The 243,793-nt window shown below is 46.1% G+C and overlaps 3 protein-coding genes and 2 pseudogenes across 16 annotated transcripts; 3 read left to right on the top strand and 2 right to left on the bottom strand.

Annotated features, from left to right (window-relative positions):
* Positions 1-983: 983 nt before the first annotated feature.
* SNX1 (sorting nexin 1) lies at positions 984-39,817 on the bottom strand. Its single transcript, XM_079767957.1, has 15 exons — positions 39,562-39,817; positions 26,903-27,011; positions 18,694-18,821; positions 17,983-18,049; positions 14,314-14,357; positions 12,144-12,285; positions 11,446-11,524; positions 10,906-10,981; positions 7,987-8,100; positions 7,496-7,589; positions 6,254-6,459; positions 3,764-3,907; positions 3,148-3,228; positions 2,588-2,659; positions 984-1,410 (listed from the first exon to the last, which is right to left on the bottom strand). Exons 1-15 carry the CDS (start codon positions 39,712-39,714, stop codon positions 1,360-1,362), a joined length of 1,560 nt encoding a protein of 519 aa, XP_079624083.1. The 5' UTR covers positions 39,715-39,817; the 3' UTR covers positions 984-1,359.
* Positions 39,818-41,425: 1,608 nt separating this feature from the next.
* Positions 41,426-70,670, top strand: LOC307097488 (cytosolic iron-sulfur assembly component 2A). Of its 7 annotated transcripts, none has more exons than XM_079767627.1 (5): positions 41,438-41,736; positions 49,684-49,848; positions 51,989-52,038; positions 59,901-59,946; positions 70,207-70,670. In XM_079767627.1, exons 1-5 carry the CDS (start codon positions 41,613-41,615, stop codon positions 70,302-70,304), a joined length of 483 nt encoding a protein of 160 aa, XP_079623753.1. In that variant the 5' UTR covers positions 41,438-41,612; the 3' UTR covers positions 70,305-70,670. The 7 variants fall into 7 exon arrangements, with proteins under 7 accessions (XP_079623751.1, XP_079623752.1, XP_079623754.1 ...); XM_079767622.1 differs by lacking the exon at positions 41,438-41,736 and adding an exon at positions 53,359-54,170 and having other exon boundaries at positions 49,760-49,848; XM_079767625.1 differs by lacking the exons at positions 59,901-59,946; positions 70,207-70,670 and adding an exon at positions 53,305-53,785 and having other exon boundaries at positions 41,426-41,736.
* On the top strand, positions 55,962-59,894 carry LOC307097487 (SWI/SNF-related matrix-associated actin-dependent regulator of chromatin subfamily D member 2-like; annotated as a pseudogene). Its single transcript has one exon. The product of its transcript is annotated as an SWI/SNF-related matrix-associated actin-dependent regulator of chromatin subfamily D member 2-like (transcript).
* Positions 70,671-90,490: 19,820 nt separating the features above from the next.
* DAPK2 (death associated protein kinase 2) lies at positions 90,491-205,211 on the top strand. Of its 6 annotated transcripts, none has more exons than XM_079769280.1 (12): positions 90,491-90,604; positions 97,378-97,475; positions 155,765-155,986; positions 164,361-164,499; positions 179,643-179,772; positions 185,342-185,390; positions 186,198-186,224; positions 189,516-189,668; positions 190,723-190,768; positions 202,267-202,356; positions 202,477-202,560; positions 204,985-205,211. In XM_079769280.1, the coding sequence occupies exons 2-12, from the start codon at positions 97,384-97,386 to the stop codon at positions 205,063-205,065; spliced, it is 1,113 nt and encodes a 370-aa protein (XP_079625406.1). In that variant the 5' UTR covers positions 90,491-90,604; positions 97,378-97,383; the 3' UTR covers positions 205,066-205,211. The 6 variants fall into 6 exon arrangements, with proteins under 6 accessions (XP_079625406.1, XP_079625404.1, XP_079625405.1 ...); XM_079769278.1 differs by lacking the exon at positions 90,491-90,604 and adding an exon at positions 91,473-91,544; XM_079769279.1 differs by lacking the exon at positions 90,491-90,604 and adding an exon at positions 91,507-91,582.
* LOC307097559 (sodium/potassium-transporting ATPase subunit beta-3-like) lies at positions 176,921-177,821 on the bottom strand (annotated as a pseudogene). Its single transcript has one exon. The product of its transcript is annotated as a sodium/potassium-transporting ATPase subunit beta-3-like (transcript).
* Positions 205,212-243,793: the final 38,582 nt, after the last annotated feature.

The following is a 243,793-nucleotide window of genomic DNA, read 5'->3' as shown; positions in this document are numbered from 1 at the left end:
CTGACCAGCCAGCTTAAGCAGCTGCGGACACAGCTGAGGGGAAGCCCAGCAGCAGCGCATCTTCTCGAAGGCCTCCCTGGCCAGGCCAGCACTGGGGAGGAGGGCGGGGGGGGGTGGGGGGAGCCCTTTGAAGGCCTTCATCTCGTGCTGACAACACGGGCCCTCTCGATGGCATGCTTCCTCTTGGGCACAGACAGTAAAATTTGGAACCTTAAAAGGTTTAGGAACTCTTGGATGACCTTACCTAGAAGCAGAGTGCCTGGCTCTTGTCTATGGGGATAAAGAGTTAACTCCCAGCCGAAACCGGTTTGGCTCAGTGGATAGAGCGTCGGTCTGCGGACTGGAGGGTCCCAGGTTCGATTCCGGTCAAGGGCATGTACATTGGTTGCGGGCACATCTCCCAGTGGGGGGTGTGCAGGAGGCAGCTGGTCGATGTCTCTCTCTCATCGATGTTTCTGGCTCTCTATCCCTCTCTCTTCCTCTCTGTGAAAAATCAATAAAATATATATATAAAAAAAAAAAAAAAAAAAAAAAAAAAAAAAAAAAAGAGTTAACTCCTTATCGGTCCTTTATACTTTTTAGGACTTTTGATGGGGGGCAAAAAGGAGTTCAGAACCCAAGACTTTGCTATCAGAAGGCAAGACTCAGAGCTCCCTGGGCAGCTTAGGGGAACAGTGTAGGCATAAAAGAGAAAGTCTGCCTCCTTTGCAGGAGAATTGGTTTTCCCTCTTATTGTAAGAGACATCTTTAAGACTCCTTCTCTAAAGAAGTGGGAATAAGGATGAAACGATTTAAGAGACCTGTGGCTGTGGTAGGTGGAGAAAAGGAAGCTCCAGTGCCCTAGGGAAGCAGCAGCACGAAGTTGTGAACTCCCAGCGAGAAACTTACTCTACCTGGGCAGCACCTGGGTTAGTATTCCCGACCTGCTTCCCAACTGCACCCCAGCCTAAAGGGAAAAGCACCACATTCTGAGTCACGTGACCTGATTTTAAAATATTTTATTACATAATCTTTTCATGGCACCGTCAGGAGTAACAGAAAACGTTATTCCCAGTTCCTAACCACATCCTGAAAAATATACATATGTATTTATATATTTATATCAATACTCCACCCCATCCCATAATTCCACCACCTATTATAGGTCTTTTGCTTAAAGCAAGAAACTATTCTCTCAGGTAAGAAAATATATATGGGAGCTAAATGCAGTAAGGGTTAGAATGACGGGACAGCTGGTTGTGGGGCAGGGTGGGAGGGGTGAAGTCAGGTTAGGCAGGATGCATCACGGGTCCAGCAGAGGTGGAGGACAGTGTATAAAAAGGCAGCGTCGGGCAGGTGGGCTCTGTTGTCCTTGGTCCATTAGGAGATGGCCTTTGCCTCAGGAAGGAAGGCTTCCCAGTACTTTGCCAGCTGTAAAGAAGTGGGGACAGTAAGCACGTGCCCCATCCAGTGACAGAGCCTGAGCTTGGAAGGGAAGTAAGCACAGAGCTATGGCACTCCCCCAGGAGCCTCAGCCACCCCCTAAGGGAGGCCTGAGGTGAGGTGGAGCTGAGGAAATGGTGAGGCTAAGAGTGGATCTTGGGACAGACTGGCCAGCCAGCCACACTGCCCAATATCTCTTTAGATCCTATCTAATAAAGAGGGAATATGCCAATTGACCCTCATGTCATCACAAACAATGGCAGCACCCACAGCCAATAAAGAGGGAATATGCTAATTGACTGTCCCGCTTTCAAAGATAGTGGCACCCACAGCCAATAAGGAGGGGATATGCTAATTGACTGCCACACCCTCAAAGATGGCAGTGCCCACCGCCAATAAGGAGGGAATATGCTAATTGACCGTAACGCCCTCAAATATGACGACACCCACAGCCAATAAGGAGGGAATATGCTAATTGACTGCCACGCCCTCCAAGATGGCAGCACCCACAGCCACAAGATGGCAGTGCCCAGTCCCCTCAGCCCCACATGCCGCCCAGGGCTGCCCAAGGCTCATGTAACCAGGGCCGGCCGAGGCTTGCGCTGCCAGCAGTGGCAGCAGCAGAGGTGTGAGGGGGCGTCGCCTTCCCCTGATTGCAGGGTCGCCTCCCACCCCTGAGGGCTCCTGGACTGTGAGGGGGGTAGGCCGGGCTGAAGGATCCCCCTCCAGTGCATGAATTTTCATGCATCAGGCCTCTAGAATAATCTCTGAAGACAGTCCTGGGTCTGCCCCAGAGGAAGCATCCCTGTGAGGTCACAGCTTTGCCCAGCTCGGTTAGCTCCTCACAGTGGGGCCATTGTTCCACATATGGATTGGGTTAGGTGGTATCAAGGGGATAAAGGGAGAGGAGAGTTGGGGTTTGTTCTTAAAAACAAACTCGTTTTAAGATTAGGGCAATCCTGCTTAGCAAAAGACCCATTGGATGTTCCATGTTAGAGCAACAGGGCCTACTTTTAATTATTGATTATAGCAGGGCACAGGCACCCCCTGCTCCCCCCCTCCCCGCCCCCCAGCAGGGCCAGCCCATCCTGTCACAAAGCCACAAGCAGGTAGCTGGTCTGTGGAGTACGCAGCTGAGGATGAAAGTCGTGCATAACTTACATACCTGCTGCTGTGAGTACAGGAGCGTCTCAAGGTACTTGATCACGTGGTTTCTGAAGTCCTTGGATTTCTCTTTCTGTAGGAGACAGGGTTCTACACTGACCACCCAGACAGTGCTGCTTCCCCTCTTGATAGGACGGTGGTGGTTACTGCTGACCAATGCTGAACATAGCTCAGCAAGTGGAGCCAGCAGCTGAAATAGCTATAATTTCCAGCCAAACAGCCTCTGCCAAGGTCTTTCGAAGTTTTTTGTATGGCAGGGTGTGGGAAGGGGAGGAGACAGGACAGGAGACCAGAGGGTATATGACAGCTGCAAGTCTTATTTTGGGTCTAACTGTTCTAGTTCAGCAGCAACAAGTGCCTTAAGAACAAACATACAGACGTGAACATGAAGACACACACACACACACACACACACACACACACACACACACAAGGCCACTCCTTTTCACAACTGCCAAGTTACTGGCAGCTCCCCTGTCTCTCTACGCAATAGACTTGGACAAAACCAACGCCACTACTAAAGCAGGCACAGCACACCTGTGAGAAGATCTTCTATCTCACCTCAAAGCGGATCACTTCTTTTCGGACCACAGTTGAAATCCTTTCAAAGTCCCTTTCATACTGAGTCACCCGAGACTCCCACTGGGAAGAAAGAGGAAAAAAAGGATCACTTAACGTTATGGTATCATTATTAGTCTTTGTCTTTGGACAGCAATTCTATATTTGAGACCTCAGTTGGTCATTCTGTCTGTCTGTCCCTCAGGGTAAGATCAGATAGCATGTGGGGATTTAGTGTGTAAGTCAGAGTCCGGCAGAAGGCCACCTTGGGGCTGGCTGGGAAGGATGCCTGGTTCGCAGGCCGATCCTGCATCCAGGAAAGCTCGTAACTGCAGAGCTCTGGTCAGGTCCTCACCAGCAAGACTGGGCGCCCAAAGAACTGAATTCGTTCTCACCAGGGGGCATATCTGAATGACCTTTCCCAAGATCCTGCCAGGACCCTTCCAGCAGACTGACTGGAAGTCTGGGTGAATGGGAAGAGGAAGAGGGCAGGCCTCAAGGCCAGCCAGCAGCCACCGTCCTTCACACTCCATCACCTCTCTCACCTGAGGTGGCGTGCCCAGCATCTGGGTGGAATGGGACCAGCAAACGCCCCCGTCAGGCTGCCTTGGGGCCTCACCTCCACGATCTCGTCCTTGGCCTGCTGCAGCTTGTCGGGCTTGTTGGCCCACAGCAGCCGAGCCTCAGCCTCCCGCTTCTTCTGCAGTGTGGCTTGAGCATCCTGCCAGCGCTGCCACGTCTTCATGCGCTGGTCGAAGGCAGCCTGTGGGGTGAGGTGTTGGGGAAGAGCACAACCAGCCCTCAGGAGCTCCACCGGCTCCGCCTGGGGGCCTCTCCCAGCGGCTGGGCTAGGGAAGGACGAGCAAGGGCAGGTTTCGCAGCCCAGTGTTAGTGCCCAGCTGAAGTTTAATGTCAAAAAGCAGAAGCTTGAGTAAGACTCCTCTCCCAGCCTCCAGAGGGCCAGCGCCATGCTGCTGCATGCCACTCCCAAGGCTGGATGGCTGGGAGCACAGAGGGGGCCTGAGGCCAGTGCCCAGAACTACAGCTGCTGAACACCCCCCTCAGGCCAGCCAGTCCATGAACTACACACTCCTCCTGAGTGCTTGCCATGTGCCAGGAACTACAAACACAGTGGGAAATGAAACACACATGGCTCTCCTTTCATGGAGCTTATACTCTACTAGAAAAGACTGACATTATGTTAATAATCACCAAAAGTAATTACAAGTAGGCAGAGTACAGAGAAAACAAGCAGGGTACTTTAATAAAACTGGGGACCTAGCTTAGCCTGGGAGATATATCAGGGAAGGCCCACATAAGAAAGCAACCTTTAAACTGACAACCAAATAATATACAGGGTTAGCGCAACAGATCTTTAAACACTTAAAGCCGCCATAGGGACATAGTGCTATCACCCCATCCATATACTCAATTGCTCTAGGCTATCAAGTGCCCAAGAAGCTCCCTAAAATCCACTTGCTGGTTTTCCCTGGTTCTAGTCACTTGCCCACAATCAAGATTTCCAGAGGACAGGTGTTGCCTAACCAAACCATCCTACGTCCCCAGTCTGCAGGCTTCCAGAGACAGTCTGGGGAACGATGTGTGCCTGTGGACAGCCTCTCGGCCCTGTTCCATTTGCTCCCCTTCCTGGCACACTAAGTTCCCTGGAGGTTTTCGAGGTACAGGGCTTTGCCGAAACTTGAACCTCAGGGAGTGAGATGCCACCAAATTTACTTTCCCCAGCAGTGCCACTAGGATCACTTGAAATTTCTTAACAGCTCAAAGTCAAAGAATTAGGTAAAGGGTGACCTCATACCCAAGTAAGACTCAAGCCTAACCCCGGGGCTCACAGCGGCACAGCCCACCTTCAGGGGAGAGGGAGAGGAAATCTGCTCCCTCTCTATTCTCACCACCAGCTCACGGCCATGAGGAGGCAGGGAAAGTCTCAGGGACAAGCCCAGCTGGCAGCTCTGCGCCAAGGCCTGCTGCCCCAGCACCTGGAGCTGTAAGCCAGGCCTCCCTCACCCCTGTCCACAGGGGCTCCCCCTGCCCAGACACCATATCCAACCTCTGCCCTCCAGGGATCCCATACAATGCTCCTCTCTGACAGGTTCCCCGGAGAGTGCTCTTCCCTGGAATGGCTCTCCAGTCTAAGCAGTCTGACCAGTTCTAACAATTCCAAAGCAGGTTATTTTTCCAGCTTCTTATCACTCTGGGTTAGCAAACCAAAAAGCAAAGTGACAGGACAATGAGCAGGCCCAGAGAGGAAATGAGAGCCCTGGGAGCAGCTTGGCTCCTGACAGCACAGGAGCCTCTGCGCAGGGGGGTTGGGGGATGGGGAGTGAAGGTGGCTCCGTTGCAACTCAGCGGCTCGTTCATTCTGGGCCCAAGTCAGATCAGGGGCGGACTCAGGCCTTACAGGGCTCTTTCCTCTGTCTCAGGGATGTCATGCGAGAGCTAATCCCACTTCCCAGTGAAGCTTCCCGGGCTGCTCCGAGAGGTCATGGGAAACCAGTGTCCTGGCCACCAGGAGAAAGGGTGAGGTGCTTGACCTGAGGGGCAGGCTGCGGTGTTGTTACCAGTGTGGTCAGCACAGCACACAAAGGGCTCTGGTGACAAGCTCTCTCAGCCCCTGGGCACACTCCTCCATGCAATGCCAAGCTGGTTCTGTAGTTACCTGACTGCTCACATTGGAGGACAAGTGGAAGCCAGCAAGAGCTCTTACCAGGGCAGAGCCACCGCTTACTGTTAAGGAGGCAAAGACCAAAGGACTGAGGAAACGACTGCGCCAGGGCGCCGTGACATAGCCTGGCTTGAAAGGAGCCTGAGGACACTGTCCAGCTTCAATAACAAGGAGGGGCCTACTGGGAATTCAGGAGTGGTCTTTTCTCCTAATGCATCTAAAAAACTGGCTGTGGGCCTCAAAATGACTTAGCAATAACTAGCTAACAGTTAAAGGGATTTCTGGGTTCACAGGATGCCTTCTCTCTTGAGAATAGAAAAGGTTTCGGCTATTTTGAAGTATAATGAATGAAACTTTTTTGGGAAGGGGAGAGCAAAGGGAAGACAAATGAAGTCAGGGGAGGAGAAAGAGGAAACAGAAGCTTACTCGGACTATGGCCAGGAGGCGAATGTAGTCGCTCAGGAGCTCGGCAAGGAGGAAGAAGTCACTGTTGGCCTGTTCTTGGTGGAGCTGCTCAACTTTTTCTTCCACCTCAGCCAGCTGGGAGAGCGCCCGTGACAAGGCCGTGTTGTCCTCTGAGCTCCCAAGCATAGCTAGACTCTTTGCAAACTGGGCCGTGTTCAGCGCTAGCTCTGGAAGGAGGAAGACAGCAGAGGCTCTTATCTCACAAGGAAAAGGGAGAAGTCAAAAACAAAACAAAAAAACAAAAAAAAGGGACAAGTCAGCTGGTGCCTGGTTGTCTCAGCAATGCTGCCCCTGCTTATTGGGCTTTGCAACCCAGTCACACCACACTCAACGGTATTCAGAAAGTGAGGGAATGCAGCTTGGCCACAAGAATAGGGAGAGGCACCTGCTAGCATGAGTTTCACTAGTTGGGTCTCCCTGGAAAAAGCAGCTCCACTATTCCTGAAGAGCCAGAGGCCAGTTAATACAAACGGGCCAAAGGAGCGATTCTGTTTATGCTAGAGCTCATGGTAAGAAGCCTGTCTGCATGAGAGTGAATGCTGTCACACGGCACAGTCTTGCATATTCTAAAGCAGGACAAACTTTTTATGTGAAGGGCCACATATTTTAAGCTTTGCAGGCCACTTATGGTCTTACGTGCTTTTAAAAAAATTCATCCTTTAAAAAATGTAAACACCATTCCTAGCACAGCAGTAGGCCCTGGGCCAGTCCTTGCAATGGTCTCATTCTAATGGTTTTTGCCTCTTTAGGTTTCTGTTGATCCAGCATGCTTAAGGCAGAAAAGGAAAGCATTCAAACTTGGCAAAATTCACTAGCTCCTAAGCAAATCTCACTAAAGAAGAAACGAGAAAAGGTTAGGAGACATATCTGGTTTCCCTACCTTTACAAATTGCTCATTTGACCAGGTAGCTAAAGTCTGTAATATAATTTTGTGGATATAAGCCACCAACTCAAATCATACCAACAGAAGCCCACGTCCCAGGTCTAGCTGTACCTGGGACGGCTCCCGCCCAGGTAGAAAGTACAATGCCCACAGTGACTGAGTCATATTTCTTGCATGGAAATGGCATATCTTTTCCATCGGAACATCAGGACCAGGTGGGCAGAGAATTGCAATGTGAGTGGCTGAGAGGCTTGGGAACAGCATGCCCTCCCATGAGACATCAATTTCCCCCGCTCCAAGTGCATTTCAGAGGTTGTTACCTTTCCTATGGTTGACTAGAGTTTCTACAACAGCATGCAGTTTCCGTAAGCGCTGCTCCTCACACTCTACCTCCTGGAGCTTCTCCTCAAACCACTGAAACACACAAGCCCAGAGCTTTAATGGAAGCTATTCACATAGGTACAGCACATTCTTTCCTTAGCAGTTTTTAAAAAGGAACTGAATTATTTTAACCTTTTGCACTCGGATGTCGAGTGTGACCGTTATTGAATGTATCAATAATTTGAAATATAAAAAAATCCAAATAAATAAGTTTGTATGAAAAGAAAATCCAGTTTTTTATTCTACTGCCGCGCTTTGTAAAATCTGGGGTATTTAAAAAATTAAATCCCGAGTAGAATAAAGGAATCGAGAAAAAAGCAAGCGAGTGCAAAGGGTTAAAAAGAAAGTCTCTAATTTCAGAAATTTCAGGATTCCTCAGGGCTTCCAATCTGTAAGCCTGAGGGAGTAGGGGCAGCACAGGGCTACTCACAATGTCTGATTCATTCATCTTGATGGTCATTTTGCTAACTGCATCTGTGGCTTTGTTGAACATCTTGAGGAGACCAGCGCCACTCAATGTCTGGGTACCCACAGCGCGTGGCAGCTACAAGACCAAGAAGGCGGGATGGCAAGTTATCTGCTGCCCCTATTTTAGGTTCAGAAGAATTAGTATCTATCAGATGGCATGCCCAAAACCTGCCAAACAAATTATTTGAACTGTAGATTGTTGTTTTCAAAGGCAGACAAATCTATAACCAGCATGTACAGAAAGAAAAATCAAAGGACCATGCTAAACAGAATCAGCAACATTTTCTGCTTTTGATATTGTATGCAGAAAGCAGTGTGTGAACGCTGTGGGGCCAGGTGACCTCATGTTGAGATTGTCTGCCCACTCAGGCATGAAGTGCTTAAATACCAAGTATGCTTTTGTCAAAAGTCAAAAGTTCCTTTGGATTAGCATACTCTGCACACACCTGGGCTTAAGGTCTGGAAAGTCTTTGAAGTTGTGCTCTGATTCTATTTGGATTTTCCCAGTGATTAAAGGTCCAAGGACAGGGACATTATTTATTCAGACTGAGGCTATGTTTAGTGATGATCTAATTAGGCAAAAAAAAAAAAAAAAAAAAAAAAAGCCAAATATTTATAACAATTGGATTGGTTCTGTCTTTCAGAACTTTCCTAAGACATGGAAGGGATGCTGAAAAATCTATATATACAGCATACCATAATGAAAAATTAGATTTTGGACACTTCGAAAATGTAATTCTCAATATGACACTATTTTGCTGCCACCCCCCCTCCCCCCACACACACATTTGGCTATATCTGGAGGTAATTTTGGTTGTTAAAACTGGGAAGGGGGTTGCTACTGGCATCTAGTGGATAGAGCTGTACAATGCATGGACAGCCCCCACAACAAAGAATGATCCAGCCTGAAGTGTCCCCAGTGCCACTGCGTACACAAACCCTGCTCTAGGGGAACAAAGTGAGGTAAGTGGGTGAAACGGAAGAATGGACTTAGGAATCCCAGAGGAGGAGTGAAAAGATTTAAAGCGTCAGACAGAATTTTTAATTAAAAAGTTACATTTTGGGGGGGTGGGGGGGTGGGGAGGAGACACATATACTTAGTAGCACTTTATTTACTAGAATACTAGATACTACATGCAAATTAAAAATTAAAAAATAAAAACAAAATGCCCTAACCGGTTTGGCTCAGTGGATAGAGCGTCAGCCTGCGGACTGAAAGGTCCCAGGTTCGATTCCGGTCAAGGGCATGTACCTTGGTTGCGGGCACATCCCCGGTAGGTGTGCAGGAGGCAGCTGATCGATGTTTCTCTCTCATCGATGTTTCTATCTATCCTCTCCCTCCCTTTCTGTAAAAAAAAATAAAATATATTTTTTAAAAAATAAAATAAAAACAAAATGAAAAAATACAAAATATAGTCCTGTCCTTTCATTTATTTCCTTCTAGTTTTCTTTCCTATGAGATACAACATTATTTTATTATAGTGGGGGTTTTTTTAATCCTCGCCCGAGGATATTTTTCCACTGCTTTTTTTAAAAATATATATTTTATTGATTTTTTTACAGAGAGGAAGGGAGAGGGATAGAGTTAGAAACATCGATGAGAGAGAAACATCGATCAGCTGCCTCCTGCACACCCCCTACTGGGGATGTGCCCGCAACCAAGGTACATGCCCCTGACCGGAATCGAACCTGGGACCTTTCAGTCCGACACTCTATCAACTGAGCAGGCCGACGCTCTATCCACTGAGCCAAACCGGTTTCGGCTCCATTGCTTTTTAAAATATATATATATTTTTTAATTGATTTCAGAGAGGAAGGGAGAGGGAAAGAGAGATAGAAACATCAATGATGAGAGAGAATCACTGATCGGCTGCCTCTTGCACACCCCCCACTGGGGATTGAGCCCGCAACCCAGGCATGTGCCTTTGACTGGAATAGAACCCAGGACCCTTCTGTTCCTGGGCTGACGCTCTATCCACTGAGCCAAACTGGTTAGGGCTCCATTGATTTTTAGAGAGAGAATGGAATAGAGAGGGAAAGACAGAGAGAAATATTGATGTGATAGAAGCACATCAATTGGTTGCCTCCTGCATGCATCCTGACCAGGGCCTGAGCCAGGGAGGAGCCTGCAACCAAGGGACATACCCTTGACCGGAATAGAGCCTGGACCCTTTGGTCTGCAGGCCTACGCTCTGTCCACTGAGCCAAACCACTAGGGCTCTAGTGTTTCTTTTGGTTCTTAATGACTCACATATTTCTACACCTGTATTTTCACGCTGTTTCATGTTTCACTTTTTATCATTTTCATATATGCTTCCTGCAAATGTATATAAACATTTCTGTAAACTTTATGATGAGAATAAAGTACTTGCTGTATTGATAAGTTTTACTTAATTCTTCAATTGTTAGCAATTGGGCTGTCTCCAATTTCTCACAATCGTGAATAGCCTACACATAGCCTGTGAAAAAAAGACTGTTCACTTGAATCAACACTTTTGCTACATGGCAGTTCTGTGGTTTGTGGTAACTGATTTTGAACCAATGCCCCTCAGCTCCTGGCACAAAAAAATGTATTCAATTTGAGCCAAGTAGTAACCTATGAAAGACATGCCAAGGACTTGCCAAATAGATCACTGTGTTGATCCAGTAAGAAAACTAGATTGCAGTGTGACCTCTACAACCAGTTGCTTTTGACTAGAGGCAGAGCTTCTTTTCTGTCAAAGGCTGAAAAATAGTTGTCACTCTTAGGTGTTTACAAAGTAGGATATAGTCTGGTACTAGCCTATATGCATGTTAAGTGTTCAAATACTCATTGAATGAACTAGTTTCATTTCGCTAGGGACAGCTATCCATTATGAAATTCAGTCTGTACAATACTAACCTCTTCTTTTTCCAAGAACTCCCTGACATCAGGGTCCTGTAACATGGTGGGATGGTTCACAATCCTCTGAAGGTACCTATGGGGTAAGCAGTTATCTGGTTAGTCAGGCTGGCCTCCCTGGCTCTGAGTGTCAGAGAGTGCTGGCAGGGTTGCAGTGTCTTTCATTACTTTAAAATATCCTCAGGTAAGGCGCTTAAGTATAACTCTGCTTGTAAGCACATTCAAGTTCATGTTCTTCACATTTCTAAAAGGGGAAGAGAAATAACTGGTCAGAAAGAGACCTCAGTTATTCAGATTTGACTGCCCAAGGAGAGGAGGACTGCCTGCCTACTCAGGATGGGGAAAGAAAAGATGGTCTGTTCCTGAGCTGAGCAGGTAAGAGACTTGGGGGAAGTTAGACATACTATGAAGGTGTGAGTCTTTCATTCACCCACGTTTCTCATCTCTACTAACTCCAGTGAACATCTTACAATTGAGTCTAAGGTTTCAGCTTCTCACTAGTCCTCATGTTACTCAGGAAAATGGTTGTATGGCACTTACCTTTCTAGAGCAGCCCTCCGTTTTTCAAGAAATTCTGCAGAAGAGGAATCTTCTTTCCCAACTTTTACTTTTGTCATTCCTGGAATAGAATTGAAAAAGCAAAAACAATTAATAATCATCATGAAAAGAGTACACCTGTAAGAAAGCCCACAGGAGGAAAGGCAATGAGAATAGCACTGCAAAACAGAACCAAAGGCCACTTCTATGCCATGAGCATTAACAAAAGGTCCTTTACGCGAATCATTTGTGAAATTAGTCTTGAAGTGCTGAAGGATCTAAACTCTGGCACTTGCAGAGTCTATGTTTTCTAAAAGGGGGGCCCATGGGACTCTGAGTATAGATCAAACATCAACTGAGGATGATGGGAAGGTTCTTTCCCCTCAATCCCCATCCAATTTATATTTCAATTTGGAAGGCACAGCAATCATTTAAGTCTCCTAGACACCAACACACACACACACACACACACACCCTACCTGTGGAAGCTAACACCATAATATTCTACAATACCCAAGGAAAGAGAACATGTCAAAATGTGCTATTTCTCTAGACCTCCTGAGACTTATAGGAAAATACTGGAAATATTTCTTTTCTAACTACAAGACTCTACATTGTTATATGAAATAGTTTTGGTAGAAAATATATTGCCGAAGAATGCAAAGAAAACACCCAAGCAGAATTAAAGACCACAGGCTTACCTATTAGGCTCTTCTCAGGTGGAGGAGGGACAATGAAGCCATTCTGAGAGTGTTTCTCTGAAAGCTTCTCATAAAGACCCAGAAAGTCACTAAATCTTCTTTTCACTGCAAACTGTTTACTTCTGAACATTGGTAGGCTCGTCTTGGGGACAGAAAAAACAGAAGGCAATTTCATTCCAAATAAGGAATGAAGGAGTATCTTGAAAGTTGTCCAGCTGACATCAAAGGCATTTATTTCCCAGATCCCTGTCTTAGCCATCTGGTAAATAACTTTCTCCAAGGCTGAGATTCTTAAATTTTGAGCTATAGTTACCTTTGGCTATCTGGAGTCTACGGAGCCCTTCTCAGAATAATTATTTTAAATGCATAAAATATATAGGATTACAAAAGGCAGCCAATTAAATTCAAGCATACAGTTTCATTCCCAGGTTAAGAACCCTTGCTCTAAGGAAACATGTTTAAGTCTAGTATAAAGCTAGAATTCTATGGTCACCTATAACCCATTCATCCTGCACTGACTTATTAAGGGTGTTAGCTGCTAGAATTAAAGCCGCCAAACTGAAGATAGACTAAACAGTGCTTCTAAGGGGGAGGATCAGATGAAATGTCTATGCTGTAGACACTTTAACCCCTAAGGTGTCACAGGATATAGAATTTATAGCGGACAGAGAAACAAGTAGCAGAGAGACAACATAAAGGAGACTTCTAGTAAAAAAGACTAGGCCTGCATGATAATGAGAGATCATTGAATACTCACCAGATAGGCAAACTTTAAGGAGATTGGCCTTGCCAATGATTAACAAGAAAGTGTATCAACAGGAACTTTTACACACTGCCAATGGGAGTATAAATTGGTGCAAAGACTAAGCTGTATTCCTTCCCAACATTTGCATGACCCAGGGGAACTACTCCTGGCTCTATACCCTAGAGAAACTCTTCTGTGTGTATACTAGGAGACTATGCAAGAATGTTCATAATTCATAACTATAAAAACAGCAAATATGCCAAATATCTATCTATCTATCTATCTATCTATCTATCTATCTATCTATCTATATCTATATCTATATCTATATATAAAAGTCTAATTGACCATTACGACTGAATGACCGGTCGACCAGTCGCTATGATGCACACTGACCACCAGGGGGCAGCTCCTGTGTTGAGTGTCTATCCCCTGATGGTCAGTGCGCTCCCACAGTCAAACTCCCACAGCCAGCCATCCCCCCGGCTGGCCAACCTCCCACGGTCCCTCCCCGAATCCCTGTCCCCAGTCAGCAGGCCCCGATTGGCCTGGCCCCGATCGGCCCTGATCTCTGGCCAGGCCTAGGGACCCCACCCATGCACGAATTTGTGCACTGGGCCTCTAGTTCACAACATAAAAACAGATAAGTATGTTATGCTATAATCACACAATAAACTGTAGCTACACACAACATGGATGGGTTGAGAAACAACGCTAGTAAAGAAAGCACTATTTTCAGCATGACGCTATTTTTATGAAAATCAAGAACAGAGCAAAACAGTATATTGTTTAGGGATACACATATGAAGACTTTTTTTAATAAAGGAGCGACAACTCAGGAGAGTAGTCATCTCTAAGGTGTGAGGCAGGGATATGACAGGAAGAGACGCAGGTGGGATTCAATGGTACTCATCTTAAGAATGATGGTAGGTTCAGGGCTTCATATTGTATGCTTTATAACATGCATACAACATTGTGTAAGTTTTGTATGCATAAAGATTATATAAAAAAGGAAGACCAGACCTAAGGGCAAAAGGTTAGGGAAAGTATTAAAAGAAGTTCCACATAGCAAACCTGAGAAGAACGGACAATTTTTAAACAGGTGATATATAGTTTGGGGCAATCCACCAAACTAGCTCTAAGCCACATAGTTCCTCAGAGGGACAGAACTATTATCAGATACACTACATGTCCTAATAAAACTTACAAAGTTTCACACTGAAATGTTAGCTCTCTGGAAGAAAAGTGGAAAGGTTCAGATGAGATTACCAAGAGGATGCAGGCCTGCTCCATCTTGAGGAAACTTGAAGGAAGATTTTGGCAAAGAAACTAAATAAATACCCAGAAATAATCTGAATGATGGCCTTCTTGGTCTAAGCACCCAAGTCTATTAAGGTAGCCATCAGAAGGGTCACTTAGACTCACCTGTGTTGTAACTTTGTAGGCTACATAGGCATTCATACCATCCCCTGTGGGAGAACAAGAAAGCAATAGAGGATTATTCTGTAAACCAAAGCAGTGCTAATCTTGTTAACATTTAACCAGGAATCATAAGCTACAGGAGCCCTGTATAAGAAGGGGAACTTATTTCATATCCAAGCTTTGTTGTATACTATCCTAAATTCAATTCCTACTTTGCCTCAGGGCCTTCATGCATTTCATGCCCCATGGATGCTGGCTGGGCCCCAGTTTGAGTTAGACAAGAGTCAGTCCCCTGTTCAAAGCCAGGCTCCATTTATGCCCTCCACAAAGCAGCACTGGATACTGACAATCCATCAGTTGTTATCATGCCAATATTTGGGCTGGTTGCACACATCTGTCTAAAACCAAACAATTCTCTTGCTGTATAAAACAGGAGGAGGCAAAGGAAGCAACTGATGTAAAAGGAAACAAGTAGTTCTACCCTAAGCTAGCTCTGGGCTTGGTTTGCTCTTTCAGAAATACTGTCACGGCCCCTCCATTGGTGCTGGAGGACATTGACCTCTCTCATCTAACATGTTCACCCTGAGCAAAGGGCCTGGCCGGAAGAGACTTCAGCTGCCTGATGTCATACAAATCTCTCCTTCCTGGAGGGATTGTTTTTCTGAAACAGCCTTTGACTGTTAAATAATTTGGGATTCAAGCAATTGTTTTTCTCTTTATTGGTGTCCTGACCTAGGCCACTGAGGGACATAAAGGCACCATTGACTCCCTGAGCACTGAAAAGACATACATTGGACTGTAGACAGATACAGCTCTGATGCTTGGGGCTAGACTCTGGTGTTTGGTGTTGATTTTGTTCCTTTCCTCCCCATCCCTTGATTTTCCCCCACACCAAACAGGAAACCCAGGTCAACAATTACTACTTGCTTAACCTTCCGAACTGGTTGTGGGGTAAGGGCCCAGGGGAAGAAGGTACAGTACTGGATCAGCAGGGTCACAACTTGGTTTCAGTGAGATGGCTGGGAAAGTACACAAAGAAGCTGTGTACCTATATAGGAATAGAGGGCTTGCCTTCTCTATCTTGCCAGCCCCTAATAAGAGTATGTATAAAATGGAAATCACATACTCAACTTTAAAAATTACTTTATACTGATTATTGCTGTTAGTTCTCTTCTAAACCACTCATACTGTATTGCCTAATATCACTAAGGATGCTTACCACTGATAAAAGGAAAAAGATATCTAGATTTACTTTATAGAAAAAGTCTTAAAAATTTCATTCACAGTCTAGTAGTCATAGTCAAATATCCAAAAGGTCAATCCCATAATCTACTGCCTTCAATTAAGAAAAGTCTAAGTGCACATATACAAAAAACACAGTAGCAGCCCTGGCCAGTTTGGCTCAGAGGATAGAGTGTCGGCCCATGGACTGAAGGGTCCGGGGTTCAATTCTGGTCAGGGGTACATACCTTGATTGGAGGCTCAATTTCTGGCCCTGGTTGGGGTGCATGCAAGAGGTGTCCTCTCACATCAATGTTTTTCTCTTTGTCTCTCTCCCTCCCTTCCACTATCACTAAAAATCAATGGAAAAATATCCTCCGGTGAGGATTAACACACACACAAAAAAAACCCCACAGTAGCAAAGCAGGATCTTCAGACACTTTGCCTACATATCATCTGCTCTCACTGAGGAAATGTGTGAGGAAAGAGAAATACTTGCATGTACACAGAGAACTCACAAGATATAGAAATGGGCTAGCAATACAGTAGTTTTAAATTTATGTTAATTTCCTAAATAATTTCAGAAAAGTTGAAGATGGCATATGCAAATTACCAAGACTGAAAAAAGCATGTCCTGATAGAAGTAGGATTCTAATTTTATTTAATGTATGTGGAAATGAGAACCTCATGTTGAATAAACAGCCCACACAAATAAAAGGTGTTCCAATAAGATCAGGTCTTGAATATGAAAATGCTTTAAGCAGTTGGTTCTTGGCACCAACCTAAGGAGATGAAGACTTATCCTCAAAAGTGACTTGTATTTAAATAAATCTGACCCATGCTATGTTTAAAAAATGGGTTGAATTGTGTCCCCCTGAAAAAGATATAGTGAAAGTCCTAAATCCCAGTATCTCAGAATGTGACCTTATTTGGAAATAGGTCTTTATAGAATTAATCAAGTGAAAACAAGGTCCATAGGCTGGGCCCTAATTCAATATGACTGGTGCCCTTTAAAAAAGGGAAATTTGGACATAGAAACAGACACACATTAAGGGAAAATGATGTGAAAACACCCAGAAAGAATGCCATGTGACAACGAAGGCAGAGATTGGAGTGATGCATTCACTAGCCAAGGAATGTCTGAGGCTCCCAGAGCGAGGAGAGAGCATGGAACAGTCCTTCCCTGCGAAGGGAGAATGGCCTCACCAACTCCATGACTTTAGACTTTTGCCCTCCAGAACTCAGAGAATTTATTTCTATTGCTTTAAGTCACCTCTTTATCGTATTATGTTACAGAAACTCTAGGAAACTGATATACTCCCTTCCACTCCTGGTTCAAACATCATGACTTTTAAATATTAAAACAAGTAGTATTATTTACTCAAAATTTGTTTATCTTATTCTACCAAGTATTTAAAGCAGCTAATAACTACCTTAAAACCAATGTGCTTATAGAATATTCATAAACATCAGAGAGGCAAGAGAGAATTCTAAACATGTAACCCCAAGTCCCGGCTTGGCCATGGATCACATTGTGATCTGACAGAAAAGCTACGATTGGTCTTGAATTTCCTCTGTTGTTGGAGAGTGAAGTGTGTAAGGTGCTCATAAATATCTTACAGTGCAACAGTCTAGGAAAAGTAAAACTCAACATTTTAACGCAAACTGTTTTGGTATAAAGTCTAACTAGATTTTATAAATTCCTGTTTCTGATTCAGCATAGACAGAAGGTTGGAAATTACATTTTCCACTTAACCGGAGGTTAGGAGGATAAGGCTCTGTATAGCATCTTCTGTAGGGATATACCTGGAACAAGGGAAGTTGAGGCCTGTTGCTCTCTGCTCACTAATAGCTTTCACAAGCTTGGGACATGGAGAGGTTATTCCAAAAATCCAACTTCTGTCAAAGTTAAGTATTGTGTTTCTTGAAAATTTAATTTCAATTTGACCAAGATTCAACCTGGGTCTTTTACTCTTTACCTAAAATAGAGAGATGCAGACCTCCCCACTTCATTGGGACATCAAGAGTACATGATAAATGGTCTGTAACAAGAATTCCAAACTGCTTGAGGGAAAAACAAAGTCAGTATCCCCAAAGTATAGAACATGTGTCTTTTTGGGTGTTTAAATGGGATTTATGAACTCAAAAGGAATGAAATGGTTTAATTAACTCTGTGGGAGAAGGAGATGTCTGGATTTTTAAAAAGGGATTCTAATAGTATTTGAAGTCTCTGATTTTTGTGCCTAAAGCCAAGAAAAACCTAAGTAAAGTACTGGGTAAATGACATTTCTGGCCTTAGAAGCATAGTAAGGAGTGTAATTTTACAGGAAAGATAACGAGGAAGTAATTTACAATGGCTAGTTCAGTTCTGGACTTAACTATCTAGAAATAAGCTAACTATACTTCCCATAGCCACATCCTAATGTCACAAGGAGTCCCAAGTACACTTACCTATCTTCTCAGGATCAGTTATACCGACTGTCAAATCAAATTGGTCTTCCTGTTCTTCTTCCTCTAGCTTTTAAAGAGAAAACAATCATGAGACTTGATATAAAAAAGGCTATTAATTTTACCCTGTATTAATATTGTATCAATATAACATCAAGATTTATCTTTCTATGTATCAGTGTTCAGTTGTCCATTCCCAACAATACCAATGAACCAACTTCCACAATTTTAAGTTGGGAGGCTGTTCAAAGGTCCTTGTTATATCTATTATCTTAAAACCTTATTTTGATCATAATGAATAATTGCTAGATTTTGGAAAGCTTGCCTCTGTCAGGCTAAGGAGGGGATGAAGAGACTATACTCTAGAACAGGGGTCCTCAAACTTTTTAAACAGGGGGCCAGTTCACTGTCCCTCAGACCGTTGGAGGGCCGGACTATAGTTTAAAAAAAACTATGAACAAATTCCTATGCACACTGCACATATCTTATTTTGAAGTAAAAAAAACAAAACGGCAAAAACACCCGCATGTGGCCCGCGGGCTGTAGTTTGAGGACGCCTGCTCTAGAATATGGGAGCTTGAGATACTAAATATTTACTCAGGGTTCATACTCAACTTCAGACTGGCAACATAGTTCTAAACACGCACACACACACGCACACACACACACACACACACATACACAAACACACACACAAACAGCATAGATTCTCACCTCCTCGTAGCTTTGTTGGGGCTTAGAAGAATTTGTGGCTTCCTGTGGAGGAAGAGATATGAGTGTTTTGGCCGGCACCTTCTTCTGATTATTCTGTGTGCTGTCCAGTGATAGCTCCACTGTGGCATCTAAAAATAGTTAATATTTTATAATGAAGGTTAATAATGGGTCTTTAATAGTTAAACTTCAGTTCTATAGGCTGTGACAAGAATAAGAATAACCACTCTCAATACTCAGAGGTTCTCAGACTAAGAGAATAAGAATCATGAAATTTTTACATGTATAAAAGGGGAAGATGGTAAGGGAAGTATTCTTCTAGCACAAGCTTAATAGAGCCACATCTCTCATTTCTAAATAGAACTACTTGGCTACTGGCTCTTATATAGAATTTAGGCAAGAACCAGCTATCAAGTAAAAAGACTACACAGCCAAAGTAAGTGTGCCAATTTATTTTACTCTTAGAAATATTCCTTTAAAGTCTTATATGTATCCTATTTATTCTTTTTAAAACACATATATGTTTTTATTGATTTTTTTAGAGAGAGAGGAAAAGAGAGGGAGAGAGAGAGAGAGCAAGAGAGAGAGAAACATACACGTGAGAGGAAAAACATCAACATGAGATAGGCTGCCTCCTGCATGCCCACAACCCGGGCATGTGCCCTGACCAGGAATCGAAGTGGTGACCTTCTGGTGTATAGGATAATGCTCAACCAACTGAGCAACACCAGCCAGGGCCTATTATTCTTGTTATAATTGTTGTAAAAGAAGAATAAGTTTAGTTACCTATATTATAAGCCAATATGATAGAAAAGGCACATATACTGACAGTAAAAAAAATAACATAAAAGGAAAAGTAAGAAAAACTATAAACTAGAAAAAATGGACCCAATATACAAACATAGTAACACCTATGAAAAGGACTATTTGCCACACCTGATGATGGTACTGTTGCTTTAGCACATTAAAAAAAATTTGATTTCAGAGAAAAGAAGGGAGAGGGAGAGAGAGATAGAAACATCAATGATGAGAGAGAATCATTGATTGGCTGCCACCCGCACGCCCCCTACTGGGGATCGAGCCTGCAACCCTGGGCATGTGCCCTGACCAGAATCAAACCCTGACCTCCTGGTTCAACCACGAGCCACACGGCCAGGCATTTTTAGCACAATTTAAGAATTGTTCACAATTATAGTTATAGATCAACTTGCAAAGGTTAAGTTATGTTTAATATATGTGGTCCAAGGAGGATAAAAAGACGTGTAATATCTAAAAACTAGAGGCCTGATGCACGAAATTCGTTCAAGGGGCTCAGCCCTTGCAGTTGCAGTGGCTGCCTCAGCTTAGTCTGGAAGGTCGTCCAGAAGGTCGTCTGGTCTAATTAGCATATTACACTTTTACTATTATTGATCTTTCTAATCAAAACAGTTTTACAAAATAGTGCTTAAGAGCTGCCTTTGTTTATCTGGGAAATTTCAGTTGAGCAGAACAACTCATTCTCTAAGTGACCTAGAGAGGATTCTTTTAAAAGAGCATTATGCACCATTTTTAGGCATCACAATTTTTTAGGCAAATTTTTTAAAAAAGCAATTTCAACTCAGAGCAATGGAGCTAGCAGTTAAAAATCTAAACAGCTCAGATTTTTTTTCTTTTTAATAAAAAACAAAGTAAATATCCATTTGGGTTTGGCTTGATCACTAGGTATTCAATTTTAGCCCTTAGGGAATTCAAAGAAAGTGGTTTCTTTTTTTTCCCCTAGACTTTCATTTTGGAGCTAAAATGAAACCAGAGACAGGGGTCTATAACACGTAACCAAATACTAGATCAATGTCCTAATCATGAAATGTGAATCGTGTCTACAAATAAGGTTGTCACACTGTTGGAATCCAGTCCCTATCAGGAAAAGAGTGGTAACATAATCTGACGCTGTGGGAGTACAAAACAAAAAAGTATACATAAGAAGTTAGGATTCTTTGAAACAGGCACCAGCTGAAGTATGTTTAAGATATTCACATCATGCAGGCTCCACACAAATAATTAAGTTAACAAATGTGTTTGGAAATGAAACAGGAGGTGCTTCTTATTTAAAACCCTTGGCTTATTGGAGTGCTACTTAGAGCTCTTTGAAGAGCTGTGGCCTTTCTATTGAAATTCATGTGACAAAGACATAAAAACTTACATGCTTCTTTCTCTGTATTCTTTCTCCCCCTTTCTCTTTTTTTGTTTGTTTGTTTTGTTAATTCTCATCCAAGAATATTTCTTCCATTGATTTTTTTTAGAGAGAGTGGAAGGGAGGGGGAAGAAACAGAGAAAGAGAGAAACATTGATGTGGGAGAGACACATCCATTGGTTGCCTCCCACACATGTTGGGTCCTGGGGATCAAGCCTGCAACTGAGGTATGTGCCCTTGACCAGAATCAAACCCGAGACCCTTCAGTCCGAAGGCCAACACTCTAACCACTTAGCCAAACTGGCTAGGGCTCCCCCCTGTACTCTTGCTAAGAGTGATGGAAAAGCCTTTGGCTACACCACAGATACTCTGATCATCACTAATCATGTAGAAAATATATAATAATTTACATTTCCAGTCAATATCTAAAACATCTTGAGAAGTTGACTCAAGTCCTAAACTAAGTGTCTCACTGTAAGCATTCCTTTCTGTATTTTATGATTTTTTTTCTTAGCAGTGAGGCAGGTATTAGCTGCTTATGAAAGTAGCAGGGGAATTAAGTAAATCAGAATCCTCATTAGTAATAAATATGTCCCTAATAAAGATCTTCTATATGTTCATGAAAATAAAATACAACCATTGGGGCTATCAGTTGCATTAAAATTTCAGGTCTTCTTATAAGGAAAGATCATATAAATGTTAAGGTCCCAAAGATAGAAAAACCTTCTTTTCTACCTGTCATATATCTAAAAATAGTTAATTATTTTGCATTTCTCTTCCAGAAACTGTATCCAAAAAAATAATCACTCCCAGAATGAATAAATAGTGTACACTTTAAGTTTCAGAGATGAAAGGAACAGGAAATACTTCTGAATCTTTATAGACCTTCTTCTAACCTCTTCTTCCCATTTGTCTTTTAAATTTCCTAGCAGAATTCTAATGTGAGTCTTCCCAGAATCTTACCCTCCACACTCTCATCTTGCCCCTTCCTCACCCTTCTCTACTTTAAGAATACCATTCCCATGGCAGCTTCAACCTCTACGAAGAGGTTCTTCCAGTTCTTCCCTCTTATCCCAGGGAGAGCACCACAGTTCAAATCCCCTCCTGGGCATTTCCCTTTGCATTTCAGATTTAAATATCTAAAACGCTCACTCACTTTCCTCTCAAAGCCAGTTTCTTCTTTGGAATATAGTTCTCCAACAGTACCATTTTCTTCTCAGTCCTTAGACTGAAACCTTTAACTCTATCTTTCAATCCTGATTTTTGGACACTTGGTATGTCCAATCACCAACACGAGAATTTGTTGATTTCTCTATCTTTTTTAAAAAAATAAATCTTTATTGTTCAGATTATTACAATTGTTCCTCTTTTTTCCCCTTATAGCTCCCCTCCACCCGGTTCCGACCCCACCCTCTGCCCTTAACCTCCCCCCTCCACTGTCCTCATCCATAGGTGTACGATTTTTGTCTAGTCTCTTCCAGCACCCCCAACACCTCTTTCCCCCCAAGAATTGTCAGTCCACTCCCTTTCTATGCCCCTGATTCTATTATATTCACCAGTTTATTCTGTTCATCAGATTTTTTATTCACTTGATTTTTAGATTCACTTGTTGATAGATATGTATTTGTTGTTCATAATTTTTATCTTTACCTTTTTCTTCTTCTTCCTCTTCTTAAAGAATACCTTTCAGCATTTCATATAATACTGGTTTGGTGGTGATGAACTCCTTTAGCTTTTTCTTGTCTGTGAAGCTCTTTATCTGACCTTCAATTCTGAATGAGAGCTTTGCTGGGTAGAGTAATCTTGGTTGTAGATTCTTGCTATTCATCACTTTGAATATTTCTTGCCACTCCCATCTGGCCTGCATAGTTTCTTTTGAGAAATCAGCTGACAATCGTATGGGTGCTCCCTTGTAGGTAACTGTTTTTCTCTTGCTGCTTTTAATATTCTCTCTTTGTCTTTTGCACTTGGCATTTTAATTATGATGTGTCTTGGTGTGATCCTCTTTGGATTCTTTTTGTTTGGGGTTCTCTGCGCTTCCTGGACTTGTAAGTCTATTTCTTTCACCAGGTGGGGGAAGTTTTCTGTCATTATTTCTTCAAATAGGTTTTCAGTATCTTGCTCTCTCTCTTCTTCTGGCCCCCATAATTCGGATGTTGGTACGCTTAAAGTTGTCCCAGAGGCTCCTTACACTATCTTCATATTTTTGGATTCTTTTTTCTTTTTGCTTTTCCAGTTGGGTGTTTTTTGCTTCTTTGTATTTCAAATCTTTGACTTGATTCTTGTGATCCTCTAGTCTGCTGTTGGATCTCTGTATATTATTTTTTATTTCAGTCAGTGTATGCTTAATTTCTAGTGGTCCTTTTTCAAAACCTTGAGGGTCTTGCTAAATTTATCGGCCTTTTCTAGAAAATTCTTGAAAAACATTATAACTGTGGTTTTGAACTCTATATCCAGTTGTTTGCTTTCCTCCATTTCTTTCATTTGTGACCTGTTTCTTTGTCTCCACATTTTGGCTGCTTCCCTGAGTTGATAGAGTGGCTTTGTGTGCTAGGTGTCCTATAGGGCCCAGTGGCTCAGCCTCCCCAGTTACCTGAGGTGGACACTCTTGGTGCACCCCTTTGTGGGCTGTGTACATAGACTTGTTGTAGTTAAGCCTTGATTGTTGTTGGTATCACTGGGAGGAATTGACCTCCAGGCCAACTGGCTGTGAGGATCACCTGTGTCTACGATGGGAGGATTTCTGTGCTGGAGACACCCTTATGAGATAAGACTTGCTTCAGTGGGGCTTTGGTGCTCACTGAGTCTGCCCCTGAGTGTGTCCCTTATGGATCTGAGGAGTTGTAATCTGGATGGTCCCACTCTGACCCCTGGGCACACTGGCTCTTGGGTCTCCAAGGAGGTGCTAATTTAGCCTCTGCCTGAGGCCACCCAGCAGGAGCTACGGAGAGATCTGCAGATTCCTCTTCTTTGTTTGGGTTTTGGAGGTGCCCAGATGAGGCCCAGCTGTGAAGCAATGCAAGCTGCTGCGGGGCTTTGGACCTTCTTTTGGATGTTCTGGGTCTCTAACAAACTGACTCAGCTGCAGTTTGTTAGCTAAGTTTAGAATTCAAAGGACCAAGCCATTCACATGCAAAAGCTTCTGCGCTCAGCTTGGATGGGGCGGAGTCTCAGGGCGGAGTAAACAGCAATGGCTTTGTGGGGTGGGATCTCAGGGTGGAGCAAACAGCAATGGCTTCCCATCAGCCCTGCCCTAACCTTTTGCACTCGGATGTCGAGTGTGACTCGACACGGTTAGCATTAGAATAAAGGAATCGAGAAAAAAGCAAGTGAGTGCAAAGGGTTAAGAGGCCCCTGGGTCTCAGTGTCCCATGGTAATTGCTGCAAGCACCTCTGAGAGAAAGCTGCCCTTGAGTTTTGCCCGCTGCCAGACAGCCCAGTTTCTCCCTGTATGAGTCTGGGTCCCCAGAGTCTTGCCCGGAACTGGAGTTCAGAGCAGTTGGGAGCTTTTGTCTCCCTCCCAATTGAGAAAGCCAGCCGCGTACACAGTTGCCAGCCCTCTCCGTGCGCGCGCCTCCGTACCTCTGCCTTCCGCAGCTCCTGTGTATCTCAGTGTGCTTTTCTTTTTCATTCTAGTTGTAGAATTTCCGCTCAGCCAGCCTTCCTGTGGTTCTGGATGATGTCCGTTTTGTCTTTTAGTTGTAGTTTTGAAATTGTTGTGCGAGGGAGCAGTTTAGGTGTTTACCTATGCCACCATCTTGGTTTCTCATGATTTCTCTTTTGAAAAGTTTTTATCTTTCCCTTCCTACTTCCATCACCTTATTTTTGCTTTGTCATTTCATTCTTAAACTAATTTGTGAATACCTTCTGAAGTTTCCAATCTTTGTCCACTACAATCCATTTTATATAATAACTAGTGGCCCGGTGCATGAAATTCGTGCACATTAAAAGGGAATTAATTAGAGGAAATATTTTAATATTGCTATTTGCCCCTTTTGTATAATAGAAGTGTCAGAGATTAAAGAAAATTAGTGCCGAAACCGGTTTGGCTCAGTGGATAGAGCGTCGGTCTGCGGACTGGAAGGTCCCAGGTTCAATTCCGGTCAAGGGCATGTACATTGGTTGCGGGCACATCCACTGGAGGGGGGTGTGCAGGAGGCAGCTGGTCGATGTCTCTCTCTCATCGATGTTTCTAGCTCTCTATCCCTCTCCCGTCCTCTCTGTGAAAAATCAATAAAATATATTAAAAAAAAAAAAAAAGAAAGAAAGAAAATTAGTAAAATGTATATGAAAATCTCCCTCCTGTCAGAGTCTGGGGCACGCTGCAGGACCCAGAGTCAAGTTCCCGCCCACCCGCGCATGCCTCGAAATCACGCAAGACCCAAACCCAGCCAGCCCCACCCCTGTCAAGCCCTGCGGGGCGGGGATGCAGCCTCAGGTACCCTGGCCTGGCGCCAGACGGGGGGCGCAGCCTCAGGTCCCCTGGCCGTGGCATGATGACCATTTGCATATTAGCTCTTTATTATATAGGATTACATAGGATTCCACTAGATCAATCTTCTGAAAACATTATGTTGCCCATATTCAACATTGCCAATGGCTCTTAATTGGCCCTAGGATGAAAATTCAACAGCTTCAAGATTAAGAAATCCCCATTCTATACCAGTGTTTTTCAAACCACAGATTATGTCTCATTTGGTGAATTGTGAAATCGATTCAATGGATTGCAAATGTCATTAAGAGAAATAATAAAAAATTTCAGATTGTATTGAAAGTTGTAAGGGAAAGTAATTTAATAAAACTTGTTTCAGATTTATATCTATCTTTATTATAAAAACCCAGTGGCCCTAGCGCTGTAATGACCAAAGACCGGTCACCAGGAGGCTGCGTGCGAGGCAAGGCGCATGTGGGTGGGCGGGGCTGTGTGCGCAGCAAGGTGTGCGCAGGTAGGCGGGGACTTGACTCTGGGTCCCACGGTATGGTGGGACTTGACTCTGGGTCTTGCAGTGCGGCGGGACTTGGGGGAGTCCCGTGGCGCGGCGGGGTCTGGTCCCGGGTCTCGCGTGATTTCCCGTGGGTCTGGGTCTCACACGATTTCGTGCGCTGGGTCACTAGTATATATACAAAAGCCTAAGCAACCGTTATGACCACTCAACTGGTCGCTATGACACACACTGACCACCAGGGGTCAGACGCTCAATGCAGGAGCTGCCCCCTGGTGGTCAGTGCACTCCCACAGCCAACCTCCCATGGCTGGCCAACCTCCGGCAGTCCCTCTCCCTGCAAGGCTGGCCCCGATCGGCCCCGATCGGGATTGGGAGAGATGGCCCTGATCGTCTCTAGTAAGTGTGTGTGTGTGTGTGTGTGTATGTATGTATGTGTGTGTGTGTGTGTGTATATATATATATATATATATATATATATATATATATATTTTTTTTTTTTTTTTAAATATACTTTTTTTGATTTCAGAGAGGAAGGGAGAAAGAGAGACAGAAGCATCAATAATCAGAGAAAACCACTGATTGGCTGCCTCCAGAATGCCCCCCACTGGGGATTGAGTCCACAACCAGGGCATGTGCCCTGACAGTGAATCGAACTGTGACCCCCTGGTTGATAGGTCAATGCTCAACCACTCTGCCATGCCAGCCGGGCAGTACATATATATTTTGGATGATGACAATAAAATATATTTCTTACTATAAATCTTGGTCATAAAAGTCTAAAGCCACTGCTTTAGTCTGATCTCCGACCTCTCTGAGCTCCCATGCCTCAGTATGTCTATCATTCTTCTGGTCACATTATATTACTATTTAATAGTTTGTCTAACTGACGTTCTTAAGTAAATATATATTTATGTTTTATTCCCTAAACCTGTAAGAACCTTGATGGCATGGACTGTGTTTTATATATTTTGAATCCTTCACAATCCTAGTTATGCTGCCAATATGTAGATATATTTTTTCTTAGAGGAAAGGGGGAAGGTTACTTTAACTCAGTAATTTAAAAGATCCCTAGTACAAGTATTGAGTCCATACTTGCCTGCAAAGAGATCCTGTGGCTCTTGATCTTGTTCCTCATGGATTCCATTTTCTTTGGAGCCACTGCTGATAGGAAAGGAAGTAATTCTCTTTGGATACTGGGGGTTACTCTAAAAAAATAAAAGAGAAGAGATACTGTGAATAAGACAGTACCATTAAAAACAAACCTATAAAGTGACTTCTGTGGTTTTTTTTTTTTAAATATATTTTATTGATTTTTCACAGAGAGAAAGGGAGAGGGATAGAGAGCTAGAAACATCGATGAGAGAGAAACATTGACCAGCTGCCTCCTGCACACCCCCCACCGGGGATGTGCCCACAACCAATGTACATGCCCTTGACCGGAATCGAACTTGGGACCCTTCAGTCCGCAGACCGACGCTCTATCCACTGAGCCAAACCGGTTTCGGCTCTGTGGTTTTTTTTAGCAGAATATTTATTCTGGCTCTGGATGGGTAACTCAGTTGATTAGAGCATTGTCCTGATATGCCAAGGTTTGATGCCCGGTCAGGGCACATACAATAATCAACCAATCCTGCCCTGACCGGTTTGGCTCAGTGGATGGAGCATTGGCCTGCTGACTGGGGGGTTCCAGGTTCGATCCCAGTCAAGGGCATGTACCTTGGTTAAGGCACATCTCCAGTGGGGGGTGTGCAGGAGGCAGCAGGTTGATGTTTCTCTCTCATCGATGTTTCTGGCTCTCTCTCCCTTTCCCTTCCTCTCTGTGGAAAATCAATAAAATATATTTAAAAAAAAAAGAATCAACCAATCCTACATAATAAAAGCCTAATATGCAAATTGTCCCCTTGGGCCATCTTTCAACCAGGAGTTCGACTGCTTGCTATGACGTGCACTGACCACCAGGGGGTGGCACGAAACATGGTGGGCATTGGTGACATGGCGTTGGCAGCAGTGGAGGCACTGCCAGCCCCAATGGGCCCCAATGAGAGCAGGATCATGGCAGGGTGGTGGAGCAGGTAAGCAAGCGGCACCAGGCCAAGGCAGGTGTGAATGGGGGCCCAATCGCCCTGCCGATTGCCCTGCAGATGGCAACCAGCGGCAGCAGTGGGGTGTGGGCCACTGCCCAGCTCCCAGGCACTGAGGGAGCTGGGCAGGGGGCCTGGCCCTGATCGATCGCCCCACAGGTAAGGATGGTGGAGCAGGTGAGGGGGTGGCGCCAGGCCAAGGCAGGGTATCAGGCGGGGATGCGGGGCTGCGAGGCCAGGGGTGCAAGCTGGTGCTGCGAGGCTGAGGGTGAGAGCTGGGGTCCAATCTCTGCAGGCTACCCCGAGGGACTCCACCCATGCATGAATTCATACACCAGGCCTCTAGTTAATAAATAAGAGGAATAAGAAATTGATGTTTTTCTCTCAATATATAAAATAAATAAATAAACCTATATTTTTTAAATAAAAAAAATGCAGCCTGCAGACAGGTCTGTGCCTTCAAGTCTCTGGATCATTGTTTTTTTTACTTTCTTAAAAAATTATATATATTTTTTTAATTTTTTGTTGTTGTTGTTAATCCTCACTTGAGGATATTTTTCCAATTAATTTTTAGAGAGAGTGGAAGAGAGAGGGAGAGACTGAGGGAAACATTGATGTGAGAGAGACACATCAATTGATTGCCTCCTACACACACCCCGACAGGGGAACCTGCAACCAAGGTACATGCCCTTGACCAGAATCGAACCTGGGATCCTTCAGTCCGCAGGCTGACGCTCTATCCACTGAGCCAAACTGGCTAGGACTGGTTTTTTGTTTTGTTTTATAATATACTAGAGGCCCGGTGCACGAAATTTGTGCACGGAGGGGGGGGCGTGTCCCTCAGCCCAGCCTGCACCCTCTCCAATCCGGGACCCCTCAAGGGATGTCCGACTGCCCGTTTAGGCCCGATCCCGGATCGGGCCTAAACGGGCAGTCGGACATCCCTCGCACAATCCAGGACTGCTGGCTCCCAACTGATCACCTGCCTGCCTTCCTGATTGCCCCTAACCACTTCTGCCTGACAGCCTGATCACCCCCTAACCACTCCGCTGCCAGCCTGATTGATGCCTAACTGCTCCCCAGCCAGCCTGTTTGCCCCCAACTTCCCTCCTCTGCCGGCCTGGTCACCCCTAACTGCCCTCCCCTGCAGGGTTGATCGCCTCCAACCGCCCTCCCTTGCAGGCCTGGTGCCTCCCAACTGCCCTCCCCTGCTGGCCATCTTGTGGTGGCCATCTTGTGTCCACATGGGGGCAGGATCTTTGACCACATGGGGGCAGCTATATTGTGTGTTGCAGTGATGGTCAATCTGCATATTACTCTTTTATTAGCTAGAATAGAGGCCTGGTGCATGGGTGGGGGCTGACTGGTTTGCCCTGAAGGGTGGGGGTTCCCTTGGGGTGTGGGGTGGCCTGAGCGAGGGGCCTGTGGTGGTTTGCAGGCCGGCCACGCCCCCTGGCGACCCAAGAGGAGGCCCTGGTATCTGGAATTTATTTACCTTCTACAATTGAATCTTTGTAGCCTGGAGCAAAGCCAAGCCTGCTGCTCTGCGGCCAGCAGTGATTTCTGTTGGAGTTAATTCACCTTCTATAATTGAAACTTTGTAGCCTTGAGTGGAGGCTTAGGCCGGCAACAGGAGGCTCGGAAAGCTTGGCTTCTTTTGTTACCGCGGAAACCCAAGCCTCCCTCCTGCTCTCAGTGGCTGTAGCCATCTTGGTTGGGTTTATTTGCTCCTGATTGGCTGGTAGGCGTGGCTTAGGTGTGGCGAAGGTGCGGTCAATTTGCACATTACTCTATTATTAGGTAGAATTTTTTATTGATTTCAGAGAGGAAGGGAGAGGGAGAGAGAGATAGAAAGATCAATGATGAGAGAGAATCATTGATTGGCTGCCTCCTGCACGCTCCCTACTGGGAATCGAGCCAGCAACCTGGGCACGTGTCCTGACTGGAATGAAACCTGGGAACCTTCAGTCCGCAGGCCAATGTTTTATCTATTGAGTCAAATCAACTAGAGCTCATTGGTTCTTTTTTAAAAAATTTATTGGGGTGACACTGATTAATAAAATTATATAGGTTTCAAGTGTACAATTCAATGAAAGTGACTTTTAATGCATCCTTCAGTCATTCATACAGTTATTTAGGAGAAGAAAGGAGCACTAGTCAGCCAGTTCAATAAGCAGCAAACCAATATTAGTGGTGTAAGTGCTGCCCAAATAATCACAGAGCTGAAACAAACTGATACATTTTAGAGTTAATTTCTAACACCATAACCTTGCTGAAATGCCCTACCCCAAAGCACATGATGCGGGTATGTGTACACTGAGATAATTTTCAAAAGAACCTGTCCAAACGGATTTCTCCTTCTCAGTTGATGACCTTTATTCTTTCAAATGCTGATGGGGCACATTCTAGTGACAAGGACCCCACACTAGATTCCAGTATTTAAGCTCTGATCCTGGCTTACTTTGTTGTTTTGGCTAAACTGTTCATTGAAACCCAGTTGTATGGGTATTACTGATCCCTCTGGAGAGGCAAGAGAAGTTTTAACACTTTACACCTAATACTGTTGTTAAAATAACTTATCTTTTCATCCTTAACTTACATAGACACAATTTTCAACCATACCCATGTCAGAATAGGGGAATAAAAACCAGTCATGCTTAGCTTAGTGGGTACATAGTGAAAATACAGTCAGCCCATGCCTTTATCAAAAGCTCAGTGATCAACCACAAACAAGTGTGGGAGAGACCCAGACCAGTTACCGGAATAAACAATGCTGGATTGTGCACGACAGAAACAAAAAACTGGGAATCTGGCTTCAAAAGCCATGGTGTGGTTTCGCAGGGTTTTGAAGTCAGACCCTAAGGCTAAATCAGTTAAGACCTGACTTACAGAATCTTTTATGAAACATTTCCTTAACAAATCAAAGGAATTTAGTTCCTCAGAAACAGGCCATTTCTGACCCAAAAGAATAAAGTGAAATGATAGATCTATTGAGAACTCTGAATATGCCATGCAAACAGCTCCACCCCAATACTGGGACCACCCTTGGGGAGAGAAACTGTTACCAATATTTAATTTTATATTAGCAAACAATGTTTCTACTGGAAATGATTAATTGAATGGCAAGATCAATACTAAAAATAAGCTGTACTTTATAATCCATATTTTAAAAACCTTTTAGTAGTCAATAAGTCACAAAATTTACATGTATTTGAAGGAGGCTACTTTTCAAGCAACAGATAAAATTATATTGTAATGAAAATGGTATGTCTGTGATGTACTAACAAAGCCAAAGCCTTGCCCTGCCTATTCCCTCTGCCCTCACCACCTTTTTGTAAAATAAAGGAAGCATTCTTTCTATTAGTGATAGGATCCTAGGCTAGGATATCCAACACTTGCTGACTCCCTTTGACTGTTAATTCTAGCAGGTGGTTCCACTGATAAGCTGTTTAAAAAGTTCCAAGTGCTTCTGTTCATAATTACAGAGCACATAGACAGCCTAGTCCTAATTCTCAGAAAGGCACTAGAAAGATCTGCCATGCAGCAAGAGAGCACTTGTGTTAAGAGCAAACAGGTATTCCTTGCCAATTACCAGCCTTAAACCATGAGGCCCAGTCTACTAATGCAATTTTCTTAGCTTGGGGAAGGACAGACCTGGACTTGCTGTCCCTCAGAGCTGACATAGCCATTCAGTACTGAGAAGTCCTGTGATTCTGGGTAACTTCCCTTTAGGTTAACGAGTTGTGATTCTTCCTCCCGTTGCTCAACTGTTCCTTGCTCCATATAGAACCCTTGCATTATGTTCAAGGGACCTCAAAAGGGTAGTACTTTTAAAACTCAACTGCACAGTAGGTCAAATCCATATTAAAAGCTAAGGTAACACTGCTTCTGGATCTGGAGAACTCGAGTACTCACTTTCTGATAGAATCCTGTATAATAAAAGGCTATTATGCAAAATGACCGAACGGCAGAATGACCGGTAGCTATGGTGCGGACTGACCGCCGGGGGGCAGATGCTCAAAGCAGGAGCTGCCCTCTGGTGGTCAGTGTGCTCCCACAGAGGGAGCGCTGCTCAGCCAGAAATCAGGCTCACGGCTGGCAAGCACAGCGATGGTAGCGAGAGCCTCTCCAGCCTCTGTGGCAGCGCTAAGGATGTCCGACTGACAGACTGTGAGAAGGTGCAGTCCGGGCTGAGGGACCCCCCTGAGTGCACAAATTTCGTGCACCAGGCCTCTAGTATTAGCATAATTTAGTAAGGCAAGATGGATCTATGAAACTGTGTGATCATACTAATATAACAAGTCAAGAATAATTAGGGATAAATTAACCCCAGAAGCTATACCCAGATGATAACAGGTCAGTCAGGAAGTCTTTAAAAATTACCCTGGAAGACCTTGGCATGAAATACTGCTCCTTTTGCCATCTTTACTTCTATAGAAAAAATGAGTGAAGTGGGACAGTGTATTAGGTTTCTATTGCTGCTGCAACAAATTATCACAAATATAACAGATTAAAAAATGCAAATTTATTTCTTCTAGTTCTCGGGAAGTCAATATAGGTCTCATTGGGCTAAAATCAAGGTGTCATCAGGTTGTGTTCCCTTTCTGGAGGTTCTAAGGGAGAATCCATTTCCTTATTGGTTCTAGCTTTTAGAAGCTGCCCACATTTCTTGTTTTATGGCTCACTTCTATCTTCAAAGCCAACAACTTTGTATCTCTCTGTGCCTCCCCGCCCCCACCAAAGGTAGTCAGTTGTCTAGTGTAGTCACTCTCTGACTCTTCCATTTTTAAAGGATCCTTGTGATTACACTGGACCAAGATAATTTCCCTACTTTAAGGGCAGCTGATTAGCAACCTTACTTCTGTCTTCAACCTTAACCCCCCTTTGCTTTGTAAACTAACACATTCACAGGTCCTGGGATTAGGACATGGATAGGTTGGGGAGGGAGAAATTATTTTGCCTATTAAAAGCAGTAACTCCTCTCCCACACCATGTTTCACAAAACAGCACAAATGCACTGCACTAAAAGCTTCTGTGCTTGGGACACCAAATATCTATTGGATTTTTGTTTGTTTTAATTTGTTTATTTATTGATTTTAGAAAGAGGGAGGGAGAAAAAAAGAGAGAGAATATCCATTTGTTGTTTCACTTAAATATGCATTCATTGGTTAATTCTTGTATGTGCCCTGACCCTGATCGGGGAACCGGCAAACTCGGTGGATTGGGACGAGGCTCTAACCAACTGAGCTACCTGGTCAGGGTAGATTTGGGCATAGGTGTATCTTACTTTACAAACTGAGTAATTATTTGATTAACTCAAATGATTTCACAGTATTACCCCTTTTGCGCCTTAAGGAGTTAAAGTAGGGGCTCTTATTATGAGGTCCATGAGCCACAGAATTCAGAAGGGATCTATAAACTTAGATGGGAATAAAACGACAACTTCATTTTCATTAACCTCTAACTGAAATTCAGCATTTTCTTCAATTATAAAAATAAGCAATAAGCCATAATAGTAATAGCAGTATCTGAGACTTTAGTAGAAATGAGATATTTTATAGTTGTTATAAACTTCAAAATATCATTTATGCCCATCTCTACTTAAAAATTATATTAGTTATTAGACCTATCCCTAGATCTTATTATTTAAAGCATTAAAAAGCACATGTTACTAAAACAAAATTGTTTTAATATTTTGATAATTGCAGTTTGTTGTAATTGGTTTCCTTTGTAATCTTACGTATTTTATACACTTAAAGACATTATTCTGATAATATATCCATAGGCTTCACTGGATTGTTGATGGGTCCAGGACACAAAAAAGATAAAGAATATCTGATGTAAAGGAACTAATGAAAATAGTAGAGGAGGAGCTGGGTGAGGAAAATGACCCAGAAGCTAACCATTGAACGAGGTAAGGAAAACCATGAGCAAGCCCATTAGAGACCTCAAAGTGAAAGGGCATACACACCATGATTTACCAAAATTTAGCTACTGAACTTTCTACTCAATTCTCTGTTGTAATTTTGCTACTGAACTTTTAGGTCTCAAATTACTATAACTTAGAAGGGCCTAGAAAACTGAAGAAGGATCAGAGCACTAATGGGTACATTAACTTCTAAATTGAAAAAGCAAACCCAGTTCAAATCTGCTCTGAAAGCAGAATGAAGGCCCAGCTGTCCATTTGACTAAGCAAAAGTATAAGAAAACGTTGAGCAACAGGCTTTTCCTGGAGATGAGATACTTCATGGCTACTTGCTCTAATAACTATTCACTACTCATGATTTATATATGCCAACAGTTACTCAAGACTGAGTAACTGAGAGGTTTTGAGGACCAAGGGAGAGAAATTAGTGCTCTTTTTCCTTTCTCCCTTCCCAACCGAAGAAATCACAAAGAACACTCATCAGATACCTCAACACTTGAGTAAGCAAAGGGCAGCAACTCCCTATAGAAACCAGACATCAACTGTCTCTCATAAACTTGAATTTTTTATATTTTTTAAGTTGGGTTCTTATTAGTCATTGTTAAAAGTCTTCTCACACCCTACTTCCTCCAAAAGGCTTTTGTAACCTTGTTTATTAGCTTTTCCTCCATTATCCTGAAAGCTAGGTTAACTACTAGTATAAATTTATGATCAAGAAACTGAAGAATCTATGTACTTCAGGAAAACCTAAACTTTTAAAAAGTAAAACTTGTCTACAATTTGAGCTGAGCATTAAAATGAATCTGTGGATGTAACCCCAGTTGCTGATTTTTAAAAAAATATTTGTATCAGACCTGTGTGAAAAATGTGGTATTTACTTATGACTTTTATTTAACCAGATCTGACTACCTGTGATGATGTTAGCTCCAAAAACAAGTGTTTGAGACAATCTGCCTACAGAAAATACTATACACAAAAAGAAGAGAAAATAAAGAAAAAAAATACTACACCCTGAACACTTACCCATAATTATATTTATTAATATAAGTTGTAAATGATTACACCTTATATCATTAACTAAAGAACTTAAGCAATAAACCTATGTTTAAGATTATTATTATGTAGCCCTGGCCAGGTAGCTCAGTTGGTTAGAGCATCGTCCTGATATGCAAAGGTTTTGGGTTTGATCCCTGGTCAAGGTACATTCAAGAATCAACCAATGAATGCATAAATAAGTGCAACAACAAATTGATGTCTCTGCCTCTCTGTCTCTCTCTAAAATCAATTTTAAAAATTACTATTATGTAGATTAACTTTCGCTGGTTAAGAACAGAGAAGGGATAGTATCAAGAAACTTACTATATAGTATACCTTTGGGAACAGTCATCATATATTTCATAGAACAGAAAATTAAGGTATTAACCATCAATCTCCTTAGGGCTTTTAATAAAATTACCAAATTCTGTCCAGATATAAATAAGTTATCCTATAATAACTTATTATTATAATAAGCACTCAAATGGGAAATAAACTGGTCTTTAAAAAGAGCTGAGAGGGGATTGCAAAATGGTGCAACTGCTATGGAAAACAGCATGGAGGTTTCTAAAAAAATTAAAAATAGAACTACCATATGATTCAGCAATCCCATTTCTGGATATATATTCAAAAGAATTGGAAAGCAGAGTCTTGAGGAGATTTTTGCACATTCATATTCACAAGAGCCAAGAGGTAGAAGCAAACCAATGTCCATCGAAGATGAACTGATAAATATGTGGTATATATACAGATATGATGGAATACTCTTCATCCTTAAAAAGGAAATTCTGATGCATGCTACAACACAAATGAACCTTGAGGATATTATGCTTAGTAAAATAAACCAGTCACAAAAAGACAAATACTGCATGGTCCACTTATATGAGGTTATCTAAAATAGTCAAATTCATAGAAACAGAAGGTAAAATGGTAGTTACTAGAGAGTAGAGCGAGAGGGGAAAGGGGAAATGTTTTAATGAGTATAGTTTCAGAAATGCAAGATGAGAAAGTTCTGGAGATATGTTTCACAAAAATGTGAATATAGCCCTAGCCAGTTTGGCTCAGTGGATAGAGCGTTGGCCTGCGAAGCAAAAGGTCCCAGGTTCGATTCTGGTCAAGGGCACATGCCTGGGTTGTGGGTTCGATCTCCAGTGGGGGACTTGCAGGAGGCAGCCAATCCATGGTTCTCTCTCATCATGGATGTTTCTATCCCTCCCTCTTCCTTCCTCTCTGAAATCAATTAAAAAAATAATAATAAAATAAAATAAAGAATTAAGAGAGCCAAAAGAATGGCTCCAATTTAGTCTCCAGTTTTATTAGAGAAAAAATTAATCCTATCCCAGAAATAAGAATGTTTTAACTAAAAAGATACATATTTGGATTCAGGTCCACATAAAAAAATTCAGATTACAATATTTAGAATTTTAGACCTTTTTATTCAGAGGCCCACAAGGTAGGAGGCAGAAAGAAGGTAAGGTCTTACATATTCGTAAGAATCAGACTTTCCACATGCTGGTTTTCAGTCTTAATGCAATGACTTCAGATTTATTTTAATAATTCTTTTAACTCCAGTTTCTCCTTGTAGATTCTGAGATGCATTATTATCATGGGCTGCCCTTTTGATTATAAATCAAATCACACTTTTATTACTGTATTAACAAAGCCTCTTGGGCTGTAAAAGAGAGCAGATGGGATGATTAACAGCAGCAGCTGTTACATCAATGTTCAGGAAATTACACACATATCATAAGTGAGTTTTAAATTTTACATGCTTTAGCTTTTCAATTCTTTAATGCTCCTCTCTTTGCCTCCAACATGCAACAAAACACAATATGAACATAAACTTAAATCAGTAAGATGTCTACTTTGATGACTTCTAGCTAAGCAAATCAACTTTACTAGTTTGATTTTGACAAAATATGTTAGTCATTTAGAATGAATTTAACTTTGTAATCCATTATTAGATTTTAGTGGATTTTTTTATTCTTTAATTTCAGTTTACAATGTGCTCAATTGTTTTACGTGCTTTACATGTACATATTCTAATTCAATCTTCATAAAAAACGGTGGAGGTAAATACCATTATTATTCACATTTTATAGGTGAGGGAATTGTACAGAGTAATTAAGTTCCTTGTCCAAGGTTAAGCTAGCAAATAACAGCCTGGATTTAAATGAGACTTCAAAGCCAGTGCTCCTAATTACTTTCTTCTTCAGTGTTGTTCCTTAAGATACAGAATCAATGCAATCTCCTATCTTTTCACATTGGCTCACAACTAAAGCATGTATTGAAATATAACTTGTATTAAATGGCTATTTAAGTAGAAATTCACAGATAGGGGTCTTGGCTTCCTGAAGATTAACAGCAGAAAAGGCAGCTCAAAAAATGGCTTACAAGTAGCATTTTAGTTTCCTCAGCAAGTAATTTTTCCTGAATTAAAATCTGAAATATAATTATGCTTTATGTGGTACAAAAAGGCCATTCTAACTTCCTCCTTTTCCCCTTAGCTGGAAATTAGGCAAAGTATTTTTAGTCTTTTAAGAGAGAAGTATTGATGCACCTGTACAGTAATCTGGTTAGATCAAATCATAGCCGCTTGAACTTTTTAAGGTAACTCTAGAAAATAACTCCTCACCCTCCCAGGGTCCTTTTTTTAAAAAAAATAAGTCATCATTTGTCTATATGATTAATCACTTTCAGTGCCAGAGTTTCTATTTTGAGATATTTAGTCTAAATACCTACCACCCCAGGAGCTATTCACCATGGTGTATGGGAGAATTACTAAAGGAATAGACTAAAGATATGTATTAAATGGGCTACTGAAAGACTAAATTAGCAGCAAGAGTTATTTCTCAGAATAAGAGACTTCACTAAACAGTTTGAGCTATTATATTAGCATCAGCAAATGCTTTCTTTTTTTTTTTAAATTAAAAAAAGAAATCCTCATCCAAGGATATGTTTTCATTGATTCTAGAGAGAGAGGAAGGGAGAGGGGAGAGAGAAACATCGATGTGAGAGAGACACATTGATTGGCTGTCGTACATGTGAACTTGCAACCTGGGTATGTACGCTGACTGAGAATCAAACCTGCGACCCTTCGGTACATGGTATGAAGCTTTAACCAACTGAGCCACACTGGCCTTGGCAGCAAATGCTTTTTGAGCTGGAATTAATGGACTCAATTCCTGAACACAGTACGGGGAAAATTCTAATGATTGTCATAGAGGATATTTCCAAGAAACTTAACCTTTTTCTGATATTGGGGAGGAACAAATTTTCCTCTACCTTCAAGGTTCTTTTGGCTGGTCAAATATATACGAGACATATTAGCAAGAGAAAACAACCAAATTTAATATGTATAGGAACCCCTGCATACACGAGAGAGTTAGAGACTCCACATGCAGATAAAGTTCAGAGGTAGAAAACAAACATGGGTATATAAGTCACCCTAGGGATGAGGTAAGGTGTCTTGGGGGCTTCAAAGGGTCTTTGCAGGGTGATAAGAGCAGATGCTTAGTAAACAGAGGTTTGTCCTGCCCTATACATGAATCAAAAGAGGTTATCTCTGATATCTGCGCCTATGGGGAAGGCCCCTAATTCAAGTTATTTTAGGTAGGGGCAGGAATTTCTTTTGAGCCAGAGGCTAAAGTTGCTTTTAGCTCAAAAAAATCTGCATACCACGGAGGCACATCTTGGGGTGACTTGTTCTGAACCCTCATACTGACATATAAGACAAGCTCCAACTGTTTCAAATACATACTGCATAAAGAATGTAAAGCTGTTTTATTACTTAGTCACTCATATACTGGTGGTTACTCTGAAGAGAAGCATTATCCAAGACAGATACATAAATTTACAGACCTAACACTGAAGACATTTTCAACCTGGAAAGAACTATACCAAGTGGTATGGGTCAATATTCTTATAGAAAAGTCCAAAACATCTCCACTAGTTCTAGAACTGATAACTGATTTCCACATTTCACATACAAAGATTAGTTTTTCCCAATTCTGAACTCTTATTAGAAACCTGGATATCACTATGGTAAACACCATTTCCTATTCACATTTATGGATTTGCTCCCACAAAGATACTTAGGCCTTTAACACATCCCTTTAAAAGAGACAAAGCTTGGGGCATATGTAGAGATTTATCTGGCAGGCCCTTTTTTTCCAAACGACCTCTGGCAGGATTTTCCTAGAGATCAGAGGAGTCAACCTAACTCATAAAATAATCCAAGATCCAGAAAGATCCTTTGGTAATTAAAGGTAAGTGTTGAGCTAAGAAAAGGATTTGTGGGCGGATCACTATCCTGGGCCACTTCAGATAACATTATTCATCCTCGGAGCAGTAGGCGAGAGAAAGTCTGCGCCCCATGCACTTCCCTTGACCTATTCAATGAGCCCTGCAGACAATGACCAGCAAACAGCTCCGTGAGTCCGTGGGGTCACTACAAGGCAGGGCCAAAGGCGGTTCCTCGCAGCCAGGGACCTCAACCGAGAAGCCACCACACCCCTCACTTCTCCTCACCGTCCGTCCAGAGGCCGGGATGCCACGCTCTACGTCCCGGCGTTCATCGAGCGCCCCCAAGCCACGACTACTGTCACCAACGCCGGTCCCACTCTGCCCAGCCTCCCCGACCCTCACTTAGCCTCCCTTCCCTTTTGGGGCGCCCGCCCGCCCCCCTGGCCGCCCCAAAGGGTGCGAACTCACCGCCGCGCCGGTGAAAATATCCTCCCCCTCAGTGTCGCTGTCCCCAGCCTCGGGTTCTGAACCCCCGGCCGCCCCCTCGGACTCCGGCTCCAGGCCGGGGAAAGGCGGAGGGAGTCTTTCCGAAGCGCTACAGCCACCACCACCCGACGCCATCTTCCTCCACCCGCGGCGGAAGCCGCAACAACAACTTTATAGAGAGAAAGCGCCGCGAGCAAATCGTTCCAGCGGAGCGAGGAGTGGGATGGCCACTACCAACCCCCGCGGAACGCGCCGGGGCGGGGGCCTAGGTCTTGGGGGCGGGGCTTACGGGCCGGGGGCGGGCGCGGGGCGGGCTCACCGCTCCCGCCCAGCCAATCTGATCCCTGGATCACAGTGCTGCGTTCTACCTAGAGAGCTAAAGGGCAGAAAAGGAGGGGCCAGGCTTCTTAAGGAGATGGTGTCTGAAAACCTCTACATGCCACCTACCCATGCCAGGCATAGTGCTCTCATAGAGCTTCAATAAGTACTTTTGACTCAGGTCTCTGAACAGATTGCAGTAAAGTCTTGCCTTGTATTCTTTGGACAACATTTGGTTAATTCAAGAAATATGTATTGAGCATCTACTGTGTGCCTGGCACCGTGCTATACATCTGAGACACAGAAATAAAGAAGCTCCTGGCTGACGAGGCGCTGCAGGGCATGCAAATGAACAACTCAACAGGTTCAGTGCTATAATTTGCTGTGCCAGCACAGTAAAAGATCATCAATTCTATTTGTTGAAGTCAGGAGGCCTCGCAGAGGAAATGAAACCTCAGTGTCCTAAATCTGGTTGCAAGGAAGTTAGGATTCTCTCAATTGCTGTGGAGTATGTGAAGTGAAACAGGGGAATGATTAAACTCTGAACAAAATTTTCTTGGGACTTAATTCACTGGCTGTCTGGTGAGCCTGTCTAAATCAGCTAGATAAGTGGGATAGTTTATTGTGGGATAATTCTGCAAGATAATCCTGAATTTCTTCTCAATAGAGATGATAAAAAACTTGGTATCGCCTTTCACAAAAGGTTTAGTTTGTTTCTAATTGCAAATTCCTCAACCTCAGGGGTTGGCTCCCTCATAGATCTGTTAGCTGCTGGAAGGCAGGGGCCCTGTCCAATCCTTGACGCCTACAGACCAAGTCTGGCAAATTAAATACCCAATAAATATTTGTGATTTGATTGGAGGGATGGATGGATAAAACATCAACCTTGTTACTCGCAGCCATCAAGGCCACGAACGCCAGAGGACTTAGGACATCCTTTTAAGGATGGTGATCTCCAAGGTCACTATTAGATGCACTAGACACAGGGGAAGCTCTCCTTAGTTGTCTTTGAAGGCAATTGGCAAAAATATTCAGTCTGCAGTGGGTAGTTGTGCTGGCCTACATCCCTATGAGACGAGAAAATCAAAAAAGCCCTCCCGACCCCCAGCCACATCTAACCATCCTTCACTGGACTCCCAGGACATCCTGTTTCACAGCCAGGGAAACTCACTTCCGGTCTAAGGAAGTAAAATTTCCCTTGGAGAAATAACAGTAGGAGTCTCCGTTGCACACGCTCCTCCAGGACTAGATATCAAGATCTCCTTTCCCCTACCTCTTCAGGATTCATCTTTAGTCATCCTTAGTTTACAGAGGGCGCTGAGTGAGGAAGTCAGTAGTGGATAATAGACCGTTACATGCCCACTCCCTTCCCCAGCGGAGACTACACGTCCCAGAACACAGCTGTCTTCCGAAGGAAACGGCCCATACGTCCCAGCATGCAATGCGTCTCGCGTGCGGCGAGGAATTCCCCCCCGCCCCCCTCCAGTCTCGCGGAAACCGAGCAAAGCATGATGGGGTTTGCGGTCCTTGGGGTTTGCGCCTTTCCCTTGGTCCCCCGCGCTACTCTGTCCGGACCCGCCCATTCCCTGCTCCCCTGGACACTTTTAGGTTGGTCTCGGCCCGTTTGAAGACCAGGAAGTTGATAAATCGCGAGGCCAGCCGCTGAAAGACGGCGGCTCGGGTGGGACAGTCGCCAGGGATGGCGGAGCGTGAGGATGAAGCGGGTGTCGGGGCTGCTCTCCTGGACGCTGAGCAGGGTCCTGTGGCTCTCGGGCCTCTTTGAGCGGGGAGCTGACCGGCAGCCCCGGATCATGGAAGAGAAAGCGCTAGAGGTTTATGGTAATTAATTTTATCTAGGGCAGTATTTGGCGTTGTACGTGGAGGCTGTGGGTAACTAGGGCCTCACTTGAGGCCTGGGAGTGGCGACTCGGGCTTTTGCCGGATCCTCTGGGGAGCGTGGGAAGCGTTTTCTTCGGGGTTTTAAGTCACGCGGCAACATGGGTCTTTCTAGGACCTGGGCTCTTCCTAAACCTGGGCAAGCCAAGTCTGGAAGTCTTAAACGCTTCATTTCCCTTGTCTGCCCCCTGTCCTAGTGGCAGAGCTGGCGCCGAGGGTGCTTGATTAGGAAGCAAGCTGGCCTGGTTGCACTCCTTGAGCCTCTTTACTATCCCTGACCCGCGCTCCTGCTACCTTTGAGGGCGCTGATGTGTGACTGCCAAGTTGGGGACTGGCCCAAGGTCACAGCTACTTCTTGGTACTGCAAAGGCAATAGGGAGAGGTCCCCAAGAGAAGAGGACGAGATAGATTCCTCGTAGCCAGTCTTCGAACTTAACACAGCCTAACCTGGAATGCAAAAAAAAAAAAAATAATAATAATAATAAAGAACACACACACACACACACACACACACACATTTCTGTTTTTAACCTCTGGGGCCATCTTCATTGTACAGGTGAGGAAACAAAAATTTAGAGTGGCTATACAACTACCTGGAGGTCACACTGCTAGTAAGGAAAAAGGGTAAAGCCTATGTCTTCTGATTCCAAATTTAGTGCACTTTCCACCACTTCACAATTGCCTTATGACTATTCTTTTAGTATTGTTTTTGAAAACTAAAAAGAGTGGATCTAACTACGTTCAGAGATTCCTGCTTGACTGAGGGTAAAGAAAGAACCATCAGAATAAAAATATAATATAGTAAGGATTATAGGCTAGGAGAAGGAAGCTTGGGATGGAAATAACCTTTGGAGCTGGTCTACTTTACCATTCTCTTGCCAGAGGCAGGACCTAATCAACCTACCTAGAAGATTGACAGGAGTGGAATGACCTCCAGGAAGCTGATGGGTACTTTTTTGTCCTGTCAGGTCTCTATCTACAGTTGTTAGTGGCAGCAGGGCACTGGGGACACAATTTTGGAAGAGAGATAGATGATTTTTGGCTTCAAACTTACATTGAGGGGGACAAATATTTATATTAAAAAAAATATATATATATATAAATAAAATGCAGTAGAAGGCCATAGACCTGAGAGATACAGAAATTCAGAAGAAAGCCCTAACCGGTTTGGCTCAATGGATAGAGCATTGGCCTGTGGACTGAAGGGTCCCAGGTTCGATTCCGGTTAAAGGCATGTACCTTGGTTGTGGGCACATCCCCAGTGGGGAGTGTGCAGGAGGCAGCTGAATCAATGTTTCTCACTGATGTTTCTAACTCTCTATCTTTCTCCCTTCCTCTCTGTAAAAAATCAATAAAATATATTAAAATAAAATTAAGAGGAAGGAGAGATACCATTTCTGATTGGGAGATACCATTTCTGATTTGGGATCTGGAAAGACTTTAAGGAGAAAGAATCACTTGAGTTGGGCCTTAAAGAATTAGTAGGATCTGGACATATAGGGGGTAGAGGGTATACTAACCAGAAGAAACTAGAGCAAAAGGATGGGGGTGAGAAAATGGCATGTTTGGGGAATGGCAGATAGGTGGATAGGATAGAGTTTGTGGTTAAAAGTGGTATGGTCAAAAATTGTTTTGGATAGCAGGTTGGAATTGGATACTGAAGGTTTATATATAAATGATTTTTTAAATAACAATTTCTTTAATGACAAAACCTATATCATAAATGAAGATTTTAATATCAGTCCAGAACCATAGAAGAATTTTATTCAGGGGAGTAATGTGAGGAGAGCAACATTGCTTTCTTTCTAAAAATAAGTCCAAATCTCTCAAATCACTAGAAAACTGGAGATGTTTAATAAAGGGGGAGATTTAATTTCAGGGTTAAGTAGCATATAAAGAATATAATGCAGCCTGTATAAACCAGCCTTACAGGAAAATGGCCTAGGATGAGGGGCAGCAAAATCCCTTTCAAAAACCCTGTTTCCCTGAGCTCCGTGATGACACAGCCTTGTGAAGGAGAAACTGTGTCCCCTTTTCCTGCCTCTATTTTCAAATTCTGTTTCAAGTGATAAGCCCAGGAGTTGCTATGGAGGAAGTAAATTTGATTGATTTGTTTTTCTCAGCTGTATTTCTGATGGCAGGGGTGCTATACTAGTAAATAATAGAACACAATCTCAGGCTTGAGGACATGAAGCCCATTCTCTGAACTCCCTCTGCTTCTGTCCTTTCTACTTCACCATTTCTATTTATCATTCTTTTTTTTTCTGTGTCTTTCTGTACAACCTCAGAGTAAGAAGGAAATCTATTCTCTCCCAAGGCCAACCCAGATCCCCACATCCTTGGTCTCAGTCCCTTCTGCTTTATTTTACCAGTCTCTCCACATCCCCTCAAATTTTCAGTCTCTCTTCCTCTTTTTGATCCTTCTCTTTGGACTTTAAAACATACTCAAGTTTCCCTTATCCTTGTCATTGTTCTAGCTTTTTCTAAACCCAGTGTCCCTTTTCTGCCCTTCCCTGCCAATGTTATAGAACTACATTTTCAGTTCCCACCCACTTCCTCTTTTGCAAGCTGGCTTCTGCCTTCATCTTTACTGACACTGCTTTCTTACAGTTGATCTCCTGGGTGATAAACAAAGACCTGTTTTAGCTCTTTGTCAACCTGAATTTTTCTGCAGCATTTGATGATGTTAACCACCCCTGTCTTCCATTCTCTGCTTCTTGTTTTTCTTCCTCCTGATGCTATATTACGTAGGTGCTTTCACAGATCTATCCTTGTGTCTCTTACGTTAGTGATTCTCAACCTGGGCTATGTATAATAACCTGAAGAATTTCTTAAAGTCTCAATGCACAGGGCATACTAAACAGAATATCTGGTGGTAGGGCTCAGATATTAGTTTTTGTTTTTAATCTTTATTGTTGAGAGTATTACAAATGTCCCCCTTTCTCCCCTCCATTGCCCTCGTCCACCCAGTTCCCACTTCACCCCAGGCCTTCACCACCCTATTGTCTGTGTCCATAGGAAATACATATATGCGTATGAGATCTTTAGTTAATCTCTCCCCACCCCTACCCCTCTTCCCTCTGAGATTTGTCAGTCTGTTCCATGTTTCCATGCCTCTGGTTCTACGTTATTCATCTGTGTAATTTGCTCATTAGATTTCTTGTTTGTTTATTTTGATTTTTAGATTCAATTGTTGATATATGTACTTATTGCCATTTTATTGTTCATAATTTCTTCTTTCTCTTAAAGAATACCCTTTAACATTTCATATAATACTGGTTTGGTGGTGATAAACTCCTTTAGCTTTTTCTTGTCTGTGAAGCTCTTTATCTGACCTTCAATTCTAAATGATAGCTTTGCTGAGTGAGTAATCTTAGTTGCAGGTCCTTGCTTTGAATATTTCTTGCCACTCCTGGCCTGCAAAGTTTCTGTTGAAAAATCAGCTGACAGTCATATGGACGCTCCCCTTTAGATAGGCAACTGCTATTTTCTTGCTGCTTTTATGATTTTCTCTTTGTCTTTAACCCTTGGCATTTTAATTACTATGTGTCTTGGTGTAGACCTCTTTGGGTTACTCTTGTTTGGGACTCTCTGTGCTTCCTGGACTTGTAAGTCTATTTCACCGGGTAGGGAAGTTTTCTGTCATTATTTCTTCAAATATATATTTTCTTTTTTAAAAATATTTTTATTGATTTCAGAGAGGAGGAAGGAAGAGAGGGATAGAACTATCCTATATAATCCTATACAATAAAAGGCTAATATGCAAATTGTCCCCTTGGGAGTTCAACCAACCAGGAGTTCGACCGCTCGCTATGACGTGCACTGACCACTAAGGGGCGGTGCAGAACAAAGGAAGGCCCCAGCTGGCAGCCGGCAGCTGGGGGAAGGAAGGCCCCAGCCAGTAGCTGGTAGCCAGGGGAAGCAAGGCCCTGATAGGCCCTGATCGCCGACCAGGCCTAGAGACTCTACCTGTGCACGAATTTCGTGCACCAGGCCTCTAGTCAATAATGAAAGAGAATAATTTATTGGCTGCCCCCTGCATGCCCCATACTGGGGATTGAGCCCCCAACCTGGGCTTGTGCCCTGACCCAGAATCGAACTGTGACCTCCTGGTTCAGAGGTCCATGCTCAACCACTGAGTCATGATGGCTGGGCTTCAAATAGGTTTTCAATATCTTGCTCTCTCTCTTCTCCTTCTGGCACCCCCATAATGCAAATGTTGGTATGCTTGAAGTTATCCCAGAGGCTCTTTAAGCCATCTTCATATTTTTTTTCTTCTTTTTGCTCTGCTGATTTGGATGTTTTTTGCTTCCTCATATTCCAAATCATTGATTTGATTCTCAGAATCCTCTCCTCTACTATTGAATCCCTGTAAATCATTCTTTATTTCAGTTAGTGTATGCCTAATTTGTGACTGGTCCTTTTTCATGTCTTTAAAATTCTCACTAAGATCCTTGAAGGTCTTACTGAGTCCTTTGAAGCTCTCATCCCTTAAAGCTCTCATTAAGATCCTTGAGTAACCTTATAATCATTGTTTGCACTCTGTATCCAGTAGTTTGCTTGCTTCCATTTCTTTCATTTGTGACATGTTTCTTTGTCTCTGCATTTTGGCTGCTTTCTTGTGTTTGTTTTTATGTATTATGTTGTGCTGCTATGTCTCCTGTGATTGGTAGAGTGGCCTTGTGTAGTAGGTGTCCTGTAGGGATCAGTGGCTCAGCCTCCCCAGTCACCAGAGCTAGGCACTCTGGGTGTTTCCCTGTGTAGGCTGTTTGCATAGTTTTGTTGTAGTTGAGCCTTGATTGCTGTTGGTATCATTGGGAGGAATTGCCCTCCAAGCCAATTGGCTATGAGGACCAACTGCAATTATAGTGGAAGAGCTGCTGTGCAGGAGACACTCCTATGGAGCAGGACTTGCTTCAGTGGGGCTTTGGTGCTCACTGAGTCTGCCCCTGGAGTGTGTCACTTGTGATTATGCAGAATTGTAATCTGTTATGGTCTGAAGCTGTCCACCGGGTGCACTGGCTCTGAGGTCTCCCGGGAGATTCAAAGTCATTCACTGCCACCTGACAGGAGCCACAGAGTGACCAGGAGATGGCTGCCACATGTGTAAGGCCCAGAAATGCCCAAGCTGAGGCCAAACTGTCTTGGGCCTCTTATTGATAGGTATGGAGCACACTGTTGCCAGCTGCTGCTTGTTTGAGAGATTTTAGCAAAGTCTGAAGACTGAGCCAGATAGGCCATCCATATGGAAAATTCACTACAAGCAGCTTGGGTGAGGCTGCAAATTGAATGGGGCAGAGTCTCAGGGAATCAACAAGGTGAAGTGAACAGTGTGAGCCAGGCTGATGGACATTCAGATATGGCTACCGCTCAGCTCTACGATGGTGGAGGTCCCAGCACAGGAACAATGATCCCTGTGAGCACCCCCATTTGGGAGAAAGCTACTCCTGAGTTCCTGCCCCGATGCTAGGCAATCCAGTTCCTCCCTGTATGTCTCTGGCTCCCTCCAGCACTGGAGCTCAGAGGAGGCGGGACCATAGTTTGTGTGCTAGACCTTTAAGAGGAACTGTGTGGGACTCTAGCAGCGTGTGGGTTGTCACTCAGCCACAATCCCTGCTGGTTTTTATAGCCCGAAGTTTGGGGACTTCGCTTTCCAGCTCTGGAGCCCTGGGCAGGAGGTCTAGTGTGGGGCTGGGACCTTTTGCTTCTCATGTGAGGCAGCAGAGATATCCCTCCCGATTAAAAAAATGCCACATGTGGGTGTCGGACCAGCCTGTTCCCTGCTTCTGCCCCTCCTACCAGTCTCTGTGTGCTTTTTTCTTTACTTCTCTAGTTGTAGGACTTCCATTCAGCCAGCTTTCAGGCAGTTCTGAATGATGGCGATTCTGTATTTTAGTTGTAATTTTGATGTGGTTGTGGGAGGCAGTAAGTACCACAGTTAACTATACTACCATCTTTGTTCTCCTCTTGTTCTTCCATCAGTTTTTGTTTTTTTTTTAAAGGATTCCTGGTGATTCCATTGTTCAGCCAAGGTTGAAAACTGTTCTACTCATTTTTTCTTGTGAATCTCATAGGCTCAACAACCGCTCTAGCCTGATGCTCTCTCTTAAACCTTATGTCAAGCATGTGTTTACTGGAATGTACCACTGGTTTGCTCCTGAAGCAAAATCATGTATAAACTTAAAACTATTCGCCCCAACCCCCAAATTTATTTCTGTGTTCGCTGTTGTTTTATTCTATCAGTGTTCTCCCAGACACTTACACTTAAAATATGAGTCACCTCCCTGGCCAGGTGCTCAGTTGATTGGAGCATTCTCCCATGTACCAAAACGGTTGCAGGTTTGATTCTCCGTCAGGGCATATACCTAGGTTTCAGGTTCAATCCACATATGAGAGGCAACCAATTTATATATATATATAATCAATAAACATTGGGTGAGGATTTAAAAGAAAAATTGGAGTCATGTTCCTTTTCTCCCTTTCCTTCCCTTCTACATTTAACCTGTTGTCAAATTCTGTTAATTCTGCCATAGAAATTCTTCCTCTGTCTCCTCCTGTCTGTCACCACTGTTAAATGCCCGTTTTAGGCCCAACTTTTTCAGCTGGTATCCCTGACTCTGCTCTTTAGTTCTGTGTCTATCAGCTAGTGGATAAGTTACAATTGATAGTGTAATGCTGTCCATGTCACTCCCTTGTCCAAAGCCTCTTGAAGTCATCCTGTTGTCTGCAGTGACCCCAAAAGATCCTTGATGGTTTGGCCCCGTGGTCGGCAAACTGCAGCTCGTGAGCCACATGTGGCTCTTTGGCCCCTTGAGTGTGGCTCTTCCACAAAATACCACGGCCTGGGCGAGTCTATTTTGAAGAAGTGGCATTAGAAGAAGTTTAAGTTTAAAAAATTTGGCTCTCAAAAGAAATTTCAATCGTTATACTGTTTGCTGACCACTGGTTTGGCCTAAACTCTTATATCTCTTCATTTACTAGTATGCTGAGTTCCAGGCAAACTAAATTTCTGGTTCCTTACTTTCTTTCACCTTAAATATTGAATATTGAAATGTTACCTACTTTTATTTTTATTTTAAAATTACTTTTGTCAGATACAAAATAAAGTTTATTTAGAAAGTCACAGAGGTAGAAGAAGTGAGCTGTGGAAGAAGTGTGTCAGCTGAGCTGTGTGGGCTCAAGAAACAAGTTACAGAGGCAAATGATGGGCCCTTAGAGCGTAGGAGAGAGGGGTAAGGAAAATGTACCTGGGGGAAAGGGGTAGGGAAAGGCTTGGCGTGCTCCATAGAAAGAGCCGCTGAAATATTACCCGTTTTAAAGGCCTAATTCAGATTCCACTTCTATAAGTCCTGATGTTACATTCTCCTAAGCTGAAGTTATTTCTTCCTCTTGAGTTTCTATAATGCTTTCCCCATTCTTTTTTTTTTTTTAAATACATTTCTTTATTGATTTCAGAGAGGAAGGAAGAGGTAGAGAGAGATAGAAACATCAATGATGAGAGAGAATCATTGATTGGCTGTCTCCTGCATGCCCCCCACTGGGGATTGAGCCCACAACCCGGACATGTGTCCTTGCCCAAATCAAGCCTGGGACCCTTCAGTTCACAGGCCGACGCTCTATCCACTGAGCCAAACTGGTGAGGGCGCTTTCCCCATTCTTATATTCTCACTTCAGTGTTGAATCCAAGACACTGAAATGATCTAATAACCAAGAAAACAGTTTTCTCAACAGGAAAGTGGTAGTGGAGATTTCTGTCAGAAATATGGGGACTTGCTCTAGTATTTGCTTAAATATAAAGAAGAGTGTGCTTTTTGATTAAGACTGGCAAAATCATTCATATTTAGAATATTCATGTTTTTACATAATACCTTGTCTGTGATGATTCTTTAGATTTGATTCGAACTATCCGGGACCCAGAGAAGCCCAATACTTTGGAAGAACTGGAAGTGGTAACGGAAAGTTGTGTGGAGGTTCAGGAGATAAATGAAGAGGACTATTTGGTTATTATCAGATTCACGCCAACAGTACCTCATTGCTCTTTGGCAACTCTTATTGGTAAGGTTTTATATATATATATATATACACACACACACACACACACACACACACACACACACACACACACACATATACTAGAGGCCTGGTGCATGAAAACTCGTGCACTTGGGGGGGGTCCCTCAGCCTGGCCTGCGCCTTCTCTCAGTCTGGGACCCCTCAGAAGATGTCCGACTGAAGGTTTAGGCCTGCTCCCCGGGGGGATTGGGCCTAAGCTGGCCTTCAGACATCTCTCTGGCAGCCCGGGAGCCCTTGGGGGATGTCTGACTAACGGCTCCTCCTGGGCCATTAGTCGGACATCCTTAGCTCTGTCACTGCCGCTGCACTGGCCAGCCATGAGCTGGCTTCTGGCTGAGCAGCCCTCCCCCTGTAGAAGTGCACTGACCACCAGGGGCCAGCTCCTGCATTGAGTGTCTTCCCCCTGGTGGTTAGTGCCCATCATAGCGACTGGTCGTTCCCGGTTGTTCCGTGGTTAGGGTCAGTTTGCATATTACCCTTTTATTTTATAGGATTTTAAAATTCTGAATTATTCTAGCTGATATTGACCCACAGTAGCAATTAGCATGATGTATCATAACTTTATGGGTTTACAGAGTATCGAACCTGCAACTTAGCTATATGCTCTGACTGGAAATTGAAACCACAACCTTTTTGGTATATAGGTCATTGCTCCAACCAACTGAGCCACTTGGCCAGGCCTTCATTCCTTATTTTGAGGTGGGGGAGAAGTGGAACATTGGCACTAAGGGTCTGTTCTAAGCCCAGTTTTAATTTACAAATTAAAATTTTTAATTTACTGGAAAAATTATAGAACCATGTCTTGGCATTGGGGTGATAAACTGAACTTCAGAGGAACTTGTTTTAGGGAAACAACTTTGTACGTTGTAGGCATAGAATAGGATTCCAACTTTGAGAGGTTTCTTGTGCTCCTTTTTAAGTGCCTCTTACGTGTTTTTAAATTTTTATGTAGCCTGGCCTGTTGTGGGCATTCAGTAGAGTTTAAGGAGTGAACTGACTTGTTTAAAGGCAAATTAATATAGTAGAAAGGTCCTGGGCTTTGCAGTAGTCTTGGATTCCAATCCCAACTCTGCCACTTTATTAGCTCATTGACCTTGGGCAAGTTACATTGTGACCTTGGTTTCATAATTTGTGGAGTGGAATTGATAATACTTGGCTTACTGGATTATCATAAGGAATACATAAGACTATATCTATATTAAAGTTGCTAGCATGGTGTGAGACTCAGTGGAGACCTACAATGGATTGAGCCAAAGCTGTTTTCAGCTACTGTATTATATGGAGACTAGTGACCTGGGGCACGAAATTCGTGCACATTAAAAGGGGATTAATTAGAGGAAATAATTTAATATTGCTATTTTCCCTTTCTCTATAATAGAAGTGTCAGAGATGAAAAAAAGTTAGTAAAATGTATATGAAAACCTTCCTCCTGTCAGAGTCTGGGGCTCACCATGGGACCCAGAGTCAAGTCCCTGCCCACCCACATGCACCTCAAAATCCCGTGAGACCCAGACCTGGCCGGCCCACCCCCCCATTGGGCTAGATCCAGACCCGGCCAGTCCCACCCTTGTCAAGCCCTGCCAGGCAGGGGACATAGCTTCAGGTCCCCTGGCCCGGTACCAGGACGGGGGGCGTGGCCTGAGGTCCCCCAGCCCAGACTGGGGCCGGGGGCGTGCCTTTAGGTCTTCCATCAAGCCCCGCCAGGCGGGGGGGGCGCAGCCTCAGGTCCCCCAGCCCAGCACCGGGAGGGGGCGTGCAGCCTCAGGTCCCCCGTCAAGCCCTGCTGGGCGTGGGCGCGGCCTGAGGTCCCTGTCAAGCCCTGCTGGGTGGGGGGTGCTGCCTGAGGTACCCTGTCAAGCCCTGCTGGGTGGGGGCCACCTCCTGGGGTCCCCTGTCAAGCCCTCCCAGGTGGGGGAAGGCGTAGCCTCAGGTCCCTGCTTATTGCTTGTTAAGGCTCCTTATGGGAACTTGGCCTCAGCTGTGGGTGCAGCCATCTTTGTGACGGAGTGATGGTCAATTAGCATATTCCCTCTTTATTAGATAGGATGCCTAAGCACAGGTGTATGCTTTTTCATGAACTAGTAAGAAGGGATAATTGGGGCTTTTTTTTTTCCCTCCACAGGGCTGTGCTTAAGAGTAAAACTTCAGCGGTGTTTACCATTTAAACATAAGGTAAGGAAGATGTTTTTTGTTGTTATTTTATAACAGTTTTATTGAGATTTAATTCAAATTATATAATTCACCTATGTAAAGTGTACAGTTTAATAGTTTTTAGTATATTCACTGAATTGTGCAAAATCACTATTAATTTTGGAACATTATCATCATCCCAATGAGAAACCCTATACTGATAGCAGTCATTCTCCATTTCTCCCAAACTCTCCCCCATCTCTAGGCAACCACTGATCTACTTTTTATCTCTAGATTTGCCTATTCTGGGTGCTTCATTTAAATGGAATTATATAATTTGTTATCTTTTAAGACTGGCTTCTTTCTCATGAAATAATATTTTCAAGGCTCTCGCCAGGTAGCTCAGTTTGGGTGGAGCATCATCCCAATACACCAAGTTTGTGAGTTCAATCTCAGTCAGGGCACATACAAGAATCATCCAATGAATGCATACATAAGGGGAACAACAAATCAATGTTTCTCTCTTTCTCTCCAAAATCAATAAAGAAAATAAAAACAAATATTTTCAGAATTTATCTATGTTGTAATATGTATCAGTATTTCATTTCTTTTTATAGCCTTATACTATTCCATTATGTGGGTATACCACATTCTATTTATTTATCAGTTGGTAGACATTTGGGCAGTTTCCACTTTTCATCTATTATGAATAATGCTGCTGTGAACATTTGTGTACAAGTTTATGTGTGGTCATATGTTCCCATTTGTTTTCCACCTAAGGAGTAAAATTAGTGGATCATATGGTAACTATATTAAACCTTTGAGAAACTGCCAGACTGTTTTCCACAGCTGCTCCATCATTTCACATTTTCAAAAGCAGTGTATGAGAGTTCTGATTTCTCCACATCCTCACCAATACTTGTATTTTTCATTATAGCTATCTTACTGTGTTGAAGTGATAGCTCATTGAGGTTTTGATATGCATTTCCCTGGTAGCTAATAATATTGAATATTTTTTCATGTGCAAAATATTTTAAACCAAGTAAAAGCCACATAAAAAGGGCCACAAGAAACCTCTCAAGAGCTCCTATACATGGAGCCACATTCCTTGGTCCTCCCACCCTCTCCCTCATGGCCCTCCTCCCCCCTGGGGAAAAAAATCCATCCCAAATCACTGGAACCAGAGGGAGGTTTCCTCGCACCCTCAGGGCCCGAGGGAGGTTTCCTCGCACCCTCAGGGAGATGAGCTTTCAACAGTTCCCTCTTCCCCTGTCCCCTCCCCTGCTCTCACCCCTTCTCCGAGTGCAGGTCCCTTTAAGGCGACAGCGCCTTCTCTGGCGCCTTCTCTGGTGCCTTCTCCAGGTCAGACTACCAGCAGTGACCACGGGAGCATGGCGGACATCGGGAGCCTGGCGGATGAGGACCTGTTTATGGAATGTGAGGAGGAGGAGCTGGAGCCATGGCAGAAAATCAGTGATGTCATTGAGGATTCTGAAGTTGAAGATTATAATTCAGTGGATGAAACTACTACAGTTTCTGAGAGCCAGCAGCCAGTCTCAGCTCCAGTGCCCATCGCTCTCTATGCTTCTGTTGTTAAGCATGGGGCACAGAACAGCGACAGTGCAAAGAGGACTCTTGTCAGACTAATTGTCGAGGACAATCCCCAAATAAAGCGTCGTCGTCGATATAATATGCCTGATGACCAAGAATTGCCACCATATGTTTCTCCATCCGAAAGAAGGCGACGTCGTCTACAGAATATGTCTGAAGAAGAACGATTGGCACAACGTAACTCTGAAGCCGAAAGAAGCCGGCGTCGTCGACAGAATATGTCTGAAGAACAAAAATTGGCACAACGTACCTCTGCAGCCGAAAGAAAGCGACGACGTCTACAGAATATGTCTGAAGAACAACGATTAGCACAACGTACTTCTGAAGCCGAAAGAAGCCGGCGGCGTCGACAGAATATGTCTGAAGAACAAAGATTGGCACAACGTACCTCTGCAGCCGAAAGAAAGCGACGTCGTCTACAGAATATGTCTGAAGAACAACGATTGGCACAACGTACCTCTGAAGCTGAAAGAAGCCGGCGGCGTCGACAAAAAATGTATGAAGAACAGTCATCGACAAGTACTACCAGTAGTGGTAGGAACTGCCTTCATAGCGAAAATGAGGTAAATGAGGATACAGTTATCGAACACAGTTGTGGTGGAATGTAACACATGTGGTGTTACATGTCAATTTTGCCTATCCCTAAATTTCTCTGATGAAATGGAGTTATATGTTGCTTTCTCTCGAGTTGAAGAGCATGTGATGTTAAAGTTGTAAATACTTCATCACAAGGGAAATTAGTCAAGCACTCTGAAAGTGTTTTTACTCTTAATGTATACAGGGAGATATTAGAATAAGTTTAATCAATTTATCAGTCATTGTTTTTATCGATTTTTTATATCATGTTTTTGTTGTTTTTATATCATCTTTTTGTTGTTTTCATATGTCTTTGTTGTTATATCATATTATTGTTTATTAATGAATTTATATATTATTTTCATGTACATTTTACTAATTTTCTTTCATCTCTGACACTTATAGAGAAAGGGTGAATAGCAATATTAAAATATTTCTTCTAATTAATTTCCTTTCAATGTGCATGAATCCGTGCACCAGGCCACTAGTATTGAAATATTTATAGGTGAAATGATATGATCTAGAACTTGTTTCAGAATAATATGGGCACTAGTAGGTGTGTGGAAGGTATAGATGAACATGATTGGCTAATTATTGAAACACAGTAATGGTACATGGGATTCATTATAGTGTTCTATTTTTAATATATATTTTAACTTTCCCATAATCAAAACATTTAAATTTAAAATTTATATAGTCAGTAAGTTGCCAGTAATAGTTATCATAGATAAAACTTGTTGGAATTTTTTATCTGTCAACCTCTGTAATCACTACTCTGCTGGCCTAGTAGTTACTAGTCCACTACTGGGCTCTCACTTTCTCAGAGACTGTGGGACAAACCACTGTTGGCCCATTAATAGCCACCTATATACCCACTCTGCTGGTTTTGCTTTGTAGCTAACTGCAGTGACTCCATTTGCCAAGTTGAACATACAGTTCAGAGGAGTCCATCTTATTCGGTGATTTAAGGTCAAAAGGTTGAGGCAATATTTGCTTTTATCTTTGATTTAGGTCTATTGGCTCCCCCAAATTTATATCTGGTTTTAGAATATTTGTAAGTTAGAAAATACAGTATTGAGAAATTTTTTAGCCAAATGTAGTATATAGAGAACTTAAAAACATTTACAAATTGCTTTTCTCACAAATGAAAAAGAATGTAAAATATTTCAATAACAATTAGCCAAGTTTATTAGAATGTGTTTATTAATATTTATTCATGAATGAATCATTACCTTATTAAGTCATCATTTTTACTTAATGCTGTTGACCAGGTCTTTTCTTTATCAGGCTTGATGACATAAAGAGAAAGAAGGCAGCCTGTCAATCTCTGTGTTTCCATACTTAAGACCACGGTTGTTTAGAGAGTCTTTTGCATTTCTGAGATTTGACTCACTAGCAAGAGATGCCATTCTTTTTTTTTTTTTTTAATATATTTTTATTGATTTCAGAGAGGAGGGAAGAGAGAGAGAGAGGGAGGGAGGGAGAGAGGCATTGATGATGGGAGAGAGTCATTCATTGTTTGGCTGCCTCCTGTGTGCCCCACATTGGGGGTTGGGCCCCCAACCTGGGCATGTGCCCTGATTGGGGAATTGAACCATGACCTCTTGGTTCATAGGTCAATGCTCAACCCCTGAGCCACGCCGGCCGGTTGAGATGCCATTCCTTAAAGTCTCTGTACTTGCTGAGTTAATGCTTATTGATGAATATTCCTCTTATAAAAAAAAATTAGGTGGTGGGGGTGGACTAGAAGGGGTCAATGGGGGGAAAGGAGGAATATATGTAATACTTTCAACTATGAAGATTTTTTTTTTAAGTAAGGTGGGTTAGCAACAAATTACATTCTGACAAAATAGGTGCTACCTAGTTAAAATATGGTGTTCTTGTTTTTTGTTTTAAGAAAAATGTTATTTTATTTGTAAGAAAAAAAAGTTATACGTTATTTTGTTTTGCTGAAAAAAAAAAGAAGAAACCTCTCAATTTTAGAATCTTTTATTCTTGCAAGGTATCAAACCGTTTATTTGGCTACCCTGAGGTATAGTTCGTATAGAAATAGCAAGATAGCCCTAGCCGGTTGCTCAGTGGGTAGCATCAACCTGCAGACTGAAGGGTCCTGGGTTTGATTCTGGTTAAGAGCACATGCTGGCTTGATCCCCAGTAGGGGGCATGCAGGAGACAGCCGATCAATGATTCTCTCTTATCATTGATGTTTCTATCTATCTCTCCCTCTCCCTTCCTCTCTGGAAAAATAAAAAGAGAAAGAAATAGGGTAAATGCTGACTCTCCTTTATTTACCATTTTTCAGAATAATGAATCATGCTTAATTTTAAACCAAAGGTTTTATATCTGTTACTTTGTGTCTAGAATAAGAGTTAGTATTATGCAAACCAACCCAGGACCAGTGCTCAGGAGGCCAGGGCCAGCTGGAGGTATGAGGGAGACCTGGGGCTGCTGCCTTCCACCCCATGGGCTCTGCAGGCCCTGAGTGCAGTACTAGTGGCCTGGCATGCCACCTACCATGATGGACCCCTTCCGAAAATGCCTGCTTGTGCCCCAGGCCCAGCCCCAATGCCTACCAGCACTGCAGGTTAATGAGGAAGAAGTTGGCAGATAAGGTTCTACCTCAGCAAATTTGGGAGCTTGTCCCAGAGTCTCAGGTGTACATGGATCTTTTGACTTTTGAGTGGAAGCTGGACCAGACCGTTGCTTGCAAGCAGATGGAGATCCAGGAGGCCATCAAAAAGCCTCTGCCGTGAAAACGAAAGCTGTGGATCTATATTTCCAATATGTTCAGTCCTAGCAAGGCAGAAGGTGACAGTGCAGGAACTATGGGGAACCCCAGCAGGGGACAAGGTGGCTTCCTGGGAACTCTGAGCGGAGAGAAAACTCCTGGAGGATCCTAGCAAACAGAAGAGGAAGTTCTCTTCGTTCTTTAAGAGCCTCGTCATTGAGCTAGATAAGGAACTGTGCTGACCTGACAACCACCTATTGGAGAGGCATCAGATGCCCACCACCCAGCAGACAGATGGCTTGCAGGTGAAATGGCCTGGAGATCTCAATGTCAAGTGTACCCTCTTGCTCATGTGGATCATCAGCCTCCCCAGTACAAGTTGGACCCGTGTTGGCAAGGCTGCTGGGAGTGCAGCCCCTGTGGCTTTATATCAAACACCACCAGCTACAGGATGAGCATGAGCATGGGTACATCAACTCCTACCATTACTTTTGCCAGATCTCAGCTGTGGTTGACTCTGTTTCTCCGAGATTCCCATGAAGCTGGCTGGGTTGCTGTAGCACCCAGAACCCATTGTTATCAACCATATCCTTAGGTTGGACCCTAACCAGAAGAAGACAGCTTGTTATGCCATTGGAGATAGACAACCCACTCAAGGCTCAGATGAGCAATTTTCTGGCCTCTACCACCAATCAATAGGAGATTGCCTCCCTTGATATCAAGAGTCCATCAATCAGCTGAAGACCCAGAGGGATTTCATGCTCAGCTTTAGCACTGACCCCCAGATTGCATCCAGGAATGACTTCGTTCACAGCACCAAGACCTCAAGATCATCTCTGATGTGATTGGGAATCCTGAGAGATGAGATGCTTTCCACCAACTAGCCCTGGACCCAGGAAGCAGTGTGAATGGATATCTTTGTCAAGATGCAGCAGCCAAGGCAGGAACTGGAACAGATGCTGGGAATTTGCCTGACCTAACTGAACAGGGATCCCTCCCTTCCTTCTCAGCCTGGAAGGGACCATCATCTGAGACTACAGACACAGACACAGACACAGGATAAAGAAGGGAGTGAGGGGTATCTCCTGTCACCTTCTACTTCCCAGCTTTAGTTTCATAAATGTAGTGGTAGAATTCCTTGTGGCTTGACCCCTAAAGCCTTATTACTTACTTGATGGGTTGGCTTCAGTTGGGTTCACAACGGATGCCTCTGTCCCCTGCAGGCAGGCCCAAGTAGGACTACTGGAGGCCTTGCTTTGATATTATAACTGATAGGTTTCAAAACCAAAGGCCCTTGGCTTTGCTTGTTTACAGACTCCGTTTTGGGGCGAGTGTCCTGGCTGGCTCTTGGGGAGCTGGGCAAGGAAGAGGGACACAACTTACAGTCTTCCTAGCTTTTGTAAACCGAAGTTCTTTGCCATTCCTACTAGCCCAGCCTTGTTGCTGTTTTTTTCTTTTCCTTTGGGTATTTACATTATTTGGGGAGCAGGTACTCCTATGCAGGACCCACTTTTTTTGTGCAGGGGATATTTTTTTTTTTTTTAGGGAATCCTATTTGGTGCCCTCTCCTTTATTTTCTTGCTTCAATCTATGCCAGTGGCTCTGGCCACCATCATCTCCTGGGATGCCAGAGGGCTGCCACCCTAGCTCTTGGGTCCAGGGCTATAAAGCCTCTTAGCGGAAGGGGACACTCAAGTTCTCTGGCATGGCCTGAGGTATGGGTGTGCTTGCTTGGTGGAGGGCAGGAGGAGGTGGGGAGAACTTGTTAGGAAGGTAGGCTTAAGTCTTGGAAAGTGCCACTTTAGGCAGGTTTAGAAATTTCCAAATAAGTCCTTGTTTATTGGGGGTCCCCCCCTGCCCCCCACCAAAAAAAAAAAAAAGACTGGGCTAGATGATCTCTAAGGTCTCCATTAGCCATGATATGCTATGATTTTTTCACTCATGTAAAACATCTTAGTAGTAAATAATTATATAAGAATTAGTTCAACCCTAGCCTTTTTGGCTCATTGGTTAGAGCACGGCCCACAGACTGAAGGGTCGTGGGTTTGATTCTGGTGAAGGGCATTACCTGGGTTGCAGTTTCCCTCCCTGCCCCTGGTCAGGGCATATGTGGGAGGCAACTGATAGATGTGTCTCTCTCCCATTGATGTTTCTCTCTCTCTATCTCTCCCTATTCCTTCCACTCTCTCTTAAAAAAAAATCCATGGAAAAAATATCCTTGGGTGAGGATTAATAAACAACAAAGAATTAGTTCATATGCTCCATTGTTCTCTGGGAAGTAAACATGTCTTTATCATATAACATGACTTATTTACCATAGGATTTGCAGTAATTTTGTGGGTTTGACTCAAAAGCTCTGGTTCTTGGAGGATAGCTTATGAGGGAGTGAGTAGAGCAGAACCAGGAGGGTTAGCTTAACCTATATTGTACTTAGAATAAATTTGTCAAGGTAAAAATGGATGAGAAAAGGAGGATACTGAGAACTATATACTGTGATCCCATTTTTGTAAAATAAGAAATAAAAAGGAATGTCCAACCTTAGGGTGTATGTGTGTGTGAAATATGTGTTAGATTATGGGTGGTGTAGAAGAAAAATATGGAAGAAACTACACTAGATTATTAATGTAGCTTTATTGAGAGGTGGGGTAGGGAGCAAGTTTAGATACTGATTTGGGAGGAAGAATTAGAGTGCAAAAGAGGGATTTCCGTGAGTAAAACATATAAGATCTTATTTGTATAAAATTACATTAGTTGTATATTAAAAAATGGAATGCTCTCTGCAGACCTTTCCCAGATGACCAAAATTAAAAATCCTACTCATTTAAGCCCTTGTTTTAGAGACGAATCTGAGGGATTTGTTCCTAAGTCTTTGATAGTGGAAAAAGGATTTGGGCTTTCTTCCCTAGACTGTTGAGTCCATTTTACATTCCACTTCATTCATCATCTTAGACTGCCCTAAATGTTTTGCTTTTAATATTTTTTTTCCTAGTTGGAAATCTACATTTCTGAAGGAACCCACTCAACAGAGGAAGACAGTAAGTGAATCTTGAATCATTATTAAAAACAACTTCAGAAAGTACTTTATCTGGAATACCAGGTTATTCTGCCAGCCAAGTATCTATTTGGTCTTTCGCAAAAAAGTGAAAAATCAGTTAGTAGCTCTTTCTTAAGTTGTGGAAACATAGACATTTTTATGAACTTACTTTTTTTTAGTAGGATTCTGGGTGAATTAGAGTTAGACCCTGTGGATATTGACTGGTTTAGGCCAGTGGTTACACATCTGTAAAGAACATCCAGTTCTAGGAAACTTGACTTATAAGCTCTAAAGAGGACTGATTCTTTTCTTTGGTGGCAGGATAGAGAGCTGTGTACTTGAAATTGAAGGTCTAGTGAGTAAAGCTTTAGGGAATTTTGGAGTAGGTCTTATCTTTCTGGGTTAATGAATTAAAATGGGAGTAGGGCCCTGTCCGGGTGGCTTAGTTGGTAGGAGCATGCACCAAAATGTTGCTGGCTTGATTCCTGGTCAGAGCACATACCTAGGTTGCAGGTTTAATCTGCAGTCGGAGTGCATAAAGGAGGCAACCAACCAATCAGTTTTTCTCTCATATCAATATTTCTCTCTCTCTTTCTTGCCCCTCCTCTCTCTCTAAAAAATCAATAGAAACATCCTCAGGTGAAGATTAGAATCTATACTAATAAAAGAGTAATATGCTAATTAGACTGGGAGACCTTCCAGAGACCTTCCAGACATCCTTCTGGACAAAGCCAGGGGCTCGGCCATCCTGTAAACCTCCCCCAAATGGCCCCTCGCCCAGGCTGGCCACGCCCCCAGTGGCAACCCTCACCCCGATGGGGGCGTGGCCAGCCTGCAAATGGCCCTCAGCCCCTCACCCAGGCCGGCCACGCCCCCAAGTGGGGTCCCCCACCCGAAGGGTGTGTGGCCAGCCTGAAAACGGCCCTCAGCCCCTTGCCCAGGCTGGCCTCGCCCCTCAGCGGGGATCCCAACCCCGATGGGGGCATGGCCAGCCTGCAAACTGCCCCAGGCTCCTTGCCCAGGCCAGCCCTGCCCCCAAAGGAGACCCCCTTCAGGGCAGACCAGCCGGCCCCCACCCATGCACCAGGCCTCTATACTAATAAAAGGGTAAATATGCTAATTAGACTGGGAGACTTTCCAGTCATCCTTCCGGACAAATTCATGGTGGCGGGGCCAAGGCAGAGGCAGTTAGGAGCAATCAGGCCAGGAGGGGAGGGCAATTGGGGGGGGGTGAGCAGGCCGGCAGAGGGGGGGGCAGTTTGGGGCAAGCAGGCCAGCAGGGGGTGCAATTGAGGGCAAGCAGACTGGCAGGGGGGGCAGTTGGGGGTGATCAGGCCAGCAAGGGGGGAGTTGGGGGCGAGAAGGCTGCGGTGGAGGCTGTTGGGGCGAGCAGGCCAGCAGGCAGAATGGTTAGGGGTGATAAGGCAGGCAGGCAGGTGAGCGGTTAGGAGCCAGTGGTCTTGGATTGTGAGAGGGATGTCCAACTGCTGGTTTAGGCCTGATCTCATAGGGATCGAACATCCCCCAAGGGGTCTCAGATTGGAGAGGGTGCAGGCCAGGCTGGGAAGGTACATGCCCTTGATCAGAATCAAACCCGGGACCCTTCAGTCCATGGGCCAACACTCTTTCGGGCTCCGGGCCACTAGTAATAATAAAATAAAATGGGAGTAGGGAACCTTTTTTCTATAGAGGACCTCTTACCTACAGAGAGAAGTCAATCAGTAACTACTTAAAAATACCAGAGTTGGGGTTTGGGAAAAGCAAAAGACAAAAAGTTCTATATAACCTGTGTGTTATATTAAAAACAAAGAACAGCCCTGGCTAATGTAGCTCAGAGGTTTCAGCATCAGCCCACATGCAACAAGGATTATGGGTTTGATTCTTGGTCAAGGGCACATACCTGGGTTGCAGGTCCCAAGTAGAGGCACATGTGGGTGGCAACCGATGCATGAGTCTCTCTCAAATCGATAATAGATTGCAAATAATGAAAAATAACATTTAAAATGCACTTTTCCCTAACCAGTTTGGCTCAATGGATAAGGGTGTTGGCCCATGGACTGAAGGGTCCTGGGTTTAATTCTGGTCAAGGGCATGTACCTTGGTTGCAGGCTTGATCCCCAGTAGGGGGCGTGCCAGAGGCAGCTGATTGATGTTTCTCATTGGTGTTTCTAACTATCCCTTTCCCTTCCTCTCTGTAAAAAATCAATAAAAATATATTTAAAAAAGTAAAATACATGTTGTGCTTAGCTTTTATCAGTAAGTAAATTGGGAAGTTGGAAAACAGCAGAGGAGGGGAAGAAAGGGACAGTAATTAAGAGTAAGAGCAACAATAATACATAGGAAGACAGTGACTTAAAAAACACACACAGGAAGAGATGCACACAAAAAAACGAACACAGAAGAGAGGTGCAGAGAGGGAAAGAAGCCCACTGCTTTCAGAGAATCAGCCCATTTAGGAAACTTTTTAGGTACTATCATGAAAACTGCTAAAACCATGTCCTATTTTCACAGTTCCAGACCTGTAGACTATTTTACTCCTTATCTATTAAAGTTATTCAAATCCCATAAGCTGATGGGTTCTACCTCTTAATTTAAAACATAAAAGAGTTTAGATTCCCTAAATCCACTCTTGTTATGTCTTTGAAATTCCTCTTAATTATGGGATTTTATAATAGGATAGTATTAAGCTTTATTTATTTATTTATTTATTTATTTTTATTTTTAATAAATCTTTATTGTTCAGATTATTACAGTTGTTCCTCTTTTCCCCCCATAGCTCCCCTCCACCCGGTTCCCACCCACCCTCTGCTCTTACCTCCCTCCCCCCACTGTCCTCATCCATAGGTGTACGATTTTTGTCCAGTCTCTTTCCACACCCCCCACATCCCCTTCCCCCCAAGAATTGTCAGTCCACTCCCTCTCTATGCCCCTGATTCTATTATATTCACCAGTTTATTCTGTTCAGATTTTTAAAAAAAATTTTAAAGCTTTATTGTTGAAAGTATTACATATGTCCTCCTTTGACCCCTTCTACCTTGCCCCTCCCCCCCGTCCTAACCCTCCCCCTTCCCACCCCATCCCCTTCCCCAGGCCTTCATTAGTGAATTTTTTTTAATGTAAAAATATAACATCTTTCAATTGGTTATCAGGAACAACTAATTGACATCAGGGAAGACAATATGATTTTAACTATGAAAATGTTTAACACTGTTACATGATTGATAAATGGGATTGAAAATTGAGTACCACTGTTCTTCAATTATAATGATGCTCATTCTCCATATGCATCTATGTATTTTAGAAAGGTACCTTTTCAGCAATTTAAAAACTGTTAAAAGCAGACTTTCAAACTGTAGCATTGATCATTAGCTTACACTGTTCTCATTAAGAGAAATTTTTGTTCAGATTTTTTATTCACTTGATTTTTAGATTCACTTGTTGATAGATATGTATTTGTTGTCACTTTGTTGTTCATAATTTTTATCTACCTTTTTCTTCTTCTTCCTCTTCTTAAAGAATACCCTTCAGCATCTATACTAATAAAAGGGTAATATGCTAATTAGACTGAACATCTTCCGGACGACCTTCCAGATGTCCTTCCCAACAAAGCATGTTGGCGGGGCCAAGGCAGAGGAGGTTAGAGGTGATCAGGCAGGCAGGGGAGAGCAGTTAGGGGGATCAGGCTGGCAGGCAGGTGAGCAGTTAGGAGCCAGAGATCCTGAGGGGTCCCAGATTGGAGAGAGTGCAGGCCAAGCTGAGGGGACCCCTTTCCGTGCACGAATTTCATGCACCAGGCCTCTAGTTTCATATAATACTGGTTTGGTGGTGATGAACTCCTTTAGCTTTTTCTTATCTGTGAAGCTCTTTATTTGACTTTGAATTCTAAATGATAGCTTTGCTGGGTAAAGTAATCTTGGTTGTAGGTTCTTGCTATTCATCACTTTGAATATTTCTTGCCATTCCCTTCTGGCCTGCATAGTTTCTGTTGAGAAATCAGCTGACAATCGTATGGGTACTCCCTTGTAGGTAGTAACTAACTGTTTTTCTCTTGCTGCTTTTAATATTCTCTCTTTGTCTTTTGCCCTTGGCATTTTAATCATTTTAATTATGATGTGTCTTGGTGTGGTCCCTTTGGATTCCTTTTGTTTGGGGTTCTCTGCGCTTCCTGGACTTGTAAGTCTATTTCTTTCACCAGGTGGGGGAAGTTTTCTGTCATTATATCTTGCTCTCTCTCTTCTTCTGGCACCCCTATAATTTGGATGTTGGTACACTTGAAGTTGTCCCAGAGGCTCCTTACACTATCTTTATATTTTTGGATTCTTTTTTCTTTTTGCTTTTCCAGTTGGGTGTTTTTTGCTTCTTTGTATTTCAAATCTTTGACTTGATTCTTGCGATCCTCTAGTCTGCTGTTGGATCTCTGTATATTATTTTTTATTTCAATCAGTGTATGCTTAATTTCTAGTTGGTCCTTTTTCATATCCTTGAGGGTCTCGCTAAATTTATCGGCCTTTTCTAGAAAATTCTTGAAAAACATTATAACCGTGGTTTTGAACTCTATATCCAGTCGTTTGCTTTCCTCCATTTCTGTCATTTGTGACCTGTTTCTTTTTCTCTGCATTTTGGCTGCTTCCCTGAGTTGATAGAGTGGTTTTGTGTGGTAGGTGTCCTATAGGACCCAGTGGCTCAGCCTCCCCATTACCTGAGGTGGACACTCTTGGTGCACCCCTTTGTGGGCTGTGTGCACAGTCTTGTTGTAGTTAAGCCTTGATTGTTGCTGGTATCACTGGGAGGAATTGACCTCCAGGCCAATAGGCTGTGAGGATCACCTGTGTCTACAATGGGAGGATTTCTGTGCTGGAGACACCCTTATGAGGCAAGACTTGCTTCAGTGGGGCTTTGGCACTCACTGAGTCTGCCCCCTGAGTGTGTCTCTTATGGATCTGAGGAGTTGTAATCTGGATGGTCCCACTCTGACCCCTGGGTACACTGGCTCTTGGGTCTCCAAGGAGGTGCTAATTTAGCCTCTGCCTGAGGCCACCCAGCAGGAGCTACAGAGAGATCTGCAGATTCCTCTTCTTTGTTTGGGTTTTGGAGGTGCCCAGATGAGGCCCAGCTGTGAAGCAGTGCAAACTGCTGCGGGGCTTTGGGCCTTCTTTTGGAAGCTCTGGGGCTCTCTGACCCAGCTGCAGTATGTTAGGTTTTAGATTGCAGAGGGCCAGGCCATTCATATGCAAAAGCCTCTGCACAGCTTGGGTGGGGTTGTAAATTGGGTGGGGCAGGGTCTCAGGGAATCACCAGGGTGGAGCAAACAGCAATGGCTGACCGTCAGTCCTGCCCCAAAGAGGTCCCCAGGTCTCTGTGTCCCGCGGCACCGTGCAGGAGCAATGATCGCTGCAAGCACCTCTGAGAGAAAGCCGCCCTCGTGTTCCGGCCCGATGCCAGACAGCCCAGTTTCTCCCCGTATGAGTGTGGGTCCCTGGAATCTGGCCTGGAACTGGAATTCAGAGCTGTTGGGAGCTTGTGTCTCCCTCTGATTGAAAAAGACAACAGCGTAATCAGTTGCCAGCCACTTTCCACATGTGCCTCCGTACCTCCACACTTTACTTCCGCACCTCCTCTGAGTCTCAGTGTGCTTTTCTGTTTCCTTCTAGTTGTATAATTTCCACTCAGCCAGCCTTCCCATGGTTCTGGATGATATCCGTTTTGTCTTTTAGTTGTAGTTTTGAAGTGGTTGTGCAAGGCAGCAAGTTCAGGTTTTTACCTATGCCGCCATCTTGGTTTCTCCTGGTATTTAGCTTTTTAAAAATGTATTTATTGAGTGCTTCCTTTATGTAGGCACAGTTTGACCTTTGAGATACAGCCTTGCCTTTGTGGAGTCTACATTGTAGGAAGAAACAGAATTGTAATACTTTATATGGGAATATATATGTTTTCTACATGTGACATTTTAGCAGGATCCCAGAAAAGTTAGCCCACTTTAAGAATATGGACATCTCACCCTGGCGTGTGGCTCAGTTGGTTGGGCATCATCCGTGCACTGAAAGGTTTCTGGTTTGATTTCCGGTCAAGGCACATGCCCAGGTTGTGTGCTTGATCCTTGGTAGAGGGTGTGGAGTAGGCACCCCATCAATGTTCCCTCTCACATTGATGTTTCTCTCTCTCTCTTTCCCTCTCCTTTCCTCTCTCTAAAAAATAATAAATAAATAAATAAATAAATAAATAAATAAATAAATAAATCTTTACAAAGAATATGGATAGTCCTGCCCCCAGGTCAGTTGGTTGGAGTGTTGTTCCTTGCACCACATAGGTTGTGGGTTTGATTCCCAACCAGGTCACTTACCAAGATAGTGGTTTAATCCCTGGTTGGGGCGCTGATGGGAGGCAACCAATCCATGTTTCTCTCTCATATTGATGTTTCTCTCTCTCCCTCTAAAAAAATCAATAAACATATGCTCAGGTGAAGATGAAAAATAATAATATAAAGAATATAGAAATCTCTCTTGAACTATTCCATCAGGATTATTTTTAGCAAATTATAGACAACCAATACAGACCAACTAGTGACCCGGTGCATGAAATTCGTGCACATTAAAAGGGGATTAATTAGCCCTAACTGGTTTGGCTCAGTGGATAGAGTGTTGGCCTGTGGACTGAAAGGTCCCAGGTTCGATTCCAGTCAAGGGCATGTACCTTGGTTGCGGACATATCCCCAATAGGTGTGCAGGAGGCAGCTGATCGATGTTTCTTTCTCATCGATGTTTCTAACTCTATCCCTCTCCCTTCCTCTCTGTAAAAAAGCAATAAAATATATTTTTTTAAAAAGGGGGGATTAATTAGAGGAAATAATTTAATATTGCTATTTTCCCTTTCTCTATAATAGAAGTGTCAGAGATGAAAGAAAATTAGTAAAATGTATATGAGAACCTTCCTCCTGTCAGAGTCTGGGACACACCACGGGACCCAGAGTCAAGTCCCCGCCCACTCACATGCACTTCAAAATCACATGAGACCCAGACCCGGCTGGCCCCCCCCATTGGGCTAGATCCAGACCCGGCCAGTCCCACCCTTGTCAAGCCCTGCTGGGCAGGGGGCGTAGCCTCAGGACCCCTGGCCTGGCGCCAGGTCAGAGGGCGTGGCCTGAGGTCCCCTAGCCCAGACCGGGGCAGGGGGCATGCTTTGAGGTCTTCCATCAAGCCCCGCCAGGTGGGGGACACGGCCTGAGGTCCCCTGTCAAGCCCTGCTGGGTGGGGGGCATGGCCTGAGGTCCCTCGTCAAGCCCCACTGGGCGGGGGCGCAGCCTGAGTTCCCCCGTCCCAGCACTGGGGGTGCACCTTGAGGTCACCTGTCAAGCCCCACTGGGTGTGGGGGGGAAAGGGGTGCAGCCTCAGGTCCCCTGGCCCAGCACTGGGAGGGGTGCAGCCTCAGGTCCCCTGGCCCATCACTAGGAGGGGGGCGCAGCCTCAGGTCCCCCGTCAAGCCCCGCTGGGCGTGGGCACAGCCTGAGTTCCCCCGACCCAGCACTGGGGGTGCACCTTGAGGTCCCCCCGCCAAGCCCCACTGGGTGGGGGGGCACAGCCTGAGGTCACCTGTCAAGCCCAGCCAGGCAGGGGGGCACAGCCTCAGGTTCCCCGGCCTGGCACTGGGGTGGGGGGAGCAGCCTGAGGTCCCCTAGTGCAGCACTAGGATGGGAAGTGCATCTTGAGGTTCCCTGTCAAGCCCCGCCAGGTGGTGGGCGTGACCTCAGGCCCCCTGGCCTGGCACTGGGGCGGGGGGTGTGGCCTGAGGTCCCCTGTCAAGCCCCATGGGGGCGGGGGAGGGCGTAGCCTCAGGTCCCTGCTGATTGCTCATTAAGGCTCCTTATGGGAACTTGGCTTTAGCTGTGGGTGCAGCCATCTTTGTGACGGAGTGATGGTCAATTAGCATATTCCCTCTTTATTAGATAGGATAACCTTTATGATATGAAGATCCATGCAAACTAGTTTAAAAAGGAAAGATCCAGGCCGGCCGGTGTGGTTCAGTGGTTGAGCATCTACCTATGAACCAGGAGGTCACGGTTCAATTCCTAGTCAGGGCATATGCCCAGGTTGCGGGCTTGATCCCCAGTGTGGAGTGTACAGGAGGCAGCCAATCAATGATTCTCTCTCATCATTGATATTTTTATCTCTCTAGCTCTCTCCCTTCCTCTCTGAAATCAATAATATATATACACACACACACACACACACACACACACACTAGAGGGGCCCGGTGCACAAAATTCGTGCATGGGAGAGGGTGTGTCCCTCAGCCCAGCCTGCACCCCCACCAATCTGGGATCCCTTGAGGGATGTCCGGGCAGTCAGACATCCCTCTCACAATCAGGACTACTGGCTCCCATCCACTCGCCTGCCTGCCTGCCTGATTGCCCCTAACCGCTTCTGCCTGCCAGCCTTATCACCCCCTAACCACTCCCCTGCCAGCCTGATTGACGCCTAACTGCTTCCCTGCCGGCCCAATTGCCCCTAACTGCCCTCTCCTGCCAGCCTGGTCACCCCTAACTGCCCTCCCCTGCCAGCCTGGTCACCCCTAACTGTCCTCCCCTGCAGGCCCAGTCACCCCCAACTGCCCTCCCCTGCAAGCCTGGTCCCCCCAACTGCCCTCTCCTGCTGGCCTGGTCCCCCCGCAAGTGCCCTCCCCTGCTGACTTGGTCTCCCCCAACTGCTCTCCTCTGCTGGCCCAGTCACCCCTAACTGCCCTCCCCTGCTGGCCTGATTGCCCACAACTGCCCTCCCCTGCAGGCCTGGGTTCCCCCCGCCCCCCCAACTGTCCTCCCTTGCAGGCCTGGTCCCTCCCAACTTCCCTCCCCTGCTGGCCTGGTCTCCCCCAACTGTCCTCCTCTGCCGGCCTGGTCACCCCCAACTGTCCTTCTCTGCTGGCCTGGTCACCCCCAACTGCCCTCCCCTGCAGGCCATCTTGTGGTGGCCATCTGTGTCCACATGGGGGCAGCCATCTTTGACCACATGGGGGCAGCCAACTTGTGTGTTGGAGTGATGGTCAATTTGCATATTACTCTTTTATTAGATAGGAGAAATATATATATATATATATATATATATATATATATATATATATATATATATATATGAATGACCCAGTAGATTAATAGAAAGGAACATAAATAGAACATTCACATAAGAAGGGCTAATAAATACACATGGGAGAATGTTATCCCACTATTAATCAAGAAATTGCAAATTACAGTCATTGGAACTATTTTTCACCTGCTTTATGTATGTGTAGATATATATATTTAATTTTTTTATTCTCATGTAAGAATTTGTTTTTATAGATTTTAGAGAGAGAGGAATGGAGAGAGAGAAACATAGATGTGAGAGAAAAACATCGATCGATTGCCTCTTGTACGTTCCCCAACCACAACCTAGGTATGTGCCTTGAATGGGAATCAAACCCACAATCTTTTGGTGTACAGGACAATACTCCAACCAACTGAGCCACCTGGCCAGGGCTGTTTTTTGTTTGTTTTGTAATATACTGGGTATTTTTGGCACACTGATAGCAAATGTATTGCTGTTGAGAATACAAATTGGTTAAAAAAATATTGGGAAGTAATTCAGTTATATCATTCAAACCATAAAAATGCTCATGTTCTTGGATCTGATAATCCCACTTTGAAGAATCTTTCCAAAAAGAAGGCTATATGTTTAAAGGTGCTTGTTGTAGCATAGTGTTTATAATTTATTTATTTTTTAAGATTCATTTTTCTTTATAATTCATTTAGAACACTTACAATTTTTGCTGTATTAAATAACCCTGTAGTTAAAAAAAAAAATAGACTTAAGGGGAAAAAAAAGAGCAATTTTCAAAATTGTATTTACCCTGTGCTTGCTTTAGCAGCACATGTACTAAAATTGGAATGGTACAGAGAAGATTAGCATGGCTCCTGCACAAGGATGACATGCAAATTCGGGAAGCATTCCATATTTTAAGAAAAAAAAAATTGTATTTACCCTGAGTGTAACATCTGGCAGTATGAATATGGACAAAGACTGGAAAGAAAGAAATGAAAATAGTTGTGGTAGAATAGTAGGATTATAGAGGATATTTTTCTCTTTAAATTTCCCTTCCAGAACTTCTGAATAATTAGCCAAAATCAGTTTTAAGTTCTCAAGGAGTTAAATTCTGTTTCAACAGCCTAAGAAAAATACTGTCTGTTGCCATATATTGACACAGTTCTGCTAACTTTTGTCTGTGTGTTTTTCAGTCAACAAGCAGATAAATGACAAAGAGCGAGTGGCAGCTGCAATGGAGAACCCCAATTTACGGGAAATCGTGGAACAGTGTGTCCTTGAACCTGACTGATAGCTGTTTTAAGAGCCACTGAACTTTGTTTGATATGTTTGTTTAAACTCCTTGTAAAATGTAAAAGACTCATGTTTAATACATAGGTGATTTATACCTCAAAGCATTTTTTTAAAAGATGATTTCCAGGCAAGATAAGGTAGTACCTAGTTTGTTCATTGTATAACATTCTCAGGATTTGTAACATTTAAATGATCAGACAGAAAAATATTTTCTAGTTATTATGTGTAAGATAAGTTGCTATTTTTCTGATGCCTATTCTGATACAACTGCTTTTCATGTCAAATATTTACTGTGTCCAAATGTATTCAATTTAAATCATAACTCTGTAAAATAAATAAAGCAGAGATGATTCTTTTAATGACACCTTGGAATGTTTTTATTGAATTTTAAATTCAGTGTAAATGTCGACTGAGATGTTTACAAAGCTTTATTTTTCTGAATGTGTTGTGGAATCAGAGATCTGAAAGCCAAAATGAACCCTTAAGATCAGGCTGAGGTCCTGCCTTTCTTCAAGGAGAGTTCTGGACCCATTTAGATGAGGAACAAATGTGGAGAGGGCCAGGTGGCAGATACAATTTTGAAGATCAAGAATTCCCCAAAGCAGGTGTGTGTGTGTGTGTGTGTGTGTGTGTGTGTGTGTGTGTGTGTGTGTTTATCCTCACCCGAGGATATTTTTATTTTATTTTAAATATATTTTATTGATTTTTTACAGAGAGAAAGGGAGAAAGATAGAGAGTTAGAAACATTGATGAGAGAGAAACATCAATCAGCTGCCTCCTGCACACCTCCTACTGGGGATGTGCCCGCAACCAAGGTACATGCCCTTGGCCGGAATTGAACCTGGGACCTTTCAGTCCGCAGGCTGATGCTCTATCCACTGAGCCAAACCAGTTAGGGCCTGAGGATATGTTTATTAATTATATAGAGAGAGTAAGGAAAAGAGAGATAGAGAAACATCAATGAGAGAAACATTGATTGGTTGCCTCCCATACCTGGGATCGAACTTGAAACCTAGGTGTGTGCCCTGATTAGGAATCAAACCTGAGATCTTTTGGGTGCACGCGTGGACACTCCAACCACCTGAGCCACCTGGAGAGGGCTCCAAAGCAGTTTTGATTAAAACAATCTAAATTTATGGTCTCTTGTTTACTTACTTCGTTCAGTTTGTTTTAGGGGATAACGGTCATTTTAAGTGTAACAGGGTTTGGCAAGCAGTCTCCAAGATGGTCCCCAGTGATCTTAGATTCCTGGTATTCATGCCTTTGTGTAGTTTCTTTCCATGGGGAATCAGAGCTGGTTGACATGACTAAAGAATCAGAGGTGACAGTATATGACTTCTGAGGTTAGATCATTAAAGGTGCTGCTTTCGCCTTGTTGCTTGTTCTGCGGGAATCCAGCCGCTATGCCCTGAGAACACTGGAGCAGCCTGTGGAGAATGCCAGTGGAGAGGAATTGAGGCCTCCACTAACAACCAGCACTGACTTGCAAACCAAGTGAGTGAACCACATTGGAAGTGACCCTCCAGCCCTTGTCAGGCTGATATCATGACTGGAACCTCACAAGACCCTGAGCCAGAACTACCTAATTAAGCCAGAACTACTGAATTCCTGAATTCCTGGCCCAGAGAAGCTGTGAACAATAACCAATATTTATTGTTTACACCACTAAGTTTGGGGGTAATTTATTTTGCAGCAATAAGTAACTAACATACAAGTTATTAGAATGGAACTCTTCTGCCTCAAATTTGAGGATCCTAAGGGGAAAACAGGAGAACTTGTTTCATGGCTTTTGAGCCCCTTAATCTACTTCAAGAATACAAGTTTTGAGAGAACAGAGGATTTGGTAAGAAGATGGATAAAAATATTTTTTGAATAAAGTTGTTGCTGTGAGTTCCAACCCCTATTTTGGCAGAAGTGACATTATAAGCTGATTCAAGAGGTCAACTCAGAGAGTTTGGAAATGTGTTCTCTGCAGTTAGGACACCCGGAAAACTGGTGCCTGGCTCAGGACTGGGAAAGAAAGCACAAGTGGGCTGAAAGCTGGTATGTCACTCAGGAAATCTAGGGGGCGAGAGAAAGGCAAAGCTACTTTGGTGACAGTTCTTTCTCATGGCCAAGGATGCTTGAATTTTTCCCATGGACCACCGGTGAGGTCATATTGGACATTGTCCAACGGGCCACCAGCAGAGCCAAGGGGACCTCAGCAGAAAAGGACTTGCATGTACTGCCTGGTGCCTCAGGACTGAGGAGAAAACAGCAAGTGAACAGCGAGGGTGGAGATGCATCTGCCACGGTAAAAGGGTGCCCAGCAGGAACCTCTGGTAAACTCATGAAAGTGTCGACCCAAGAGAAAGCCAGCTCTCATCACCAGGCAGGCCCAGAGAGCACAGAGCCAACCAGGTAAGTAAGAACTGTGTTCCCTCTTGTGGTTCTCCCTCAGCTTCTGAGGCAGTGGTAGAACAGCTAGCATGTGGGGGAGTTGGAGAGGAGGAAAGAAGAGAAAGCACAGGACTCCATCCCGTTGCTCTGCTATAAGTTTCAGGCCGGAAGCAAGCTCAGATTAGCAAGAGTTAATGCCAAGTTTGTAGTTTTGACTGTTAGATGTGACTAGATACTTTACCAGTAACACAGTGAGATTATCTGATTGAATGTGACAGGAAGACAGACAAAAATCCGGTGCTGCCTAAATCTTCACCCCTTGGCAGAGGAAGATCATGTCTTCTCAACAAAGTTGCAAATGATGGTGGGGGACACAAGTAAAACTAATTCTTATGCCACGTACTGGGTCTAGAAGTCCTGTTAAGCCATCTTGGCTGCTCTCTTCCAGATCTTTAAAAATCTGTCACCCACCACACATAGATAAATCCAGAAGTAAAGAGATGTTGCTGATTTTTAGTCATCACTGTCATCACTTCTTTCTAAATTACAAACCCACTAGAAAAGGTTTTTGGTACCAATACTGTTTCTTGCTTCATGGCAGGCTGCGATCCAGGGCCAGAGTATACCTAGTGTGCGCGCTGTTCAATGTTTTCCCACCCAGTGCATACACACATGCTTTTTGACCAGCTGCCTTCTAAGAGATGAAGGCATTATCTGAGGGGGCTCAGGCTGGCTCATAGCCCAGGGTCAAATTCACACTAATCCCCAAGTTCTGACCAATGCTCATCACTGGAGCCACGATGGTCTGGGAAACCTAGGAAGCCCTATACAGGGTTCAAAGAGCACAGCTGCCTTTATATCCGCAGCACCTTTAATGATCTAACCTCATGAACTCTCATTGCCAGTGTCATGCACATACTCACTGGTACTCGCATCAACAAGTATTCAGTGAGCACTTTTCAAGCACCAGCCACTATCCTAGGCACTGAGGATACAAGGTGGATCAGCCATTGTCTGGAGTGCATCCTTACTGACCTCTGCTTTCAGCTCCTCTCTGCTGCAGACAGTACTAGTACGTGATGCAGACTCATATAGTGCCTGAGCTTGTCCCGGCCAGGTACACATGGAGGATACACGGCCAGGACTAAAGACAAAACCGTACTTAAGGGACTGTCTGGTGAGGGGACCACTGATGTGCATGCAACCATAAATAGGCCACTGCTGCAGGCGCCCCCGTCCTGCTGGCCCCGCTGCTCTTGGAAGTCAGAGGTAACTGCTGTAGTCTCCACTGCTGCCAGAATGATCCCTGTCGCTACCATTTTGTGTGACTCACTCCAGCTTCAAAGCCCTAGATGGGGTCTCTATGGGCTGATTCCAAGTCACATCTCTGTGTCGTGGCTTCGAGGGAGGTGGGAGAAAGAAGCCTTGGGCCTTCTGTACAGGGAGGCTGACTCTCCAGCAAGACTCTCATGGTGGGAATTCCCCACATACAGTAAGAGGGTTCCGATGATTAATGTGCACTATATAAATAATATATTTAAATGATTTGTACTTTATCAATCATAATAGCTTGCACATACAAATGAAAAATAGAGGAATATAAGATGTACTATCTAGTCCCATCTAGTCAGCAAACTTTTTTGGAAAAGGGCCATATGATAGTAAATATTTTGCTATTTTGCATTTCTGTTGCAACTATATATCGCTATTCTTTTCTAAATATAAATTTTTATTGATTTCGAGAGGAAGTGAGAGAGACAGATAGAAACATCAGTGATGAGAGAGAATCATTCATCGGCTGCCTCCTGCATGCCCCACCCTGGGGATCAACCCAGGCATGTGCCCTGACCAGGAATCGAATCGTGACCTCTTGGTTCACAGGTCAATGCTCAACCACTGAGCCACACTGCCTGGGCTATATCTCTGTTCTTGTAGTGCAACAATGGGCGTGACAATATACAATGAATGAGAGTGCCTGTGGTCCAATAACACTATTTATGGACACAAATTTGAATCCCATATAATTTTCATATCATAAAATATTCTTTTGAGTTTTTTAAACCATTTAAAGATAGAAAATTTTCATTCTTAGCTTATGGATTGTACAAAAGCAAGCTGGATTTGAGCTGTGGGCCATTTGCCAACCCCTCTTCTATAGGAATGATTCTTAACCTTTTTGGAAGGTCTCAGACCTCCTGGAGACTCTGACAAGAGATATGGAATGGACCCCTCCCTCTACAAGAAAAGGCACCACATAAAACTTTGCATGTGACTCCAACTTTGCCGAGGAGTCAAAGGTCCCTGGGTTAATAACTCTGGGCTACAAATTATGTCAGCTAAGCACTTGGGCTTTCCATTCCTTCAATAACTTCTCAGAGCCCAGGGGTTCACAGACTTGGTGGGGAGGCACTACTTTCTTAGACCATCACAAATAATGGAGAAGCTTTCTCAGCTCCACTGTGAAGCAACTGCGTTCTTACCCAAATGCAGATGTCCCAGCAGGATACAATGAACTATAATAGGGGAGGACTGCTTATTAAGAAGGAAAGGGATTGCTATGAAAGCAAAACTCATCACTGATGCACCATTATTGGAAACATGCTATTTTTAAGCTGCTTGTGGTTACTGAATATTTGTTATGTTATTTCTTATATATTTATGTATATAGTATGAAATATTTTACAAATAAGATTTTTTTTTTTAATCCAGCCGGCGTGGCTCAGTGGTTGAGCATCGACCTATGAACCAGTTAGTCATGGTTTGATTATCGGTCAGGGCATATGCCCGGGTTGTGGGCTCAATCCCCTGTGTGGGGTGTGCATGAAGTTGTTGATCAATGATTCTCTCTCATCATTGATGTGTGTGTGTTTTTTTTTTTTTTGGTTCTTTTTTTACCTCTCCCTCTCCCTTCCTCTCTGAAATCAATAAAAATATTTAAAAAAAATTTTTTTTAAATCCACTGAGTTTATCCTGGGACAATGTTTGTCTCTGACTCAGGTGAGACTGCTGTAGGGCAGAGGTGAACTCAGTCCCTGTGTGAACTCCTTTGGGGCAGATGTGTTAGGGAAAGGGGGATAGCAGTTGCTGTGTGGGCTGTGAGGTTCTGAATGCTGTTAGTATCATCCAGACCTCTGACCCTCATGGAGGAGCTGGCTTAGAGCACACACCCTGGTGACAATCTGCCACTTGTTCTAATCCTGGACTCACCCACTTAGGAGTTACGTGACCTTGAGGTAGTTATCTAACCTCTCTTTACCTTAGTTCCCTCATTTATAAAATGAGGATGATAACAGTACCTATTTCATAGGGCTGTTATGAGGATTAAGAGGGAATGTTAATAAATGCAAAGTACAATGCCTAGGACATGGTAAATACTTTATTAGTGTTTGTTAGCTAAACATAGAGGAGCGGGCCCCTTGGTGCCAAGTTACTTAATGGGGAGACAGTTTTCCTCCCTGGCTGGGTGCAATTACCTGGGGAGCACTAGGTGGCAGCAAAGCATGATTCCTTAGTGCCAGCTTCCTGGTTTCCAGTCTTCATCCACAAACAACACAGCACTGACTGTGTAGGGTCAGCAGCCCTAGGTGTTCCTGGCACCTGCTGAGGGACCTGCCGAGGGAACCCCCCCCCCCCCCGCCTCATCCCCTCAGGCACATTCACCACCACTGGTGAGCCTGGTTAGAGGCTGCACTAAATGGTGTCATACCCCTGGGCGCATGGCTGTCTGTGCCTTTGTTTTGATAGGGATGATTATCACGGAAGACTTTTTAGATGTGGAATTACTTTGCCAAAGGTTATGAGTAATTTTGAAGTTTTTGATACATATTACTGAATTGCCCTCTGAAGAAATTGTGCCAATTGCTATCCCACCAAGGATGCCAGTGTGTGTCCCTACCCACACTACTACAGGGTATTATGATTTTGAAAAATCTTTGCCTAACATGGAGAATTAAAATATGCTATCTTTCTTTGTTTGCATTTGATTGCTAAGATTGAACAATATTTCTATTGGGATTTTAAAAATATCTGTTTATACCCTTTATTCATTTTTCTGTTGAGATGTTCGCTATTTAGAAAGCAATTTATACAATACTAGGGGCCCAGTGCACAGAATTCGTGCATGGGGAGAGGGTGTCCCCTCAGCCCAGCCTGCACCCTCTCTAATCTGGGACCCCTTTGGGGATGTCCGACTGCCGGTTTCGGCCCGATCGGGCCAAAACCAGCAGTCAGACATCCCTCTCAAAATCTGGGACTGATGGCTCCTAACTGCTCACCTGCCTGCCTGCCTGATCGCTCCTAACTGCCCCCCCCCTGCCAGCCTGATCACCCCTAACTACCTCTGCCTGCCGGCCTGGTTGCCCCTCACTGCCCCCCTCTGCTGGCCTGGTCACCCTTCACTGCCCCCCTCTGCCAGCCTGGTCGCCCCATGCAGCCTGCTCGTCAGTTGTTTGGTCATCTGTCGCTAACCCCCCTGCTGGCCTTGTCACCCCACGCAATCTGCTGTTCAGTTGTTACTGTGAGGGCGTCGTGACCAATTTGCATATTACCCTTTTATTAGTATAGATGGATATTAACATTTTCTGTTATATATTCTGCAAGTATGTTTCCAGTATTTTTGGGTTGCATAGACTGGTTAACGATTATTTGTTCAATTTTTGAATGAGTAATACCTCCAGGTGGTTCAAACACCAAAAAGCATAGAAAGGTATACAGTGAAAAGATTTCTTCCCAACCCTATTCACCCAGTTCTCACCCTTCCCCAATAGGTTTCCTGGTTAATCATTTCTTACTTATTGCTCCAGAGAGCTTTTATGCCTGTAAAATCCAATACAAATATGCATATTCTTTTGCACAAATTTTAGCATATATTGTACTAGACCCAGCTGTTCTATGCCTTCCTTCCTTCCTTCCTTCCTTCCTTCCTTCCTTCCTTTCTTTCTTTCTTTCTTCCTTTCTACTTAAATTATTTTTGAGATATTCCCATATCAATCTACAAAGAGCTTTCTCATTACTTTTACAGTGTTAGAGTGTTCCATTAATGGTATGTATAATATATTTTTTATTTGTTAATCCTCACCCAACAATATTTTTCTATTGATTTTTAGAGAGAAGGGAGAGGGAGAGACAGAGATAAACATCCATGTGAGAGAAACACATGGATTGGTTGCCTCCTGCATGCACTCTGACCAGGGCTGGGGAACCTGCAACCGAGGTACATGCCCTTGACTGGACTCAAACCCAGGACGACACTCTATCCACTGAGCCAAACCAGCCAGGGATATAATATATTTTTAAAAATTTTATTTATTGATTTTAGAGAGAGGGGAAGGGAGAGAGAGAGGGAGAGAGAGAGAAACAGAGAGTGGGAGGGAAAGAAAAATTTATGCATTCATTGGTTGATTTAAAAAATATTTTTAAAATTGATTTCAGAGAGGAAGGGAGAGGGAGAGAGAGAGAGAGAAAAAAAAACATCAATGATGAAAGAGAATCATTGATTGGCTGCCTCCTGCATGCCATGGCATCCCACACCACCCCAGCCGCTCCGGGCCTCTGGGCAGTGTGGGAAGGCGGAAAGGTAGCTCCGGGCTGGAGCGAAAAGGCAGCTCCAGCCGGAGTGAAGGCGGTGCCGGCAGCCAGGGTAAGGAAGGCCTATTCTTGCACGAATCTTCGTGCATCGAGCCTCTAGTACTGTAATAAAAGTTATGTGACTAGTCTCTCTCAAAATGTCTTATTGTACTGTACTCACCCTTGTGATGATGTGAGATGATAAAATGCCTATGTGATGAGATGAAGTGAGATCAATGACTTAGGCATTGTAACTAGTGTGAGGCTACTATTGACCTTCTGAGGATTTGTCAGAGAAGGATCATCTGCTTCCGGGTGATCTTGGGTCACTGAGCCATGACTATGTCAATGGTTGGATGTCAGGAACAAATGATATCAATGGTTGGGGACATTTAATATTTGAAGTAACTGAAACTGTGAAAAGTGAAACTGTCGATAAGGGAGGAGACTATTGTATAAAATGAATATGTGTGCAAAGATCAAGGTTGCCTTGCAGGGTGAACCTTACTAAGTTGCAGAGCCTTGCTAGACCTTCATTTCTCTAACTGCAATACATGGCTACCATCAGCAACTATGGGGCTGATTTTGTGTTAATCTAATCTTATTATTGCATTTTATAGGTAAGAAAATGGAGGCCAGAAGAGTCTAAGTGAATGTCCACACTCACACAGCATGATGAACCAAGACCAAGACTATTAGGACGGATATATGGAAAGAGGCCTGGTTTTTGCCAATAATAAGCAGTGTGATTTGGGCAAGTCATTTCTCCCCACTGATTGAAGTGAGTTAAAAGATAGAATAAAATGTGAAACTTACTAGTTTTTGTAATTATTTTGTAGACTAAATTAGGGACTAGGTAGGTTGACAGAGAACTTCCTGGCAAAAAATATAGGACATAAAAATCAAGATATCATTCTACTTGTTTTGTCATTTTCATCAGTTTTTGAAGAATATTTACATCTTCATATGTCTTCATATTAGTGATATTTAGTGTTCTTAGCAATATTTTTTCTCTTAGGAAGATTTAGCAAAAGAATGCAATTCCCTTGTCTGGCTGGTGTGACTCAGTGGTTGAGCATCGACTTATGAACCTAGAGGTCACCAGTTCGATTCCTGGCCAGGGCACAAACCCAAGTTGCAGGCTCAATCCTCAGTAGGGGGCGTGCAGGAAGCAGCTGATGGATGTTTCTCATCAGTATTTCTATCTTTCTCTCCCTTCCCTTCCTCTCTCTCTAAAAACAATAAAAAAAAAGAGAATGCAATACCCTTTAATAAATGCTACTGTTGCGCATAAACAGGGCTGAGGAAGCCTAACCAAGCTCTAAGAACCTCAGCACTCATTAATAGGTCTAAAAGTTTGATGAGCATCAATGGGCACTAAACATGATATTTATTAATTCTTTTCTGGAATGAAGAGGCCTCCAGAGATACAAGTTTACTATCCTCAGACCAACCTCTGTTGTACATATTTTGTTTTATTAATTAACCTAGTTTTTTAAATCATAAAGTAACATAGAAATGTAGCAAAACCAAAAAAAAGTTCAAAAACTGGAAAATGAATACTAGAAGTCTTTTCCACTCACCCCAGTGTTAATCCCCCAAAATAATCACTTTCAACAATGCTTATTTTTAGTTTTTCTGCTAATTACCATAATAAGTGTTATGTATTACTTTCCCCAACTTTTGATTTTGAAAGATTACACTTATAGAGACGTTGCAAGAATTCACCTAGATTTATCAACTAACTACAACAGCTTGCCATATTTAGCTTTCTCTCACTGTACAATATACATATTCTCCTTTTGTTGAACCATTTGAGGCATAGTTGCAGACATAATGCCATTGTTCCCCTAAATACCTCCACATGCCTGTCCTAAGAATAATTACATTCTTCATAACCACAATATAATTCTCCTACTCAAAAAAAAGTAGCATTGATAGGATTATGTCCTTGATGCATTAGTTACCATCTATTTTTGAGCACTTCCTTACTTTCTAGGTTTGCATATTAGGGTTTTATTATATAGGATTTGTTAATCCTCACCTGAGGATATTTTTTCTTTGGTTTTTAGAGAGTGGAAGGGAGAGGGAGAGTTACACAGAGAGAAACATCGATATGAGAGGGACACATCGATTGGTTGCCTCCTGCATGTGCCCAAACTGGGGCTGGGGATCGAGCCTGCAACCAAGGTACAAGCCCTTGACTGGAATTGAACCCAGGACCCTTCAGTCCACAGGCCAACCCTCTATCCACTGAGCCAAACCGGCTGGGGCTGTCTGATAATTACTGATGCTAAATTTGGACATTTTATTAATATGGTATCTACCAGAATCCTCCATTGTACAAGTACCCTTTTCTCTTTGTTATTAATGAGTAGTCTGTGGGGTGATACTTAGAGCCCACCTGAGTATTTTGTTCTCCAATTGATGAGTATTGCCTGAATCACTCAAATATTACCTGGTGACAAAGTAGTGCGTTTTATAATTCCATAATTTCTTCTATTTTTGTGAGTTGACATTTTTCTTAAAAAAAATCTCCTTCCTTTTTCTCTCCTTGTTTTAATTTTTATTTTAAAATATCAGATTATAACACATGGATTCTTTTAAAATTATTCAATAACTATATTTTTATCATTATTTATTTCAAATTATTCCAAATCTGGCCAGTGGAGGGCTCTTTAAGTCGGCTCCCTGGTCCTTGAGACGTTAGTTACCACCCATTTTTGAGCACTTCCTTTTTTTCTAGCACAAGAAGTTCTAGGTTCACCTTGTACTTTTCCTGCCCCAGCCCTGGTATCAGTCATTTCCCTTAGGAGATTTCCATTATAATTTAAAATCATATAAACCAGAGCAAAATCCTTTCCTTCTACCTTTTCTCCCCTTTTCACTTCCCAAATTTGATAGTAATATATTTTTCGTGTTGTCAAGGTTTATAACATTAAGTTTTGACCCATACCTATAGATAAACTAGTTCATTCTTTGCTTATAGGTCATTTTTAGAAATTAAAAACCAATAAATAAGATTTTTAATGATTATATGTAATTCCCTTTAAAACAATATGCATTGGGTCTCATTTTAGTGTAGATATGAATCTCCTAAGGAACTTGTTAAAGATTACATTTCTTGCCAGGCTGGTGTGGCTCAGTTGGTTGAGTTCATTCCATGCACCAAGAGGTTGCCAGTTCAACTCCTGGTCAGGGCACATGCCCATGTTGCTGGCTGCATCCCCAGTAGGGGGCGTGCAGGAGGCAGTCAATGGATGTTTCTCTTTTATCAATGTTTCTCTCCCTCTCTCCTTCCTCTCTCTCCAAAAATCAATAACATATTTTAAAAAAGATTTACATTTCTCAGCCCCACCCCCAGAAATTCTGAAACAATAAATTTAAGGGGTCTGGTGATTCTAAGACATTCTGTAGAAGTAGTATTGGGCTCACAAAGAAGGAAATATAATGCATGTCATTAAAATTTGGCAGTTTGATTGAGAGTCCTTTAAGTGTCAACCCCTAAATAATTCTTTTTTTTTTTCAGCTGCATTCCATTTTGGCAGGGAGGAGGGAGTGATACTCAGCCTAAGCTATTTCTTATATCTCATATTATTCTCTTTTTTGGGATTCTTTAACATTTTTATACTTTCTAGAGTAATCCTTTTCATATCAAATGTGTGTGGTAATATATCATTTCATTCTAATACTTAGTGGACAGTTTGGTTTGATAAGTGAGAAGTCTGTTGTTGATCTGATTTGTATTCTTCTTAAGGCAAGATGCTTTTCTACCTTTGAATTCTTTTAGGATTTTTTAGAGTTCTGAAATTTATCATGATGTACCTTGGTATAAAATTTTTTTTTGTTTTGTTAACCCAGCTTGGCAGTTAGGGAGTTTCTTTAATATGAAAATTTTTATCCTTTTTTTTCTTTTAGTCAAAGATTTGACTAAATTTGTTCTCTTCTTTCCTAATACTGTACTCACTTTAAACAAATGTTGGACTTTCCAGATCTGTTCTTTATGCTTCTGAACATTTTTCCATATTTCTTATCTTTTTTATTCTATTTTGAGAGACTTCTATATTTTCCAGTTTACAAACTGTGTAAGTGGGTTGGATGTGTGGTTAGTCTAGCTTTCCTGTTGGAGACTGGGTGGGGAGCATGCAGGTTGGGGACAAACTGATAAATAAGTAGTTTTACTCTGAGCATGGTACACCATGGTGTACTTCACTTCTATTGATCGATTGATTTATTGGTTGATTGATTTTAGAGAGAAAGAGAAACATCAATTTATTTTTCCACTTATTTATGCATTCATTGGTTGAGTCTTTTTAAAAATATATATTTATATTTTATTTATGTATGTATTTATTTGTTTGTTTTTGTTAATCCTCACCTGAGGGTATTTTTCCATTGATTTTTAGAGAGAGTGAAAGGGAAAGGAGAGACACAGAGAAACATCGATGTGCATGTGCCCCAACCAGGACCAGGATTTGAGCTGCAACCAAGGTATGTGCCCTTAGCTGGGAATCGAACCCAGAACCCTTCTATCCACTGAGACAAACCAGCTAGGGCAATATATTTTTATTGATTTCAGAGAGGAAGGGAGAAGGAGAGAGAGATAGAAACATTAATTATGAGAGAGAATCATTGATTGGTTGCCTTCTGCATGCCCCTTACTGGGGATCCAGCCCAGAAATGTAGGCATGTGCCCTGACCAGGAATCAAACCATGACATCCTGGTTCATAGGTTGATGCTCAACCACTGAGCCACACCAGTTGGGCCATTAGTTCATTCTTGTATGTGCCCTGACCAGGATTGAACCCACAACCTTGGCGTATCGGGGTGATTCTCTAACCAACTGATCTGCCCAGCCATGGTCATATTTTACTTCTGGATGGAGCTATCTTTCCTTTTCCATCCTCTATCTCTCATGGAGGGCCAGAGTTACATCTGCTCCGTTTCTCCTGGCACCCTCAACTCCACCTCCATGCCACTCTTACTAGCAGGCTTCCCCAGGCAGGTTGTTCTCTTCTCAGGCTTTATCCCAAACCCAAAGCTGTATCCTCTGGCAAGTATTAGAAGAGTAGAGGGGAGGAGCCTGCTGGCCTGATGTGGCACTTCATGAATGATCCTGGGTACACTGCACACCCCTGCCTCCCCTACCTCTGCTCTTCCTAATGGTTACTGCAGGGCTTGGAGCTTTAGGGCACAGCATAAATGGGACTCTGCAGACAGAACTCCTGGTTGAAATCCTGTCTCTGCTACATGTTAACTATGTGAGTCTCGCTAAGTCTCATCTATAAAATGGGAATTATAATAATATATAGTGATTGGTGTGCAGTAAATGCTCAGTTATTCTTAGTGACTACGAAACTGAACTCTGTTATGTTGAGCTGTGATTTTATTTGCCTTTTTTTTTCTATTAGTCTGATCCCACCTAATTTTTCCCACCTATTTTTTAAATTTTAATAAAAATAACATTGTATTTTATTTATTTATTTTTTCATCACCAAAAGGAATTTCTTTGGGGGGTGGGCGGGGGCGGGGAAGGTTGCAAACTAGTGCATGCAGACATGGCAACCCACATGCACACTCTCTCAGAATAACATTAGTTTAAAGAACAAATACTTTATAAGTATTATAACTAAAAACCACTATTCCCTCCCCGACATTTGAGCTCCACTCCCTAGAAGCCAACACTTTCAACCCTTGAAACTGTTCTTTTGAAAAAACAAACAAACAAACAAAAAAAAACAACAACAAAAAAACCTGTTCTTTTGTTATTCAGCTCCATATTTCAAAAAAAATTAACCACATTAATATAAAGCTATTTCCTGACTTTTCAATATTATTTATCTATTGACTTCCTACTATGAAAGATGGCCTAATGCTCATAATTTTCCTCATTCCCCATCCTTCTCTTAATTGAGATAAGATAAAAATTTATTCACATCATTATGACATGTAAATATTATTCACAGTTCAAAGTTGAGCTTTAGCATATTGAGATGAACATTTCCTTACTTATTTATGCCTTTTTCCCCCCTGGGGTTAATAATCACTTTGTTATTCATTCATTTAACTTTTCTATATACTTTTAATAAATCTGTCTTCAAATTGTCAAAGAGCACCGCTCAGAAGGTTAAAACACATTGCCAGATTCATCAGTTTCACTTTTTTCTTGGAGACATCACTCCTGAAAGCCTCTGTTCTCCTATAGATTCCCCAGTTTCAAGCTGGACTGGTTGCTGTTTGGCCTGCTGCACGCTGTCATCTTTGCTTCCTTTACCATCATCCTGGAATTCCACCTAGCTCTCTCCTGTGTTAGATGTTTTTTGACAAAGTGGATAACTCTGAGTATGAAAGAAGATGACGTTGGTTCCTGGCTCTCCCTACATCAATCAGGTTCTTGCCAACTCAGCACAAAGGGATTTACTGGAAGGCTAGAGGGACTCAGACTCAATGGGAGGCTGGAATAGCAGGAACCAAAGAAGCTCAAATGTCCCTGGCTGGGTAGCTCAGTTGGTTGGATGCGCTCATCCAATGTGCCAATGTTGCAGGTTTGATCCCCAGTCAGGGTACACACAAGAAGCAACCAATGAGTGCATAAATGAGTGGAACAACAAATAAATGTTTCTCTTTATATCTCTTTTAAATCAATTATTTTTTTTTAAAAAAAGAAGCTGGAACAATCCATTCAAGATGCTTCCACCATTTCTGATGCCCATTGATAACAGCTTGGCTTTACTGACTTGGGATTCAAAACAGAAGTATCTGATTGGCCAAGCCAGTGATCTCACTGATACTGAGGTTGGGGGAAGGAGGATTTTCTCTCTTTGGTTTTTGTGTGGGAGATGGTTTATCACATCCACTTACACCCTAATGCTGCCACCATAATTGTTTCCTCTCAAATAGGAAGGGGACATTGGAAAACCAACAGTCAAAACACATGGACATGGCCTAGACTCTTTGAGTCTCAGTTTTTCTATCTCTCTATACAAATAATAATTATATAAAGGTATTCAACTTGGGGATTAAATGAGATGATAGGAAAACATTTAGTACAGTGTCTGGCTCATGATAGGTTCTCTATACATGTTGGTTTGGTGTGGGTAGAAGAATGAAAATATTCTATGTGGATGGAATGATAGACACCAAGAGTAAGAGGCCAGAAAATCTACTGAAAGGAATGAGCTGAGGGGGTCTGGATAGCAGGTCTGGAAAGGAAGGAGCAGGGCTCAACCCTGTTTGGGGCAGAGGCCACTGTAGACGGTTGCACTTGGCCTTCTATGCCTTTGGTTTCCTGGATGTAGTTGCTCATAACTGGGTCAGGACCTGGGCTTGGCCAAGATGGAGTCAGCATGAATATCAGGGAGGGGAGGGCAGAGCAGTGGTCCAAGTGGGCAGGCCAGTAACGCAGAGGTCAGGGATCAGCCAGGGGTGTGGAAGGATCTGACCTGAAGTTTCTCTTCAGAGGAAGATGGGAGGAAATGCTGTCCTACCCATCCTTCCCTTATGGATCCACCAAAGGCCTCTGATGGTCCAACCACATTATCAGCAACGTGTGGAGAGGGATGACAGGAGTCACTTAAAGGGCCCATTAACAAACATAGGGAAGTGAAATCAGCTTCAGCTCCGCAGATGTGATTGTGACATCTTAGAAGAGTTCTCTCCTCTGAGGATCCTCCCTGCCCCGGTCCCCAGTCACTCAGAGACCATCCCTCCTTCCTCCGGGCTCCCTTGGGGCTCTGCCCAGCTTCCAGCCTGGCTCCAGAACATGGGATTCTGGGCATTTGTTCCCATGTTATCTAATCTGCTTGGCTTTGAGTTCCCAAAAGGCAGGGCTGGTGCCTCACTTCTCTCAGGGCCTGGCCAAGGATGGGGAACAGGAAATGTCTGAAAATTGAATGAGATTGGAATTGAGTTGAGCCTTAGATAAATGAAGGATAAAGAAAGTATTTCAGCGACTGTGGCAGGAACAACATGGCCGAAGAGATATGGCACAAGTGACAAACTGTCTTGAGAGAAGGAAATATCTCTTTTGGAAGAGAAACTGGCATTTACTAGTATACTAATACTCTCTCAAATATTTTGCCTGGTTCTCATATCAGCCCTGAGAGTGAGGTGTGATTATTCCCATTTTTGCAGATGAGGGAACTAAGGCTCAGAGCAGGGAAGTGACTTGCCCAGAAAATGGCTGAAAACAGGAATATAAATAGGCCTATCTGATTCCGAGCTTAGAGAAGTAGCTGGGTGGAATTTGTAGCCCTAACAGTGGGCATAGTTTGGGGACTTTGGGTAAGTACTCAGTGCCTGTGTCTCCAACCTTTGCCCCAAATAGAAGGTGATGGTATATCCCTGGGTCCTGATCCCACAGTGTGACCCCTGTGCTGGCTCAGGTGGGAGTCCAATGCAGGTGGTTTCATACTCCCAGCATGCTCCCTCCTATGGTCACTCCCTCCCTCCCCACATCTTCTATTCTCCTGGTCCTCTTTTTTGGAGTTTGAATCAAGCCTCTCCTTCCCCTCAAGCCCTTCATGATGCTTGCTGGAATCACACTTCTGAGCTTGGACCACCCCAAGGAGGTGCCCTTGACTGTTTGCAGAGTGGATAAATGTGACATGTGCCCAGGAATCCCCATCCTCCAGGGCTTCCAGGGAAGGCAAGGCCTCCCATGCTCCAGCCCCGTTCTGTCTCTTAGCCTCCCCTTCCCAGCCCCAGCCCTGTTTTAGGGTCGAGACCTTGCTGAGTACAACAGGGCCAGAGGTTGAAGAGGCTGCCTCTGGTGGCAGGAGCCACAGCCTCTTGAGGGAGGAAGCAGGAAAGGCTGCCAGGTCCACTCCCGTGACCCTGCCTGGCTGGGCGTGGGAGAGCAGAGGGCACAGGGCAGAGTGGGCAGGGCTGGGAAGGGCTGAGAAGCCAAGCTACCAGGCCGCCGTTGGGAGGGGAGGCGAAGCCTGCCTTCCACCAGGGCGGTGAGCCAGCGGGGAAGGAACCACCTGTGCCCTCTCCTGGCCTGCTCTGATAGCCCAAGAAAAAGTCAGCACCGGATTGTTGTCAAGAAGTCTGTCTTCCAGCCCTAGCTGGTTTGGCTCAGTGGATAGAGCATCAGCCTGCAGACTGAAGGGTCCCAGGTTCGATTCCGGTCAAGGGCATGTACCTCAGTTGCAGGCTCGATCCCTGGCCCTAGTCAGGGCGTGCGGGAGGCAACCAATCGGCGTGAGAGATGTTTCTCTCTCTCTCCCGCTCCCTTCCACTTTCTCTAAAAATCAATGGAAAAGTATTTGACAAATAGAAAAAGAAATGAAAGGAGATGATGTTGCCATTAAAAAAAAAAATAACCTGTCTTCCAGACTTTATTTGACACTTGCTAAGGACCTGCTCTGGGGCATGCTGGGGTTATGGGGTGGTGGGGTACAGAGATGGGTGAGGTCCATTTTCTCCTCCCAGGGAGGTCACACCAGACATTCAAGTAAGAACAAACATAACTATTACTCATTGGGCACTTTATCATGTGCCAGACACTGATTGAAGTCCTTCACACAACTAATTGAATGTTCACAACAACCTATGAGATAAATGCCCTTCTTAGCTCCGTTTGACCACTGGGGATAATGAGGCACAGCGAGATCATGAAGCTTGCCCTCGGTCACACACTAGTGTGCATGCTGGGAATCCACACTCAGGCACCTGGCATGAGCGTTTCTGCATTTAGCCCACACACTCTGCATCCTTATGCCAACCCCGGTGCCAGCGGCCCCCGCCGACACATGCAGCATCTTCTTCCTGGCTCTGCCTCCTTGTCAGCAGGTTGTTAGGCTCTGCCAGGCACCCAAGTGTTCTTTAGGGTACCGCCACTTCCATCGGACTTTACTGTCTGCCTCAGTTACACCTTTCCCCGTGGGCTTGTCTTCTCATCCGATGGAAGCTTCAAGCTCCCGTGGCTTGCCTGTCTCAGTCCCGTGGCTTGCCTGTCTCAGTCCCGTGGCTTGCCTGTCTCAGTCCCGTGGCTTGCCTGTCTCAGTCCCGTGGCGCGCCTTGCACAAAGTAGGTGCTCAGAGGTGTTCACAGATGGGCAAGTTGGTGGAGGATGCCTTCACTTCCCCAGGTCTCTGTGACATGAATGAAATGGTTCTCAACCGGTACCTTGGAATCACCTGGGCAGTTTTAACCACTATTGATGCCCAGACCCCAGAGGTTCTGATGTAATTGGTGTGGGGTGCAGTCTGAGCCTAGGGCTTTTTAAACACCCTGGGACATTTGTGATGGGCACCCAATAACTCCTGCATTATCGCTGTTTTAGAATACTTGGAAGTTCAGTGGAGGGCAGGCAGTGGAGTGGGGGCGGGGAGCAGAAAGAGCTTGGGCTTTGGAGATGCGTAGACAAGGTTCATGTCACAGCTCAGCCACTTACAGGTTGGGTGAGCTTGGACAAGCCAACTCCCTGAAGTCTCACTTACCTCATCTGTAAAAGATGGAAAATAACATCCATCTTTAAAGCAAAGCCCTTGGTATGGAGATGGCATATGCTAGAAGAAATGTAACATGTGGCAACTATTAAAACTAATTATATATTTCTCCACCAGCATGCGATTACTTGGGGGGGACAATAGAAAACAAGACAGTTTTGGTCCCTTGTGGCATTTACATTCTAGTAATTCAATTTAACAAGCTTTATTGGGTTTAGGATACCAGACACTGTATGGGTACAAAGAGGAGCAAGACATTGTCCTTGCCCTTGAGGAAAAGAGAAGCGGACACCGATCACAACTAACGTCCATTGGGTACAAACCAAGAGTAGTAGTCTTCAGGGGAGAAAGCCATCTAGAGGGCAGATCAGAGAAGTTTCCATGGAAGATGTGACCTGAGGAGGCCCTTGAAGGATGGATAGGGTTTTGTAGGACGGGTGAGGGATGGTGGTGATAGAAGGGCTTACACAAAGGCATAGGGGCAGATACACCCAATAGTCCAACTTGGGAAAAGAGCTGGAAATGCATGCACAGGAGGGCAGAAGATGTGCGTGCGTAGTGAGGATACGTGGGTTGGGGCCTTAACTGCCAGGGTTAAGCATCTGGACTCCATTTGGTCAAACAGTGACCTCCTGATTCATAAGTCAACACTCAACCACTGAGCAACACTGGGCCAGGCAACTTTATTGATTTTAGAGAGAAAGGAAGGGGAGGGAGGAAGAGAGAGAGAGAGGAGAAAGAGAGCAGGAGAGAGAGTGAGAGAGAAAGAAACATCAATGTGAGAGAGAACACCAACCGGTTGCCTCCCGTATGCACCCCAATGGGGAATCAAACCTGCAACCTGGGTATGTGCCTGATTAGGAATCGAACCTGTGACCCTACAGGACATGGGATGGTGCTCCAACCAACTGAGCCACACTGGCCAGGACAAGTCTTAGCTCTTAATACCTGGACCTTCTCCTGGCTTCATTCTGGAGTAGGTGTCCTTGTTGTCACTACTCTTGGGGCCTCCTGTTCTCTGCCCACTGCTGCCTTGGTTCCATGTTCAGTACTCTGTGTCCTGTTGCTGCTCTCAGGTGAGGGTCTGATAAAGCCACTTGTCCTTAGGCATAAAATGCATTTCCAGATGGTCCCTCTCTAGGCAATTGCATTTGGCAGGGTCAGTGGAAAGAGCACTAAACTGAGAATCTTGAGGAGGCCTGGTTCTAGTCCTAGCTCTGCCTCTCACCAGCCACGTGACCTTGGGCAAAGTGCTTCTCTTCTCTGAGCCTGTTTCCACATTTGATAAATGACCAGGCTGGATGGGATGACTGACAATGGCCTTTGCAGTTGCAATGTTCTCTAAGTTGCCAAGTATAAAATCCAAAAAAATGTCTGTTTTGCCTCATGCAAGCGGACACTGTTGCTGCAAATTAGGTATTAAGCATGAGTCTCAGAGGGGAATGGATGGAGAGGCTACATGTAGATGCTACAGCAGTGTCAGCCGTGCCCAGCCTCGGACTCACCATGACTCAGGCACTAGCCATGGGCATGAAGAAGCCGCCGGAATATTCCACCCTCCAACCATTCAAATCTTCTCAGTGGAAGCCCAGACTCTGTGGAGCAGAGTGCTGTACATTGTCTGGGTTCCTGGCCCTCAGAATTGGTGAGTCTAGGAAGATTGTCGTTTTAGCTGCGAAGGCTGGTGTGGTTTGTTGCACTGGAAATGAGCAGTGAAGGCTCCGTGGATGTCTTCTGCTCGCTGACTTCGGAAGCAGCCACCCCTGGTCTTGGGTCATTACTCCAGGTAGCATGGTGCTCCTGGGAGAGGAAGCTGGGAGCCTGCACTGTCCTGGGTTGTTGTAAAGTTATAAACAAGGACGCTCTGGAGTCTCTCCCCAGGCTGTCCCAGACTCTGAGGTATGGTCAGCGGGAAGGCGGGCCATCTGTACTTGTCAACACCTCAGTGTGGGAAAGGCTAAAGGGCGGAGGGGAGGTTGTGCTCTGGGAGAGGTCCTGGAGGTGCATCTTACACACTCTGCCTCATTTCAGCCTCACAACAGCTCTGTTAGACGCTGTAAGAAGGGGTGTTTCCCCTGCCTTGCCGATGAAGGAAAAGCTCGGGTGCCATGCTCAAGACTGTGCGTGGGGGTGCGGGGGGGAGGTGCGGGGGTGCGGGGGTGCGGGGATGGCAGAGCTGGGCTTTGACCACAATAGCAGGCAGGACTCTACAATTGCCTTGAGAAGCTCCGTGGTGACTTAGGGATGGGAGCTCTGAGAAGGGAACTCCATTTCCTTTAGCTAAACAGCCTCTTGTCTGGAAGGGAGACCACGGAACTTGGTGGAAGTTCTGCTTCTTCTTCCTTCCCCACCCGCCTCATTCCTTTTTTCCTCCTGGGATTTTGAGGTAAGGAAGAGAGGAAGAGCCCTCTCCCAAGTCCTTCCTTAGGGAAGGGGCGATGCTGATGCGGTTGCTACCAAGCGACCATTCCAGGGCTGGGGGCGCAGAGGGCAGGCCGGGCCAGGCGCTCCCAAGCTGGGGAGGTGGTGAGGAGGGGAGCCCCCACCCCGCGGTGAAACGTGCGTGTGAGGTTCCCACAAGCATCTGGGCAGTGTCAGGGCGCACGCTGGTGTCAGGGCGGAAACGGCCTATTCCCTTGTGGGACTTCCTCTCTCACGGTGTGTTTTCTTTGGGAAGGCGCGGGGGGAGCGGGGGGGAGGTGCGCAAGGAAATACCATTTTCTGAGCGATTGTGCCAGGCTATGTCACACGTATCAGCCCATTTAAATCACTTTCCAGGCAAGGCGCGCAGAGGTTAGCTGACTTGTCCGGGCCGCACAGCACGTGAGCTGCAGAGCGGGTGAGGACGCCTGCAAGGTCTTTGCCAGAGCTCTGGAGGTGACCGCGGGGCCCTGGGCCCTCACCCCTGGGCTGTCCCCAGGGGCTCCCAGCAGGGGGCGCCCCGAGCCCCGTCCTGGGTCACCCGGCGCGCCTCCAGCCGGCGCCTGGGACGGGGCTGGCCGCTCCGCCCCTCGGCTCCTCCGCGGCTGGGCGGGCGGCCGGAGGGCGCCGGGAGCGCGAGGAGCAGAGCGGAGCCCAGCGCCACGCACCCCGCCGCGCCCCCTGCCCGCCGCGCCCCCTGCCCGCCGCGCCCCCGTGCCCGCCGCGCCCGCCGCCAGCAGCCTTCCGCCGTGAGTAGCGCCCGTGCGGGCTCGACGGGCAGGACGGGGCGCACGCCCGACCGCAGCGGTGCCCGGGGCTGGGGCTGGCGGGGGAGCAAATTGCCCGGGGCACGCACTCTCGTGTTCTCCAAGCCCGCAGCCCGGGTTCCTGACGCCGCCCGCGGGTCTGGCCGGCCGTGGCCTTGGGCGCTGTGGCCTCGCTGGACCTGCCCGCTGCACCCCCAGGGCACACTCCGAAGCCTGGTAGTTTGACCCGGGGGACGGGGGCGGTGGGCAGAGGCCTGGCACCCAGGCAGGAGATGGGAGACAGACTTCCTTCCATTAAGTTAGAGCCCTTTGACGGGGTAGAGTACCCCAGATTTCCGGGGGAAGAGGAGCCAGGTTTTCTCAGCATCCGCCTCCTCGCAGGACTCCTTCTCCCCTCGCTCCCGCAGGTGATGCAGGAGGCTGCTCAGTGCACGGTCAGCCTCCGGTGCGGCAGGATGCAGCTCTGAGCCCTGGCATCAGGACCCCGGCCTGGGCAGAGCTAGGGTGGGCTCGGGCGGCAGCCAGCAGGCTTGTGCAGGCTGGGGTAGAAAGGCACAGAAGGGTGCTGTCAGCAGCTGACCCCGACTCTGGGCCAGGCATTGTGGATGTCTCCTGGCATGTGGCCATGATTAGCAGGCAAAAATGAGGAGAGGTGAGCATGGAGGCCACACAGGTGAGGTAGGTCAGGAGTGCACACTGGGAGAGGAGGCCAGAGTTGGCTGCCAGAGGCAGGTGGGAAGGTCCCTGTGGGCAGGTAGACTGAGCACAGATCTTTGACACCTTGTCCTCTGGCTCCAGTGGTAGTAGTTGGGGGCTGCTGCTCTGGCTTCTGACACTCATTTCCTAACTGTCTCTGTGTAAGGCATTCCTGGAAGAATCCTGGAGACTGAGGGGTGCTGCTGCCTGGCCCCTTCATAAATATTTTCAGAGTCCTGCTCTTCCCAAACCGCCCATCTCCCAGGACGTGTTTTTAGCCCCTAAAATGGCCCCCCTGATAACAAAATGGCCCCACTGATAATTCAGCCGTTTTGGGAGAGACTTGGGCAGGGGGCACAAGGGGATGTGGATGTGGGTGGTGCATGCTGGTCTGGGGCAAGTTTCCAGTTGGTAGGAATGAAACCTGAACTGACCCTGAGCATTTCCCTAGGCCCCCCTGTTGTTGGATGTGGGGGTGAACCAGCAGCCTGCCCAGGGGAGCTGGACCTTCATCAGAAAGGGGGAGTTTTCTCACGTCTGCTTAGGCAGGTGGCTCATCTCCTCTGAGCCCCACTTCCTCCTCAGAGATTGGGATGCTCAAAGCCTCAAATGCATGGAGGGGCTCTGTAATGCCAGAGTCCCCCACCCCTGCCCTCCAACCCCAAGCCTCCTCAGAGCCTGAATGTGATGATCCCTAATGGCGGGAGTGGGGTGGGAGGTGTACGGGGATAATCACTTGTGGCCTCTTGCAGTGGTCCCATTTCAGTGACTTGCGCGGGTGAGGTGGGGTGAGGGTCTCTGAGAGTTCAGCTGAGTAGCTAGGGCCAGTGGGGAAGAGGGCTTGGTAGGGTTGAGAGACTCTCCTATGGGGTGATCCTCCAGCCCTGGATGCCTCCTCCTAGTTCAGTGATGGGCAACCTTTTGAGCTTGGTGTGTCAAACTTCGCCAAAAAACTGAGCATAACTCGGGTAGTGTGTCACTTTGAGGAAAAAATATTTCGCAAATGTTTCATCCTCAGGAGCTGCAAATGTTTCATCCTCAGCGGCCGCATATCATCAGAAATGGCTACGCGTGTCAGTGCTGACACGCGTGTCATAGGTTCGCCATCACTGTCCTAGGTTGTCCTTCAGAGGCCACTGACTTCCCCAACCCTGGTGCCACCATCAGAGGTGCTGTCAACAGCAGCCCAGGAGGAGCAGCCAGAGTGGGCTGGCTGTGTGGCTTTTAGCACGTCCCTTCTCCTTTCTGGACCTCAGTTTCCTCCTTTTGTAAAACAAGTGGGTTAGACTAGACAGCAGTGGTTTTCACACCCCCCCCACCCCCCATGAATTCTTTCACAGAACCCAAACATCTAATATGAAGCGGAACTGCTTTGGGTCCCCTCCTCACACTGCTGGCTCCTGAAGCAGAGTCTAAAAATCCCCCAGATGACCTTTGAGGCCCCTTTCTGTGAGGTTCTAGGAAATCTGTATTAACCTTCAGAAGTATTGCCTAGTGCCGTGGTCGGCAAACTGCAGCTCGTGAGCCACATGCGGCTCTTTGGTCCCTTGAGTGTGGCTCTTCCACAAAATACCACGGCCTGGGCGAGTCTATTTTGAAGAAGTGGCATTAGAAGAAGTTTAAGTTTAAAAAATTTGGCTCTCAAAAGACATGTCAATCGTTGTACTGTTGATATTTGGCTCTGTTGACCAATGAGTTTGCCGACCACTGTCTTAGTGTGAGGGTTGGGGGCAGGAAGGTGAATTCTGGAGATTCCATTAAGAGAAATGTGGGCATTAAGAGGGGCCTCATCGCTGAAATGTCTGCAGCTGATGGCCTGTGCCTCTAACCAAAAGTTGTCGCTGTGTCCCTCCCCTCTGCCATGTGGTTTTATCTTTGCAGGCCCAGAAACGGGCCTGTGCCTCTGGGTCCTAATTTGTGACTGTAATTCCACCTCAGAGTTTCTCCCTTTTAGTTTCATGTTTCTAAACTAAAATGCAAATTCATCTTGGGGACAGATGTGAGGAAAGAGCTTTTGGCTGTTATCAGCTGTTTTTGCCTGATGAGGTATCATCCTTTATGGGGCGCCTGCTGTATACCAGCTACTACAAGGGGACAGAGGTGAGAATGTCTCAACCTCTGCCCTCCTGGGGCTCCAAGACCATAGGCAGGAGGGACCATCCAAATGCTACTTAAAAGATTTTACATATGTTATCTCAGCTGCCCCATAAGGTCTATATTAGACTCACTTTTTAACTATGTAAAACTGTGTACAAAATAAGTATATATCCTACAAACCCATGGAACCACCACCCAGATCAGGGAGCAGCATTGCCTGCACCCAGAACCCCCCTGTGTTTCCTTCCAGGCACAATCGCTCACCCAGGGACAACCACTGTTCTGACTTCTAGCACCATAGAGTGGTTTTGCCCAAGTGGAATCACACATTATGAAGCCTTTCGTGTCTGGCTTCTTTCATTCAACATTTTGTTTGTGAGTTTCATCCATGTAGTTGCAGATAGCAGTAGTTTATTCTCATTGTTGTTTAGTAATTCCATTGTTTTGGGAGAATGGGAAAGGTCTATTTTGGCTGTAATATAGGCTACGTGGTGGGGAGGGGGACTAAGGTTGGGAAGGTGAGTTGGGGGCCAAACTGGTGGGCCATGTTTGCCCTTGGGGTCCCCCTGCCCTCACCCCAGACATCCAGGATGTGGAGCCCAAGGATGGGGCTTAACCTTTTGCTGGGGAGCTGGGGTTGCTTCAAATCCAGCTCAGCTCCTGATAACAAATGTCCCTGGCCTCGTGCCAATGGCAGATCGTAGCTGTTCCGGGGGCCGCTCTCAGGGTATCTGCCAACAAAATTCTTTTGGACTTTTCTGCTTCCATCTAGCTGTGTGAAATTAGTAGCCTCACCTCCCTGCGACCCACCCCCACCCCTGCCCCGCAGGGACCTGACCCAAAAGGTTTATTTGGAAGGATGTTTTCAGCACCAAGAAGATGGTGGGTAGCAGTCCTGCCACCCACTGGGCTTGTCTCAGGAGACTTGCCAGGATGGGTTGGACTCCTGATTCTGGTTGAGCCAAATTTGCCAGGAGGATCCCAGACCTTTCCTCAAGAAAGGAACGGAATTGGTTGTCTTAATGGCTGTGGGAAGCAGAAATACAAACGGTTGTCTGGGATGAGTCTAACTATAACAGTAACAATCATCCTCTTTCTTTTTCCCAGCAGTTTATGCCCCTATCACAATGGGCCCTTACACAGCTGTGTGAAGTAGGCGATATCAATGTTATCACCCCTGTTTACGGATGAGGGTGACTGAGGCTCAGAGAGGGTGCCAACTTGCTGTGAGTCACATGGCTGACGTACAACCAGACTAGCCTAGCACGGGCTCCTGGAGCCTGCTCCTTTCCGTATCTCATCCTTGCTGGGCCCTGGCCGAGCACAGAGGTGAAGACACAGCAGGAAGGAGGTGTGTGGTGGACCATGAGCGCCCACAGGCAGGAGGTCGGTAGGTGACCTGAGAGAAAGGCCTGGGTGCCGGGCCAGTGCGGTCTGGAGGTCTTCAGGGATGTGTGTGCATCCCGGTAACAGAGCTCTAGTTTGCAGGGGACTAGAAATGGAGAAAAGAGGGTGAAATGCACACACCGCCTGAGCGTTAGAACAGCTCCAGCCACTTGACATTGATGAGACATGCCCTTACGTAATGGGGCCTCCACCCAGCCTGGTGAAAACAGTCTTTTGGGGTTCATGGGGCCCGGGCGTGGTTGGTATCTGATTGGCAGGCAGAAGAAAAGCTGCCAACGCTTAGCCTAAATGAGCTCTGAGAGGCCCGTGATAATGACTCTTGAAAGACACATCCACAGGCAGCCGGTGTTATCTTTGTGACTTGCACACTGTGTCCCGGGCCCTGCCCTTGAGGGTGACATGTGGCTGTCCCAGGAATGGGTGAGCTCCTTGGCGCGGGGGACCCCAGGGCAAGGTGCAGGCAGTCTCTCCTGGGGGAGTGGTCAGCACTCTCTCGGCGCAGAGCTGCCCTGGCTCTCAGTGCGGCGCCCTGGGCCGCAGAGCTAGCTCCATTCGACAGATGAGGAAACTGAAGCTCCTCGGACAAGAGATGAGGTCACAGAGCTAGCTGTGGGCAAAACCGGACCCAGCACCTCAGCCTCCCGGCTCCTGATGCCTGTTGTTATTTGTCTCGGCACTCCCGCCCATCTTTCCCTCGGGGTGATGAGTGAGAGAGCTTACAATCAGTTCAGACTCGCTTTCAGGTGGCACAGCCCGGAGAGAGCTGAGGTCATGAAAATCCCCTACCTTTTGACTGCTTTTACAGTTTATGAGATAATGTCATGATTTGCTGTTGGTTTTTACAGTATTAGCCCCTCTTACAGACAGGGAAGCTAAGTCTCCCACAGTTTAAATGACTTATCCAGTCAAAACTGGGACTGGAACCCAGATCTTCTGACTCAAAAAACGAGGGCTCTTTCTCCTGCCTCGCGGCTGCCTCTTTCCCCAGCGGACCTGAATTTCCTGAGAACAAATCGCTGAAGTTGGCATGGTTCTGTTGCTCTGAACTTGTTCAGAGCAGAGCTGAATAAGTGAGGACTCTTTTTCTATCTTCCGAGCAAATATGAGTTCCTCTAAATCAAATCAGAACCATGCCGCGTGGGTCACAAGTGCTAGAGGAGGGCAGTTCTTGAACGAGGACTGTGGATTATTGTGAAATTATTAGCTCCCTTGCGACTGATTACTTTCAGGCTCAGACTCTTAGGCTTGTGCCAGTTTACACATCTGTCCTAATCTCACTTTCAGGGCTGTATGCTCCAGGCCTCAATGAGGAGCCCAAACATGGAGGCCTTCAAGCAGCAGAAGGTGGAGGACTGTTACGACATCGGAGAGGAGCTGGGGAGGTAAGAGGCCGGGAGAGGCGGAGAGGATGCCGGAGGGAGACAAGGATACGCTGCTCTCGGTGCACTTGTCAGTGGATCTTGTCACAGAACTTGTGGGAAGCTTTAAAAACAATCCTGAAGTTTATTTATTTAATTTATTGGGGGGTGATATTGATTAATAAAAGTAATAACTTTCAGGTGTACAATGTTATAAAACATCATCTGTATATTGTAGTGTGTGTTCACCACCCAATGTCTATGAGGTTTTTTTGTTTTGTTTGTTTTTTGCTTAATTCCTTCACCGTTTTTATTCAGCCCCAACCCCCCTCCCCTCTCACAGCTGTCAGTAATCCTGAGGTTTATTCATCTTTATGGGAGGCTCTGCAAATAGTCATCTCTCTGAAAATAAAGACACGGGTAGAAGGGGCTAGATTTGTTGAGCTCTGTGTTTTCAGTATATTCTGGCTGAGAGTTATGGTGAATCCAAACGATTCTTGGTTTATCTGTTACTGTTCTCACGAAGCCCTCCTCAGACTTTGGACTGAGACCTGACCTGTGGTTTTCTTCTCTGAGTCCCACTTGACATTCTCCGCGGCTCCCAGGATTTTGTTTCATAAGCTCAGAGCCTGATTGGGAGGTGAAGTAATCCTCCTGAAAGTGGATTTGCATTGAGTAACAAGCCACAGGAACATAGCCATGAAGGTTCGGAGGATCTGAGTTACTGGGTGTCTTTTCAGGTTTGCTAAACACGGAACACAACCAGAGCTAACCTCTGAGACCTGAAAGTAGTTCCTATTTGGAGAGAGATGAATATTTTCCCAAAGCTCTCTTCTTGCTTCGTTTCTAACAGATGCTACTATTTAGATGGTGTTTTAGTGATTATAGAACAGTATTCCTGAAGTTTCATTCTCACAACAGTGCATGAGATGGGAAATTAAATATATATGTATATATGTATATATTTAAAAAATATTTTTATTGATTTCAGAGAGGAAGGGAGAGGGAGAGAGAGAGATAGAAACATCAATGATGAAAGAGCATCATTGATCGGCTGCCTCCTGCATGTCTCCCACTGGGGATCGAGCCCACAACCCGGGCATGTGTCCTGACTGGGAATCGAACTGTGACCTCCTGGTTCATAGGTCAATGCTCAACCACTGAGCCATGCTGGCCGGAAGAAATGGGAATTGTTTTACTTTTGTTTTCCAGATGAGGAAACTGTGGTCTCAAGCGCTTAAGCAAGTTGCCCAAAGTTGTTCAGCCAGCAAGTGACATAACCAGGTCTGGCCAGCTCAGTTGTACAACTGCACACCTGTTGTGCTCTGTCCTATGAGCACGGCACTTGCACACTCCCACGTGCTCACCAGTATACCCAACCTCAGCCTTTCACACTCCCAGCAAACTAAAAACCTGTGGGTTTAGGGCCTCCCTGTATCCAAGAGGCAAATCAGGAGGCCCTTCCTCTTTATAGAGTTCGTGGGTCAGGTCTAATTCTTTACTTACTTTAATTCCGAAAGACAAAACAGAGCCAGACTCTGAGGAGAATGGGAGGTGCAGGTGCTTCAAGTTCAGGCGGTGCTTGTCCTGGGTGACTGGATGGCTGGGTGCATGGGAGCAAGTGCTGCAGAGACCCCAGGGGGGGATGACCTGTCTGCCTTATTTCGGAGACCGGCTGACATAGGCAATCCAGGGCCCGGTGAAAGGGTGGGAGGAGGACAGAGGGCCAGAAGCTGAGGGTGGCAGTAGGATCTGCCTCTGAAAGAGAGGCCAGGCTCTCTGACCTCCGGTTTCTCCTGACCTTGGGGACACCAAGGGTAAAGTGGCATCCTCAGCAGCAGACCCTGCCAGTGGCATTTGATTCAGTGGCCCAACCTTAGCCACATCCTGTGTGTAGGGGTCTGTGCTAAGTGCTGTGGGTACAAAGACAAGGAGGACACAGATAGTCTCTACCTTCCTGGAACTCGATCGCGCGCGCGCGCGCGTGTGTGTGTGTGTGTGTGTGTGTGTGTGTGTGTGGTGGGGGCCACACACATAACAGGGGTGGCGTTGGATGGGACTGGCACCAGAACTGGGAACTGAGGAGGGAGACTTTGAAGAAGGAAGTAGAAGCAGCTTCCTAGGGAATCCATCTGTTATTCCTCCCTAGTCCTGTCTTTTCCCCGCGCACTGTATTGGAGCTATTAGAACTAGAGAGATCTCACGTTTTCTGATCCTTTCCTGTAACAGGGTGTGAAGGCACCATGTATCTCGCAGCCTGGGGAGCCTTCAGGGACCCCACCTACTTTCCTAAAGTGCTAACCAGACATAGAGTGGGTGAGAGGCAGTAGAGGCCTTTGGAATGGCTTGACATGCTAGGATTTGTGGTCTAGGGGTCACATGAATTGGAAGGCCATTAGAGGTCCTTTCTAAGAGGCCCTCCATCTGACAGTGGAGGAAACTGAGGCTCAGAGAGGGAAAGGTCTTGCCTGAGGCCATGAACAGGCTGGAAATAGAACTGCCTCCAGATGACTGCTCAGCTTCTGAAGGGACAGGCCTACCTTTCTCTCCTCCCCTTCTTTTCTCCCCTTAACATACTATTAAGGACCTGCTGTGTACCAGGCACTGCCCAAGGTAGGGGTACACAAGCAGGAATATTCCTGTCCTCTTGCAGCTTATGCTCCATTAGTGGAGAAAAGCACTAAACAAGTGAATAAGGGCACAGATACATCATTTTAGCATGTGGGAAGGGCTATGAAGGAGAGAGCAGGTGCCCTAAGAGAGACTAGGGGATGCAGGTTTAGACTGAGGGTCAGGGAAGGCTGCTCTGAGCAAGAGCCTGTTAACTGGAGAACTGAGGGGTTAATAAGCAGGTAGAGGCAACAGCATGGACATAGGCCCAGAGATGGGGAAGAGCCTGGGGCCTGAGCTACTGACAGGAGGCCAGTGTGGCCTCAGAATGTGAGCTGGGGCAAGCGGTGCTAGATGAGGTTGGAGACATAGGTGGTGCCTGATGCAGCCAGCAAGCTCCCTGTCAACACAGAATGGTGGAGAGGTTTGGCCTTAGGGGCATACAGATTGCAACCTTAGACAACTTACTCAACCTCTCTGGGCCTCAGTTTTCTTACCTGTGTGATGGGAATGATAACAGTACCGACCTCACAGTTGTGGGGATTAAACGAGATGCTTGAGTCTATGGTGCTCCTCACAGAGCCGAGCACAGGGTACGTGTTCAGTGAACAAGAGCTTCTGGCCTTTGAAGTAAATTTGAGGCATCAAGGTCCTGCCTCCCACCTCTCCCTAGGAGAAGGGGTGGGACTCTGCAGGAAAACAGCACGTGGAGGGGGCCGTCATTCTTATTTTGGAGAGAGCTGTGTGTACGCCTGCTTCCTGGGCTATCAGTGAATACCCTGGCCTACACTCAGAGCTTTCTTGTTTATTTTAGCTCCTCATGAAGTCCTTCCTATGCAACAATGAAAATGAATGACAGTCACTTTTCATTTTTACCTGTACTGATGGATGAAACTCACATAATGCTGAGTAAAGGAAGCCAGACTCAAAGAGTCCATAGTGTTTAATTCCATTTGTGTAAAGTTTGAAACAGGCGAAGTGAATCAGATATGCTAGAAGTCAGATGGTGGTTATTTGGGGGACTAGTGACTGGAAGGGGGCACAAGGGGGACTTGTGGGGCATAAGGATTGTTCTGTTTCTTGATCAGGGTGCCTGTTTTACTGCTGTGTTCATGTCATGAAAATAGATCAAGCCGTTCATGTTCATGTACATGTACATTTTCCTGTAGGTATGTTATACCTTAGCTAAGACCATGTGTTAACAAGCAAAGAATCTTTTACTTCACTTCCTGCCCTTGTCTGGTCCCTGAAGCACATGTTTTTGATTCATTCGGAGGCCTTGTTTGTCCTTGTTCTGCAAGTAAGAACATCTGTGAGAAACGCTGCAGCATCCAGCTTTGGATGGGGACAGCGTGCCCTGGCTGGAGAGTCCCGAGCTCGGCTGGGACCGCTCCTGAGCCTGCACATCTCACCTGATTTCTGGCTCCCTGTGCTGAGTGCAGACACTTGGCTTGCAGATGCTGGCCTCAACCAGACTAGGTAGCCACCTAGGGCAGAGCAGGGGTATATTAGAGTAGAGCTCATAAAGAAAAAGCCACTCAACCCCTCATTTTATAGACAAGGCTAGGATCGGAGAGAGGAAGTGGCTTGTACAAGGTCACAGGGTCAGCCAGTGATAGACCATGTGGGGACGGGAGGACTGACTCTGAGTCTAGGGCTCTGGCCACACTATAAGGACCCACAGAGCACAAACTCGTTTTTTCCTTTATTTTGAATGCTTCTGGGGAGTGGGGGAGAATATATGGTAGGGTAGTCATTTCTGTTTGACCTTGAAGGTCAAGGGTCAGAGTCCAGAGGTGAACATTTTGGAAGGAGTGATATTCCCTAGAGCAGTGATGGGCAACCTTTTGAGCTTGGTGTGTCAAACTTCGCCAAAAAACTGAGCATAACTCGGGTAGTGTGTCACTTTGAGGAAAAAACATTATTTCGCAAATGTTTCATCCTCAGGAGCAGCAAATGTTTCATCCTCGGCATGCGGCCGCCTCAGCGGCCACGTGTCATCAGAGATGGCTACGCGTGTCAGTGCTGACACGCGTGTCATAGGTTCGCCATCACTGCCCTAAGCTGGTAGTTAGGTCCAGTGTTGAATACCGCATGCACAACGACACAAGGTAATTCAGTAAACACAGCATGCAATAATCAGTGGTTTCTTCTTCCTATAGTGGTTTCTTTTACTTAGATCAGTGGTCGGCAAACTCATTAATCAACAGAGCCAAATATCAACAGTACAACGATTGAAATTTTTTTTGAGAGCCAAATTTTTAAAACTTAAACTTCTTCTAACGCCACTTCTTCAAAATAGACTCGCCCAGGTCGTGGTATTTTGTGGAAGAGCCACATTCAAGGGGCTAAGTCCACAGTCCAGTTTGCCGACCATGGACTTAGATGATCAGATTATCTTATTAACATAAAATTATTCAATGTTACTGTTGAACTGGATCTCGACAAGAATTTAGTCCAAATCTCCATTTTATAGACAAGGAAAGTGAGGCCCACAGAGGGGAGGTGATTTGTCTAAGGCCACAAAGCAAGCAGTATAGGAGGCGGAATTTAAAGAAGCTTTTCAGCTACATTGTGCTGGTTTAAACAAACAGAAAAAACTATCCATATGTACATTCAACTTTTATCCCCACTTCCCACCTCTCTCAGGGAGCCTACCTCACTATTACCCCCACCTTCTATCATCCCCTCTTCCCTCCCTGGTGAAGACAACAGGCGTAAGCCCTGCTACTTCCAGGAGGCTCACATGTGCAAGGCACCCTGCTAGGTACTGACCCTGCAGAATCTCCTTGTGTAGGGGCAGGAGCTTTGGGACAGGGAGGGGTCTGCTGCTCTCAAGCCTCATCCTTCCTGGGAGCTGAGGAATTGTCAGGGGTGGCCATACTAACAGGGCTGAGTCTCTAATGGGGTCCTCTGTCGTTAAGATCATTCACCACACACTCAGCTTAGCCTGGGCAACCTCTTTGTGAGAGAAATAAAAACCTTCAGGAAATGTGTAGAGCTCAGATTTACTCAGACTGGGTGCTATAGCCCAGTCTAGCCACACATCACTATAGAACACAACAGTAATAGTGGTTTACCTGTCTCGGTCCTTGGGAAAAGGGTTTTCCAGGGAAAAGCGTTTCTGAAGCAAGGGGACTTTACTATTTCTGTTTAAATGAAAAAAAAATTTTTTATTACAGAGGTGATGCATGGGAAATGTCATAAAGTTATGATGAGTTAAAGTAGAATTCCCTCTGCTCTCCCTCCACCTCTCACACCCACAGGAAAACTCTGATAATAATGTTCTTCTGCTGCCTGTTAGAACTTTCCTAAGCAAAGCAAGTGCGTAAGTGGACCCAGATGGGACCACACGACCATAAGTCTACAACTTGCTTTTTCACTTAATGAAAAGCACTGAATATCTTTTTACAGCCGTGTATATCGATCTGTGAGACTTATTTTGGATGCAAGTTTTTTTTTTTTTAAAATAAAAAATCCAAGAAGACAGTTTAAGCCAATAAGAGATTAGTAGCCTTAGTACAGCAGCTATTTTTGTTTCTGTTTTTCCTTCTAATCTTTCGACAGCTATTTCTCATGTCCACACACTCCCCTCCTCTTTTGTGTCTACTTGAGGTACACATATGCTCAGAGTTAACATTCCCCCAAGTGCTAAGCTCCCGGGGCGGGTCCGGGAGGCCAAGGAGCCGCGCCCACAGCCCTGGGATTGCCCAGGACTGAGATTTGGCCCGTCCTGCCTCACGTTGGCTTGTATTGGGCTGTCAGCTCTTGGAAGCCAGCCTCACATTAGATCTCCTATTTTGAGGATCATTGCAGCACTGGGACGGAGGCCAGAGATCCTCCAAAACTCGCCCCTTCCCTCTGTTCTTGCTGTTCCCTCACTCTTGGAAAAATTAAACGTTTCCTCCAAGGTCCAGATCAAAGGCTGTCTCCCTGGCAAAGCCTCTCATGACCCACCCCACCCTACCCCTGCCCCTTCCGTGGATTTAATTACCTCTTATCCTGGATCCACATCTCTATTAAGTGCTAATGTCATCACATCTCATGTTACACAGAGGGTCCACCTGGTCATCTTCCCCTCTGGACTAAAGGCTTTTCCCTGCATACTTCATCTTTTATCCATCCATTCCCCCCTCCCTGCCGCCATAGTGTCCAGCCCAGGCCTTTTATACTAAGTGCTCAGCTCCCACAGATACCCATCAGGTAAGTGCAGAGCTGTCTGGAACCTGCCTTGAGTTCAATCTGAGGCAGATAACATCAGCCAGGCCCCCCAGCTTCCAAAGGTATTGGAGTCCATGAACGTCCAGGATACCCCACACACACAGTGGGAAACGAAACACAAAAATTACCTCCATTTCCTACATACGTTCATTAAAAAAATATTTTTATTGATTTCAGAGAGGAAAGGGAGGGAGATAGAAACATCAATGATGAGAGAGAATCATTGATCGGCTGCCTCCTGCACACCCCCTACTGGGGATTGAGCCCACAACCTGGGCATGTGCCCTGACCAGGAATCAAACCATGACCTCCTGGTTCACAGGTTGATGCTCAACCACTGAGCCAAACCGGCCATGGCTAGATATACATTTTTGTATTTAATCTTTGTAACACCTTGGGAAGCAGCTATTATTCCCATTTTAGGCATAAAGAAACTCAGTCTCTAAAAGTTGGGGAACAGGGGTACTCTTCTCAAAAGCTAATCAAATAAGAAGACGGAACAGGCCATGAGCTAATGCTCCACACCCCTCCCCCAAACATGTGCTATTCGTTCAGAGGAGGAAGCTCTAACCCTAGGTGGGGCAGCTTTTCACAGGCTAATCCGGGAAATAGCAGGTAACTGCCTCGAAGTAAGGGTTTATACTACCCACTGAGGAGCAGCAGGCCTGGGAGTGGGCAAGAGGGCACGTGGAGAGGGTTGAAGGGATGGGGCCACCAAGAGGACAGGTGACTGCAGAGAGCCCTGGATGACAGAAGCCACGGATGAGGGAGAGAGGCGCTTTTATCAGCCTTTGTTAGGAAAACAAAGCACAAAGCCACTCAGACAAAGTGGCTGCATTGCACACGCTTCAGTCCCAAGCTGGCGCAGAGAGCAAATCCCCTGCCCCAGGGTAGGTCTCATTGAGCTCAGTTTGCTTTATGAGAACTCTAAGAGCTGAAGAGAGGTACTTGTGTGGGGTAATTGAAAGCATTATATGCCTATACGTACTGTGTACACTTGCTTTTCTACTTGTCGCCAGCATGTACATTTTTGTGTTGTATTGTTTTTACACTCAGCATTCTTTTATTTATACCTTTCATATATCCAGAGTCTATGTAAATGAAAACAATTATTGTTTTGAAATAATTTCAAATTTAATAAAAAGGTTTCAGAATAACAGAACTCCCATACACACTTTATCCAGATACCCCAATTTTTAACATTTTGTCACTTCCTGTCTCTCTTCATTCCTCTCCCCAACTCCTTCTCCTCCTCTCCCCCTTTCTCCTTCCCTCCTTCCTACCATCCTTTCTATCTAACTATCTATTTATTAATGTTTCTAAACCATTTGAGAGTCAGTTGTAGACATTTTGCCTTATTATCCCTGAACACTTCATTATGCGTCTCCTAAGGACGTGGTTATTCTCTTTCATAGCCACAGTACAGTTTTAAAATTCAGGACATTTAACTCTGATATCATATTTTTATCTAAGTTCTCATTCTTGTTCCAGTTTTGTCAATTTTCCCATTAGTGCACTTTATAGCTGTTTTTCTCCCGGCAGAACCAGGGCCAGTGCCGATCATCCATTGCATTTCGTTGTTGTATTTCTTTAGGCTCCTGCACTCTGGATGGCTCCTTGGCCCTCCTTTGATTTGCCTGACACTGATATTAAAAAAAAAAAAAAAAAAAAAATATATATATATATATATATATATATATATATATATATATATATATATTTCTTTATTGATTTAAGAGAGGAAGGGAGAGAGAGCGAGAGATAGAAACATCAGTGATGAGAGAGAATCATTGATTGGCTGCCTTCTGCACAACCACCACTGGGGATCGAGCCCGAAACCTAGGCTTATGCCCTTGGCCAGAATCGAACCTGGGACCCTTCAGTCCACAGGCCGACGCTCTATCCACTGAGCCAAACCAGCTAGGGCCTGACATTGATATTTTTGAAGAATACCCACTTAAAAAAAAAAAAAATATATATATATATAGTACATATTTTTGTTAACTTCATAATATTCTGCTATATAGACATTCCCAGTTTATTTAACATTCCTCTATTGTTTCTCACTATTAAAAATAAATGTTTCTGTGGACATATTTGTTTAATTTCCTATCTCTGCATTATTTCTGCTGGGTGTATTCCCAGAGGTGGAATACCAGGTCAAAGGTTATGGCTGATTTGTATCATGGTTAAAACTAGAAATACTGATCCAGTTCACCAGGTCACCAACATGTGCTGATTTCCTTAGGGCTTTGCCAAAAATTCATTGTTTTTATGTATTTCTGGTAGTTCAAGAGTTTTGTAAAGAAACGTTACTGTTTTTGCTGTAGGGAAATGGAAAGTGGTTGACATTTTCTATGCTTCTCTCTTAATTCCAAAACTTATTCTCTCTGCTATGTTACCTTTTCTAATGGTGTTTACATTTCATTTTCATTTAATTACATTTTCATGGATAATTTGAAGTTCTGATAGCAACACAAGGCAGGCAACGCAAATATAATAATTCCCATTTTATAAAGGATGAAAATAAGGCCCAGAAAACTTACGTGACCCATCAGGACCAGAGACAGAGGTCTTCCCCATAGATGGATGGTTTTGCCTCCTGCCCCCCCAGGTAGAGGAGATCAAGGTTTTTGGGAGACCCCAGAACTCAAGCAAAAGGTTCCACTTCTTCTTCTATATATATATATATATATATATATATATATATATATATATATATATATATATATATATATATATATATATTTATTGGTTTCAGAGAGGAAGGGAGAGATAGAAACATCAATGATGAGAGAGAATCATTAATCGGCTACCTCCTATACACCCCACACTGGGGATTGAGCCCGCAACCTGGGCATGTGCCCTTGACCAGAATCGAACCTGGGACCTTTCAGTCCACAGGCTGACGCTCTATCCACTGAGCCAAACCAGCTAGAGCAGATTCCACTTCTTTGTCTCTACTTTTAGAAGCTGGTGGGCAGGGTTCTATAAGAAAGTTCTTGGCCCTAACCGGTTTGGCTCGGTGGATAGAGCGTTGGCCTGCAGACTGAAAGGTCCCAGGTTCGATTCCGGTCAAGGGCATGTACCTTGGTTGTGGGCACATCCCCAGCAGGAGGTGTGCAGGAGGCAGCTGATCGATGTTTCTCTCTCATCGATGTTTCTAATTCTCTATCTCCCTTCCTCTCTGTAAAAAAATCAATAAAATATATTTTTTTTTAAAAAAGAAGAAAGTTCTTGGAGGTCCTGGCTGGGTAGCTCAATTGGTTAAAGCATCATCACGATATGCCAAGGTTGTGGGTTCAATCCCTGGTCAGGGTACATACAAAGAAAAAGAACAAATGAATGCATAAATAAGTGGAACAACAAATTGACGTTTCTTTCTCTCTGTCTCTCTCTCTCTCTGTCTCTGTCTCTTCCCCTCCTCAAGACAATAAATATATATATTTTTAAAAGCTTTCTGAGAGAGCGCTGTTGGGAGAGATGGGCTCCTTGGGGAGGGATGCTTTGAGGACAAAGAAGAGTGCTGTATCCCTGTTTTCTTCTTTGCTGGAAAGTGAGGGGTAAGAGCGGAGGCAGTGGTAGGAGTTAGGCCCTGAGGTACCCCTCCCCTCAGCTGTGGTAAAGCCCCCAGGGCTCTGGCGGTGTGGGAGGCTGCAGTCCCAGGGCCTCTCACAGAGGTGATGGCTGCAGCCTTCAGGTCTCTCTTCTGGAGACTGCCCCAGACCCAAAGCAGGCTTCAGAGCCCAAGTACTTGAACCTGCAAGGGCTCCTGCAATGTCTAGTCCAGGGGACGGAAAACTACAGCTCTGTGGCCAAATCTGTCTGCCACCTGTTTGTGAATGGCCCTGGAGCCAAGAATGGGTTTTATAGAGGAACGGTTCCAATAGATTTAATGATAGGGAACATTAACTTTGGAACCTAATTAAACAAAATGTTATCCTCCCCAATCCCTGCCTTCCCCCACCCCCCGCCCCAATTCCATTCTTCTCATTAGAAAACCTGTATTACAAAAAAACCCAGACAAAACAAAACTCAATTCTCATTATATATTTAATCCAATCAATTAAATATTTATTGAAATTTTGTTTTCTCCTTTGTTGTATAAGGACTGCATAATACCCTTAATTTTGCTTCGTGGCCCACAACACCTAAAATATTTACCATCTGGCTCTTTGTGGGAAAAGCGTGCCTTCTCCTGATCTACTTCAGCAGAGTTTACTATTTAAGCAGCAAAACTTTAAAAAAGTAGATTATTGTGGGGTGGGAGGCGGGACACAAACAGGTCAAAGTGAAGGTGCGGGTACGGAAAGGAGGATGAAAGGGGCGCAGAAGTCCACTTGCCCCTCCTCCCTCTCCCTCACACAGCCCCTGAGGAACCTCTGGGAAGCCCCATTTCAGAACCAAGGCCAATGCAGTCCTCTGAAGAGAAGGCAGGGTGGGAAGAATGGCAAGGAGCTCTCTGGGTACTAGGAATTATCTTGTACAGACACAGGGTGGGGCTGGGGGCATCACCTGGCTTAATCCTCTGGGCTGGTAGGTCTTTTTCCCATTTTGCAGATGAGGAAGCTGAAGCTCAGAAAACTTCACTACTTTCCAACTTTAGTGTCAGAGCTGGGAGTTAAACCCACGGCTTCTGATTCCTGGTCCAGTGTTCTCTTTGAGGTGCCAAGCTGCCTAGGATTTTCTTACTGCCTCTGACCCTCGGGTCCCCTCCAGAGAACAGAGAAAGAGGTGGGTCCTGCTGCTTAGTGCTCTTGGTGGTTTACCGGACGACCTGCCGAGAGCCCTGTTGTCCTGTGTCTAATCCACTGCCTCCCTGGCACCCCCACCCACGTGCTGCCGGCATCTAACCCTGAGGCCTCACTCAGGACCCTAATCTTGGACCCTGAGCTGCTGGCCCCTGGTAACTTGGCCACAAGGCCTGGAGGGAAATGGAATGTCCTTCCCACCTTGGGATGAGGTGGTACCTTGGGGGCGGGGCCACCAGCTAGAAAGGAGAGCTTAGCTGCTGAGGGGCACAGTGTGGCTCTAGGAGGCAAAGTGTTCCTACTCATCTTTTGGAGGAACCCCTGCCAACTGAGAGAGGAGACAGGGCAGCGGAGGGAGGAGGCAGGGAAGGGCACTGAGCCATTCCTGGCAGGAAGAGGGGCTCAGGGGTGAAGGCTGGGAGCTTTAGTCTGGTGGTGACCAGCTTTAGTTTGGAGCTGCCAGGCCCCGGTTTGACCCTGGCTCTGCTACTGTGAGCCGTTGGGCCTCAGGAGGCAGCTTTGCCCTCTTAGGCTCTGATTCTTCGTTGTAATGGTCTCTGTCTCACAGGGTTCTTGAAATAACCTGGGGACTCTGAGTCTTCATGTTTTCCAGCCTTCTGGGGTCCCATCGTTCATGTCCAAATAGGAAAAGTGAGCATTCCATTCCAGGGCAACAGGAAGTCGTGTTCCTGACCCAGCCTCTCTGCTTCTCCCCGGGGAGTGCTCACATCCACCTCACGCCTCGGGCCCTTGAACTCGAGGACCCCTTCCTCCTTTGAGACAAGGCTGGGCTCCCTCTGTGACCCTGGCTCAGGATGAACTCACCACTGAGACTGGTTGAAGAGTAAACTGAGTTCCATGTCAGGCTTGGGGGCAGTGAGAGGAATTTTGGCACAAAGAAGGAAACTGCTTAAAGCAGGAGTCAGACACCTCTGCTTCTTGACCTCTGACCTCTGCGATGATGCTGGGGGCTTCCAGGACTCTCTGCTTCAGGCCCCAAACCAGCTACCATCCTTTTTACTTACCACCCAAGGGAGACCCCTGTTTCTTTCATATATAGACAGTTTATTGTTGTTGCAACCACTGCCTCAGTGGATTCTCGGTCTCTTTAAAAAAATTTTTTTTAAATATATTTTTTTATTGATTTCAGTGAGGATGGGAGAAGGAGAGAGAGATAGAAACATCCATGATGAGAGAGAATCATTGACTGGCTGCCTCCTGAACACCCCTTACTGGGGATCAAGCCCACAACCCAGGCATGTGCCCTTGACTGGAATCGAACCCGGGACCCCAGGCAGATGCTTTATCCACTAAGCCAAACCGGCTAGGACTCTAGGTCTCTCTTTTCTGGAATCAAAGGCCCTTTAAAGTTTCTCCCAAACACAAAGCTACCTCTGACTTCTCTCCCTTTCCCCTCCTTCCTGCCACAGATGTAAGGGGTATAACCCGGCACATGGGAAGTGCCTAGCACAGGGTCACAGATACGGACCTCATTGTGCTAAAAGCCCAGCAGTCAGTTGCCTGGAAGAGCTCACAGGGAGGAGTTGGGTTGGGCAGCTTCTCCGCTGTTACCTTATTTAACCAGTGAGATTCCCTAGTGGGATAGGCAGGCAGGTAGGAAGTAACTGTCCACGTTTTACAGATAAGAGGCACAAGGACCCAGTCCCAACCTTTGAGAGCAGGGAGGCCATATGGAGTGGGGATAAGGCTGTGTGTCCCCAGGTATTTATTAACACAGGTCCAAGTAGCAATCCTGAAAGATTTCTTAGAGAAAGATTTTATAAAGCATCTTAGAGCCAGCTAACTCTGTAGTGTTTCCAGAGTTTGGGGCCGTGAAATCCTTCCTGATGTCTCATCTGAACTCTGACACAGGATCCTTCCTGGGGTCCACGGCGTGTCTCTGAGAAAACGTCAGCTCCCTGCAGCTCAGGAAGCACTGCCAGACGCTGGCTCAGCTGGCCAGGCTCTGCTGCAAGCCCTCTGGTTCCTCGAGCTGCTACCCTATAGGGAAGGCCTGTGGCCAGGCCATTTCTTTGGGCAGCTGACCCACTCCTCTTCAATACACAGCCAAGAATTTGTTCCTCAGGCTCAGGGTCAAAGCTGGGTAGGAATCCCAGCTTTACTACTGACACCCTGTGTGACCTTGGGCAAGTTACTTCACCTCTCTGAGCCTTGGTTTTTCTTATCTAGGAAATGGAGAACATATCACCTACTTCATCAAGCCAGGATTTAAACTTAGATCTCTTCTGACTCCAGAGGATTGGATGAGATTACGACTGAAACATGTAGTACAGCGGATGTCATCCCGGGCAGTGCATCTGAATCACAGAAGCAATTTAGAACACACACACACACACACACATGCCAAGGGTTTGAGATGTAGAAGGTACAACTAGGTCCAAGATCATTTCTTCAAAATGGTACTTGAGACACAGTAGGCTCTTAGAGATGCTGGTTTAATCCTTTCTTCCCTAGTAACAAGTCTCTTTATTATCCTCTCTCCGGTTATGTTATGATTTTTTAATAATGTAAAACAGACTTATTTGTATGTGCAACAATGAGCAATCTTCTGTCAAATGGAGACGATCTAGATTCTTAAGTAGCTGACTTGGGGACCCACTACAATGGGAAGACTTGCTGTGTTGCTTTCAGATGTTAAGTCTCTACCTGACTTTTCAGCAGCTTTTTAAATGGGTCTTCCTGCTGGGCCGGCTTTTCTTCTCCCTGATGATATACAAGCTGGTGAACCAGAGAGCCTGTGTTCCTCTCCTGTTTATCCAGGCACTTTCCCATGAAGCGTGAGAGATCAGTTCCACTGTTTAAAGCCGAGGGGTTCCGGTCTTGCTGGTTAACATGTTCTTCAACTCCAGAGCAGCCTCTAGAGCTTGTACGCCAGGCCCCCAGTTACCTCTATCAGGCCTGTTAGTCACCGGAAGGCAGAGTTTACCCCCACGTTTTCTTAGGTGTCTTCGGAACTGCTCTGCATGATCCTGCTTCACTGCAGCTTGGTCTTCAAAAGATGCAGCAAAAAGAGGTGCTTCCCTGTCTTCCTTGTAGTAACAGGTCATAGATAAGTAAGCATCACTGACGTGCAGCTCATAAGATGCCACCTGATTAATTGTAACCCTACACTCCAGAGAGGAGGCTCTGGACCTTGGATGTCACCTCAGCGTTAGAGAAACTCAGGCATAAAAGTGCTACCTAGCCTGTTATGTTATTTTTACCTCTTTCTCTTTGCTCACACTAGATCCCTGCTTGGATTCCCTCGCCGACCCCCACTCTTTCATGGTGTCTACCACACTCATCATTCCTTTCTTGCTAAAACTACCCTCTTCTTTCTCCCCAGACCTCTCCCAGCCTTCTGCCCCATAGAGCTGAGCTGAGCTGGCCCTTGTACAATCAGGTGGCCCCTGATTGGCAGGGAGGGTCACTTGACTCAAGAGTGACCACTTCATTGGCTATGAGATGCTGGGCTGAAAAAGCTCTGCCCAGTAGGAGCAGTGGTAATTAGCTAAAATAGCTTCTCTCTGAGACTCAATGAAGAATGTGAGGAGGGAATGGAGCTACCATGGAAGATGCAGTGATTCCACAAGCTAATTCCTTGATGGCCTCTAGGTTCACTTCCCATTCCTGTGTGTAGCCTTCCTGTGACCACCTTCCCCTTGAAGAACCCAGGTAGCATGCTTTCCCTGTCCTTATCTCCGTCTCACCCATGTGTGGAGCCTCCAGGCATGTGCTCAAGCTTTGCTTCCTCCTGGAAGCCTGCCCTGATTACTTGCAGGTATATTGACTGCAGGCAGGGTTGGGTGCACCTGTTCGACGTTCCACAGTATGTTGTGGCTTTTCTAGTTGTTATTGTTTGCCTTTGAGTCTGCTTGCACCCTCTTCCACACCACCCCTGAAAAAAAGCTACCTTAGAACAGCTCGCAGTCCAGTGAGCTCTCTGATCACAGGATCTGGAGGTCATTCTGTTTCATTTCCCAGTGCCTTACACAGTGATAGGCACATAGTAGGTGCACAGTAAATGTTTGCATGAATTCTGGTTTCAGTTGGCTCTATTCTGGCTTTGCACTTTAACCTTAGTCCAGTTTCACCTCCTCTCTGGTCCTCAGTCCCCTTTTCCCCCTCAGCTCTAGAATTCCACAAGTCTATGAAATACCTGTCAGACATGTATTGGGTAGGAGATGCTTTGATGGGCACTAGGGTGGGGAGAGGAGTGGATGCAAAGATATAGTTTATATTTTTAGGAGCTTATAGAGGTAAATAAGCAAACCTTAAATATACAAAAACACCCATGAGAGTATCAGGCTCAGCAGCAATTCAAGAGCTGTCAGAATATAGTGCAGCTGAAAAAACATCCAGACAATACATGTGGTACTGGTTCAGAACCTGGCTACCTCCATGGCCTGGCACAGCCAGAGAAGGTTTTTGGAGGTGGGAGCTAAGCGGGACACTGAAGGATGGGTAGAATTTGGATAGGTTGAGCAGGGAGGGTGGGCATTCCAGGTATAGATGGACTTGAGCCACCTAAATGGACAGGATGATGCAAGGTATGTTTGGGGGGTTGGGTCCCTGGAAACTGGATGACAGGTCTAGCAGGGAAGCAGTGGGCAAGCCCAGAGTAGCAAGTAGAGGATGGACAAAAGCCTAAGCCAGCCATTAAAGTTTTATAATATGGGTCACAGGGGTAGAGGGGTAGGATAATGAATGATTTAATTGTTTTTACTTATACTTTTCAGTATCTCCTAAGCTGAAAAAGTTTAACATGCATTTCTTATGTCATATAGAACAAATTGCTTTTTAAATATTTCGTGCTCAGGAGTTTGGACTTCCTACTGGTTTTGAGCTGGAAGAAAGATTAATGGTATTGGATGGAGAAAAGGGCATGGGAGGTGGGCCCAGGAGGAGTGAATCACTGTAGAGAACGTGAGGCAATGAGGACCTGGAAGTGTCATAAAGGGATGAAGGTGGCACTGCCTGTATCCTTCATGCAGAGAGGACAGACTCAGTGAACCCTTGGCTGAAGGACTAGTAAGTTAGGGAACGTAAAGATTTGGTGAGGATTCCATACTGGTACCTACAATGAGTCTCCTATGTCTTTTGCTAGAAAAAAATTCTGGCAGAGATACCCCAAGGGGTTTGGAAAGAGTAATTTGTCATCACACCATTAGAATTAGGCTGGATGGTTCCCGCAATGCCATCTATCTAACCCTTCAATGCACTGTGAGCTCTTTCGAGTCATTTAAAAATGTTAAGCTGTCTGCTCTTCACAGAAGTATTCACTGAGCACAACAAGTTCTTCTTTCTTGGACATTAAAAAAAGTGACTTGACTTTTAAGAAGTCCACTCTTTAGGGAACTTGTCTGTGGGATGAAGTATACCTGTATGTATCTTAGCTCAAGTCCTAATTTTAGCTAATGTTGGCTTTTCAAAGCTCTTCCTAAATAAGAGCTTCCAAAAATAAATCTGGAGAAACTTTGCCTAATGCTTGGAAGAAGATGACCATTAACTGAGAACAGTATTTAAACTATTTAAATGTTAATAGTTGCAGGTGCTCATTTAGGAATAACAGTGTGGTACATATTCTTTTCTCTCTACGAGATTGCCCAATAGCCAGCCCCTAGAGCATTGCCAAGATTAGCTGACTCATTGCCAAGATTAACCCGCATTTGGATGGTTACTCTTGTAAAACTGTACTCTTTGTACCCACAGATATATGTCTCTAATGCATTTACCTTCCCTTTTTGTTGTCACCTTAGTTTCCCTCTTTGCAGAGTAAGTGCTTCCAGGCCAATGTCTAAGCCATGTCTTCCTTATATTCTGTGATGCAGAGTCAGGAATAAGTGGCTGGCAGATTAAACTGAAGGGTGTAGCTAGTCCCATTGTTTTGTCCACTCTACCTGGCCAAACTTATCTCTATACTTTCTCCCCTCTAGCTGCTGTCCACGTCTTTTAATGAGATGCTCTTCCTTCTTCTGAGCACCTTCTCTCTCATCCCCCTTCCTCTCTTCCACTAGTTCTGCTCAGCCCTCAAATCCAGTGAAAATACCCCTTTTCCATTTAAAGCTTTGCCATGAGTACTTGCCCCAGCCATCGTTCCAGCTTCAAGCATCCATAGCTCTTAGAGTCTATAATTCTTCTGAAGCAGAAGATTTTCTGGAGGTTCATTCTGTATTCCAAGCCAGGCTGTGAGACCCTTGAGGACAGGGGCCAAGGTTTACCTTTCTTAGTGTTTTCACCACCTCTAGCATAGGGTGGGATGCACAGTAAGCATTCAGCAAATACAAGGGCCAGTGCAGCCATAAACTGTGCTCAGGCAGCTGAGCCTCAGGCCTTGAGTTTGTGTCTACAAGCCCAGGAGCCAGTAGAAGTGCAGCAGCATCGTTTTCATCACAGCTCCGCACACACAACCTTCTTTGTTTTCTTGCCTGGAGGGGGCAGAGCAGGGGAGCAGGCCAAGTGTGCAGAGCTGTTTGACATCTCAGTCGCTGTACAGAATGCTCACTTGTTCTCTCTCTCATGTACCAGATTCACCCCACATCACAGTTTCTTCCTGCGCTGGGTCAGCCTAGTGACTTCTGTCTTGCTTCTGTTTCTCCAGGAAGTGACTGAGCCTGGTTCTGTGAACCCAAGTGGAGTATCTAGTCCCAGGGAGAGAAGGGGGCAAGGGCTTTCCTTTTTCGGACAGGGTCTGATCTCAGCTGAGGAGATGAAGGGAAGGCCTATTGTCATGGAATTTCCAGATCAGGGGTGTGACTTTCTTGGGGCTATCTGAGAAGTAGAAAGACTCCTTTGTGGCATCTGAGCCATCAGCCATGGACTTGGAGTAAAGACTTCATTCAAGTCCCACTTTGGCCACCAATATGTTGTGTGGCCTTAGGCAAGACACTTTCCCTCTGTTGGCCATGCAACATTTTAGCGGTGCAAGTGGGGTCTGAATGCAGGTCTCCTCACTCCAGCTCCTTTGCTCTTTCGGCTACTCCACAGAAGCACCGCAGGCATTTGGTATCACACCAAGTCACCTTTCCTTTCCCTTTTGACTTGTTCCTTTTAGTACCCGAGGTGCTCTTAGGAATAGGGACTTTCCTCCAGAGGCCTGCTGTCAAGGATCTATCCCCAAACTATAAGTTTTCTATATTTCCTTCCTATAGATATTTCCCTTTAGGCCCCAGATTTCCTTGGGGCTACCCGACGGGTCTCTCTCTTTTGACAACCGCAAAAGAGAAGAGGTGGGCAAGTGGCGCTGCTTTGGGGAAGCAAGTAATGCCTTCCTGTCGCGGGGCTCAATAAAAACTTGTCCCACGGAGAGATGAATGAATGAATTCCAGCAAGAAACAAGAGAACTGATGATGCCAAGGTATCTCCTTAATCATCACTCTATGAGACCAGGCCAGTTTTGGGGAGATCCCTCTGTGAAACTAACCATCTCAGAGCAGCACTTGCCCCATTTAAATCCAGGCCTGATGAAGTGGGTTCTGCCCCTACTGCCGTCTCAGCTGCTTCTCCATTCATTCAACGAGACAGTGCAATGAGAGAGTGCGGGTGTGGGAGTGCAGGGATCCAGGCTTTGGTTCTGGAGCGACATGTGCCTAGGCAAGTCCTTCCCGCCACAGGGCCTCAGTTTCCCCATCTCTTAATATTTAAATGTCTTTTAGCAGTAGCCCTGGACTTTAAGATTACATGAAGCACCCTTGCTGGGCCAGGGCCCACCTGTTCATTCAGGGCAGGAGTCACTCACCTGGTGATGTGGCCTGTGGCACAGTAAAGCCTCTGGTGCCGCCGAGACTGCTGCTGCTGACATTAGGCAGCGACGCTTAGCACCGAGTTTATTCAGGGCATGTTTTAGCAACACTGCTAGTAAATATTGACCCTGTGGCAGGAAAATGGAAAGCAGAGATGACTGCATTAACTCACTCAAAGGGTAGAAGTTCACTAAGCCCTGATAAGACAAGATGTAGTTACGCAATGTGTAGGTGTGTCACCAACAAATAAGTTGTTTAGGGGTGGGGAGAAGGGAAAACAGGTCAAGGAAGCCGTCGTGGGCAATCACAGCTGCTGTCTTGTCGGCACCAGCACCAACTGGCTCTCTTAATCTTCTATTTAATTTTAAACACCTTTGAGGCACATAGAAAAATGACTGGAAGGAAATACATCAAAACATTTATTATGACATTCTCTAGAGATGGTGAAATTGCCACTAATTTGATTTTTTCATATTCTTTTTCTATTTTCCACACTGTCTACAATGATCACATATTACTTTTGTAATCAGAGAAGGGCAATGTATTAGAAATAAAATATTTTATTTGAAGGGTCTGAACTTTCAGAATCTTCTAGGTCTCTCAAATCATTGTGTTTTGTTTACTGGACATTGTGTAGTAACAGAGCTGTCAAGAGAAGAGTGAAGTTCATATGAGAGAAGTTATTCTTCTAAATAAACCCTGTGTTTACTTAATGATTTGTACTCATGAAAGCAGAATGTGGTGGGAAAAATTCCAATCACTTGCGATTTCAGGATTTTTTTTCTAAGTAAATAAACACTTACTGCTTGGAGTGCTTTCTGTTTGCCAACACTGTACTCTACAGAGTCCAGGCCCGGCTTGGCCCAGAACTGGGCAGGTCTGAGAACTGGCCACTTTGATAAGTAGTTACATGTGGTAGGAGAAGCCAGGTATGAAGGAGGGACTAGGCCTTAGAATTTGTAGCATGGCAGTGGGGATGCAATCTACACTAATAAAAGAAAAAGATGCAAATTGACCATACCTTGTGATGCCTACTAGCCAATCAGGAGTGAGTATGCAAATTAACCCAACAAAGATGGTGGGTTAGTTTGCATTTGCAGGTGCTGAGTGGCCAGGGGCGGGGCGGGATGTTTGCGTCGTTGCCATGGCAATGATGCAGGCGTTCCGCACCACCCCAGCAGCTCTGGGCCTCTGGGCAGCGTGGGAAGGCAGAAAGGAGGCTCTGGGCCGGAGCAAAGGCAGAAAGGCGGCTTCGGGCTGGAGGGAAAGCGGTGCTGGCAGCCAGGGGAAGGAAGGCCCATTATTGCACGAATCTTTGTGCATTAGGCCTCTAGTTATAATAATAATTACCACTGATTAAGCACCAATCATCTACCAGGAGCCTTCCATACATTATTACTAATTTTTAGAAAATGACTGCCTCTTAGGGATGAGGAAACCAGGGCCAGGAGAGTCACCTTTCCAAAGCCCCAGAGCCAGTCAGCAACAGAACTGGGTTTAAACCCATGTCCACCTGATTGCAAAGCATTTACTCTTTTTTTTTTTCTCTTAATTTTTTATTGATCTTCAGAGAGAGAGGAAGGGAGAGGGAGAAACATTGATGTGATAGAGAAACATCAATTGGCTGATTGGCTGCCTCCCATTGCCTACCACCGACGAACTCAAAACCTGGTTATGTGCCATGACCGGGAGTCAAATCGGTGACCTTTTGGTGCATGGGATGATGCTTAACCAACTGAATCACATTGGCCACAGCCAGCATTTACTCTTCCCACCACACCAGGCTGCCTGGTGATTTAGAGTTTTGCACTAGAGAACAAAAACCTCCAAAGGGAGCCTGCAACCTCCAGACAGGACTGAGGGTCTTTGGAGGAAGAGGCAGCCCCAAGTGTGAAACATGAACGAGTAGCTGCAGGTAGGATCCTAATGTACCAGCCCTGAACCCAGGACTGGGAGTTTTTGCTCACCTGGGGTGGCTCACCAAGCCCGGGGGCGGGGGGGGGGGGCACAGGTGGGTCTCCTTTGAGGCTCCTTCTGGCCAGTCTAGAGGGCCCTTCATCTTTGGACTGCTTATGCTGTAGGGGAGGCCTTTTGTTGGGGAGCAGGAAATTGGAGCACAGGGTTGCTGCATCAAGGAATGTAGGTGCTTGGTCTAGAGGCCTTCTTTGTACCTGGTCAATTAAAACAGCTAGAAGGGGGGTCTTGTGGTTGTTCAGCTTTTGAGCTGGATTAGTAAAGCTAATTTCTGAGTCTGCGGCAGCGATTGCCTCTTTGGGCTCACAGGTCCAGAACTGGGCAGGACAGCCTTTGGAATGGGCCAGGAGCCCCCTTTCCTCGCCCACCTCCACTGGAACGCTCTCTACCTGCGGACCATAACGAGAATGCTGTGTATGCCCCCCTCACCCGGGAAGGCCTGCCTTCCAAGAATGAATGCCTCAGAGTTCGATTTCAGTTAAAGTTGGTTTCCACTTTATTTTATTTTCTTAGGAGAAAAGATGTGTGTTTTGGGGGAGGGGCTGAATTGTGGTGTGTGGTGTTTTTAAAAAACTATGTTTTTTGGCCCAAGCAGCTGAGTTGATTGAAGCCCAGCAGTACCCATTATGGAAATGCCTTATCTTGTGGTTCTCCTGAGTTGTGGCTAGAATATTTTTGGTTCCTTGGCAAAGCCAGATAGGATTTCGAAATTTGATGGTGAAGGTTTCCAAGTCACCAAAATTGAAAGGAGCAGTGGCATTTGAGTGCTCCTCCTCTGTTCCAGGAGTTTGTGTTACTCCAAGGCTCACACCACTGTGCATGTCTTTTGTTTCTTACATAACAATGGTAATCGTAATAATTACCTACATTTGTATGGAACTTTACAGTTTATAAAGCACATTCATGTACATTATCTCATTCAATTCTCATGGCTGCATTTCTAGACAGGCAGGGGCTATTAACCCTCCTTTTACAGAAAACGGAGGCTCAGAGAGGCTAAGTGACCTGGTCACATAGCCAGGAAGAGGCAGTGTCAGAAGTTAAGCCAAGTGTTCCGACTCCAGACCAGGAAAGGCAGGGAGGTTTGCACCCAGTAAGATGTGGACCTGCCCAGGTCCTGGAATGCAGGCTCTCTGGGCACGGGGAGATGTGAGCATCGCCAGACCTCGCTGTGACTGTCCTGGGCCCAGCACGGCCAACCTCTGTAAAAATGGGACAACCTTTGAGGTGTAGTTTGGGGTTTTGTGGGGGGCTTTACCTTGAAGGCCTTCTATGGTTGCTGCTTGGTTTATGCTATTATTGCCCTGTGAGAAAGAAGGGTAGGTAGATGCTATTAGCCTCATTTTATAGATGAGAAATCTGACATTTCAAGGGGTTGGGTGACTTAATATCATTTATTCATTAATCTCATAACAAATATTTATTGGGTGACTATTGGAGGTACATAGGGGACTGAGGTCACACCTAGTGACTGGGGAAGGAAGGACTTGAAGGCAATAAGAAGAGGGAACACAGTAGGTATTCGCCAACTCTGCTGAGTCAGAGCCCTTGAGAATAGCCCATGTTGTGGGTCTCTTTGTATCTTCCACAGCAATGAAAACAAGGTGGGCTCAGGCCAAAGTTCCAAAAACACTTTGTTATTCATGTAAATAATGGTGATGATAATTGCTACCATTTATTGACCTCCTGCTTTTGTTTAAAATATGTTTTTATTGATTCTAGAGAGAGAGAGGAAGGGAAAAGGGGGAGAGAGAAACATCGATTTGAGAGAGAAACATTGATTGGCTGCCTCCTGTACACATCCTGATCAGGGATTGAACCCACAATCTGGGTATGTGTCCTGACCGGGAATCCAACCTGTTACATAGCAAACCATAGGCTGGGCATTAGTCCTGTGCTGTTTCTAATTGTCATAGTAACTTATGTGGCAGTGATTATTTATCCCACTTTATAGATGAGAAAACAGAGGCTCAGAGAGGTCAAATCACTCCCATCTCAAGTTACCCTGGGATTAAAATCCAGTCTGTTTGATTCCAAAGCCAGGACACTTTCCACTGACCTACATGCTCTCTATGATAATGGACTCCGCGAAACTTGCTGGAGAAGGATGGTCCAGTCACTTTTGGGGAGCTCATGGATAAGGAGGGTCAGGCAGAGGAAGCTGGGTGGGTGGATAGGACTTCAGCTCTGGGCAGAATCTTTAAGAGGCCGTGGGCCCTGCTGGAGGCAGCCAGTGCTTGATGAGAGAGCAGGGCAGGGCGGGCTCCTGTTCATGGCCCTGCATCCAGCCAGCCTGAAGTGCTCAGGAGCCAGAGGCTGCTATGTCCTCTTGGGTACCCTCCTGGGAAGGTCGCCCTGCCACAGGCCGCATGACCCCTGTGACACATAGATGAGTGACACCTTCTCTCAGAATGCTGAAAACCCCAAGCCTGCGTTTCCATCTCCCTTCCCTGTTGTGTTAGTTTCCCGGGGCTGCCATAACGAATGACCACAAACTAAGTGCTTTAAAACAACAGACGATTATTCCCTCACACTTGTGGAGACCAGAAGTCTGAAATCAAGGCGTTGGAAGGGTTGGTTCTTCTGGAGGCTCTGAGGGAGAATCGGTTCCATGGCACTCACCGAGCTTCTGGTGGCTGTGGTATCCGTGGCATTCCTTGGCTGGTAGAAGCATCCCTCCAATCTCTGCTTCTGCCTTCACATCACCTTCTTCCCTGTGTGCCTCTGAGAGTCCTCCTCTTCTGTTCAATCTCCCTCTGCTTCACTCTTAAACCTATCATTGGATTTAGGCCACCCACGTAATCCAGAATGATCTCATCTCAAGATGCTTAAATTAGGTACATTCCCAAAGACCCTTTTACCAAATAAGGCCACATTCACAGGTTCTGGGGGTTAGGACATAGACATCCCACTATACCTGCTACCCCATTTTCCTCCTGGAGTGGTCTGAGACCATTGGGGTCAGTGCCCTCACTGCGCACTGGGTCCTGTGCTGATGCACCTGTCTCTTCTCCCCAAGCAGTCCCCTGAGCCTTATGGTCAAGTGGGTCTTGGACCCCCATAGACTGGCAATGGAAGGCTCTCGTATGAAGAGCTCATAGAACCCTGGGGTTAGCTGCTTGTGAACTTCAGAGTGACAGTTCCCACCTGGAACATGCTGTCCTTGTCTCACAGGGCATAGGCAGGAGAGAGGGTGTCCTTGTTATGGCAAGGCCCCGTGGGTCAGCCAGGCTATTTGTCTCCTGCCTGTCTGCAGCTGGCACAGGTCCCTGACCCTGCCATACCATCTCCTGCTGCCTCCCTGACTTACTGCTCCCCCCCCCCCGCAAAGATCTGCTCTGCTCCTCTAGCCAGATCTCCTCATCCTTCCCTGCCTGCCTCCTCTTACTCTATGCCTCATGCTTCTCTGATAATTTGTCTCTCCTCCCTCAATTGTGGCATGTCTTGTTTTTATTTAATTGTATTAACTTTTCTGCAGGATTAGGTCTGGTTTTTTAAAATTATTATTATTAGATGTAAGCTGAGATCTCTGATAAATACCCCATTGGCAGGGGAAAGTGTTTGTGGACCTCTGGTCTCATCCAGGACCTGTTGAGACAACCACACAAGGTTCTACCTGAGACCTTTGAGAGTATCTAATAGTCCAACACTCCGCTTTTGCAGAGGAAAAAATGAAAACCTAAGAAGTGGTGATTTGTTCCTAAATTATCAGGGGGCTTTGAACAAGTCACTCACTTTCTGGGTTCTCATTTCTTCCTCTGGAAAACCAGCACGTTGGACTATCAGATACTGTCTGTCAAACAAACTCAGAAATAAATGACAAAGATTTATTCAAGGGTCTTAGAATTTGAAAACTGGGAATAGAGCTAGGCAGAAACCCAGAAGTGTTCTGAAGAAGAAAGAAAAGCTGTGTTCTTGTAGTGAAAAGTGCATTATTGTGAATAACCAGGCCTGCGTTCTTAGCCCTAGGATTGGTCCAGGATGGTTATCCGTGAGATGTCAGGCAGTCTGGATAACTGATGTCAGGTGGATATTGGGTGGACTGGATATGTGAGTCCTCAGGAGGTAATCAGAGGGTTATCTGGAGGTCTGATGTACATACAGGCATTCACGCAGGACTTGAAAGTTCAAAAAGTTTAAGTTCCCAGGCTCATTAGAACAAGAATAGAGTCTTCTCATGTCTCAGCCTTCATAATGTTAATAATTTGGGCAGCTTGGTTGAAGTGACTCCATTTAATTTATACCCTATCTTCACTCTTTCCTCATCTCAAAGCTCCCTTTCCGGTTCAACATTGTGTTTGTCCATACAGCCTTCAGGTCTCTGAAAGGTCGAGTTTGATAAAGGCAGGGCCTGGACCCACAGGAAGGTTCTTCCTGTGCCTGAGGTAGGCCAGAGTTGCCCACTCCTTCACCTCTGCCCCCGGCACTGCTGCCTCCTCAGGGTGGACCACACTTTTCTCTGTTAGCAGCCTAAGGGGTAACACTTCCTAGGGTCAAGTTCTCTGGGAGGGGGCAAGGTCATCGTGGAGGCCAGTTAGAGGGAAATGAAGTGAAATAATCACTTGATCCAAGTTACTGCAACCTCAGGGAGGACCCAGGCGGCCAAACCTCCCAGCCCAGAATCCTAGCTGGAAGGTGTTTCTGTCTGGCAAAGCTACCAGCCACACCCAAAGAAGGTCGATTTGCTAAGTGAAATGACTAATTAGTCCTGAAGCGGAGATTCCTATCTTCTCACAGTGGCCTCATGACTTATTCATGTGAGGCTGGAACACTTGCAGGGCCTGGGCCCTTGTCTCCTGTGGCTTCCATGTGATGGGCAGCCAACTGTATTTTTCCAGAATGGATAATTGCTCAAACCTAGCTTGCTTTCCCAGTGTCAGCCAGGAAACCTATGACTCTGGTCACTTAATAGCACCCTCCTTCCCCTGGTCTGCAGTCATTTCAGAAGGAATGCATTCTTATCCGGGCCTCACTCCTTCCTTCTGTGGCAATGTGGGCTCGATGGTATCTCAGCGCCTTCTAGCCCTCAGGTTCTTTCCTTTTAAATTCCTGTCCCTTCCCCCAGTCAACCCTTCTGTTTTCTTAAGGTATTTGCTTCCATAGGGCTGCTTGCTGCAGGGTAATCAGAGACAGCTCAGCTGCTTGGAAGCCTCATGCCTGGTTTCACTTTTCTGCCCAATTACCAAGTCTTAAAGGCACCTATTGTGGTTTAAGCTGTTAGTTTCTGGCCTTTTAAGATTGCACAGATTCACCTAATGTCTTCTGACTTGTGACTCCCAGCCTAAAATCTCTGTAATGAAGAACAAGGTGCCAGCCTTTACGAAGAGTTAGGCAGGCTCACTCCATCTCCAGATTCCAGTGGGACCCGTCTCACTTTACAGGACATTTGCAATGATACTGTGACTGCCTCCTGGACTCTGGCTGTGGAATGATTCGAGTCCTTAAGGATGTGGTTGCCACCTTGCGGATTGTCTGGGGGTGAGTGGCAGGGGGTCCACAAGCCTCCTTAGAGGGACCAGACTGTTAGGGGCTGTGTCATGGTTTTGCTTTTGTGCTTTTTTTTGGTCTATTTGACATTATGATCACACCAAATATATCCCATTTCCCCCAATTATGTTACGGTGTAAACATTTTTCTCTCTATCATTCCCTTGGTAAATGTATTTATTGGCCATAAAATGTTCTAGATAGAATTTTTAACATGATTATGTTTAACTTTTATAATTAAAATAGAGAGCTAATTAATAAAAACCAAACCCAGTGCACTTAAAAGTGTCTTTCCCTGTCCTAAATCTCTCTAGGCCCAGTCCTCAGAAGTGACCATTGTTAAGTTTCTGTGTATCTTGCTAGAAATTGTCTATGCGTTTATACTATATATGCATATACTGTGTGTTTTTTTTTTAATGTAGATGGGATTGTACTATACATGTAAGATGGGTTCAGGATGTCATCTTGAAATTTGATTCTTTAATCTTGTGCATTTCCCCAGATCAGTGTGTGTGTGTGTGTGTGTGTGTGTGTGATATTCTTTTTAACAGTGACATAGATCACCTATTATAGATGGACCATAATGAATTTAATTAGTGCCCTTGTTGATAGACATTTAACTTGTTACCATAATGAGCATCCTTGTATATACATTTACATACCTCATTTATTCACCTTCTATCTGCCAAGTATGGTTTTAGGCACTGAGGATTTAGTGGTAAGTAAGACGAACTTTTGTGTAACATTCATACCAGTATAATTGTCAGATCAATTCTGAAGAGTGAAATTGTTGGCAGATTGATGTAACACATTTATTGAATGCATCTAAGCCACATAGGATATTTTACTGAGTGTTTGATAAATGATAAATCAGTGGCTGCCTGAAACTTTGTCCATCCTCTTGCCCCTGCCACCTTATGCCCACCCTTTTCCCAGTCTCCCAGTGTTAAAGGGCCATTTACTGAGGCTTCAGGAAGGTCATTTCAGCAGTGATGGATGGGGACAGTAATATGTGTTTTCTGACACTTTTAAGGTTCATAGGGTACAGCTTTTCTGTGTCCTCACAACTATGTGGGAAAGTTGTTTTACCAGAGAGCTTCCTGTGCCAAAGGGGGCTGGCTCTCCCCTCCTTAGCTCTTGTCATGCTTGTGAGAAAGAATTCGGATGGATGTCAGAAAGCAGTGTTGCAACAAAGCAAGTGAGTTTATTAAGGAAGCAAAGCAAGCAAATTTATTAAGAATACACTTGGCATAAAGCACAAATGGGCAACTTGGTTAGTCTGAGCACTCCACCTGGTGGGGTCTCAAGGGTTTTATACTTCACCCCCCTATAGGTTTCAAGGTTCCCTTGCTGGGTAGACTAGATTTCAAGGTTCCCCATTTACATTGCTATGGCTTTTCCAGTAATTTCTGACATTTTTATCTTGGCAAGTCCCAAGACTGCTGACTTATTTGTTCAGTGGGTGAGATCAACTCCCTTTTCCTTCTCCCTCCCCCCTTCTCCTGCCCTAACAATTATCTTTCTTGCCTAATATACCCCTCAAATGATACCATCCAACTGCTTTGTGGGGGATTGTTATTTGCCCCCCAGACTTTATCTGTCCTTGGGTTTAGCTGGCAAAAATGGCATTAATTGGGTCTTTGTTCTCTGTTTTCCTGGACCAGGGTGATTTAAGCTATATATTCTCTGGTTAGGGAGGAGAGGTATAAGCCATTTTCTCTCAAGTGTCCTTGGTTGGGAAGATAAGGTCTTGTGATTCACAAGCTGGCTGTGGCTGCCCGAACTGTTTGGCCTTGTTTACTTTTCTTGTCTTAGTTTCCCCATTCCACTTGCCAAGGGATTTTCCTAGCTTCTTACTGTCCTGCCACAGTCGGAGTGGCTAGTTTGCACTTTACAGAAGGAACTGGGCCCAGAGAAGTAAGGTTAGTTAACTAAGGTTGGTGAAGGGACTGGTGGGAAGGCTGGGATGAGGACCCAGGAAGAGGGGCTCTGCTTCCTGGGACTTCTTTAAGGGTGCTCAGAGTTCCTGCCATGTAAATTAAATCATTTTAAAACCAGAAGATAAGTTAGTTTTTTTCTTTTCACTTACTATGTAGAGATAGGGTTCTAAAGGACTTGCATTTCATGAATTCATTTAGAGCTGCTCTGTGCAATGCAGTAGCCACTAGTCATGTGTGATTATTTAAATTTAAATGTAATTAAAATTAAATAAAATTACAAGTTCCTCAGCCATAGTGCTCAGTAGCCACGTGGCGAGTGGCTACTGCAGTGGACAGTGCACTTACAGAACATTGGTGTCACCCACGGCGCTGACTTACAGTGTCCATAAGGCTGTGGCATTGTTTTTCTCCTAAACACTCGAATGTTTGTGGGAGGAATTTTTGAGATCATCTTCACTTTCTAACTTTACAAGTAGGGAAAAGGAGGCTCACAGACAGGGGGTGCAGCTGAGGGTTCAAAGTTCCCCTGTGTATCCTCCACTCCAACCTGCCTCATTTATCCTGAGGGCCTCTATGTGTATGGCTGCATCTGTTCCCTTGCCCTGACCACTTGCTGATCCTAAGGGCCCAGATCAGGTGCCCTCTGCCATGTAGCCCCAAGTCTGCCTTCTTGCTGTGTCCCCACGACCCGGAGACCAGAGTGTGAGTCGGCCACCTCTGCATGGCGATGCTGTGCCCTGCAGATTCTCCCCCAGGACTGTTGGCCAACCCTCAAACCCTCTTCTGATGGGGTCAGGTCAAGTTTATAAACACAGTTACAGGAAGCTGGGCTGCCACTGCACACACAAGCCACCCCACCCAGCGATGTGCAGACTGACACAGATGCTGAAGAATGAGGGGATGTGAAGCTTGGACCAGATAAAACTGGAGATGCCAGCAGATGATCCAATGTTTTCAAAGGTGGGGGTGGGTATGCAAATTAGAGACCAAAACCTCTTGTAGAGGCTTAGAACAATTAAAATGCAAACTGAAAATCCAGATGATTGAGAAGGCAGACAGAGTGATAAGAAATCATTGGCTTAAGACTGAGAGACAAATGTTGAAAAGGTCAAGGATGCCTATACTTCATGCTACATAGATTTTATTTTCCACTCAACCACTTTCTCCCCAAAACTGTAGTTAGAAAAATTGGCAGAGGGTACTAAGCAGTCAATAACTGTTATTATTACTGCTACTATTGCCATTACTAATACTCGGTAATAACAGTACTACTACTTCTCGTAATATTGATAGTTGTCAACTGCTTAGCATTCTCTGCCAATTTTTCTAACTACAGTTTCAGTAGTAACAGTAATAGCAGTAGTAGTAATAGTAAACAGGAAGACCTGAGTTAAAAATTATATCCATAAGCAGTCTTTAGAGGTGGAAGGAGCTGTTCTTTCTGGTATCTGAGGATATTCCTCTTGTGTGTTTACACTAGTGATTCACAAACAATAGTGGACATTGGAGTCACCTGAAGGGCTTGTCAAACCACAGAGGCTGGACCCCACCCTCGGAGTTTCTGATTTGGCATCTCTAACAAGCTGCTGGGAGGTGCTGATGCTACTGGTCTGGGCAGCACACTGTGAGAAGCACTGGTTTATACCATCAGGTGCTAGAGAGAACTCAGCTGACGTTTCAGTGCACAGATTTCAATTTCTAAGCCCCTTTCACAAACCCTTGTACCCACGCCCCATGGTGCCAGCTGCCTAGAACAGTGGTCGGCAAACTCATTAGTCAACAGAGCCAAATATCAACAGTACAACGATTGAAATTTCTTTTGAGAGCCGAAAACCAACTTCTGCGCATGGGACACGGAGTTTCAATCGCACTGTACGTGCACGCCTGCACGCGGTATTTTATGAAAGAGCCACACTCAAGGGGCCAAAGAGCCGCATGTGGCTTGCGAGCCGCAGTTTGCCGACCACTGGCCTAGAACAAGCCTCTGCATCAACTGGAAATCACTTTTGTCATTACTAACCATGGCTGTGTTCCAGATTTTCAGACCTAACCGTCAGTAAGTCTTGAACTTCTCCAATGTGCCTGTCTTACAGTGGGTGCGGTGGTTCACACCGATGAAGTATAAGACATTGCCCTGCCCTTAAGAAGATTAATCTAGTTTTGGGGTGGGGAGAAGACAATCACAGAGGAAAACAAGTGTAAGTGTGCTCAACTTTGGAAGCTGACACATTCAGAGCGAGGATCCCTGGGGGTTGGCGTGGCCAGGAGGAGTTGGAACTTGAACATAAGCAGAGGTAGGATTTGAATAGGCAGAAGGTATCTGAGGACAGGCAAACAGGCTAGTAGAAGCCCGGGGGTGGGAATGCATGTGCTGGTCTGTGCCTGCCGGGAAGCCAGAGTACAATTGAGCAAGTAGCATGGGGCCAGGTGATGATAGGGCCCTGGGGCCTGGCCAAGGCACTCAGTCTTGATGGGAAAGGGAAAACAGGTCTTGAGCAGAGGAGAATGTGGTGACATCAGTGTTTCAGGAAGACAGACTTGGGGATGTGTGGGGTAAACCGGAGTTGGGGGAGGACTGCGGGCAGGAATGCTGATCAGGGGGTGGTGCTAGGCGTATTATTTATCCATAAAAGTCTAGCTCAAGAGTGTGGCAGGTATGAAGAGAGTCTAGCTAATTCCATTCAGAAAACACATACCTGCAGACCTACGGTGTGCGTAACACTGTATTAGATGCCTGGGAGCACAAGGATGGGTGATGATGGGCTCTGCCGAGGACCTCACAGTCTAGAGAGGAAGAGGAACATATAAAGCAAAATGCCAAGATGGAGGTGTGCACAGAGGTGAAAACAGAGGGGGGCCTCGTGTCCAGGACACAAAGAACATTTCAAAGGAAAGATCAGAAGTGATTGAATAAATTCTGACTTTGCTGTGCTCTTTTTGACTAAGAGGAGGTCTTATGTTTGCAGACTTAAAACGGGGGCCTTCGCTTTCCTCCCATCAACTGTAAGGCCCTTGGTGACTCGGCAGCCCAGTGGCCTGTGTTGTGTGACCCCATCTTGAGTTCACCCTGATTGGATAATTACAGTGCTCTGCTGTGCTGGTTGGGGTGTCCATTCAAGTGTTTATTTTCTTCTTCCCTCCCTCCCTTCTTCCCTCCGCCCCCTCCCTCCTGTTAAAACAACACAGGAAATTTTAAAAGGAAAGAGTTCACTCAACTATTCATCATCCTAGCACATTTTTGCATCTGTGTTCTCTACCATTTTTTGGCCCCACGCCTATATTTAAAACAAAACAAAAATGTAATCAAACTGTACTTACCATTTGCACATGTTCACTTAACATTATAACACCTGGAGCTCCTATTTATCGTTTTAACGTTTGTGTCATCTTCCATTGCATCCGGGACAAATAATTGCCACTGCGATTCCTCAGTAGAGGGTGTTGGGTTTGTTTCCAGCTTTTCTGTGGCCACGGAGCTGTGTTCTTTTCTCTCCTCTCCATAGGCCACATTCCCAAGAACACTCGGACTCAGGTCCTCTGATTTTAAGTCCCAGATCTGTGGCTAGTGAGCTATGTTACTTAACTCTGTGAGCTTCAACCTCCTGGTCTGTAAAATGATGATAATATTGACTGCGCAGGGTGTTGAGAGATGACCCAGGGCCAATATATGTAGAAGTGTTTCATAAAGGACCCACACATTTAGGCATAGCTGACATCCAGGAAAAGAATGTGAGTATTTTATGGTTCTTCTTTTTTTCCTTTGAGGTAGAACTCACATACCATACGATCCACCCATTTATAGTGTAAATCCAATGTAAATCCATTTATAGTGTAAATCCAATGGCTTTTAGTATATTCAGAGCATGCATCATCACTGCAATTGATTTTAGAACGTTTCATCACCCCCCGCAAAAGAAACTCCATACCCATTAACAGTCACTCCCCATTTCCCCCAGTCTCTCTGGCTCTAGGTAACCACTAATCTACTTTTGCTTCCATGGATCTGCCTATGCTGGCCATTTTATGTAACTGGAATCATACAATCTATGGTGTTTTGTGACTGGCTTCTTTCACTTTGCCTAATGTTTTCAAGGCTCATCCACATTGTAGTATCAGTACTTCATTCCTTATAATTGCCAGATAATATTCTATTGTATGGATATAGCAGATTTTATTACATGCATCATTTGATGGACATTTGGGTTTATGGTTCTTGATAAATAATGCTCAATGGCATCTATCAAACACTGTTGTGTACCCCAAGCTGTTTGATGTGCCAAAAAGTAGGACGCGCGATCCCTTTTCCAGTAACAAACTGCTGGAGTTAGGTCACAGTAGACCTTCAGAGAGCTGCCTGGTGCTGAGCAAGCACTCGCCCTCCAGGAGGGGACTGTGCCTTCCTTCCAGTGCTGACTTTCCCCGGCCCGGAAGGTCAGAGGAGGGGCTTCGGGAGGCAGAGAAGCCTTCCTGGAGGGGTGGGAGGGGGGGGGCGGTCTTCCAACTGGCCCTCGAGGATGGACAGGTCTCACCGAGTGAAGAGAGATGGACGTGTTGGGTGGTGTGAGCAGGGGACAGGTTGTCAGGATAGGAGAGTGGAGGGAAGATTTGGGGGTGCTGAAACTGAGGGTCCAGATTATAGACTGAGGGGACCTTCTACCTTCTTATCATTTGGGGGTATGGGAGAAAGGGTTGTGTGGTGATGAGCATGATGACGTGAGGATGGGCCCACTGCTGCCTTTTAGCTTTCCCCTCTCCCTGTAGCCGGTGGGGGTTTTCCTGAGCCAGGTTAGCTTCCCTGAGTTTTCAGTGGCTTCCTGGAGCCGGGCTACTTGGGGGCGGAAGGGAAGAATAGTCTCCACTTTTTCTTGGCTACCTGTAAGATTGATGTAATCTGGGCTTGGCTTTCTCCTCTCCCAGCTGCCAGGCCTTCTCCTTGGAGGCGCCAAGTCTGAGCTGCCTGAAACATGAGGCGGGTGGAGGGGAAGGTGGACTGGGTTGCCTGTCAGGAGACCCGTCTGGTCCTGAATCTGTCACTGCCTGGGAGAACAGAGACTTGGACAAGTCCATTCCCTTTGCTGGGCCTCAGTTTCCCCATTTGTAAAGTGAGGGTGTTGGTGAGAATTTGCATGGTTCAGTGAGGTTTTCCAAGTTGTATTGTGTACTGGGGGATCTTGGACAACCGGCCTTGGATGGGTATGTCCTGCTAGGAGGAGTTTGCGGCTTCTCTTAAGAGTCCTGGTATAGGTGCTAGGACTGCGCTGCCTGGCTGGGGGTGGCCGTGGCTGACATATGTTGTACAGACCATGACATCATATGAGGAGAGGTGTCTTGGTGCCCTCTGATCCCTGGCCAGTTGGCCTGGAAGCCTGTGGCTCTGATTGCAAAGGCAGGTTTTCTGACTCTGGCCTGTTTTTGGTAAACTGGCAAAAGCTCCAGGCGCCATGGTTCAGGTGGGTACAGACCTCAGTGGCAGGTGCTGCTGTGGCAGCAGAGGGGTCAGGCTGGCCTGGGGAGGCTGGGTGGACCAGGGTGCTGGGCTAGGATCACTCGTGGGGGCTGGTCCTGAAGCCCTCTTGGGAATGGTAGGGTGTCAGAGCGATGCTGGGCAGGCTGGTTTTGCCCAGGTGGCTGAGATTTATGTGGCTGGATCTGGTTCTGCTCCCGGATCCAGTCCTTGTCTTCACTTGGCCTCCTTTGTGGGCAGCATAGTTTCTGGTTGTTTTCCCTTCCCGCCCCCACCTTGGCCATCTGTCTCCTAGTGTTTGCTGTTGGCCTCAGGCTTGAGGGCCTCTGGGCAGATTGGTACAAGCCCGTTCCCATCTTGGGAAGGCACGTGGCTGGCCTCCCACCTTCTGGGTTGTTTCCCTTCCCACATCTTCTTCAGCACCTGAATGTCTTTCCTGAACTGTACCTGGCATTCCTGGGCCAGAGGCTGGGATTTAGGTCAGAGGAGGATACTGTTTCTGCTCCTGTTTTCAATTTCTGTGGTGAATGTACCTACTAAAACCTGATCAAAACACATGGCCTCACACACAGCAGAGCCTGAGAGTGAACAAAGTGTTTGAAATTGCTGCTGTTTGGGAAAACCTAGGCAGGATGATTTGCCCTAAGCTGAGTGGATACTTCGTGCGGAGAGCCTCCTGGCTTCCCCAACACCACAGGTAGGAGGATCTCACAGCGTCGGTATTGGACTTACTCAGATGACATGAGTTTGTTTTGTTAAAGGCAAGATCTCCCACCTTAGGCCAGAGCAGGACAGCAGACAAACTCTCCGGGCTCAGTTTCCCTGCCTGGGAAGTGGGGCTCTCTGCTAGTCACTTTCCTTACTCACTTACCCACTAGGAGGATCAGGTAAGAGTGTCTTGAAAGCTCATGAAAATTCTCATCTAAAAGGAGCTACGGAAGAAAAAGGAATTAATGTTTCAAAGAAAAGGAAGAGAAGGTGTCACTGATTTTGGCCCTGAAACCAAGAAGGTGAGGTCAAAGGACAACCGGTGGCTGCTGAAAGGAGGCTGCGGCTCTCAGAGTTATAGGGTTCTTGGGTTGCACCCCTTCCTGACTCAGGAGGCAGTTCTGCACGTGCTCAGTGCTTTTGTGTGTGTGTCCAGAACCCGTGAGAAAGCCCACCCTGCGACTGTGGTGACGAAAGCTGAGGGGACAACCCACCAAACCAGCCGGCAGATCCTCTGGAGGCCTAGCAGAGACGCCCCCACCTCCAGCCCATGCTGTTGGGCACAGCCAGCTTTGAAAGTCTGTATCCCTGAAGGAGTTCAAAATCCTCAACACTCTACTGATCTAACACAGCTGTGCCATCCAGGCAAAGGGATCTACATGAGACAAGTCATGGGTGATGATGAAGACTTTTTATAGAAGGAAGCCCCTATTGAATTAATGGAGCTAGGCATTGATCATCAAAGCTGCTATTATCACACAGAGAGAGAGCGAGCCAGACTGCATGTTCCACCTGATGGACGCACACAGCACCTCCTATGGAGTTTTGCCACAAACAAACCTAAAGCTGATCAGCCTCTACATCCAATTACCAACTTACAGGAAATACAGGGGACAAAGGAATATGTTAAACAACACTATGGGGGTGCAGTCGGCAAAATCCAGGCTGTGGGAAACTCTGCAGGCCAAAAAACTTAGTATTTTCAGAAAATGAATTATGTGTGTATGTGTGTGTGTGTGTAAGAGAGAGAGAGAGAGAGAGAGAGAGGGGGGGGGGAGGAGGAGGAGGAGGAGATGGGAACAAAATCTATAGATTAAAAGAGATCTATGCAATTATGAACTTTATTTTGATTTTGATTTGGTGAAATAAACTGTAAGAAAACCTTTGTGACACAATAGGGAAAATATTAGCACCAATTGGATATTGATGTTATTAAAGAATTATTTTTAAAAGCATGATAGGTATCATGGTTATAGTTTTTAAAAAGAAGGTTCTTATCTTTTAGGCATACATATTGAAATATTTACAGATGATTTGCTTCAAGATAACCCAATGGAGGGGGGAGCAGATAGGAGTGTAGATGAAATAAGATATCTCTGAGTTGCCCTAGCCCAGTGGTTGGCAAACTCATTAGTCAACAGAGCCAAATATCAACAGTACAACAATTGAAATTTCTTTTGAGAGCCAAATTTTTTAAAGTTAAACTTCTTCTAACGCCACTTTTTCAAAATAAACTCGCCCAGGCCGTGGTATTTTGTGGAAGAGCCACATTCAAGGGGCCAAAGAGCCGCATGTGGCTCACAAGCCGCGGTTTGCCGACCACTGCCCTAGCCGGTTTGGCTCCGTGGATAGAGCGTTGGCCTGCGAACTGAAAGGTCCCAGGTTCGATTCCGGTCAAGGGCACATGCCCAGGATGTGGGATCGATCCCCAGTGGGAGACTTGCAGGAGGCAGCCGATTTATGATTCTCTCTCATCATGATGTTTCTATCGCTCTCTCTCCCTCTTCCTTCCTCTCTGAAATCAATAAAAATATATTTTAAAAAAAGATATCTATGAGTTGATCATTGTTGAAGTTAAAAAAATTGTTTTTAATGAGATTTGACAAAAACTTTTTATGGGACTACTCGATCCCAGGTTGATTAAAAGACCTTATTGTATAGACATGTCTCTCAGTCTCAGTGTTACAGTCATTATTGAAATCTTTGTAAACCAAATGAACTTCAATACATTAAAACATAGAATAGGACTATTTTCTGGGTTGGTACAAAGTAGATAATAATATCTATGGAGACTCTACTGTGATTAGATGCTGTTCTTAGCCCTTTTATCTGTTCATTTAATCCTCATAACAACTCTGTAAGGTAGATACCATTAGCAACCTCTGTTTTTAGAATGTGCTTTTATTTTTGAATAATTTTAGACTTACAGAAAAGTTGCAAACATAGTACAGAGAGTTCCTGTGTATCCTTTACTCAGTTTCCCCAAGCAGGGGGTAATAATAATACCTCTTTTATAGGGTTGTTAAAAGGACTCAGTAAGTTATACATTTTATTTCATTTATTTAGTTCTTGCCCACATTCTTTAAAAACATAATTAATATACCATATTATATTAGTTTTAGGTGTACAACACAGTTATTCAACATTAGCATACCTAACAGTGATCACCACGCTAAGTCTAGTACCCATCTGTCATCATTCAAGGTTATTACAACATTGTTGACTATATTCCCTATACTATATATACATCACATACCTGTGATTTATTTTATAATTGGAATTTTGTACCTCTTATTCCCCTTCACTTTTTTGCGCCCCCCCCCCTTTATCCTCTAGCAACTAATAGTTTGTTTGCTATGTCTTTGAGACTTTCTGTTTTGTATTGTTTACTCATTTGTTTTGCTCTTTAGATGTCACATGTAAGAGAGATCATATTTGTCCTTTGGTATTTATCCTTCTGTCTGAGTTATTTTACTTAGCATAATACCCTCTAGGTTCATCCATGTTGCAAATGGCAAGATATCATTCTTTTTTTTATGGCTGAGCAAATTCCATTACGTTTATATAACTAGAGGCCTGGTGCATGAATTCGTGCATGGGTGGGGTCCAGCCGGCCTGCCCCAATGGTGGCTGATTGGGGCCATGCCTGCGGGGGGGCGGGTTGGGGGGGATGCGGGAGGTCGGCCGGCTGGCCATGTCCCTGATCAGGGTGGGGGGGCCTTTTGGGAGAGGGGCTGACTGGGGGTAGAGGCCATGGGCGGATTGAGGGGGGCAGGCTGGTTGACCGCTGCAGTGCACATCATAGCGACCGGTCGTTCCAGTAGTTATGGCATTCTAGTCGCTTGGCTTTTATATATATAGATAGATTCTTTATCCACTTATCTATTGATATACTTTTAGGTTGCTTTCATATCTTGGCTATTGTGAATAATGCTGCAATGAACATGGGGGTGCAGATATCTTTTTTAATTAGTGTTTTTTATTTCTTCAGATAGATACCTAGAGGTGGAATTGCTGGGTCATATGGTATTTCTATTTTTAACTTTTTGAGGAACCTCCATACTACTTTCCATAGTAGCTGCACCAATTTGTAATCCCACCAACTGTGCATAAGGGTTCCCTTTTATCTACATCCTTACGAACACTTGTAATTTTCTCTTTTTGATGATAGCCATTCTAACAGGTGTGACATGATATCTCATTGTGGTTTTGATTTGCATTTCCCTGATAATTAGTGACATTGAGCATCTTTTCATGTATTTGTTGGCCATCTGTATGTCCTCTTTGGAAAAATGTCTTTTTAGGTTCTCTGCCTATTTTTCAATTGGATTTTTTTGTTGTTTTTAAAATTTTTATGAGTTAATACATTTTAGCATGGTGCCTAGAATACAGAAAGAAAGAAATGTTAGCTATTTTATAAATAGTTAAAAGTCTTTGCAATTAGAATAAGATATGACTGTAAAATAATGAGTGATTGTTTGTTGTTGAGGAGAGAGAGGCAGATTAAAAGAAAACAAGAGATATCAGGAATCTAGTTTATATTTTTAGAGGTAGGAGCCCAATTTCTCATACCGTGCTCAGTTTACAAGCCTCTCCAGTGCAAGAGGAAAAGACATGTTCTGATAAATCTGCCAGTTGGTCACCTGTCTATCAATTAATTAACTAATTAAAAAACATTTATTGACAAGTATGAGCAAATTATTGTGCTGTGGAAGACACAGTGATAAACAGGAGAAACTTTAAGACCTTTAAAGATGTGTTATTTTCAAAGAATTTTTTGATTAAAGCACACATACAGGATATTGTTCATTACCAGGGCAGGTAAAGCTGATTCATGTTCCCAACCAGAAAGCCCAAATAAAAAAGAATTTCTGATAAATATCTATCTATATATATAAAAGCCTAAGTGACCGTCTGACTGTCGGGTAGCTATGACATGCACTGACCACCAGGGGGCAAACACTCAACTCAGGAGTGGAAACCACAGGCATGGAAACATGGAACAGACTGATGAATCTCAAAAAGAAGGGGAGAGGGCAGAGGGTGGGAAGAGATTAAGCGAAGATCTTATATGCATACTAGAGGCCTGGTGCACAAATCCATGCACCGGTGGGGTCCCTCGGCCTGGCCTGCGGGGATCGGGCCAAAATCAGCTCTCCGTCATCGCCCGAGGGGTCCTGGATTGAGAGAGGGCGCAGGCCAGGCCGAGGGACCCCACCGGTGCATGAATCTGTGTACCAGGCCTCTAGTTTACTGTAATTATAAACATTGAAAAAATCAAATCACATCATCCTTTCTTCCAAACACTATATTTAATCCGTGTTGAGCCACAACATTCCCACCAGTTTTGGATCTAGATATGGAGGCTGGTTATGCCACTTTCTCCAAGGGCCCTGAGCTTGGCCCCTTCTCTGTAATAGGAGTCAGTGATACCTGTCCCCAAGGGCCTCCCAGGAATTTGGTAAGGATGAAATAAGAGATCTCAGGTGAAACCATTTCGTAAATCATAAAGCTCCTCTTCAAGAGTACTTATTCATAGAAGGAGTCACTCATTAGATATTTATTAATTTGTGTTATACTGCCTTTTCCAAGGTATGAAAACAGTCTCATAGATCCAGATTTTCAGCAAGAAAAGCCAGAACCAAAGAGAATTTGGAGTGAATTTTTGGGTGCCCAGGATCCCATTAGGTAATGGGTTGTGGGCTTGCTGTATGTAATATTTTCTAAGACGGAGCTTCTCAAACTGTAATATGTATGTGAATCACCTGGGCATCGTGTTAACATGCAGATTCTGACTCAGTCGTGCTGGGGTGGGGTCTGAAATTCTGCTTTTCTAACAAGTTCCGGTGAAGTCATGCTGCTGGTCCAAGGATCACACTTTGGGGAGCCGTGTTCTCGGGGGTGCCATGTCCAGTGGTGAGGACAGGAGAGGAAGTGCAGTGCAGGCCCTGGGAGGGAGGAAGAATGCCAGGAAGGTTGTGTTGGGAGCTGTGATTGCGAGTCAGTGCCCCCACTTCCTTCCCATCGCCATCTGGTGGGAAGAGGCTGCTGTCTGGGCTGTGTGTTTGTTCTGAATTTGGGGGGAAGAACATACCCATTGTGAGTGCTCGGGGAAGGGGGAGGAAGGAAGGAGATTGCACCATCGGGTATGGTAACTGTCCTTTCTAGGTGGCGAGCTGCAGTTCCCCACGGCTGAACAATGATCTAGAGATAGCAGAATGAGCTAGGAAGTTCCTGCCTTCAGCATCTGATGGGGCCACCAGCAAGATCCAGTGCAGACCAGAACTTTAAAAAAATTGTTTTTGCCAGTAGTGGAGGCGGTTGAAGAGTGTTGACTTAAGTGTTTCAAATAAGGGAAGGACTGCGGAGTAAGCAACCAGACGCGCTCCCACCCTCCTTTTTACATTCCTCCGATACCTTTGTCATTGCCTGTTCCAAGCTTGCCAACACGGGTGCCCTCATGCTGCCTCCTAGCAGCCCAAGCCTTCCACTGCAGGGCCCATCTTGTTCCGCCTTCTCCCCAAGTACCTCCGTTCTCCCCATCCCCAACACAATTTCTTCTTCTCCTCTTACGTCAGCATTTCCTTTTTCTCTTCAGCATAGCTGAATTTTGCCAGGTGGTAGGAAAGCAGTCTAATTCAACTAATTCATATTAAGGTATGCATGACTGCCAACCCAATTAGCTATTAGTTATTTGTATTTTATGAGCTGTGACGTACATGGATTCCTCACTATTTCTCTCCCTGTTTATCTGGGAACCCTTCTCTGTGTGTATATGAGCCTTGCCAGCCAGACCCAGCCTCTGTCTGAGGACCCTTGGGTCAGAGCCTAAGCCTTGGGGAAACTTGTAGTTCTGTAGAGGTCTCTTTTGCTGTAGATGGTGAGAACTCAAGAGTCTGGGTGTGGCCCTAACCGGTTTGGCTCAGTGGATAGAGCGTCGGCCTGTGGATTTAAGGGTCCCAGGTTCGATTCCGGTCAAGGGCATGTACCTTGGTTGCAGGCACATCCCCAGTGCAGGCACATCCACAGGAGGTGTGCAGGAGGCAGCTGATCGATGTTTCTCTTCCATCGATGTTTCTAACTCTCTATCCCTCTCTCTTCCTCTCTGTAAAAAATCAATAAAATATATTTTTTTTAAAAAAGAGTCTGGGTGTGGGAAGAGCTGTGGGACAAAATCCAGGTGTACCTGGTGCAGGTGTGTCTGTTCAGGCAGAAAGGTTCCTTCTGCCTCTACAGCAGGCCCCAGGAAAAGCAGGAGGCTGTGATGTAAGGGAAGTTTCCTGTAGCAGTGTGGTTTTCACATGGAGTCCTATGGTACAAACTTGGGTAGGGGTTTTGTGTGTGTGTGTGTGTGTGTGTGTGTGTGTGTGTAGTAATCAGACAAGTGCTTTGTGTTGCTCCCCTTTCAACCAAGGCATCTTTGCTTTCATATATTTTGTACATTAGAACTTGTATGTAAGATTTATTTGAAACAAACATTCTTAAGTTCTTAAGGCCTCTGGCAAGCAGCACTGGGGCAGGGGGCCGTTGATTCTGCTAAAAGAACTTCTGTGCACTTTCATTTTTATTTAGCCATGTTCGTGTCTATTACTGTATTAAAAATGTAAAAAACAAAACAAAACAAAACAACAACAACAAAAAAAAAACGACAAGAAAAAGAGCTATGCTACTAGAAAAAGTTTGGAAATCCTTGCCAAATCCAAGACATAGACTAGGTGTTGAATGACCTGGGGTCTTGGGCTGCTCTGTGACCTTGGGCAAGCTACCCTGCATGCTTCTTCATCTGTGAAAAGCGTCCTTCCTCTCCCCTGCGGTTTGACCCTGTAATTTTGTGAGAAGCAGCTGTGGGCAGCTGTGGGCGCAGGACCGTCCCTCCCCTTCCCTGCTTGGGTCTGACACCTTGCCTGCCGCCCCCCCCCCCCCGTCACCCCCCACTTCCCCCAGCCCCAGCGGGCTCCGATCATTCCTAGGCTGGAGAGGAAGGGGAATTTTGACCAAATTACTTTGTGTCTTACTCACCATTGGGACTCATGGGAAAGTTCCTCTCCAGCTGGGCAGGTCTCCGTCAGAGTCAGAGTGTATGCGCAGGGCTCCTGAGCTGAGTTTAGTCCACATCAAAGGGCTTACTGTGAACACTGAGTGAGCTTAGGTGTCCTGGGAGTAAAGAGAAGTTCCAGCCGACAGCTCTGCCCTCAAAGAGCACGAGAGAGAAGGCACATGGAAAATCTAGTTTAGAAAAGAGATTTGCGAGGGTGCCCTCTTCAAATGCTTGGTGGTACTTACCTGAATGAGAGACTGCCTGTTGTTCATCTCTGTGTTCCCAGTGCCTCCACTCAAGACTCGTTTATTGCACTCACCCTCACTGAGCACTGGGAGATGCCAAAAGCTCAGCAGAGTAAGACAGTGCCGACCCTGCTTTCGGGAGTTTTCAGCTGAGGGTGGGGGACTCAGGCAAGTAGATAGAATAGCCCAGGGCGGTAAGAGCCGTGATAGACATTGAGTTGCGCACACAGAGGGCACCTGTTGTAATGGTCTTGGCCCGTGGTCGGCAAACTGCGGCTCGTGAGCCACATGCGGCTCTTTGGCCCCTTGAATGTGGCTCTTCCACAAAATACCATGGCCTGGGCGAGTCTATTTTGAAGAAGTGGCGTTAGAAGAAGTTTAAGTTTTAAAAATTTGGCTCTCAAAAGAAATTTCAATTGTTGTACTGTTGATATTTGGCTCTGTTGACTAATGAGTTTGCTGACCACTGGTCTTGGCAATCTCGGCTGCTTCTGGCTGGGCTCCCTGGCAATTCCCCTGGGTCTGCTCTGAAGGTGTCCCACCCGGCAGAGACCCAGGGGCCCAGGCAGAGATCTCTGTTTATCTGGGAACCCTTCTCTGTGTGTATATGAGCCTTGCCAGCCAGACCCAGCCTCTGTCTGAGGACCCTGCAGAGTCCCTGAACTGGAGGAAACGGTGTGCTGGCAGGAGGCCCAAGGAGACAGTCTGTCCCCTGGCTGTCCTGGGCCCTGATGTGTGAGACACAGCCGGCTTCTCACTCTGCTCTGGAAGGAAAGCTGGGACCTGCCAGCTCTCCAGATAAGGCAGGAATGTGTGGGGGCCAGTGGCTGCTCTGTGGGCCTGTTTCTCTGAGGGCGGAGGTGATTTTCTGGGTTATTGCGGCCTGGGTGGAAACATGTGCTCTGACCCATGACATTCAGTGTCCAGTGTATTCCCCCTTCACCACATCCCGAGCACCAAGGATATATGTGCTACGTCTTCTCACATTTCTGTAGCTAAAGTTTCTCCACAGTCCTGTGAGTTGAGTGTATTATTTTCATTTCACAGGTGAGGACACTGAAGCCCAGAGTGTTAAAATGGAAACGATATTTGTCGGTGTTTATCATGTGCCAGAGCTGTTCCAGGCACGTACATGTGTCAATGCCTTTAATCCCCATCATGACCTCTGAGGTGGTTGTCATACCATCTTACTGATGAAGAAACAGAGGCACAGAAAAGTGAAACTCACCCAAACTCCTAGAACCAGCTCAGGAACAGAGCTGGGTCGGGTTATCCTGGGGTCCTGCCCAGATCTGAGCCCCCTGCACACCCAGGGCATTGTTGTTAACCTCTGCCCCCGTGATTCCGATGTGAACCACGTGGGCGAGGACAAGGCCACCTTGGGGCAGCTAGCAAGGGAGGCCTGGTGCGTGGGCTTCTGGAGGGACGAGGCCATGTTCGAAGAAGCGGTCCATTCTAGATTAGTTTGGGTGGACCGAGGAAAAATAAGTCATGTTGGATGTGACACATAGCTTTCCTGTGTCCCCACAGTAAGGCTGGAAGGAGACATGGCAGGCAGCGCCAAATCCTGTAATGACTTAGAACAGAGTTAGAGGAACCAGAAGGAGTGGCAGCCCTGAGGGTGCTTGGTAGCTGCTAATTGGGGCTGGTGATGACAGAGAGGTGGCACAGCTGCAACCCGGAGCCGGAGCCGCTTGCCCAAAAAGCCTCTGGCTTCTGCTGGGGAGACAGGGCTGGGTGGGAGGAGGGTGGGGAGGAAATTTGCTTCTAAAAGGACTTGGACTTATTCCCTCACCCCACCCCTATCCCCACCCCCAACTTCCAGGCTGTGGACACAGGGAGGCTGAGTGTGGATCTGAAGTCAAGTCCCTTTCAGGGTGGGGGTGAGAGAATGGGGGCATGGAGGCAGAAGTGGGAGGGGGTGGCACCATTTTATTCTTATGGGAAAAGCCATTGGGATGGACTGTAAATGGGTGTTTGCGTGGTCCTGCCTTGGTCAACACCTTTAACAATTTGGGGCCTCCTTTTGCCGTCTGTGAAGTGGGTCAAGTTCTGTCTTTGCAGGCCTGCTCTGCAGCTCACTCTCTTTCTCTGTGCTGCAGTGATAGCAACACAGAACCACTTAGAGTTAGTTTCTCCTGTTGGTTGAGGATTTGAGGCAACATACAATAAGAGGCACAGAGAATTTGAAAACAAAGGTAGAAGATCAAAAGCCACATACCCTCCAAAAGATTAGGATTTCTCAGATCTGTAGTAAGGCCTGGATACCTGCATTTTAACCAGTTAACTGCCACGCGTCCAAAACGGAAACCATCCTTGCGTCTATACTCACTTATGGCGTACAAAGGGTTAAACACGCTCCCCCGATGATTCTGTTATACCACCAAGTTTGAGAGCCACTGGAGTGAAGGAAGGAGGAAGGAAATACACCTAAGAGCTAGGCCATCATAGTTGTTGCCATTGACTACCAAGAGCAAAAGGGAAACAAGGTTATGTCATTTTCATTATCTGAAATGAGGAAGAATATCTGTTCAGGGTAGATACACATCATCACGGTACTAATTTCTGAGAGAAAGCCATTGCCTGTGCCTGTTACGAAGGACACTTAACAACATAATGGATAATTGGGGGGCAGGGAGATGCTTTGTATCCCTAAAGGGGTCGGTTGTGCGGGTCAACCCCCCTCACTACCTCCTCCCCCTGCAGCTTTGGCCCACCCTGGGGGCACCAGGCCCCCTCTGCAGCAGGACCTGCTCATCCTCAGATGCCTTCCCTTCCTGCACTCAGCCAGTAGAAGGGACATTGTCAGGAGGAAGAGTGGGGCGACTTGAGGAAGGGACCAGGTGTGGGGGAAGGAGTAGTGGTAATTCCTCTGGGGCCTGTGCAGTAAGTTTGAAGGTATAACCTGGATTGAGAGCCTCGGTGACCACATCACCAAGCCCCAAGGCTTTCCTCTTCAGAGTGCTCCTAAGGCACAGCAGTCGGGTGATTAAAGTGGCAGGTAGGAGAAGAGAGAAGTAAAGTAAAAAAAACCTAGGTAACACCATTCAATGCTGAGGAGACCTAAAGCTCCTTTACAATACTATCAGGGCAAATATTTGTAACATATATGACAAAGGTTAATATCACATATATGTAAAGAATTTTTATGAACAATAAGAAAAAGGCAAATACCCTAATAGAAAAATTAACAAAGCATATATTGGTAGGCACTTCAAGTTACCAAAAAACACAGGAAAAGTTGTTTATTCTGACTTGTAATTAACTACAGGTTAATTAATTCATGTTAAAACAGCAATGAGGTATCATCTTTCAAGTATCAGTGTGGTAGAGCTGAAAAAGTAATGAGCCAGTATTGGGTGAAATGTGTGTGGGAAGGGGAGTAGGGGTGCTGTTAGGAGTATTAATGGGACAATCTTTCTGGAGGATAATTTATCAAGTGTCAAAAACCATAAAAGTGTACATAATTTTTGACCAAGGCATCCTATTTCCTGGAATTTATCTTAAGGAACGATAATCAGGGGTGTACACAAATATATATACACCTAAGGATATTTATAATTGTTATTAATTGTATTAAAAATAGAAGTAATAGAAATGTCCACAACTAAGATTTTGTTTTAAAAACCATGGCTTATCTGTATGTGGGGAATTATTTAAAATTAGGCAGTAAAATAATTTTTAATCATGTGGGAAGTACGTTAAGTAGAGAGTTTAAAAAGGCAGTTTACAAAATGGTACCAATTACATTAACAATGAACAAACTGAAAAAAGTCCAAGAGAGCAGACCCCAAAATGATAACAATGGTTCTCTCAGGAAGCTTCCTCTTAGTGCTTTTCTGTTGTCTTTTTTTTGTTCTTTTAAATAATGTACATGCTCCTTTTGTAATAAAAAAAGTATCAAGAATGTGTTGGTTTTAAAGCAAGTCTGCCAGGGAGGTTCCCCTGCCGTCCTGAGGGCTGGCTGTGGGCGGCAGACCTTCAACACACTTCTGCCTCAGTTAGACCAAGCATGTCAAACTCGGAGGCTAACTCGGGCCAAATAAACAAGGTTTAAGTTTATGTGGGCCGCAAAAAAACAAAAGCTTCGATTTTCATAGAAACGTAGGTTTATTTCAATAGAGACATGCTGAATACAAAGGACTGAAATAAATGAGTAATCGTTAACCTAAAATAATACAACATTTTAATAAAAATTAATATCTTTTCTTGAACATTAACTTACCAGACACCGAATAACTGCACAAATTAACAAGTGTAATGCAAATAAACCTATTTTTCTTGTTCTCCGAAAGCGAAATATTTCCTTTGCACACACCAAACAAGTCAGTCCAAGACTAATGATGTGGCAATCGGCTGCTAAAATATTTGCTGCTAGTATTAGTGGAGAGAAACGGTGAGCCTGTGCGTAAGGTGCGTAAGGGAAATGAATGTAACACGATTATAGTAAACAGTCATTAGCGAACATTGTAGTTCGTTATTAATAATTATGTATAACAAGATATTGTAAAAATTAAGTTAGAAAAAATTTTTTTTATAAGTTAGAAAATTTTTATTAAAATGTTTCTTACATACCGTTATATTGGCTGGGCCGCAAAAATATTCGTGGTGGGCCACATGCAGCCCTCGGGCAGCGAGTTTGACATGCTTGGTTTAGACCTTTATTTCTACAAACACTGGCTGAATCCCTGCTTACTGCTCGGTGCTGAGCAGGCCCTGTGAGAGTTATAAAGATGACTAGGACAGTACTTACTCTCCAGGCCCTTAGGGGCTGGTTGGGGGTTAAGGGCTAAGGTGAGTACCCGGTCACTTTTTATAGAAATACCTTTGGCATTGGGTATTTTCAGCATTTTGCTGTATGTGAAGATGGTACAGGGGCATCTTGAGAGTACCTGAGGTCTGCTTTCCTTGCGCAAAGCCCCGATCCCCCTCTCTCTTTGGAAATTTGGTTGGTTAACATGTGACTGACTGATAAACCTCAGTAGCATGAACCCATGGCTGGGCTCTGTACAGCGAGAAGCCCAGAAATCACTCTGTATGTCTCACACTGATAGGTACATGTGACACACTGACCTGCATCAGAGATGCCTGAGAGGGTGGGATGGGGGTGGGGACCTGAAAGAGGCTTCTTGGTCCCACCCTTCATTTTTTTCTGATGTGGATACTGAGGTCCCAAGAGAGAAAGGGACTTGGACATAGGTGATGGATCCAGGGCACCTGTCCCCGTGCTGTACCCACAGTGTATGGTCTTCCCCATTCACAACCCTGAGTGTTTGAGAGAGGTGATCTGTGGCATTGTCAGGTAATGACAAGGAAACCAACTTGGGGTAAAAAATTCACAGACATGCTGAGAAACAGAGAGCATCCACCTTAGGATGGAGAGTTGAGTATATCAATGAAGAAGTTGCTACAGGAATCTCTTGGACATTAAGATCCAGGTGTGCAGAAGAGAATCGGCCAGAAGAAATAATAGTTTAAGATTTGTACACACACCCATATTCACAAATGCAGACACACATAGTCCGTCCCATCTATTTGATATGAATTTTAGGAAAGTGGAAAGACCTTCCTTTTTATCTCCAAGTAGTTCCTCCACTTGCCCAGTGTGTGATTAAACTTGCCACCATTAAAGTCCCTCTTGGTCAAGGATGCTGTTAAAATGTGAACGTGTTACTTTGAATGAGGTCAGGCTACCCTTGGGAGTCCATGGTCACTCTATGTGACTATGGAAAGGATCCCAGGGGGATGTGGGCCAAAGGGAGGTGCAAAGCTCACAGGAGACAGGCTGGTACAGGAGAACTCCGCACTGGAGGGGAGGTACTTCCCCGTTTTATGAGGGATGACCCTGTACCCCCACAGTGATAGCAGAACCTCAGCCATCCTGGGTTTTTCTGTCTTCTCTTAGCAGTCCCTTTCGTGCTCTGCAGCGTGAATTCATGTTTCAGGTATCAACTGTAGGTCCAGCCTCCTGGGCGCTGCCCAGGCTGCGAAGGCCAGTTGGCTTCATGACTGGGGTGATGAGAAGGCTGTCTGACCCAACTGAGTATTACTGACTACTTGACTCATTGCTCTATCCCTCCCTCCACCACACAGAGAGGTGCGGAAAGGGCAAGGTCAGCTTCCTGAGATATTTCCTTGAGAAAGTGGCTACTTGACCGGGAGGAAGTGAGGTGGAGAGGTGGTGACTTGGGGCCTCCACAGAATAGAACATTTGTGTATTGCCCCCCCCCCCCCCCCCCCCCCCCCCGCCTCTCCAGCTATAGCAGGCAGTTTCCCTTTGCCTGTCTGAATCCAGCTTTTCTTCCAGGCCTGGTTCAAATCCCATAAGGCTTCCCCTGACCCCCCCCCCCCCCCACTCAGTAGTACTTGTCCTTCCCTCCCCTGAACTGCTGCAGCGCTTACTGTTTGCCCACTCACTTGACCCCGAGGCAGATATTTCTTCACATCCAGAACATATTTCTTATTCCATTAGTGTTTGTCCGATCTCCCCAGTTGACTGTAAGCCCTTCAAGTTGTGAGGTGGGTCCTGTGTATAGCACTTAGGACACTGGTTGATAAATGAGGGTGGGGGATACATTAGTGAGTGAATGGATTGATGAATGGACAGTTAGGTGGATGGGGGGTGGTGTGGATGGTACCCTCTAAGCCCAACACTTCTACAGGAACCTACATCATGTCAGCATCTAGGACCTAGACTCTAGACTACGGGAAAGACCAGAGAACTCTGAGTTGCGTTTTTAGTGAAAGCTTTTCTCTATGGAGCCTAGTTTATTTCAGGGATTAAACTTGTGAGCTTATGTTCATTTGACAACAGCATCAAAATGTGCTTATGCTTAAAAATAGATTCCAAAAAGTAATCATACCTCAGCCCGACTTGGCTGTGTTCAGCGGTTTCTTCCGTTTTGTGCCGTAGGAGATTTTTCTGGCTTAAAAAAAAAGGTCAGAGGAAGGAAGTTAGTCTGCAGGACTAGGGAATTAACTGAGCTAACCTGTGAAAGCAGCTGCTATGGGCCTGCGCAGGCAGACACCTGTGACTTTGTGGACAGGGGCCATTTCTAGGTCAGGGTTCAGCTCCCTGGAGACTTCTGGTTCCTGATGCTTATCTTAACTGTATTCTTTTCTGTTTACCCCGAGCTTGGCCAGAGTGACTTCTTCAAAGACTAGATAATAATTTTGAGAAGCATCAGTGGTTTTTGTTTCTCCTCTTTTCTTCATTTACAGCTTGAAACTGGCTTGCTATCATCAAAGAGCATCCTTTCATGCTCTAGAGCGTACTTCTCAAATTGTGTTCCCTGGAGCTCATGGAGTCCCATGAAGTCCCTTTACCCATCATCGGGGTGGGCTCTGAGTGCCTCTCCCCAAAAAGAAGCACCGCTTTTCATCTGGTTTACATATTGGGCTTCTGTGCAAGATGGACTGGAGAGAGGGTTCCACACCTCAAATAAATGTAAAAAGCATTGTCAGGAGACTAGAGAGGCATTGACAACATGGTCAGAGGAGAAACGGTTCATTAGACAGTGGGTTCTAGTAAGTAGCTGGGAGAAAAGGCCATTTGAGCGGCTCTGGGTGCTCTTGTGTTTGCAGGCCTCGTGCTGATGTTTCTGTCTGCTCCAGGGGCCTCTACCCACCGGGTGCTGGCCTGGCTGCTGCTCCTGTGGGCCTCTCGCTCTTTGCTTGTCTACCTACTTCCTGATGTGCTGCCCACCTGGCTTCTCATAAATGTTTGCTCCTTGCCCTCATCTCTCTGGCCTGGGATCCTGACCCACATCCTGCTCTGATTTTTGGTAACTTTATATTTCTTCGCCCTATTTTGGCTTCTTCCTGGATATCTAGTCCCTTGTTTGCTCTAACCTTGGATAACTGTGTCCCGAAGTGTTTTCTGCTTTCCTGGATCCTGGCACCACCTGGGGACCCTGCTTTCTAGCTGCCACAGTCTACCCCAGCACTGTCTATTTTTAAGCTGGGATCTGAGGATGGGCTTCATTGAGGCTGAGTGAGGTTCAGGAAGACACTGGGATTGGAAAATGGAGACCAGGGTTCAGATGTGGCAGTCCAGTGTATGGAGAGGAAGAATAATTCACATTCATGGAGAAATGATCGTTTGCATAATGCTTTCACATACCTGTCTCATGTCATTCTCATTACAACCTGGTGAGACTGGGATATTCTTATTTCTGTGTTACCTCACACAAGGGAACTGAGGCTCAGGGTTATGTGATTTGCTAAAAGTAGTTGAGCTGGAAATAGAACTTGGATCTTTTGACTCTAAATCCTGGACTTGGATATAGGAGATCAGAAACAGGTTGTTTACTAAGGCAGTCAGGGGAAGGATCTTGTTCTTGGGAACTGAAAGTGGCCTCGCTCGAGGTGGATATGTTAGAAAGGGGAGGGTGGAGAGGGGTGGGGCAGCCACAGAGGCCCCACAGTCAAACCTGGCCAGACAAAGAGGTAAGGAGGGGGCTCGGTGACACCATCCCCCGACAGGCTGTTGCTGTAGGATCAGGGTGTGGGTCCTCTGGGATCAGGCTGATCTGGTTCCTGCTGACTATAGATTCAGGCTGCTCCTGTCTATGACTTTGAAACATGTTAGCTACAGGTCTCAACCCCCAACAGTTGAGCTGCACCTGGGATGACCTTGGCTGGAAGCTTCTAAGCATTATCCCTGGCTGTGGCCTTGAAGACTTGCAGGGTAATTCCAGAGGAATCTGCTCATTGTTCTCCAGGGTGGGAAGGGGAACTGCTGTGACCGTTGGGGGAAGCAGCAGGAGGAACCTGGTCTCCACATCCTTCTGCCTTGGAAGACTTCCCATTTGATGATACATCTCCCCTCATGTGGCATCTCATCCCTGGGTTTGCATTCTGTGCAGCTTTGCCTCATCTCCACCTCGATAAACAGTGACTTTGGAGCAAGTTACTAAAATCATGGACATTTAAGAGTTGGCCAAGAAAGGGAATGAGTTAGGCCCACCCTATTCATAGACCTTGCAAAACACCTGTAGCAGCCAGCTGCTGGGGGGCTGCCAGAATACATCTGCTTGGCTGTGGTTTCCCATGGAAGGTGGGGGCCAGTGGTCTGCTCGCTGAAGGTCATGGGGGTGCATTGTCTTTTGAGAATTCAAAACTAAATGATAAAATCGAATAAAGGTCAATCTGTTTTTTATTATCACCATGCACTGGCAAACTTAAACAATGTTAGTGACAAAAATGCTCCTCCCTTTGAGGTGGGCCCCTCTCCTCATTGCTTGACACACCACCGCTGGTTAGTTACCTCAACAGGTTTAGGCCTTAGCCATGCTATCTAGGCCTGCTTCCTGGCCAAATTAACAAGTCACTTCACCTCCCTGAACCTTAGTTTTCTGATCTGTAAAATGGAACTACCAGTAAATATTAATAGAAAAATATAAAGTTCGTTTTGTTAATGTAAAAACATTCAAACCTGTAAAGAATTTTTGAGCCAAGCTGTCGACAATTGCCGGGAAGCAGAATCTCAATGGATTGGGATAATGCTCCAGAGAATGGTGGATTTTCATCTATTTTTGTACTAGTACATTGCAATGAAAGGAGGAGACGATGGGTTACATGCAATCCATTGGTGATAGATTAGAGAGGCGGGAGAAAGCAAAGTGGGGAAACCTCTGGGATTGGATAAAGAATAAAATGATAGACACATACTTCTTTTACTTAGGTGGGTGCAGGATAGTTAACAGTCAACAATTAACATGATAACAATAACAGTGTAGGAATTTATGGTATCTGTCCTGGCACCTAGGGCATTTGGTTGTGCCCTGAGGGGTCCAGAAAAAAGGGAAGTTACAAGTTACCCTGTTATTTCAATGATGTGTTATTATAGATGCAAAAAGACAATAAGCTCAGTTAAGGTAAAGAATGACCTTGTCAGGGAAGATACTGGCCTAGGAGGTGACCACCCGCCATAACTGCTTTTAGTTAAAGTTTAATTTCAGAGCATCCTTTGTGGTTACTTTAGGTCTTGGAGTTAGCAAGACTGCCATGCAGGCCTTCCCTGAGCTTGTCAGGTTAGCGTGTGGCCCCTTTCGTCCACAGCTTACAAAAAGAAAAGCTGGGTGTAAGTGTTGTAATGTCCACATTGCTATACAAAATCCAAATGGGGTGAGATTTGGGTCATGTCTGGGTTATTGCCCTTTGGTAGTGAAGAATTGGGCGGCAATTGAACCAGGCTCTTCCATGAAGCTTAGGAGCTGCTGTTGGAGACACTAACATCATTTTTGGTGCTGAGGAGCTGTTGTAAGTTTACTCCTTATCATCTGGTTTCAGGGCAGACAACAGGAGGCCCTCGTGGGGTGCCACCCTGGGTCCTGCTGAGTTCTGGAATGAGGCCCATCTGTCTCATTCTCTACGCAGCCTGCTCTGTCCTCCCAGGGTGCGAAGTGAGTGAGGAGCGGAGCCCTCCGCCTGGGAAGAGGGGTGTGTTTGAGACATAATTGCAGGAGAGCACGCTGGCAGCAGCCGGGAAGGTAGTTTCTGTGACTTGTGGATTTACTGCCCTCCTAAGTGACTTTTGCAAGCCAGCCTCAGTGCAGAGTTCCGCCCACCCACACCTCCTGCCTTTGTGCAGCACTGGATGGTGAAGTCCTTTCTCGAGCATTATCTCGTGATTTCCCACCAACCCTGAGAGGTGTGCAAGCTAGGTTTTCTCATCCCCCTCTGACAAGGGGGGAAACTGAGGCCCCCGGAGTTGAAGAGGCTGCCCAGGGTCGTGACCAGTTAGTGGTAGGCCTTTGACGAGGACAGCTGCTCAGAAATAGGAATTTGGCGAGTGAAGGGAAAGCTCTCATTTCTGTTCAGAGTTGTCTCCGGCTCTTTGGTGCTTTCTAAGAGGAAGCTTTCTGAGGTGAGGCCTCAGGTGGCAGGTGGAGAAACATGACCTGAGAAGGCAGTTCCTGTCCAAGCCCACGAAGCTTTGATGGCAGGTCAGGACCAGGATTCGGGCCTCCTGACTACCTGCCCTTTGATGCATTAGACCGTGGGTTAGGTATTGACTGTTGCTATGGGGGGAGGGGGACATGCATGTTTTGCATATGTGTATCGATATTTCAGCATTCCCTTAATTTTTGAATCAGTGTTGGCAATAATATCTATTAACGATTGAACGGCTCCCATCTGTTCCCTCTCTGGATGATGCCCTGAGTGACTGTCCTAACCTTAGAGGGGCCCTCACTCTCACCTTTGCCCCATAGCCTAGCTAGATGACCTCTCCCCTCACTCTCACCTTTGCCCCATAGCCTAGCTGGATGACCTCTCCTCTCACTCTCACCTTTGCCCCATAGCCTAGCTGGATGACCTCACCCCTCACTCTCACCTTTGCCCCCATAGCCTAGCTGGATGACCTCTCCCCTCACTCTCACCTTTGCCCCCATAGCCTAGCTCCGTGGTCGGCAAACTGCGGCTCGCGAGCCACATGCGGCTCTTTGGCCCCTTGAATGTGGCTCTTCCACAAAATAACACGGCCTGGGCGAGTCTATTTTGAAGAAGTGGCGTTAGAAGAAGTTTAAGTTTAAAAAATTTGGCTCTCAAAAAAAATTTCAATCGTTGTACTGTTGATATTTGGCTCTGTTGACTAATGAGTTTGTCGACCACTGGCCTAGCTGGATGACCTCTGCATGGGGTAGGGGGGTAGGGGGGTAGGGGGAGGGGAGGAGCCTGAACTTCTGGCTTTGGAGCCTTTCCGATGGGCAGGCAAGGGCCCATCACTGTCACTGTTTTCACCTGCCCGTGAGTCTGCAGGTGCTGATGGACATGATAGAGCACCCTCAGGTCTGGCCTTCATGTCTTCCCTGGGTACAGTGACCAGGGCACGCCTGCATGCAGACTTCCACTCCTGTTATCCCCCATAGCCCAGGGTAACTCTCTGTCTTGATTTGCAAATAAGTATTGGGGCAGTTAGATTTCGGACCCCTCAAGCAGAAACTGTGTTGGTGGGAAAGACAGCAGTCCCCGCCTGCTTCTCTTTCTCCCCCCCGTCCCTTGTCAGATCAAAGAATTTGGGGAGAGGGTAAGGAAAAGGACAAGGAATAGTATGAGTAACAGCTGCACAGTGTCCTCTGGAAAGTGGAGATAATCAGAGAGCTGTTGTGAGTCAGTGCTTCTCGGCCCCGGCTGCACATCACTCACCGGGCAGCTTTGAAGTACAGTAAATCCTCAATTAACGTCATCGACAGGTTCTGCAACTTTAAGCTAAACAATATATAAAGAAGCCAATTTTGCCATAGGCCAATTGATATAAACAAGAGTTACATTTCAGTAGCATCTCATCGTTTGTTGTAATGAAAGGACATTACTCAAGGACAGGCTGCATCCGGATTCCCAGGCTGCAGCCCAGACCCAGGAGATCAGAATCTCTGGAGATGGAACCCAGGCACCAGTAGTTGTAAATTCCTCACAAGACTCCAACGTGCAGCCAGCATTGAGAAGCATTGCTCTAAGGATGAAAAGAATTAGCTAATTGCTTAGAACAGGGATATTCCCACAGCTGGCCATGCACTGGAATCATCAGGGGAGCTTTTAAAATTACACTGATCCCCTGACCACACATTGCAGACCATGTAAATCAGTGACTTCTGTGTCTAATGCCTCTTGCTCAGCCTTCACCCGAGCCACAAACTCGTGTTATAATAGCTACCACTGATCAGTGCTAACTATGGGCCAGCATTACAGACATTTCCAGTCTTCACAATTCCCAGTGTACAGATAAGGAAACTGATACTCAGAGCAGGTAGCCTCTTGCCACGGGTGGCAGTGTAAGTTCCTGAACCAGACCTGTCTGACCTTGAAGTCTGCTCTCACTGCCCAAAGCCTCACGGCCTGGGGGCTGGCCCTAGTGGGGCACATTCCCCACTCTTTCCAGGAACAGCTCAAGAAGAGAGAAAAACCAGCCAGTGTCCCTGGATCTCCTGAGGCTCCCCAGGGCAGGTTGAGTGGAGGACCCCACCCCCGAGAAGAGGGGGAAATGAGCGCTGTTGCCTGGCCTTTGACTCCGCGATGGTCACCCCCTCTCAAGATACCTCCTTTTGGCGGGAAGAAGATGCCTGCACGTTAGGCCTGACCCCCAGGCACCTCCTATTGCCACAGCTGCTCGCACAAAGAGAAAACTCAACCAGGAAAAGCAAACACTCATTTGCTTTTTGAGAGTTGGAGGAATTTTTCAGGCATGCAATATAGAAAAAAATGCCTTTGTTTCCTTCGTAAGAATAGGGGAAGCTCTGTCAAGGTCACCTGAAATAGTGATTTCTGCTTTATAAAAACCTGGTGCCTCCACCTCTGTGTTCTGTAAGTTTATACCAATTGCTTAAAATCCTTACGCTCTGGTTTCTCATCTGTCAACTGGAAAGAGGGAGCTCTGTCTGCCCTCAGGCCTGCTGATGCCAGGCCCCTTGAGGTATCAGAGAGAGAGGAGAGAGTGTGGCATCCGCGCTGAGACTCACAGCCGCCTGGACTGAAAGCTTCGTCAAGTGTTTGCTGGCACCCACTAAAGGACCCAGTGTCCCCAAGGCCCAGAGTGGTTCCAAGTCACCAGCTGTGTTAGAGATCTTGCTTAATGTGTTCACTCCGGCTTTGGGAGGACTGGCTTCACTCCACCTGCGTCAGCCCGGTGTTTCGACAGCTGAGAGCATATCGAGGCATAAATAGCCGAAACTTTAACATTAGTGGACAATGCGATATCAATTTGGCTCCACCAGGTCTTCCCTGCCCACCCCAGCCCCCGGGGCCCTCTCCCTCCCCAGAGCTCCCTTTGATCCCTGCCCTTTACTGCCTGGCACAGAGCCTGGCACAGAGCAGATGCGCAGCCAGCGTTGAGTGAATGAGGATGTGTGTCTGGTGACATCTCTACAGCATGTTGGCATATGTATTCCTTGCTGGCTCTACTTGACTCTTTTGTGTGTGTGTCACTTAGGTTTATTTCGAAAGTTGCCTCATTGAGTATTATTATAGTAGTGGAATGGTTCAGATGTGTGCTGTTTTCTGAGCTTGAGGCAGATCTCCAGAGCATTTCATTGTGTAGCTCTTACCCCAGAGCCACTAAGAGAGTATACATCCCAAGTGTGGAGTCTGGTGGCCCCTTATTAAGCTTAACCTAAGACTCTCTGAGTTCTGTCTCAAGCAGTGGGTGTTGTGGCTGGCAAGAAAACATGGGGCCATGGTGGAAGGGGTGTGGGAGGACCCTAGGAGGGGTGGCCACCGGGCAGTCTCCAGGGTCTTAGAGCTGCCCTCACTGGATGCCTGGACTGAGATGGTGAAGCAGAGGCTGCTGGCCTTCCCTTGGGGTGGGCACACCCAGGGGAGCTGGCTCAGCACCGCCTGCTGCTCTGGCATGGACACCACATTATGGCTGCTGTCCTGGTCTACAGAGTGAAGGCTTCCAGGCCCAGCCCTGACTCCTGTATCTTAGAGGCTTTGTGGACAGTGGGCTAGGTGCCCATCGCTGGGGCCTGGCCTTGCCATTAACCCTGTGATGACCTCAGGAGAGTGACTTGACTTCTGTGCCTCAGTTTCCAAACATTCTACAGCTCTGTGGTCCCATCAGCCCTCTCACCGTGATGAACTCCCACCTCTAGTTATTCACAGTGTTAGGCTGCCTCCACCCCCACCAGGCTCCCCACCAACCCAGCCTGCAGAGCCTCTGGCCCGGTATTTACATTAAGTGCATCATCCTCATATTTGCCGGGTCCCCCTATTGTCCAGCTGCTTGGCTCATGTCAGGTAATCGAGATTTTACTTGTGGGGAGGAGGTTGGGAGCAAAGGGGCAAAAATGTGAATATAGGGGGAGGTGTTTGTCACTCACCTCACAGTTCCCAATGGACGAATCTGTGCTTGTATCCAGATACGGGAGACTCAGCTGGATGATTCTTAGCATTAGTATTTTGACCATGCCGGTATTTTTAAAAATCCTTCCCAAGGATATGTTTTTACTGATTTTGGAGAGCAAGAAAGGGAGAGAGAGAGAAATACCAATGTGAAAGAGAAACGTCAATCAGTTGCCTTCCCTACATGCCCTGACCAGGGATCAAACCTACAACCTAGGTGGTGGGAATCGAACCTGCAATCTTTTTGGTACATGGGATGATGCTTCAGCCAACTGAGCCACCTGGCCAGTGTATGCTAGTCTTTTTGTTTTTCCTTTCTAACCTTTCCATTACATAATATAGGCCTCTGGGCATTGTGATTTCATCTGGTGAATACTAGACTTGGGTTCCAGCTGAGGCTTTGGAATGAAAGGCTGTGTAGGTTTTTTGTGTGTTTTTTTGGTTAATCCTCACTCGAGAATATTTTCTCCATTGACTTTAGAGAGAGTGGAAAGGAGGGAAGGAGGGAGGGAGAGAGAGAAAGAGAGGGAGAGAGAGAGAGAGAGAGAGAGAGAGAGAGAGAGAGAGAGAGAAAGGGAAACATCGGTGTGAGAGAGACACAGCGTTTGGTTACCTTCTGTACATGTCCCGACAGGGGCTAGGAATCAAACCTGAAACCCAGGTAAGGGCCCTTGACTGGGAATCGAACCCGTGATCCTTTGGTGGACGGGCCAATGCTCTGTCCACAAAGCCACACTGGCCAGGGCAAGGCTGTGTCATTTTGATCACATCAGTAACCTTTCAGGGCCTCGGTGTTCACATCTGTACACTGGAAACAACAATGCTAACATTCATTCAGGGTCCATATGAACAGAAGGGAAGCCCAGGACCTGTCCCGTCTCAGCCACTGGCTGATGGCCAGGTGGGGATGCTGGCTGGTGGCAGGATTTGTGCTGAGCTGGCAGAGTGACTCTGAATTAGTGTCCCGGAAGGCCACAGTGACACCCTAATTGTGTGAGTCTGTGTCCCCACAGCGGCCAGTTTGCCATTGTGAAGAAGTGCCGGGAGAAGAGCACCGGGCTGGAGTACGCAGCCAAGTTCATCAAGAAGCGGCAGAGCCGGGCCAGCCGGCGGGGCGTGTGCCGGGAGGATATCGAGCGGGAGGTGAGCATCCTGCGGCAGGTGCTGCATCCCAACATCATCACGCTGCACGACGTCTTTGAGAACCGCACCGACGTGGTGCTCATCCTGGAGCTGTGAGTGGGCTGCCGGGACCCATGGTGGGCAACAGGGGCAGGCCAGGCGGCGGAAGCTCCAGCCACAGGCCCCAGAGGAGGCGAAGTTAGTGGTGGGTGGTTGCCCTCAGTGACCCCTAGCCTCTTTCTAAACCTGGGGGAAAGCAGGGGCCAAGCAGCAGGAGAGAGGGGACAGTCAGGTCTGGCTTTCATGGGCCCTGGGGATCAAAGGGAAGGGATGGCTGGCTCTGGGTCATTTCCTGGCTGGCAAGCAGGTGGGAGGATGGAGCGGGGAGCGGAGGGGGCAGCAGGGGAGAGTGTCAGGCCGGGGTCTGTTCTATGACCAAGGGAAACAAACATCCTTTGGGCTCTGCGAAGCCCTTCTCCAGCCCTTTCCTGGAAAAATCTACTGCATTTGTGCTGTGATGCCTTTATTGTTACAATAACTATTATTTAGAGAGCATTTGCCACATGTTTCATGCTTGTCATCTGTTTAGTACTCACGGGGACTGTGATGAAGGAAGTATCCTACTAACACAGAGAGGTTGCTTTACAGTCACTGTGCCAGGCACGTCTCTTACCTCGTCTATTCCTCATACTAACCCCATCACACAGAGACTCATATCTCTATCTATATATCTATATCTATATCTATCTCTCTCTCTCTCCATATATATATATTTATTGATTTCAGGGAGGAAGGGAGGGGGATAGAGAATGAGAGAGAAATATCAATGATGACAGAGAATCATTGATCGGCTGCCTCCTGCACACCCAACATTGGGAATCGAGCCTGCATCCTGGGCATGTGCTTTGACTGGGAATCCAACCGTGACCTCCTGGTTCATAGGTCAACACTCAACCACTGAGCCACGCCAACTGGGCGTATGTTGCTTTTTAATTTATTTTTTAAAAATATATTTTATTGATTTTTTACAGAGAGGAAGGGAGAGGGATAGAGAGTTAAAGACATCGATGAGAGAGAAGCATCGATCAGCTGCCTCCTGCACACTCCCTACTGGGGATGTGCCCGCAACCAAGGTACATGCCCTTGACTGGAATTGAACCCGGGACCCTTCAGTCCCCAGGCCGATGCTCTATCCACTGAGCCAAACTGACTAGGGCACAGAGACTCTTCTTATCCCCATTTTACCAACAAGAACACTTGGGCCGGGTCACTTACCAGATCTGTTAGCCAGGAAGTGGTGGGGTTACCGGACCGAACCAGGCCCAAACTTTCAATAGTAGCCAGCCAAAAGACAACACAGATGATTTTATGAAAAGGAACTTTATCGCAGGCTTGTACACATGGAACAGGCCAGGGATCACTCCCAGAACAGTGTTCCTCAAGCAAAGCATCTGATCCAACTTTATTGGGGGAAATCGTGCATAAACATCAAGGTGAACTTTGTCATTGAATGTATAGGTGGGGACAGGCCAGGGCACCGACAGTTAGGAAACTGCCTGTACATATATCGCATATTCAAAAATGGTGGGAAATCTCCGCGTCTGGTTGGAGATTTTAGTATTATAATGAGAATATAATGAGGAAAGTTCAGCAGGAGGTCACTGGAGGGTCTTTCAAGCTGGTCTCACGGTTTCAGCTGGTTCACCCCCTGGTTCTGCAAAACGTCCTGGGCTTGTTCCTGAACAGTCCCTGGCGATCCTCTACGTCGGGGATTGCAGTTGTTATGGAAGGAATTTTAGCTGATTACGTCTTGGTCTTTCTGGGAAACTTAGCAAATTATGAGATAATGCATCACACAAACCATATAAAGTCTAGGGTGATCTAAGTGAGGTTCCAGGTTAATCAAGGCAAAGTTAGAAACTCTAAGCAAAAAGTTAATTTACGCTAGGCTACTGCTAGGCTACATGTATAGGTTAGGTTGCACCAGGACTTGAGTCCACACTGCTTGTGCAGACAGCTGTGAGCATGAGGTAAGATGGCCTTATGCTGGCCCATCCTGGTGAAATTTGGATAGGTGACACCACGTTCTCAGGATTGTCCCTCCTGGAGATGTCTCCATGGAATGGGGATGTGGGGTTCTGGCAGACAAGCGAGTTTGAGTTGGGCTGTGGCACAAGTCACAGTGGCTGTGCCCAGTCAAGCAGCAGGTCACTGTGCTGAGAAGGTTCTGAGCCTCGTAGGCGTGTATGCATCTGCCAGTTAGCCGAGGAGTGGTGGCACTTATCTCAGCAGTCCTTGACTTTGTGACCTTGGGCAAAGTCACCTCATCCACCTGAGTTTCAGATCTCATCTGTAAACCAGGCAGCCATCCTTAACCTGCCTACAGGAGGGGTGGACCACTGGCATTGAGACCATTCTAATTTGAGAACTATGCTCTGTCTTTGCCAGGATATAGATTTATGTGGCAGATGGGCATTTGCATGCTCTTGCATTTGATTCTTAAATTATCATCTCAATGTTTAAATGCACGTGTTGCCTATGTTCCCCCTTCTCTAACTCCCAGCATCCTCTCTATTTCTCCCATGGACCCTTCAGCCAGTTGGACTAATTGGTGTATGCACCTGCCTGGCCCCGACAAGCCTGGTGGGTTCCCACAGTGTGGCCAGCCATGTGGACAGCCCAAGGTGTGACATCCCCCAAGGCTAAGGGTCACTGGTTGGCACACGGATTCCCAGCAGAGAGTGAGAAGCCCATCTTCACTGGGAAGGCCAGGCCACTCCTTTAAAAACTCCACTATCAACAAAACACTACAGCAACTGAGAAGAAATTACATTCATAATCCTACCACCCAACCATAGCTATTTATGTTTTTTTGTGTGGTTCCTCTGTTTTTATCTATTTGTACACAGTCATCGTCCTTATAAATTTTCCTGCTCTACTTTCCCTCCCAGTTCACATAATTCCATAAATAGCTTTTTTTCTTTTAACTGACTATATCATGTTTTATTAAATTACATACCTGTCTTTCCTTCTTGTTGGTCATTTGGTTTTTACTTTGCAGCTTTTAATCATTATAAATTTTACTGCCTTAAAACAACCTTCTTCCCATAATTTCCCCCTTTTGTTTTGAATTCATTCTTTCAGATAAATCCTCAGGACTGGGATGACTAGGCTGACATTTTTAGGGCTCCTGATATCCTCACTTGCATACATTGATGTTGGTTAACCAGTACCACCTGCAACACAGCAGTGTTCCTATTTGCCTGCAGCCTTGCTAACCCTGTGTCACTTATTTTAAAACAGGGTTCATTAATTATTGACCTGCATAGTTAGAAAATGATACTTTGTTGTCATTTCTTTTGTTGTTGTTAATCCTCACCTGAAGATATTTTCCCACTGATCTTTAGAGAGAATGGAGGCGGGGCAGGGGTGGTTGGTGAGAGAAACATCAATGTGAGAGAGACATATCGATTGGTTGCCTCCTGCTTGCACCCCAGCTGGGGCCCAGGATTGAACCTGCAACTGAGATATGTGCCCTTGACTGGGAATCGAACCCTCGACCCTTCAGTCTGTGGGCTGACTCTCTAACCACTGAGTCACACTTACCAGGGCACTTTGTTATTTTAATTGGCATTTCTGTAATCGCTGGGGAAATTGTCTGTTTCTCCCTGTTTATAGAACCCCAGGAGTTGGGGTCTGGGATGATCTTGCGATGCCCCTGTTTCTCCCAGCACGACTCATGGTCAACCAACAGTTATGTGCCTTCTTGAGAGCTGTCACCATTCATATCATCCGTTGTCACACTGCTGCTTCTGTGACTTGCTTGAGCTGCTGTGCTTGTTGAGTTCTGTCTGTTCCTAGTTTCTCTGTCTCCTCCTTACTTTCAGGCTGTCTCACTGCTCTCAGGGAGCCTGTCTGTGCACAGGGTGCTAGGAGTTGCTAAGACTGTGCCTAAACCATGCATGCTCTGGGAATGAGAGGGAGGACCTCCTGGGAGAGAAGGGCTTTCCATGGGCTTTTGTGTTTGGACTTGGTGACTCCTGTTGGCCTCCTGGTCCTCACTGTGCCCTGGTAGGTTAGTGGGTTTGCCCAATAATTAAACACGGGTATTAGTGCCCACCTGCTCAGTTGTAATTTGCAAGTTTTGTGGTTGGGTTTACATTGATACCACTGCCCTCTCAGCACCTGTCGTCTGGGGTGGGCTTCCTCCTTGTTTCTGCTAAGGTGTCCAGCACTAGGTGGACATGCTCAGCCCTGATTTAGGTCCCTTTCAGCTGTTATTACCTCAAGCAGGACCTCCTTAGCAGCAGCTACCTCTGGCCAGGGCTATTGAAGGCTAGGCTGGGGAGGATTTAGTTGTCCCTATAATTGATTTCTGTGTGGTGTAAAGAATATTTTCAAAATCTCAATAGATTAGCTCATGTCACACGTGAAGCTTGCTCTGGAAAACATACGTCTGCTCTGGGAGGGTTGGGCTGGTCTCCCGTCCCAGGCCCCTGGCCTCTCTGGGGCCTCCTTGACTCTACATTAGTGGAAAGCGGTACCCTGGCAGTTGCATTCCAGAGAATGGCCTGGCAGAAGGCTCCAAGGTGGAGGCAGTGCTTCCCAGTTCCCCAGATTGAGTCCAGCTTCCTCAGCCCCGATGGATCGGTCAGCATTCTTCAAATCACTGCCTGCAGGTCATTTGGACACACGTTCCTGAGAGAGTGCTGAAAAGTGTTTCTAGCCGGGAGACCAACCTGCAGGCAGGAAGGAGGCAAAGGTCTGATTAGCAGGAAGGGGACTGATGGTGGGGACTCTGGAAGGAGAGCAGAGGAGGCCCAGCCCGTTAGGTTTTGCTTTTCATCTTTAAGCTAAACAGGTTTGGGACATGAACGGAGAGAAGCGTGGGAGGAAGTGGGCAAAGGCTCCAGGGAAGAGGGCATGGGGCTGAGAAATCCCTGGGAGAAACTATGTTAGGGGGAAAATGAACAGAATATTGAGATGAGTTGCCTGAGCACTGATGTGAGTGACCCCATCATGGGTACCTAGGACTGGTATGCTCACCAGTCTCCCCTTTTCTGGGTCTCTGGGGAAGATTCTAAGGGCCACTGTGGCCGTTCCCTTCTTCATTCAAAGGAGACATGGTCTCACCTGGTCGCTTGCCCACATCACACCTTCAAACAGAATGGCGGATGTCCCCCAGAGTCGTCACATAGCCTTTACATCAGGGACTTTGGGTGGCCAGACACCTCTGCATCAACATGATATTCTTTTGCATTTATGCAGCATTCCCTCTAAGGTGGGAATGACAAGATGTGCCCAAGGTCACAACCTCACAGGACCCAGCAGCGTCTTGGATATTAGAAAGCAAGGGCTGCTGGGTCCTGTGTGTTTCAGAGGGGGCAATATGGTTTTGAAAATTTTCCAAGTGCTCTAGACAGGTCTCTTACAAAGGCCAAGGCTTCCCTTCTATGCAATCTAGATTATTCTATGTCATGTTTATATTTAAAAGTTTTTCTTTCCTTTGTTCTTTTATTCACCTACCTTCTATTGAATGTCTTTCTTGTACAAGATGCTGCGGAAGCAAAGATAATCCAGCTGGGGAGATAGACAATGATACCCAGTGTGATGAGGGCATGGGTGCTGCTGAGCAGGGATCTCAGAGCACGTGCCCAGGGCCTGGGGTGGCTTCGAGCTGTCCCTTTCGCCTCAGCAATTCCAGCTTTGTAACGTGGTGGACTGATGCTGAGAAGGTCTGTGTCTAAACGGTGGTTCTGCCACTTACTAGCTGTGTGACCTTGGGCTAGTCACCACTCTTGGGGACCTCAGTCTTCTCACTTGAAAAATCAGAACATGCCCTAGCTGGTTTGGCTCAGTGGATAGAGCATTGGCCTGTGTACTGAAGGGTCCCAGGTTCGATTCTGGCCAAGGGCACATGCCTGAATTGTGGACTTGATCCCAAGTAGGGGGCATGCAGGAGGCAGGCTATCAATGATTCTCTCTCATCATTGATGTTTCTGTGTCCCTCTCCCTTCCTCTCTGAGATAAATAATAATATATTTTTTTTAAAAAGAAAAAAATTCAGAACAGAAGTTCCATCTACTCCTTAGGGTGAATGTGAAAGAATGCTTGAGGAAGCACATGGCACAGGTGGCAAACTCTAAATAAACTCTAAATGAAGCCCTCCACCACTGTTACCCCTGACAATGATGTAGCATAGTATTTACTCAGAGATCACGGTATTTATTGAGGCTCTCATAGAACTTGTCCAATTTTACAAGATTCTTCCCACCTGCGCCAGGTGGGGATGGGGCAGAGGATGACCTCACTCGTGAGACACATGGTGAAATAGTGCACTAGCCGCGTCCCACACACTTCAGCGACTGCAAGGCTGCTCTAGTTCCAGCACCTGCCCCAGGTGGGGGTGGGGCAGAGCATGACCTCACCCGTGAGACACGTGGGGAAATAGTGCACCAGCCGCGTCCCACGCACACCCAGGCAGCCACTTCAGGCCACACCCAGCTCACTCTGAGTAGAGGGGCGCTGCAGCTCTTGCAGACAATATGCTTGCATGTGCCATCTTATCGCACCCTCTCTTCACTCTCTCACCTCCCCCTTCTCTCTTTCTTGCCTCCTCTCTCTTTCTCTAAATATTTTCTCAGCATCTATTATGTGGCAGACACTAGACATACAGATGAGTACCTAACTCATGGCTCCTGCCCTTGAGAAGCTCACAGCCCAGCAGGAACATGTGCTTCTGACATTGGTCCATCTACTTAAGGGAGATATTTTGGCTCCATTTGGCGGATGTGGAGAGAGACTTGCTAGGAAGTGGCAGAAGCAGCATTCCAGCAGGCCTGCACCTCACCTCCAAAGCCGGCCAGGGCGCAGGGAGTTAATGCCACGTACATGTTCCACGCTCACCCTCACCTCTGGGCCTTTGCTTGTGCTGTTTCCTGTCATACCTGTCCTCATTCTCTGCTTCCTCCGTCCAGGCCCTGCCCAAGTCTCACTGCGTCCCCAGCACCTTCTCCCACCACTTGAGCCTGTGCTAACCACATATAACACAATCACATCATAACAGAAGTCCCCATGGATGGAGCACTGTCATGTGCCAGTCACTGTGCCAAGGGCCTGGCTTGGTTCACTGGCTAATTAGCTCATCAGAACAAGCCTAGCATGTAGACCTCCTCATTACCCTCAATGTCTGAGGGACATTGCTGAGAGAGTTAGGGCAACTAGTCCCAGTTACACGCTAGTGCGTGGAAACAACATCAGACTGTGGTTGGGGCTGGGAAGGATTTAGTTGTCCATATAAATTGATTTCTGTATGGCGTAAAGAATATTTTCAAAATCTCAATAGATTAACTCATGTCACATGTGAAGCTTGCTTGGAGCCTCTGTTTCTTCAATGGTGAAATAGGAAAAAAATAGTGCTTCACTCATAGGGTATTGTGATGATTGAGATAATGTGTATGCAGTATACATAATGCACAGAGTAAGTATTCAATAAATGTGAATTACTATTATGTTGTTATTGTAAAAATACAGGTTCCAAGGCTCTGCTGCTTGAGGCTACAATTCGGTAGGGGCTGTAGTGGGACCTGGGAATCTGCATTTTAAATGCATTATCTCGGTGATCGGGTTCTTGGACCACCTGTCCCAGGTCCCTTCTTGAGACCTTTTCCTGAGGTGACCCTTGGCTCTGTCCCAGCCCCAGAGAAGCACATGCAGGCTGGATACCCCGGCCTCTGACAGAGGACAAACCAGCCCAGAAGGGGTGCCCGACTTAGCAAATACAAACCTCCTGCTTTACCTGGCTATCCTAAATTCAGATAAAACTGTAAACTAGTACCTGAACAGGGGAGATTCTTTTTGCTCTGTGGGTCTCCATTTCTGTCACATCAATTATAAGGTGCAAGAGTGTGGAGTGTGAGGACAAAAGTATTTTATAGTTTTTAGAGATTAATATAATTAATGGGTCTTTATGTTTAAATTAGGGACGTTTGACGAGGCCATCTGTTATAAAATCAAAGAAAGGGGCTTTAGGAGCCATCTTGCTCAATCTGCTCGTTTTGCAGGTGAGGAAACTGAGGCCTGCCGGGAGGGGAAGTGAGTTGTCCAAGGTCAGTGCAGGGCTAGTGGGAACCTAGGTCTCCAGTTTCTGGCCCAGCATATGTTACTTTTCCACCCTGCAGCACTTGTTTCTGTTCTCTGCCACCTCAGACATATGTGGGGCGAGGTGACACCCAGAGTAACCAGGGCCCTGGGCCTAGAGCCTTCGCAGAGACCTTTCTGGTGACACCTTCAGGATGGGTCCTGCCCTTGTGAGCCAAAGGGAAGAACACAACACAGAAGCCAAGTCAGCCCCTGGCTGGACAAAGCCCCAGAGATGGGCGAGGGATTCTGCCACGCAGGGTGCTCAGGGGTCAGGTTCAGGACCTGGAGCCATCGGCCTGGCCTCGGGGCACAAGGCTGACTGGGCGTCCTGCCGGTTTCTTGCAGGGTGTCTGGAGGAGAGCTCTTTGACTTTCTGGCCCAGAAGGAGTCCCTGAGTGAGGAGGAGGCCACCAGCTTCATTAAGCAGATCCTGGACGGAGTGAACTACCTTCATGCCAAGAAAATTGCTCACTTTGATCTCAAGGTCAGTGAGGGGGGAGGGAGGTGAGGGAAAATAATCAATTTAGGAAGAATGGGCCCAGTCTCTCCCGATGTCATTGCCAAGAGGGGTCAGTGCCCACGTGGCTCTCCTCCCTCATCTTACAGTTGAAAACTCTGAGCTCCTGGGAGAGAAAGTGTCCCCCTCCAAAGGTTCACTGAACAGATTAGGATTTCTTCACATAGGCGGACTGCAGGAAGCTTCTTAATCAGACCACAGGCACCTATCTCTTTCAGGAGCAGATGGTGTAATTTTTAAATAAGTAGACCAATGACAGGAAACTTGAAACCAAACACATTTAACAAGATTGAACTTTTCGGTAAGAAAGAGCTAACTCCTGAGGAGGCAGATCTTGAAGTGTTCAGAGGGGACGGCTGAGGTTGGTTGGCGCTCCAGACCCACCACAGCACAGCCTCCAGCATCCCTTGACCAGAGGTTGTCTATCTTGGATCCCAGGACCATTGGCCTCCCTCCCCCACCCCACCCCGTACTGTGGCCATCAAATTGCTTCCAGGGGCCACAGATCATTTGTGGTAACTGCTCTTCAAGGTTGAGAAAGTTCACTGTGACCACATAGGACTTCAAAAAGCAAGAATGTGGTCAAAGTAGGATGGTCAGTTCCCATAGAAACTGAGCTCCTTTGCAACGACTGATGAGCCTGTACAGACACCCAAAGCATGAAGAGATCTAACCCATGATCAAAGGGACTTGTTTACTGGGGAGGAGACCCACTCACTTTTCTATCCAGAAACTCCTGTTGTGTTTCAAGCACTGTGCTGGGTGCCTGAATATTGCTACAGATCCAGAATCAACTGAGGCCCTGTCTAAGCTTAGTTCCTCCTTTGCAGGGAACTTAGTGCAGGAAGCAAAAAAGAAAGATCAACAATTCTAAGTTGATAGAGGGAAGTACATGGGGCTGGGAGCCTAAAGGAGGGGCATTTAAGTCAGAATGAGGTATTTGAGAGGGCTTCCTGGAGAAGGTGGTATTTGGCTTGAGTTTTTTTGTGTTTTTTTTAAATGAACTTTTCTTAAGAAGAATCAAGAATTTTTTTAATGAAAGTTTTTTTAAAAAAATATATATATTTTATTGATTTTTTACAGAGGGGAAAGAGAGGGATAGAGAGTTAGAAACATCGATGAGAGAGAAACATCGATCAGCTGCCTCTTGCACACCCCCTACTGGGGATGTGCCCGCAACCAAGGTACATGCCCTTGACCTGGAATCGAACCTGGGACCCTTGAGTCCGAAGGCCGACGCTCTATCCACTGAGCCAAACCGGTTTCAGCATGAAAGTAGTTTTTAAAAAATATGTATTTTATTGATTTTTTACAGAGAGGAAGGGAGAGGGACAGAGAGTTAAAAACATCGAGGAGAGAGAAACACTGATCAGCTGCCTCCTACACGCCCCTCACTGTGAATGTGCTGGTAACCAAGGTACATGCCCTTGACCGGAATCGAACCCGGGACCCCTGAGTCCGAAGGCTGACGCTCTATCCACTGAGCCAAACTGGTCAGGGCTTGGCTTGCGTTTTGAAGGACAGGCAGGCTTTATCAGAGGGGAAGGGCCTCCTTAGGAAGAGAGGCCAGCAGGGTACATGGTCCCAGAATACCACAAAGCATTCAGGGAAGTAAGGCAAAGAGTGAATGTGCTGAATGGCTGGAGAAGTCAGGAGGAGAGAAGGAGGCAAACATGAGGGTGTGGGAACCTAGCCAAGGAGACAGAACTTCACCCGTGGGGGCCAGGTGAGCAAGGAGTGTGTTTCAGAAGGATCCCTCTGACCAGGAGGATGGATAGAATGGTGGCAAAACACTGGAGGCTGGAGTCCCAGCCAGGAGGTTATACATTTATCAGGTGAGATGTGACAAGTGCCAAACTAATTTGAGAAGGGGACAGATGTAAGACCTATTTCAGAGGTTGATCTGAGGATTGATTGGGTGCCTAATTAGATGTGGGAGATGAGGGAGAGGGCAGAGTCCAGGATGGCACTGACTTGGGGGACTGGTCCAGAGGGTATGGCTTATCTACTGCCTCACAGCAATTGCAGAGGGTGGGCTCTGTTCCGGCACATGGATCTCACCCCCGCACTTACTCTGCATTGTGAGGGGACATGCTGTGAGTCTCCTCCGCATGGTTCCCCCCTCCTAATGCCAGTTGTTATTATCTCGCAGTATATTGAATTCCTCCAATAGAAGATGTCTTACAGAGCTTCTCTTACATGTCAAGGGGTAAAAGTTGGGGTCACCAAGGAGGGTGTGGCCTGGGCAGACCTTTGGACCTCAGTGTGGTAAGACATCAAATAGGAAACACTCTACCCAGATCACACCTGTGCCTCCTTCCTGGTCATACTATAGGCAGTGAACTTGTTTTCATGTCTTTGCTGGATCCAGGAGACCAGTCTCAAAATGGGCTCCTTTGTCTGTTCTCTAACGGGTCCACACACTCTAAGGGTACGAGGCGTGCGTGGGTGTTAGCAGCACCCTCGCCCTAACACCCGCAGGAGGAGTTGTGGAGGAGAAGAAGGAGTTGTGAGGCCCGCAGGCCCCATGACTACAGCAGGTTCGTGCTGTATAGTTTGCTTCTGTGGTGGCTCTCAGTGGTTGGGAGGCGTGCTGGCTGGGAGTTAGCAGGTCAGGGTTTGTGTCTCCCTCTACTGTGTACCAGGATACAAATGAACCTCAGTTTTTCAGCTTCAATGCAAACAATAATACCTGCCTGGCAGAGTTGTTGTGAGGGTTAGAGAGAAGTGGCATGAAGTGCTGAATACCAAGGAGGTGCTCTGTAATAGTAGCTGGTGTTGTCATTTCCCTGTCTAGAACAGAGGAAAAGAACACACAACTCTTGTCACAGTGTTTTGGGCCCCAATAGACTAGGAAAACAAAGCCTGTTGGTGCCATTTAAACTGCCCAGCAGAGAGCTGAGATTGGTTGCTGGGTGGGGCTGCTGTGGAGGATGTCTGGCTCCTGGGCTCAGTCTGGACATTTTCCACAATCTGGAGACAGTCTGGGTTTCTCCTGGATGCGTGCAGGGCGAGGATGCTGCTAACACCCACCCTTAGAGCTGTGTGGACTCAGCCTTCTGACTCCCCCACCAGTGGGTCCCTTGGTCTGGGCCCAGCTAGGCACCTTTAGGAAGTGATAAGTGGCTGACCTCATGGTTGGATAGACACTTCCTGGAGCCAGAATGTGCGTGTGTGTGCCCCCCGGCTGAAGCTTTCCGCCCGCCCAAGCGGATCATGCCGAAGATCCAGCTTAGAGGGGACTTCTTGGTTCCATATTGTCTCCCACCCTATAAAATTCATTTTATATGAATGCATTACTATTCCTGGTCTTCACTCCCAACGAGGGGGGAGGGGTGTCTCGGTTTTCCCCTCCTGTTTTATCCTGTTATATTTTTATTCTGCCTCACCAGGTGAGCCAGGCTAGCCAAACTGCCCCGTTAACATGTGTCCATGTTGTGTCCACGTTCCTACCCATGACCTGTTCTCCACTCTCACTTTCCAGCTTGATGGAGGAAGGTCAGCCTTTGGAATATGAATGGCCTCTACTCCTATGTCAGCCGTTGTGCTGGGCACGGTGAGGCTCTGTCCCTGCTTACGACATGCTCCCAGCTTTGTCGCAGAAAGCAGACGAATGGACACAAAAATGTTGATAAGCAGTCTTGGTAAACAGATCATGGCATGCTGTTGCCCAGAAACCTCTGATGGATCCTTTTCACCCATGGGGTAGATAAATGGCCCCATTCTCAGCATGGCTTTCAGGCCTTTCTTATGCTGCCTTAGCCTTTAGTCTGGCCTCATCCACCTTCCCCCACTCCAAAACATTAGCCCCACCAACAGGACCACAGATACTGTTCTGGCCTCTCTCCTCCTCTGTTCCTGCTGTTCCCCCATCCAGGAAACGGCTGCTCTTCCTTTCCTATGCCTATGGACTTCCTGTTCATTCTTCAAGGCCCAGCAGAAACACCATTTTCTCTGGGAAGACGTTCCCACCCCTGTCACCTCCCAAATCATCACTGAGAACTGACCTGCCTGTCTGCTTCTGTTGTCCTTTGTACAGACTGCTGCTGGGAGCATTATCCCTGTGAGCATTCCGCTGCTTGTGTCTAGCACAGTGACTCAATGTTGTGCAAATAAGTAAATGAATACCTTAGTAAGACCAAATGCATGCATGGATGGCAAAGGCCCTTTTATGTCCCCTGGAAAAAGCAAAAGAGGTCGCAGGCAGATTTCAATTCGGTGATCGGAACATTTATTGAGGGTCTATTTTATGCCACAGAGTAGAGTGACAAACATCAATGTAATATAGTACCTGCTTTCCAAGGGCTCACCATCTACTAGGAGATGTCGTAGTGGGGTTCAGTGGGGAGGCCACCTGAAATAGAAGCTGACCCAAGAAATGTTCACTTCCAAGAGGTAAATTCTGCCCCAGCAGAGTGAATACCATCCCGGTGTGTGCTGTACATTCGCACAGAAAGGCCTGCTGGAGTGGGTAGGTGGGTAGAGGTAGATGATGTTGCCCTGTATTTACATAGATGGGAGGGACACTGGGGCTGACTGCCCCTCAGTATCGGCAGCACCTGATGTGCCTTCAGACATGTCTTCCACGGGATGGATTACCAGGAAATGGGGCTCGGTGCTACACAGGAACCTCGCCCTCGTATGTGATCCCAACACAAATAAAAGCCTTGTAAAGGGCGTTTTTATGTGGTTTTGTGTTTATTTTGGAGTTGGGAGTTTCCTTTCTGAGTAAGGGTGTGACCCCACTCTCCCCCACAGCCTTAACCTGATTCAACTTGAGAATTCAGAAAGAGAAGATAGTTCTCAGGTCTGACTGGAATAAGAGTAAGACACGAGGGTTGAATGAAATTGTATGCACGCCAGGAACCCAAAACTCTGAAGGGACTTTTTGATCTGTATCAATAGTATTAAAAGGAGTGAATTCCTGAGCAAGATACTCCAAAACTCCAAATTCCTCTATGCCCTGATCATCCTTTGAGTTGTTAAGTTCATAATGTGATGGGGTCTGCTCCTCATGCTCTTGTAAGAATGACACCAATAATACTTTAAATATATACAGTACGTTCTAGAATATAGCATGCTTACATCTGTTCTCTCATTTGATTCTCACAGCCACCCATTGAGATACAAGGTATGGCCACTTTTTTACACACAAGGCAATTGAGACTCAGAGAGGTTAAGTAACTTGCTCAAGATCTCACAGGTACTAAATGTCAGAGTTTAGACTTTAACTTAGTGAGAAACATTTAACAAAGCTGGGTGTCACCAGCTTTTATTTTACCAGATTCTAACGGTGCACATTTCTTCCTTGGGTCATGTATACCTTTTACACACAGTTAATCCAAAGGTCTGTACTGTGCTATCCCAGGTAAATGTATTATTCATGGTTAATTTCTCGGTTACATTTTTTTCTAATAAGTTATTCCTCATATTTAAATAAATTAATTTGTATTTTATTAAGTGCTATAAAATGTGCATGCATTTGAAAGTAGAATTTACAACAATGAGACTATTTCCATGCTAACACCTGAGGCATGGAGTGGAGGTGAGATGTGGCAGAGATTTAACTGTCAAGATAGGTTAGGGTGATATTTTAAAGGTTCAGGGCAGACCAAGGAGTTTGCATAGATAGTCATGGGAGGCTTTTTCCCTTACTTTTTTTAAATTTATTATGAAAACATTTCAAAACATTTGAAGAAATTAGAGAAGAATACAGTGGACACCCTCCCCCTAAATTCAACATTTGGTCACACTTGCTTTATCATTTCTGTCTTTAAAAACATTTATATACATCATACACACACACACACACACACACACACACACACACACACACACAGACCTGATTTTTTTAAACTTTTGGTATCATTTCTTTCTTTTGAAAGAAAACTATAGCCATCCTGATACTTCACTCTAAACACTTCTGTATGTATCTCCAAAGATTAAGGTCTGTCTCCTAACAACCCACAGTACCATTATCACACTTAAGAAAATGAATAATAATTTATAGAAGACTTTTATTTGGTTCTATTTCTAGTTCTCCCAGAAGGGGAGAGGATGGATGGGAGACTATAAGCCAATTGGAGATGATACTAGCGATGTGGGTAAGAAAGAAACCAATGGTACCTCATAAACACTTTTTAAATGAAATTGATGGTCTTTTATGCTATTATAAAAATAATAACTCATAGAAAATACAGAAATGTACATAGAAGTTACCTACTAAGTTTCCACTCCAAAACAACACTATTAACATTTGGTGCATTTTCTCCAGCTTTTAATGAACAGGTGTGTGTGTGTGTGTGTGTGTGTGTGTGTGTGTGTGTGTGTGTGTGTTTTCAGGTGCTTAGAACTATATGCTTTCACAATTTCCTCTCTGTTTCTTTCCCTTTACATTCTTACCTATGAGGCCCTTGTGTACTCTGAAGTATTTTACTTCGCTATAGAAACTTTTATACAAGTCTTTCCTGATTTTTACCCTCTCAGTGTGTTCTGAGGGGTGGGCCTGTTTCCAGTTCCTCATACCCAAAGCTTAGCCTGCCCCAGCCTCAGAGTGTACCCCATGGGCCCCTTCATCTCAGCCCTGCATCAGACGTGAGCCTGGAGCCTAGAAATGCATGCTGGTTGCTTCATCAACTCTTGCAAGGCCACCCTAGGGTAACCTGAGGACAAGTGAACTGAGGACACTGAACTGAATGGTTGAGGAAAAGAACAAAATGTAGCAAAAACTAAATGATGGAGAGCAGTTATTAAAAGAATTGAAATGGGAGCATTAAATCAACCAGCTGATTCTTGAAAGATACAGCAGGAGGCCACGTGGCGGAGGGGAACAGGGAGAAGACTGGGACTTGAGCCTGCATTTGAGTCTCGCCTCTGCTGGGGAATGTTGGGGAGGTCACATCTCTGACCTTTCCTGATCTTGAGAGTGGAGATAAACCTGCCTTTCCTTCCTGTCCCACAGGAGTGGAGTGAGGGACCAGGGAGGTAACTGTTTATGAAAGGCCCTACAAACTCTAAAACTCCGAACAAGTGCTCGTTGTGAATTTTTTTTTCTTAATCTTCACCTGAGGATATGTTTATTGATTTGAAAGACAGAGGAAGGGAGAGAGAGAGAGAGAAACATCAATATGGGAGAGGAACATTGATCGGTTGCCTCTGGTACATGCCTCAACGGAGATGGTACCCATAACTTAGGAACGTGCTCTGACCAGGAATTGAACCCACAACCTCTCGGTGTACAGGACAATGCTCCAACCAACTGAGCCACACTGGCCAGGGCTAATAGCTTCTCCATAAGGCCACATTTCTCCCTATTTCTCTCTTGCCTCCAGAAGAATTCGGGAAGGGAGGTGGGCATGGAAGCATCCAAAAGGAAATTGAATAAGGTGGCATTTCCTAGCTAGCAGGCTGTGCAGATTCCCAGGGTGGCAGGACACTGGGTAAAGCTGATATGGTTGGAGTAGATTGATCAAGATCCCTATTTTACAGATGAGGAACCTAAGACAAAATTGCAGTGCCCTTTTTCTCTTTCCCTTGTTGACTTTGCCATCTATGTTAGGTGCTCAGAGGCCTCTTGCTATTCTTAGATGCCACAGCCTCCACTCTGGATCCCTGGCGAGGCCTGACCCCCATTGAAATATCACATGTTCAAACAGTACTTTTAAAGTTCTATTCACAGCTCCACCATCAGCCCTCCCACTGCAGCTGATCACAGTGGGAGTGAAAGAATCTTGATTCTGGAAGCAGTGAAGGGTGGTAGACAGAGCAGGTACCTTGACACTAAGAAGACCTGGGCTCCACCCTAGCTCCACTACTTATTAGTTGTATGGCCTTGAGTAAGTTATTTAACTTTTCTGTTCTTCATTTTCTCATCTGGAAAACATAGACTGTAACCTGATTTACTGAGATTCTGTGCTGTGGTATTCTGGTAACAGCCAGATCTCTGAAAAAAACAAATATACATACATAGACACACTTACATTGTAAATTTTATGATATAAAGATTTATAACACAATTTACAAATAATAAATATATAATACTTTTTATTGTAAATTCCAGAGAGCCAATTGATTCTCATAGCTTTCCTTGGATTTTGCCAGTCTTTTTTTTTTTTTTTTTTAATATATTTTATTGATTTTTTACAGAGAGGAAGGGAGAGGGACAGAGAGTTAGAAACATCGATGAGAGAGAAACATCGATCAGCTGCCTCCTGCACACCCCCTACTGGGGATGTGCCCACAACCAAGGTACATGCCCTTGACCGGAATCGAACCTGGAACCTTTCAGTCCGCAGTCCGACGCTCTATCCACTGAGCCAAACCGGTTTCGGAGGATTTTGCCAGTCTTGCATCAATAGCCAACCTGTGGGTGTAGTGGACAAAGGAGTGTAGTTCCAACAAGAACGTTGGTTGATAATTTTGTTTACATTAACAAGTAAGGTAAAAATGAAACAGTGAAGGCATATGCTGGAAGTTTACTTGTTTGCCAATAACATGAGTAACATCTTTGATGAACTGGATAATAGTTTCTGCATATTGAAAAAAATACTTCCTCTCTCTAAAAAATCAATAAACTATTCTTTAAAAAAACACTTCCTTAATTTGCTATGCTATTCACAAAACAATGGCTACAGACACAGCACTCTTTTAAGTTTAATCTGCATGATTACCTAATCTTCTCCAGCACTTAAGTCTAGAATGAAGAAGACAATAAATCAAGTCCTGATTTGTAGTTCTGCCAATTTCCACAGTGTAAATGCACCCACCATGGCCAATTTCAAGATGCCAAAGTGATGTCACTGACTAGAGCTGGGAAGAGGGGTGAAGGAGCCCACCATTATGTAGTATTTCCCCAATACAAAGATAAAAGGTAGAACCAACCTCAATACTAAAATATTATGAAAATTAGGGAGCAATAAGTTTTAAATATAATTTATTTAAATATAAGTTTATATAATTTAATTTTTATATTAAAATAGTATTATTACACTAGAGGCCTATTGCATGAAATTCGTGCATGGGTGTGTGTGTTCCTCAGCCCAGCCTGCACCCTCTCCAATCTGGGACCCCTCGAGGGATGTCCAACTGCCCGTTTAGGCCTGATCCCGGTGGACAATCCTCTCACAATCCAGGACTGCTGGCTCCCAACTGCTCGCCTGCCTGCCTTCCTGATTGCCCCTAACCGCTTCTGCCTGCCAGCCTCATCACCCCCTAACCACTCCCCTGCCAGCCTGATTGATGCCTAACTGCTCCCCTGCCAGCCTGGTCACCCATAACTGCCCTCCCCTGCTGGCCTGGTCACCCCTAACTGCCCTCCCCTGCAGGCATGGTCACCCCAACTGCCCTCCCCTGCAGGCCTGGTCCCCCCCAACTTCCCTCCCCTGCAGGCCTGGGTCCCCCCCAACTGCCCTTCCTCTGCCGGCCTGGTTACCCCTAACTGCCCTCCCCTTCAGGCTTGATTGCCCCCAGCTGCCCTCTCTTGCAGACCTGGTCCCTCCAAACTGCCCTCCCCTGCTGGCCTGATCGCCCACAACTGCCCTCCCTTGCAGACCTGGTCCCTCCCAATTGCCCTCCCCTGCTGGCCATCTTGTGGTGGCCATCTTGTGTCCACATGGGGGCAGCCATCTTGTGTGTTGGAGTGTCAGTCAATTTGCATATTACTCTTTTATTAGATATAATAGTTCTTTAATAATTGGCTGACAAAATTCCTACCAATTGAACAATCAGCTGTCATGAACCGGTAGGCACCAGCTCTAGTGCGCAGGCACATTTCCTGAGACACCGTAGGTGAAAGCGTTTTATAAACAGGATAGTGCTCTCTGCAGGCTGCCTGCCGTGGTGTCAGCAGTGGTGTAATAATAACAGCAGCCAACATGTATTGGTAAACACGCAGGCTCCTCTCTGCATGCTCTGCATTTGTCTACTCTTTTTATCCCCCCAATAACCCTGTGAGGGAGGTTCCATGGTGGTGCTCATTTTTTAGAAAGGAGAGGTTGCTAGAGGGCTTTGTTGTGCCTCCTCAGAGTACCGTATCAATATTCCCATTTTTCAGATGAGGGGCCAAGGCCACACAGCTAGCAGGGGGAGGAAGTGGGATTCAAACCCATGTCTGTCCGATGACAGGACCCTCTTTAGTGCTGGTTTCCTAAACACTGGACACTGCCTGATTTTGGAGAACTTGCTTAACAAAATCAATTCTGGAGTCTCGCTCCTGGTGAGTTGATTTAGTCGGTTGGTAAATTTAACACAGTCCCCAGGGGATTCTATTTTAACACAGTCCCCAGGGCAGCTAGCTCAGATGGGGGCCCCCAAAGCACAACTTGGGGCTCAGAATGCCTGGATCCAGGCCCAGGTTCCTCACTGGTTAGATGGGGCACTGGCCATCCATAGCTTGGAGGCTGTGAGGACCTACTATGCTGATGTGCGGGGAATGCCCATGACAAATGCTAGTTGTTGTGTGGCACAGACCACAAAGCCAGCATTGCTGACTGGCCCAAGGCTGAAAGCAGGTGGTCCTGGCATGGCCTTGAAAGTGAATTTTTATATCCCACCCTGTACCCCACAAGAGCATACAGACACTAGGTAGTGGTTTTCTCTCCTGCTTTACCAGGCAAAGCAATGAGAGATCAGAGCCACGCAGTGGCCTCCCCCAGAGGTGGAGGAGGCATGAGCGAGTGGCCAGAGGCTGCGCTTTAACAAATCTAGGGCAGCTGAGTTGTGGCCCTTCCCTAAGCTGTGAGCTTTCTGGGAAAAACATGGAGCTGGAACAGCAAGCTCATGAGGCTCTAGTGCCGAGATGGAAATGACCACTTTGCCAGCCGGCAGGGGTGATCCCAGTGGGCACCTCTGCATCAGCTAGTGGAAAGGAAGCAACGTGGGAAAAGGGCAAACACATAGGATTTGGGGTCAGCCTGAACTTGAATCTCAGCTCCACTGCCTTTGAGCTGAGGCACTTTAGGCAAGCGCTTAATCTCTCTGAGTCTCATTTTCTTCATCTGTAAAATAGGAGTGATGACGGTACCTGCCTCAGAGAGTGAGAATCAAATAGATGAGTGTGAGTGCTTTGCAAACTAAGCACTGTAGGTTTTGCTGTATGTGAAACCCAGGCTGAGCATGAGAAGCAGGCCCTGCCCTCGGCAATGTGCAATCTAGTGGGGCAGGAAGACTGGCACACAGAGTTCTGGGCAGTGTTGGTGCTGCAGGTCGAGATTGCTGCACGGGTATGGAGCCGGGAGAAGGAAGAAGGTCTGGACTGGGTATTCAGATGATGCTTCTTGGAGGAGACAGAATTTTTGCTGGGCTTGGAAGAATAGGTAGGAGTTCGATAGGCAGATGATAAAATAAAGATTCTCACTCTGGGGAGGAGATACATGATCAAGGAAATAATGACAGATGTTGATAACAGCCACCTCGGAGTACCGTATCAATATTCCCATTTTTCAGATGAGGGGCCAAGGCCACACAGCTAGCAGGGGGAGGAAGTGGGATTCAAACACATGTAAGCCACAGGCCACTTTATATGCCTTGTTTGATCCTCTTGAGGTAGGCTTTATTATTATTTCTAATTCATAGGGGAGACCCCAGAGGCTGAGTATCTTGTCCAGGGTCAGACTTCTGGTAAATGGCACAAGTAGGATTCGAACCCAGGTTCTAAGGCTCTGAACCATCATCTGTAGTGATTCCTTAAAAGCAGGATGTACCAGAGATGCATCTGTGATTCCATTGGTTCAATCCTTCATTTATCCAGTGAACAATTTCTGAGCCCCTACCACATTCCCAGGTATGTGCTGAGGCCTTGGGAACTGCTGCTGAGGCCTTGGGAACTTCATAGGGGAGACCCCAGAGGCTGAGTATCTTGCCCAGGGTCAGACTTCCGTTAAATGGCACAAGTAGGATTCGAACCCAGGTTCTAAGGCTCTGAACCATCATCTATAGTGATTCCTTAAAAGCAGGATGTACCAGAGATGCATCTGTGATTCCATTGGTTCAATCCTTCATTTATCCAGTGAACAATTTCTGAGCCCCTACCACATTCCCAGCCACTCCTTGGTGTTAGGGATGGAAATGAGAAGAAGGTCCCTAGCCCCCGTCATGTGGCTTCAGGATAGTGGGAAGAGGACACATAAAGAAGTAATCACAGTACAGTTGGTTCTCTGCCAGAGGCATGCCAGGGTACCATGCTGGGGGTGGAAATAAGAAGCTGCATGTGTTGGGGGCGAGGGCTCAAGAAGACACTCCAATGTGGACGAGTTGGAGCTGGTAGGAAGGGCGAAGAAGCTTGTCGAGAAGGCATTCCAGCAGAGTGGAGATCTCCTAACTCCTACTATACATACATTGTAATTTTGTTTTGTTTCTCTTCTTAAAAAAATATTTTTTATTGTGAATTATATTACAGATATCTCCCATTCTCTGCCCCCGCCCCACCCCGCATTGTGATTTTGAATGCAACTCTGTCCTAAAAACTTGTCACGATCATTGTGGTTTTTTTACGTTGGGTGATTCAATAATCTTGCACTCGACTATTACTTTTTGGGTACTGCTAGCACCAAAGCTGAGCAACTAATGGCTGGATAGCAACTAATGGCTGCAGATACCTCACATGTAGTTTTCCCCATAATATGGAAAATATTTTAAGTCTATATTTCTCTTGGGAGGAGAAGCTGATAGAGTTGTTTTCACCCCTAGGAATACTAAAGCCATCCATCCTTGGTTCTCCTTGAGGCTTTAACCCAATTATTCTGTTCATTTACACAAGAATACAAGGGTGTCCATTGGCGTGGCCAAAGTCAGGATCGTTCACAGCACGGCATGCTTGAAGTAAGGTAACAGGAGACTGACATGCCACATACACTAGCCCCTTCTGTTCAAAGAGTTCTCCATCAGGGCAGACTGAGGTTCTTCTGTCCTTCTAAAGCAAATGGCTTTGGAAACGTCTCACGGTCTTCAGTGTGCCCTGTATAGGACTCTGGATCAGACGCACTGAATTACTATTCCAACGCTGACACTAGTTTCGGAAAAAAAATGTAAGTCCTGAACTAAAAACCTGGTCTCAATATTTTGGAACCCATCGTTGGCAGTCTGAGGCATAGCCCGCATTGTGAATGTGAAGAATCCATCCAGGAACCCATAATAGACTAGGTGGAAGAGCACGACCATCTCCTATTCTTGGCCATGTGCTCCACAAACTCCCTAGTGGTGGTGAATGATCCTGACTTTGGTCGGTGGTTGTAGATGAAGAGCTCCCACCCGGACAGGCTCTGGCTGAAGGACTTTTTGTGTTTCTTTGTCATGGCGAATGCGAGGAGAGCTGCGGCCACAGAGGCTGCAAGGAGCATGGAGGTGCGTTCTGGCTCCAGAGGTGCAGCCTGGCTATGGTGGCAGAAGGTGGGACTGCAGAGGACACCTCACTGCCGATCGCACCCAGGCCAACTGCCATGTGCCGGGCGGGCTGCTGCTGAGGCCTTGGGAACTTGACGTTTCCGCTGCTTCGGCCAATCCCTGCGCCACTGGACCCACAACGCTGCCACTGCCACCACCTCCTTTTCTTTTTCTTTGCCTTCATTCCTTTTTTATGGGTGAACTAGTGACCCAGTGCACGGATTTGTGCACATTGAAAGGAAATTAATTAGAAGGTGGCCGGTGGGGTGAGACTGGGCGAGACAGGCCGGACATGCCCTGGAGCCAACCTCCTCGTTCTGCCACACCTGGTGTGGAGCCTTGGCTCGAAGGGCATCTGCAGAGTGAGTGGGGTCCCTCTGGCAGGTCCCTCGGCTTGGCCTGCGGGGATCGTGCCGAAACTGGCTCTCCGACATCCCCCGAGGGGTCCCAGAGTGCGAGAGGGCTCTCTGCAAAGTTGCTGTCATACAGGATACAGGGTGTGGAACGCAAATGCAAGTGTGCAGTAAACCAGATTCGGGGCTGACAGTACCCCAGCAACAACATAATCCACGGCCAAAGGTGGAATTGCACGGCCCCATGAGGAATCGGGCTCCCTCCTGTCTGGTTTTGGCATGTTTCACCTGAGAACCACCACTGCCAAGTCACCGCAGCTCAGCAGCTCCTGCATTGAGCGTCTGCCCCCTGGTGGTCAGTGTGCATCATAGCTACCGGTCAACGGATACTTAGCATATTAGCATTTTATATATATAGATAGTATTCCACCATATGGATACACCACATTTTGTTTACTCGTCAGTTGATGGATACTTGTGTCCACTTTGGGGCTATTATAAATATGCTGTTGTGACATTTGTGTACAAGTTTTTTTATGGATGTATGTTCTCAGGGTGTTCCACTTCCAGTGGAGTCTAGGAAAGTCATGGTGGGGAGTGGGAAGAAAGAATGAAGCAGACGGACCTGCTCGCCCACTGGGTACTTGGAGCACATGGGTGGGAATGAGAAGGGTAGGCTCAAGATCCTGTTCTAGCCTCACTGGGAGCCAGAGTGTGTGAGGCCAGAGTAGGGCTGTCCCCCAACTACCGCACCCCCGCATTGTTGTGCCAGATCTGACAGCCATTTGCTAGAAATAACTTGAACCATTATATTTTTCCCTGGAAATCAGGTCCATTTTTTTCTGTGTCCTGCTGGGGCCCAAAATTAGTTAAACACATAGATAGAGACTAGTGAGCCACACCCATAGTCTAGAGGAGAAGAGTGTTGTCAACAGGAAGCTGACCTGCTAGGGGAAAGAGGTGGTCAGAGAGACAAAGGCCAGTTAACCAAGTGTAAACCAAGGGAGTGGTTTTGTTTATGGGAAATGCTGTAGGTAGCTCCCTGGCCCCACTTGACAGATGAGAAAACAGAGACACTGCACTGAAGGAATCTGTCATTCAGAAACAGAAAGGGTATTAAAGCTAGAGTCTCCAGTTGTGCTGAGAGCAGCAGGAGCAGAAGGTTTGGTAAAACCCAGGCCTTGCCCTCAGTGCTGTGCCTATTTTTGAGTTCACAGGAGAAGACTGAGGACACAAAAATAAGAATAGTTTATGTTGTTTTAGTCTCTGAAAAAAGAACACCAAACTCCACCCCAGCCCCAAAGCAAAAACACAAAACAGGGCTTTAATTACTGTCTTTTTTTTCTTCCTTTCCTTTTTTTTTGTTTTTTTGTTCTCCAGCCAGAAAACATTATGTTGTTAGACAAGAATATTCCCATTCCACACATCAAGCTAATTGACTTTGGCCTTGCTCACGAAATAGAAGATGGAGTTGAATTTAAGAACATTTTTGGCACACCAGAATTTGTTGGTGAGTTTTAGGGCTATTTCTCTCCCAGTTAAGAATCTGATTATCAAAAGGTAAAGAAATCCCAGTAACAGTCCGGGTGTCTGGGGCTATGGCTTCCGGTCTACGAGATGATGTTTTCGAGACCCCCTAGAAACCCAATGGGTGGGAAAGGAAATATCTTGCTGGGCCTTTGGGTGAGGGTCCAAGGTTGGCTTGGGAAGGCCAGGTGGGGCTACAGGCCTTTGCAGAGTTAAACTTTTCCAGAGCTGGTCCCATCTCCAGCTCTTAGATGAGTTTGTTGTGAAGATTTAAAATTACCTCACCCGATTGCATTCCTGTAAATTCAACTTTCTCTGAAAAGAAAAGGGGAAATCATCTGCTGGATGCCAGATCCTCCCACTCGCCTCTCTTGTCTGCCTGTCCTTTATTTATGCACAGGAGGCCCACCTGCAGCAGGGCCCAGGCGGCTCTCTCTTCCCCTGTTTCTCCCACTCTTGGCCCAGGCCTCGGAAACCCCCTCATGGGGCTTGGGCTGCCGGTTGGGTTCACAAAGAAACAGCCTTGTAAAGGGGAAAGGAATGAGAGTTGAGAACCACTGTCTCTGCTTTGGGAGTTAGAGTGGTCTTGAAAATGGAGGGAGGGCATGGTCTCCCCAAAACCCAGGGGCTGAAACTTCTGACCACAGTCTAAATAAAAAAGAAGACAGAATGTGTCAGATCACTCACTCTGATGGATTTTTAGGCCACACATACCAGCTCTGCAGCCATGATGGTATGGTGCTGCAGAGACCCACAGACCCCCTGGCGGGGGACCCTTGCCATGTGCCAAGTACTATACCTGGTGCTCTTCAGACATTATCTCAGTTAATCCTCAAGCCACCTCGTGAAGCAGATGTAATTATTTCCTCTATCAAGAGCTTTGTTCAGGGCAAAGCAACCAGTAGGTGGTGGAGCTGAGATTCAAATACAGATACATTCAACATCCAAGCCTATCCTCTTTCCATTATATTGGATTGCCTCTCTGAGGAGACCCTGCCCCAAGGAGCTTACAGTTTGTGGAAACAAGACATCAAGCCACCAAATAAGAGTTCTGGAAGGCTCTTTGCAGATCATCTGGTCTAGTTTTACAAATGTGGAACTGGAGGGCTGGAGGATTTAGTTAAGGTCAACCAAAATTGGGATAGACACAGTGATGGTAAGGAGCTGCATTCAGAATAATACACCCAAGGTCACAGCATGAATTGGTGGCAGAACAATTAATCACATCCTATCTCATGGCCACTCATTGCCCTGACTTTCTAATTGAACCATTTATTGTTATTAAACACTTGGCATGACTTAACAAAATAAACATATACATTTTTACTACATATGTGAATGGTGGGCAGTAATTGCTATCTCAGAAAAAGTTCAATAATAGATGTCTTATGCTCCAGGTTCAAGCTGGCTCTGCCACCAATTCGTGGTGTGACCCTGGGTAGGTCATTCTGAATGCAGTTCCTCAAAGACTGTTCAAACAAGATATCTAGCAAAGTCAATGGGATCAGTCAAGGCCTTGAACCAGTGAGGGACAAGGGCAGTTGTGGGTGGGGGAAGTGTCTGAGAGGAGTGGGGAAGGAGCGAGGGTAGGGGAGGAGCCCATCCCAGGTTTAGTCATCCATCGCAGGGGGATAGGGCCAGAATTAGTGTATTTATCAGGGACAATTCATTGTTCACTCTGGATGGAGCAGAGAGTTCACACAGACTGGTTATGTACATGGGATAGTCATGAGTAGGGCCCAACTGTGGAGTGTTTTGCCCAATCATATGCTGATAAATGTCTAACAATTGGGTCTCAAAACAAAACCCTAATTTCTAGTATTTTCCAATTTCAAGCCATGAACATGTCACTGAAATCAGAGTTGTGAAGAGATGCACACAGTTGACTCTTGTGAGACAGTCTGAGCCAGCTCCAGCCCCAAAACTGGTTTTCTTTGTACTTTAGAGATATGTAGGGTGGCTTCTCTAAGCCCCTGCCCAAACTCTGATGCCCAAGACCCCTGAGAAATGGGTTATAACCATTTTCCTTATTCCCATGATTTCTTTAAAATTTCAACCTGAGACCCAGGGTTAAAAATTTACTGTCACTTCCTGGAGTGTGGTGGACCTGGTTATCCAAAAGCCCTCCCACTATAAAACTGGGCTCTTGAAAAAAAATTTAAAAAAACACAACAATTTTGGACTCACAGGAAATGAGTAAGGGTAGTAACTCCGTTCGCATAATCTGTCCCACCCCAAAAACCAATGAAATGAATTTAGAACTGGATCAGTGAGCAGCAAGTTCAATAGAAGGACTGCTCCTAAAAGCAAGTACACATATCAGTATTTCAATCAGAGGCTAGCAAGATTTAGATGTTCAAAGACATAAGGTATTGAAGTGATCAGATGTTGACTATAAAATAAATGGAATGTATATAGAAATAAAAGGTAGAATCACAAGAATGAGCAAGCAACAAAAGAGTGTCAAAAATGACCAGGCAAATTCTAAAAGGAACCAGATAGAACTTTAAGAAATACAATCTATCCTTGTAGAAATTTAAAACTCAATGAATGGACTAAACAGCAGATTATACACTGCAGAGGAAAGACTTGAAGAATTGGAATACTGAGCTGGAAAAAATTAGCTAGAGTACCACAAAGTGACAGACATAGAAATATGAGAGGATAAGAGAATGAGGATTAAGAAAAGAAAGCCTAACATAGGTCTATTTGAAATCTCAGAGGAAAGAACAGAGACAATAGAGAGGCAACATTTGAAAAGAATAGCTGAGAATTTTCAGAACTGATGTAAAAATAGAAACCGAAAGGACAGTGTACATCAAACAGAAAACAAAAGAAAATAAATCCATACCTAGCCACATTATACTTAAACCCTAAAGTACCAAAGACAAAGAGATCTTAAAAACCAGCCAGAGAGAAAAGATAGATCACCTACAAAACAAGAAACAAACAGTAATTAGACTGACAGCATACTTCTCCAAACAACAATGGGGCAGGGGAGGATTGGGTGGGGGGGAGAGGTAAGAGATCATCCAAAGAACTTGTATGCATATAAGCATAACCAATGGACACAGACAATAGGGGGGGGGTGAAGGCCTGGGGGGAGGGGCGGGCTGGGAGAGGTCAATGGGGGAAAAGGGGTCATATGTAATACTTTCAACAATGAAGAATTTAAAACAAAACAAAACAACAATGGAAGCCAGTGTCCAATAGAATATTATCTACAAAGAGCTGAGGAAAATAAAATAGTTGTGTACCAGGAAAATTACATTTCAAGAATGAGGGCAGTGCTTGCTTCGGCAGCACATATACTAAAATTGGAAGGATACAGAGAAGATTAGCATGGCCCCTGCACAAGGATGACACGAATATTTGTGAAGCATTCTATATTTAAAAAAAAAAAGAAAAAAAAGAATGAGGGTAAAAGATTCAGGTAAAACAAATAAAAAAACAACAAAAACAAAACAAATAATCAAATACCAGCAGACCTTTTTAAATGGAATTTCTAAAGGATATACTTATGAATTAAGGAAAATGACCTCTGAAGGGACAGCTCAATGTAAGAAGTAATAGGAACAAATTAATCAGTTAACATTAGGCAAACATAAACATTTTCTATTTAAAATAATGATGAAGTTTTAATTGTGAGGATAAAAAAAAGGACAACTGAAAACAGAAGAAAATAATATTAGATTTGACAGAATGCTTGAAATTAGGGTTTATATTAGAGGAAGGTTAAAATGTTGACTTATGTTAGAATTTGTTAGACATAGTCAAGTCTCAAGGTAGCCATTATAAAAATGTAAGTATTTGTACGAACAATAAGAAAAAAAAAACAACAGAAAGAAGCACAAAATGGACAAACAAAAGCACATAGAGGACAGAAACGATACATAAGTATGTCGAATAGAGATAAGTACCGAAAAATGAGTTGCGCTTCTCACACTGAATGTCAAAGTGCTGTATGTGTCTCTAAATGCTTACTCCCAATTTCTGTATCTACCTTGTCTGGACCAGTGACAATTTGCAAACGATTCGTCTGTGGACCACACTTTGAATACCACTGTCCTAGACAAAATCTTTCACGTGTGTGTCAGGATACATGTACAAAAACCAGTTCGTAGAAATGGTACTCTAATAATAAAAGAAGTGGAAACTGTCCAAATGATCACTGAGAAGAGAATAAGTAAAAAAGTGATATATGTATATCCACACAATGGATTATTAATTAGCAGAGAAAATGTAAGATCGTGGATGATCATTCAATGGATGCTAGAAGCATAATGTTGAGTGAGGGGAACACATCAAATGAAACCACTGACACCACATGCAGCATGCCATCATTTTTATGAAGCTGAAAAATAAGCAAAGCCAGAAGAATGGCTTCCTGTTTCTGCAAGTAGGGGGAGGTGGGAGGGTGGAATGGTGGGCACACCCTGTAGATGCAGTGGCTTTGATATTGTTCTAGGTCAGGGGTCGGCAAACTCATTAGTCAACAGAGCCAAATATCAACAGTACAACGATTGAAATTTCTTTTGAGAGCCAAATTTTTTAAACTTCTTCTAACGCCACTTCTTCAAAATAGACTCACCCAGGCCGTGTTATTTTGAAGAGCCACACTCAAGGGGCCAAAGAGCCGCATGTGGCTCGAGAGCCGTAGTTTGCCGACCATGGCTCTAGGTCAACAAACTTAGCCTTTCGCACTTCCTACCTTATTCCATTAGTGGTGAAACAGGCTCAATCCTTCTCCCTTCTCTAGCCTCTGCCCTCTCTTTCTTCTCCATTTCATAGGCAACCTTTTTTAAAGAGTTGTCTACACACTTATCTCCACTCCCCACACTCAGGGCATTCTCTGGCCACTGCAGTGAGTGTGAAATTCAATACTCACTTGCCAGTGCTTGTCTGCTTGACCTCTGGGCGGCATTTAGTCTCCTCTTTTCAGTAGAGTCTTCTTCCCTAGACTCCGAACCCTCTCCTGGCCACCACATCATTTGCACAACTCCTGTTTCCACCTATACAATGACTCCAAATTTAATAGCTGTGGCCCACTCCTCAATGCCCAGCTTCTTCCTCGACACCTTCCCCCAAATGCCCCTCAGGGACCTCAAGTTCATCATCTGGACCTCAGATGGGAGGTACCCTCTTTTAGACCAGACTTGGAGGAGTGTGTATTCCCTCTCTTCCATCTTCTCCATCACCTTCCAGTGTTGACCTGACTGTCTTCCACCAGAGAGTTCTCAAGTAGGCCTCGTCACTAGGACCATTTCCCCTTCTTGCATCTTCCTCTCCCCTCCCTCTTCTTCCTTTTCCAGACATTCCTTTGTGCTTTCCCTCTCCTCACAATCAAGGCCTCTTTGTAAAAGGTTTCTACCAGGATAACAGGCAACTAACTTCCTCAAAATTCTTAGAGCTGGATTATCTCCTTCCTTTGCTCTGATTTTCCTTACTGGGGATTCAGGATGGAGACATTTGGCACCAAACTCCCTAAAATTCCCTACAGCCATCTCTTCCATCTTCATACTTCTGCTGACTCTCCATATGGCTTCTTGCAGCTCCAGAGATTGTGAACTATGAGCCCCTGGGCCTGGAGGCTGACATGTGGTAAGTTGTATAGACCACCCAGGGGGTCTCAGGATCCTCCCAAAGGCCGAAGGCCTCAGACCCTGGCTCTGGCTGATATCCCTCTTGACCATGAAAACCCCTTTCTCCACACTCTCCTTTCAGAGCCTCTGGCTGCTCCAGGTGTGCTGGGTCTGAGGCCTGGGCAGCTGGAGGCAGCTAGGCCTGGAGCTGAGACCAGTTAGAACATGGCAGAGGCAGAGAACAAGGGGAAAGCTGAGGCTGAGGTCCAGGATCCACCCCTGAAGCCTGCCACGGCCATGATTGAGATAATGTAGTAACAGCTCTTTCAGTCAGTCAACCAAGTGACACTGAGAGCCTCGTGTTCTAGGCTCTGTGGTGGGCCTGGGGATACCCCAGTGATTGATTCTCTGCACAGACAGGACTTGTTTCATTTGAACAGTGCTTTATAGTTGGCTGAGCCCCTTGATTAGTTGGTTTTCTAAAATACTCGCAGCAGTCCTGTGAGGTAGTTATCATTGTCCTCACTGTATGAGGAGACAGAGACTCAGAAGTGATAAGGGACTTGCCCCAATCACAGCCTGCAAGAGCAGGAGTCTGATCTTGAATTTGGGTCCTCGGACTCAATGTCCAGAGAGTGATGACTCCACATGCTTCCCTGGGTGCTGCTGAAGAGTGGTATGGAGAGGACTGTGGGGCTCGAGATGGCATTCAGAGGCTGCCATGGAGGGGCAAGAGGCAACTTCCCCTGAGAACCATGCGGGGAGTCCCTTGCTGGTCTGGGATTAGAGCCAGGAGGCCCTGACTTGATTGTTCTTTGTTTTGCAGGAGCATCGGCGTCATCACCTACATCCTGTGAGTATCCCTGATCCCGGGTGTCCCAGCTTAGACCTGGGGGAAGCAGGAGGGATGAGAGAGGGGCAAACAGACAGACAGATTGACACTGAGCACCCACCATGAATCAGATGTGTTTGAGCCACACAGCAAACCTGAGGCTAAGCCCTCTTAGCTCCATTCCACACATTTGACCCTGGGGTTGGGGTTGGGCAGGAGAGCAGCCTGTGGCTTTCCACACTGTGCAGCCTGTGTCTGCATCCCCACCGTGGCCGGGCCCACCTCTCTGCTTCACCCAGACCAGTTTGCTGTGAGAATGTCAGTTTTCACTCAGAAGCCTTGTGACAGCTCTCACGTCATTATGCCCTCCCTGATCCTGCCTCCTTCTCTCCCTTTCTTCCTTCTTTCCCCAGCTCTCACATTCTCCCTCCTCCTTTCTCCCTGGAGTCTCTCCTTTCTGCTCCTGAAGTTTTAAGTCGCTCAAGCAGAGATTTCCTAGACAGCTCTGTGTGTAGTGGATCTGACACTTTCCATCTCTGTGGCCTTGGCAGATTCTTAACTCTCTCTGGGCCTGTTTTTCTCATCAGAAAAATAGGAATCACAAACTTCCCACCAGGGGTGTGTTGTGAGGGTTAAATGAGCTGACATGTGCAAATTTCCTGGCACTGCTCTGGCACCTAGTACACGGCTGATTAGTGGTTGTTTATTCCATCAGTGCTTCCCAAAAAGTTTCCCCTCACAGCACACCTGCAAAAGGCTATTTCTGTGGCACACTGGGTGAGAGTCAGCCCACAGCCAGACTCAACAGCTGAGGGGGTCATTCTCCCAACACCCCCATAAACTAGTTTTCTGACCAGTAGTACTTGGATTGGGAGTTCTGTACAATGTGGGAGACCCCCTTGAGCTGCAGAGAGGAACTAAATCCTGATTGCACATAAGACCTTTTGATACCAACCATGGTCGAGGCCCTACCCCAGATCTGTTAAATTAGAATCACTAGGGGTGGGATCTGGGAACCAATTATTTTAAAAGCCCCAGAGGAATTCAATGCAAAGAGAGAGAATTTGGTGCATTGCTCTATAGTTCCAAATCAAATCCAGAATAGTCAGACGTTGGCTCTTGAAACATTGGTTTCTTCAGAACTCTGGTGCCCACATTGAAATGTTAAAGAATTCCAGTGTGTACAGGGCACATAGACATCTTGTAGCTCATTTGAGTTCCATACAATTTTTTGAGTGCCTGCTCCATGGTGGGCATTGTGCCAGGCACTTGGGATAGTGACATGATGGAGAGTCTGCCCTGCTAGTCTGGAGCTCCCTGTGTTGGGGTGGGGTGGGGAATGACTGCAGATAGCTATCTCTCACCCAGTGGGACCAAGGTTATGGTGGAGGTATGAACACGCCTCTGTGAGACACAGATGGGAGAGGCAATGGTCTGCTGGGGATTCAGAAGGTTTAATGGGTTTGGGGGAGGAGAAGGAGCTTGATTGATTGACTTTATTTGAACTGGACTGTACAGAATGAGGTTAATTCTCCAGGTATAAAGGGATGGAAGAAATGTCCTGCTAAGGAAGGAAACAGCATGTTAAATGTGGTGAAATGTGCAAAGAATGTGTTAGGGAATAACTCCTGATGCCTTGCTCAGGAGTTTAGATGTGATCCTATAGAGCAGCGATTTTCAACTGGTGTGCCACAAGCATTTTTAAAACATGCAATACCCGACTAGTTAGTCAGGGGCACTGACCTCTTCTCCCTTAGGTTGTCAAATTAAAAAACGACAACAGCCAACACAACAATAGCTGTCTGGTGTGATTGAATCAAAATTATACCTATTTTTTCCCATCAACAAAAAATGTATTTTTTGGTGTGCTGCAGAATTTTAGTAATTAGTTTATGTGTGCCATGAGTGAGAAAGGTTGAAAATTACTCCTATAGAAAATGGGGAGCCATATAAGGTTCTTTGTGTTCTAACGACGACGATAATAATGGCCACCAATTTCAGATCTTTAATAAGGGCCGTGATTGTATGGATCCTTTTATATATATACTAGAGGTCCGGTGCATGAATTCGTGCACAGGTGGGGTCCCTTGGCCTAGCCGGCAATTGGGGCCGATAGGGACTGTCTCGCCCAGTCCCGATAGGGGCCTACTGGCCTGGGGGAGGGAGAGAGAGGGACCATGGGAGGTTGGTTGGCCGAGGGAAGTTGACTGTGGGAGCTTGGCTGTGGGAGCACACTGACCACCAGGGGTGCATTGAGCGTCTGCCCCCTGGTGGTCAGTGTGTTGTCATAGCGACCAGTCTCCCCCGGTCATTTGGTTGACCGGTTGTAATGGTCGCTTAGGCTTTTATATATATAGATTTACTCTTCACAACAATCATGTGAGGTGGAGACTTAATTTTCTTCATTTTATAGACAAGAAAACTATAGATCAGAGAAGTTGAGTAACTTACCTAGGCTGAACCTAAGATTGAAATATCAAATATTTTCTGTTTCACTATGCTAAGAAAATGTCAGTGTGGATGGGGATGACGTTCAAGAGATATTTGACCAACGAAACTTTCTGACCAGTTGGATGAGGTGAGGAAATGGAAGGCAGAGTCAGAGATGACCCTGTGTTTCCAGCTTGGATACATTTGTGAAGTAGCATCATTAATCCGGGCAGGGAGTTCAAGGAGGGAGGTTCAGGCACAGTGACTTCTGGGAAAATGGCACCTCTAGGTAGAGGTTTCTCATAAGCAACTGGCATCTGTGTTAGGAGACAATAGATTCAGGAGTTGCTACTTAAATGACACCTCCTTCACAAACCTTTCAGGGGAACCTCACACCCCCTTCTAGTCCCTAATGGCCCATCTGCTTCCACACCTGTCAGGCTTCGCTCAAATTGCCCCCTTAGCCTAGAATACTTTCCATCTCCTTCTCTGATTGCTGACAACCTCTTCATTCTTCAAGATGCAACTGACACAAGTGTCAACTCTCCCGTGAAGCCTGCACTAGGCCTCACCTCCTTCCTGTGCTGCCACAGTCCTTTGTCTGTCCTTCTATTATATTCTTTGTTCTGCTGTGCTTCTCTCCCTTCCTTTGTCCAGTCTCCTGAAGATGCAGTTTCTGTCAAGTGCTTAGTCAGAGCTCCATAAAGTGTATTGAATTGGACTCAGTTGAAAAGGCTGCTGACTGGCTGCCTAGAGGGGTCAGGCAGTGTTGCTGGGAGCCTCCCAACCCCATGCAATAGTATGAGTCAGGGTTCCCTGAGTCCATCACCCCCCTATTCATCTACTTTCCTGTGGTCACGTGTTCTCTCTCTCTGTGCTCAGCCTAAGTGGAGCATCCCCTTTCCTGGGAGACACGAAGCAGGAGACACTGGCAAATATCACAGCGGTGAGTTACGACTTTGATGAGGAATTCTTCAGTCAGACCAGTGAGCTGGCCAAGGACTTCATTCGGAAGCTTCTGGTTAAAGAGACACGGTAAGAGGACAGAGAAAGGCACGGGCTCCTCAGGTACTGACCTGTCCCTGTTGCCCTTCCCCAAGACATGTCAGTCTGTCCCCACTTTGTCACGGGCTGTCATCTGTGCCATTGTGGTCTAATCTGGGCAGGTGCTGAGAAGTGTGGACTGGCATTCATCTTGTTTGCTCAAGTCTTTCTGCTTCTTTTCCTGCTGAAATGCAAATAACTGTATGTGCACAGTGTGTATCTATGTGTGTGCAGTGTGTGTGTGACTGTGTGTGTATTTGGAAGTCAGCCTGGGTTTCTCTATGTGCAGTCTGTCCCCAAAACACCTATAACTAGAATTTGAAAAGGAAAGCTGCAGGTTTCAAACCAATTCAGGTGGGAGTTGGGGGAGGTGAGCTCAGAGAGGCCAAAAAGTGGGAGAATAGGAGACACAGTAATCCTATCCCTTCTTCAGGACCCAGGGTGAGCTCTGTGGCTGTGGGGTCACAGCGGGAGATGGGCAGGGAATTGTAGGGAGTTAGGTGCTCGGAGCATTGCCTACCTGGGGCAGGAGTAAGGTCTGCAGATTCTACAAAGTCATGGCTTCTTGGTCCTACAGACTTTGGAGAGAGCCAAAGTGGGGTCCTCTACAGTACAGGAGCCTGATTTCTCCAGATAAGGGCAGTGCTAGGCAGCAGCACCCCACCTGGGTACTGTGAAGGGCAGAGCTGAGAAGGGATCTGGGAGGCAAACAGGAAAACAAAGACCAAAGGTTTAACAATGGAAAGTGGGAAGCTCAAAAGAGCACTTACGACTCTCCTAGAGTGTGGCTTTAGGACCTTCAACGTTGGGACCAAAGAAGAGGGTTTATGTATTATCACTCTACAGAGGGGTCTGTCTGGACCATTTTCTCTGGAGTGCAGAGAATTCAGCCAGTTCCCCATCCATCTCTGCATCCCCCATTATTCTGGTTTGATGGCAGTGATCAAAGAATGCCAAAATGCTAGTCTAAGAAGAGTAAAAATGAAGACCTTTGCTCTCAGCTTCTGTCCTCATGGATCACCTCTGTTTCTGGTCCTCCTTGCAGGAAACGGCTCACAATCCAAGAGGCTCTCCGACACCCCTGGATCACGGTAAGGGCACGGTGATGTGTTCCAGCGAGCAGGAAGGTCTCCGCTCTGTCACCAGGGCTGGCTGGGGTGGCTGGATGCAGAGGGCCCTTGAAATACTGACCCATGGGCACAGACGAAAGCTAGTTGGAAGGCCCCAAGGTTCTGGGTCTTTTTCAAATAGGTTTATAGGTTTACGTTTTTATTTCATGGGTTCAGGTGACTTATAAAATGCAACCCTCACAAACCTTAGTTGTAACCCTTTTTCTCTAGGGCCATCTTACAAAGTGTTCTTTGTCGGATGATGTGTCGCTCTTGTTCCCAGTTGTAGAGAGAGATTGGTAACAATGAAAAATCTCAGCTTTGTCACCAGGGCTCCTTCTGACTTTTGGGGCTCTGAGTAAAGGAAGGCACTAAACCAGTCACCGGGCTTCCTCAGGCACCGTGAGACCTCAGGGAAGGGGGCTCTGAGATGGAGGCCTGGTGGGAAGAGGCAGCCGCTCTCTTTGGGCAATTCCGTTCCCTCTGGGGAGGACACGGGCACAAAGGCGACTCCCTGCCTAACCTGCTTTGTAATTGCGCTTCCGGCTGCTGGTTTTCCAGGGGTTTTGTGGTCTAGTCACAGTAAAGTGCTATGAAAAGCCCTTGGGAGGGTGGGAATCAGGAGACTGGGACTCTGGCCCTACTAGTTCTGTTAACTGAGCAGATGTACTCTAGGGACATAATAGGACTTCTAATTCCCTTGAACTATTTGTTAAATGAGGGAGCTGGCGAGGATGATCTGAGGGTACAGAGGAGGGGTAGTGGGGGAGGGCTGGAGTGCTCCAGAAAGGTCAGATTCCTCTGCTCACTGAAGGATGAGGAAGGCCAAGGGCCCTCCAGGTTTGGGGTGAGCTCAAGGCACAGAGCTAGGGAGTCTCTTGGGCTGCCTCCTTGCTCAGCCTGCTGAGTGTTGCAAGGTCCAGGAGGCCAACTGGCCCTGAAGGCAAGAGGCCACTCAGCCTCCCACTGTGAGACCTGGCCTTGCGTGCTCCTGGCCTTGAATAGATAGATGCCTGCAAAGTGCTGCAGCCTGCCTGTCTGTGTGAGCGCCCCTAAATGCTATGCACGTGAAGACTCTCTAATGCTGAGGGCCACCCTGCCCTGAAGTGAGCATGCAGGCAGCACCCCTGTATTCCTCGCCTTATGATGGTCTGTAGGGGTGCTCATCCCACCCTGGTCCTCCACATGGCCTGACGCATGCAGTGAATGCCAGAGGCTGCTTGTGTGTCTTCTGCCTCCAGCTCGGACTGCCCTTTGGAGCAGGAGTCAAATTAACTCTGGCTCTTCTGTCTAAACACCCACCAGTCCAAAGGAGAAGTCAGAGCCCCAGAACAGCGGAAGACCGAACCCACCCAGCTGAAGACCAAGCGCCTGAGAGAGTACACCATCAAATGCCACTCCAGCATGCCTCCCAACAACACCTATGTCAACTTTGAGCGCTTTGCTCATGTGATGGAGGATGTGGCTTGGGTAGACCAGGGATGCCATGCCCTGGTAGGGGCCCATGACACCATCCAGGACGATGTGGAAGCTTTGGTTTCCATCTTCAATGAGAAGGAAGCTTGGTACCGAGAGGAGAGTGAGAGTGCCCGGCACGACCTGTCCCAGCTCAGGTACGAGTTCCGCAAAGTGGAGTCCTTGAAGAGGCTCCTGCGAAAAGACATCCAGACCACAGGGTCCAGCCTCGGAAGCATGGCCAGGAGATTGGACCATCTGCAGGTGCAGTTTGAAGCTCTGAGGCAGGAGCTCTCAGCAGACCTACAGTGGATCCAGGAGCTGGTGGGCAGCTGCCAGCTGGAGAGTGGGAGCACAGATGGCCTGGGCTCTGTGTTCTACCGGGACGCCAGTGAGCCCCTAGCGGAGCTGCGCAGCAGATCAGGCAGCGAAGAAGTCTTGGCCGGCTTGGAGCTCTGAGCACCAGAATCTAGTCAGTAATGCCTCCTGGACGGCTTGCAGAAGCATGTTCCAACGGCCCTGCTGGGCATCAACTAGAGTTATCCTGCAGGGATGTATGTCCGTAGCATAGACTTCCACCCCCTTCCCAGAATCCAGAATCACAGAGGTACTGGCGAGTTATTCATTCTGCACCTCCTCTCACCAACCTGGTTTTCTGGGATGAGGGATTGACAGGGCAGCCAAGCTGTTAAAACAAACGAGAATAAATACCCTTCAATGTATCTTTCTCTAGAGGGAGGACAGCTGGCTCTGGGGAAATGCTTGGTAACTGATGTGTGATCATGGATTTGTGCACATTTCACTTCCCACCTATATGCCTTGGGGGTTGCAGATCTTGGGTAATATTGAGCTAACCAGGGGCAATAGTAAGTCAGCTTGTTGCTTTCCTGCTTCAGAAGGAAGAATTTTAAATGCACAGAGAAAATATTATTTCTCATTTGCATTGACATCACTTACCAAGCACTTACATCTTTGATCCTTATGTCTTTGATCCCTAAAAGAACTTCGCAAGACAGGAAAGTCGGTGGCATTATTATTGCTGTTACTATTATTCTCATTTATCTGATAAGGAAATTGACTCAAAGAGGGAAAATCATTTACTCAGGGTCATTCATAGCTGGTTGATACAGATGAAACTGAAACTCGGGATGCCTGACTCTAAGATGAGGTATATGGGGAGAAATTGTGAGACTTTGATGTACATATCCATCTTAATATTAAAGTTCAGACCCCAGTGGTAAAATAAGCAACTTCACATATTCTGCCAGGTATAGATGGAATGCCTCGTACCTTCAGATGATGGAGAAGTATGTCCTAGAGGGTGCGGTCATGGCTCCTGTCCAGCCTGAGCCTGTCTGAAGCTCTGCCCACGGAGCAGGAGGAGGGCAGCATCTCACCCTTCTCCAGCTGCCTCCCTCTGGCTAAGGGCCTCAACCTTGTGTTGGGAATGAATACCCAACGGGACTTCGCAAGAAGGTTCCTTTTCTTACGTACTTAGGGCATCGGGCCCTGAAAGGTCAGAGAAACTCCATGAGGGTTTTTGAAGAGGGTGGACATTAAGACTGGGAAGCACAAGGTTCAGTGGTCCCCTCTTGACCCCAAGCTTTGAGCATACCCCTGAGGACTGTGTGGTCTTATCACCCATTTCCCAGAGGAGCACCCATCATCCGGCTCAGAGAGACAGAGCTTGAGTGTGGGCCCAGAACTGTGCTAGAAGCTTGGGGGTTGGGGAAAAGATGTATCATTTCCAAGTGTCTTAATACACTCCCAACATACCCTTGTCAGAGAAGCAGGGTAAATGCTATTCCCAGTTTGGAGATGAGGAAACAGAGAGGATATGATTTGCCCAAGGGCATAATTGTGGCAAAAGTGGAGGTATCCCAGAAGTCTGTTGCCTTTCTGCTTCCCCTCACTGCCCCAGGCTTCAGGAGTTTTCTCTCTGCTTCTGAGGCAGGTGATATGCAGATTCAACCATCCACCCATTCTCAAATAGTTTCTGAGCACCTATCAACTGCCAGGTACTTGGTTTGGCACTGGAGATACAAAGCTAAGAGAAAACAGGCATGTTTCTTGCCTTAACAAAGTTTGCAGACCAGTGAAAGATCCCAACATTAATCAAGAACATTCTAGAAATGTAGAACTGAAGCTGGGACATATGCTGGGAAGAAGTATGAATTACTGTAAGAGCCTGCAATGGGGGTTTGATCTAGTCGGGGAAGGCATCCATGAGGTGGTGATGCTGAGCTGAGATCAGCTAAGCACACTAGGGAGAAAGAACTGTTCCCTACAGAGCCCTCATGCCATGGCTCTGTGGTGGGAGGAGGCATGGGAGGCTGAAATTACATAGATAGAAGGAAAGCTGGAGGGGAGAGAATAAGAGGATTGTGTAGATGTGACTGGAGAGGATGCAGGACCAGCAAGGCTTTGCCATATCAAGGAGCTCTGCCTTTATCCCAAGAGTCATGGGGAGCCATGATGGATGCCAGGCTAGTCAGTGGCCCGATATGCTGGGGGGAAATGCCTAGTGAGCAGCACAGATGGGAAGTGGTTTAGGATGAGACATGAGATTTTGATCTCATGAAACCATGTCTTCAAAAGTCTACCTCCTTTTCTATTAGCATGCTGGATCATTTCAAATATATATACTGTTGTAACAAACTTTTTTCATCAAATAGAAGAAACCATGTTTCTATCAAATATAAGACACATCATTATTTTATGTACCAAAAATAAGAAAGATAAAAAGCCCAAGATGGGAAGTCCAATAGGAGACCCCCCGCCCCGTCCCCCCCCCCACACACACACACACAAAGAGGAACACCTGTACTAAGAGGGTAAGGGATAAGGCCACCATGAGAAAGGAAAAGCAAGAGAACATGAGTTCCAACCTTGGCACTTGAGGCGGGATGACAAACCCTCCTCTCAGAATAGGAGCTCCGGGTGGTGGTCCTCTTGCTTTGTGAATTTGCGCAATCAGTGTGATCCAAAAGAACCTCAAGCAGAGACTCTAGGTCAGACAGCCTGAGGCTGGTGGCCCCGACGGCTGGCGGCCCGGATGGCTGGTAGAAGCAGTGAGAACACCTGCCTTCACTTCAGACCGACAGTTATGATATGATGCCATGGATTGGGAGACAAGTCCTGATTTCAGAGATCCAAAAATGTGCATCTTGGAATCCATAGAAGATGGCAAAGCTGTTCCTATGCCCTGCCTGGGAGAATTGGGACAAATGACCCATCTGTCATCTCTCCAAGGATGCCCTGTCCCAGGATGTGATGTACTCATTTGGCATAAGACCCTGTTCCTTAAAGAGTCCTTTGGCCGTGTCAACAGACCTTGACCTCACACAGCCAGGTTTCCTAAGGAAAGGAAGCCCCGATTGAGCCACTCAGGGGAAACTTTCTTGTGGACATCGAAATAAAATGCAATAAAAGAGTAAGAGGTTGATGATTTGAATTAGGGAGACTGGGAAGAGGGAGGGATAAGGGGTTATTTTAGAATTCTGGCAGCAGCCACCATGCAGGTCCTCAGAGGTGAACCACCAGACGCCCGTACAGCATTTTACAGGGCAGGACTTGTCTGAAGGTAACCCAGCTAGTCAGAACCATAGGAGGTTTTCCTCACAGGAGTGGAGTTGTCCTCTTTATGTTCAAGTCCAGTCATTGGTAATGATTTGTCGCTTAGACACTTTATACACAGATCCTTTTCTGTACTAAGAACTTCCAAAGACGAATAGCAGTGAACTGAGAAATGCCCCCAAGTGTTTCAGGGAAATCAGAGAAGACTGTAACCTTCCCCGCCACTTGGCCAGTCCAACATGCATCACCTTTTAGCTTCAGAACCCAAGGATACCCAGCCAGGGGGCCTGCTGAACTTCTCCCCACACGCCCACAGCTGGAATTTTAGCAATGGGGTCAAGGGCAGGGTGGGGCTGATGGTCCCTAGGTATCTGAGTGTCCCTGGCACTGGTACTTAGAGGGAGAATGGCCTGGGGCACTGCTCTGTGGGCAGACCCCTCTGCCGTCAGAGTTTTCATTCACTAGGCTGTTAATGAAAGGTCGGCCGCTGTGCTCTGTGCAAATGCCATCCTGGACTCTTGGGGCGGGGAGGGGGAGTGTGTGACATCTTCCTGAATAACGGTTCCCAGGGAAGCTGGAGTCGGCTCCTGGGGAAGGCGGCAGCCTGTCCCTGCTCTGAAGGGCATGCACATGGCACACAAAGGGGGGTTCGCACTGATTCTGCGATGCAGGCGGCTGGCCTTGAAGGGGTGTGAGGAATAATAATGACAGGAGAAGCCAGAGTCTCCTCCATGCACCCGCTCCCAGCACTGCCCACGCTCCCCTACAGGTGATTATGGACATGGAGGCTTCCCACCTCACTCCATCACATGGTGCAGTCGGCCCCTTGGGAGGTGGCTTTGTGCCCAGATACCATCCCCGCTGCAAATGTCTACGGAACTGAATGGCCTTTGCTCCTTTGTCTGTGAAACTCTTGGCCTGTGGAGAAGGCTCTGCCCTGGAGCAGAGACCCAGCAGTGGGCATATTTGAGGAGCAGAAGGGGCCAGTTTCAGTGGAACAAACACTGATTGTGCTCAGCTCTGAAGGGAGGTGACAGATAAGGACAAGACAACTCCTGGATAAAAGATTCCATTTCTGGGATAAACGGGGACCTAACCAACTGAGAGACGGGATAGGCCGTAGTGAGTGATAAAATAGAGGTACCCAATATTCCAGAAAACAGGAGAGAGATTGAGCAAAGTTGAGAGGGGAGGCCAAGGGCAGAAGCATTCTCAACACCCTCCCCTCCCCCACCCCAAACTGTGGCTGAGTAGGATTTGGAGGGGTGGGGATAAACCCAGGTTGGGGCCAGGAACCTGGACTGGGAAGTGGAGATTACAGAGATTAAAAAGAGAGTTTTTGCTTTTAACTTTTTGTGATGGGAATTTTTCAAAACCTGCAAAAAGTATTGAGAATGGTATAGTGAATTCTATGTACCTATTACCCAGCTTCAACAGTGAGCAAGTTGTGGCCAGTTCTGTCTCATTCATCTCCACCATTACATTTTCTGGAGCATTTTAAAGGAAAATTCAGACTTACTTAACTCACAAATTCTTCAGCTTGAATCTCTGATAAGGACTTTTCCTATCAATATCACTACTGTGTCATTATCACTCACACCTGACAAAATCAGGATGAATTCCTTAACATCGTCTGGATGCACATTCCGTACTCATGTCCCCACTTTTCTCAAGGATGGTCTGTTGTCGTTGGTCTGTTCAGATCAGGATCCAAACACCGTCCACACGTGGCACTTGGTGGTTGTGTCTCTCCGGTCACCTGTCTTCTGTGTACGGAAGGGGGAGCTTTGGAAGCTCTTCCTGGGGACGGAAAATGGCTCAGAAGACTGAAGGGCCTGGAGAGTGGATTAGAAGTGAGAGTTTCCATGCTGAGACCTAACTGGGAAACGTGAGACCAGATCAGGCAAAGAAAAGGGCATTCTTGCCTCTTTCCATTGCCTTTGTTCGATGCAGGGACAACCTGCAGGGACACATCATTTCTGCAGCTCTCCCCACCTGTTTATAAGGAGGCAGAGACTCGGGCACCTCTTAGCTTCACACGCCGCTCCTTTCAGGAGGTGAGTCTAGGCAGAGTCTAGGCTTCAGCCAGGAAACCAGCCAGCAAAAGGCAGAGGTGGAGGGGCTGCCTATAGAGAGATCGGCGAAGGGGAGGGGGTGGGGGGTAGAGTAACAGACCTGGGCAGGAGAGGGAAGTGGGCACTCAGGTGTCCCTGGTTTTCAGTGGAGGATGGGGCTGGAGAAATGGCACAGATGGAGGTTTGAAAACTTGCAATCTGTTCGCAGTTTCTAGAGGAGGCCTGGTAATTTAGAGAAAAATCTTCCGGAGTGCCTCTTCTGAAAAGCCAGGGTTCTTTTTTATACCTGGAGGATGGCTGCTGCTTCATCTTCCCTGCTCTGTGGAAGAGGGTGCTGACCTAGGTCACCCCACTGGGCTTTTTCAAAGGCATTTGCGTCTGCAAAACAAAACCTGACCTCGGCCACAGCATTCTGTCTTCTTGCCTCCCTGACATTTTCCTGAGACACAAAACATGCTCCTAGGAGCCTGGTCAAAATTGCCCAGACTCTCTGGTATCCCGAGGAACTACAGGCCGGAGGAAGGTGGGCACTGTCTGTTTACAGAGAGATGGGGGTGGGGGTCAGGCAGAACATAGCTCCACCCCCCCTCATGCTCTCAATTTATCAGAAGTGTTAGTGCCACGTTCCTTCTGGGAACAGATTTCACTGCGGAATGTACATCTCTGATTTTTCAAGGCTTAGATGAGAGTGTCAGCATTTGGTGAGCTCTCTTAGCAACCAAGGAAGGAGGCCATTGATTAGGAAGGGCCAGGCTGATAGATTTATAGCCCCGGAGGCCTCCTCAGAGTGCGTGCTGTTTTGTGTAGCATATAGACAGGGCCCTAGAAGGAATTGCATCACCTCCCATGAATGGCCTCTGCGAGTGATCCCACCTGATATTTTAGTTGGGCCTCTCTGCTGTCGCTGGCACTGCTAGACCCGTTGGAAGATGGGATTCTCATAAACGGGACTCCCCCTAGCCTGCATGTTGACCTTCCAGCCATGGGGTTTAGGCATCTCTCTCTTGGCAGTGGTGCCAGTCAGTGAGTGGGTAGACTCCTCCCGCCTCATCAAACTCTCCAAATGGAGTGCAAGTGTCCCCTGCAAGGGTTAGGCCCAAAGGTGAATTGCAGGCACCAGTGAAGTTAGAGGTAGACATGTTCTGTGGATTGGGAAGGCAGGAAATCACATTGGAAAGGAGACACTAGTTGCTGGGAGGTACAGGAGAGGGGAACTAACAAAAAACCCCCACACAAATGCAGAATAAAATGACAGTGACACATGCTGGGAAAAAGTAGGGCACAGGCACAGTGAGTTGTGTGGAGCAGCTGGGTGCTATTTTATACAAGACTAGAGGCCCGGTGCACGAAATTCATGCACTGGGGGGGGGGTTTGTCTCTCAGCCCCGCCTGCGCCCTCTCGCAGTCCAGGACCCCTCGCTCCTTACCACCTGTCTGCTCGCTGCTCCTTACCACTTGGCTCGCTGCTCCTTAGTGCTCCCACGGAGGCTTCCGCCACCGCCCGCTGCGCTCGCCAGCTGTGAGCCCAGCTTCTGGCTGAGCAGCGCTCCCCCTGTGGGAGTGCACTGAACTCCAGGGGGAAGCTCCTGCATTGAGCATCTGCCCCCTGGTGGTCAGTGCGCATCATAGTGACCAGGCATTCTGGTCATTCTGCTGTAATGGTGGCTTAGGCTTTTATTATGTAGATGATCAAGGAAGGCCTCCCCGAGGAGGTGACATTTAAGCAAGGACCAGAACAAAGTGACAAAGTGAATATGAAGGAGCCAGGGCAAAACCCTGAGACCATGGGTTCCTGGACTAGCAAGCAGACCTGTGTGATGGGAGCCACAGCGAGAGGAAAGAGAGAGGGAGGAAATCAGGTTGGAGAAGGACCCAGGTGGTTCAGGCCTTGGGGGTCTTGGTGAACATGTTGAGTTACATTAAGAGTGCCAGGAAGCTGCCGGAAGGCTTTGATACCAGGAATGGGCAGGCTCTGCTCTCTTCTGCGTCTCCCTTCCAGGTGAGTCCTCAGCCCAGGGCTGGGCTTGAAGGTGTGGCAGAGGAGGTGAAGGCAGTTAAGGAAGGAGTGGGAGAGCTGGCCCGATGCTCCCCTCAGTGCCCTATGCTCTTCTCTTCCCTCTCCATCTTTCTTTCTCCTCCCCCTCGCTTCTGTCCTCCTGCGCTCTTTGATCTAAACCACTATGTTCCAATTTGGGGGGGTGACTTACCATAGCTCTCTCTCACGTGTCAAGGTTGTGTACACTCTCCTCTCTGACCCCCGTCCCCCCTTACCCCTGACAGAACTCTGCTGACTCTCAGGCAGAGCTGTGGGGAGTCATGGTGTTATGACACCTTGTCATGGTGTCATGGATGCTGACCCAGGTGCCTGGTCTCTCATTGGCAGGAGTGAGCATGCCCTAAGTCCTAGGTTTTATTCCAGTTGGTCTCTTCAACAGCTCAGGGAAACAATTTCAACATACAACTAGTCAGCACCCATTGTTGAATGCTCTGAGTGGGAAGGAGGTGGGGCCAGGAACATTGACAAACACATGAAGAAAATTCTGTGCCCTCAGGTTGTTTTCCACTAGTGGGACTGAGATGGGTGATATATGTAATAAGGGCGCTCATGTGTGTTTTGATCACGTTGGGGAGAGTGACGTTATTTCTTGGAAGTTGTCTTAAAGGAGGTCACGTTTGAATTGGGCTTTGAAACACACAGGGGCTTTCCAGGACGATGGGGGTTGGGTGGACATGGAAGATGTTAAGTCCAGGGCAGTGTGGCCAGCAGTGTGCACCGGCTTCCCCTGGAGCCTAGCACCATGATGGAAACTAAACAAGTGTGGTTAAGAGTAAGACCAGCACTCATTCACTGAGGTGCCAAATGAGGCGTTGTTGTGTGGAGGCAGGCCATCAGAGCAGAGAGAGAAGTAGAGCTGGACTTTATGGACCATCCTGGGCAGTTCATTTCCTGAGGTCCCAGCATCCTTTGAGAATCGGTGAAAGCTATCGACGCTCCTCAGAAGAAATGTGTATCTGCACATAAATTCTAAATTGTTTAATTGAGATATAATTCACATTGTATAAACTTATCTTTTAAAAGTATACAATTCAGTGGTTTTTAGTATATTCACAGATTGTGCAGCAATCATCACTGTATAATTCCAGAACCTTTTATTAATACCCTTTAGTAGTCATTCCCCATTCTTCCCTCTCTGCACCCCCTAGCAACTAATCTATCGTCTGTCTCCATGGGTTTGCCTCTTCTGCACATATGATGCAAATAGAATCATACAATATGTAGCCTTTTGCTTCTGCCTTTTTTCACTTATAATGTTTTCAAGGTTCATTCATGTGCAGCACGGATCACTACTTCATTCCTTTTCATGAGTAATATTCCATTGTGTAGATAGACCATATTTTGTCTGTCCATCATCAATTAATGTACATTTCAGTTGTTTCTACTTTTTGACTGTTATGAATGATGCTGCTGTGAACATTCACCTTCAAGTTTACACACTAAAACTTATAAACCATTTCAGAAGTTCATAGAACCCCCAAAACCCGTCTCTTGGTCTCAGAAAACCTTGTTTTATTTACAGAAGGGAAGGAATTAAGAGGGAATGGACTCATCAAATTGTATACATTAAATATATTCATCTTCTTGGTAAAAATAAAGCAATTTTTAAAATAAAATAAGTTTTAAAAAGAGGGGATGGAGATGGCAGGGAGGCTATCAATAATTTATTTCTATTTATTGAGCATCTCTAGGTTAAACACTTTACATACCCACAGTCATTCAATCCTAAACAACCCCAATATACAATGTTACTTATTATCCCCATGTTACAGATGAGAAAACTGAGGCTCAGAAAAGTCATCCAGGCTTCTTGGAGAAGTCAGGATTTAAGCTGAGCCTTGACTATCAGGCCACGAAAGGCAACTACACATTCCGTTTCCTCTTGACCTCCATCAAAGCCCCTATTTACTTCCATTTATTTTTGAATGGAGTACAACGTCCTGTTTGCCAACAAGGCATCCGTTTGCTAAAGCCCATCAGGCCCAGTGCACAGTGGGCATCCTAGACCACTGTACAGTGACCCCTCCCCAAAGTGATTGGTGATCGGAAGCCCTGCCTCCCTCTCTTCTTGCGGAAGCTCCGCCTCTGCCCTGCTGGCGTGTGCATCTGGCTGTGGTAATAATAGCTCAGGGGCACCAAGGGCATCTCCGGAACAGCTGGGACCTCTGTGAACGTTGTCCTCAGTGTGATATCCCTCCGCACGCGCTGCCCGGCAGAGGGTGCCAGGGTCAGGATGGCGTGTGGTTGGGGGTTCTGTGGAGAGGGGTGGCTGCTGCCCAAAGCTCACATCAGCTGCCATGCTCTGCTTTGTCTCCCAGCCGGTGGACAACCAGCAAGCCCTGGTGCGCAGGGAGTCCGTGGTCAACCTGGAGAACTTCAAGAAGCAGTATGTCCGCAGACGGTGGAAGGTGTGTCAGGGCTTCGGGGTGGGGGGCTGCGGGTGCAGGGGGCCCAGGTGGGTCCCTGGTTCCCTCCAGGGTCTCTGTGCACGTTCTCACCTGGCACTTCCTCTTCTCCCCCTCCCTCAGCTCTCTTTCAGCATTGTCTCCCTGTGTAACCACCTCACCCGCTCCCTGATGAAGAAGGTGCACCTGAGGCCAGATGACAGCCTGGTAAATAAACCCGGTGCCTTCTTCTGGGATGGAACTCGCGGGTGGCCTGGAGCCCGGGGATGAAGGGGAGCATTGGGTCTTAACTGTTTCCAGCCAGTTCTGCTGGTCTGCCTTCCTCTGCACTGTGATTAGTGGGGGCCTGGTGTTCAGAGGGACCAGCTGGATGGTGCCAGGAGAAGCATAGCCCTGGAGGATCTCAATCCTCTCCTGGTGGGCCTTCAAAGGCACGGCCTCTGCTGCTTCACTGCCCAGCCTTTCCCTGAGGACAGGTAGCCTGCTGGGACCTGAGGACTCTGGATAATGAGACTACCACTGGCAATCCAAAATGTATTCCTGGCAATCCAAAGATCTGCTGCAGAATGGGAGGTTTATATTCATGTTTCAATTGTTCTATTTCTGTGTAGCTTTAGATGAACATCAATCATAATAATTAGATATCTTATATTTGATTAGCTTGTTACCGTTTTTGTGTACATTTAAATTGAGGGACTTACAATACACTGATCAAGAGTGCGGCCTCTGGAGCCAGACTGCCAGGATTCACATCTGCCACTTAATAGCTGTGTGACTTGGAGGAAATTACTTAACCTCTCTGTGCCAAAATGTTATCATTCATAAAATGGGGTTAACAATAGTTCCCACCCCCATAGGGCAGTCATGGGGATTAAATGATGACATATTCTTAGAACCTGACACTCCAAGTGCTCAATACACGTTCGCGGTTATTGTTGTCTAAAATACACCGGTAGACTTTACAATGCAGTGCCAGTGCTTCCGAATGCAGTGCCAGTATTTCAGCTGTTAGAAGTTCCCTGGACAGATGCTCCTCACTGCTCGCTGAGTGTGGTGAGGGCCCCAGGAGTGTCTGGGGTGGCACAGGTCAGGACAGAAGGTGACTCCTGCTCAGGACAGGGCTGGAAGGCAGCTGCCTGAGACAGATGGGCAGTCAGCCCTGAGCAGCCTTAGGACACAGCACCCGGGCTGAATCCCAGGACCCGGTACAGCCCCTGTGTGCCTCCCTCCCCCCACACATCCTGGGCTCCTCTTTCTTCAGACTCAGCTCTTGTTGATTCTTGCTCTTGCTCAGGACTTGAGGATTTATGGCTCCAGAGAACTGAAACAACTACGTGGCTTTGGCGAAGCTATGTCCCTTCCCTGCTCGCTTTCCTCATCCGCTATAAAAGGAATTGGACTCGCTCCCTCTGAAAATCCCTGTTAATGACAGGCAGACTTTTCCCCAGCTTACTTTTTTATTGTTTGGCTCGGACGCACACTAAAAAGTTGCTATTCAGCGGAGCTTGAGTTATTTTTATTGTTATAGCCGGGCTTGGTCCAGGATGTATTTGGCTAAAGTTGATCTTGACCTTGGATTTCCAAGTGGCTGAGACCAGGGGAAGGGGAGAAGACCCTGGGAAGGCATACGTGGACAGCAGGCATGCCTTCCAGCTGCGTTGCCCTGATATAACGCAGGCCGCGGGGAGAGAGGACCAGAGAGTATTAAAAAGACCATCAATTTCTATCCTAAGACTTGTCCTTGTATAAGCATTTTAAAAAGTCCTCTTTTTACTCGAATGCTCAGCACCATTAGCACAATGACTCACCCTGCAAGTGGAAAAGGGTTGGGTCCTAGACATCCATTACAAAGTTTCCCAAAGGGACTTTCCTTAAAAAAAAAAAAAAAAAAAAAAAAAAAGGTCATTTCGCTTAGGAAGCATTAAAATTGAACATCTTACAGCAGATTTTTTTCTAAATAACTTGCTTAAGTCTTTCTGAATTAGTGCTTCTTTTAGTAATTTTAATAATTCAGTAGATCAGTGTGGCCTGAATGAGAAAGGCACTGTGACCTCCAGGGCCTCAGCTTTGGTTTAGCCATGGAATGTACTTGAATTTTTTCCTCTCTCATAAAAATGGAGCACAAAAGCTATTTCCCTGGAAAAACCGCATGGCAAGGCTCACTCAAGGTGCAGCCTAAGCCAGCGGAGGAAGAGGAGGGATAGAGTGGTCACTGTCAGGGGTTAGGGGGAGGGGTCCCGGTGGCTCCCTGCTTCCCCCTTTTCTCTAGTCTGAGCTCAGGAGGCCTATCAGACCAGAGACCATGTATCCAAGTGGTCTTGGTCATGTGGCAGCCACCAGATACAATTTTCATTATTGTTGTAATTTGGCTTCTCCTGGCACCTGTTTCCCCCTAGACACGAGGGTGCCTGTTTTCCTTCCTCCTAGCATTTGATCTGGCCTCACTTCAGGTCCTTCCCCGCCCTATCCGCCCCGTGCCCAGTCTCTGGACAGAACAACAACCTTCCTCTCAACATCCACCTCTCTGGCTTGCAACCCCCTGGCCCCGGTGTACCAGGCCAGGTTGTGTGGCACAACCCCATTCCTGACAGCTCATGACCCTCTTGCCCTGGGCCTCTTTTTTTCTTCCAGAGGAATTGTGAGAGTGACACAGAGGAAGACATCGCCAAGAGGAAAGCCCTCCACCCCCGGAGGAGGAGCAGTACCTCCTAACTGGTCCGGCTCTCAGGGGCCGCCAGGGAGGCCCAGGCCCAGCGGGGCCCCCTTCTGTGCAGACTCTTGGTCCTGTTTGTCACCAGCACCCAGGCATTCTGCATTTCTGAACATGTTGCAAGAGAGACGGGCCTGCAGGATTCAGAAGGGTTTGCAGGGGATCCAGGAGACCCTGGGAGCTGTGGCTTTTCCTACGGAGGAGGTGCCAGCATTCCCAAAGCTCTTATTCTCCATAAAACGGGCTCTCACCCGTCTGCCAACTTCAGAACGTGGGGTGCAGGCGTGGACTTAAGAAAACAATGTAAATGAACATTGTCATCCATGGTGAAGGTCAGATTCAGGCAGTTTTCCTCACAGGGTGAGGGAGTCCAGAACCAGCCTGGTCAAAGATTACACCAGGAGGACAGAGGCCTCCCCCATGGGGACCAGCCAAATGAGTGAAGTGGATCTTCGGGCGTGAGGGACCAATCCTGTGACCTCCTGGAACCCACATGGAGTCAGCACGTCAGGCCGGCGAATATATCAGACCTTCTAAAGCAGCCCGTTGCCAGCCCACTGTATTGTAACTTTTTTTTTTCTCATTTTTATTAAACTTTTGGTTTATCTGATGCTTGGCTTCTTTTAGGTCTCTCTCCATCTGATTTTCTTTAGCTCAGGTGCCTGTGACTCTGGGGGAGCACCCAGGGTTAGGGTGCGCTGAGTGGACAGTGCCTCAGAAGGTCATACTGAACCACCCCCTCTGGACTATAAGGCACCTACCTTCTATATCCTTCCCTAAATCAGATGTGGCATGTAATGCCTGTACTGTCTCTACTACTATCACATTCATCCCTGATGGTATGGGCTGAGTTGTGTCTCCCGACCCCTGTACCACAGAATATGACAATATTTGGCCATAGGGTCTTTAAAGAAGTCAGCAAGTTAAAATGAGGCCAGTGGGCCCTAATTCCAATAGGACTGGTGTCTTTATAAGAGGAGGAGATTAGGACACGGAAGAGAGACCATGTGAAGACACAGGGAAAAGGCAGCCATCTACAAGCCAAGGAGAGAGGCCTCAGAAGAAACCAATCCTGCCAAGACCTCCATCCGAGACTTCTGGCCTCCAGAACAGTGAGGAATACATGTCCGCTGTTTAAGCCACCAGTCTGTGGTATTTATTAAAACAGCCCCAAAAAACAAGTGCACCTGCCAACTATGGCCAAGATAGGGGCAGGGGACTTTTTAAAGATGTGGATGGAGCCCAGCCAGCATGGCTCAGTGGTTGAGCGTTGAAATATGAACCAGGAGGTCACAGTTCGATTCCTGGTCAGGGCACATGGCCAGGTTGAGGGCTAGATCCCCGGTGGGGTACATGTAGGAGGCAGCCAATCAATGATTCTCTCTCATCATTGAAGTTTCTATCTCCCTCTCCTTTCCTCTCTGAAATCAATAAAAATATATTTTAAATAAATAAATGAAGATGTGGGTGGAGAAGGATAAAGAAGAACCCACAGGGAAAAAGGAGAGGGAAGAGAGGTGGATTACCTGGACCCTGGAGTGAATATGGTAAAGGAACCTTAATGGACATAGATATCTGGGCCATGCTTTCCAGAAACCCAACAGAAGACCCTTGGAAACCAGAAATCAAAAAGGTCAGGGTGAGGCCCTGAAACTGAGAAGCTGTGAAGAGGTGGAAAGAAAGGGGAAGTTTGGAAGGTGAGTGGGGAAAAGGGAGCCAGGAAGGAGAGAGGGGAAAAGTGAAAAGGGCCTGAGGCAGTCTTTCCCTTCGTCCTTTAAGCCCCTCATGTGAGAGAGTGGATCAAGCCGCCTTTCATCCAAGTGGATGGATTCTGAGCAAAAGAGCCCACAGGAACAGAAGGGCCATCCAGTTCTGGAAAAGCCTGTAGGCTGAAACAGAGTGGGCCCACAGGCTGTGGCAGAAAGCTGTGCATTGACCTGTAGTTCTCAGGCAGAGCCAGCCCTGGGCCTCGCTGTAGCCGCTCAGCCGAGGCTGAGAACTGTGTTCAGGGCCCCTGGGCCAGTGAGGGGCTCTTGGCTGTGGCTGGTCACATAGACCAGCAAGGAATGCTCTCGAATGGGAGCTTATGGGTGCTCTTAGGAAGTCAAGTGTGGTGGTGGGTAGGCACTGCCCTCCTGCTAGGAGGGCGAGAGTGAATGGCTTTGACAAACCCAGTCTGAGTTTTTAATCATGACCATGGGGTTAGCCTTCTAGATCTTGACCCAACATTTTACTGAAGAGGAAGCTGAAGCCTAGAGAGAGGAAGCGACTAGGTCTATGACACACACAGCAAATTTTTGAAAACATCTGATGAAAGCCCAGACTTCCTGACTCCTGATTCTATGCTCCTTGCTTCAGTGTGATAAACTGTGGAAATGGATGGAGCATTCACTTCGCCTCATTTTAAACAAGTTCTCATCTATCCTTCATCCTTCATTCCTGGGAAAGAGAGAAATGGCCACACTTGCTGTTGTCCATCTTCTCACAGTAAAGGACACTGCCCCCGGGTAGGGGCATCTCAGCAGACAACATCCATGGGCTGCGAGTCCGTCAGTGAACCAACATGTACCCGGCACTGCTCTAGATGTGGAGTGAGGACAACGAACAGGAATGGGCCCCGCCCTAAAGGGGTCCACATTCTGTAAGTCCTGGGCATCCGGACTCCGTCCTCCCCACAGACTGTTCCTCCTCTCCCTCCTCTCATCCAGGTTATTTAAAGCCCTATTGACCAAGTCCCCTCAGCCCAGCTCTCTGGTGTTTGACGGCATCAGCTGGGTTTTCCAGAATCTCTTGGGAAGCAGAGGGCCAAGCAGTGGGCAGAGGGAGGTCTTTGAGGATGCACATCTCCAAGGATGCCTTTGAAGCCCAGCAGCCAGAGCCAGGTGCCCACTCCCATTCAGGCCTCAGTCCTCGTGGCCTCGCCACTGGCAGATGGTTGGTTTCCTCCAGGTGTGAAGAGGGGTGGGGCAGCTGGCCCAGGGAAGTGGTGTGTTGGGTTGACTCTGAAGAGGACAATTGACCAGCTGACACTTCCAGCTGAACAGTGTGCTCTGAGGGATATGGAACATTCCCAGTGACGAAAGCTGTGTCTGGTTAAAAGGCAAGTCTCTAAAGAGATCTGAAGATGTCCTGTCCCAGAGTGTTTGCCTGTGTGTTTCCAGGATGCTGCATTAATATTTCACAAATGCGCATATAAATATTTTAATGCACTTCATTTTAATGTCAATTTCACTGACTTTCCTGACTCCAGATCTTAGATGGCATTTGCCTTTTCCACTCACTTATTTGCTGAAAAACTTATTTTGGAAGCAAACGAAAGCCATACTGTAAGAGGTGAACCACAAAATCTCTAAAAAAGATAAAATAAAAATTAAGCACTGTGCCCTAACCGGTTTGGCTCAGTGGATAGAGCGTCGGCCTGCGGACTGAACGGTCCCAGGTTCGATTCCGGTTAAGGGCATGTACCTTGGCTGTGGGCACATTCACAGTAGGGGGTGTGCAGGAGGCAGCTGATCGATGTTTCTCTTCCATCGATGTTTCTAACTCTCTATCCCTCTCCCTTCCTCTCTGTAAAAAATCAATAAAAAATATTTTTTAAAAAATTATGCACTGTGCTCTACAAAGTAGGCACATGTGAAAAGAGCTACATTGAGGACTGGGATTTCACAGGGAATTTTACCTGGCACAGATTATAGAACTTTCTTTCCATCTGCTTCCCAGCTTGATATCATCCTGACATTGTTCTGTTCACCATTGCTGCCCCCACCCCCCAAAGAATGTCTTCCTTGGTGGTCGGCTGAAAGGATCTCATTGTAAGCAAACCGTAATAGGCTTAGGGACTGGAGCAGTTGAAGATCTGTAAACAATGCTTAACTGACATTTCAAAAAGCAGAAACACAGTAGGTGTCCTCCCGTTAATAGTTTCTCTCTTCCTGTTTTTTCTTCTTTCCTTCTAGTTCTCTCTTTCACTCCTCCTCTGCCCATTAGCAAATCATAATATATAGCTGAAGCACATATTTTTGTAATGACTTTACTTATTGAATAAAATTCACATTCCCAGTTCCTAGTCTGAAAAAAAAGTTGGTAATATTATCTAGGGAGAAATAATCTTGTATTTTCCCCCCTGTGGATCAGTGCTTCCCCATCTGAGCTAGAAGAAAAATGAAAGAAAAAAAGCTCACAATAATTTTAAAAAACGTGTTCTGCAATAGGAACATTTCATATACAGCAATCCATTTAGTCCTCTTCATAACCTTGTAAGGAAAACAAGAGCCCCCTTACATAGGTGAGGAAGCTGAGACTCAGCAGAGTGGCGAAGTTTGTATGCAATCACACAACTGAGGACTTGGAATCTAGATTCCAGCCCTATTTTGCCTACTCCCAAATCCACATCTCTTCTCTACTTTTCTTGGGGAAACATTGTTAAGTGAAAAAAGCATCCCGGAGAACCACCACATACCATAGAATACTATTTTTGTAAAGCTCAAAAACTATACCATATGTTGTTTAGGGATACATGCAAACATGATAAAACTATCTGCAACGCAAGACAATGACTACACTGAGGATTCAAGTTTAAGCTTCCCTCCGGGCTGCTGAGATGGGGAGGAGGACAGGGTGGGTGCTGGCTGTTGGCAGTGTTCTAGCCAGCACTAAGTTCACGGTGGGCTCCCAGGAGTTCAGTTTATTATCATGCTTTCTTACATATTAGTTACCTACTCTGTTACATGTATCAAGTATTACATTAAAATCACAAAGGGAGGAAGTGAGGCAAAAGAAATCAGTGCTACTGGTCAGCAGATGCCAGAGTGAACAGACATGGAGTCTGTGTGGTGACTACCCCTGAGTGTGCTTTCCCTTGCGTGACCCAGTGGCCTGCTTTTATCTGTGTTCTTTTATATGCACCTTGATCAGAGGTCATCCTGCCACCCTGTAAGAATCCCTGGGCTGGATTATTATTCCATTTTATTTATTTATATACTAGAGGCCCGGTGCATGACATTCATGCACTGGGTGCGGGGGGGGGGGGGGGTTCCCTCAGCCCAGCTGCGCCCTCTTGCAATCTGAGACTCCCAAGGGGTCCTTAGCGCTGCTGCAGAGGCTGGAGAGGCTTCCGCCACCTCCACTGCGCTCGCCAGCCGTGAGCCTGGCTTCTGGCTGAGTGGTGCTCCCCCTGTGGGAGCGCACTGACCACCAGGGGGCAGCTCCTGTGATGAGCGTCTGCCCCCCGGTGGTCAGTGTGTGTCGCAGTGACTGGTCATTCCGCCCGTCTTTCTGCTGTTCGGTGGATTGGCATATTAGCCTTTTATTATATAGGATTTTTAAAATTGATTTCAGAGAGGAAGGGAAAGAGAAACAGAAACATCAATGATGAGAGAGAACCATTAATCAGCTGCCTCCTGCACATCCCCTGCTGGGGATCAAGCCTGCAACCCAGGCATGTGCCCTTGACCAGAATCAAACCCAGGACCCTTCAGTTCTCAGGCCGACTCTCTATCCACTGAGCCAAACCAGCTAGGGCTTATTATTCCATTTTATTATTTATTTATTTTTTAATATATATTTTTATTGATTTCAGAGAGGAAGGGAGAGGGAGAGTGAAACATCAATGATGAGAGAGAACCACTGATCAGCTGTCTCTTGCACACCCCTACTGGGGATTGAGCCTGCAACCTGGGCATGTGCCATTGGCCGGAATTGAACCTGGGACCCTTCAGTCCATGGGCTAATGCTCTATCCAGTGAGCCAAACCAGCTAGGGCTTATTATTCCATTTTAAAAAGAAAGGGTGAAAAATACCCCCTGTCCCTCACGCTTCCCCTCCCAATCATCACTTCCCCTTGGAGTCTGCCTAAGGACTCTGAGATGCCTGAGGACACCAGAGCCCAACTAGGCTGTTTGCCAGCTCACACTGTAGGTGCCTTTTCTTTGAGTTTAAATCCAAAGGCTGGATAGGGTTTGAAAAGCCATTTGGGCCACTCTCCTATTCTTAGATGGGACTGCACTTGGGTTTCTTCATCTCATTTTGAATTGAGAGGTGATCCATTGTCTTCCCTCATTCCCTTTTCTAGTTTTGTTGTTGTTGTTTTACTTTTTTTTTTTTTTTTATTGATTTCAAAGAGGAAAGGAGAAGGAGAGAGAGATAGAAACATCCATGATGAGAGAGAATCATTGGTCGGCTGCCTCCTGCACACCCCATACTGGGGATCGAGCCTGCAAACTGGGCATGTGCCCTGACTGGGAATCAAATGGTGATCTCCTGGTTCATAGGTTGACGCTCAACCTCTGAGCCACGCCAGCTGGGCCCTTTTCTAATTCTTAACAGTCCATATTATATTCCACCACTCAGAGCCCAAAAGTCTGGGCTAAGTCCTCCCACTTTTCAGCTGCTGTTTCAACCTTTCTGGACCTTGACTTTCTCATCTGTGAAATGGTGATAATAATATCCATGTTAATTGTCATGAGTGCCTGTTTGAGACCAATTTTGTAAAGATTTGTCAACTTTTAAGAACTCGGACAATTTAAGGGATTTAGTATTTCCATAATTCAATTGCACTCTGAGACCATAGGCAACTTTGAGAAACGTAGAAGAACAACAACTGTGGCCCATAGTGTCAGTCAACACTGGTGGCCCAGACTCTGTGTGGAGGGCTCCTGGGCCCAGGTGTGCACCTCTTACTCACCTGTCCCGCTCCAGCACACCTGTGTGATGCCTGATTCCCTGCAGATGCTGGCAATGGCCTATTAAACACAGGTGAAGGCATGAGGGGCTTTCTTCCCACACAGGTGCTGGATGGGGCCTGCTGGGGAAGCAGAGGCAGAAACAGAGCCCTGGTGGGTCAGGGTGCTGAGAGGGCTGCTTACTGCTGCTTTGCCCTTTCATTCAGGACCTGTGTAGATCACCTCAAGGGGTGTAACAGCTCTTTAACAAAGCAGATGCAGGAGTCAGGCTATTTGGCCCCCACCCTGCTTTCCTGTTTTGTTGTTTTTGATGCTGTATTAGTTTGCTAGAACTGCCATAACAAAATACCACAGGCTGTGTGGCTTAAACAACAGAAATTTATTTTCTCACAGTTCTGGAGGCTGGAAATTCAAGATCAAGGTGTCGGTAGGGTTGGTTTCCTCCGAGGCCTCTCTCCTTGGCTTATAGATAGCCACCCTCTTGCTGCCTCTTCATATGGTTTTTCCTTTAGGCACATGTGTCCCTGGTGTCTCTTTGTGTATTCAAATTTCTTCTACTTATAAGGACTCCAGTAATACTGGATTAGGGCCCACGCTCATGGCCTCGTTAACTTAATCACCTACGTAATGGTGATTAAGGTGTGTGAGGTTAGGAATTCATCATATGAATTTTGGGGAGGGTGGAAAGACCCAATTTAGCCCATATTGAATACTTACTTTAAGAATTACTTGAGTTTTTTATGTTTGTCTCCTCTGATGGGCTATAAGCTCTATGAGAGCTGGACCAGGACTCTCTGTTTGCTATTTTTTGTACAGTGTGTGAAGGTGCTCTGAATGAGTTTTCTTTCCTTGGTTGATTGAAAATGGCAAGGACAGCTGTAGGACCTTAGACTGGCTAGAAGCCAAAACAGGGCTCTCAGAACCAGGCACTAGGTAGCCACCCTCTCTTGGGGTGCCCATCCCTCGTGGACTTACTCAGTTCAGTATGCATTGGTCTTGAAGGTCTGCTGTGCATCAGACTTTTGTCTGGCTTTAAAGGATGGGTGAGCTTCTGATAAGAGAAGGGGAAAGAGGGTATGGGTTAGTATTCTGATCGCTTGTCCTTATGCCTTCCCATGGCTGGACTTTAGAAAGCTACCAGACAGATGAAAGAGTGAAACTTTGGTGGTGGGGGGGGGTGGGGGGCTGGGGTGGGGTTTGAATTAGTAGTGTGACGAATTAGTAGTTCTACCACTTTCCCCTCTAGCCATTGTGACCCTGGTTCCAAGTCAGAGACCCAGAGGGCCCTGCTAGAGGGCCAGCAGCCACTTGTTGGGGTTGAAAGAGATGTTCAAGGTCAGACAGATCTGACTCTGGTTGAGTTCTTTGGAGGAGTGTGTGTTTCTGGGTGTCCTAGGTATCTGTGTGTGTGCGTCTGTGTGTGTGTGTGTGTGTGTGTGTGTGTGTGTGTGTGTGTGTGTAGCTTGCATGTGTGTATCACTGGATGTGTCTGAGTTTTCTCTGTGTGTCTATGTTTCTATGTGTATGCATCTGACTGTGTCTGGGTGTGTGCATCTATCTCTGTGTGGATGTATCTGGATGCCTGGGTATTGTCTAAAGAGACTCAAGGGGAAAGTGCCTCTGGGCCAGGCATTGCAGCATCTGTTCTGATGCTGTCAGACCTCTAAGGCTGGTCTAGTTGACATTCCAGGAGACGGGGTGTTTGCTGAATCATAAGGATGTGGACTCTGTGTTCATAGTTGGACATATCTCCTTTCACACACACACACACACACACACACACACACACACACACACACACAGGAAATTTTAGACAGAGTTGGCTGACCCTGCATTCTTTTAGAAGGTCATAACCTCAGCCAGGCCCAGGAAGGAACAGAAATGAGAATGCTCATGAGACCTAGAGGTTAGCAGAAGGTGACCTGGGACCGGGGTGTTCCCCAGCTGGGTTTTCTGGGTCATGGCTTTTTCAGGCTGTCCCAATAACCAAGCTGCTGGCTTCGAAACTGAAGAATGGACACTTTTTGATGGGGGAGGAAGCCAGAGTGGATTGTCTTGAATAGTACAAAGTACAGACCCACCAAACTCTTACAATCTGTGCTGACCCTGGAAGGCCGCACCAAGCCATGAGTCCAGACTCTGGAAAATCCTTCTCTTCCCTCTCCAAACCAACCATGCCACAAATAAAAAGTACTGCAGCCCTGGCCATTGTGGCTCAGTTGGTTGAGCATCGTCCCATACCCCAAAAGGTCACTGGTTTGATTCTTGGTCAGGGTACACGACCGGGTTTTGGGCTCAATCCCCATTGAGGGGCATGCAGTAGGCAACTGACTGATGTTCCTCTCTCACATTGATGCTTCTCTCTCTCTCCCTCTCTCGCTTCCTCTCTCTCTAAAATCAATAAAAACATACATTTTTAAAAAGTAGTGTAATAGTATATGTAGCCACAATGCAATCAAGTGAGTGTTTCAAACTTGTCTGATTTGAACAGTAAAATTTCCGCCAGGGATAGCAGGGCAGGAAGCCTTAGTCACAGGCTTCACAGGTTCTTTCCAAAGAACAGATGGGGAAGGACAAGAGAGCATTTGCCCACTGGTGTGCACCTGGAGGGCACCAGGGATGAGGAAAGGGCTTCAATGGGGCATGGAGAGAAGAGACACACCTTCTGAGCGATGACATGTGTCTGGTATAGTGCCAGATAGACACTGTTCCCGAGGAGCTCAGGCTGGGGGCAAACCTCTAGACCAGTGGTCGGCAAACCGCGGCTCGCGAGCCACATGCGGCTCTTTGGCCCCTTGAGTGTTCTAACACCACTTCTTCAAAATAGACTCGCCCAGGCCGAAAACCGACTTCTGCGCATGGGCCACGAAGTTTCAATCACTGTACGTGCGCGCCCACACGTGGTATTTTGTGGAAGAGCCACACTCAAGGGGCCAAAGAGCCGCATGTGGCTCGCGAGCCGCGGTTTGCCGACCACTGCACTAGACATTCAGCAGACCCGTAGATAAGCTGCTTCCCCTAGCCCGTGAGGCTGGAAGCATGGGTGTGGGTGAAGTGCAGGAAAGAGCTGTGGGTCCTTCTGAGGAGGCGGTAATCAGAGTGGGGAGGTGGGCTGGCCTAGGGGAGGCGGCCCTCACTTGCTCAGTGAATGCCACTGACAAACTCTCATGCTTGCCTGCCATCACTTGCCTCTGTAAGGTCCAGCCAGCCCATAGGGTCTTGTAGGTCTGGAATGCACAGTGGAGTGGGTTGGTGGAGTTCAGGTTCTCCTAAACAGGGATGTTGGTGACTTTTTAGATTCTCATCCAACCCCACTAAAGATGCCCGAGGTGACAGGAAGCTTATGATCTCCTGGCAGGACACTCAAGAGCTGGTGTCAACTGTTCACATTGTTACAAGTTCTTTCTCAGGTTGAGTTCAAATTTGCCTTCCCAAAGAGCCATCTGTTGTCCTGGTTCTATCTTCTGGGGTCACATTCATTTAATGAATACGTAGACAAAGATGAAAGAGACAATCCTTGTCTTCAATGAATCTACAGACCAATGACAAGGACAGCTACTACATGGGGCAGGATGGAATAGGGACTAAGCTGTGAACAGAGGGAAGTCCTTTGTCCTGATCACTGGGGTCCCAGACAGGCATCCAGAGGAGGTGGCATTTGAGGTGGGCTTAAAAAATAAGGGAATTTTGCCCTGGCCAGTGTTGCTAAGTGGTTAGAGCATCAGCCCACCAAAGGGTCACAGATTCAATTCCCAGTCAAGGGCACATACCTGGGTTGCAGTTCATTCCCCACCGCTGGTCAGGGCATGTGGGAGGCAACTAGTCGATGTGTCTCTCTCATATAGATGTTCCTCCCTCTCCCCCTCTTCCTTCCACTCTCTCTGAAAAGCAATAGAGCCCAGCTGGTGTGGCTCAGTGGTTGAGCATTGACCTATGAACCAGGACGTCTCGGTTCAATCTCAATCGGGGCATATGCCTGGGTTGCAGGATCAATCCCCAGTATGGGGCTCTCTCTCTCTCTCTCTCTCTCTCTCTCTCTCTCTCTCTCTCTCTCTCTCTCCTTCCTCCCTGAAATTAATAAAAATAAAAATTTTTAAAAAGCAATGGAAAAAAATATCCTCTGGTGAGGATTAACAGAAAAGGGGGGAGGGGTATTTGTGTATGTGGAGCGGGCTGTGGAGTCCAGGCCGGGAACGGCTTGAGCAAAGGCACAGAGGCAGGAGAGAGCGGAGCATCTCCTGAGGATGTGGAGCAGCCTGGCAGGATGGGGGCCTGGTGTGGAGGGGAGCTTGGGGGTAATGGGGGCTGGATCACAGTGGGTCTTGAAGTCCGGCCTGGGCCTTTACTGTGAGCCATGGGAGGTCCAGAGGTTTCAGGAGACTTTATCAGAGCTGTGATTCACATCAGTGATTCTCAAAGCGTGGTCCCCGGTCAGCAGCATCAGTACCTGAGCCCTTGTTAGAAATGCCGGTTCTCAGGCCCCACCCAGACCCGCCCAATCAGAAACTCTGGGGTCGGGACCTAAAGAGCTGCTTTAACAGGCCCTCCAGGTGATTCTGATGCGCTGCTGTAGACAAATATCCTCCAGAGCTGAAGGAGAGAGAGGTGAGGTGGGGTAGTCTGGAGGAGGGAGCGCAGTTAGGGGCCATTAGCATCACCTGAAGAGCAGGCAGCAGGCCTGACCTGAGTGGGGCGGAAAGACAGATTTGAGCCAGCCCCCCACCTTCTAGCGTCATGAATCTGGGCCAGGGGCTTGCCTTTCCTGAGCCTCAGTTTCTGCATCTTCAAAAAGGAGTCACAGCTGGAGAACGGTAGGAGATATGGCCCAAAATGGCCCAGCTTGCTCAGGACCGAGGGGGTTCGTGGGACAGGGGACTTTTACTGCTAAAACCAGGAGTGTCTAGGGCAACCAGGATGGTAGGTCACCCTACCCCCTATGTGGCCTCAGAGAGAAGCACTGCTCGGGATGTTTACGGAGGGAATGAGCGGAGGGCGGGGATGCTGAGGGGCCCAAACCCCATTCTCAAGCACTTTGGTGGCAGCTACAATTGCTAGTCCCTCATGCCACCGGTTCCTGGTGCCCGCTGGGTCTGGCAGGAGCCTCTCCCACATGCTTCTGCTCTGGTCTGGCTCTGGAGACCAGCAGAAAGGGAGACGGGGCCCAGGTCAGTGGCAAGGCACGAGGTTGTCTCCCCATGGCCATGGCGCTGGCCTGCTCCGCGCCACATGAAACACAATATGGCTGTCACCTCTCAGGCCCTGCTGATGCTGCTGGAGGCTGAAAATGCCTGGTGCCCCGGCCTGGGCGCCTGGCTGGCTCCTCTGGGCCAGGAGTCGGTGGATCACTGTGGTGTCTGTTACCCCACTACTCTGGACTCAACAGGGTTCTCGCCACTTTAGCCAGGGGCCTGGCAGGGGGAGAGGGAGAGGGAGGGGGAGAGTGCAGGGCCCTGTGACCTCCCACCTTTCCGACAGGTTGGGTTTTTTTAAACAGAGACCTGAGGTATAAATGTCCTTCTCATTGAGCTTACTGGTCCACATGCCGGTCCATGGACTAACAATGGGGACTGCGATGGATTAGGGCAGTGATGGGCAACCTTTTGAGCTTGGTGTGTCAAACTTCGCCAAAAAACTGAGCATAACTCGGGTAGTGTGTCACTTGGAGGAAAAAACATTATTTCGCAAATGTTTCATCCTCGGCATGAGGCCGCATGTCATCAGAAATGGCTACGCGTGTCAGTGCTGACACGCGTGTCATAGGTTCGCCATCTCTGGATTAGGGTGATTTGTTGAGGCCCGAGACCCAGGGCCTTAGGGTGGAGTCAGCTTCCTCCAAACTGATAATGGGGAACTGAGGTCTCTGCCAGGAGAAGGGGAACATGTTAGGAGGGGCCTCATGTCTCTCTCTCTCTATCCCCCTTTCCTGATGACCCCTGCTTTTTACCTGTTCTGCCACTGGGACACCTTCCACTAGTTCAGGGTTGGCTCATGAGCCAATTTTCTGGAGTTCAAATGAGGCTCCCCATTCCCAACACACACCCATACTGGCCCAGTCGCCAGGCCTGCTGCAGCCTCCAAAACCTGTGGCCCTGCCCATGTCCACCCCCCTTCCCTGAAAAGCAGCTTCAAACCCAGCAGGAGGTGCTGGCCTCAGGTGTGCAAATGCTGGGTTTGAAGTCAGGCCAGGCCTCCAGGAGATTTGAATCCATATTCTGGCACCTTCTTGGCTGAGTGACTTTGGCAAGGAACTGAGCCTCAGTTTTCCCTCTTGTAAAATGGGGATGACAGTATGTTCCCTGCAGGGCTGCTGTGAGGATTAAACAGAGGATCAAGACCTAGTTGGTTTGGCTTAGTGGATAGAGCATTGGCCTGTGGACTGAAGGGTCCCGGGTTCGAGTCCCATCAAGGGCACGTACCTCAGGTTGCAAGCTGGATCCCTGGCCCTGGTCGGGGCATGTGTGGGAGGCAACCAATTGATGTGTGTCTCTCTCTGTCTCTCTCCCACCCTTCCACTTTCTCTAAAAATCAATGGAGAAATATCCTTGGGTGAGGATTAACAAACAAAATTTTAAAAGTGCATGTAAGCTAAGCTAAGCACCCAGTACACTGCACTTAGAAAATGGTGACTGCTGCAATAACCATGCCTCTTACTGGCATCATGCAATAAAAGAATAAGAATCTATATATATAAAAGCCTAAGTGACCATTACGACTGGTTGCTATGACATGCCCTGACCACCAAGGGGCAGACTCTAAACACAGGAGCTGCCCCCTGGTGGTCAGTGTGCTCCCACAGCCAAACTCCAACAGTCCCTGCCCCCAGCTGGCCAGCCAGCCCTGATCAGCGGGAAGGGACCCCACCCATGCACGAATTCGTGCACTGGCCTCTAGTAAATACATAAATGAGGAAACAGGAGCAAAAGGGAGAGGAGGATAGAGAGTACTTGTAGTACTTCTGCCCCTGGCAACTGCTCTGGCTGACAGGTGCCTTAATGCGAGTAAGGAGCCATGCCTCTTAGTCTTATTATTAAGAGGCCAAACCTCCTTGGCCGCTCCACACTGTGCGCTGGGTGTATGGCCCCAATAGCCTGCATGCTCTGCAAGTCAAGGTTAGTTAGGAAGCCTCACTGCCCAGCCCTGGGCCACATTCTACTTCCATGCATCTGGCCCCACCAGCCAGAACCCCACGCCCCCACCGTGACCACCACCAAGTGCCAAGCAGTCTTGCTGCAGCAGCCTGCCTGCTTCCTGCCTGTCTGTGCCAGGGGCAGTTTGGGGAGGAGAAGCAATGGTAACAGTGGTCCTGCTTGTCATGTGCCTGCCATGTCCCAGGTGATTTCTATGTAGTATTATCTTGAGTCTCCACAACCATCTTGAGAAAGAGCTGTTGTCTCAGTTTTACAGATGAGGAAAACTCAGGCTAAGAGAGGTGAATGACTCTTCTAAGACCACGTAGCTAGCAAACTCACTGGCGAGTTTGGGTTCAAATCCAGTTCTTTCTGGCTCCATAGCCCTCGTGCTTTCCACCACACAATGGGGAGAAGACACAAGGCCAGGTCAGGGTCATTCATTAACTCACATGGGACTTGGGCAAGCATCTCCCTTAGTGTTCCTCAGTTTCCACACCTGTGAATCAGATGACTAAGGTCGGGATTCTGTGCTCCTGGCATCTGACTTCTTGGCGGTCCTCTGCTGCCAGGGGTATAGAGCACAGCCCGGGCAGAACTGTGGCACAGGTGACCTCGGTATTTCCCAATCTCCTCTTGTGAGGCTCTTCCGCAGGCCAGGCTGGTGTCTTGCCACTGCTAGACACCTTTGAACCCGGTAGTCACCCCTCCCGGCTGCTTTTCCTAATCTCGGAACATCCCTGCTCATAGTCTCAATCAAACATTTTTCATCCTAGTGTCTCATTTTCCTTGGATTCTGCCATTTTGAGAAGACCTAGGAGGGAAACTAAGATGCTAATCTGAATGAAAGGGTGAGAGTCTAATAGGATCTTAGTTAAATTTATCAGGAGCTTCTAGAAACAGTATCACCCTCAAAAGAGCAATTGGCCAACTTAGTAACTTCATCAGAGTCCCTCTGAGTCCCCTCAACTCCCAGCGTTTTCATTGTGATGGTTGTTCCATTTGACTCCCTCCCAGACTATGCACTCTCTGGGGGCAAGAACTGGGCCGTGCTCCCAGGCCAGAGGAAGTGCTTGATGGGGCACCTAGGCCTCCTGGGGCAATGACTGAAACTGGATCTGACCCTGCCTGTGGGACCTACAGCCACTTCCTGAGCTTCTTACCGTCCTTGGCCAGGCATAGAATATTCCTTGGTAGCTAAAAAGACGCAAGAAGGTGGAATGAGGGAAGGAGAGTGTTTAGAAACACCAGGATTATACGGATTTCTTTTTCTTCAGCCTTTCCAATGCTGAACCCTCCCAGCACTGTGTCCACAGAAAGCTCCCAGGAACCAGTCCTTTTGGGCAGGGCAGTAAGGTTATCAAGAGTAACAAAAGGGAAGAGAATGAACATTTACCAAGCTCCTGCTATGTGGGGGCATTGTTTTAGATTTTTGTGCAGACTTTATCTGATTTATACCTGTGCCTATTTGGCAGATGAAGACACTGAGGACCTGAGAGGTTAAACCAAATGAGATAACAAGGCTAGTAGATGGAGCCAGGGGTTGAACCCAGGTCTAGCTTTCCAGTCCAGGTGCTATGTGCTTCTGCAGGATGCCTCTAGGGGGCTCCTTGGGATACAGAAGTTGCGGAACTCTAGGAGCTGTGCCTCGTTCCTAGTAGGACCCAGACAAGCAGCCCTGGAGGTCAACTGTGTGCCACTGTGGCCACCCCATCCAGCCTGTGGGCATAGTGCCATGTTACCATCCTTCCTCTTCTGTGTCTACTGAGTACCACGCAGATTTTTTTCAGAAGGATGTGTGGAATCTTGTCTAAGGCCACCAGATGGCGCAGCATAGGCCATGGGACCTTGACTCCAGGACCGAAGGCTAGCAGGTTTTTAGGGATCTTCTAGGACAGGCCAGGATTCTCCTAAGAGGATTCTAAATATATAGGCCCAATCCCCGACAGATGGGTCTGAGATTCTAGATATGGGTTCCGGAAATTTGCCGTTTAAATGTTGTGTTTTTTAATTTTTCTGAATCAGTGAAGTATCATTCACATGGTTCAAAATTTTAAAAGTATGAAAAGCTCTATAGCGAAGAATCTCCCTTCACTTTCCAGTAGGTATTCACTAATATTAGTTATATATATTAACCCTCTAGAGATTGCACATATATATATAATATATATAATCATCTCTATATAAGAGCACATATATAATAATAATATACTTTTCTCTTTTTTACATGAATGGTTGCATATCTTTTTACTAACTGATTATTATTTTGTCATATTCAATTTCAGAATTATGTCTAAGCATAACTTTTGTAAAAAAGGAAAAGATGTATTTCAGTCCTCCATTAAATAAGACTAGTTGATGTTTTAAGTCAATAAAATGACTGATCTGAGCCATATTTTATCACATCCAGATAAGATACAAAACACATACATGCAACAAAAGTAAAATGAGTAGATTTTAATTAAAGTAATAAAATAAATATTTATTCTTTTGTTGTCCAGCAAAAAAGGCCATCACAAGTAAAAATACTAATAAGCAATAGCTGTTGATTTGATAGGACTATGGAAATCTCAGCCCTGATTCTTACTATGAAAATTCACTTGATTTTTGATAAGCCAATCTCAAATTGAGGTTTTAGGATTGTTTCAGAGTCTGGCTCACCAGGTTTCTGAGCCTTACTTATTTTGTCTTTCTTCAGGGTTAATGATAAACCCTTGCACGGCATCCTTGATTCTTGCTTGCACAAGTTTTCTCCAAAAACTTCCTGTTATGCTGGTCCCAGTCAACTTGCAAGGGATCCCACTCCTCTGAGTTAACAGAAGCCGGAATAAAATTATGCTTCTGATGGCGGTGGCGGATTCCTGTTAGGTGTCGCTCAGCCTCTTGGCTTTTGGGAGGCTTGGCTCTCATGATCACCACTTTGGGAGCTGTCTGATGCCAAACCACTGGCTATACATTTTCAAGTACCCTTGGGATGGGATGGCACTCTCCCAGTTCCCCAACCACAGCGACCTGGGGAACCTGCTTCTATGATGTGGAGGTCTGGTTGTCTCTAGCAGTGAGAGAGTCACATATTATAAGTACACCAGAGGCCTGGTGCATGAAAATTCGTGCACTCAAGTGGGGGGGGGTGGAGGGGGACGGTTCCTCAGCCCGGGCTGCACCCTCTCGCAGTCCAGGACCCCTCAGGGGATGTCCACCTGCCAGCTTAGGGAGTGGGCCTAAGCTGCAGTCAGACATCCTTAGCACTGCGGAGGAGGCAGGAGGCAGGAGAGGCTCCCGCCACCTCTGTGGTGCTCTCAGCCATCAGCCCGGCTTGTGGCTGAGCAGAGCTCCCCCTGCGGGAGGGCACTGACCATCAGGGGGCAGCTCCTGTGTTGAGCATCTGCTCCCTGGTGGTCAGTGCGTGTCATAGCAACTGGTCATTCCCGGTCATTCTGCCGTTAGGGTCAATTTGCATATTACCCTTTTATTATATAGGATACTATTCTGCACCTTATTTCACATAACAATATAGAGATTTTTTTCAATTTCAGCTCATAAAGATCTTCCTATTCTTCATTACAGCTATATAGTAGTCCAATGTATGGATGAAACATATGTTACAAGTTCCCCAATGTTTCCTTTGCTGTTACAAACAAGGCTATAATGTACATATGTCATTTCACACGTGTAATATCTGAGGACAAATTTCTAGAAGTGGAATGGCTAGATCAAATGGTATGTGCATTTTTAATTTTCACAAATATAGCAAAATTGCCCTTGATAAGGGTTGTACACTTTATACTTCTACCAGGGAAGTGTGAGAGTACTTGTTCCTCATCAGCTTCACCAATACAATGCGTTCTCCAACTTTAGGATTTTTGCCAATCTTATAATGTAAAAACTGGTATTTCAGCATTTCCTTTTTTCTGAGATAATTGCTGGAATTTTTTTCCTCATGTTTTTAAAATCTATTTATATTTCCTTTTTTGGGATTTGTCTGGGGAATCTGCCATTTACAAAATGTTCCTCCCCTATAATCTTAGGCAAGACACAAAAGCACAAAACCTTAAAGGAAAAGATGGATATATTTTAATCACAAACTTCTAATAAACAATACCATAAAAATGTTAAAAGACAATGGGAAAAATATTTGCAACATGTTTCCCAATGTAACTTGCAGATGAACTTTCAAAGGAAGGGGAAAGGGCAGAGTTCTGACTGCCCACTATATCTCACCATCTTTATAGCTTGCAAGGAAGATAGGCTCATACTACATGATTCCTCAGAAAAGCCTATTGACGTGAGTGTTAACATTTCACAAAGACTCTAGGCTCAGCAAGGTTAAGCAACCTGCCCAAGGTCACACAGCTGGGGAAAGGAGATATTATGTCTCCTCTGCACACAGCTGCCTGAACCACGTGGATACCTGAGCTCCCACTCCTGCTCTGGCTTGGCAACTACCCATAGGCCACCTTGGGCAGGTCTCTCCTCTCTCTACCTTAGTCTTCTTGTCTATAAAGTGGCTGGGTTTTTAAGTCCTTGCTCTAGACGTCTGTGTGTGGTGGAGATGATGGAGGAGGGTAGGGGTAAATGGTGGGGTTGGATTTGTGGGGATGCACTGTGGAGGTGTGTCCATTATCGGGAGGTGGTGAATACAAGTGTGTGTGGTGTGTTTACAGTAAGGCCACTTTTTCAGACTCAGAGCCCCTTCCAGGGATTTCACAGGCTCCCGCAACAAGGTGCTTCCATCCAGAGCGGCCTCTAACCCTAGTCCTGTCAACAAGGCCGGCCCCTGAGTAGGGTGAACATTGAACCACCACCCTGGTTTGTCTCCAGGCCCCTCCTGCTGTGCTCTTCCCCATTTTCCAGAGCTTATCCTACTCAAGTTCTTCCTCAGGCTCTTCTTTCCTCATTTTGAAGAAAAGGCAATGCAGTAAGCTCACCCCTTTGAGAGAGGTGCATTCTCACTAGGCCCCAAGGTTCTGTAAGGAGAGGACAGTGCTTAACCCTGAAGGAAGACAGCCATTAGCAGCAGCTGCAGATGAGGCGATATTCTCAGACACACGCAAGTAGGGGCTCATATACTATAGATGTTGGTCCAGGGGGCCTGCCTTGTCAGGAGTCCCCTTTTTACCCAGTCGGCCCTGGGGACAATCTGGACAATTGACCTTAGAATGGACTGGAGGGCAGTGAACTATGATGAGACCCATGAGATCCAGCCACATAGCCAGGTGATGTCCCCAGGACCAGGCTGGGGTAGGGGCGGGACTAAGAAAATGCCAGCCCCACTCCCATTCTCCTCACTAAGCAATACAAAAGGGGCTTGTTTGCCCGGCATGGACACATAACTCGACTAATGACCAACCACCATTCTCTTTGAGAAAGAGAGGGAGGGAGGGCAGAAGGAAGAAAAGCACTGGATAAACAGACTTAGAAAATTTAAATCTAAAACAAAACGTAAAACACATGTGATATCTATAAATACAATATAACATTCCTGAGCTTTAAGCGGGCTTAGGAGGTCTTCGTTGTTGGCAGTAGTTTGTGGTTCTGTGCATGTACACATGTGCATGGGGCTCCCGGGAGGGTTTATATCTCCTGGGGTTTCATGGGGGCAGAGGGAGGGTCAGAGGAAGGCCTACAGGGACCTGCCCCAGGCCCTGTGGCTTTCAGGATGACAAGAGCTGACCCCAGACAGGACCTGACCCGCATCTGCCTGGAGGCCTTATCCCCAACTCCCATGCCAAACCATCCTCAAATAGATCACCCCAGCCCAGCCCCAGTCTCTCACAAGAGCTGCTGGGAGCAGCTTTCCCAGGCCTCCCGCCCAGGGCCTGGCCCTCAGAGGAGGTGCTGGCAAAGGGTCAAGGAGGCCTGGACCCAGGGGAGAGGAGCAGGGGTCAAAAAGAGAGGAAAAGAGAGATGCGCGCTTTGAGAAACCGCAGTGGCCTTGGTGGGGTGAGCTCGCCTCTCCACTGAATAAAGACATGTTTTTTCTCAGCCTGGGACTGGTTCCCAGGAAAACTCACCCATCTTGGGCTCCTCGCCTTCTCCATGCACCTGAATCCTATGAGAGGCACTGAGGAAAACAAGGCTCCGCTTCTGCCTTCCAGGAGCCCACCAAACACATTGTGTCAAACAGAGGTTTAGCATCAGTGCTATGGGAGTGGGGAGATGGGAGAGGTTCCTTAAAAGTGAGGGTAATGGCCTTAGCCGGTTGCTCAGCGGTTAGAGCATAGGGTCTCTGGTTCGATTCTGGTCAAGGGCACATACCTTGGTTGCCGGCTCGATTCCCGATCCAGTTGGGGCCCATGGGAGGCAACCAATCGATGTGTCTCTCTCACATCGATGTTTCTCTGTCTCTTCCCCTCCCTTCCACTCTCTCTAAAAATCAATGGAAAAAATATCCTCGGGTGAGGATTAACAACACCACCAACAAAAAGTGAGGGTAATGTAGTGTAAGATCCCATGTATATAAAGTACAAAACCGGCTACCCTCCTCTGTGGTGTCAGAGCAGGAACACAAAGGGACTTTGGGGGCATGCTCTGGGGCTGGTTACACAGGTGTGCCTGTTTTTGAAATTTAATCTAACTATACGCTTATGATTAGTGTACTTGTATGCACATATATTTCTTTTTTAAAAGAATATTTTTTTATTGATCAGAGAGGAAGGAAGAGGAAGAAACATCAATGATGAGGGAGACTCTTTGATGGGCTGCCTCCTGCACGTCCCCAATTGGGGATCAAGCCCGAAACCCAGGCATGTGCCCTTAACCAGAAATGAACCCGGGACCCTTCAGGCCACAGGCTGATGCTCTATCCGATGAGCCAAACCGGCTAGGGCTATGCACATATAATTCAATAAAAAATGTTTGTTTTTTAAAGAGGACAGCTTAGATTAGTGATGGGCAACCTTTTGAGCTTGGTGTGTCAAACTTCTCCAAAAAACTGAGCATAACTCGGGTAGTGTGTCACTTTGAGGAAAAAACATTATTTTGCAAATGTTTCATCCTCAGGAGCAGCAAATGTTTCATCCTCGGCATGCGGCCGCCTCAGCGGCCACGTGTCATCAGAAATGGCTACGCGTGTCAGTGCTGACACGCGTGTCATAGGTTTGCCATCACTGGCTTAGATATTTCCTCAGAAGAGCTCACATTTAACAGGGAAAGAATTGAAACTTCTGAATACCTACCTGTTCGAGCATGTCACATATGCAGTTTCAACACTCAATGCAACCCACGTGAGATAGCTCCTGGCGACCCCACTTTACACATGAGGAAGCTGAGATCCAGAGAAGTTTAACATTTGTCCGAGGTTGAGGCTACTAAATGACCGAGTCAGGAATCAAACCCAGGCCCTCACACTGTCTGCTCAGCCTAGCTTCCTCCCCACCTGGTAGGTTTTCAATAAGCCACAGTATTAGGCTTAAGGGAGAGAGAGGGAAGGGCATTCCAGGCAGAGGCACAGCCTGAGCAAAGGCCTGAAGCTCCTTGTTCAGGAAGCTGGGAGAAGCCCCTGTGACTGAAGGGTGAGTTTTACCCAAGACAAAGCTAGCAACTGGCGGAGGGCTCCCTCCCTGCTGCAAAGTTTTAAAGAATTTGATTTCAATCCTGTAGTCAGCAATGAGCCAATAAAAGTTGTGGGCCAGAAAGTGACCAGTGTCTTGGATGCTGAAGACCCTATTCCGGGCAAATCCAGTGCTGATTTGAACGGTCCCCCTGCCCATTCGCTATCATGGTCCACAAAGGACAATGGAAGGGAATCCCTAGGAGCAGTTCCCTCCCAAAGTCCCAGAGGGGAAACCAATGGCTGTTTGAGTGCTTAGTTAGCACTGTCCCGCTCACTGGGTGGGGGGTGAGGGTGGGGGTGATAGAATAGCAACAGAAAAAGTGGCCCTGACCTGAAGGCATTTAAAACCCAGCCAGAGAAAGAAGTCACATTCACTTACATGAAAGAGATTCCCACGACTTGGTGAACCTTGAAAGCGTGATGCTAAGTGAAAGAAGCCAGGCACAAAAGACAACATGCTACATGATTCCATGTATATGCAATGTCCAGAATAGAAAAATCTACTGAGACAGAACTTTTCGCCATGCCAATTGAAATGGAAAATGGGAATGAAGGGCTACTAGGCTGCTATTTTGCTCTTGGTGTGATAGGAAGGAGGTGAAATAGGCTACAGTGCCAAGATCCCCTGTATGAAACTCTGTACCTTTTAAACAGTATTCCCATTGTCCCCTCCCTTCTGCCCCTATTCTTTCAGTCTGTATGAATTTGACATTTTAGGTACCTCCTATAAGTGGAATCATACATTTTTCTTTTTTTTCTGGCTTATTTCATTTAGCATAACATTTTCAAGGTTCATCCATGTATCAGAATTTCATTCTGTTTTTAGGCTAAATAATATTCCATTGTATGTATATACTACATTTTGTTTATTCATTCATTAGTTGATGGACCTTTGGGTTATTTCCACCTTTTAGCTATTGTGAATAATTCTGTGTAATTCATTAATTTTATAACCAATGTGTGCCTAACATTTTCCAGTTTATAAAGCATATATATATATATATATATATATATATATATATATATATATATACTAGAGGCCTGATGCACAAAATTTGCTAATATTTTATTTTGCACCTCTGTATCTTATTCATAAGTAAAATTAGTCTGTATAGTTTTTGCTGTTATCATTCATTACTAGGTTTTTCTAATAGAATTAATCTAATCTCATCAAAATAGTATGCACCTTTTGTCATTTTCCCATGATTTTGAATTTCTTTTTTATTTACTTAATAAATCTTTATTGTTCAGATTATTACAATTGTTTCTCCTTTTCCCCCCCATATCTCCCCTCCACCCGGTTCCACCCCCCTCCTACCCTTACCTCCCCACCGCTGTCCTTATCCATAGGTGTATGATTTTTGTCCAGTCTCTTCCCGTACCCCCCCGCCCACAGACACCCCTTTCCCCCTGAGAATTATCAATCCACTCCCATTCTATGCCTCTGATTCTATTATGTTCACCAGTTTATTCTGTTTCTCAGATTTTTAATTCACTTGACTTTTAGATTTACTTGTTGATAGATATGTATTTGTTGTTCATAATTTTTATCTGTACTTTTTTCTTCTTTTTCCTCTTTTTAAAGAATACCTTTCAGCATTTCATATAATACTGGTTTGGTGGTGATGAACTCCTTTAGCTTTTTCTTATCTGTGAAGCTCTTTATCTGCCCTTCAGTTCTGAATGGTAACTGCTGGGTAGAGTAGTCTTGGTTGTAGGTTCTTGCTATTCATCACTTGGAATATTTCTTGCCACCCCCCTCTGGCCTGCATAGTTTCTGTTGAGAAATCAGCTGATAATCATATGGGTGCTCCCTTGTAGGTAACTAACTGTTTTTCTCTTGCTGCTTGTAAGATTCTCTCTTTGTCTTTTGCCCTTGGCATTTTAATTATGATGTGTCTTGGTGTGGTCCTCTTTGGATTCCTTTTGTTTGGGGTTCTGTGTGCTTCCTGGACTTGTAAGTCTATTTCTTTCATCAGGTGGGGGAAGTTTTCTGTCATTATTTCTTCAAATAGGTTTTCAGCGTCTTGCTCTCTCTCTTCTTCTGGCACCCCCATAATTCTGATGTTGGTACGCTTGAAGTTGTCCCAGAGGCTTCTTACACTATCTTCAACTTTCTGAATTCTCTTCTCTTCTTGCTTCTCTGGAGGAGTGTCCTTTGCCTCTTTGTATTCCAAATCTTTGAGTTGATTCTTGCGTTCCTCTAGTCTGCTGTTGGGTCTCTGTATAATATTTTTTATTTCAGTCAGTGTATGTTTAATTTCTAGTTGGTCCTTTTTCATATCCTCGAGGGTCTCATTAAATTTATCGGCCTTTTCCATGAAATTCTTGAAAAACCTTATAACCGTGGTTTTGAACTCTATGTCCATTCATTTGTTCTCCATTTCTTTCGTTTGGGATCTGTTTCCTTGCCTCCTCATTTTCGCTGCTTCCCTGAGTTGGTTGGGTAGCTTTGTGTACTAGGTGTCCTTTTGGTTCAATGGGTCAGCCTCCCAGTTACCTGATGTGAACACTCTTGGTGTACCCCTTTGTGAACTGTGTGTACAGCCTTGTTGTAGTTAAGTCTTGATTGTTGTTGGTGTCACTTGGCAGAATTGACCTCCAGGCCAATTGGCTGTGAGGACCCGCTGTGTCTATAACGGAAGAATTGCTGTGCTGGATACACGTTTATGGGGCAGGACTTGTTCCAGTAGGGCTTTGGTGCTCACTGAGTCTGCCTCTTGAATGTGTCCCTTATGAGAATGGTTGAAATCTGGTGTCATCTCACACCGACCACTAGATACACTAGTGTCTGGATCTCCAATGGGGTGCAGGTCAGCTACTGTCTGAGGCCCCCAGCAGGAGCTACAGCAAGAACTACAGTTTTCTCCTCTTTGCTTGGGTGGTTTTGGAGCAGTCTGACTGGTGCTGCAGTTAATTTGGTTAAGCTGCCACAGAACAGGCCATTTATATGCAAAAACCGCTGTGTGGAGCCTGGGAGGGTTTGTAGAATGTGCGGGGCGGGGTCTCAGGGCGTCACTAGGCTAGGGCGTGGCAAACGGTGATGGCTGCCATCAGCCGTCTCTGCCTTTACTGCTCCAGTGCAGTAAACACTGATTGCTGGGTGCACCTCTGCAAAAAAGTCACTCTCACTTTCTGACCCGATGGCCGAGAGTCCAGCTTCTCCCCGTAAATCTGGGTGGTCCCCCTCGTGTCCCCAGAAACTGGATTTCAGAGTGATCGGGAGCTTGTCTCCCTTCGGGTTGAAGAAAAGCCGCTCGCCCAGTTGCCCGCCCCCAGCACGATTCGTGCGCCTCCGTACCTCAGCTTTTCAGCGTTTGTGCTCCTTTCTCTTCTCAGTTGTAAATCTTCCAATCAGCCAGCTTTCCCGTGGTTCTGGGTGGTAGACGTTTTATCTTTTAGTTGTATTTTTGAAATTGTTGTGCGAGGCGGCAGTTTAGTTGTTTAACTTTGCCGCCATCTTGTATGCCAAGCATTTTGCGTATTATTTCATTTAACCCCCTAACAAGCCTACAAAGGAGGCTTCATTGTTATCTTCACTTTATAAATGAATAAGCTGAGGCAGTTTAGGTATCTGTATCCTTTAGGCCTTGCTTCAAGTGGCAAGCAAGAGAAGATTTAACTTAAAAGGTCTGAAACCATACAAGGACTTGTTATCTGTCTTAAGAAGTTAAGTTAAACTGGGGCAGTTCAGGGTGGGTTAATTCTACATCTATCAGTGAGGACCCGGTTTCTTCCTTTGTATAAATTACATTTATTTTTTATTATTAAATATGCTAAACACACAAAAAAGAGAAATAGAATGAACACTTCCATACTCCCCACCCAACTTAATCACATCTTCATATTATCATTTTTGCTCAAGATTCTTCCCTCCTCCTCCTTAAAAAAATACAGATACTGTTAAGTCCTCCTGTGGACCTTACCACCACCCATTCCTCACCCTCCCACCTTCCCCAGACGAACCACTATCATGAATATGGTGTATATCACCCCCACACATAATTTTATGCTTTCGCTAACATATTGGTATCTCCATGAAGATGATATAGTATTGTTTTTGCAGATTTCTAAATTTCTTTATGTGCTATCATATTGTGTATTTCCTCCTGCCATTTTTTTTATTCAACCTTATATTTTTGGGTTAGTGCATATTGATACATGTGGCTCCAGTTCATTGATTTTAGTTGCTATCTAGTATTCCATATCTGAACTTGACCACAATTCAGCCCTTCTCCTGTTGGTGGACATTTTTATTACCACAAAGTTGCCACACTGTGCGTTCTGGTTCTTGTCTCACTGTGCCATGTGAGAAAGTTTCTCTAAGGTATATACTCAGAAGTGGAATTCATAGGCCCAAGGGTATGAACCTCTTCAGCTTACTAGATATTGCTAAATTGCTCCCCCAAATTGCTCTTATTAATTTAAGCTCACACTAAGCAGCGTTGAGCATGTCATTGACACACTAGTATGAATCATCGAATTCAATCACTTTCCTTTGGTCTGCCATCTGGGAGCTGAGCAACTTTATTTGACCCTGAAATAATTTTCTCCTGTAGCATTGCATGGGATCTTGCCACTGCTATCCATTTCCACCAAGAGCAAAATAGCAGCCTAGTAGCCTTCATTCCCTTTTCCCATTTTAATTTAACATTTATTGGGCACCGGCTGTGAGCAAACACTGGGAAAACTCAATGCCCAAAAGGACTCATTTCTGGCCCTCTCATAGACTAGAGAGTCTCAACTATGCAAACCATCGTCCAAACCATATGAACCATCCATGAGTTGCAAACAAGACTCTGTGGGTGCTTCACAGGAGTGAGTCTTGATTTCCTTTTAAATAAAGATTTTTGTTTTGATTCTAAAAATAAAGAGTCTTTTTTAAAAGAGAAAAAATTGGCAATCCTAACGCCCGGAGACAATAAATGTATTTTCTGGTCAATTGTTCTGAATGGGGAATGTGGTCTGGGGGTGGCACGTGGACTGTGAGGAAGAGGAGAAGACAGCAGGAGCAGTGCAGGGCCCTTGTTATCTGAAATCTGACACCCTGGAGATAACAGCCCCTCCCTTCCAGGGCTGGGAATTACTGTGTGTACAGGGAGTCTAAGTTCTGGCCCAGCAAGTCTGGCCAGTCCTGTCACCTCTGTGGGCCTTGGTTTCTCCATCTTTAGAATGATAGCCTTAAGGTTTTTTTCTAGGTTTCACACTTGGACAGTCTGGTCTACAGCTGGCAAACTGGATTTGTTTTTTCAAAATTAGATTATTCCATGTTGTTTTCTTTCAGAACAAATGAAGGGAAACAAAGCCAAACCCCGTTCATCTCAGACAACAGCCCTGTTCTCCACACCTTCCTGACCCACTAGCTCTGGGAAGTTTCACCCATAGTTGTCTCTCACAATCCTAGTGCCGCTGACTCTGACACTGGAGGTCGGTCTGCCTCTGGGGACCCACGGAAAGTGGCAGGAAGTGCTCAGCTAGCCTGGCCTGTGACCTGTGCTCAGAAGAGGGTCATGGTTGCCCTATGGCCCTCCTGGCCTTGGTGGGAAATTCCCTGAGTGGCAGGCTGCCTTCTGGAGGCCTAGGGGCTCTGGCACCTGCTGCCCTTTCTTCACTCACAGGGACCCCCTAAAGGGTAAGTAGTAGTCCCAGAGGGGAGTAACTTATCCAAGGGGGCAGTGAAGCTGGAGCAAACCTCCAGAATTCCAGCTCCCTGGCTGCCCCTGGATGGTGTGCAAGGCCTGTCCCCTCAGCCACACCCTGCCCTGTCCTCACCAGGGTCAGGTCCCACACCTCATGATTCACTCTGCAGGTCTGGGCCTCTTGCCTTGACCCTCAGGACTGACTGCCGTGAGGAAGTCTATGCAGTCCGATTTCAGAAGTACACCCCTCCTCTAAACAGCCCCTGGCCTGGCTGACTAACACCCACAATCCCAGAGTTAGAAACTCTGCTCTTTGATACTTTCCTAAACAGACAAACATTTTGTCTTCTCGGTCACAGGGAGCAAGTTCAGAAAGGCACTTTCCCAAGAGCGATCTTCTGTGGGGGAGGGGAGAAGGAAGTGTCCCAGGACGTGCCCAGAGCTGGAAGGGAGCTGAGAGCTGAGAGGGAACAAACAGCACAGAAGGGCCTTCCCAGGACCCTTCTGCCTCACGGTTGTACCCAGGGCCGGATCTGAGTGTGCTCTTCTGATTTTGAGAGAAAAAGATAGAAGACACTTTAATGCTTCTCCTTTGTCAATTGAGAAATGAACAATGTGTCACAGCAAAGTGCCTTCGACATTGGAGAGAGCACGGACTTAGCAAAGAGACAAACTTGGGTCTGATCTTGGTTTTCTCGCCAACTCAATGTGTGATGCTAGACATCTGACTACTCTAAGTTTCCATTTCCTCCTCCATTAAAATGGGCCTAATAACACCCACCTTAAAGGGCTATTATCAGAATAAAATGAAAGAATATATATCAAAGGTACTTAGCCCAATGCCTGCACATAGTAGGCCTACACTAAAAGCAGGCTTCCTTTCTTCCTTCCCTCTTCCCTGTTCTCCCATCTGTTTGGATGGTGAAGCAGATGGTTCTTTGGTTAAAAGCATCAGAAGCTGATTGAGTCCAGAAACCAGCCTCGAGAACCAGGAACCAGGAACAGGTCAGTAATTCAGTCATTTAGGATGCTGGAATTGGAATAGTCACCAGCCTCCCATCATTGGGTCCCTCTGCACAGGATTCTCAGGAGAGAGCATCTGATTGGCCAAGCTTGGGTCACACACCCATCCTTGGCCTTGTGGCACTGAGATGGACAGTTACTGCAGGACACATGGAATCCGAAAGAAGCAGATCCCCAAGGGAAAGCAGAGAGAAGAGATGCTGGCTGGGGAAAATAGCAGGTATTTGGCTCTACAGACGGAATTTCCTATACTGATGAAGACCACTGTAGAATGTTCTTTGAATTTAAAGCAGAGGCAGAACTCCAACATTGAAAAGGCCAAGAGAAAGCCAGGGCTTAAATTTGCTGTAGTCTCAAATCCCAAGTCAAGGGTGGAGTGGGACAGGAGCAAAGCAGCTGAAAACTATCTGGGTGTGGAGTCAGGAAGTTCAGGTTCAAGTCCCGCTCTGCTACTTACTAAGCGAGAATCAGGTGGGTTACTTTACCTCTTTGGACTTTCCTTTCTTCATCTGTATAGTGGGGCTGGATCCTCACAGGAATGAGGCTTAAGTGAGAACGTGCCTTTGAAACTATAACCTGCACTACAGACATAACAGTCAGGGCTTATTATTTGTAAAAACTCTGAATTTGAAACCTGGAACCTGGCCTGCATTTGCAGTGTCTTGGGTTACATCATTATTGGCGACTTTGCTTGCTGAGAATGCAATCACCTGAGATACTCAATTTCAGTCTTGGCTATTGGGAAAGTATTTGATAGGGGTTCAAGGTGAATCACAGTGTTCTATTGGAAGCATTAGAAGCCCAGGCTGCCCTTGTGAGCCAGTGAAGGGAGAGGGAGCAGGAATAATCAGTCAAACTGGAAAAATCTCCCTTCCCTCTGTCTCAAAGCCCTGGGCTTATCAGAGTCCGGGCTCTTAACCTTTTTGAGGTCATGGCCCCCTTTAATTGTCTAGTAAAGCTTATAGCCCCTTCTCAGAACATTATTTTTAAATGTGAAAACTAAAATATAGAGGATTATAAAAGAAATAAATTATATTGAGATATGGTTATAAAAATATATTTTTTAAAAAATGAATGTATAATATAATCAATGTGTCTCCTCATTGACACTTTCAATAACAAAATCTGGCACTGGGCATAATAACTGCTAGAATTTTGTGTGTTTTTTAAAAATATATTTTGATTTCAGAGAGGAAGGCAGAGGGAGAGAGAGATAGAAACATCAATGATGAGAGAGAATCATCAATTAGCTGCCTCCCACACATCCCCACACTAGGGATCACGCCCACAACCCAGGCATGTACCCTTGACCAGAATCGAACCTGGAACCCTTCAGTATGCAGGCCAACACTCTATCCACTGAGCCAAACCTGCTAAGGCATAACTGCTAGAATTTTGAAGTGATGATGAGTGTAAATCATATTTTGAGATACTTTCAAGGAATTGTAATGTGATAAGAAAATATTAATGATTTCTGCTAGTGACGAAGTTACAGATACTGCTAATGCTGCTAAGGCTTATTATCTGCATTCAAAAATCAAAGAAAAAGCTAGATTTCAGATAGAGATTAGTGATAATAATGATGTAATTTTTTAAATCCCATATAAATGGACCCTGGATTACCACGCACACAGTTAAAGAATGTTTGGGCTCAGAGAGACTTAGGAGATGCTGATGAGTCAGAGACCAGCCCACACCTGCCAGAGGTTGTAGCCACGGGCCTTGTTTGCATTCAGAGCGTACAATGGGGCTGGTGTCTGTTCTTCCTAGAGGCTCGTCTTTTCCAGCTCTCCAAGGTCTTGCCATATCTCCAAGAGCCTGGGTTCTGAATACCCTCAGGGATGAGAAGACCCTTAACAAGTCTTGGGTTGACCTCAAATAAGACCCAAACCCTAGTTTCCAGCCCAGGAGTCTGACCACTCTTGAGTAACACATGATAATCAACCCAAATGGTATGGGCATAAGAGGCTGGGGAGAAGGCTTTTCTTAAAATTATTCCTTTAATTATTATTATTTTTAATTTTTATGTTATTGATTTGAGAGAGAGAGAGATTTGTTGTTCTACTTATTTATGCATTAATTGGTTGATTCTTGTATGTGCCCTGTCTGGGGATTGAACCCAAAACCTAGGTGTATCGGCATGACGCTCTAACCAACTGTGAGCTACCCAGCCAGGGCCTTAATTATTTTTTTATTTGGAAGTTTTTTTCTCATTACAAAAGTCAGAATACTCAATAAAAATTTGTAAAACAGAAAAATAAACATATAAAATTCCTCCAAGTTCTTATTATAAGTCTACTCAGACCTAACCACTAGTAATAGTTTAGACTATGTTCTTTTTTATTAATGCAGATATACATGTACATTTTCTACAAAGAAGAGTTCATACTGTCAAAATGTTTTTTTCTTTTTTTGTTCAATAATATACAAGTTTCCCCATGTTAACAAATATGCTTTGCTGACAACTTTTAATGCCGGTAAAATACTACCTTGTTTGGAAGTACGATGATATTTATCATACTCTACTCAACATTTAATGTGCTTCCACTTTTTCATCATTATAAGTGGCACTGCTGTGAGCATTCTTATGCACCTTGGATTTCTTTTTCAATTATTCCCTAGGATAAATTCCTCAATAGAATTTGAGTCAAAGCAAAGAAAGAATTGTGCAAAAAAATTGCCAAATTGCTCTCATTACATTTATTCCAGTTTAAACTCCCATTCAGGAGTGATTATATGTCATTTCTGCACATCGATGCCCACCCTGAGAATTTAAGGACTTTTTCATCTTAGCCAATATGAGGCTTGGGGTCCCCAGGTGTGCTGTGAGGACTCATGGCCCCTCAGGGGCAGCTCTCTGAGGAGGCACTCTCTTCCCTGCACATATGTTGAGATCTGGGTCCCTGGAGCAGGTGTTCTGGGAGCAGCCACGAAGCCAGGCTTCTGTTGGCATATTCCCCACAGCTTTCCTGGGGCCTGGCAGGAGTGCCGAGCTCATGGTGCCTGTCTCTGCCTGCGGAGAGCTGCTTCTGGCCCAGAAAAAGAAGGAACCTGCTGTCCTCAGGCCTCAGAGAGACATCCTTGGCGACTTAAATCCTGAGGGAGGGAGGGAGGGTAGGTGAGCCTGGCAGTTCCCCTGTGCACTCAACCTTCAGCTGTCCTCGCTGCCAGAGGTTAGGGCACTGCCTGCTCCCTGCTACCAATGAGATCAGAGAAGCAGGGCCAGGGCATGGAGTTCAGAGACCTGGGTTCTAGTTCTGGCTTTGCCACTAATTCTCTGGGCTAACTTGGCAATACTTGTGACTTAGAATGTGTCAGACACTGAGAAAATTTATACATTTTTTAAAAAAGTATTTTCTCAGTTTTACAGATGACGAAACTGAGGCCCGGAGAGGCTTCATAAATTGCCCAAAGTCACACAATTGGAATTTAAACTCAGTTTTCTCTGACTCCAGAGCTCTTTCCCTAATCTCCTCTGTCTGTACATTTCCCATCTCTTCCTCATTCTATAAAGATGCCAGACTTGAAAGAAAGAGGCAGGAAGAAATTCCTTCCACTAAACAAGCCTATCCATGCCCCTCACCCACCCAGAGGCCTACTGGCATTGCCATCAGAGCCACTGGGCCTGGGGTTTCCCCACCATGGTTGGGTTTGCACCAAGGCTTCTGGTTCCCCAGAGGTTGGCTCCAGAGTAGCCCCATCTGGTGGCCTCAGACACTCCCTCCATCCACCTGCATTGCCTCGAGTCCACCCAGTAGATTTTCTTCTCTTCCTCCCTCCCTCCCTCCCTCCCTCTCTCCCTTCTTCCTTTTTTCCTTTCCTTTCACCAGCTGGGGCTAGAAAATCAACTTATGAAGGAAACTACAAATATAGGACTTTCTCTAGAGAAAATCCTGATCACAGGAGAAGCTGTGACTGGGGCCTACTTTCTGTAAACTTTGAGGGATTCTGTAGGGTCTACCTTTCTCCATCTGAAGATCTCCAAATTCAGGCTCCTTTTCCCCCTACAGCCCATTAGAGAGTAAAGATCAGCATGCTCTGTGTCCTCGGCTTGTCCAAAGGACACTCATTGCCCCCCCCCCCCCCACCGCCGCCCCGCCATGCCCCATGCCCAGCATCCTGAAGGTGAACACCCCCTGCAGGTCCACAGCCCTTTCCCACTCATTACTTCATCATTCTCACAACAGCCTTGGGGCACACTGTTCCTTGACCATTTGAGAGAAAACAGACTTCCCATCTCCGAGTCCTGGCCTTTGGCTCAGGTATGATTGTGGCTTCTGATCTGGTCCTTCTATGCTCCTTTCTCCATCTTTCCTGGTTTTCCAGCTGAAGCTGTTGGAGTCTGGAATGCAGCCTGTCTCTCTGGATTTCTCAGGTTTGTGCCAACAGCTCCTAGGCTGGCTCTTCTACAGGAATTGGAGCTACCCTCTGCTCCATTCCTGCTGACAAGAACACCCGAGAGCTTTGTTTCTCCCCTAGATGAAACCGGAAACCAGTTGGCCTGCTGAGGGCTTCATCAAAAAACACTTCCCGACCACCTGCCCTTGTCTCCCTCTACCCCAAGGAGGAAACGACAATCCCCCAGGAGGCCTGCGATGGGAGGTTGGCAGCACGGCTTTGTCGCAGCCCTTGGGATCATGTGAATCAGGGGAACCAAACACTTGTGTTCTCCTTCCAGATAAGATAAAGGTTTCATTTTGTTCTAGTTGGGGAAGGAGCCGACCTTGCCAGGTGCCAAAAATGCTAATGAGGCCCCAGGAGAGAACCTGCCTGGTGGAAAGAGTACTGAACTTGGAGTCACATAGGGCTCTGCTGATTCCCAGGGGTGTGACTTTGGGCAAATCAGGTTGCGTTGTTGAGACTGCCTCGGGAGGTTGGTGGGAGGACAATGAGGCAATACTGAAATGCTATGGCCTTAGAAGGATGCTCATGATATGTTGGCTTGAAAAAACAGGTTACAAAAAAATGTGAATAGTAGGCCCCCGTTACTGTACAATATAGAAAAATAGCTGAGGGCTGTATATCACAATGCTCATAGTGCTTATTCTTGGTGGTGGAATCCCTGATGTCATATTTTTCCTTTCTGCTTATCTTTATTTTCTAATGTTTTTTACAGTGAGCATTTATGTTATATATATCAGCTATTGCCACAATAAAGCTTCATAACAGACTAGCCCAAAAACTGAATGGCTTATAACACAAGGGTTTATTCTCTTGCTTATGTGTCTGCAGGTCAACTGCAATTTGACTGATCTAGGTTGGGCATGCTCTGTCTCAGGCTGCAGGTCGACTAGGCCTGGATCCTCACTGCAGGTCAGGCTAGGTCTGTTCCATGTGTCTTCATTTTGGCATTTTGGCTGAAGGGACATCAGCTATCTAGGGTTTGATTCTCCTTCCAGATCACCGGAGCCCAAGTTAAACTGCGTAAGCACATATAAAGTCTCTGCTTACATTGTTTCAATAATGTTTCATTGGCTAAAGCAAGTCACATGGCCAAACCCAACATAAGTGGGGCAGGGAAGTATATGCCACCCACAGTAGGAATGGAGGGGAGTGAATATATGCTGAATAATAACCCAAATTTATTACTTATTACTTTTATTAAAAAAAAAAAAAGCATAGTGTACTTTGTCTTATCCAACGAGATCAGAGAAGAATCTTATAGAGCTCTCCAAGAATAAGACAGAGGAGCCATTTTATGATCTTGTTAGAAGATAGAACAAATGTTAAAGGAATAGGCTGACTTTCTTTTCCTTCATTCTATCTGTTCCTTTAAAATAAGCAAACACTAACCTTTAAAGCACCTGTAGTCTCACAAAGGTGGAAAATACCAACCCGGGCTCATGAGCAATTATAGCCAAAGGCTAGATCTTTGCTAGTTCCCATCCAAATCCATCTCAATCCACCTCCTGTTGAATTCCTTTATTTTGTTTGTTTGTTTTTGTTCTCTCCGTTCATTCAGCCATTCATTCAATGTCTATTTATTGAGCTCCTACTATGTGCTCACACCTCTTCTAGCCATGACGCCAGTATCAAACAAGGAAATCTCTCTAGGATTTATATTCCAGTAGGGAGGTGGGGTGGAAATCCTAGTGATGTTAATAATACCAAGTAATGTAAATGCTAAAAGTAAATAAATAGGGCAGTGCACCAGAGAGCGATAGGACAGGGAATAGCTACTTTGGATGGTGAGGTCAGGAAAGGCTTCCCTGAGAAGGTGTTATTGGAAGTTATTGGAAGGTATCTCTTGGGACTTGACATTTGTATCTGGGCTCTTCAGACCTTGACTCTGAGTACCACTCAAGAAGTTGGCTTAGATTTTCCACCAGCTCACTGCCCACTTTGGCCTGCCTTAGAGAGCTCTCCTATCCTAGTTGTCTTTCAGAAACTAACCCAGTTTCCAATTGGCTGAAAAGTATTCCAATCAGCTTAGCTAGTCCTCAAGAAGGAGGAGACCCAGAAAACCCTATTAGATCAAACTGGCCCCTATTGAACTTCTATTGTGTACCAAACTAGCAGGCATTTATTGAACACCTTCTGTAAACCAACCCAATAAGCATTCATTGAGCATCTATTGGATGGCATTTTATTTATTCATTTTTAAAATATATTTTTATTGATTTTGGAGAGGAAGGGAGAGAGAGAGAGAGAAACATCAATGATGAGAGAGAATCATTGATTAGCTACCTACTGCACACCCCCTACTGGGGATTGAGCCCACTACCCGGACATGTGCCCTGACCAGGAATCAAACCTCAACCTCCTGGTTCAAAGAGTTGATGTTCAACCACTGAACCATGCCAACTGGGATGGATACCATTTTATTTATTTGTTTGTTTGGTTGTTTGTTTTTATATATTTTTATTGATTTCAGAGAGGAAGGAAGCGGGAGAGATAGAAACACCAATGATGAGAGATAATCATTGATCGGCTGTCTCCTGCACACCCCCTACTGGGAATAGAGCCCGCAACCTGGGCATGTGCCCTTGACCAGGAATTGAACCCGGGACCCTTCAGTCTGCAGGCCAATGCTCTATCATTAATGTTCTCTTACTGAGCCAAACCAGCTAGAGCATGGATGTCATTTTAACAGTCATTCATTGAATGCTTAGTATGTATCCATGCCAACAAGTGTTTATTTATTGTGTGCCTGGAATTGAGAACACAAAGGTTCCAACTATTGCTCTTTAAGAACTTGTGATTGAGTTGTGGAGGCAAGTGTTACGTGAATGTAGCTATAAAAGGCTGGACTTAACACAGTAAGTGCAATGTTGTACCAAAACAGCCTCTAAGCTCTTTGAGAATCTAGTGATGGGCCTAGAGATCAGGGTGGAATAGGGTAGCCACAGAAGGCTTCATGGAAGTGAACCTTGAGCATGGAAGTGAACCTTGAGGTAGGACTTGCAAAAGAAAGATAGGGACTGAGGCAACATGGCTGGGCTTGGGGTGAATGTATTTTGGAACCCCAGGATATAAGTCTGGGCATTTATTCTTTGGGCCTGGCATCCTCTTCTTCTGGTTTATCAGCTTTCTTGTAATACCCAGCTTCTTCATGACCTCTGTTTCTTCTAGGCCACTGCTGAATCCCTAGGCAGTCTATAATCATTTGCCTGGGTGATCAAGAGCTGTTGTCATCTAATGTCAGACTAGGCAGCCCTACAAAAATGTATTTGTGATACTTTCAGTAGATAAGGGCATAAAACCAATAAAGGTAGATGTCAGGATATCCAAATATAACGTATTTCTACTTCCAGGTATCCTCCCACCTGCTAACACAGAAGTCTTTAAAAATAATCATGTTCATTTCCTCTGCCTATAGCCTTGAGACAGCAGCCAAGACTATTTAGAATTAATTAGATTTGAGGACTTAATTAATTAATGTTCTCTTACTATATTTCTGGAAGCAGGAAGAATGGCATATTATTCTTTTGCTATTCTGACAGCTAACAATATAGTCTACTTTCTAGAAATAAGTCATGAGAAAATCTGAATTTATAAAATAACTTCATTAAGTATCATCATTTCTTTTCACACTAAAAATATTTACCCTGCACCCACTCTACAGGCTGGGACTGGGTAAAAGGGGACAATCCACAGTCAGGATTCCTTTAGATAAGGAGTCCTTCCATCCCTTGAATATAAAACTTGATTCAATTTGTGGAAAGAGTCTGTTCATACAGCTTTTCAGGAAACTTGTCCTTCCTCTTATGTAGGAGTATCTACACCATCTGTAGGATTACTTTAGATTTTGTGTATTTGGAGGTTACAAAGGCTGTGCAAAGCTCAGGAGCCTTTGAACACTGTCATTGTAGAGGGAATGTTTAGACCTTGGGAAAAACAAGAACTGAAACTGAGAGGCATGTGCAAGACAGGCTTGAAGATTCATTCTGTGGGAAAAGTAAACCCACACAGGCTTTCTTCTCCGCTGGAGTCCTGGGGAACAGTGAGAAGCAGCAGGCAGGCAGGCACAAAGAGTTCTCTGCGATGGATCGATCGCAGAGCCAGCTCCTCTAGAAGGAAGTGAGTGCGTTGCAGAAGGGAGGAGGGCTAGGAGCTCTGTCATGGACATGTTTAAGGAAAACCAGGCAGCCAGTTCTATGTTTGTCCTGGACGCTTGTGTGTCATGGCAGGTGGCACATGATGCAGAGGAGTGAGCATGGGTTGGCCTGGGCCCGGGCTCAGCCAGCCAGGCACCAGATATATGGCTGTGCAGTTGTACTAGCTCAGGTCTCCTGGGAAGCAGACACCCAGACAGGGTTAGATGTGCAAAGGTTCATTAAGTAAATGCCTGTGTGCAGAAAAATGGGGAGGCAGGGAGAGGCATCAGAACTCAAGGCTGGTGTGACCATGTGAGAGAAAGGGCAGGAAAGAAGGCTGGGTGGAAGGCTGTCGTGCAGTCCCAAGAAAGGTCAGCAAGGCTAAGGGGGGTCCTCGAGCCAAAGCCTCCTTTTAGAGGAGTCCCCTGACCTCTAGGTCTGCCCTAGATTCCCCACAGGGAGCAGCCTGTGGGAAGCATGGCATCAGAGCGAACACCCTGGGCAAGTTCTCTCACTCTCTGAGCCTTACTTTCCTCAATTGCAACATGAAGGTTGTTTTTAGAATGAAAACGGTGTATCAAAAGGGTTTGAAATGAAGTCAAGTGCCAAGTAAATATTCAGTGAACACAAATTGCCTTCATCCCCTTGTCCTGCCCCATCTGGGGGCAAGTTCAGCGCAGCAGCATGGCCTTTGCCCCAGGCCTTCCATCAACCATCCTTCCTCCCACTCCCCCAGCCATACATGCAAGAAGGCAGGTGTGTGTGCCCCAAGGTTGGGGGGCTGAAGTCTTGTGCTTTAGCAGCCAGGCCCTTGATCCTTTATCACAGGCTCTGGGGTGAGAAGGAAGGAGACCCAAAAGGGTTGACGTCATTCTTACTTAGGGGGAAAGAGATAAGCCACACCCCCTCACGAACTCCCTCAAGGAAGACTTCAGGAAAATTCTGCTTCCTGCTATTTTGGGTTGAGGCTCAGACAGTCCACTGTCTCAGGACCACTGGATATCTTCCCTAGAGGGAGTCTTTGGGGATGGCTAGGTAAGGCAGTCCCCAGCCCCTCCCTTGCCCACTACTTGGACCTCATGCTCCTGCCATGCTGTTCTCTGTTTCTGTCTCGGTCTGTCCCCCACTCATTGCCCCCATAAATCCAGGCCTTTGTGCCTCTTACAGTTTCTTCCCTTTCCCTCACCCTCCTAGTTAGCCTCTTCTTCCCAACCCAGCTCAGATGTCTCCTCTTCTTGGCAGCCTTCCCTGACCCATTCCTCTTGCTACTGGCTCCAGTCCCCTAAGCATGTCTCTGTGCCTTGGTTTCTGCATCAGGAAAATGAGGGTAATGACAGTGTCACCATAGCTAATCACAGTGCTGTGTCAAAAGTTCAATGAGATAATGAGAAAACCAGTTCATAAAAGGCTGTATGTGAGCTTCACTGTCAACGACAGGCATGTACCCAATAGACACTGGTCTGTGAGCATAAAATATTGTATAGTGTGAGGGTGGAAGCCCACAGTGCGGCAATATGGCAAAAGCACTGGATTCAGAGGTGGAAACCCTGCTTCTGTCTCTGCAGCTGGGCTATAATATCCCTGAGCCAACCCACTCTGGGCCCCCTTTTCCTCCTTTACACATGGATGTGGCCTCTCAGGGCCCTCCTGGCTATGCTAGCTCGTTTCAGAGGCTCTGGGTCCTGGGCTCTGCCTGACTCCAAGGCTGGACAGCTCCTGTGGTATTTCAAGAGGCAGTGGAGGCTCCCATCTCAGCATCTGGACAGCACCTCAGGCTGAGAGGATGGAAGCCCTGGCTAACACCAGGCCTGCCTTCCAAAGGGGTGCCAAAGAGTGGGGGAGCTCCCTTCTGGAGGAGGGTGGGCACCAGCAACGGTAAGGAGCTCCAAGGTCTCAGAGGGAAGGATGGAGCGGTCTGGGTAGAATCTAACCCCTTAGTGGAGGAGCTCAGAGACTGTGGCTTTTGGAATTTGCCTACAATCTTTAGGGCCACGACCACCAAAATCATTTGAGCCCTGATGCCTTGACTGACCCTAACCCAGATATAAGATATAGGATTCTCACTTGATGTTATGGATTAAGAAAATGTTCCCTTGGGGTTATTTAGAATCTTATTAGCAATCAAAGGCTCTATCCCCTACACAGCAACTTTGTCATATCCTACGTTAT

Source organism: Cnephaeus nilssonii (assembly GCF_951640355.1).
Source record: "Cnephaeus nilssonii genome assembly, chromosome: 4".
Taxonomy (NCBI): Eukaryota; Metazoa; Chordata; class Mammalia; order Chiroptera; family Vespertilionidae; genus Cnephaeus; species Cnephaeus nilssonii.
This window is presented reverse-complemented; position numbering and strand designations above follow the sequence as displayed.

Coding starts and splice junctions, on each gene's coding strand:
- LOC307097488 (XM_079767622.1), top strand. CDS start 53,388: ATGGCGGACATCGGGAGCCTGGCGGATGAGGACCTGTTTATGGAATGT. Junction 54,171..59,900: donor GCCTTCATAGCGAAAATGAG/GTAAATGAGGAT, acceptor TTTTTTTCCTAG/TTGGAAATCTACATTTCTGA. Junction 59,947..70,206: donor CCACTCAACAGAGGAAGACA/GTAAGTGAATCT, acceptor TGTGTTTTTCAG/TCAACAAGCAGATAAATGAC.
- DAPK2 (XM_079769283.1), top strand. CDS start 97,384: ATGCTCCAGGCCTCAATGAGGAGCCCAAACATGGAGGCCTTCAAGCAG. Junction 155,987..164,360: donor GTGGTGCTCATCCTGGAGCT/GTGAGTGGGCTG, acceptor GGTTTCTTGCAG/GGTGTCTGGAGGAGAGCTCT. Junction 179,773..185,341: donor TGGCACACCAGAATTTGTTG/GTGAGTTTTAGG, acceptor GGCTTCTTGCAG/CTCCAGAGATTGTGAACTAT.
- SNX1 (XM_079767957.1), bottom strand. CDS start 39,714: ATGGCGTCGGGTGGTGGTGGCTGTAGCGCTTCGGAAAGACTCCCTCCG. Junction 14,358..17,982: donor AACTGATCCTGAGAAGATAG/GTAAGTGTACTT, acceptor GTTCTCCCACAG/GGGATGGTATGAATGCCTAT. Junction 3,908..6,253: donor GCCTCCTGGCCATAGTCCGA/GTAAGCTTCTGT, acceptor CTCACCCCACAG/GCTGCCTTCGACCAGCGCAT.